The sequence below is a fragment of the Panthera leo genome, chromosome B1 (assembly GCF_018350215.1).
Source record: "Panthera leo isolate Ple1 chromosome B1, P.leo_Ple1_pat1.1, whole genome shotgun sequence".
NCBI lineage: Eukaryota > Metazoa > Chordata > Mammalia > Carnivora > Felidae > Panthera > Panthera leo.
The window spans coordinates 68,836,684-69,097,100 of record NC_056682.1 but is presented as its reverse complement, the minus strand read 5'-3'; the positions used below and the strand labels follow the sequence as shown (position 1 = coordinate 69,097,100).

Here is a 260,417-nt window from a genome sequence, read left to right as displayed (position 1 = left end):
CACACAACTCATGAGTCCTTTGATGAATATGAATCAAAATAAATTGTTCTCTAATCCATTCTCATTTCCAGGCTGCAAATGGCAATTTACAGTTTGTCTCACAAATATCAAAACATAAATTCACATTAAAAGTTTTCTACTCCTCTAGCTTAAAGGTAGCCTTTAGCTTATTATCCTGAGAATTGTCACTTTTACGCCATGACCTCCTAACCATTATTATCATTATGAATATCATTGTGATTAACTACTTAGGATAGTTAAGCACTTCTGTGCCATCAGGCTTCGGGGTTCAAATTCAATCACTAATTAACTTGTGACTTTGGACAAGTTACTTAACCTCTGTGTGCTTCAGTTCCCTCATTGGTAAATTAGGATAATGATAGGTATCTCTTAAGTTGTTTTTTGTTTTGTTTTGTTTTGTTTTTAAGCTCTACACCCAGCATGGGTCTTGAACTTGGCAGCCCCAAGATCAAGTGTCGCATACGCTACCGTCAGCCATCCAGGTGCCCTTTCTTAAGGTTTTTATGAGGATTAGGTGAAGAATTATTTAGATGTTTTAGTATCAGAAACATAGTACTCAACAGGTATAAGCAATTATTAATTATAAATAGCTAATACCTTATTAATAACATACTTCAAAATGAAAGTTCAAACTGCAAAGGTGCTTTGAGGATACCTCTGCATTCTCAGAAAATATAACGTGATTCTTCCTGTTCTACAAGTTTCTGAGTGTAAAAGACTAAATGTTACTCTCACTGTGTCTAGATTTTTCACAATAAAGTAACAGCTTTATATAAACTGTCACATTCCTAGAACAAACTTGGGTAACAGAATCATACCTTTCAAAACCACTCCAGTACTGATCTCTAGTGAAAAGATAAATCCTTCTAGAAGACAACCTGTCCCATTGTCCGCTTAACTAAAACAGGGCTTCAGAGTTCTGAAGTCTTGCCTGTGTGCAGAAACAAAGAGCAAGCGGCATGCACTATTTCTTAGGGCTAAGAACATAATTTCATCGGAATAGAGGGATGAGTATTTGTCTAAGAGCTCTATTATTATTTCTGTCTGTTCCTCATAAGTGTGGTAGGATAATATTTATAGATCATACCCCCCATGCAGTATTCTGCTTTCCAATCTCTTTGTCCCTTACTCCACCCAAACAAACAGCTAGGCTCTGTACTCGTTGCTTTAGGAGAAATATGTGACAGCAAAGAAAACAGAGGGTAAACCAGTTTTCCTGGCTTTGGAGTTCTAAAAGTTTTGGCTTTACAGGAACAAAAAAGACTCCTGGCATAGCAAGAGATTTGGACAAAACATCTTTTGTAAGAGCATGGCTTTCCACTTGCAAAAAAAATAATAGTAGTAATAAAACTCAAATAAACAAACTCATCCCCTATCCTGGAGACTGGGGGGTTTGGATGGTAGAGAGGAGAGTAAGAGGGGAGGCAATGCAGATTTCCATTGTCTCAGAGACGAGAACTCTCTGAACCATCTTCCCCAGTCACATCCCTGGGAAATCCAGCAAACCTCCATAGATGGGTTTATGAGATCTGAGAGCAGAGCAAATATGTGCCTGGATTCCTGAATACAGCCTCAGGAAGGCAGCAAGCCCCAGAGAGAATATGGATTGCCCCAAAACTGGCTGCAACACTAGACATTATCAAGTTTAGATCCAATCCCAAGAGGAGAAAGTAAGATACCAGAAATTGGAAAAGATTATGGCATTATCAACCCTTTGGAATAGACCATTCAAAATTGAACTTAAAGTGAGTAATAGAAAAAAAACTTTTGTTTCACACATCTGAGTTCATACCTTTATATGGGCATAGACTGTGGATCATTGAGATCCCAACTAGGAGCCAGACAAGTTTGAAATAACACCCAACCCCTTTATCAAAGGTAAGATGTCAGAAAGGACACCAAAGTCTGGGAAGAAAGTTTCAGGATCCTGTCTGTTGAGAGTCAGGCTCTGACAGCAAAACTGAACTCCAAGAGGCTAATCTGCAACTCCTTAAGGAGACTAAATGATTCTGCTTCTAAAGGAGGCATTGGTGTTGATGAGATACTAACGTGTAGGAGAGAGTCCTAACCAAGAATCTCTACCCTGACAGATCAGAATGGAAAAGCAACTCTCAAAGCTCTGCCTGCTAAAATTTATGAGTAAGAATAATTGTAATTTTTCTGAGCTGAACATTGAACCCAAGGAAGACAGCAGATGCCACCAGGGGACAGTAGAGTCTCTGCCACCAGCAGAAATCATCCCACAGATGGAAATAGTGCAGTGGACTTTGCGCCTGAGAACTCCTAAAATGATAAGAATCATCTAGGAGCTGGAAGTGATGTGATCAAAAAAGGATATTGAATATTAATTTAGAGTTTGCACGTATTCTTTTTCTGAGGAGTAATAAGATTAATTTTAACTGTTTTCAGTTGTGAGATGTGTATTTAATAGAACAAAATTAATGATACAATGATTTAACAAAACCATTGTTCAAATCCTTAATATTTGTGGAGCTCCTGGGTGACTCAGTCGGTTAAGTGTCCATTTTAGGCTCAGGTCATGATCTTGTGGTTCATGAGTTCGATCCCCGCACCAACCGGGCTCTGTGCCATCAGTGGGATTCTGTCTACATCTCTCTGCCCTTCTCCTGCTGTTGCACTCTCTCTCTCTCTCTCTCTCTCTCTCAAATAAGTAAACTTTTAAAAAATCTTTAATATTCCTTTCCTCCAAGGAAAAAAAAATTAGCTTAATCTAAAAGTACATCCTTAAAATGGATTTTATTATGACTATCACAAACACAAATAATAATAACTAGGCCCTATTGATCATTGCTATGTGCCAGGCTCTCTGCGAAGTGCTTTACATGCTTTATGTTAGTTAATCCTCAAAAGAACTCTGTGTCAGAGGTATAGTCTTACTATCCTATTTTATTTATCAGACAGATAAGTGCTGAAGAGGTTAAGAAAGTTGCTTGATATGATTCCAAAGCCACTTTCTTATGTGCTAGAAAGATAGAACCTGATGATCTATCTTTAAATATATAAGACTTAGATATTGTGTAAGAAATACCATGATATGTAAATGATCCTTGAGCTCCTCATGGCATTAACATTGGACTTGTTTTATCCTTACATAACTTAGCTTTGATCTGGCATCCTAACACGGATTAGGCTTCTCTGCCTTCTGAGAGATATTCTATATCTATAGAATGTGAAGCGAGAAGAAACATTTTTCCATAGAAAATGAGAGCAGTAATAAAATTTCCTCCTAATCACTTTGCATGGAGGTTGGAGCGTTGGTGCCAATCTACTGGATCTCCATGAATTTCCCTAATTTGAGGCAGAGATTGAAGGCAAAAGAAACTAATAGTAGATATGCAAGTAACAAATCCTGATGGCTCTGACAGAAGGGTTATACTAAGTAGAAGAGTTTATAGAGAAAGGGTGTGTTACTTTCTATTGATTGACAGAGACTTTTATGACATGCTAAGCAAGCCAGTGTAGTATTTTTCATAGGTTAACGTTAAAATATTTGCATTTTAAAAGATTATTTTGGCTCTAAAATGGAGAATAAAACCAAAGGGAGTCATAATGGATGTAAGGAGGGCAGTGAGGCAGTTAGTAGTTTATACTGAAGTGATGATAGTAAAGATGGATGAAAATTGATGGACGAGAAAGGCACATGGGGAGTATGTATCAAATCAACAGTTCCAAATAATAGATTGGATATGGGACGTGACCTAGAAGAATGGATGGAGGATGACATCTGGCTTTCTGGGATACATAAGTAGATGGGTGGTAAGGCTATTTACTGGGATGGGGACACTGGAAGAAGATGATAATTTGAGTGGAACATGATAAGTTTGGATTTGGACTCGTTGAGTCGCAGGTGCCTCTGAGACATTCAAGTAGAGATGTTGAATAGTTAATTGGATATACAATAGAAGTCTAAGAGATAGAAATTTAGGTAACATTAGTATACAGATAATTTCACGAGGACAGGTGTGATTGCTGGGGGAAGAGGGCAGGGAATGAGCAAAGAAGACATCCTAGGACAGAGCCTTGAGGAACTGCAGGATTTAAAGGCCAAAGAGAGAAAGATATGTCTGTAATGGAGGCAAAAAGGAAAAGTAAGAAGACAAACCAGCAAGAGAATGTTGTATCATGGAATCCAAGGAAAGAGTGTTTCAAGGAGAGAGTGGAAAGCAGGTTGACTGGTAAAGCTGGGAGGTTAAGTAAAAAAGGGATTAATAAACATCCACTGAATTTAGTGACATGGAGGTCACTGGTGGCATTGCTGAGACATTTATAATCAATGGCATTGTATCTCTAATGAAATAATTTGGGTTTATTAATGTCTTAAATGCTTAATATTGACATTTATTCTGAATAATCTTAGTATTATTTTTAATGTCCTTAAATTTACTGAAAATGATAAGTACAATATAGAATTCCTCTAGACCTATAAATGTCTTTGGAAAAAGAATTTTTCTCCACGGTGAGATCCAGTTCCTTTGGCAGAATGATTTGTGGGAATTAAAAGTAAAAGTAACATTACTGAATACATACAGTGTGCCAGATGCTTTTACATATCTTATAAGTTATCTTCTGTATCCTAATGTCAATGCCAACCACTCAAAATAAGTACTGATTAACTGGTGGTGACAGTTTGAAGTTTAAAAAGATAAGTTGGTACATGGAAAGTTTTTTGTTTCTTTTTTAAGTTTATTTATTTTGAGAGAGAGAGAGAGAGAGAGAGAGAGAGAGAAAGAGAGGTAGAATCCCAAGTAGGCTCCACACTGTAAGTGCAGAGCCCCACTGTGGGCTCAAACTCATAAACCGTGAGACCATGACCTAAGCTGAAATCAAGGGTCAGGTGCTTAACTGACTGAGCCACCCAGGCACCACTGGCACATGGAAGTTTTTGAGTCCTCTTTCCTATATCCTGTCCCACCAAAGTTGCTGTGTTCAAACCTGAGCTCTCGGCTATAAATTCCCACACTCAAATTACATCCTTTGTAATGGGAGGTGGGTGGGAGGGGCAGAGAGAGAGGGAGAGAGGATCCCAAGCAGGCTCCACACTATCAGTACAGAGCCCGATGCAGGGCTCCAACTCACCAATCGTGAGATTAAGACCTGAGCTGAAATCAAGAAACAGACGCTTAACTGACTGAGCTACCCAGGCACCCGTTTCCTGTTCTGTTTAAAGATACCATAGGCTAGGGGCGCCTGGGTGGCTCAGTCAGTTAAGCGTCCAACTTCAGCTCAGGTCACCATCTCATGGTCTGTGAGTTTGAGCCCCGCGTCGGGCTCTGGGCTGATGGCTCAGAGCCTGGAGCCTGCTTCCGATTCTGTGTCTCCCTCTCTCTCTGCCCCTCCCCCGTTCATGCTCTGTCCCTCTCTGTCTCAAAAATAAATAAATGTTAAAAAAATTTAAAAAATAAAAAAAATAAAAAATAAAGATACCATAGGCTAGAAATACTTAAAGGCATCTGGCACACAGTAGGTACTCAGTAATGTTCATTGTCATAATTTGTCTATTCTCCCTCCTATCTTTCAAATGATGTCTCTCAAACCCGCCTCCCCTCCTATTCAGGACCTTTCAAACTTAAATGAAATAGTTATTAATGGGTCTGCCATTTCTAGGTTCTCCCCTAATTTATAAGAAGAGCATAAATAACAAGATGGATAGTGTTCCCGATAATACCAAAAGCACAGAATGTACTACTCCCCCAGGTCTTTTCTTTTATTGACCCTCAAACAAAAATACAAATGAACATGTTGTTAAGTCATTTTTACAGGTGGCCAGAATAGTGCTGTCTATCCAGGTGTACAGATTCCTAGAACTCAAATTTGAAGCATGGATATATTTAGTGAGGTCATAGGACTTCATGGTTATAATGCTCCTTATGCAGTTCCTGTTGCCTTTCACTTGTTATCAGCTAAGCTTTTAATAGTCTCTGCATTGTAGCTACATCATTGAGATCACTGCTGACAATGTGAAGTGAAAAGTTTCTGTGCTGTTGATTGAAGAGTAATTTAAGTGCCCTGGGTACCAGACCAGTGGGCAGCAAAGAAATGAGTTTGTATTTTTGCCCACAGAAAGAACGTCTCACCTTGTTAAAGAGGAACGTTTTAGAAGGGGTTATGACTTTTCTCAATTTGCAACAGTGGATCTATTTAGATTCTGGAACTCTGTTGAGAGCCCCAGAAATCTGTACTACAAAGCATCATCAAAAAACAGACAACCTTGGCTATAAAAAACTGTGAGTGAGGCTGGTGTTTCAATCCCATTTCGCAGAGGAAGAAACTGGCTGAGAGGCTAAAGAATGTGCCTCCAGGCCAAACTATCAGAGTTGTGCGTGCTTCTATTGCAGGCCATAAAACATGCCCCTTAGGTCAGAAAAAAACATTTCTCTATTACTCTATCTAGATGTTTGGGAACATCTGCCAAAGCTAACAACTTTGGTTTTATTATTAGTGATGTGAATTGTTGCTGAATCTGTAGCCAACAGATTCAGTTGCTTCTTGAATATTCCCCTAGAAATGATCATTGGACCAAGCTGTTGGAAGGAGGCTGTGTACTCAGTTACTTAAAAAATAATGAATCTTTTAAGCTTAAAATGAGGCATTTAGAACACAATTATTTATTACACTATTAAATTGGAATTTTATCTAGGAAAATAATTCTTCTGTATTCAGATTTTTGAGACATGCTGGATAAGAACTCTAATCATTTGATTTACTTTTATATTTAATAAAGCACTCAAATATAATAAAGTGATAACATTTGCTGACATACTTTCATTAGTAGTGTAACATCTACTGGAAAAAATGGTCTTTATTCAGCAGACATTAGTATGAGGATGAAAAATGGAGTTACTGTTTTACAGGAGTTCACTGTTTGCTACAAGAGACAGATTGTTATAGTATATGTATAACGTAGAGGTGGATTTAAGACACTGTGAAAAAAATTGGGAGATCCAACTTTGGAGATCTCTAACAATTTCACAGGCAAGATGCCATATGATCTAAGCTTTCTTACATTCTGGAAAATACCAGACTGTGAGATTAGAGTCTAGAGGGATACGTGTTAATATGATATATCTATAGCATAGCTTAAAAACTATGTCTAAGAAATAGTTAGATAGCTTAAGAAACTATGTCTAAAAACCAGAGAATGTATTATCACCAAAGTATGTGGGAGAACAAGATATTAATAGTAGAATATCTGATAAGAATGACAAACCTAGCTGTGTATTCTATTGAGAAAGAAGCTAGGGCAGCCTGATCGTCTAAATACAGACAAGTAAAATAGAAAAAGAATTCTCCATTTGTTCTCAATTCATCCAAATTTACTCAAAACTCAGAACTATAAGCAAACTCAATTGTAAATAAAGAAATGATTCTAAAGTATGCTCGGTATTTTATTTCTTCGTCAAATTCTAGTAATGTCTGGGGTGCCTGGGTGGCTTAGTTGGTTAAGCGGCCAACTTTGGCTGAGGTCATGATCTCACAGTTTGTGGGTTCGAGCCCCTCGTTGGGCTCTGTGCTGCCAGCTCAGAGCCTAGAGCCTGCTTCGGATTATGGATCTCCCTCTCTCTCTGACCCTCATCTGCTCAAGCTTGTTCTCTCTCTCTCTGTCTTTGAAAAATAAACATTAAAAAAATAAAAAATAAAAATCCTCTTAAAAACAGTCTAGTAATGTTTTAAATGACACTTTATCTACCAAAACTCCAATTGCACAATGACTAACAGGAGACATTTGCATCTGTATACAGAAAACTTTTCCTTCTAACCATGTTTATTGCATAAGTAGATTTTTAAAATTACCAATAGTTTAATACCTTTATGAGAAATGTAAATGATAACAGACCCAAATCATAAGACTTCATGGGCTAAAAGAAATGTCTTTACAATTTATAGTAAGACCAATATTCTTGTTCAAACTTACCTCATATATTATAAAACTTGTAGTAGTATTTAGTTTTTTAAACAGCCGATTTTTAAAATTTTCTGGATATCCTATTTCACTGCAAAATAATTACAATGAAGTTGGAATTTTATATATATAAATGCTAATATGTATTGCATGCTTACTGCGTGATGAGTATTCTATATACTTCATATTGATTTATTTTTTTTTAAAGATCTTATTTTTAAATAGTCTCTACACCCAATATGGGGCTCAAACTTACAACCCTGAAGTCAAGAGTTGCTTGCTCTACCCACTGAGCCAGCCAAGCATCCCTATATTGGTTTATTTTTATTATTTTTTAAATTTTTGTTAAGGATTTAAAAATTCTTTTTTAGGTAATCACTACACCCAGTGTGGGGCTTGAACTTACAACCCCAAGACCAAGATTTGCATGCTCTCCCAACTGAGCCAGGCAGGACCCCATATTGAGTTATTTTTAGAAAATAAGTTACACATTCACAGAATATAATCAAAGAATGAAAAAGACATGTAGTGAAAAGTTTCCGGGACATTCAGGAAATTCTTACACAATTTCCACCAGGAAATTCCAGCTGTAGAGGACATCAATGCTACCATTTCCTGAGTGTTTTTCTTGAGCTTTTCTGTGATCATAGTGTTTTTCTTGAGCTTTTCTGTGATTATATGAGCAAATGTATATATATGTCATGTACTTTCCATCACCTGTTTATATACATTGCTTCTTCTAATTACCAATAATATATTTGGGTAATATCCCATTAAATAATAAAAATATTTCCTTGTTTGGGGCACCTGGGTGGCTCAGTTGGTTAAGCCACGGACTTTGGCTCAGGTCACGATCTCGCAGTTCACAGTTTGTGAGTTCGAGCCCCACAACATGCTCTGTGCTGACAGCACAGAGCCTGGAGCCTTCTTCAGAGTCTGTGTCTCCCTCTCCCTCTGCCCTTCCCCCATTTGTGCTTGCGCTCTCTAACTCTCTCTCCCTCTCTTCCTCTCTCTCTCTCATAGAAATAATAAATGAATAAACTTAAAAAATATGTCCTTATTCTTTTTTTAATGTTTATTTTTGGGAGAGAGAGAGACACAGAGCATGAGCGGGAAAGGGGCAGAGAGAGAGGGAGACACTGAAGCAGGCTCCAGACTCTGAGCTGTCAGCACCGAGCCTGACTCCAGCCTCAAACTCATGAACTATGAGATCCTGACCTGAACTGAAGTCAGACACTTAAAGGATTAGCCTCCCAGACACCCCATTTTCTTGTTCAAATTTTCGCAGCATGGTATTTGATTGCATGGGTCCAAAACAGTCCTTTGTAGATGGAAACTTAGATTGTTTCCACTCTTCTTACTATAACAACACTGCAATAAATTTCAGCATATGATTAATAATTTGTTCATTTAAAAGTTCATCTGCTTGGGGCACCTGGGTGGCTCAGTCGGTTAAGGGTCCAGCTTCGGCTCAGGTCATGATCTTGCGGTCTGTGAGTTTGAGCCCTGCGACGGCCTCTGTGCTGACAGCTCAGAGCCTGGAGCCTGTTTCAGATTGTCTCCCTCTCTCTGACCTTCCCCCATTCATGCTCAGAAATAAATAAACGTTAAAAAAAATTTTTTTTTAATAAAAAAAAAGTTCATCTGCTTGAACAGGAGTGCTGTTTCGAAGGGGCACATGCACCCTAATGTTTATAACAGCATTATCGACAATAGCCAAAGTATGGAAAGAGTCCAAATTTGTCCATCTACTGATGAATGGATATATGTATGTGGATACTTATACCACATATATATAAATACAATGGAATATACTCAGCGATCAAAAAGAATGAAATCTTGCCATTTGCAACAACATGGATGGAACTAAAGTGTATTATGCTAAGCAAAATAAGTCTGTCAAAGAAAGACAAAAATCATGTGACTTCACCCATATGTGGAATTTAAGATACAGAACAGATGAACATAAGGGAAGGGAAGCAAAAATAATATGAAAACAGAGAGGGAGATGAACCATAAGAGACTCATAAATACAGAGAACAAACTGAGGGTTGCTGGAGGACTGTAGGGTGGGGGATGGGCTAAATGGGCAAGGGACATTAAGGAGGGCACTTGTTGGGAATGAGCACTGGGTGTTATATGCAACTGATGAATCACTAAATTCTATTCCTGAAATCATTATTACACTATATGTTAACTAACTTGGATTTAAATTTTAAAAAATAATTAAAAAATAAATAAATAGTACCTCTGCTTGATAAATTCCAGCTAGAGGAATTGCTGGTCAAAGGTTTATACTTGCGTTTGTGATTTTGATCACAAACAGCCAAACTGTTTTTTAGGTGGCTGTATCTATTTATACTCCCTCAAGCAATATATGAGAGTACCTGTCTCCATCATATTCACACCACCCAATATATGATTAAATTTTTTGATCTTCGCCAATCAGATAGGAAGGAAATGCCATACTTATGGTTTAAGTGGATTTTCTTATTAATCCTTATAACAGTAAGTACTATTATCATCACCATTTTATATATGAGGAAATTAAGGCTTACAGAAGTTAGATTACTTGCTCAAATTACTCAAGTAAAAGGTGGAAGGATCAAGAAATTCACTCTGTCTACATTTTGAACAAAACCCCTGTTATGTCATACAGTATTTCCATTAAGGAACACAGCCAAATAGCCTTAAAACTTATATTCTTATTTTTTTAATGTTTATTTATTTTTGATAGAGACAGAGAAAGAAAGAGCGAGCACAGGCAGAGAGCCCGATGCAGGGCTCAAATTCATGAACCATGAGATCATGACTTGAACCAAAGTTGGACGCTTAACCGACTGAGCCACCCTGGTGCCCTGAAACTTAAATTATATTTCTCATAATTATTTTTGATGATTCAAGAACTTAATTCAAAAGTTTTGGCCGTGTTTTGCAGTATATCTGTGTCAGCATTATCAATATGATTATCACTGAACAATAAATGTGTGTTCTAGTTCAAAAAACATCATAATAGATACCAGGTGAAACAGCTTTAATGGTCTGATATGACATCATCAATTCTGAAAAGTTTCATTCCATTTCTCAAAATTTCGGCCCTCATAATCCATACCCAGTGACCTGGTTTCATAGCTAGTTGAACACAGAGAGATAAATTTATACTAATCAAAATAAAACTTCATTAACCCCAGAATGCTGATGTTACAACAACATGCTTGATGTATAAAAGGTTAACATGAGGGTTACAATAACAGTTTTCTTCTCCATAGTTCAAAGCGATTTGCAAATATTCTGGTTTTCCTCACATATTAAAAAAAACAACCAAAAATCATGTGACTATTTCCTGCCATCTTTTGACATTATTGGAGAGAATGTGTGTGGGATGGAGGAACTAACGATATGAGAATCCTGTGCTCATAACATTTCAAGCTCCAATTTGAAGACATTATGTATGCATTTACTGGGTGTGGGCTTTCAGCATATTACAGGTTTGACCTGTTTGCAGCTTTCATGGCAAGTTTGAGGTCTCTGCCTGCCAGCAGAGGTTTCACAAAGAGAAAACACGTTGTTACATCAACCTAAGCTCACAGCCATTAAAGTTTGCCTAAGAATCTCCTGAGTAGCATTTTATGCCAATGGAGAAAATGGAGCATTTAATAAATGGTGTCAGGACAAAATAGGTGGCTATCTGGAAAAACAATAAAATTGGAAATATATCTCACATCCTGTATCAAAATGAATTCCAGATGGATAAAAGATTTAAATGTTAGGGGGGATAAAAGTATGACTAAAAAAATTATCGCAGGTGGGAGATATTGTATGTTCTTTTATGGTATGCCACTATACTCAGAGCCCAAGAAAGGAAATATTAATGAATTAGACTTTCAATTTTTAAAAATTCTGCCCACCATAAATGAAGTCAAAGACCAATGACAAACCGGGAAATTTTTATTCTAACAGATATGACAAACTAGGTATTCGTTTCCATGATGTACAAAGAGCTTCTACAAATAAATGAGACCAACATCCTTAGAAAAGTGGAAAAATGATATGAGCTTCCAGTTTCCAGAAATGGAAATACAAAGTGCTCTTAAATTGATATTTAAATTCCCTCATAAGAGAAGAAATAAAAATTAAAACTAGACCGCTTTTGTGATTGTCAAAAATTCAGGCTCAATTCAAGCCTCAATTGACCAGGTTACGGGAAACTTGCATATTCGTATATAACTGGTGAAAGTAATTCGGTAATATTTTAATATCAAAACACAAATGCTTATGCTCTTTTTAAAATTTATTTATTTATTTTGAGAGAGAGTGAGTGGGGGAGGGACAGAGAGAGAGAGTGAGAGAGAGAGAATCCCAAGCAGGCTCTGCACTGTCCGCGCAGAGCCTGATGTGGACTTGATCTCACAAACTGTGAGATTATGAGCCAAAATCAAGAGTCGGTCACTTAACCAACTGAGCTACCCAGGTGCCCCTTATGCTCTTTGACCCATCAATCTTACTTCTAGAGAAATGTAATTTTAAAGAGAGTGACTTGGAAAGGATTCACTGAAAAGGTAAAACCTGAAGGAGGTGAAGGAGTGAGCCATGCTAATACCATGGGAGGAACATCCCAGGCAAAATACCAAATGCTAAGGTGAGTTGAGAGAAGGTATGTTATAGAAACAGAAAGAGGACCAGCCTGGCCTGAGTAGAATAAGCAAGGAGGTAGAATATTGGGAGAAATGTCAGAGAAGTGTTAGAGCGGCACACGTAAGGTCTTAAAGGCCATTTTATTAACTTCACCTTTGACTGTAAGGAAATAGGGAAATCACTGGGATATTCTGAGCAGTGGAATGACCTGATGTGACCTACATTTTTAAAAAGATCATTTTAGCTGTTATAATAAGAACAAAGGAGTGGGTTAGAGATCAGCTGGGAGGCTATGGTAAGAGACAAGAGATGACAATAGATTGAACCAAGATGACAACAATATATGTGGGGATAAATGACCAGACTGTGGGTTCTGCTGACAGATTCTATTTGGAGTGGAGAGAAAGAAAGTGTCTAGAATGATTCTAACATTTTTGACCTCAACAACTGGAAAGATGGAGTTGCCATCAAATAAGATGGAGAAGTCTAAAGAGAAGCAGATTTGGAAGGAGGTCAGGTATCAAATTATGGACATGATCAAGTTGAGGTGCTTGTGAGGCACTCAGATGGTTATGTCAAAGAGCTGGCTATATGAATTTGGATTTCTTAGAAGAGATCCAGGCTGAAGCTATAGAGTAGAGACTGGATAGCAGGCACATCTACCAGTTATCAGGAGGGGCAAAGAAAGTGCGAGGAGGAAGCATTGCTTTTGTTTTAGGAGACTAGCCTACAGGTACCACAAGCTACTTAGACTCATATTCCATCAGCAAAATTTTAGTTCCATGGCTGTGGTTAAATGCAAGGAAGCCTGGGAAATGCAGTGTGTATGGTCAGCTCTGTGCTTAGCTACAGTTCTATCATTTTGGAAGAAAGGAGGACGGATTTTAGTAAATAATTAGAACTCTCTGCAAGGGAGTGATTCTAATTACTGACCGAGGCATTTAATGGTAAGTGATGAGGAATGAGAGAATCCAAGGAGAATGAGACATAACCCATAAGCGAATGGTGGTAGAGTCAAGGGACTGTAGATCTCAGCAGAATGACAGGGCTGTTGGAGTCAGGGTCCTAGAGGGAGTAGTGGTGGTACTAGAGGGACACTTGGTGTTGAGAGTAGGAAGGAGGTACTGTTACAGATAATGTCTATGATATGGTTTCATAGTGAGCGATTGGTAAAGGGTGAAAGGCAAAATTATAGGAAGAAGAGGTTAAGGAACTAAAGCCAGGATATTTGAAAGCTGACCAAATGGATATTGAAATTACTTAGAATTATGTTAGGAGTACTACTGGAGAAAGTGACCACGAGTCAACTGCTAATCTCTGAGAAATAAGAGCAAGTGACAATAAGGGACAGTAGGTGGTATATCTAATGACATGAGATTCAAAGCTGGAGATTTGGGGGAAGCAAGGAGCACCCTCACTCTGTCTCTAGGCCAAGGGCATGTAGGATGTGATGGAGATAAGGACCACCACTAGAGAGGGCTACAAGGGAAGGGTTCATCTCCTGGAGAGGTTCGGAATTCAGCTGGAGCAGGACAGTGAAACGGGACCTTCACAGGACAGGCTGAGAATGTGTAGGAATTTTGCTGCTGACAGATTAGGCATTATAGTGAGCACAGGGGATGCATTTTGAGAGTAGGGGAGGGTGGGAGAAGGGAGGAGAATGAGATTAAGAGCTATATGGGGATTGGAGTAAAGGAGGTGACCTGGGAATCCACTGGCTTCTCGCAGTGATGATGTAAACAGGGGTAAAGGGATAATGTGATTAATCCTGATGGTTTCAGGGTAGATAATGTTAGTAAGGCTGTGCATGTTGTGGGGTAGGAAGGACTGAGACCTTTCTAGAAATTCTGAGACCTCCTCTTTGCTCCTGCCACTGCACAGAAAGGCAGGGGAAGGAAGGGTCTCAAGTCCTACAGAGTAAGAAAAACAGCTGTCATTTTAAAGGACTTCCCTCTCCTGAGGAAGAGCAGGGTTCTCCTCAGGCTTCTCTGGATTAAAGCTTCTAATGTTTTCTGGTGGCTCCTCAGCCTCACTTTAGGCCACATGACAACAGGGAAGCCTGCAGGTGAAGCCGCAAAAATGATCACTTCTTTCTCCACATTCCCAGGCTCTATTCATTAAGCTGTGGCAGGAGTCTCAGGTCAGGGGAACTTCCTGTCACATTCCTGTTGCTTAAGAAATCTTCCACTTTCAAATTCGAACTCCAGAACAGAGAGGGTCTCTCCTCTGCCGGTGCAACCTCTCTAGTGCCTCAAACGTATACGTCTCCCCCCACCCCTCGCCACCCACCGTCCCACCCACAGAGTACAGCGGCTGCACACACTTTTCCTAGCCCACAGCAATGGCTACTGACCTCCACGGCCGTGTCTACAAGGTGGTAGGTAGACACAGGAGGATGGGAGCAGTCTGCAATGATGATAATCTTCCAGGAAACAGACTAAATGTGAGTGGTTGAAGTAATAGACAAAATGTACCGAAGGGCTCCACTCAAAAATCCCTTCTCCACCTCTGATACCGCTCAGTCTGTGGGTGTAACATGTTCCTTACTTAAATGACCAATTATATCTTTGATGGTGAGGCAGCAGAAACGCTTTTTAAAAGAAAAGTTTAAATTACCCTTGATATGCAATGAAAATAATATTTCAGGAAAACTCACAGGTAGAAAAACTTTAGCATTTTTCTCGAAGTCTGAGGAAATCAGAAATATTTACCTCCTCTGGATCTCTGAGTGACTCTACAGGAGGAGAATTTAATATCCAGGTCATTTTGTCTCTTTAATTAAAAACAAAAAAGTGTGTGTGTCTATGTGTATGTGTGTGTATAGGGGTGCTTGGGTGGCTCAGTCAGTTAAGCATCTGACTTCAGCTCAGGTCTTGATCTCATGGTTCGTGGGTTCGAGACCTGTGTCAAGCTCTGTGCTGACAGCTCAGAGCCTGGAGCCTGCTTCGGATTCTGTGTCTCCCTCCCTCTCTCTCTGTCCCTCCCCTGCTCACGCTCTGTCTCACTCTCTCTCTCTCTCAAAATATAAACTTTTTTTTTAAGTTACATATATGTGTATTTATAGAACAGCCTGTCAAGTCTGTTCTGTGGTATAACCAAGCCATAATTTGTCATCCATTTTAAGGAATTATAATTCTTTTGAGGCCTTTCCTGGAATATCCCCTAGATTCTTCCTGTTGCATTTCTAGTTTATGAATCAAGCCTTTCATTCATTTATTTATTCAACAAGTATTTCTTAGCAACCATTCTAGCATAGCTTTAATCACTTAGGAGGTTATAAGGGCAGTCCATTCCCAATCCTGTGAGAATTTACAATCTATTTGTAAGAGATTATAGCAAGAGAAAAAGAAAAAGGCAAGAAAGACGAGAGGAAGGACACAGAAAGAAAAATGCATTTAAAGTGGTCAAAATATATGTGTTATCTTAAATTCAGAAAGAAATGTGAAACTCATGAAAAGAAAACTAGAAAACTTTACTGTGGGACATGAAACAAGGCTTGCATAAACAGAGAGACTTGGTAAGGTCTTGAATGAGAAGACAGTATTGGAGCTATATCAAATATGCCCAAATTAATTTAAAATTCAGTACACTTCAATAAATATACTAACCCAGGATTTTATTTTTTTTTTTATTTTTTTCAACGTTTTTTATTTATTTTTGGGACAGAGAGAGACAGAGCATGAACGGGGGAGGGGCAGAGAGAGAGGGAGACACAGAATCGGAAACAGGCTCCAGGCTCGGAGCCATCAGCCCAGAGCCTGACGCGGGGCTCGAACTCACGGACCGCGAGATCGTGACCTGGCTGAAGTCGGACGCTTAACCGACTGCGCCACCCAGGCGCCCCTAACCCAGGATTTTAAAACTTGACAAGTTGGATCATAACAACCTTTGAGAAAGGTAAATATTAGCCAAAATAATTTTGAGATTGAAGGACTGGCCCTTGACAGATATCAAAATATCCTCTAAATCTTTAATAATTACAGAGTATGATAATTAACTGGAAAGGGGGAAAACAAATAGAAGAGAATAGAAAGCCCATTAAAAACAGTTGAGACTTGGTGGAGCCTGGGTGGCTCAGTCAGGTGAGTGTCCAACTTTTGATTTGGGCTCATAGTTCATGGGACTGAGCCCCATGTTGGGCTCCATGCTGATAGCACGGGGCCTGTTTGGGATTCTCTCTCTCACTCTCTCTCTCTGCCCCTCCCCTGCTCACATACTCTCTCTCAAAATAAACAAATAAACATTAAAAAAAAAAAAAAACAACTGAGACTTAATGCTAACTTCCAATAGTTTTTCACATTACTGGACACCAGTCTAATTTATGATGATAGAACACAGTAATTTTTTTCTAGGTTTATTTATTTTGAGAGAGAGAGAGAGAGAGAGAGAGGGAAGGAGCATGAGTGGAGGAGGGGCAGAGAGAGAGGAGAGAGAGAGAATCCCAAGTGGGCTCCAGGCTATCAGCTCAGAGTCTAACACGGGGCTCCATCCCACGAACCGTGCAATAGAGATCATGACCTGAGCTGAAATCAAGAGTTGGACGCTTAACTGACTAAGCCACCCAGATGCCCCCAGAACACAGTGATTTTTAAAATGTAACTTAGATGGAAAAAATTATAATGCTGTGCAAACTTTCTTGCATTCTCATCTTCTTATTTATATTTAATAAAGTTTCTCAGCATTTATGACTATAAAAACAAACAAAAAGCATAAATGAATGTTGAACCTGTCTCATTCTTACAATGAATAATCTTCGTCCGGACGAGTGAATAAAATTGAATCCAGCTCCATTTGTCACCGAGAAAAGCATTTACAACACAATTTAATTTTTTATGTTTAAGAATGACAAATTTATGTTATATTGATAAATTTCGTACTACTAATAATTACACTGATAGAGTATTTTAACATTTAGAGCCTTAATTAACCCATATTTTTTTATGGAGTATAACAATTGAATAATCAAAGATTTTCAAGTATAAAGGTTGTTATACATTAAGTTAAAATCACGTGGGAGAATTGGTGTAGAAATATTAGTTCAGGGATATCAAAGCATGATGAAAAATTTCTGGCTACTTTTTCTGAGTTTATTTATTAATTTTGAGAGAGACAGAGTGAGTGGGGGAGGGGCAGGGAAAGAGGGAGAGAGAGAGAATCCCAAGCAGGCTCTGTGCTGCCTGCACAGAGCCTGATGCAGGGCTCAAACCCCTGAAACTGTGAGATCATTGCCTCAGCTAAAATCAAGGGTCAGACACTTAACCAACTGAGCCACTCAGGCACCCCAAAATTTTTGGCTATTAAAGAAAAGCTGTCACTTTATTAGGACACTTAGATTTAATATGATATATGTTTTTTTTTTTTACACTGATGTAATATGGTTTAGCAACTTTTTTTCCCAAAAAATGAAATGGAGTTATATTTAGCTCTCACTTACACCTTGATTAGAAAATAATTAAGAAGTGTAGCTCAAAGAATAAGCATTTAATTGTGGGAAGGAGGAATGGGAAGCATTTTGGTAGCCAGAGGGTTGCATGAAGGTGTCTTCTTACTAAGTCTTGAAAGAGAAGAAACTGAGGGGAGTCAAGTAAATTTAGAAGAAGCTGACAGAAAGACCCATAGCTAAAAAGGAACAACAGAAATGAAAATTTCAAACCATTCTTTAGGCCTTCATTTCAGAAAATATGTTCCCTGAAACATGAGGTTTCCACAAGATGTCAGTTGCCAGTTGTTCTGCGAAAACAATGAAAACAAATTTTATAGTGATATTTTTCTTTTAAAATACATCTTTTAAAAATCTACATGAGAAGTTACTATATATTGATGTAATTGTTTATGTGATTGTTCTACAATAATATGCCTTGTGGGAGCATAGCAGAGAAGTTAAGAGGACAGATTCCAATACCAGACTGATGAGTTCCGTTTACAGCTCAGCTGTTTACTGGCTGTGTATAGCTACATAGCTTTGTGTATCAGTTTTCTTATCTGTAAAATAGGAATAATAATAATACTTCCCTTGTTGTCACAGACTAGAAGTCTGGAGTTCTCTCTTGTCTAGCAAGAGAGTGGACGCAGAATTGTATACAAGAGAGGGTTAAGTCTGGGAGGAGACAAGAGACCCGAACAGCGTTTTTGTCTCCATATTTACTGAGCTCACAAGATATTACCCACGTGGTGAACGTGAAGAAAACAAGATCTCACACACGTGGTGAACGTGAAGAAAACAATCATAGAGTAATCATTAACTTGTGTGTGAGTAGCAAAGGCTGGGGATGGGGGGAGTGGAGTTTGTGATCAAAGTACAATAGATTATTGGCTTCAGATGGAAAGCGATTTCCTGCAGGTGATATAACAAGTTACTCGTGATCCCATTACAGTACAGTATCTGGCTAGCTAACCTCGGGTGTTTTCACCCTGTGGTGGTGGCTTTCTGCCCTAAGCTTTTTTCTAACCCATTTATGTAAGTAGAACCTATTTCCCCACACCTCATGGGTTGCCAGAGTTAAATGCGATAATACAAGGAAAATGCATAGAACAAAGTCTGGGACACAGAAAGTGGTATGAATGGCCTTGCTATTATTTTTTGTTATTTATTTATTTATTTATTTATTTATTTATTTATTTATTTATTCATTTAGAGGGTGGAGGGAGGCACAGAGAGAGAGAGAGAGAAAGAGAGAATCCCAAGCAGGATCAGCACTGTCAGCGCGGAGCCCAACTTGGGCCTCAGTCTCACCCATCATGAGATCATGACCTGAGCTGAAATCAAGAGTGAGGCCCTGAATGGACTGAGCCACCCAGGTGCCCCTGACCTTGCTATTATTTTTAAGAAATGGTGTGTCAGGACGCCTGGGTGGCTCAGTCGGTTAAGCGTCAGCTTCAGTTCAGATCATGATCTCGTGACCCGTGACTTCACCTTCGGCACTGTGCTGACAGCTCAGAACCTGGAGGCTGCTTTGGGTTCTGTGTGTCTCTCTCTGCCCTTCTCCTGCTCATACTCTGTTTCTCTCTCTCTCTCTCTCTCAAAAATAAATAAACATTAAAAAAAAAAAGAAATGGTGTGTCACATTTAAGGATATCAGAGATGACTTAATATATGAAAAAGGGGCACTTGATCTGCAAATTGGTGCATAATCAGCTTAAATAACTAATAATAGCCATGTTGTATGTTATTATTCATACAACTAATATTAACTTGTTAGTTACTGATTTGTGCTGGTCTATGTGATTTATCTTTTAAAATATTTCATACCTGGAGCACCTAGGTGGCTCAGTCAGTTAAGCGTCTGACTTTGGCTCAGGTCATGATCTCATGGTTTGTGAGTTGGAATCCCCATTCGAGCTCTGTGCTGACAGCTCGGAGCCTGGAGCCTGCTTCTGATTCTGTGTTTCCCTCTCTCTCTGCCCCTCCCCTGCTCATGCTCTGTCTCTCTCTCTCAAAAATAAATAAATGTAAAAAATAAATAAAATGTTTCATACCTTTTATAGTCACTAAAATTAAAAAATTCGTTTCTCTAACTTAAGGTATAAAGTTTAAAGAAAAACATAAAACAAAATTTAATTCCTTCTAGCAATTAATCTGAAATCACATTTTGCTGTCTAGTTTAATCCAAATCACATCTCATTAACTCTTGTCTGAAAGCTTAAGTTTGAGAAAGGCTGGCTTTCACCATAAAATTACTAAATTTGTTAAATAAAATTATGAGATTGTCAAAATACCTGCATTAAGTTTTCTAGTTGGACTCTAGCACTATGTGGCACTATTTTACTGTTAAAGATAACACTAAATGACCATATATAAACATTTTTTTTCAGCTGAATAAATTTAACTATAGACTTGGTCAACACTACTGGTAGGTGCCAATGGATACACATTAACTTTTTTAAGCTACTAGATTTATATTCAATACACTGCAGTAGTAATGCTCTGGTTTTTACCTTGGTAATATACTAAGCAATTGACTAAGAATTTTGCCAGTGATTTCAATACATGTGATTATGTAATGAGTTTTATGAAGTGTTCCATTCACTACAACAATAATTAGCTATCTTTTGATCTTAAATAATTAATGGCATCTCAATTATTCTTGGAAGAAAGAAGGCAGACATAGAATAGCAATTTTTAAACTTTTTGGGGGGTTTGAGAAGTCAAAGAAAATCAGAAAATTATGGACTTCTTCCAGAAAAAAACTGCACATTCTTACAATACATCCTATATAATTTAGGGGATCTGGGTGATATTTCTCAAAGTATCACCCATGAACCATCTGCATCCAAATTTCTTGAGGTTCTAGTTAAAAGCTCAGATTCCTGAGTTACACTGAAGATTTACTGGATTGGAATCTCATAGGATCAAGCCCCAAAATAAGACTTTTAACAATGTCCACAGGTAAATCTACTTAAAAAACTATTTTGGGGGGTGTCTGGGTGGCTCAGTCAGTTAAGCGTCTGACTCTTGGTTTTGGCTCAGGTCATGATCTCATGGTTTGTGAGTCTGAGCCCCACACTGGGCTCTGCACTGACAGCACAGAGTCTACTTGGGATTTCTCTCCCCTCTCTCTGCCCCTCCCTAACTTGCTCTCTCTCAAAAAATAAATAAACATAAAAAATAAACTATTCTTTTAAAGAGTTTGCTTTTAAGTAATCTCCACACTCAGTGTGGGACTCAAACTCACAAATGCTAGCTCAAGAGTCTCATGCTCTACCAACCGAGCCAGCCGGGCACCACAAAAAAATGTCAAAGGAAAAAGCACATACACACACAAGTACATTCATATATATCGTTTTAAAAGTCAAATAGTACTGTAAAGCTTATGATAAAAACCAGCAGTCTTCTACCCCACCCTTCTCCACACCCATTCCCAGCCCTTCAGGTCAACACCCTCAACTTAACTAGTTAGTTTCACTGATAATTTTCCTCCATATCTTTATATGCTTATACCACTATTTTCTTGATTTGCCTGTTGACTTCCTGCCATTGTGAATAAATACTGGAATAGCACTTCCCAACTCCACTTTTCTTCTTCTATGCCCCAATATCGTTATATATAATTTTATTTTTTATATTTTAAAATTTACATCCATCCAAATTAGTTAGCATATAGTGCAACAATGATTTCAGGAGTAGATTCCTTGATGCCCCTTACCCATTTAGCCCATCCCCCCTCCCACAACCCCTCCAGTAACCCTCAGTTTGTTCTCCATATTTATGAGTCTCTTCTGTTTCGTCCCCCTCCCTGTTTTTATATTATTTTTGTTTCCCTTCCCTTATGTTTATTTGTTTTGTGTCTTAAAGTCCTCATATAGGTGAAGTCATATGATTTTTGTCTTTCTCTGACTAATTTCACTTAGCGTAATACCCTCCAGTTGGATCCACGTAGTTGCAAATGGCAAGATTTCATTCTATTTGATTGCCAAGTAATACTCCATTGTGTGTGTGTATGTGTGTGTGTGTGTGTGTGTGTATACACACACACACACACACACACCCCACATCTTTATCCATTCATCCATCGATGGACATTTGGGCTCTTTCCATACTTTGGCTATTGTCGATAGTGCTGCGATAAACATGGGGGGTGCATGTGTCCCTTCGAAACAGCACACCTGTATCCCTTGGATAAATGCCTAGTAGTGCAATTGCTGGGTCGTAAGGTAGTTCTATTTTTAGTTTTTTGAGGAACCTCCATTCTGTTTTCCCGGGTGGCTGCACCAACTTGCATTCCCACCAACAATGCAAAAGAGATCCTCTTTCTCCGCATCCTCACCGACATCTGTTGTTGCCTGAGTTGTTAATGTTAGCCATTCTGACAGGTGTAAGGTGGTATCTCATTGTGGTTCTGATTTGTATTTCCCTGATGATGAGTGATGTTGAGAATTTTTTTATGTGTCAGTTGGCTATCTGGATGTCTTCTTTGGAGAAGTGTCTATTCATGTCTTTTGCCCATTTCTTCACTGGATTATTTGGTTTTTGGGTGTTGAGTTTGATAAGTGTTATATATAATTTTTTGTTAAATCAATAGTCAGTATTACATCATTGAAACTGTATAAATATTGTTCACTGAGCCAAGTAATGCATTGCAATCACACCTCTATTTCTGTATAAGCTATTCCTTTTTCTGAAGTTAGTAATTGCCTCATTTTATCTTTTGTATGGTTTTCCATCTACCTATTGTTAGTTTTTCCTCCTTGTTCCAGTATCTCTGCCATATACTTATTTATACTATGTTCTGTATGCTCAAAAACTTCTATTCCATTTGTCTCAGCTGTTCCTGGAGCCCTCTACCATCCTCCTCATCTCTGGCCTGGTTGTTTCTCAGAGGTCCTGGGACATTCCTTCCTGCCACAACTTTCCCTGCTGCTTTTCTTTCTAGGATCTTCTCCTGTATCTTCCATTTTCATATTTTAATCCCCGATTTTGCTAAAATACATCTTCCAGCTTCTTAAGAAAGAATGGAGGTATAATGTTTGAGACCTTGAATATATGAAAATTTTGTATATTCTACATTACTTGATTTACAGTTTAGTTTTGTGAAGGATTCCAGGCTGAAAACAGTTTTTTCCTCTGAATTGTTAAGGTAGTGCTTTATTGTCTTCTACCATCAAGAGTGGTTAGTTGCGGGGCGCCTGGGTGGCGCAGTCGGTTAAGCGTCCGACTTCAGCCAGGTCACGATCTCGCGGTCTGTGAGTTCGAGCCCCGCGCGCGTCAGGCTCTGGGCTGATGGCTCGGAGCCTGGAGCCTGTTTCTGATTCTGTGTCTCCCTCTCTCTCTGCCCCTCCCCCGTTCATGCTCTGTCTCTCTCTGTCCCAAAAATAAATAAAAAACGTTGAAAAAAAAAAATTAAAAAAAAAAAAAAAGAGTGGTTAGTTGCGATTCCAATGCTATTTGAAGCATTCCATTTTTTGTGATCAGCTTTTTTTCTCTGAAAAGTTTTATAATTCATTTCCTTATCCAAGGTGTTCTGAAATGTAATGATGCTATACCTTGAAGTGGGGTTTTTAAAAAGTGTGTTGTTCCAGGTGGGCCCTATCCGGGAAGTTTTCTTCTATTATTTCTTGGATAATTTGTTCTCCTGTGTTTTCTCTGATCTTTTTTTTTTTTTTCAAGTTTATTTATTATTATTTTTTTTTTAACGTTGATTTATTTTTGAGACAGAGAGAGACAGAGCATGAACGGGGGAGGGTCACAGAGAGAAGGAGACACAGAATCTGAAACAGGCTCCAGGCTCTGAGCTGTCAGCACAGAGCCCGACGCGGGGCTCGAACCCACGGACCGTGAGATCATGACCTGAGCCGAAGTCGGACGCTTAACCGACTGAGCCACCCAGGCGCCCCAAGTTTATTTATTTTTGAAAGAGAGAGTGAATGAGCAGGGGAAGGGCAGAGAGAGAGAGAGATAGAGAAAGAGAGAATCTCAAGCAGACTCCCTGCTGTCAGTGAAGAGCCAGACATGGGGATCAATCCCATGAACCATGAGATCATGACCTGAGCCAAAATCAAGAGTCAGACACTCAACCAATTTAGCCACCTGGTGGGTGCCCTGCTTTTACTTTCTTCATGCTTTTCTTACCATGTTGGAGATATTCATCAAATGTTGTGATTCTTGGGTTGCTATTCATATTTAAGAATGAGACTCTAAAAATTGTATTAGAGGGGCACCTGGGTGGTTCAGTTGGCTGAGCATCTGATGTAGGCTCAGGTCATGATCTCGTGGTTCATGAGTTTGAGCCCCACGTCAAGCTCCCTGCTGTTAGCCTGGAGCCTGCCTTGGATCCTCTGTCCCTGCCCCAACCCGCTCCTCCCCTGCTGTGCTCTCTCTCAAAAATAAATAAACCTTAAAAAGAAAAAAAAAGTAAACATTTCATTAGAAATTCCCTGTGTGAGTACTAACTTGGGAAATTCACAAGTAGATGTTGTAGTAATGAACTAGCATTTTACTGAGCTACCCCAACTGTAAATGTCTGGAGAACTTTTTTTTTTTTTTTTTTTCTGTCACTCTTCTATTTCTCTGGGAACTGAGCATTTCCTTAATGCACCTTTTCTGATCCACTGAGCAAAAGTTGTCTGGCTGGGCAGGGTCATTTTAGAAAGGAAACTGGGGTCTAACTATTTCATATGTAGACTTTCACCTATCCCTCCTATTTTGAGTCTGCATCTGATTTCCCCGTCAGTGACCTACCTGGCAGGTCCCAAATGTTGAGGATTTACAGTCTCTGAGGGGAACTGGCCCTCCCCTTCATTCTTAGGTTTTGAATTCTTCCTCTCTGCTCAATTAATTACTATTCCTTCATCTACTTTCTATCTTCCAAACACGAATCCTTGGCCAAACACTTGTTGCAATCTGTAATTCTCTGTTTTTCCCTCCTCTTATCTTTGTTTTTTGTAGGTGCATACCTTTTTTGTTTCTTTGCTGTCATTTTAGTGGGATTTGAAGAAATGGGGGGTAGAGGCAGAATGCTTATAGACAGATCACAATTGTAAGCAGTACTCCAAAGTGTGTCTTATTCAACACACACTTCAGTGCCACTGGCTAGAACACAGTTGGAATACTGGATGACTGCTAAGTACACGAACTTGATGAATTTATGTAGTATTAATGATTTAAGAAAAACAAACGATGATGTTTATTGAACTTTTGACCTAAGGCAGGGGATCATCAGAACCTAAAATTAAAAATCCCTGTCATACAAAAAATGAATAAGAAAGAAAGAAAGAAAGAAAGAAAAAAGATAGGAAGGAAGAAAGGTCATAAACATGTTAACTGTAGCTATTTTTTTAAGAGATCCTACATTTATTAATTTTTTAAAGTAACCTCTACCCTCAACATAAGGCTCAAACTCACAACCCTATGACCAAGAGTTGAGTGCTCCACTGACTGAGCCAGGCAAGCGCCCCTACTTGTAGCTGTTTCTATCTATATATGGACACAGTATTATATTCATCTTTGTATTTTTATACATCTTCTAAATTTTATGCATTGTGCATCAGTGTATTGAGTGTGAATGAGTGTATGGGAGAAAATTTCAAACAGAGTTGTGAGCTGGAGGAGGGAGCATTCCTGGCAGAGGAGGCCTGGTAAAAGAAATAAAAGTACATTAGTGTGGCTAGAGGATAGCAAGTGAGTGAGAGGGTGATGTGAGATGAATTTGGAGAGAGAGGGAGAGACCTAATAATGTGGAAGGCCACATGAAGAATTTTGGATTTTACTAAGTGCAATGCGAAGCCACTAAAAAGTTTTAATCAAAGAAGTGACAATAAACAATGTGCATGTATATATACTAAAGTAGGCTCCATGAAGGGGGCATGTGGGCGGCTCAGTTGGTTGGGTGTCCAACTTCCGCTCAGGTCATGATCTCATGATTCGTGGGTTCAAGCCCCATGTTAGGCTCTGTGCTGACAGCTCAGAGCCTGGAGCCTGCCTCAGATTCTGTGTCTCCCTCTCTCTCTGCCCATCCCCCTCTCAAATAAATAAATATTAAAAATTTTTTTCTTTTTTTTTTTTAAGTAGGCTCCATGCCCAATGTGGGGCTCGAAGTCACAACCCCAAGATCAAGAGTCACATGCTCTGTCAATCAAGCCAGACAGGCACCTAGAAATAATTCATATTTTTAAATGATCCCTATTGCATGTAGAATAGATTGGAGATGGGGCAAGAAAGTAACCAATTACAACTCTTGCAGACAGGAGATAATGGTGACTTGGACTAGGGTGGTAATGGACAAGGAGAGAAATGGATGTGAGAAATATTTTGAATGATGAGAGAAAGCAAAAGGTTAAGAATGCTTCCTAGGTTTCTGTTGTAAACAAATGTGTGAAAGCAAATTTATGTGTAAAGAAGAAGGCGGCAAGAGACACAGGATTTGGAAAAAAAAATAATTGGGAGTTCAATGTGGGATGCTTGTAAGTTACCCATTGGACACATCAAATAGCTGGTTATCAAGATCTAGAATGGAGGTTAGGATCGGAGGTAAAAGGTTAGGTATTATCTATATATAGATGGCATTTAAAGTCACAGGAATGGATGAGTTTATCTAGGGAGAAGAAAAGTATGCATGAAAAGAATAGAAGACAGAGGAGAAGAGAAGCCTTGAAGAGTTTCATATTTAAAATTTTTTTTTAACGTTTATTTATTTTTGAGACAGAGAGAGACAGAGCATGAACGGGGGAGGGTCAGAGAGAGGGAGACAGAATCTGAAACAGGCTCCAGGCTCTGAATTGTCAGCACAGAGCCCGATGCGGGGCTCGAACTCACGGATCGCAAAATCATGACCTGAGCTGAAGTCGGCCGCTTAACCGACTGAGCCACCCAGGTGCCCCAAGAGTTTCATATTTTAAAGGATAGGGAGAGGAGGACTCTCCTGAAGAGACTGAGGGAGTAACTAGTCAGGTAGTTTAAAACTAGAAGAGGTCTATGGTACCAAAAATGAGGGTTTCAAAAAGGGAGAAAGTGGTCAGTTGAATTTATTGCAAAGAAGACAGGAAAAACGTCCCTTGATTTCGGCACCATGGAGGTCATTGATTGCTATAGTGAGATTATCAAGTGGATTGAGTTCTGCTGTAAATACCAGAGAATCAATTTACAGTGGATTAACCCTTGCAACATCAGAGTCAGTTGGATCCAATTTTAGAGTTTGAGTTTCTTTTCTGAGAGGTTCTAACTATTTATAAGGATGGGTATTTCATGACCTTTATTCTTTCTTAAACTCCTGTTTTTTCCAAAGAACAAAAAGTAAGTGTACTTTAAAAACGGTCTAGCTTGCAATTACCATATGGGTCCACTGAACCCTTTCATAATTTATGGGATCCTACTGATCTTAATTTTCTTTACCTTTAAACATTTTGCTATAACATCATCCAGGAATTATTTCAACATTACTCAACAACTATTCCCAACTATGCTAGAGAAGACAAAAATAATAAGAAAACAATTTGGAATTGCCTAGAAGGTTTATTCAATGGTAAAATAAATCATCACTATTACATCATCCTGCTATTATCTTATTGTATTGTCCAAAGCACTACATCATCTCTTAAGAAGGTATAAAAAAAATCTGGAGACATTATCTTTGTAGTTTTTTATTAAAGCTTTTATTAATCACTGATGAGAATTCAAAAATTTCATTTTTCCCCCATAATGCCAAGGAAAAGAAATTGATAGAGGAAAATACTTCAAATATATTATAAAAATCAGAAAATAATTGCAAAAAGATAAACAAAAGCACTCTAGACTTTAATGATGATGGTGAAATCTATCATATACAAGTGAAATACCAGATGATGAGTCTTTATTTATTTTTTAAAGATTTTGTTTTTGTTTTGTCTTTTAAGTAATCTCTGCACCCAATGTGGGGTTTGAACTTACAACTCTGAGATTAAGGGTTGCATGCTCTACCGACTGACCCAGCCAGGCACCCCTAGATGATGAGTCTTTAGATAATGGTATCCTAAATTTTCTCAAATTCAAGAACTGATAATTCCACGATATATTTTTATTTATTTTTTAAATATCTATTTATTTACTTTTGAGAAAGAGAGAGAGAGAGAGATCAAATGGAGAAGGGACAGAGAGAGAGGGAGACACAGAATCCGAAGCAGGCTCTGTCCGGACTACGAGCTGTCAGCACAGAGCCCGACATGGGGCTCGAACTCACAAACTGCAAAATCATGACCTGAGCTGAAGTTGGAAGCTTACCCAATTGAGCCACCCAGAGGCCCCTCCACAATATATTTTTAAAGATAAAAAGGAAATACGGTATTCTTAACCATTCCACAGGAATGACTTCATTATTCATTATTTTGCAACAAGGACTTGAGCCATCCAAAAAAGATGTGATGTATTCTGTCATCTTTTTTGATGTTTTGCATCATATATACTTGATATAGTTTGCAAGTCAACAACTGCTAAAGGCAATGTATATGCAAAGGTGATTGGAAGGAAATCAAGATGTAGAGAGGAAAAATGCATTGAATTGCTAATTCTTTTTTCCTTTAGTTTTATTGAGATATAATTGACATATATTGTATAAGTTTAAGGAGTCCAATGTGTTTGAGTTGCTAGTTCTAATGTTGTTTATAAATCTAAAAATGAAAATGTTTCACAGCCAAGAAGTAAAGAAGATGGCTATCTTCAATAAAATTGCAAGCCATCAAAAATTTCAAAAGTGTTTTTGTTGATTCAAGTGCAAGAAGAAGCAAAAGTAATAATAAGCTAGTGCATCTGAGATGTATTCTTAATCTGGAGTCAGTACTTATGAGATGATCGTGTTCCTGGTTCAATATGTTATGTTGACTGATCAATAGTTGTATTTAAAGGATATGGCCTGGGGCACCTGGCTGGCTGAGTCAGTGGAGCATGTTGAGTCTTGATCTCAGTGTTGTTTGAGTTCCATGGGCATAGGGATTACTTTAAAAAATAATAATAAAGGACATGGCCCATTTAGGGTAATTTTCCTTTAATTGCAGGAAAATATAGAATAAAAATTTGAATTTACTATGTTTAAATTCTTATTAAACATTTAAAATTGTTTTACTATTCCTTTATTCTTGCTTCTTATAAATGACTTGCAAAATGACTTAAAAATATGAAGTAAAAAGCAGATCCGTTGGTGATGATTGGTGTACTGAGGGTTAAAGAAGCAGGGGTTTATTTGTTTCATATAACAAGCAATAGAGGACACAAAACAGGACCCTCTCTTACAGACTGTTTTTGGCTTCAGATAACAGAAATATCATCTCATCAAATGGGGAAGGTCAGCTCAGGGTAGAGGTATTATGGATCAACAATGTATTAAGGACACAGCTTGCTTCCACCTCTCTGCTCTGCCATCTCCAGAACTGGTTTCATGCCCAGGCTGGTAGCAAGATCAGTAGCATTATATGTCAACACACAACATACACAGGGAGAAAACAACAACAACCCACATCTCTCCTTATAGTTCTCTATTAAGACCAAGAAAACATTCTCCAGGATCACTTTCCTCTGGCTTCTTTCCTTCTTGCCTTCTTGGCTAGAATGGCCTCAAGCGCTCATTCCTGAACCAACACCTTGCAAAAGCAATGAGATTACTCTTAGATCACTTAGACCGAGTTTGGGGATAATGTCAGTTTACCCTGAGGCACGCTGGCCTGGGGGAGGGATGGACACCTGAACAAAACTGGGGTTGCGTTGGGAGGAAGGGGTAACAGATATTAGGTAGGCTACAGTGTACCAGGCAGTCTAACTGTACAATTGAAACTCCTAAAGGAACTTCCAGAACACGCATTAACTGAAGAGAACTGTCACCAGGACTCCGAACAGAATAAGTAATTCAGCTTTTACAATTCCCCCTTTTCCATCTTAAGTGTTACTCTAACATCTCCCAAGAATTCAGGATATTGTTTTACTTCCTCCTCTTGACAGCTGCATACAGGAGCAGCCAGCTGATAGATTTTCTAAGAGGGAGTGAGGGTATAAAGTGAATTAGATGTATGGAATCAGGAGACAAGCTACACAACTGTGCTGGAGACTGGGAGTGGGACAAGCTTCAGGGAAGAGGCAGTGACCAGTGCATGACAGGCAAAAGATGAGGTTTTGAAGAGGCCTTGAAAAGACAAGAAGAGAAATAATGAAACTGGGATAGGAGAGCTGTCTAGAGCTAGCTCCCCAAATTTTGCTGGTTAGGATTTTTGTTTGCTTTTAGAATTCAGAGCAAGAGGTGTGGCCAGAACCAGAATGAGGAAGAATGTGTGTTGAAAGGAAGCAAAGTGAGAAAAGGGGGAGAAGGGAAGCATTTTAGTTCCTTTTTTTCCTCTCCTAACTGAAGTTGGTCCTTAATAGTTTGAGATGCACATACTCCCTTTATAGTTGCCCAGTGAGGATCAAAATTGAGGGCTGGGGCAGGCTGAGCCTGTCTGGGGCAGGCTGATTTTTAAATTGCCTCTTTTGGGTGATGCTGCACATTTGGACTGGGCTGGAATTAAACTAGTCCTTGGAGGTGAGGAACAAGGGACATCATGCCAAATTCCTCTCTAACGTGCAGTTACAAAAGTTGTAGGCTATCAACAGTATGCACTTCAGTTTGGGGAATAAAGGACATTTTCTGAGCAAGGACAGGGTAAGGGAGGGTGGTGAAGTTCCCGCCATAATATGACTTGGGGCCATGTCTTAATAAAGTCACAATGGATGAAGCCAATATCTGCTATATAGGATACTAACCAATACTAGTGGTCTCATGAGGTAGATGCTCCCAGTAAACAGAGAGAAATACCAAAGTTGCAAATCAGGGTTCTGTGTACACTCCATTGTGCAAAACAAGGATTGCTTACTGGCAAGAACACTTAATCCACCATTTTAATAGTAGAGATCAGAAAGGAAAACGTGACAGAGTTTCAATTTCTACCATCTTTCCCTTACCTTTGTGAAATTTCAGCACATCATTATTTACAGCTAGTTTACTACAAGAGCCAGAAGAGGTATTTTTGATTACTTATATTCAGGGAAATACATTTGCTTTTTTTGAGTTTCCAAGAGTCCTTCTTTGAACAAGTCTAAGGGAATCCAGGTGAGTCACCGTTCACTGCTCATGAAGAAGCTAGGAGAGGCAGGGTTGGAATCTTACTTTTATCTCTATGACTCCTCATCAGAAAAACTGAAGATCTAACGCTATAAGGCAGATTAAGAAGCTGCTTTGAGTCAGGCACGTTCCTTCACCACCACAGCCTGTTGGGAGAGTTCTGCACCAGAGACTAAAGTTCTCACCGAGATTGGGTGGGACTGGATAGGAAAGCCAAGTCAAATACCCCTCCCTTCTCCAAATCAAATAACATCTATCCGTTGTTGATATCAGATTATTATGTGCCTTGATGGTTAAATATGTACTAGGAAAGCATTCTCTTGTTATAAAATAGCTTCTCTTAATTTTCTAAATCTATGTGGTGAATTCCATGTGTTTTTTAATTTCACAAGCAACTTTTTATATAACTACGGTATAGTGACCCAAGATGCTAAAGATCGAACAACTAAGGAGTTTAAATTAAAAACCAAAAAAAAAAAAAAAAAAAAAAAAAAAAGACGGAGAGATCTAATCGATATGGTAGAAACATGCCAATATCTTGGGTGTTGTGACATTCGAATCAGTCCTGTGAAACAGCAACCTCACGTCTTAAACCCTTCCCAGCGCCATGGGGTTTCTATAAACGAGCCCTTGCACCTGCACAAAGCCAGGACCCAAGTTCAGGGGCTTTGTCTCAAAAGAACAAAGATCGGCCCAGCTGCTCTCTCGCTTTCGAAAGAATGCAGCCACCTCCAGCCCCACGCGCCGCTCGCGGAGCCACGTCCCTCCCGCAGCCCACCCCGGCCGCGCGGCGACCGCCCCCGCCTCCTGGGCCCCTTTAAGCGCCGCGCCCGCCCCGCCTCCGCTCCCCGCGTGCTGGGAGCACAGGGCCGCCAGATCCGGGCCTCGCCTCCCACCGGGGTTACGTGAGCCCGGGGCGGGCGGCCGCCCGGCCAATGGCCGCGCCTGGGCGGCCGCGCTCCTCCCGCGCCGCCGCTGCCGCCGCCGCCGTGGGGCTGCGGGCTCCTCCCGCAGGAGATAACTGTCAGCGCGCGAGGCGGCGGCGGCGGCGGGCCGGCTCAGTCATATGACCGGCCTCCGGCGGCCCCGACGCCGAGCAGAGTTACTCAGCCGCAGCGGCCCCGCGCTCCCACAAGGCTGGGCGGCCGCGCCGCCGCCGCCGCGATGGCCCCGCCGCCGCGGCCGCCGCCCCCGGCTGCGCGCTGAGCTGCCGGCCCCCCGAGCGCCACGGCCGGAGCTGCAGCGGCGGCGGCAGCATCATGGCCCCGACCCTGCTCCAGAAGCTCTTTAACAAAAAGGGCAGCGGCAGCGGCGGCGGCTCGGCGTCGGCGTCTGCCCAGGGCAGGGCTCCCAAGGAAGGACCCGCGTTTAGGTGAGGGGGCGCCGCGAGGCGAGGCTGGAGCGGGACCGGAGTTGGCTTCGGTACCCGCCGGGGGAGGGAAGGAGAAGGGAGTGGGCCGCCCGGGACGTCGCAGCCCAGCGCCGGCACCGGGTCCCGGGCTTGTCATCGTGGACGCGCCTGATCCGAGTGTGGCTCCGAAACCTCTGTGACCGGGAGGGTCCTTTCCTCCCTTCCTCCGCTTCCTCCCTCCCTCTCTTTCCCCGCTACTCAGGGTCCCTTCCTCCTTGCAGAGAGTTCTCTTGTGTTCCTTGGGATTCCCAGGCGTGCGCTTGCTTGGCTGTGCAGACGGGAGATTCGCCCTGAATTGGGGTGAACCCCTTCCCGGCAGAGCCGCCTGGACGCCTCTGCGGGCGCTGCAAAGCTGTGTGCTGTCATTTTGAGGGCAGCTCCAACCTATTGTGTACGTGACAGTATTTTGAAGTTAGGAAGGAGCAACAGTCACGAAAAAGGCAACTTCCTTCCTTCTTGTTGTGTGTGACAAGCTCTCAAACGGATGAATGAAAGTGTGTAATTTGCACATCTTTTCGAAGGTTGATGCCGCCTGATGTATGGAAAGAGGGAGTAAACTGCTTTTATGAAATGGCTGAGGTTTTAATTTAACAATGCTGATGCACGTATTTAATAGATCCGACCTTGTGAACACACACCTTTGACTAATTGACAGTATTTATTGAGCGCTTACCATCTTAAATGCTTTATGGTGATTTCTTTCATTTATTTATTTATTTTTTTAACAACCCTGTGAGGTAGGTGCTATTTTAACTCCCATTTTACAGATGAGGAGACTTAAAGTCGGGAGAACTTCAGCAGCGTGTCCAGGATTCACCACAGTACAGCGGCAGAGCCTGCATTTTGACCCAAGCAGTTTGACCCCAGAATCCACTTTTTTAAATGTCTGCGTTATTCTGCGTTCGAGAGCTAACTTTTAGAAGATGACTTAGGATGCCCGGTGTTGCCTTTCAGCACACTTATGTTGGGAAGTTTATTCATATACCTATACCAGTTTTATCCAGCAAATTTTTAAATCGAGTATCCACTTCCATTGGTGACACGCTGCTACCGCTTTTTGGCCAGAATGTCTTGCAGAAGCAGTTTATTATTAAACAAGTTCAGAACCAGTATTAATAGACCTTTTAAGAGTTTGAAGTGAAACTTCCGAGTAAATTTTGGATTAAGTTTTGTGTTCTAGAGTTTGCTTTTCTTGAATTCCGTTCATTTAAAAACATAGCTCCTCGCTGCAGTTTTGTGAGTATTACATACCCGTATTTTGTGTTCCTGAAGTGTGTGTGGGTGTGGTGTTATTTGGAAGGTAAATCGTGAGGACTTTAAACTGCCCTAGTTAAATTCTCCTGTTTCCTTTAGGCCGACTGAATCCTTATAATTTGAGTAGGGAATCCCATTCCGTTCAGCACTTTGAGTACTACTGATGTCGTGTCCCTTCTCAGAATGGTAGAATTACTTCAGACCCAGAGTATGGAATTTCTTCTCTTCCCTGCAAGTAACCCAGACTCGACTAAGGGAACAAAGCCTGGAGAGAAAAGGGCATGTGTGTTACCAGTGTCTTTACTTTGGCAGCCCTTGTCAAGGACATTTAAAGCCATTTTAATGTTGGTGGAGATAGTGGGGTTACACTGTCACTGTTTCCTGTGCTCTCTGCCCAGTTGCCCACCGCCATTTCCTCCATCCACAAGTTTAATTGAGTGTATTTTGAACAAAAAAATTGTGGCTATATTTAGGGCCTGGCCATATTAGGGAAATTGATTCCCACTTTGTGGGAACATTTTCAGTATAGTGTTCTGATGTCCCATTGGTGTATAATGAAGAACACAAAAGTATGCCAAAGACTTTTTTTTTTTTCTTGACCTCGTTAGGATTTTCTACAAGTTTTTGAGGTACAGTTTTGAGATAGGGAGAATTGGAGCTCTCAGCTGAACGTTTCACTTGATGAGGCCCTTTAGCAGTGTCCCTGCCAGGGGTCATCATGGAAAAAGAAGTGAACTAGCAGATGTCTGTACAGACTCAGGAAGGTGGGGACAAATCAACCAGCGCACATCAGATCAACAAAGGACACCCAAGCAAGTCTTTCCTCCTGCTCTCTCCACCTAGTGTAACTCTGAGATGCAGTATAGCCCTCCTGGGAAAAGTCTCCTAGAAAATTTCCTGTAGTATAACCCTCCTGGGAAAAGTCTCCTAGAAAATTTCCTTTTCTTGCCTTGTGCTTCATTTTATTCACATTTTACGAAATAGGAGCTGGCATGTGCTTTTTGGGGAAGTGGGTGCCTTCCTTATACAGGGGATTAGCTGCCCTTAGGAATCCACTTTATATATGAATAGATTTTGAGAAGTTAAGCTAAAACCCTCAGGTTAAAAATCTAGTATTCCTAACATGAATTTATTTTTCAGGGCATTTAAATACAGTATGTAACTTGTAAATCTTGAGGATGAAATTCTGCTGAGGAATCCGGTAGACTTTTTGGGCAGTTTTGTAGCTTTTATTACATATTTTGGAGAAAAGCCTAAGTAAAATTAAGATCCAACTGTATTTATTAATTAATTTGTTGTTGTTTGTTTTAGAGTTTGTGGAAGCCTTTTTTTAAATTTTAATTTTAATTTTTGAGAAAGAGAGCGTGAGCAGGGGAGGGGCAGAGAGAGAGGGAAACACAGAATCCGAAGCAGGCTCCAGGCGCTGAGCTGTCAGCACAGAGGCCGACAAGGACTCAAACTCGTGAACCGCGAGATCATGACCTGAGCTGAAATCGGAAGCTTAACCAACTGAGCCACCCAGGCGCCCCAGTGGAAGCCTTTTTATATCTTTTCTCTTTCTGTCATGGACTTTCACTAGTTATTTTAAACTTTTCTCCAATTCTCTGAAGCTCTGCCTTTTGTCAAGTTTGCCCTTCATGTTACTCTTTACTCTTGTGCACTTCCTAGTCACTTCCCTGGGTTTCTTACTGTTCTCTCACCCCCTGGTTTTCACTCACTATAGTTGATGAAAGAGGAAATTTTCTGTCCAATCTAAGTAGCTAATATCATAGGTAGTTTTCAGATCTTCATGTTTTCTGGCATTCCATCTAAAAAGGGAATCATCACAGTCAAGGTTCCTTCTTAAATGCATTTTATTTGGGATCTCAACAAAAGCCCTTTCATAGCTTTGAGGAAAGAGACTTCTAGGAAAACAAAAGAAATCAAAAGAGATTGAATTTCCATGTTTGGGAGAAGTAGTTAGGAACAATATATGATTATGGTATCTGTGAAGTGTAAGCTCTATTTAAAGTTATAAAGTTCCATTATGGTCTTGAAATTTGAGAGTATCCTCTATTTGCTGGTCTTCAGAAAGCTTTCACTTTGAATTAGTTGGTACATAAATATTTATTTGAACAACTCTTTGTTCTAGAAAGTTAAAGTAGAACAAAAGGAGGTGATGTGTCTAGAGGTTCAAGTCAGGAATAAAATTGGGTTCCTGGTCACCTTGGATTTGAGATCAGCATGTTCATATAGGAAATTTTAAAAGCCAAGGTATGCCTGTATGCCCATTGACTTGCATATCTGGTTCAGGTTGGAGGTTTTATTTTAAAGTTTGTGTTGTTTTTGTTTTTTTTTTTCAATGTCTCTGTTAAATTAGTAGACCAGTCTTCACCTAAAATATATATGCAACAGAGAGGTGAAAAGCTCATAGGTTGTCAAATATTTTATTTTGGACCCGTTAGATGAAGTGAGTAAGCTTATATATCACCTGGGACATGAGGAATGAGTGGAGGCATTTCAGCTGTTTGGTAGCTAGCTATAAAATGCTAGAAGTAGACTCCATTTTTTCTCCCCTCCAGTCCTGAATATCTAAGGCCAAATGGCCTAGTTAGTACTAATCCATATTGTTCTGTTAGAACAAATTTAAGTAATCTGTTACAGGGTTAGTATAAGTATAATTTAATCCACTTATCATTATCAAATAACATCTGATGCCCATGTGCTTGTGGCTTTGGCTCCACCTGTACAAATCAAGGTAGGACACTCATGACACAGGACACAGATTATTTGCCAAGATAAATAAACAGCAAAGTACACATTGGACACTATAACAAGAAGATCATTGAAACACTGATAAAGAGTAAATCTTTACGTTAAGTAAGGCATTAAGAACTCACTGTTCTCATGTTTCGTGTGACTGAGGGTAGGAGTATAAATTAGTCTTCTCTTGGACAGAGGGAAATTACACAGAAGGGCTTCCTCCCCGCCCACTGCCAGCTCCCAGGATATATGCATTTCTAATGAGATTTTTCTGAAGTAGGGAGAATATTCTGGAGAAAACTCAGTGTAGTTCCACTGCACTCATTTTTAATGCCTATAACCTAAGACATGTGACACACATGGGACAAATAGCACTTTTGATTTCTTTTTTTTCTACTTTCTAAAAGTCTTCCTGGAAGTTTCCTTGCCTGCTGTTTTGGATTTATTGGCATACTCTTTACATCCTATCTCCTTGTCCTGAAACATGCCGTACACCGTTGGGGGCTGTTAGAGATTTTTGGCAGAGGTAAAGAAGGGACTGTTCCAGCTAATGCAGTGGGCTCTGTTAAAAGCACTTGGAAGACAAATGGAGGAGATCATTGATTTAGTCTTGCCTCAGTCACCATGTCGACATGGGCCTGAACAAGTCTCTTGATTTCTCTGGTTCTCAGTTTTATCATTTGTAAAGTCACAGCACCAGTCCTATGTCATTGGATTACATAGGTGGTACAGAGGTAATATAATGAGTTTGAAAATCTTTTTCGAAATAATCAAATGTGGTGCAAACTGATTTTAAGTATTACCAAGGAGCCTTTTAAGTCATGGAGTTGAGTATTATTCACATTCAGGCTTTTATTAAAATTAAACCATTTTTCAGAGACTTGAGATAGAACTGAAGTGACGTTTTTATTTACTTTTTTTTTTTTTTTTTTTACCTTGACATTGTTAGTGGTGACATAGAAACCCAAGTTTCAGAGGAGTGTTAAAGACACACAGCAGGCTGTAACTCAGACCTGGATAGAGGTGACTGAGAGTTCAGGAATATTTTTAGGAGTATGGTGTATTTGTTTTTCAGAATTATATGCTATTTTTCTTATCAAGAAAAAAATCTTATTTAGCTGAAGGGGGAATATTGTTAGGCAGAATGATACCGTTGCACAATGGATGATACTCTGCAGCAGCCAAATCATTGTTTTGTGTGTGTGTGTGTGTGTGTGTGTGTGCATGCATGTGTGTGTACACATATACATGCACACGTATACGTATATGTATACACACAGAAAGGAGTTCTCAGTATAAAAAGCAAAAGCAAGATACAAACTTACAGGGATAGTTTTTAAAAATAGGAATGTGATGGATGCTGCATGTACGGAAGAGAGCAGCCCTGCACACCAGCCGGTGGCTGCCAAAAGGGGTGGCTGAAAATTTAACTTTACTCTTCTGTGTAGGATTTTTTGTTGGATTTTGCTCTGATGAATTTGTGTGGCTTTTGTGGTTTCAATTATTTTAAATGTTGAATGCCTTTGAGTATTTTACACTGTGAGGTGGAGGTGTGTGGGGAGGGTAAGGATAATATTTGTGGAGAAGCCTGATTTGAATAAAAACTCTTTGTAGAAGTTTTCCTCTTCATTAAAATAACTGGTAGTTCCTGTTATTAAAAGTAATATGCAGTGAATTTTAATGTGCTTAAAACCTCAGTCCATTACAAGCCTCAGGAGGCCAATTTAATTGTTGGTATTGATAACTGTAGGCAGTATACATGTGCAAAATTTTTACTAGTTGGGCAGGGTCACTGCTTCCCCCACGCTTCAGAGTCCACTGTAATCTTCATCAGAACGGAGGTTAGGAGCTGCCTGCAGGTCTTCAGTTGGTGACTGAGAGAGAGCTCTAATTAAGATTTATTTGAAACGTGTTTAGAAAAAAGTGTCACAACCTTCTAGATGTGGGAGAACTTGGAGAAGTTAAGGGGCTGGGATCAGATATCTTTAAAGCTAAGATATGTATTATAATTTTAAGTTCTGAAATGTGAATTGGTCATGTTACACATTGTCATTTGGCTTAGTACATGGTATTGAAAGATGGGCCAGGCATGTGGTGTTGTAATGCATAGAGTATAGATCTAAAGAGAGCGTTGATTTTTGTCATTGTGGCTTAAGGTTGTGTTTCTCATGGCTTACTTGTGAGGTCAGTGTAAGGAAGCCACTTTGCTGTTTTGTTTCCTTGGCAAAGGAAGTTGTAAAAGATTGTCTTTGCGCTCATGAAATGCTTTGGCTGTCTGTGTGAACTCCTGGTGGGTGAATCTGATTTGGAAACTGGCACTGTGCTGATTTCTCCAGCCACTGTTTTTCTTGGTGTGGGCGAAAAGGAACAAATGTTTTATCCTGATTGTACGAGTCCCTTGCCTAGTGTGAATTGTTAGGACTGCACTATGAGGTCATGTCCTTGGCTGTAAAAGTAGTATGTCTTTCCCTTTTGCTGAAATATTTGGTGAGTTCCTACTTACCAAGTATTCTTTATCTCAGGTTTGTGAAAAATGATTATTATGTAAAAGAGGAAAAACAGGATGGACTTTTCCAGCTAACTGGGCATGTAATAGTGATTTCCCTCAACTCCACCCCGTCTGTAAATGGAACATCCATGACTCACTTCTCAGGGCCACACAGGCACTTTTGTAACCAGTGCTTGAATGGGAGGGTGGGATGGGGATGGAAGGAGATGGGCTGGCATCCCACTTGTGTTTAGCCAGAATCTGTCCAGCTGCCTTTATAATGGACTTCTGAAAAGGACAATGTGCCTTCTCACACACCATGCTACATATTTTTTTTTCTTATTCCATTTTCTGTTTGTGCCAAAATAATGCAATACATTAAATGCAATAAATGCATTCATTAATACTGTAACGTTGTGGGTAAGTGTTGTATAGCAGAGTGTTCTTTCTGTTACCTAAGATTTTGGTATTAGCATGGATAATCTGGATCCCTGATTACCATATTGCTTTCTCCTTAACTGTATGCCTTTCATTTATATATATTTAGAATATTTTTCTAATTATTTGTCCCCGTATTCTTGCTTGTACTCTAGAATTTGTGCCCAGCATAATGTTGTAAAGAGATATGTATACTGCTTAATAAAGCTGACCTTATCACCACACCTGACTTTTTTAAGTCATAAATGAGGACTTTTCTGTACTTGCTAGAATACATTTTTATTTTTTTAAATTTTTTTTTTAATGTTTTACTTATTCTTGAGAGAGAGAAAGAGAGAGAGAGAGAGCATGAGCGAGGGAGGGGCAGAGAGAGAGAGAGGGACACAGAATCCAAAGCAGACTCCAGGCTCTGAGCTGTCAACACAGAGCCCGACATGGGGCTCGAACTCACGAGCTGTGAAATTATGACCTGAGCCGAAGTCAGACACTCAACCGACTGAGCCACCCAGGCGCCCCTAGAATACATCTTTAAATAAGTGATCACTGGTGTTTGATTATTCAGTGATGTCTAATTGAAAATGACAACCAATTCATGCAAGGTCCCTAAGTGAAAGTATGCATGGGTGCAGTAGAAATTTATCTCCAGAAAGCTGAGGGGGACAGATTGAGAACCTACATATCTGGTGGGGACTTCAGTCTAGTTTCCAGCAAGGTTAGTTGCACGTTGGAAGTTAATGATTATGTAGCACATGTGAACAGCTTAAACTCTGTGTGTTTATGATGGAAATATTTTTTTCTAAGAAAATTGATAGTCCACGTATTTGAATACACCCTGGGTTACGTTGTATAATAGACATAAGTAGAAATTGAACAGGTACATGAATTTACTTGACAATTTAACATAGCAAGAAATAAACTTACAAGTGTCTGCTTTTCCTTGATTTAGGGTACTTGAGACCCTGTAATACTGAATGTAATTCTAAGTGCAGTACTGCCAAGATTTAATGGTCAGTTACCGTTGAATTTTATTTATTTGTGGCCTACTCTAACAAAAAAGTATGTGTGTGTGTGTGTATTTAATGTTTTGTCCCTGAAAATTTCCAGAGAATAGATTAACATTTAATCTAACAGTTTGACAAACAGAAAAAAAGAATTGGCTTACAAGTACACATGTATCAGTTAAGTTGCATCAAGTGGATTTTTGCATTTCATTGGATAAATTATGCTAACTAAACTTTTCATTCAGTTGTCATGGCAACCCTGTTTCTTCACAAGTTGAAGACAAGTTAGATGTTAACCTGCACGTTCCTGGAGAGATGAAACAGGTGTTGATTTAAGATGTGTTAGGAAGAGGCAACAAAATCACCAGTCTAATCTGTTCTGCCTTTTAACACCTTATAAATACTTCATACTGCCAACTCTCTCTCCCTGGTGTATCCTGAAGATTGGACATTTTCTTTTTTCTTACGTTTGAAACCATTAGGGTTATAGAAAAAAAATTGTGTGTTATCAGTTACCTCTTAATTGTCCTTATTTACCCAAGTCTTTTATAAAATATGATGGAGAAATAGTAATAAGATCCTGTAAATTTCCCACTTTATTTATTTGTGATTTTTTAAAGTTTACTTATTTTGAGAGAGAGACAGGGAGAGCAAGAGGGAGAGAGAGAATCTTCATCAGCACAGAGCCTGATGTGGGGCTCGAACTCCTGAACCATGAGATCATGGCCTGAGCCGAAACCAAGAGTCAGATGCTTAACTGACTGGGCCACTCAGGTTCCCCTAAATTTCCCACTTTAAAGCATATATTTGAAGTAATTGAATGAAACAAGGAAGTGTACATGCTATAGTTAGAGCACCGATATGGGAGTTCTTCTAAATCCTAGCCCTGTCATTGTGTCCATTGTGTCTGTAGTGCTTAATGTAGTGCGAAATGGTTGCATTTAATAAATAGCTGTTGAATGAATGAATGTATTTAAGAGTTTTGAAAACTGACAATCCTTAAAGATTCTCTGGTATTCCAGAATCGGATCTCTTGAAATAATAGTGCTTTTTTTGTAGGGAACTTCTTTCTTTATGTTTCTGGCATGCATTGTGGCATTGCTTAAAGGAATCTTATTTTATACAAGTCAATTTCTTTCTTCCCAGTAATTATATGAAAAATTTTCTGGTGTCAAAATCATAGGATAAATATTCTAAAGGGAACTGTCTTCTCTTCAAAAAACAAAAAAACAGCAAACACACACACACACCCAAGTAAACTAAAAAGACACCTAAGTAATATGTCTGAGACCCAGTTATAAAATCTCGTAGCTGTTGAAAGTAAACTATTGAAAAAGTATTATGTATTATGAACCTCTCAAATTATTAGCCATGTTGATAAAATGTAAAACTCTGTTCTATACTTTTTAGATTTATTTGAATTCTTGTGTGGCTTGGTAGAACTGAAATACATTATATGATGAACTTCACTCATTGTTTTTTTCATGTTTATGATATAGCACACTTAATTATAAAAACAATATTGGTATTTTGAACCCTACAGGAACTGTGTGCATGTTTCCATGAAGTAAGTACTTTAAAGAAAAGGTGGAATTATTTCTGCTTTCCATTTGAGAAACTAACTTAAAAATGGGTTAGAAATCTGGCATGTTCTTTAAGAAGCTCTTAACCCAGACTGATGTATAAAGATGACCTATTCTGTGTGAGGAAGTGAGCTATGAGTAAACACTTTTCCCAAGCATAACAGGCAATGACTATTTGCTTTAGAATGGTACACTGAATAAGTTAGTTGCTAGGGCAGAAGGAGGTCGAAGAGCAGGAACTACTGTCTCTGCCCAAAGGGTGAAGAAGGACCCCTGGTAGCCTCTTGGTTCTTTCTCAGTGTGAGGGTCTCCACAGAAACCCCGTGAATATTGCTGCCTGGCCCCTGCTGTGGGATTCGATACATTTCTTAGTGCCGTGTGTTCCTGAAAATTGTCTATAAATTATGATTTGACTTTGTTCAAGATTATGAATTTTAAATGCACCTGATGAAGAAAAATGAGACAATATAAAACGATACACATTGAAGTATAAACCTCTCACTTCACACCCCTGATCGCTCTTTCCAGAGGCTACCATTATTGTAACAGTTTCTTTTATATCCTTTCAGAAATATTCAATGCAAATATAAGAAAAAAAATACTCTCTTTTCGTTCATGCAAAATGGTAGTTGCCTGTATACTGTTCTGCGTTTTGCTGATAAGTTACCTCCTGTTCCATTGAATAAATGCATGTATCAGTACTTTAGTTAGTCCCCGTGGTTCTGTTTTTTTTAAGTTTATTTATTTGTTTTGAGAGACAGAATGAGCAGGTGAGGGGCAGAAAAAGAAGCAGAGAGAGAATCCCTAGCAGGTTCTGCACTGTCAGCGCAGAGCTGTGGGGCTTGAACTCACGAACTGTGAGATCATGACATGAGCCTGAACCAAGAGGCAGACACTCCACTGACTGAGCCATCCAGGCACCCCAAACCCTGTGGTTCTTAAATCTGGCTGGACATTAAAGTCATCTAGAAAGATGTAAATGCCCAAACTGCTCTCTCAGATCCAGATTCTGAGCTGAAGTCAAACGTTTAATCAACTGAGCCACCCCGGGGCCCCGGGGCGGGGGGCGGGGGGGGGCTTCCCATTTTAATTGTGGCAAGTAATAGATATTAAGTGTAAAAAGCTAAGTGATAATATGAGAAGCAGTGGACTCCTGGGCCAAATATCCAGTGTCAGATTAAGATGAAAGCAAACAGTAAGGGCTCTTTAATCTGAGCTGGTTAGGGGAGGCTTTACAGAGGAGATAAAATCTGATGGGAAAACAGTTTCCGAGAGATGAAGAGGAGGAAGATGATTTATCTTAGAAGTGTTCCTGGATTAATGAATGAACTGTTTGTTTTTTTGTGTGTTTTTTTGTTTTTTTGTTTTGAAATAAGAATGCTCCAGTGAGGCAAGATCCATTGGGACCAGATTGTGCAGGGCCTTGAAAGCATTATTAATTTTCAGTGTAAATTTAAGTATCCCAAAGAGACGATGAGGGGTCTTCAATCTATACCTTGAAGGTTATAGATTGTGTATACCTTGAAGGTTATAGAAAGTGTAGGGACTTTGTTATGGGTCTGCATTTCTTGTGTTCAAACCTGGCTCCCCCATTTACAAGGTATGCCACATCATCCTCTCTTGAAATTTTTTCAACTGTAAAATGGATGTAAAATCGCTTTTCATGTAAGGTTGTTATGAGGACTAAATATATGTCAGTTGTGTTACACAGTGCTTGGTACCTATCAGGCATTCGATAAATGGCAGCTCTCGGAACTCTCAAGAGACTTAAATATAATGTCTCTCCCCCCAGTTTCTCTAGCTACTTCCCTGTATTAATCCCATCTCTTGAGCATCTCCAGACTGTAGGGAGATAGCAGGTAGCTTGTCGTCATCAAAAAGTGGAGTTCCTTCTTTGAAGGCATTCGGGGAGCCACTACAATTTTGAGTAATGGATTGGTGAAGCGTGTTGCTCAGCACAGGGACCTTAACCTAACTTTTGGTGCTGGGATCCAAGTTAGTGCAGTTTTACTGTGTATGATATCAGCAAGCAGAACTTATCTGTATGTATTTCTTAGTCTTCCCGCTCTCCCCCAGTCCCAGACCTCTCATCTCCAAAGGGAAAAGCCTTAACACAAGCCAGTAACATCATGCTCCCACCTTTTATGACTTTCTTCCCAGCCTGTGACAGAACCCATGCTTGGTAAACCTATCAGATATAGTTATCTGGGTTTTGCTTTTTGTTTTTTTGTTTTATTAAAACTTTAGTGGTTTAGAGCAGTTTTAGATTTAAATAAAATTGAGGGGTAGGTACAGAGATTTCCCATGCAGCCCCTGCTCTCACGCACGCATAGCCTCCTTCATTATTGTCATCGGTGTAGTACATTTGTTGCCAAGGATGAACCTACACTGACCCATTATATTCACCCAAAGTCTGTAGTTCACTTTAGGGTTCACTGTTGGTATTTTAGCTTCTGTGAGTTTGGACAAGTGCATAGTGGCATGTATCCATCCTTATAATATCACACAGAATATTTTCACTGCCCTAAAAATCCTCTGTGCTCAGCTTGTTCATCTCTCTCTCCAGCCCCAGATATCTCTTTTTGTATCTCAGGACCTCTTTTTTTCTTTTAAGTAGTTTCCTGATAGTTCTGCTTCTTGTGTTGATTAATTTTCCAGTCATTGGTGAAAAGCCAGTTTTGGCCGTGTCCTAAAATTCCAGATTTACACCCAGGAGAGGAGTGTGTGTTTGAAGACTAGCTCAGTTACTCATGATAAGTCACATTTTTTACAAATGGAAAGGGGGGTGCTGGGAATGGGAAAATGAGGAAACAAGAAAAAGGAAAAGCTTTTAATTGTCCAGTAATCTTATGAAGTGCCAAGTACTGCCCCTAATAGTTTCATGCAGTACTAGTTTAGATAATGTGCCAAGAGAAGTGTGCAACCTCTGCTCGTTCCAAATAAAGCTATTAAAAAGCAGCCTAGTTCCAGTAGGCGCAAACTCAGCACTTCATAATTTGTTCGTCATTGTGTCTTCCTTCTTCCAGTCTTCCCTCCTTCAAGTCCAGGGTGTGCTGGACTTTGATCTTCCACCTGATTACCGTGCTGTACTGCTCTTTGGATTATTCCGAGTATTGAGTTTTACAGCTTGGACCGTTAAAGTCAATATTGTGTTGAACGCAACAGTAGCTATGTGAGTTCTCTTGAGCTTGCCTTGACCTACTAGCATGTGAAGTAGTTGTTTAAGAGGAAGATTCTTTTCAGAATTGTGTCATAATTGGCACTTGATTGTCAGAATTGTTTTTTTAATGTTTACTTTTGAGAGAGACAGACAGAGCATGAGTGGGGGAGGGGCAGAGAGAAGAGGGAGACAGGATCCTAAGCAGGCTCCAGGCTCCAGACTCTGAGCTGTCAGCACAGAGCCCAACACGGGGCTCGAACCCATGAACTGAGAACCTGAGCCGAAGTTGGATGCTTAACCAACTGAGCCACCCAGGCATCCTGATTGCCAGAATTGTTGTGGTCCAATCAGCAGACCATAGTAAGTAGGTAATTTACCTTGGATTAAAGTATTGCCATGATGTCAGACCTGTTCTCCTTCCTTTTATTTTAGAAACCTTTATGTGTAAGGCACTAGGTCTCTAGTACCTCAGAGATACTTTTAGTGGAGGAGGGACACAGTAATCCGCAAGGAGAAAATAACAGGGTCTCTCTTCTCCTTCATAACAAATCCTAAAGTATTATTCATCCATCAGTTATCACCTCTTTGTTTAGGAGACTCCCCTTTTCTTCCCATCCTAGAAATATTTGGGATATGGGGCCTTGCCCAACTCTGCCCTAAGAAGTGCAGCAAGGAGTTTTTATATTTCTTTTCTTTTTTTCTTTCTTTTCTTTTCCTTGCTGGCTGGAATTCCCAGTGAGGGTTTTTCTTCACCACCAGATTAGTTCCTCTGTGACCTTTTGGGGGCAGAGGAGAAGCTCATTTGACCTGCATTGGTTTAGGCTCTGGGTGGCCTAAAATCCTGATAGCTAGAATTCTCCATCTGGTCCCATCCAGTTCCAGAGTCTGGCCCAGCCCAGCTTACTAGGATTTAAGGGTGAGATTTGGCATCAAAGCTGAGCAAGTAATTAAGGGCTTATATGTCTTCCATTGCTTTCTCTGAATGTAGTTTCTTTGAGGACCTAACTGGTATGCAGGGAGGAATGTATATGAGGCATATCTTAGAGGAAAAACTGAATGGGATATGAAAGAGGGAGAGTGAATTGTAAACGAAGAGAATAAATAATTTTTAAAAGTAGTAATATTGTGGCGCCTGGCTGGCTCATTCGGAAGAGCATGAGACCCGTGATCTTGGGGTTGTATATTCGAGCCCTGTGTTGGGTGTAGAGCTTACTAAAAAAAAAAAAAAAAAAAAAAAAAAAAAAAGTAGTAATATATAAAATAACTTCAAGGTTTTGAGCCTGAGTAACCTGGGTGAATGGCAATAGGACAGCTGTAAGGAGAAATTACTTCTAAAAAGAGAGTATATACGTTTGATTTGCACATGCTGAATTTGAGGTGCAGTTGGATACTCCACAAACAGTGCTGTTCTTGAGGCAGTAGTTATTAGGGCAGATACTAAGCCAGTATTTGCCAGGGGGCCCAGGAAACCCATATTTTGTTCTTAAGACTTTTCTTTTTCTATTCACTTCCCCAAGATTACTTTTGTCACAATTCTATTTGCTCTTTCAAACTCCGTTCAGATGCCACCTCTGGGATTGTCTTTGTGGACTGCCTCAAACAGGTGCGCCCTCTGAACTCTTAAACTTCAAGTTTTGGGTTTTTTTTTTTTTTTTTTTTTTTTTTTTTTATGGCACTTACCGCATTCTACTAGCTGGTTTTTTGTTTTGTTTTGTTTTGTTTTTTAATTGTCCAAGCACTACCAGATTATACCTTAAGTGCAGGGAACATTATACGTATGTTCCTGCAGTGCATAGCATAGCACTGAGTCCATTAATAGGAGCTCAGTAAATATTTAAATATACTTATTTAAACCTCTTTATTTTCAGCCAGTACCTCTAGTTAGAGAAATATAAATTTATTGTTATCTAGAATTCCTTTTAAAATTTTTGTATAAATTTTCCTCTTTGAAGCTTTAAGAATATCTCTTAGTGCTTGTATTTCAGAATTAACCAGCAAGTGTGTTTATCCCATTTATTTTGTTTACCCCCTTTTTGTAATTACTTTTCAGTTCCCAGGTGATGTAATTTTTTTTAACCTGAGACTTTTCTATAGATCATTTTATTTTTTTCTATACAAGTTTCACTTTAGATTTCTGAGGTTCACTGCCAAGAAATGTATGACATATTCTAGTAAGGATATCCTTTTTTTAGAGATTTGGTCTATCATAAGAATAGCTTGAACACCACCTTTACCTAAACTGACCAGACTTTTGTCCAAATCAAAATTCATTTGGCATTTACTTATCTGTTTGTTCAAAGGACCCCGAAAGATCTTCTGTGTGTTCCCTTTAGTTGGGCATTTTCCTGGTGAAAATGTATAGTGCCATTTATAAGTATGGCCCTATCCCTGGCCACTCGGTAACTCATATCAGTTACAAAAATGTTCAGTTCAGTGTTCACACCCATCACGGAAAGACCACTCTGTTTATACTTCTCCTTCCAGAGAAATGTTTGTTTATTCCTACTTTTGTTTTCTGGTCCTAATCCAGTTCTCTGTCTAAGATAAATATCCCACTAGCTTCACACTGTTTTATCCTCATAAAAACAAGTGGCCAAATACCTGTCTACTAATGAAGTTAACATCATGAAAAGATAATGGCAAATGAGATTCAGATGAATAAAGGAATGCTTATTTTGGTTTCTCATGGACATGGTTAAAAAAACAAACAAACCCCAAACCTAAGTTTACTAGTACATAAACCATATACTATTACAACTTCACTGGGTTATCAGAAGTTCATTTCTCCCATTTGAATTTTATGGGTATCAGTTTTGAAATAAGTGGGCCAACCAGGGCTTGAAAGTATTTATTTCACCCATAAATCACGCCTATTCTCAAATGGTAATAAGAGTTGACAGCGGTTTTTATTTTCCAAAGACTGCACTTTAGTTAGGGAAGAGGAGAGGTTCTGATAGTCGACTCTCTGCAACCTTTATTCTGTGAGATTTCTTGCTCCCTGTTTCCTAAAGATGTAGTGACAGATTAACCAGAATCAAAGGTATTGCAATCTGATCTCTGGGAGGTTCCTTCTCCGTATTATTCTTTGTGATTTCTTCTTCATTGATGCTATACCTTTAATTTGCCACTTTAATTTGCTTGGATGAGGTAATTTCTTAGTGGGATAGGGATAGAAAACACCAGGGGGAGAGATTATTTTCTGAGTATTGCTTTTTAAGGCCCCGAGTTTCCTCTTAATCCCCAGGTCTTTGATTTGAATTTTATATCTGAGACAGGAGCACCTGTGACTCCAGGTGGCTGCTGTCATCTCCCAGTAGTCTAGGAGGGGGCCATCAGGCGTTGGAGGATCTTGTACTTAGATGTTGTTGAGAAAGTTAGGAATATTCCCTGCCCCCCATGAGTAGGATAAGCTAAAGGTCCTTTTAATTGAATCATTTCTTTTCCTTGGCAAAGACAACGAAAGATCTGTTTAGCCCATGCAATGTAGTGGTGATAGTTTCAAAGCAGAAACAAGCCATGCTGTAGGATTAGGAGGCTGAAGTTAGGAATTGCATGCGATGCAAACCAATTTTTTGGGGTGCCTGGGTGGCTCAGTCGGTTAAGTGTCCTACTCTTGATTTCAGCTCAGGTCATGATCTCACGGTTTGTGAGTTCAAGCCCCACATCGGGCTCTGCACTGGCAGTGTAGAGCCTGCTTGGGATTCTCTCTGTCTCCTTCTCTCTCTCTCTCTCTCTCTCTCTCTTTGTTCCTCCCTCCACTCAGAAACACGCATGCATGTGCTCTCTCTCTCTCAATAAATAAACTTAAAAAAATAAAAATAAAACATATTCCCCGTGATTTTCTTTTATAAAAATTGTGGGGAGAGATGTATATCGGTTGAATGTGCTGCTGTGTATTAAAGACCAGTATTTCAGAGAAAGGGTAATTGATAAGATGGACTTAACTGTAATAGTTCACATTTCCATGGGTTTTATTTTCCAAAGCAATTGTATTGTATAGAATAGAAAACAGGCTTATTGGCCAAGGTCACAGAGATAGTTGCTGGAATGGATATGGCCAGATCTGGAACACAGACCTGAGGCATTGGGCCTCAGCCAATTTTTAGTCCTATAAGTATGGCAAGTTCCTTTGTTTTGTACTTTAATAAAAGCTGCTATGAATTTGTAACTAAAATGCATCTTTTTTTATTTTTAATGATCATAAATCTGCATTCTTTTTTTTTTTGTATTCTTTTTTTCTTAATGTTTATTTTTAAAAGAGAGAGAACAAGCGAGCACAAGTAAAGGAGGAGCAGAAAGAGAGGGAGACGGAGAATCCGTAGCGGGCTCCACGCTGTCAGCACAAAGCCCAATGTGGGGCTTGAACTCGCGAACCAGGAGATCATGACCTGAGCCGAAGTTGGATGCTCAGCTGACTGAGCCACCCAGGCACCCCTTGTGTTCTTTTGTGTGCTGAACCTTTGTGTTATTTTCATTAGATTTTGGTATTGAGGTGCTCAGAGCTATAACCTTTAACTCTTAAAGATACCTCTAAGCTCCTTCACATGGCTGGCCCTGTCTCGTTTCTCTTTGCTCTTCCCCTCACACTTAACACCAGTCAAAGTGAACTTGTCTCAGTTCCTCAAAAAGCTTTGAGCTTTCCCTTTATAAAGATGGCTTTGCCTGGAACTCACTTCCTCCATTCTACCTAACCTACTGACTCCTACCTAGTGTGGTGGTTAGGAGTGGGTGTGGGCTTTGGAACCAGACTTCACGTTTCCAGTCCTGACACCATCACTTAAGAGCTGTGAGATCTTGAATCAGTTACTGAACAGCTCTGTACTGTGCTGCTCTTTGGTACATTGGGAATAGTAGTAACCACCTCATGGCATGTTTGTGAGATTTAAATGGGTTTGCTTTTGCGATGTGAGAGCAATGCCTGGCACTTAGTATGTGCTGATATCTGGAAGCCTGTGCTGATAATGCCCGGCTCTCCAGTGGCCTAGGTATATGTACCTCCTGCTCTTTCTCATATTCATCATTGCACTTTGCACCCTACCTGCTGGACTGGAGTTGCCTGTGCACACCCCTCCCTCTCTACTTTAGGGCGAGGGATGACCATGCCATCTTTGTTTTTCTTTGTTTTTATTTTATTTTATTATTTTATTTTATTTTTTTTTTTAATTTTTTTTTTTCAACATTTATTTATTTTTGGGACAGAGAGAGACAGAGCATGAACGGGGGAGGGGCAGAGAGAGAGGGAGACACAGAATCGGAAACAGGCTCCAGGCTCTGAGCCATCAGCCCAGAGCCTGACGCGGGGCTTGAACTCACGGACTGCGAGATCGTGACCTGGCTGAAGTTGGACGCCCAACCGACTGCGCCACCCAGGCGCCCCTGTTTTTATTTTTTTTTAAGTTTATTTATTTATTTGGAGAGAGAGAGAGAGAGAGAGAGAGAGAGAGAAGCAGAGCACACAAGTGAGAGAGGGGCAGAGAGAGGGAGACAGAGAATCCCAAGCAGGCTCCGAGCTGTCGGCACAGAGCCCAACGTGGAGCATCAACCCACAAACGGTGAGATCATGACCTGACCCGAAGTCAAGAGCTGAATGCTTAACTGAGCCACCCAGGTGCCCCAACCATGCCATCTTTGTATTATTCACTTTGGGATACAGCTCTTGGCACTTAATATAGGCACTTGGGAAATGTTTGAATACATAAATAAGCAAGGCTGTGTCACCTTATGTCGTAAGCTTAACGTCTTTGACCTCAGCTTTCCTTTCCTTTAGTGGAGACCTTTTAAGCTTTTATTTGGAACTTTTGATGTGGGTAATTTTAGGACAAGGGAGGTGATAGAAACGATCATCTTCTAGTTTAGCTTTGGCTTCATTATGGAAGCTTTTGGAGTTGTAACACATTATTGCTTTAGTGTAGTTTATTCTGTGACAGAAGAGGCTGAATATAAGGACAGGCCTCCTGAAAGGTTGCTGTGTTCGTTAAAAAACGTTAAAGTGGGTTCCACAGAGAACAGGCTAGACTCATGAGGAACACCCGATTGATGTTGACCACAATCTGGATTTAATCTAATAATTGTTACAGCCTCCCTGGAAATCACAGGATTTCCCGGCATTCAGCTTTTGTTGGCAATCAGGTGTGCCTATGGCCATAATGTAGCCACTTAACTTTTCCTCCTTACTAGCTCTGTCTTTATAGTCAAGAATAAAAACAATGTAAAAGGAAAAGCTTATGTAAGAGTAAAATAGCTTCTGGCTGAAAGTAACAGATTTTTTTCTACTCTAGGGGTGGTAGTCATCTGGCATGGTCATGGCAGATCCCCTGATGGTAGGGTGTTCCAGGTGAAAATAATGCCTTACTTAGGGGAAAAGGAAGAAGGAAGAAGGGGTTTGCTATGCTGCTGTGATTCTTTTGATTAATGCCATTAAAAATTTGGAGTACTTGGAGAATGAGACTAACAATTAACTGCTGTAAACTTTTGTATTTTCAAGGGACAGTAGTAAAAAGCAAAGGTTAACTCCAAACTGGACTTTCACAACAGTGTAATTTGAAAAACAAGTTCCATTTCTTGTTTGTTCTTGCCTTCCTATGTCTTATCTGCCATGATAGAATAAGGATAATAATACAATTTAGTGAGCACAGACTATGTACAGGCACTGTTCTAATCACTTTCTATATGCAGCCAATGTATATATATGTGTGTAGTATTTACAGTTTATTATATAGCCTTTTATTCTTTCCAAAGAATTCTTTCCAAAGTAATTACTTTCTATCTCACTTTTTCCATCTAAAAACAGAAATAGAGTCTCAATTAGATGAAGTAGTGAGAGCAAAGTACTGTGCTAGGCTCATAGAGTGGCTCAGTTGTGTTAGCTAAGTAAGTAAAGAACCACTTGTTATACTGTCTTCTACTGAGTGTGACCTTTGACTTGATTGCTATCCAGGGAAATTTGTGAAAAATTTCAGAGCATTTCTACTATGGCTCCAACCGGGAAGTTAATTAGGTATATTTATCTGTGCTTCTGCTGGTGTTACCATTGTCTACCAATAAGAGATGAGAGCACTGTAACCTCTGCCCAGGCTTACTAGACCTTTCCCCATCTCCAGTCACCCCTTGTCATTGGTTCGTTCGTTCGTTCTTTCTTTCTTTTTTTTTACGTTTATTTATTTATTTTGAGAGAGAGCGAGCACAAGCGAGCACAGGGGAGGGAGGGAGGGAGGGAGGGAGGGAGGGAGAGAGAGAGAGAGAGAGAGAGAGAGAGAGAGAGAGAGAGAGAGAATCCCAAGCAGGTTCCATGTGCTTTCAGTGTGAAACCTGATTTGGGGCTCAAACTCACGAACTGCAGGATCATGACCTGAGTCAAAATCAAGACTTGAAAGCTTAACCGACTGAGCCACCCAGGCACCCGGTTCCTTATTTCTGTGCAAAGTCAGAAAACATTAGAGCAGTGTGTCTCCACATGAGGAAGTGATGCTTCCTCATTGAACTAGTCTGTTTCTCATACCAAGAGGGGACTGTGATGCATTCATGGTGTCTACACCACTTCATATTATTCTTCTTAAAGCTATACTTCCTGCAACAACAACTACTCCTTATCCTCTTGGTTTTTGAGCACTCTCCTGCCATCCTTCCTTCCCTGCATAGCCCCTAAGAGCAGGATTGGGGTGTGTGTGTGTGTGTGTGTGTGTGTGTGTGTGTGTGTATGTATCTAGGTGTGTCTGTGTAAAATAGCAGCCTCTTACCACTTGGAAGGCATTTTCCCTTGGTTAAGATGTTAAAGATATTATTGTTATGAAGAACAGTTCACTTATTTATTAGAATAATGGCTGTATTATAGGTTAACTTGATTTTTGTAGGAAAGCCATGTATTCTGACCACACTTTATAATGTTTCTGATTTGTACTCTGAACTCTAAAGTTATTGAATGGATTTGTAGACCCTATACAATAAATCTTCAAAAACTTCTATTGAACATCTTTGATATTTCAGATATAATGAATTGGTAGAATACAGAAATGAGTAAGACACATCCCTGCCCTGAGCAGTTCAGTTCCTGAGAGTTTATTTCATCCTGTTCCATTGTAACGTGTAATAGGACCTAACAGGGTACCAAGGTAGAGGCAAGGAGGCCTTACAAAAGTGCTTAATGCTTGTTAAGTGACTAAAGTCTCTAAGCTTGGTAGATGCCTTGATTTTTCAGTTTCCCCCCCCAGTTAGCACTTTCTTAGGTTTTTATCTTCCCATATAGTTAAATGCTAAATATATATGTTGTTCTCATATATGAGCTCATAATTTTTTTATTCTTGTTGTCTTTCCAGTATTGTTTCTACATGGCTCTGTAACTTCATTCTTTCTTTTTGTGTTCACAAATACTCCAGGCTTTAGATATTTTTTGTTTCATTTTTGTTTTTGTTTCTGCATTGAGAACCTTTAAGAAGTTTTCATGTTGGTATGTTTGTGATAGTAGGAATGTTACTAGTCACAGCTGGCCAGTGTCTAAATGCAGGAAATTCTCTTTTGGAATGTCATTGCTTTTCACAGGCTTAGAGGGTAATGCCTGCCCAACTGTCAATGTATGCCGTCAGTAATGACCATGTGTGTTTCATTTCCCACACCTTCTCTGCCTTGTATAGAATAAAGGGTGAAGGTTATATAAATTGATAATTTTGAGTGCATTATTAAGGGCTGGGATAGGTAAGAGGTGGTGGAGGCAGTGTCCCTGAGCAGGTGAGAGACAGTGAGACTCAGAGACCAGGGTCTATCTAGTCTTTCCCCTAGACTAGAAAAAGCAAAGCTTTTTCTCATAGGAGGCAAAGGTGCATGTGGTTAAGTGGCTTCTGTATGCCAAGCACTGTGCTAATTTCTGGGAACAAATGGAAGATTGAGACATGATCTGCTCTCAGGGAGGTTTCAGTGTAGCAGAGGAAATCACCACAAAAACCCTATCAGGTACTAACTACAGTCCATCTTCATTATTCATGGATTCTAGCTTTGTAAGTTCGCCTATTCATTAAAATTTGTTTATAACCCCAGAGTCAATATTTGTGATGTTTTTATGGTCATTCAGGGACATCCACAGAGTAGCAAATATTGGAGTCACCTGATGTGCATATTCTGAGCCCAGGTCTGGCAGGACAGCCTTTTTTTTTTTTTTTTTTTTTTTTTTTTTTTTAAATGTTTATTTATTATTGAGAGACCGAGACTGAGCGTGAGTGGGGGAGGAACAGAGAGAGAGGGAGACACAGAATCCGAAGCAGGCTCCAGGGTCTGAGCTGTTAGCACAGAGCCTGATGCGGGGTTCGAACTCAAAAACCGCGAGATCGTGACCTGAGCTAAAGTCGGACGCTTAACTGACTGAGCCACCCAGGCGCCCCAGGACAACCTTCTTATATCAGCTCTCATACTGTAAACCAGTTTTTTGTTTTTGTTTTTGTTTTCTTTTTTCAGTCTATTTAGTGTTGAGGTTGGGTTTTTTGTTTGGTTGGATTTTGTTTTTGTTTTGTATCTTTGTGCTTTTTGTTGGTGATTTTGCCATTTAAAATGACCCCAAAGTATTGGGCTGAAGTGCTGTCTAGTGTTCCTAAGGCAGGAAGGCAGTGATGTATTGTGCATATAGAGACCATATATATGTTAGGTAAGCTTCATTCAGGCATGAGTTGTAGTGTTGTTGGCTGTGATTTCAATGTTAATGAAGCAATAATACATGTATATTATATACATATATGTATATATATTTACATAAGTATCTTTTTAAAATTATTTTAGAGAGTGAGTGTGTGTGCCTGAGTGGGCAGAGGGGCAGAGAGAGAGAGAGAGAGAGAGAGAGAATCTTAAGCAGGCTCCACACTAAGTACACAGCCCGACGGTGGGCTCGATCCCATGACCCTGGGATCATGCCCTGAGCCAAAATCAAGAGTCACATGCTCAACTGACTGAGCCACCCAGACACCCCAAGATTAAATATTAATCAATTGATGAAAACACTGTGGCCACAGACCTCCAGGAACTTAACCCTGTATTTCCCCTGAAAGCAATGGTTTATTACTCTCCAATTCAGTTGTTGCAGAGACTTTGTAGAACATAAGTAGTGCAAATGATGAGAATTGATTGTACAATGGAAGTTGTGCAACGTTAGAGTGGAAAAGGTAAATGGGCAATTTATTCTGAGTTTTGGGGGCTGTTCCACCTTGAGGGAATGATGAGGTGGGGAATCAAATCAAAGCTGAATTGTAGGGCTTGAAAAATAAGTAAGTAAAGCCAAAATGGGTGTGATGCAGGAAGAAGAAACAGGATGATTATGTAGTCAGAGGTCAGGCTTGGAGGGAATAAGATAGCTAGAAGACTAGGAGGTTGTAGTCACAGTCATATTGGAAAATGGTTGGGGGTAGAAATCAAGGGTATTTTTAAAGCCAGAGAACAGCAAGCACATTTGTTGTTGGATTGACCCTTGATATGGGAACAATGTTGAGTTCCCAAGGGATGATGTTGTGATCAGAGGGCCCAGAGAGTTAACAGACAATTTCAGTGCCCATGGGGTGTAACTGTGTGCATGTTTTCAGAGATTCCAAGAACCCTGAGACACGTTCCAGGAATCTTAAAAGTCCTGGTGTAAAAGCAGATATAAAGAGGCCTGTGCAGAGTATTAAATGAGTGGCAGGGTTCTTTACTGCACAGAGTACAATACACCTTTTTGGTTTACACCCCCTTTGTACCATGGGAAGGACATGAGGAAGGATCAACAAGATTTGTTTGTTGATTAGATTTAGGGAGAAGAGGGGAGAAATGAGGTGAATAGTGAAGGGTTGGTCCAAAGTGTTGACTAATTGTCATGAGATCCTTTTTATTCTATAGAGGAGCTAGGTTGATGTTATACTTCCTCAGTTTTCTCTGTTATCTCTTGGTGTCCCAAGTTCTTCAATTTTCATTTCCCTTGTCATGTGATTTTCATTATTATAGCATTTGAGATCGGCAAACGTGCATACTTACGGTTTGGTAAATAGAGGTAATGATTCCTCTCAGTTCTGTTTGCGTGGGGGTCTGGAATGAGCCAGCTTCCTCTTGACTGTCTGTAAGGTTTCACTGACAACCATGGACACTCTGACTTGGACACTTGCTTTCCAAATTTTCCCACCGGCCACCAGGTTAGGTTTTGTATTTTTTCTCATGGGTCATCGTGATGGGGTTTGGAAACAAAGGAGAGGCAAATCATATGCATACACCACCACTGTAATTCTTCTCCAGAGTTTTCTAGAGCTGTGCTGCTCATCTGGGTAGCCACATGTGGCTGGTGGACACTTGAAATGTGGCTAGTCTGAATTGAGATGTTCTTGAAGTAGAAAATTTACAGTGGATTTTAAGGACTTAGTGTGAAGAGATGAATGGAAAACCATTCATTAATTTTTATATTGATTACATGTTGAAATAAGATTTTGTATATGTTGGCTAAATAAAATAAATTGTTAAAACTCACTTCACCTGTTTCCTTTTGCTGTTTTAAAATGTGAGTACTAGAGGGGTGCCTGGCTGGCCCAGTCAGTAGAGCATGGAACTCTTGATCTCTGGGTTGTGAGTTTGAGCCTCACACTGGTATAGAGATTACTTACAAATAAAATCTTTAAAAAATATGGGTACTAGAAAATTTTAAATTATATAGGGGACTTGCAATATATTTCTGGTGGACAGTGTTTTAGTGCTCCCTTTGAATTTCCAGGGAATAATTTGAAAATGACTATTGAGTGGCACTACTTTTTTTTTTTTTTTTTAAGTTTTTAATTTTATTCATTTTGAGAGAGAAAACACAAATTTGGGAGGGGCAGAGAGAGAGGTAGAGAGAGAATCCCAGGCAGGCTCCTCACTGTCAGCACAGGGCCCGATGTTGGGCTCAGACTCACGAACTGCGAGATCATGACCTGAGCTGAAGTCGGACGCTTCACCGACTGAGTCACCCAGGCATCCCTAGACGGTGCCACTACTAAAGACCAAATTCTTGGGACCATTTGTAGTTTTAATGTCATTGAAGTTGCTGATGTACCTGAATATAGCTCTTGTAAAAAATCCTGTCATGAATACTAAAAATCCTCTGTGCTAAGAAAACTTCTCCCTAAGAAGTTTTTTCTTTTCCTTTGGAAATACTCCTATAATAAATAAACATTCATGACATTCACGACAGTTCTGCTGGATGGTGCATGACTGAATCCCTTTAGGAATCAGGGTTATCATTAGATTGTGTTTTGGACTAATCAAATACGGTCGGATTTTTAAATGTGTAATTATTTTTCAAAGGAGCATTTGAATCTATGTCACCTTGTGCTGTGGTATAATAGAGTTTTGTTTTCCCTGAGAGTGTGACTATTTCCATAATTTAAGTGAACAGCTATTTGTGAGGCAGCCTCAGTAAATGTGTCAGAAAAGAGGTTAGTTCTAACTTAAGCACCATTTACTAAGTGCCTTCTCTCTGCTCAGTGTTAGCTGAGCTACACATGTAAACACAACAGAAAGTAAAGATGTGTGCATGTCCTCAAGAAGTTTGTCATTTGGTTTAGGAGTTCATAACAGACATTCTAACATTGTGTATGTGGTGAGGTATGAGGAGAGATTTATACCTTACAATAGTGGCAAAGCATTGAAATCTGAGAATTATTTATTACAAAAATGCAGATTCAAGGTTACTTTGGACAAACACCACTTCCACGTGTGTTTTTTTGTGTGTGGGAATTGTTCATGGCCTACAGCTGTTCTTCCCTACACCGTGACCATGGCAGTGTGTTAAGGCACAGAGACTGTCGTCTAAGGTGTGGCCAATGGGAAAAGTTGAACCATGGTTGTTGGGAGATTCTGCACTTTAAGAAACAAATAGAGAATCCTCCGGAGGCATTGCGTATAGAGCCCATTCTGTCTTCCCTTTATAGATGTTGAAACCTCTTCAGAAAAGAGTCATTGTGGTGTGGGGAGTTTTTATGGGATAGATGGCCCTTGGTTTGGGTCCTGGAAAAACTTTGAGGATCTGACTTGGAGAGTTAGAGGACGGGTGTCTTCGGAGGGGAGCTGGTATGGTTGAAAGTACACAGGAGGTGGAAAAGGAATTTATCAGTGGAAGAGAGAATGCTTTATGTTAATTTGAAAGCTAATTATTTCATAGATATAATTTTCTAGCTGTTGCACTAATTTGTTCTAGAGTTTATTATTCCTAAGGGACTTTGCAATGAGTCTATTTTAGATGGCTTAATTGCCTGGAGCTTCCAGAGAATTGGCCGTGTTTTGGGGTGGGGGGGGGGGGAGAGGTGACTGACTTTCTTGGATAAAATTATTATTTGCCACATGTCATTGTGGCCAAAGTTATTTGTCTTGGCTTCGTGTTGTATATATACAGTGCAGTCATCTGTGAGTGTAGCAACTCAGATAGGACAGTGAGTACTTTTAAACACGTGCATGTAAAACACATCACGTTTGTCTAAAGCTATACAGTTTTGAGGGGTTTTCACATGCTCACGTGTAATATTTTTAACATCCTTCTAAGACAGGTAGCATAAGAATCACCATCACCCATTTATTTCCAGCTGGGGAAACTGAGGCTTAGAGAGCTGAGTTTCTTTCGTCTGAGTCACGTGGCTAGTGAGTGACTGTGCCAGAACTAGATATAGCTCTTTCCTTCCAGTCCCGGGTTCCTTTCCCTAGTATGACACCCTCTCAGCAGAGACACTGCTGACGGTGACTGCTCATCTGGTTGCTGGCATCTCCTGAGTTCCTAGTACTCAGCCTTGTCATGAGGAACTGACTCAGAGAAATGAGAGTCTGCTGATTCAGAGCCCAATATCTTTTTCCCAGCCTCTCATTTCCCAGCTTTCTCTTCTCATAAGTTGATTTCTATCCACTCCCAAGCAACTTTTTTTTAGTATCTGTGGCTACTAGAGTGGTGGCAGTAGAAGTTGTGACGTAGACTGCCATGTCTCCACAGGCAAGGGTCAAGAGGGAATCAGAAGTACTACATGCTCCAGATAAAACTTCTCCTTCTCCAGCTTTCATGTCACCAGTGGTGAGTGAAGAGAGGGCCTTGTACTCTGATACTTCTACTAAGACCCTCTCCTCCTCGTAACCCCACAACCCTGATAGCCCTGTTATACCACCACCACATCTGCCTTGAGACCGTTAGCACACGAATTCCATTTTTCTGTGTATCATCAGCATCCTGAACAGGGCCTGGCACATCAAATATTCGAAAGGATAAATAAATGGTGTCCTAAGTCTTTAGATAGCATATATTAAAGGCAAGTTCATAAATTATTCTGCAGTGCCAATGAGATACCTTTTTTTTAAGTTTATTTACTTATTGAGAGAGAGAGAGAGAGAGAGAGAGAGAGAGAGAGGATCCCAAGCAGGCTCTGCACTGTCAGCACAGAGGCCGATGCGGGGCTCGAACCCATGAACTGTGAGATCATGACCTGCGCCATAATCAAGAGTTGGATGCTTAAACAACTGAGCCACCCAGGTGCCCCAAGATATCTTTATAAATTTTAGAGGAGTGTCATATGCTTTTTATTTTGTTTAATCCCATTTGGTGTTTTATTTACAGCACAGATTAATGAATAACTTGTAGTTACAAAATTATCTCCAGGGCTATAATAGTTATAATAATAGTTATTGTTTGTGTAATGCCACTTACAGTAATTTGATTGCATGATTTATTCTTCTGTGGGATAAATAGTTGTATCTCCATGTTATAAATGTAAAATTATAAATGCTTAAAAAATTTTTTTTAATGTTGTAAATGTAAGAGAGAGGGAGATAAAGGCCTTTTTGCAATGAAACCTTCTCCAGAAAGACTGAGAGACCAGTTTTGTGTGGGACACAGGTTAGTTTACCTGAATGGAACAAGGTATGTAAAAAGGTGCAGAACGGGGGCACCTGCCTGGCTCATTCAGTGGAGCAGGGGGCACTTGGCTGGCTCTTGATCTCTGGGTTGTGATTTCAAACTCCATGTTGGATGCAGAGATTACTTAAAAATTAAAAAAAAAAAATTAAAAAGAAGGTACAAAACAATGAGAGGGCTTATTGCAGGGGGGTTTAATGCTCAGCCAGGGTAACTAAACCTGTAGTTGTGGCTTGGGTGTGTGAGCTGCTGTATTTCAGTATTTCTGTATTTCATCGTTTTAGGGCTTGGACTTGGAGTAATCCAAGCTAAGTCTGTTCCAAAGCATCAACAGAAAAGTTTCCTTATGTTATAGCTGTACATCCAAATGGAAGGGAGATGGAGATAGTGGAGAATTCTCCACTAGGTATTTTTTCCAAGCATGCTTCTCATGAATTATACAATTTGGTAAGAATAGTGACAGTTTTGATGGGGAGATTGGGAGCACTGAAAACTGGCAAAAATGCAAAGCCGTTTTTGGTCAAATGAGTAGAGCAAGCAAGCAAATGTGTTGAATAGGAATTTCTGCAACAGCTCTTCAAGGTAACTTTTTTTTTTTTTTTTCAAATTGAATTCATGTTTAATAATTACAGGTACCATGCGCCCTACCCCTTCCCCCTGCCCAGGTAGCAGCAGGGGTGGTGCAGGGGCTGGGGCATATGCCCCTAGCAGGGAGGACAGCAGTCTCATGAGTGATGTGCAGAAAATAAAAAAGGATCCTAGGGGCAGGCAGTGGTGCCCCCCAAAAGACACACCAAATTTCAAGATTTTATATATATCGCAGTGCCCCAGGGGGAGGAGAGGAGACATCAGGCAGCATCCTGGAGAGGGACTGCAGGCAGCCCCACGCCATCCTGCCTCTTCAGCCATTTTATTAGCTCAGACACACGGCACTACAGGCACCCATTGCTGCCACCACACCCCCTGCAGTCCCGGCCACTGGCCGGGTCATCCGAGTGTCCATGGGACTCCAAGTCCCCAGCCCCACCTGCCCTCAGTTGTGGTCAGACTCCTCCTCTTCTTTACTTTGTAACTGGGTGCCCTGATCACATGCTTTGCTGAGAATCAGAGACCTGTGAATGATTTCAGAGATGATGACCCCAGCCCAGTGGCTCACTTTCCAACTTCTTGAGCAGATCTGGACTGCTGATACTTATGCTAAGGTCCAAATGCTAGTGACAGCCCAGCTTGACATCAGAGTTAAACTTTAAAAGTTGTGTAATATTTTCTTGCTAAGGTTTCTAACTTTAGGAAGTCTTAAAAGTAATTGTGTGGTTATTAATTTCAGTGAAACATGGCATGAGTTGTAAAAATCATGCATAAGGAAAAGAGATTATAGATTGAAGTCTGATATCGACCCTTAAAAAAAAAGTGATTAAGGTTTTTATCTAAATTGCTGGTTAACTAGCTGATTCCAAAAAGGGTGAGTCATTTTACTGAGACAAAAAGGCAAGTAAGCCCCTTCTGGTGGGTGGCGAGTTACACAGCAGAGCCTTACAACCTTGAATTAGCAGGCCTGGTGCCTTTTTTTTTTTTTTTCCCCATGTGAAAGTTTAGAAATGAAATCAGTACAGCCACAGTTTTATTGTAACTCTCATCTCAGAACCACTGTTTCATTTATTAGGTTGGGAATCTCCAGGAGTCTCATCTTTCTTTTCCTTATTTATGTTGTCAGCATGCTGGTACTTGGTTAGATAGCCTTTTGAATAGCACTTTTTCCAAAAAAAAAAAGGTATAATATGTGTAGCTTAAAAATCCTGTCATTGTTATGTATATTGTATTGCTGCTAAGTACTAAACTAAGTCTCCAAATAAAGGGAAATTGGGAGTTTTGTTTTTAGTTAGATATTGAAAAAGAGTATATGCTATATACTTTTTTTTTTTTTTTTTGCTAGCTTATATGAATCTTAATGATAGCAATTACGTTGAAGGACAAATTGTGTTGAGTAGAATTGCACTCTTACAGGGTGAATGCTTTGCTTTTCCTTTCAGCTGTCTAAAAATGTTTTGACTCTGACAATTTCCTTACAATAAAGCCTGCAGAATTGTTATAAAGAAATCAAATGATCATTACTGGTTTGGCAGGAAGAATTTAAAAAGTAAAGTAGCTTCACCCATTGTTTGTAAATAATACATACCCTACAAATGGAAAGTAGAGAAAAATAAAAGGAGAAACAGTCTTGCTATTCAAAGACATTCTGATATTTCTTTCTGGTTCTTTTTTTTTTTAGGTTTGGGTTTTTAAAAGCACTCTTGTTATCAGAAGTACATATACAATTTTGTATCTTGTTCTTTTTATTTAACTTTGTAATGTAAGAATTTTTCTGTGCTTCACAGATTTCTTGAAGACATGCCACTTACTCACTCTTTCATTTGCTGAGACCCTTTTCTCTGCTGGGTGACAGATGCTTTGTTCCTCAAAATATGGGTATATGGGAGTGGGAAATAATCTGCATTATAATTAGGTACTGCAAAATCATCCTGAATTTTCATGTAACTTTTATCTAAAGCTGAATGCTAAATTGTCTCCCAGGTAGCTCCTCTTTTTAAGTCAGAGAAGTAATATGGATTGATTTTATTGTACACTTGAGCTAACTTTGTCAGGCTTAAAAAATCCCTCTGCTTTGGAGTCTGCCCCTCAGCCGAAGGGCTGAACTGGGCAGGGTCAAGAGAGGAGGGCAGAGCAGGCATCCTGTGGGATGGCTGGTGTGCTTGGCTCCTGTACAGGGATTGTTTACCAGAGAGCAGGGCAGGGTTCATGGCAAGGTGTCTGACAAGAGACTTAGTCACCCACAGTGCACATGACTGGGGCCTTGTCCTCACAGAGGACTGAATTCGTGAGAATCTAAACATCGTAAGTGGCATGAGGTTCAAGATGTAGGAGAAAGAATTTGACTTAATTTATCAGTCAGTGATACCCAACTGCCTCCTCCATACCCTCTTCCTAAATCAGTCCTCAGAGGGTCAGGTGTAGATGTGCACCTCCCGGCAGAATACTGTGAGGATGAGTGGTGTGGCTCACTCGTTAGCAGGGATGCCTGGACTTCACATCCTGGCTCTGGCTCTGCCTCTGCCTCTGGCAAGCTACATACTTTGGACCAGTTCCTTAACCTTTCTGTGCTCCATTCTCTCTGTTAAAAGAAGATAGTAGAGCCACCAACTTCCTGTGATCAAATTGAAACACTGTTAGAACAATGCCTGGCATTGTTAATAAGCACGTAATAAACCTAGCTGGTTATTATGTACCTTGTGTGACCCAGTTTGTACATTTTGCCAAATTTCCTGAGTGCTGAGCTTGTCAGTTAAGTTTACATGGCATTATGGCAGGTGTGTTCTTTTCTGATTGCACACTAAACTAGTCTTGTGAGGATGGGCCACTGCTTAGGTATTGTGAGCTGTTCATGATCACACATATGTGAAACAGCCAAATATTGACCGACTAGGTGTTGATCCTGGATCTGTTTCTAAAGCCCATTCTCTAAAAGCACACTGCTTCAAGAAAGGTTCCTCATCCCCTTACCTTATCCATTTGTGCTGGCCTAGCGTGAGTGCTTTTTCTTTAAAAAAAAAAATAATAATAATAATAATAAACTTCAAATTGAACTATAAGATACAGACAGAAAAGTGTACATATTCTTGTATATGTATATTCTTGCTATAAATTCACAGCACCAGCACCCAGATAAGAAACCCAGTAGTTTGCCAGCATCTCGTAACCTTTTTGTGCTTCCTTCGGGATTGTGCTTTGAAAGCTACTGGTAAAAAGGCTTGTGATCCGTTGTTCGTGGATATGGAAAAGGTTTCATGGAAGAGAGGGAATTACCCCAAGAAAAGGATGGTTAGTTGTAGTGGCTCTGGATCAGGAACCCCACACCTTCCCCTTTGTTTGTTGTTCCTTTTTTCTCATTAAGGTAATGTGAATAGGCAAAGAAAGATTTTTTATAGAAAGAATTATAGATAATAATTAGACTGGACTTTTTGGGGCCTATGTTAGGCCTTCATTTTTACTCTCTTTAAACCCATCTCTCTCAATTGTGGCTTTTGAGTTAATTTTTCATTACATACAGTGATCACTGCTTTTATCACCTGAAGAGTGTGAAGTCAAGGGAATGCAGAAATGCTTGAAACATTCCTGACTTTAATTGTCCCAACTCTAAATCAGGCATGGGAATGGATTTTTTCCTCAGATGCCAAATCTTTAGAGTTGCAGTGGGTTTCCAGAACATTGCATTGGAAGGATTTGCAGAGGAGTCTGGGGACAACAGGAAACAGTGTTCTGGTTGATTAGCGATTTTGGCTAATGGCAAAAGAGATTTGGACTAGTGTTTTCAGTACCAGTACCAGATATTTGCCTTGTATGATCTGAGTGATACTTAATGCCATTTCTTGACTTATAAACTTAGCACTATTCTCTAGGACCACTTAGTACTGGCTGTGAGAATGGAAGCAATGCACATATAGGTTAAAAAGTGGAGCTAGGGGTGCCTGGCTGGCTCCATCGGTAGAGCATGTGACTCTTGATCTCGGGGCCGTGAGTCTGAGCCCCACACTGAGGGATTGAGTTTACTTAAAAAAAAAAAAAAAAAAAAAATTGAACCAGTAGTCTTCCTTCCTTACACATATCACATGACCTCAGAGTACTTCCACACTTCCCTCATCCTCCCTCTAACATCTGATCAAGTTCATGTGAATTATGACAGTATCTGTGGTGTCAGCAGCAGTTCCAGTCAATGTATTGAACTGCAGGTGGAGTGTGGGAGTCCAGGCAGTGACTGCAGATACTTTTCTAAATGTGGAAACATGGCTGAACCTTGTGAAGGAAATAGAGAACTTTACCATGGGTAGCATTACAAATAGGTAGTAAATTTTGTATATATATTACTTAGTATTTAAGAGCAGGATATCCAGGTGCTAATGAATAACAGTATGGGTACCTATATTAGAGTATGATTCCATTTTGGGAAAGAGAAGATTGAGAAAAAAAAGATCAGACTGAGGTACAGAACAGAATTTGGGGCACTGAAGATCTAAAGATACCTTTCTCTTAGCTACTGTGTGAGCTGCTCTGATTATTGTCAAAAACTGACCTCTGTGCTTTGGAGCCAAAATGTAGACAGAGTTTGGGAGAAAGAGGAATGATAGCTTTCTTGCTTTGACAGGCAAAGGAGGCAAAGGAGACTGGCCTTCAAAAACTGCAAGCCCTCCGATAGGAAGGGGTTGGGGGGGTTTTATAGGGAAATACAGGATCTAACTGGTTTTGGGAGGAACCGTACAAGCTCCTAGCCTTCTTTGTCATGTCTTTAGGGTGGTACTGGGTTTCTGAAACAAAAGGGTAAGAAGGGCGGAGGGGAGGTTTGCAGAAGAGAAGGGAAAGGTTATTGTAAAAATTGAGCTTTGCTGAAGCATTAGAGCAGCCATGTTGATTTTTGTTCAATTGTATGCTTTTAAGCAGTTTCCTAATGTCTCAGAAGAATGGTTGTGATGATACAATTATTACTTGTTTTTCCATTTACTGAAGAAGTTTTAAAACTCCCATTTAAATATAAGGAAATTTGGAGTCTTATCGAGGCATCTCTTTTAAGTACAATGGTTGTGGCTTTGATGTACATCTGTATTATGTTTTATCAGATTTTGAACTGTGGAATTAAGGATTATTAAGGGGAGGGACGGAGAAAATGGCTTTTTCACTTTTTAAAAGTTTTGAAGTTCTTTTTGTTAAGATACCACATGAGTCTGATTGGAGTGAATATGGAATATTAAAGCTTCTAAAGGAACTTCTGCCGTAATAAATGGAAGAGTGTGTGTTGAGTTTGTGTGTTTAATCACAAGCAGCCTCTTGGTCAGAAAATGTGCATCAGACTGTTAAAGGAGCACTGACACTGCTTGTTGCAGGCAGATTCATATCAAAGTGTTAATGTAAATATTCAGTGGTATTGAACCTATCAAAAAGTGATCTGTTGAGTATCTACCAAGTATAAGACCTATATGACGTGCAAAGATGAATGCCAAGACCCAGATTTTTTATACTCAAAATATTTATGATCTAGTTAGGCTCATGAGATATGTACACCGCTCTGTTGCCAGGCAGTTACATGTTAAGGGTTAAAGGTGTGGTTTAAAAAAATTGTAGGGTAATTCAAGGGAGAAAAAGATCTTCCAGCCTAGAAGTCATCATAAGGCAGATGAAATTTTTACCAAGAAAGTGTTTCTCAAATGTGTGGTTCCCAGGCAGGCAGCAACAGCCTCCTAGGAACTTGTTAGAAATGTACATTCTCAGGCTCCACCTCAGAACTGCTGAATCAGAAACCCTGCGGGGTGGGCCCAGCAATCTGTTTAAAAGCATCTGAGTTTGAGCCCCACTCAGACAAGGAAGTGTTGGATCAAGGGTATGCTGACTGAAGTTAGGGAGGAACAGTGACTGGTGTATAGTGTTTGGTTTAAGGCGGCTGGCTGAATGGAAGGAACATGAAGAAGAAGGGGTTTAGTTAGAGTTTCTTGAGCCGTGTGGTTTAGCTTCTATTTAAGGGAATTCTTTCCCAATGCACTTTGATCCTTATTTCATCCAATTATCCTTCGTAATTATATTGTCATGTTCATCTCTTATTATTCTGATCGTTGAAAATGTTTGCATCATCGAGATAAGGGATAGAATTTGTATTTTGTAAGAGAATTGAAGGCTTTGGAAAATGTAAAATATCAGAATGATTGGACAGCTTTGTGGCTAGCTATGAGGTTAAATATTTGTTCAGAATACATGTTTAAAAAAAGGGTTTCATGTCCTTTCATCAGGTCCTAGATAAACATCTTTTAGAGACTTTAGTTTTAAAACTTAATTCAGTTTTACATGTAAAAAATGGGGTATGTTCCCCCAGCATTTCTTCTACATATTTTAGAAAATTCAGTTATTTTGGCATTTTTAAAGATCCTACCCCTTCAACATTGAACGTGTTAAAAAATAAAATTCATCCGAGTAAATGTGAAGATCTAATTGGCTTTATCAAATGATTCATGAATCCGGCAATATCCCATCTAGAAAACAGAGGGGTGTTCTGAGGAGTTGTACAAAATGGAAAGTTTTTATGGGAAGGAAAGTGGAGCAATAAAGGTATGTGCAAAAAAAAGAAAGAAAGAAAGGAAAGGGCAGGGGTCTCGTCTTCCTTTGTAGGAAGGGAATGGAGGGACCCAGCTGATAGATTTCCTCATTGGTGCTTATCTGAAAATTTCTGATTGGCAGGTGAAGACATTTCTGGGGGAGGTTGAACCTGCAGTTAACTTAGTTATGAAGCTCTGGTTTGATGACTTGGTCTGGCTGGAGTAACACCATGTGAGGCCTGTGGTTTTCTTTTTGGCAAACTATACTTTCATTTCTCCTGTGATTTTAGAGGAGGTGGACCCTTGGTGTTGGAGACATTGATTCGGGGCCTCACTTGGGCCACTTGGGAAGTGGAAATGATAACCTTCCTTTCAGCCTTTGCTCATCCAGCTGCCTGGTGCCTAAAATGGAAGGGTTACAGTGCTTGCATAAGTGGGCTTCTGATTCTCTGTTTAAAAAGAGAAAGTGATTTTAAAGACAGTTCAGGGGAAAAAAGAAGAACCCATGATCACATGGTGGCCACACAGTTAAGCTTTAAGGTCAAAATGTGTTCCCGTTACTGGAAAAATGGATTCATTCTCTCCTAATCTGTTTTTACCTTGGCACTATCAATTTATCACGTGCAGAGAAGTCTAGTCATTGTTGTAGGTGTGTTGCAATCTTTACTTCTAAAGGGAGGATGTATTTAAGATCTTTTTTGGGTTTGTTATAAAGGAACTTTAGGGTCACATATATAATAATGTCATAAGGTAATTGTGGCCTCTACCACGATATCATTAGATTTTTCTCACGCTTATGGAGTGAAATATTTGGCTGCCATGTATAAAGATACATTTAAAACCTCCTGAAACTTGGGGCACCCCGGTGGCTCAGTTGTTTAAGCATATGACTCTTGATTTCAGCTCAGGTCACGATCTTATGGTTCGTGAGTTCGAGCCTTACATCCAGCTCTGCGCTGACAGTGCAGGGCCTGCTTGAGATTCTTTCTCTTTCTGCCCCTCCTCTTTGTGTGCTTTCTCTCTCAAAGTAAATAAGCAAACTTAAAAAATAAAATAAAATAAAACCTCCTGAAACTGAAGACCTGCCAAAGGTTCATCAGATTTTAGGGATCTATTAATATTTTCTTCAGCCTAATTTCGAGGATAAGAAAGAGGAAAAAGAGTTGAGACAATCCCTTATAGTTTTCAAGATCTGACCTGTGTTTTGGGGACCAGTGCTTTTTATTTCTTCTAAAAGAAAAATTATTTTTTCCATGAACTCACAGTACTATGGAAAAATTATATTAATTCCATAGCATTATTTCATTTTACAAATGAAGTATGTTAGTGTCAGAAGTCAAAACTGAACTACTTTTGTCCTTGTGTTCTGGTATTTCAGGGCTTTCTTGGCTTGAATATACCCAGGAATTAGGAATTCAGTGCAAGAGTTGTGAGGATTTATGGCTTCTCACTTATTACTTTTCTTACATATGTGTGTGTTTCTGTAATTTTTCATATACACACACATCTGTATATTTGGTATTAAAGAAAGGATGTGTCCCTACTCTCCCTCCCCCACATCACCTCCTGTACATCAAGCCCTACCTTTGTTGTGCGTAACCATCTCCCTCACTTGCTATGGGTAGAGTTTTGCAAGGTTGCAGAGTAAGACCTGTCAGCTGACGCTTGCTCACATGAGAGCCATTAAGAGGGTGGTGTGGCCAATGTCAGAACAACCTTGCAGCTGAAGGCAAGTCACTGCATTTGCCCAGAGCCATATGAATGGGTCTTGTGACCAATTAATTGACTACTACATAATCTCCAACAGGGGAGCACAGATGGAGTGAGTCAGCCCAAGCTGCTCAACCTGTTGAGTGTTTTGTCTTTTGCTGACCCAGAGTACAAGCTTAGGAACGAAAGTAGGAAGTGGGATTTGGACTTGCCTGTTTTAATGGTCCTGCTGAGAGCATATTTTATAGCATTGGATACATCTGACTTCCTAATACTTTGGCAGGCTAATTTACGTAACAAATGAATGTTCCTTTTTTTTAAACTTTTGAAAGAGGAAATTAGTAGGCTGCTGCCAAGTAGCTTGCCTCACCTACTGTATAGGGAGTACAGGGATTACTTAGGACGGCTGGTCAGTGTGGAGTATCCCTCAAACAGCAAAGGATCTTCAGCATTTGTGTCCACGTCCATGTTGATAGTCAGGATAAACCGGAAGAAAGTTCATACACTCAGGACATGTGTGGCGGCACTACGAAGACAGCAAACCGGCCAGGGGCCCGGCAGGATTCAGCCAGATGTGTGTGTGGTGCTGGTTCTGGTGCTGCGAGGACTTACAAGACGCTTTTATGCACAAAGACTCGAAAACGTGCCAGGGTAGGAAGGGGCACTGATCGCTTGGAACTCAGCAACAGGTTTGAAACTTCAGTTCTGTTTTAAAATCTCAGAGAAATGTTTATTTAATTCACTGCGTACCAAGCGGGATGAAATTCTATTGATCCAAAACTTGTTTGTTAAGAATACTTTGTTTTAGTAGGACGTGGGGCCATTGATGGGTGTGCGGAAACAAGTCCTTTCCGGTACAAAAAAGGTGCAGGCATGGTTCTTATTATTTTTTTGACTGTTTCAATTCTACTACCCATCTGCTTTCTTAACTTTTCCTTACTTATCCTGGAGCCAGCTCGCAAGAAATGGTTACATCCTTGTCCTGTGTTGAAGTTTGAACAATACTATTCACAGAGGTCATCAGGAAAACGAGTTGCGGTCCTGAGGGTCCACCACAGTTGGTAGATGGGGCACAGGACTGGAAGTTATCTCTTAGTATGAATGGTAGGTGGAGGCAGGATGGTGGGAAAGAGCCCAGCTTCTTCTGGCAAATTATTTTCATGAGAAGGACTGGAGTTATGCCGGAACTAATTTTAAGAGTGGAGCTTACTTAGAGTAACATTATACTTGCTGTATTCTTTTAGGTTCATTATGTCATCCATTTTGGGAGAATTTATTAATTTAATTAGTAATAGCTCTTAATTGAAACATATTTATAAAGAATTTTATTGCATATCAACCAAAAGGAAAAATGCAGTGAGAATCTGATGTAGATAACTACTAAAGAGAGTCAAAGTTAAAAGTTAAGCTCTGATTCTCATGATTAGTGTAAAAGTAAGTTTCTAAATTCACTTACATATTTTTTTCCTTATAAGAAGTTTTCTTAAAATTATGTTTTATAAACTTTTTCCATCAATATGGTTCTTGGTTGGTTGAAAATAATCAGGATATACTTTCTGTCATATAAAAATCATTGTCTTTCTTTAGTAGAAACTTAATAAAATGGTATATAATCTACTCCAGTATAAACCCAGTAGATTGGAGAGTTAGGGAGAAGTGTGGAAATCATTTTATAGGGGCTGGGTCACATGCTATCCACTCAATTAAAGGGAGATATTTATAGAGGGAGCAATAATGAATGATGTGGTACATTAGAAAAATACATTTGAACGTTCAGATAAGAATTTCACTTTTGTACCTTTTTTTAGTTATTTTTTTTTTTTTTTTTTTTTTTTTACAATTTATTTATTTTTGGGAGACAGAATGAGACAGAGCATAAGCAGGAGAGGGGGAGAGAGAGAAAGAGACACAGAATCCAAAGCAGGCTCTAGGCTCTGATCAGCACAGAGGCCGACGCGGGGCTTGAACCCATGAACCGTGAGATCATGACCTGAGCCCAAGTCAGATGCTCCACTGACCGAGCCACCCAGGCACCCCTGTTTTTATCTGTTTCTTATCAAGATAGAACAGCTGAGTGATACAAAAGAGTAATGGATTGGCACTCAGTTGATCTGGATCCTGATCCTGATCCTGATCCCCACCTCTGCTGCCCAGGAAGAGCCTTTAACCATGTGGGAGTCTCCTGGCTTTTCTGTGTCTCACTTTTCAACTCTAAGCTATGAAGTTGGTTTAGATTATTTTAAAAAATCCTTTCCTTCTCTGAAATTCTAAGATGTAGCATCAGGACCTTTTGTATTCCCTATATTTATTCATATGATTCTAGATTCCCCAAATACATATTAGGGGTGAGGGGGATAAGAAAATAATATGCAGGGCCACATAAAGTTTTTTTAAAAACTTCAAAACATTTTGGTATGAGCTTCTGCTTCTCAGTTTCAGTGAACTTAATATTCTTCAGTGAATTTTAATCATTTTTATTTAAACAACACGTTAACAAAAATTTTTCATATCCATTATTGCCTTTTCTTATTTTAACTTCCTTTAGAGTTACTTCTTTGGTGCTGAGACTTTTTTTTCCTCTTGTTTAGAATTTTGCGCAGTGATGACGTATACTTGTCAATTAATTGGAATTCATCTCTAGTCAGACCAGTTGTCTTGGTAGACCTCATCTACTTTGTCTCCCCCTTCCTACCATCTTGAAAACGTGATCGTTATTTGCAGCATTGTGCTTGGTTTCCTGTATTTCTCTAGGACTTGAGCCAGTCTCAAGGGTAGAGTGAATTATTGACAGGAGCTTGCACTGTAGGGATCTGGCTCGAGAGTGCTCACGAGTTATCTGTTTGTCCAAGTCAGGTGGCAGTCAGTTAAGTATGACTTCCAACTCCCTCTTTGCTCTTGGGTATCTTAAATCAATAATTTTAGGTGGTCTTAGCTGAGTGCACTGATAAGTAGGTCCCCCCCCCCCCCATCTTTCCTCATGATTTTCCAGTTACTCAAAGGTGAAGAGAAAGAGTCCACACATGTAGAGGAGTCATGTTAGATACCTAACAGTGGCCACAGTGTAAAACTGCCACAGTTCAGTGCAGAAGGAAACGTTTTTCTTTCTTTAAATTTTTTTTTTTCTTTTTAACGTTTGTTTATTTTTGAGAGAGAGAGTGAGTGTGCGAGTGAGCACTGGGGAGGGGCAGAGAGAGAGGGAGACACAGAATCTGAAGCGGGCTCCAGGCTCTGAGCTGTCAGCACAGAGCCCAGCGTGGGGCTGGAACTGATGAACTGCGAGATCATGACCTGAGCCGAAGTCGGAGGCTTTACTGACTGAGCCATCCAGGTGCCCCTGCTTTTCTTTCTAATTATGGTCCACGTGGAATCAGACTTTTCAGGGTGGAAGTGTATCCTCCGTATCTTCGCTTCCATTCTCCTTAATCTCTAGAACGAAAGATATTGGAGGTTCATTTATTTCACAGAATCAGCAAAAACCTACAGAGTTTGATGAAACATTTTAAGTGGTTTGTCAGTAAAAAAAAAATCCTCTCTAAAACTTCACGTCTAGTAACTGTTATGAGGCTGGACATAGGGTGCAGTCTTCAATAATCACTTCCTTCTTTTTTCTTAAAATATCAACCACAACAAAGCTGCTAATAACTTGATTTTGCAAACTTTAGTAGCAAATTAGATAAGTCCAGAAGGCTGTTTTTGTGAGAAATCCGGGAGTATTTGCCAAGCTTATCAGTGAATCATTGTTTCTCTGATAGCAGGAGAGAATTTGACATAACATTTTCTTAAAAAGTATACGCTACCCACACCAAAGAGGAACTGAAACAGAGCACTTCAGAATCAATTGTGCTTTAAGTTTCATATCTTGGAGTTTGGATTCAGCAGAGACTCTCTGTACTGCTTTAGAATCACCAGGATAGATAGGGCCAAAGAATTAATGAGTGTATGTATTAGACTTGTCTACGATCTGGATGAACGAATTCATTACAAAAAAGAAGGAGGCTTAGGTTGCTTGTGGTAGTTACTCAACAAGAAAAGAAGTATAGAAACCAGGGTTTATTTTCTTTCCCCTAGTTAACTGCTTCACAGAGATAGGCTGACCATGATTTTACTACCAGTCTTTATTTATAGCAGTTAGGACTACTGACAAGGAAATATAAAAATAGTCGCAGATTTAGAGAGATATGCTAAGGAAACAGACCAAAGAATTCTGTTCTGAAGATTTTAGCAAAAAGGACTAATGCAGGTTGCAGGGTTAGGGAGAGTGTTTTTCATTGTCTTCTTCACTTAGCTGTGAAAACTCTTCTGCTTTGATACTATGTAGAAAATGTAGCTGTCCAACAGGTTGAATGAAGTGGGTAGAGGAAAAAAAAAAACAAACCCTAGTCAGCTGATGGTCTTGTGCTTTGTGACAAGCTTCACCGAGAGGTTGAAATTGCTGGGTGTGACTCTTTCAGATGCGTTGAGTATTGCTGTCACAAGTTCTTCTGCCCTTTCTGCATTCCTTCCCTTTTCACTGATTTTATGTGCCATGAAGAATTTTCTTTGACTAGCTAAGAGTTTATTTCCACTGGTTGATGGTTGGGATTTAGAGATATAATTTGAGAATATGTGAATGAATAAAAGCATGCAGTGGTAACTTAATGTTGCTGCAAAGTCCCGTCTAATTTAGGTTTAAAAACATTCAACTTGACCCTCTGAGGCCACGCCTCCTCTTGAGAATGAATCAGAGCAGCCTTGGTATAGAGGGGTTTTGAAGGGAGTGTGAACTTGCTTCATGTAGACTGACGACTGACATAAACTTTTGTCTGGGTCTTATTCTGATAAGTGTTAGTTACCATAACTAGTTATGTCCAGAAGACTGTGTTTCAGACAGAGGACAAGGATACTCCAACTCTGGGGTCTGCAGCCCAAGTCATTGGGCAGCTTCTGAAGCCTTTATCCCTCAAGTTCCTGCTCAGCTGTACAGTGAACTGGAATACTCGGCTGCACGGGTCCATGATTCCTGGTTCTTCTGTTAGGACTCCTGTTGTGAGTCAGGCTGTGGCTTAGCCTTATCCTTTTATTGTTATAGTAACAAAAGCTGAATAACTGCTGAATAATGATGCAGCAAGCCCTGGTGGGAATTGGTGAGAACAGTAATCTGTGACCCATCTAAGATTATAATGAAACTCCCCATCAAAATTCACCAAAGAAAGAGAATCTAGCCTTTGGGCTCTAGAAACACCAAGATCCCTGGCAATTCTCTTCCCCTTCTGTGGGATCCCAAATTTATATGGATTGTAGGGTATCAGGTGTATATCCATCCATTAGAGGTTTATCTTGAAGGGTTTAATCCTTCTCTTATTAGTTTAGAAAGGTTTAAAAAAAATACTCTCAGGTCTTTATAGAACAGATGTGAATTAAAATGCTATCTTTTTTTTCTTAAAGTTTTTTTTCAATGTTTATTTTTGAGAGACAGAGTGTGAGCGAGGGAGGGGCAGAGAGAGACAGAGACCCAGAATCTGAAGCAGGCTCCAGGCTCTGAGCTGTCAGCACAGAGCCCAATGCAGGGCTCAAACCCAGGAGCTGTGAGATCATGACCTGAACTGAAGTCGGAGCTTAACCTGTTGACCACCCAGGCGCCCCCTCTTTTTTTTCTTGATTTGCCCTTTCCTTTCACTTGCACGCCTCACCCTGCCCAAAGGCAAAAAACAAACAGTTTAGTAACACTAAGCTAGTTGTTTCACTTACTGATTTTTAAAAACTCTGATTCTAGTGGCACCTGGCTCAGTCGGTTAAGTGTCTGACTTTGGCTCAGGTCATGATCTCACGGTTCGTGAGTTCGAGCCCCATGTAGGTCTTGCTGTTGTCAGTGCAGAGCCTGCCTCATATCCTCTCTTCCCCCTTCCCCCACGGCCCCCCCCCATCTGTTCAGTCTGTTAAACATTTAAACATAAAATTAAGTTAAAAATCTGACTCATGTCATGAGAGAACCTAGAACATGTGAGAACCTAGACCATAGTACCAGATACAGTGGAAGCATCTTTGATCTGGGGATCTTCTCTATCCCGATCTCATGATCTGTGTTTCTATTTTCTCTTCTACAAAAAAATAATAGAAGTGGTAGATTAGGTCAGTGATCATCAAATACGTGAACTGTTTTTTTAAAAATGTAGCTTCATGAGGTTCGTTTCAGATCCACTTGAGCAAATTTCTAGAAGTGGAGCCTGTGAGGCTTTATTGACTAAAAACAAACAAAACAATTGAAAGAGTTTCTGGGGTGATTCTAATGATGTGTCAAGTCATCAGATGGGTGGTGTCTGAGGTCCCTTCCAGTCCTAACATTCTGAGTATCTGTCAGTGACTGACGGGTAACAAAACTGTTAGAGAAATGTGAAGACCTTGGGTAATCAGTGGAGCCAAAACGGTCTCAGTGGTCATCTTTGCCATGTGAGGGAGCAAGCCGTACGGATATTTGAGGAAGTGTATTCTCAACAGAGGAACTAGTAAGGACAGAGATCCTAAGGCAAGACCATGTGTGCCGTGCACTCTAAAAAGAAAAATGTTGCCAAGGGGCAAAAATCATTTGGATTCAGAAAGTGAATTGTCCTTCAAGGGAATGTGAACGGACCCAAGGTGGACTGGTAGATAGGGCCAGCAGCTGCACATCGTGATATGAGAGGCAGGTGGGGGTTGTCTGCTGCCTAATCTCTCCCCCATTGGCCCTTGCTTGATAACAGCAGTTCCTATGATCAGAACCTCATTTCTTTGTGTTTAAGCATTGTTCTCTCATGGCAGTCGGTGATACCTTAATGTGAGCTATTATGAGAACTTGTTCCTCTGTCAGGAAGAACAAGACCACATGAAAGGATTGGGCTCATTCTATAGAGCAGAGAATGTAGGACTGACCTTCTCCTTTCCAGCTGAGTGGACAGGCTGAGGGGAGACAGCTTGTAACTCAGCCGAACAGGGGCAGAGACTTTTGATGGCCATATCCAAAGCTCAAATAATATGTCCTTGGTTTTTATCTTCACAGGGAATTCTCTAGCTGACTATAACACACCAAAATGCTCTTCAGAGAATAATCCTATCACAAAACTGTAAAACTAGTGCTCATTACTGAAAGTTCCTGTATTTTAAAAGTTCCCTTGACAATTTAAGAAGTTTTTTTTTCCTTTTAAATAGACTTTATTTTTTAGAGCAACTTTAGGTTCACATCAAAATTGGCAGAAGGTACAGAGAGTTCCTCTGTTCTTTCTGCCCCCCCTCACGTGCACAGTCTCCCCTACTATCAATATCTTGTATCAGAGTAGTATGTTTGTTGCAGTTGATGAACCTGCACTGACACATCATTATCATTCCAGACCATAGTTTACTATGGTTTATTAAGGTTCACTTGTGGTGGTGTGCATCCTATGGGTTTTGACAAATGTATAATGAAATATACCCATCATTATAGTATCATACAGATCAGTTTCACTGCCCTAAAAATCCTCTGTGATCTGCCTATTCATCTTTCCCTAACCCCTGGCAACCACTTATCTTTTTACTCTCTCTATAGTGTTGCTTTTCTAGAATATCATTTGGTTGGAATCATGCAGTAGGTAGCCTTTTTATTTTATTTTATTTTATTTTTATTTATTTTTATTTTTTACTTTTAAGTTTTTAAAAAATTTATTTATTTTGAGAGAAGGGGAGAGAGAGAGAGAGAGAGAGCGAGAGCAGGCGAGTAGGGGAGGACAGAGAGAAAGAGGGAAAGAGAATCCCAAGCAGGCTCCATGTTAGCGTGGAGCCTGACATGGGGCTTGATCTCATGGACTGTGAGGTCATGACCTGAGCCAAAATTAAGATTCGGTTGCTTAACTGACTGAGCTACCCAGGCGCCCCATATGTAGTCTTTTTAGATTGTCTTCTTTCACTTAGTAATATGCATTAAAGCTTCCTCCATGTATTTTCTTGGCTTGATAGCTCATTTCCCTTTACCACTGAGTAGTTATCTGTTGTCTGGATGTAGCACAGTTTATCTATCCATTCACCTACTGAAGGACATCTCGGTTGTTTCCAAGTTTTGGCAATTAGGAATAAAGCTACTGTAAACATCTCTGTGTGCGTTTTTGTATAGACATAAGTTTTACTCCTTTGGGTGAATATCAAGGAGTATGATTGCTGGATCATAAGGTACGAGTTTGTTTTTTTGTTTTTTTTTTTTAAGAAACAGCCAAACTTCCAAAGTGGTTATACCATTTTGCATTCCCACCAACAGAGAATGACAGTTCATGTTAATCCACATCCTTGTCAGTATTTGGTTTTGCCAGCGTTCTGGCCATTCTAATAGCAGTGTAGTGGTATCTCACTGTTGTCTTAATTTGTGTTTCTCTAATGACGTATGACGTAGAGCATCATTGATATGTTTATCTACCATCTCTATATCCTATTTTGGGGGGTGTCTATTCAGGTCTTTGCCCAATTTTTAATTGGGCTGTTCATTTTCTTATTGTTGGGTTTTAGGAGTTCTTTGTATATATTGGATGACAGACCTCTATCAAATATGTTTTTTTGCAAATATTTTCTCCCAGTCTGTGGCTTGTCTTCTCATTTTCTTGTTACTGTCTCTCATAGTTGAGAAGTTTTTAATTTAATTTTTTTTGTTAGTAGTTTTTCAGGCAGGGGAGACGTTTTTAATTTTAATAAAGTATAGGTTATTGGGAACCTGGGTGGCTCAGTTGGTTAAGCTTCCAGCTCTTGATTTTGGCTCAGGTATCTGTGGTATTTGGCATCAGGCTCTCATGCTTGTAAAATTAAGCCCTGCATCCGGCTCCATGCTGAGCATGGAGCCTGCTTGGGATTCTCTCTCTTGCCCTGCCCCCTCCTCCCTCCCCTACTCTTGCTCATGTGTGAGCCTTCTTTCTCAAAGTAAGTAAATAAAAATTAAAAAAAAAAAAAATAAAGTCCAGGTTATCAATTGTTTCTTTCATTACATGTGCTTTGGTTGTCATCACCATGTCCAAGGTCATCTAGATTTTTCTCCTATGTTATCTTCTAGGAATGTTAGAGTTTTGCATTTTACATTTGGGTCTGTGATTCATTTTGAGTTTTTGTGAAGGATTTAAGATCTGTGTCAAGACTCATTGTTCTGCGTGTGGATGTCCATTTGTTCCAGCACCATTTGCTGAAAGGCTGTCATTTCTCCATTGTGTTGCCTATGATTTTTTTGTCAAAGATCAGTTGACTATATTTGTGTGAATCTGTTTTTGGGTTCTCTGTTCTTTTCTGTTGATCTGTTTGTCTGTTCTATTATCAGTACCCTCCTGTATTGGTTACTGTAATTTTGTAGTAAGTCTTCACGTTGGGTATTTTTAGTCTTCCAACTTTGCTCTTGTCCTTCAGTGTTATGTTGGCTCTTCTGGGTCCTTTGCCTCCACAAATAAGCTCTAGAATGTATTTGTTTATATCCATAAAATAATTTGCTGGAAATTTGATTGGGATTGTATTGAATCTGTAGATCAAATTGGGAAGAACTGACATCTTGAGTCTTCCTACCCATGAACATGTAATATCTCTCCATTTATTTGGTTCTTTGATTCCCTTTATCAGAGTTTTATAGTTTTCCTCATATAGATCTTATACATATTTTGTTAAACTTATACCTAAGTATTTCTTTTGTGGGATAGTGAGCTAATATTAATGGTATGGTGTTTTTAATTTTAAATTCCTCTTGTTAATAGCTGGTATATGAAGTATTTTTAAAATATTTTAACAGTTGTATTTTTCAGAGCAGGACCACATTTATGTCAAGCTAGCTACTTGCCTTTTTTCTTTTTTCTTTTTCTTTGTTTAAGTTTATTTTTGAGAGAGACAGAGACAGCATGAGCAGGGGAGGAGTAGAGAGAGAGGGAGAGAGAGAATCCCAGGCAGGCATCCCACCATCACACAGAGCCCCATGCATAAACCATGAGATATGACCTGAGCTGAAACCAAGAGTTGGGCACTTAACTGATTGAGCCACCCAGGCACCCTGTCCTTTTTTCTTTTTAAATTCCTCCATCTTTTTCTCTTTGTAGTTACTAAACTTATTTTAAGCTAGTTCTTAAATATTTTTTCTGATTACCAAAATGATACAATTTTATTATGGAACATTTGGAAGATGCAAACAAATATAAAAATGAAAATTCAAATTACTCATAATGCTATCACACAAATTTTACTACTGTTAATACTTTTATTTTCTTATAGTCTTTTATTGGTACATAAATATAAGCTGTATTAACTGAATCATATTCAGATATCAAGTTACAGAATCTGCTTTTTTACTCAGTATAATATTTTTCCCATGTTATTAAAATGTTTTCAGGAGCAAGTTTTCATGACTCTGTAGTATGTTCTTAAATGGATGGCTTCAAAACTTAAGGTATGTTCTGCTGGTGGATGTTTGGGTTTCTAGTTTAGAAAGAAACCTATTCTTATTCACATTTCTGACAGTCTTCTTGGCAGATAATTTTCCTTGTAGGAAATTTTCCTTCCCCAATGGAATTTGAAAATTGGGAGATAGAAATTGGTCAGATAGATAGAAACCAAAATATCTACATTTGGAAATGGTTACTATATGTAACAACAAGGAGTTACCTAATAACCTTAGAATTAGACCTGTTCACCCACCTTGTCATAAGCAGCTGAAGACACACATAGGCCTTACCTAATAGGGGTTCACCCCTATAAAACTTGATGTTGAGTAGTTGAAGGTTAGATTAGTTTGTGTGTGCTCTGCAAACAGATAGATAGCAAATCATAAAGGACAGTTTATCAATCAGAAATCATTCTTCTTCCCCTGGGAAGGAGCATGTAGGGGTGAAGACAGATAGGAATGTTAACACTAATCAGGATTGTGCCTCTACTTGGAAACCTGAATCAAAGGTAAGGAACACCCCCCCCCCCCCAACTCTAACACCTTTTATAGGTTAAATCACCTCTTAAAGCATATGAATGTGAGGGTTTTTTCCTTAACATTTTAAAAGCATTTTCTCTATATGCCTTCAGAGATAATTCATTCACTTGGTTCAACAATAAAAATATATATTTGAAATATATTTTTCCCACCTCATTATTCTTCCCCATGCCCTTGAGGTAATCAATTTTATTAGTTTTTTATAAATCTTTTTTTCCATTTAAAAACCCATTTAGCATTTTCTTTTGCTTCTTTTTTTTTTTTCTTTCTTTTTAACTCCAGCATTCTCCCCTTTCTTGATTGCTCCAGCTTGATCTTCTTTGCTGAGTCCTCCTTTTCTCCCCACCCATTAATGTTGGTGTGCTTGAAGGCTTAGTCCTGGACCTCTTCTCTACTCACACTCACTTTCCTTAGTGATCTCATTCAGCCTTTGGCTTGAAGTACCATCTGTTTGCCAACAGCTCCCACATTTATAACTCTAGCCCAGACTTTTCCCCTGCCCTCCAGGTTTGTATATCCAACAACTTGTCCCACCTGCAGCTTTCTCTCTCTTGATGGTCGTAGTTATGACTCCTCTTTTTTTTTTTTTTTTTTCCCTTCCTTACACACTGTATCCAATCCATAGCAATTCCAGCTGGCTCTACCCTCAAATACTACCCCAAGTCTGACTACTTCTTGCCACCTCCACTATTACAACCTGGTCTATGCCAGTGTCCTCTCTCTTTTTATTTTTCATCATGATAAGTATGCTATTTAATGCCTATTCAATCCATCCCGCCACCCACCTCCCCTCTGGTAACCATCAGTTTGTTGTCTATAGTTAGAAGTCTGTTCTTCGTTTGTCTTTCTCCTTTTTTCCTTTGCTTATTTGTGTTTCTTAAATTCCACATATATGTGAGATCATGTGGTATTTGTCTTTCTCTGACTTATTTTGCTCAGCATTATACTTTCTAGCTCTATCCATGTTGTTGCAAATGGCAAGATGTCATTCTTTTTTATGGCCAAATAATATTCCATTGCATGTATATGTGTGTGTGTGTATATATGTGTATATATAGTGTGTGTATATAGGTATATATATATATATCATATATATATGTACACACATATATATATATGTATGTATACACACACACATATATGTATATATACCCATACATCCTTGGGTGGGGTGTGTGTGTGTATATATATATATGTGTGTGTGTATAATATTATATATATAATATCATACCTTCTTAATCCATTCATCTATCTTGGGCTACTTCCATAGTTTGGCTATTGTAAATAATGCTGTAATAAACATAGGGATGCATGTATCCCTTTGAATTTGTATTTTTGTAATTTTGGTGTAAATCCTCAGTAGTGCAATTCTTTGATCATAGGATAGTTCTCTTTTTAATTTTTTGAGGAACCTTAAAGGGATTGAGGATTTCCCTCAAAGGGAAAAGGATTTTCATTTTATTATGAAATATTTCAACCATAAGGAAAATACAGAACATGGTATAATAACCATATGTGTACCCACAACCAAGTTTTGTTAAATCTTAACATTTTACCACTCTTGCTTCACATATATAATTAAAAACAAAAGATCTAAAACACGAGGGGAACAGATGTTGCTTCCTACATAGTCCTTACTGGGCCTAGTCTTCTACCTTCTTCCTCCTTCCAGAGGTAACCACATTCTGAATATTTGCCTCTGCTATATTTTTAGTTTACTGGTTATAATGTATCCATAAATAATACTGGGTCACACGTATTTAACATTATAGAATGAGTAGCATACTGTACATATTATTTTGAGGAATTGCATGTTTTTTGAAATTTATTCATATTCACGTACCTCTAGTTCGGTAATTCTAAATTCCAGTATAGCATTCACAATTTATGTATCCATTAGTCTATTGATGAACATTTTAATTTTGTTTTTACAAACTATTTTACTGTTATAAACAATGTTGCAGTGAATAGTATTGCCCTTGTCTTTTTCTGCACATCTGTATGGATTTCCATAGGGTATATGCCCCCAAGAGTGGAATTGTTAGGTTTTACGATATGTGAATCTTTGGCTTTACTAGATATTCTTCAAAGCAGTTGCCTCAGCTTCTTTCCCAACACAGTGCATGAGTCTTCCCACTGCTCATCATCCTTGGGTGGGGTGGCGGTGGGGGGCCTGTACACAAAATGTATCTTGTTTCTTTTAAAACAGCTTTATTGAGATGATTCACATACCACACAATCCTCCCATCTAACGTGTATTTATACTTCAGTGGATTTTAGTGCATTCACTGAATTGTGCATCATCACCAAAATCAACTTCAGAACAGTCCATTACCCCCAGAAGAAACCCCACACAAAATTTAACTGTTATTCCACAATTCCCCAATCTCCCTACCTCCAGCTCTAGTCAGCTGCTAATTTGCTGTCTCTGTAAATTTGCCTATGCTAGACATTTTGTATAAGTGAAATCATATAACATATGATTCTCTGTAGTTGATTTCTTTCACTTACTATGCTTTCAAGGTTCACTCCTGTTCTAGCATGTATTAGTATTTCATCCCTTTTTATTGCCAAACAATACTCCATTGTATGGATGTGCCACATTGTGTTTATCCGATGATGGACATGTGGTTGCTTTCCACATTTTGGCTATCATGAAGAATGCTGTATAAACATTCCTGTACATGTTTTTTTTTTTAATGTTTATTTATTTTGAGAGAGCACACGTGTGCGCACTTGAGCACCAGAGAGAAAAAGTACAGAAGAGGGGCAGAGAGAGGGGGAGAGAGAGAATCCTAAGCAGTCTCCACACGGTCAGCACAGAGCCCAATGTGGGGCTTGATCTCACGAATGGTGAGATCATGACCTGAACTGAAATCAAGAGATGGACACTTAACTGACTGAGCCACCCAGGCACAACCCCAAACCCCGGACATGTTTTTATGGACTTTTTTTAGATGAAGAAATCCTGGATGCCAGGAACAATAGGCAGAGGTCACAGGTGTCCACCTGGTGCAGGTGGGTGAGAAAGGAGCAGGGAGCCCTTTCTCCAGCTCACTTGGCTGCCATTGCTTGGAGCTTCCCCATCATCCTCACCTTCATGTGACAGGCATGGCAGCAGGAGCACTTCCTAACCACTGCTTCAGCCTTTCCCTGTGAAGACTCATGGCCACTCACCTGCCTTTCTGTGGCCTTAATAAGTGTTCTGGCCTCCCAACAGCATCTTATTTCGACTACTGACTCCCAGACTGCTGGTCTCTCTCTCTCTCTAGGACAGCAATCCAGTATTGTCTTTTGGAAGGCTTGTCTTCCCTGCCCAACCAGAGAGCGCATTTTCAGGCAAATTTGTCAACTATCTGGGCCATATAATTTAAAAACCAGTCTTAGAAGGTGCTGGCCAAGCTCCTGGCCTTGTTTTGTCTGCTTCATCCCCATGCCTCTATAACCAGGAGTAGACTATAAAATCTGGAAATCTCTTAGAACCAATTGAAGAAAAAACTACTTCTGATAGACTAATCAGGCTTTTTACCTGGGAGACCAGAGTATTCTTGTGAATTTTGCCTTCAAAGGTCAGAACTATTCTTCCTTTTCCTACTTTTTAAAATTCAATTTAGGGGCACCTGGGTGGCTCAGTCGGTTAAGTTTCCAACTTTGGCTTGGGTCATGATCTTGCGGTCCATGAGTTTGAGCCCCACATTGGGCTCTGTGCTGACAACTCGGAGCCTGCAGCCTGATTCGGATTCTGTATCTATCCCTTCCCCGCTCACACTCTGTCTCTGCTCTTTCTCAAAAATAAATAAACATTAAAAAAAATTTTTTTTAGGGGCACCTGGGTGGCTCAGGCGGTTAAGTGTCTGAATTTGGCTCAGGTCATGATCTCGAGGTTCGTAAGTTCGATCCCCACGTCAGGCTCTGTGCTGATAGCTCAGAGCCTGGAGCCTGCTTGGGATTCTGTGTCTCCCTGTCTCTCTGCCCCTCACCCGCTCATGCTGTATCTCTCTTTCTCTCAAAAATAAACATTACAAATTTAAAAACTTTTTAAAATAAAATTCAATTTTTATAAACTAAATTTTTTTAAGTGTTTCTTTTATGCAGAAATCAGCAAAAACAAATCTGTATTCTTCCTTCTTACACAAAAGGTAGCATGTTCTTTTTGCTGTTTGAACTTTCAGTATAATTTGGAGATCTTACAGGCATTACTGTCATACTTGCACACTCTTTACAGTAGCTGCTTGGTATTTTGTTGCGTGAATTTGACATAAATGATATTATTTGCCCCTACCAATGTCTTCTCCAGTTGTTTCCAGTCTTCTGCTCTTAGGAAACATGCTGCAAAGATATATGTATCTATGTACATACATATATATGTATGTGTGTACGTACATAGATACACATATGTATACATACATAGATATATATGTATGTATGTACATATATATGTACACACACACACATACATGTTTATATCTGTTTAGTTCCAGAAATAGAATTGGTGGGTCCAGGGTTAAAAATACTTGTAATTCTGATATCTATGACAGTTTACTCTCCTGCCCCCACCATGTAGTTCTACTTTTTTGTGCCTCTGCTCGTATTAATCGCATAGGGTGTCTAACTTTTGGAATTTTGCCAATCTGATAGGTGTATGAATTTAATTTGCTTTTCTCTAGGAGTAAGATTTAACATCTTTTCATATATTTAAAAATCATCTTAATATTTTTTCTATGAACTATCTGTATACATTGCCCAGTTTTCCATTGGTTTGTGAGCCCTTTTCTTCATTGGTTTATGGTCCTTTTTATAGTAGGGGATTAATCTTTTGTCTGTGATATGAGCTACTAATTTTTGGTGAACTTTCTTTGATAGCAGTTTTTGTTTTTGTACATAGTTGAGGTAATTCATACTGTATACATAATTCTGTGTTCTGCTTTTCAGTCTTGACATTATATCACAAATATTCTTATTTTTCAAATGTAACAGGTTTTTATACTTCAGAAAGAAATGCAGAGGGATGTCCTGGAATGTAAAGGATGTTACCCTGACTTGTTTGCTACTAATATTAAGGTGATAACATAGCAGAGTTGGAACAGCACAGAATCTGGAATCAGGAAACATTGGTTTGCGTCCTGTCTTTGCCACTTACTGGTTACAACTTTTTTTTTTTTTTTTTTTAATTTTGAGAGAGAGAGAATCTAAGCATGGGAGAAAGAGAGAGAGAGAGAGAGAGAGAGAGAACACGCAAGTTAGCGCCGGGAAGAGGCAGAGAGAGAGAAAGAGAATCCCAAGCAGGCTTTGCGCTGTCAGGGTGGAGCCCGATGCAGGGCTCGAACTCATGAACTGTGAGATCATGACCTGAGCTGAAACCAAGAGGCCAACACCCAACCAACTGAGCCACCCAGGCGCTCCTGGTTATAACTTTTTAAAAGTCTCCTAATTTCTGGGGCACCTAGGTGGCTCGGTCGGTTGAGCGTCCAACTTCGGCTCAGGTCATGATCTCACAGTCCGTGGGTTCGAGCCCCACGTCGGGCTCTGTGCTGACAGCTCAGAGCCTGGAGCCTGTTTCAGATTCTGTGTCTCCCTCTCTCTCTGCCCCTCCCCTGTTCATACTCTGTCTCTCTCTGTCTCAAAAATAAATAAATGTTAAAAAAATTGAAAAAAAAAGTCTCCTAATTTCTATGTAAAACATGTAATACACGCTCTCACGGGACTTTTGTGAAGATTACTTCAGGTGAATTCTGTAAAGTGTTTGGGAGACTCTAAAATGTTAGGTAATTATTTGTGCATGTGCTGTGTGGCTCTCATCACCAGAGCCTATATCCAGAAGTCAGACTTTCTGGAAGTTGTGTCTTTAGGCTCTGTGAGATTGTGCAGTAAAAAAAGGTCAGCTATTTAATATGATAGAAATCAATTTGATACAGTACTAGAGCAGTAATAACAAACCCAGAGGCTATATATAAATAGGTTTAATAAATGAGAAGAGGGGTTACTTTTTAGAGAGAAACTTGTCCTGTCCTTGGGGAAGCAGGGGATGAAGAAGGGCAGGACAATGTGGTATATGAATACTGACAAGCTCAATAAATGTCATTGTATGAAGCCAAACTACATATTTGAAACTGAATCTAAATGCCTTGAATTCATTAAGGTGGTTTCCCTGTGGGAGTTCACCCACTGCCTCATGCTTCAGCTACCAAGAAGCTTTTTAAAGCAAACAGTAATTAAGGTTGTTTGTCTTAAGGCAATAATACAATCTTTGATGGGTTCAAAAAAAATAGAATGTTTCTATTGTATTCCTCAGTTTCATGATTTATTTTATTTTTAATTTTTCAAGAAGTAGTATAGTCATATGGTTAAATATTCAAAAGGTACAAAGTCTCAGTGAGTACTTACAGCACACTTACTGTGTGCCTGGCTCTTTGTTAATCCTCAAACACTTATGAGGTAGGCATTTTGCAGATGAGATACTGAGGAACAACGAGGTTAGGTAACTTCCAAAAGTCACGAACTAGAAAGAGGTAGAGTGAGGATTTGAGCCCAGGCCACCTGGCTCCAGGGTCTACATTCTATGCTGTTTTAACAGATGTGTATTAAATAGTTTTAGACACAACCAGTCTTACAACTCATTATTTGTCTTTCTAGAGATACTCTATGTACATATAGTAAAATCCAGAGTTTTTCCTACATTTTTTCCTTTTAAAAAAAAAATACATATGAGAGCATTCTACACACAATGTTTTGTACTTCTTTCTTCCTATTAAGATGATATCCTAGCTTATTATAGAATCATAAGGATCTTCCTCATTTGTTATTGTATCTGTATAGTACTCCATTGTATGGATGGACCATAGTTTAACAGTCTTGTGTTGATGGTTGTTTCCAGTCCTTTGCTATTCCAAACAGTGCTACAGTGAAAACCTTTTTGTACATAATCATTTTGAACTTTTGCAAATTGATCTGTAGGATTAATGCCTACAAGTGGAATTGCTGGGTCAAAGAGTATGTGTGTTTGCACCCATGTTGTTCTTCCCCCTCTCCCCCAACCCTCTTATTTTGGTTCTGCCCTCTGCCCCATGGCCCGGCCCTGCACTGCTGCCCTCTGACCATTCCACACGTGCTCGCCTGTGCCCATCTCTTTTAGAGCTAATATTTTACAAACAAAGATAGGTACAGTTTCTGTTGATTTTGGCTTTCTCATTTTGCAAACAAAAGACCTTATGGAGATAACAATGATTTAGACCTTGGGAATCTTCTAGGAAAATAGTATTATTATGTTATCTGTGTACAATTTAAATGGATCTAGAATTAATGTATAAGCCAGTGTCTTGAATATTTATCTGTGATTAGCATATAAGTTCCGTGGGTGGGTGGAGAAGGTAGGGAAACCTTACTTCAAAGAAGATATGAAATCATGTTGATGCAAGTTAGCTTTCAGCAGGGCCATTATGCATTTCGGTAATCCTAAAATATAGTAACGAATGTTGACTGCGTTATGCTGACAGGAGTGTGAAAGAATTAGCTCAGTGAATATTAAAATTAAAGCATGCATGGAGATGTACAGTGTACAGCAAAGCTTTTTTTTTTTAAGTTTTTTTAATGTTTATTTATTTTTGAGAGAGTGAGACAGAGCATGAGCAGGGGAGGGCCAGAGAGAGGGAGACACAGAATCAGAAGCAGGCTCCAGGCTCTGAGCTGTCAGCACAGAGCCCGACACGGGGCTCGAACCACGGACTGTGAGAACATGACCTGAGCCGAAGTCGGATGCCCAACCGACTGAGCCACCCAGGTGTCCCAAAGCTTTTTTTTTTTTTTTTTAATCTATATACCCAGCATGGGTCTTGAACTCGTGACTCTGAGATTGAGTCACATGCTCTTCTGACTGAGCCAGCCAAGCACCCCCCACCTTTTTTTTTTAAATATAGGTAGCTTCCAGTTTATAGATACCAGAAAAGAATGAGTAGTGCTCTTTTATGAATTCAAGAAATTATTTTGGAAAATATGGTCCATATTTAGAGATTCTGTGAGTTTTTAAAGGGCAGAAAGAGAAAAACCTATTAATAGCAACAATAAAATCTGGCAAAGCTAGCCAGGGGTGGAATTCTGGTTGGCATAGTCACCTGCCTACTCAGTGACCCTCTTGCCTCAAAAGAACTTGTGCTTTTCCTCTGCAGATTTTGTTAGCATCTTTTGAAAATTCTATCAGTTAAAGATGCATTTATATTAAGAAACATGTTTGTCAAAGTATAGAGTATATCTAGAAGGGTTAAAGGATGCTGTGCAATAATGTGGATTAATTAAGATTGCTTTCCTCTTAGTACTTGGCTGGGGTCATCTATTCCAAATTATGCTGTGCACACACTTTATAGATGATTTGGAATTTTAGTGTGTTAGAGTTGGAAGAATGAGATCTTGAGAGGTGATTTTAGCCCCAACCCGTCATTTTTAAAGGGGAAGAAACACTGGAGTAAGAGATGAAGCAGTGTGACCAGGATTGGACTGTCGATCTTGCCTAGAACTCAGGCATTCTGATGCCCAGTGCAGTGCCTTGCAGTTTTGTGGATGCCCATGGTGGCCCCAGGGCAGTGGGGGTGTGGGGCATGGTGACTTGAGGGCCACACATAAACTTTACCTGTTTCAGAGTCTTTACCTGTTTCAGAGACATGACCCTGAACTCAGGAAAAAAGGAAGGAATTCTGTCTTTTCCTCCTCTGTACTTCATAGTTCCCTGTTCATAGCATCCAAACCTCAGGCTATATTGTGACTCATAATGTTTTGTTATTGCTGTGTGAACTCATTATATGAAGATTTACGTGGTTTTAGCTTGTGACCCTTACAACCATTTATAGCCTTATTTCAGGGGGAGGGAGAAACAAGTTCTGAGTTAACAACCTACTTACACATAAACTTGATGGTCATCTTTGTTATGGATCAGTTATATTTGGAATAATGTTGGTTGGACTGAATGTTACTTATTCCAGTCTTTTGACCTTCCTTAAGACATAGTAAGTATTGCATTGGTCAACAATCTCTTATCCTACAATTCTAAAATCCTAAAATCTCTGAAAAGATTTTTAGAATTAACCTGAACTATTGTGAAGCTATGTATAGTTTCTGTCTAATCCGCTCAGCATAAATATTCATAACTTGGCCTGGTGTTACATTTGTTTGATTTGGGGATTTGGTTATACCTTGAACCCTGGAGGAGGTATTACATAATACCTTCTTTCTAAAGTATAAAAAATTCTGAATTCTTAAATACCTGGCCACAAAGATCTCAGTGAAAAGATTGTGTATCTGAACTTATCTTTGATTTATGCTTTACAGTTTTAAGAGTACCTTCATACTTAGTCTTTGTTTTTCCCAACAACCTTGGGAGAGGTAGATAAGGCACATAGATACACTTTGGGAAAGCTAAGCCCTGGATAAGTGCTTTCCTAAAGTCACCTGACTTGAAAGTTGCAGAGCTAGAATTAGAAGCTCTGTTTACCCTGGTTAATACTAATCCATGTCCCAAGCATCACATCCTCTGTGACTTGCACCCATCTCTTTCCCCTACAATGTGGATTCGACCTCTTTGTCCTGTAAGTTCTACAAGACATATGGACATTAATCTCAGTATCTGTGACAGTGTAGTTTACTTAAGTGTTTGTATGTTGGCCTTCCCATAGCAAATTGTAAGAATTTTGAGGTGGAAACTGGATCTAGTTAATTTCTATTCCTGGTATATCTTTCATGGTACCTGGGTCAAGCCAGGTCCTATAATTGCATGGAAGGAGGGGCACCTAGATGGTTCAGTTGGTTAAGCGTCTAGCTCTTGATTTCTGCTCTGGTCATGATCTTATGGTTTGTGGGATCGAGTCTAGCATCAGGCTCTGCGCTTGAGATTCTCTCTCTCCCTTGCTCTCTGCCCCTCCCCAACTCTTGCTCACATGCTCTCTCTCAAAATAAATGAACTTCAAAAAAGAGTTTTTAAAAATAATAAAAATAAAAAAATAAAATGGCGTGGAAGGAACGAATGCAGGAGTGTGCTTTAGGGCTCTTGTTACTAACAGTGCTCTTTGTACGTCATGCTGCTGATTATAGGGATTTATTCTTTCCCCACATTTCTTCTACAAAAGGAGTAAAGGATTTACATATCACCTACTTTGTTAAAGACAAAGTTGTAGCCAATATCCAGTATAAATTTTTTTTGGTAAAATAGCAATGGGATACATTTAATTGGAATCATTTTTAAATTACATCTTTAGGCTAGCTTTATGTATAAAAGTTTCTGATAAGAATTGGAGTCTTTAAGTACTTTTCTTACTATACTGTTGACCACAGAACAGAAATTCAGTGGTGAGTTTTTATGTAGTTACTCTGCAAGTAAACTTGGCAAGTTTTACAGCAAAGACAGTTTCACTATAAAACAGGAACATCAATTAATTTCCAAATTACCTTTCCTGTTTGCTTTCTTTCTGAGAGTAGTAACCCAGACCAGAACAAAACAAAACAAAGCAGAATTCCAAATTTGTTACTGCCATTATTTACATAATTTTTTTTCTTGAAATAATTAGTGTGGTACTGAGTGGGGAATGATGTACATTTGTGCTGACAGGGTGAACTCTGTTGCCATCTCAAACACAATTTCCCCTTTTCTCCACTTCTAGTTTTCCTTTATTTTTAGGTAAGAGTCATTAGGACTTCCTCCCTACTTTTTCCCCCTAAATGTTTATTTATTTGTTTTGAGAAAGAGAGATCAAGTGTGAACATAAGCACGGGAGGGGCAGAGAGACAAGAAGACAATCCCAAATAGGCTCCATGCTGTCAATGCAGAGCCCAGCGTGGAGCTTGAGCTTATGAACTGTGAGATCATGACCTGAGCCGAAATCAAGAGTTGGAGGCTAGGGCACCTGGGTGGCTCAGTCTGTTACGCATCTGACTTTGGCTCAGGTCATGATTTCGCAGTTCGTGGGTTCAAGCCCTGTGTCTGGCTCTGTGCTGACAGCTCAGAGCCTGGAGCCTGCTTCAGATTCTGGGTCTCCCTTTCTCTGCCCCTCCCCCACTCACACCCTATCTCTCTCTCTCTCTCTCAAAAAATGAATAAACATTAAAAATATACATTTTTTAAGTTTGATGCTTAACAGACTGAACCACCTAGGCACCCCCTTCCTCACTATTCTTGAGCAAACCTTTCTAGAGGGTTTCTGTTTGATTTTAGAAACTTTTTTGAGAAAGAGAAGAGGAGCAATGAGAGTTGGTAGAAGAAACACAGAATAGGGCTTAAGAGTAAAATATCGTCATAAATACAGTAAAAGTTTCATCAGAGCAGGAATTATGATTTGTTCACAGCTGTATCCCAGTGGTTGGAAGAGTGCAAGCACCCAGTAGGCATGTGGGAGCTACTTGTTAAATGGGTAGTTTTTGCCATTTTCTGTTGTGATTGTTATTGTTGATTTTTTTGTTTAATTTTACTTTTTCTTGGACCACTTAAATTTCTCTATCATATTTTATTTATTCATTTATTTACTTTAAATGTTTATTCATTTTTGAGAAAGTATGAGTAGGGGAAGGGCAGAGAGAGAGGAGGATAGAGAATCTGAAGTGGGCTTTGTGCTAACAATAGAGAGCCCGATGTAGGACTCGAATTCATGAACTCTGAGATCCCTAAGCTAAATAAAGCCAGCCGCTCAACCAGCTGAGCCACCCAGGTGCCCCCTACCTTTTTTTTTTTTTTTTTAATTTTAATTTTAATTTTTAAAAATTTACATCCAAATTAGTTAGCATATAGTGCAACAATGATTTCAGGAGTAGATTCCTTAATGTCCCTTACCCATTTGGCCCATCCCCCCTCCCACAACCCCTCCAGTAACTCTCGGTTTGTTCTCCATATTTATGAGTCTCTTCTGTTTTGTCCCCTTCCCTGTTTTTATATTATTTTTGTTTCCCTTCCCTTATGTTCATCAGTTTTGTCTCTTAAAATCCTCATATGAGTGAAGTCATAGGATTTTTGTCTTTCTCTGACTGACTAATTTCACTTAGCATAATACCCTCCAGTTCCATCCACGTAGTTGCAAATGGCAAGATTTCATTCTTTTTGATTGCTGAGTAATACTCCATTGTATATATATATACCGCATCTTCTTTATCCATTCATCCCTTGATGGACATTTGGGCTCTTTCTGTACTTTGGCTATTGTTGATAGTGCTGCTATAAACATGGGGGTGCATGTGTCCCTTTGAAACAGCACACCTGTATCCGGTGGATAAATGCCTACTAGTGCAATTGCTGGGTCGTAGGGTAGTTCTATTTTTAGTTTTTTGAGGAATCTCCAGACTGTTTTCCAGAATGGCTGCACCAGCTTGCATTCCCACCTACCTGACTTTTTAAATATTCACATTCTTAGATCACAGGACTGCCCTCTAAACTCTTCCTGTGAACTTGTTGTTGACTATATAAGGGTTATTTCCTTGCATGAGAGCAAAAGGGAAAACATTTTTGAAGTATTCATCCTCCATAGATCATGTTTCAACATGGCTGTACTTGAGCCCACTTCTAGCCTGACTCCTATAAAAGTTCAAAGGACCAGTCAAGCATGAACACTAGAATTGGTCTTGGAGGATGTTGGCAAATCATACAACTACTTGTCTCATCCTTATTAGCCATGACTTCTTGAAACCCTGGGTATGCAAGTCACTACCACCATTCCAATGGCTCTGAAAATGGCTTTGTTAAACAGCTTTAGTTCTCCTGAAACACAAGTCAGATGATGTCATTTCCCATCTCAGAAAGTTGGAATGGCACACCACTGCTTGTGGAAGCAAACATACATTCCTTGGCTTGACATTCAGGGTCCTCCACAAGTAGGCCTATACTGTCTTTCCAGACTCATCTCCTGCATAATTCTTCTGTAGTAGACATGTTTCAAGAAATTAAGATCGACTTTGTACCATTTGACTTTTTCTATTTATGTCATGCCCTCATTCTGCAATGACTCTCTCCCCTGTTTACATTACATGTGGAATCCTTGCCATTCTTCCTAACTTCATCAGTTCAGATATTGCTTCTTCTGGAAACTTTTCCTGTTTTTTTTTTTTGTTTTTTTTTTTGTTTTTTTTTTGCTTTCTATATTCTGCCTAACCCTTTTATTTTCATGTAGTTACCTATATGATTGTGTCTTGTAGATTTTAAATGACTAGAGAATAATGACTTACCCAGTTCTTATTTATTGTATCCCCCTGACTGCCAGGCTTCTTTGGCCTTCATTGGCTTGTAGCAGCATAACTCCACAATCTGTCCATCATCACCTTCCCTCTGTGTCTATGTCCAAATTTCCCTCCTCTCATGAAGACACTAATCACCCTCATCTAGTATGATTTCATCTTAACTTGATTACATCTGCAAAGATCTTCTTTCCAAACATGGTCATGTTGACAGGTACTGTGAATTAGGAATGGAACATACCGTTTTGGGGGACACGATTAAACCCACAACACATGGTTTTATTTATTTTATTTTATTTTATTTTATTTTATTTTATTTTATTTTATTTTATTTTATTTAGAGAGAGAGAGAGAGTGGGAGTGGGAGAGAGGGAGAGAGAAAATCTCAAGCAGGCTCTGTACTGCCAGTGCAGAGCCCGATGTGGAGGTCAAGTTCACAAAACTGTGAGATCATGACCTGAGTTGAAGTTGGATGTTCAACCGACTGAGCCACCCAGGTACTCCTGATTATATTTATTTTATTTTATTTTATTCTATTTTATTTTATTTATTTTTTTAATGTTTGTTTATTTTTGAGAGAGACAGAATGCGAGTGGGTTGGGGCAGAGAGAGAGGGAGCCCCAGAATTCGAAGCAGGCTCCAGGCTCCAAGCTGTCAGCACAGAGCCTGATGCAGGGCTCGAACTCATGAGCTGTGAGATTAAGACCTGAGCCGAAGTTGGACACTCAGTCAGTCAACTGAGCCACCCAGGAGCCCCTGATTACATATATTTTAAAGAGAATTCTGTTTTCTGTACTTAAACTCATTTGAACTATTGATTGTCACCTTTCAGATAAGTGATGTAGACTTTGGTCACTTTCTTCCTGCTTTTGATGAGTAGTTACAGAAATAACAGCTGGTTTCAGTTCCAGCCGGCAGATGTTGCCATCATGGACTCCTAAAACTGAAAAGGGTCCATCTAAGTCCTTTTGTTTAAATTTTACAGTAAGAAAAGGTAGATAAACCATCTTACTTTTTTGTGCCTCAGCTCAGATGGCCATGACCAGAGTAGATAAATAAAACCAGGGGCCTTACTTTCAACCAAGGCAAAGCAATGAGGTAGTTCTCATTAGAATAAATATCTCTTAAATAGATATTTTAAGGCAAAAGCCCACGGCTTATTTTTTATACCTCTTTGAGTCACGCAAAGTTGCCCTTAGTAAAACACCAGGAACCATGGCTGTACTCACAGAAGCCCCACAATAACTTTGGTTGAATGTTGAAGTGAATGTGAACATGCAGAAAATGCATGTGGCATGTGATTATGACTCAGTGAAGCCCTGTGTTATGGAGGATCCCAGGGAAAAAAGCTGACAGTGCGCTGGGAGATTTCCGCAGATTATCTCCTTTAATCTTCACACCAGGTCTTACAAGTACTGCTTGAGGGGGGGACTTTCTTAAGGCTGTAACTCCAGTAGGAGGCAGACCTGAGATTTGATCCCAGGCCTGCCTTATTCTGAAGCACTCTTTTAATGTCCTTTGTCCTGCCTGTATTTTCTTCATCAAATTACTCAACTGTAATTTCCTCTACATTAGTATTAGTGATGAAATTATAATTAGACATTAAATAAGGCAGTATTCATATGGAAGCTGGAGAGTGGAGTTTGCCTTATATAAAGCATACCTTTTGAAGGTATTTGGGTCAAAAAATTAGACAATCCAACGTATGTGCTTTCTGCCTCCTATCTTTTATTTCCATTCCTTTAAAATTGAAAAATAGCATGAAACATTTAATAAGGTGGTATGATCCTTATTAAATCTTAGCTCTTCTAGTCAGGCTGTCCTCAGTTTGGTATTTGAGTCAGGGTTACTCCTCAAAAATAAGGATTGAACAACTTGCTGTGTAAATTATAAAGCTATTTTGGCAAAGTGTAATTGTTAGGGCAAAACAGATGGAACAAGAAAAAAAGACAAATCCTCTTTGCTTTTCCATTTTTAATAACTTCAGCCTATGTACTATGTCTTAATAATTTCAGAGGTTTTTTTTTTTAAGATTCTTAAAAATGTTTTTTATTTATTTATTGGGGGGTGAGGGAAGGCCAGAGAGAGAGAATCCCAAGCAGACTCCCATGCTATTAGCACAGAGCCCTATGCCAGGCTCAGTCTTACAAACCGTGATATCATGACCTGAGCTGAAATCTAGAGTGGGATGCTTAACCAACTGAGCCACCTGGGCGCCCCCAGATATTTTTGTTATGTAATCTCTGTACCCAACATAGTGCTCAGAGTTACAACCCCAAGATCAAAAGTTGCACGCTTTACCGACTGAGCCTACCAGGCGCCCCATAGAGGGTATTTTTAATGGCTTTATGTAATTTAAAAATTTAGTGGTTTGGGGCACAGTCTTCAGGACTTCTTGGTTGTAAGTGACAGAAAACTAACTCCAGGAATAGTGCTCACTCAGAAGCTGTTGGCTTCGATTGCCAACAGGAATGTGCCTCATCCCACTCCTTCCCTCTGCTTTCTTTCACCCTGACTTCATTTTCAGAGATAGGCTTTTACCTCATACTGGCAAAAATAGGCACCAGGGTTATCATTTCCTAGCTGAGCAGCTAAGTTGGGGGACTGGCTTTCATAACCTAGCTGGGGGTCGTGTGGTCATGTCTGATTAGCCAGGCCTACATCACAGACTGTCTCTGGACTGAGAGTAGAAGAAAATGATTTCTAAAATAAACTTGCCATGTTGTTGTCAAAACTGGGAGGAAGGGTTGCTTGGGCATGATAACTCAGAATATAGGTTGTTAGAAGAACGTACAACCAGAGCTTTATATTTTTTGGTGCTGGGATTTAAGAAAATTAATCTGCTACCCTGAAAGAACATATTCAATATTAACTACTATTGCCTGAAAAAGGAAAGAGCCAATAATGCACAGTTTGTGGCTGGTAAAAAAAAAAAAAAAAAAAAATTGTACCATTAACAATTCTCTTAAGTAATTATTAACATTTTGGAGCACTTACTGTGTGTCAGCCTCTATGTGAAACACTTTACACATTTCATTTAATTCCTTTAGCAGCCTTGTGAGGTTGACATTAATATTCTCATTGTGCTGATGAAAAAAATGGAAACTCAAAGTATGGATTTGATCCAGATGTGTCTGATTTCATTGTAGTTGACTGTCTCTTAGTTTAAACAGTTTGCTTTTGTCAGTCTATCTATGTGACTTCCTATCATCCATACCTTGGGGACTCCTCCTACTTCTCCAGCTGTCTCTAAGCAGGAGGCATTCCTTTTGTCTCCAGTACCCTCGCAGCCTACCGCTAACTCTTATTAGTTCTGCCCCTAATATCTGTTCTCTTTCCTCCACCTCCATTGCTGTTCCTCTAACCTTCCTGATGAAGGGCCTGAACTCTGATAATAAATTCTCTTTGGCCTTCTTACCTCCAGTCTTAATCTCCCCACCCATGTTTTCCTTAGAGGAACCAGGTTGAATTTTTAAGAAGTGTAGACCTGAGTTTATCAACCTTTGTACATCTTGGCTTCTCATTGCACTTAGGGCATGATCCTGACCCCTGCTGTCTTCCCAGCCTACTCTCTTCCTACCCTGTTCTTCATTCTCACACCTTACCTCTTTAGCTCTTACTTCTTCAAGTCCTATTTAAAAATCACTTCTTAAATCCTCTGTTTGGTTGTTGTTGTTGTTTTATTAAGTAAGCTCTGCCCCCATCGTGGGGCTTGAACTCACAACCCCAAGATCAAGAGTCACATGTTCTACCAACTGAACCATCCAGGCACCCCCTTCACTTCCTTAAATCCTTAGGGACTTCCCAGCTCTTCAGATCTGAAAATAAGACACACTCATCATATCCTTTTCCTTTTTGCACTTATGACAATCTGTAGTTATACATTTATATCATTATTGGCCCTGTATTCCCCACTAAACCATGTTCTCCATGAGGGCAGGGACCAATTCTATTTAGTTAACTTCTGAATGTCTAGCATCTGGACCACAGTACCTGAAACATAGTAGGCACTCAAATATATGTTGACAGGATTAACAGACTAATAACTGAATATGTCCAAAGCAGTGCATTTTATATTTACTTTTTTACTTTTTTAAAGTAAGCTGTATGCCCATCGTGAGGCTTGAACATAGGACCCCAAGATCAAGAGTTGCACGCTCTATTGACTGAGCCAGCCTGGCATCCCAAAGCAGTGCATTTTAAATGATTGCCCTTTTTTATAGTCCTCACATTCTGATTTCATTTATTACTCAAGAGCAAACTTATGTTTAGAGCAATTTTATCCCAGCAGCTTTTAATGTGAAGTTATAATTGACTTTATTAAGCAATTCATAAACGTGGCGACATCCCATCCAGCAAGTAGAGGGGCTCTCTGAAGAGTTGTACAAAATGGAAGGTTTTTATGGGGAGGATGGAACAAGGAGTTAATAGCAAGAGACAAGAAAGGATTGTTTCAGGCTAGATCATTTTCCCTTAGGGGGAAGGACAAGGGTCTTATCATGCAGATTACTTCATCTTCTTTTAGGCTAGGAGTAGGCCCATGTGACAGATTACCTCATGTTAGTCAGAAAATTCCTGATTGACTGGTTAAGACTATTTCTAGGGGAGGTCTAAACAGCAGTTAAGCCAGTCCTGGTTTGGTGACTTGGATTAAGTGACACCATTTTGGGCCTGTGGTTTTCTTTTTAACAGGAGTAAGCTGTGCTTCCTCCATTGCTGATTGTTGTTAGCAATTCAGATTCTGTACAGTGATGCACTTGGTTTTCAAAACTTCTGTATCCAAGCCAGCTATAATAAAGTTCTAAAATTTAGGATATGTAATTCCACTCATTTTCACCTGAGCCTGGTGGGTGGGAGAGGAAGAGAGGAGAAGGCTCCACTCACTTGCTCCAAATGGTTCCCTGGCCAATAACACAGAAGCTGGAACATTCCTGTACCTCAGGTGTACCATTCCCAGAATCCAGGAATCCAAATTTAGCTTTCTGCACACATCCTTATGGTTTTTGGTTGCTGTCTTTGCCCAAAGTGGCTTTGGAAGGAGAAACTTTCTCTCCAGTGATTTATTGTTTACAGCAGTCTTCCAAACCTTTGCCATGGACAATGGCCCATTAGAGCCCACAGACAAGGCTGTCTGCCCCTGGTCAGAGGCACATAGCATGTTGGCTGGGAATCTTAGCTCGCCATGACCATTCCAAGTGTTGTGGATTGTGGATAACGTAACTTCTTTCTCTCTTTTGAATCCACAGTTGGTCATGTTCGGAGTTTGACCTGAATGAGATTCGCCTGATAGTTTACCAGGACTGTGAGAGAAGAGGAAGACAAGTCTTATTTGATTCTAAAGCGGTTCACAAGATTGAAGAGGTAGCAACTCAGGTATGAAATGCAGATTTGCTTTCATCTTTTTAATTTGTGCTTTTAACCACCTCTCTGAGCAGTCGTTTATTAGTTCATAATCTTCTCTTTGAGCTCTACTGTATGTGTCATTAAGGTTCAGAAGCAGCGTAAACAAAGGCTCTCCGCCACCCCGTCCTGCCGCATTTGCATTCTTATTAATATGCCAGGTGAAACTTTTACCGGAGAGTCATGACAGATGCCCAGCAGTGTACTGTAAATATTACTAGAGGTAAATTTGCTGCTGAGTTATAATTCAGTAGGATTTTGATGCCAAACATGTGCTATGTAATAGGAAAGCTGAGCACTCTAAAATTCAGAAAGTGTTAGCCTGAAGGGAAGTTAATAGATCCTTCTGTCTGGTATTTCTCATAGATAGTAAGAGGTATTACATAGCACTGGGTTCAACAAGATTAAATAGCTTTTCTTACTATAAGGCTTCAGTATGCTAACATACACTGTCCTCTTCAAAAGGGAGTGTTTCTCAAACCCATTTGACCAAGGAAACTTTATTTACTTCCTTTTTTTAGTGCAAAGCAGGGGTGGGGGGAGGGGGAGTGTTGTGGGGTGGGGCACGGCAGGATCTGGGATGGGTTAAGTGAGGGCAGAGCAGCCCTTGATCCCCTGGAGCCAGAACAGGAAAGGTTAAGGTCACGTGTCCAGGTGAGGAGTAGAGTCTGGTCCTCCCTGAGTCTTCTGGACCTCAGCCTGAGGTACTTCTAAGTTGTCGCCTTTAGACTTTTCATTCTTTTCATGTTCAGTAGCTTGCTGTCTATACTGACCAAATTCTGGAAGTTCATCGCATGTGTAGCTAAGTAAATGAATAGTTTATATCACAGTCTTTGTTTCATCAGGGCCAAGGGGCTGTTTTCCTGCTTTTGATAAGGATCATTTCTGCAGGAAGGAAGTATTTGGTTAAAGGCAGTTTAGCTGGGTAGATTCCATAGTACTTTATAGTGGAAGTCTGCCAGGTAGCTAATCATTACAGTAGTTGTTGGGCTTGTTGGGTTGGGGGGGCGGGGAATCTCTCAGGTGATTCACCTGTAGGCTTTAATGGTAGATTTGTATCAAAGTTTAGGTGAGCCAGCACTTGACAGGACATGATTTCTCCCTTAATTTCCCATATCATTTCCTGTTTCCCTGAAGGCCTTGCACAGATGGTTTAGTTGAAACACCCACACACCATCACTAGGGCTCCTAATGGTGGTAACAGGTAGAAGAAAAAATTCTCACTGGTTTTTCTTTTTTTAAAGTTTATTTATTTATTTCTTTATTTAGAGAGAGTACATGCGTGCATGCTGGGGGGAGGGACAGAGAGAGAGAAAGAGAGAATCCCAAGCAGGCTCTGCACTGTCAGCACAGAGCTAGATGTGAGGCTCGATCCCATGAACCGTGAGATCATGACTGGAGCCGAAATCGAGACTCAGATGCCTAACCCACTGAACCACCCAGGTGCCCCTCACTGGTTTTCAAAGGCAACTGGAATTTTGGTATATCAGAGCAGTGATGACACTGGAGTCGGGAATATAAGCTTTCTTGGAAGTGCTCATTTAGTCAAAAAGGTAGCTAGGTCCAGAGAGGTTTGTCACTTTCCCAAGGCTACAGAAAGAGTCCAAACAAGTAGTGCTCGACTCACCGTCCCAGGTGCTATCTCCAATTATAGACTGCTCAGTATGTTGTACCCCAGCCAGAGGGTCTAGCAGGCTGTGAGGCAGGTGTGGACTTAGTGTCACTTTGGGCTCTCTGAGGGGCTGTGTTGGGTTAAGTGGTATTAAGTAACAACTAGATCTGAAGAGGGTGTTGAAGGAGTGCCTGATACCCGGGAATTACCAAGTACGACTTTGAATGCTGTCACTGCTGGAGTGACTAATGTTATGGACCAGCACAGTATGTGTTTTCCGTACATTCTTTTCCCATTTTCAGCCCCCCACTCCCTTGGCAAGCACAAAACGTCATGAGTTTGTATCAGGCACATGACTGCAGGCATTTGCATTAGACCACCAGTGTGACTGTCACATTGGAGATTAGATAAGCTGCAGTTGCATTCATGTTTTTCCAAGCAAAAGCTGCACACAAAAAAGCAAGTAAGACTCAGACAGAATAGAAACAACCTACCATAGATGGCACGGGATGCTTCTGTAGGGAGCAATATAATTTGGTGTAGGCAGAAGGGAAGAATTAATAAAGGTGTGTCTTTATACCTTTATGTCACTATCATAAAATTAGCAGTGAACTCTATTTAGGGACTATATAGTAGATAATCTTGTATTACTCCTAACCTTTAAAGGCCACTTTTCCATCACATGATGTATAATTCACAGGAGCTCCTGTTTCAGAGTTTTGGTTTATCTTTCACAAACTCTCTCCTGTTACTTTTAAAGGAGTGCTAGAGGAGGTGTGTCATTAAAAACACAAACCCAGGCTTTCCAAATTAGTAAGTCTGCTTTCCTACTTTGTTGCATTTTTCTGGTACAGGGTTAACATTTGGAGCATTGTCTTTCTCCACATGAATTTTATAGATTAGGACTTTCCATTAGTACTAATGGGTCCTCTAGTGACCAAAACAGAGAGATCAGATCTCACTGACGATTTCAGGAGTTGAAATCCATGAAATCTATGAACTGAACTGTAAACAACAGTTGAATCACTTATGGCGAATAGTCCCACTACAAGACCACCATCTCCTGTCTAGTTACCCTTCTTCAGACCCCCAGGGGCCACATTCTTGTCCTCATAGAGAAGGAAAAAAAGCTTCTGGTTTTCTGTGCAGCTTAGGCACAGCATAACAGAATGATTTGACAAAGAAGTTCCCAATGAAAAGCGTGCTGAGGAAGCCCGATATACTTAGCAATCTCTTATCTTGCCTGTCTGTCAACCCAGAAAACAGAGGATGTGTCTCTTAAAATGTCAGCCAAGTGCTGTCAAGGAAGCGGCGGCGGTGGCGGCAGCAGCAGCACCTCTTCCCATAGTTCTTCCGGGGCATCTTTACAACATGCTAAGGAGCAGCTTCCAAAGTACCAGGTAAAACCATCCCTGCCCAACCAGATGCCCCGTGGGGCTGAAGTCATTTACTGTGATTTCTCCACAGGGAATAATAGCTGCTGGAGGATTCTTCTCCAGGGACATGAGCATAAGTATTCCACAGTGTGCTCTTAAATGTGTCCTGTCAGTGCTCTTTTCACACTTTGGCTTTTCTCTCTCGATAAAAACTGTATCCGAGTCGAGGTGATCAAGTATAATATATGAATTATATATTATAATGATGAATGAGGAAGACATATTGTAAATGAGGTAAATGCTTTTGTTTTGCGCTCTTTGTTGTTAGAACTAGATTAAAACACACAGAGTTTCCAGTTTTGGCATAAAAATTCTAAGGATTCTGGGAATGTATATGGGCATCCTAAGAAAATAGCACTTGCCAGTAGGAGGAAGAAAATCTTGTTCAGAAGAAAGAAATGGTAAGATCTAACTTGAGTGTGAGGGATAACAGGGCTAGTGGCATCTGTGTGTGTGTGTGTGTGTGTGTGTGTGTGTGTGTGTGTGAGAGAGAGAGAGAGAGACAGAGAGAGAGAGAGTAAAGGATAGGGATTTGGGTTATTGAGAAATATTGGCTAACTAGAAATAAGGGAAGAAATGTTTCATAAATACTGAAGAGCAGGAGGATGTAAACTGATGAAGAATGTATCAATTTTTTTTTCTTTTTTGACTCATGTGGAATTTTCCATGTTGCTGGAAAAGCAAAGCTGGGTAAATTGCCGGCAGCCACAGGTCTATAGAACTTTGTTAATTTCATGTTCAGGATTTGTGCCACACATTTGCCCTTATTTCGCAGTGCTCCTCAGTTTCCAGGAGGTTTGTGATTTAAAAAGTATACAGTGAAATTTTCAACTAGTTGAGAATCACAATTGGCGTATAGACCCTGTACCCCAAGGAAAAGCAGATTATAAAATGGAGGCGGTAGGTGGAAGTTATTAATAAAAAATGTGAAAGACAGTTGGTTTCTGTCCGCATGTAGTGAGAAGAGGTTGGCGTGAGCTATAACCAAACAGAGAGGAGCCTCGTTAAACAAGGCTGAGAGATTTGTTTCTCTTTCCTCTTCTGCAAACATGTATAAGTAGGTTGCGTATGTGTTTGTTAGTGTGTGCATGTACTTGTGTGTATATAATGTGTGTGTGTGGACTTGAAGTTTAAAAAAAAGGTTGAGAAGACAGTGTTAAGAATGATTCCCACGTTTTGGCTTGGATGGAAAGCACGCTAGCAGAGAATGCAGGGCTGGATGGGCTGGATCCTGCACCATTGTTTTGTCTTGGTCAGGGTGTGCTGGGGTGCCCGCAGCACACTAGTTTGGTTGACATTCACATCTATCATGTTCATCAGGTGTCTAGAATCCTATATCCAAATACATTCATTCACATATCGTAATAATACATTATTGTAGAATATGTGTTACATTATCTTTACATACATATAATGATATCTGGATGAATTCATTTGGATGTAGGATTCTAGAGTTCAGGGAGAGGTCTGGGCCTGGAGATAAAAGATGTGGGAAGTATTCCTATGTAAAGAATAACCAAAATCCTAAGAGGGGTTGAGAATGCAGACGGTGAGTAGGAGTGTCCTCTGAGGAACAATCCTGTTCAAGGGAAGATCTAAGAAAGAAGATTCGACAAGGAGGGTAAATAAGAACACCAGATACCATGAGAGATGTTTAAGAAAGCAAACTGGAAAGGGTGCATTGGATTTGACAGGAAGGCAGAAGTCACTACTAGAGCAGTTTGAATAGATGAGGCTGCAGTAGGTTAACAAGCAGATGAGATCTGGGAAAGTGGAGGTAGCGCAGGCCCCCCTTTTGGATGACGAAAGGGATGAGAAAGACTGGCCAGAAGGTACAGGGGTCAGATGTTTTTGAAATATTTTTTTTGTAAAACTTCAGAGGTATCAGACCATCTGTCATCTTTTGGACCCTCACAAAACCCTACCTGTGCCAATTGGCATTTTCATTCAACACTATTAATTATTGAGGTGAATAATGCTGAACTATATTTTTATTCAGTATATATATATATATATATATATATATATATATATGTATTTTGAAATTATTATTATTTTTTAAAATTTAAATTCAAGTTAGTTAACATACAGTGTAGTCTTGGCTTCAGGAGTAGAACCCAGTGATTCATCTCTTACATATGACACCAGTGCTCATCCTGAAAAGCACCCTCCTTATTGCCCATCACCATTTAGCCCAACCCCCCCACCTCCCCTTCCAGCAACCCCTTAGTCTGTTCTCTGTATTTAAGAGTCTCTTATGGTTTCCCCCCCTCCTCTGTTTTTATCTTATTTTCCCCTCCCTTCCCCTATGTTCATCTGTTGAATTTATCAAATTCCACATATGAGTGAAATCATATGATATGTCTTTCTCTGACTGACTTATTTTGCTTAGCATAGTACCAAGAAAAGAGTTACCCTTTTTTTTTTCAGAACTTAATCTTTAAAGTTTATAAATGGAGATAATAAAAATCTTTATTTTTCATAGCAAGATTAAAAATGATCTTTGATGAAACACTTGGATCCTACATGAAGATACTGCGTATACAAAATCATGAACATAAGTAATAATATGGGAAAAAAATAGGCAATCACCATTATGGATTAAGACTATAAAATGATGAGTTTCTGCTTTGAGAAATAGTTTTAATTATCTGCTAATAAACTAAAGAAGGACCCCATAGATCAATAAATGTTATTTTCTTAAAAAAAAATTTTTTTTTTTATGTTTATTTATTTTTGAGATACAGAGCACATGCAAGGGAGGGGCAGAGAAAGAGGGAGACACAGAATCCAAAGCAGGCTCCAGGCTCTGAGCTGTCAGCACAGAGCCCAGCAAGGGGCTCAAACCCACAAACCATGAGATCATGACCTGAGCCAAAGTCGGACGCTTAACTGACTGAGCCACCCAGGCGCCCCAAATGTTATTTTATTTTGCATCGCACATCATGTTGTGCCACATATTAACTTTGATTTTGGTTTCTTTAATGTATGCAGTACACAAGACCCGCTTCTGATGTCAACATGTTAGGGGAAATGATGTTTGGCTCGGTTGCAATGAGTTACAAAGGCTCCACTTTAAAGATACACTATATACGGTGAGTTTGGGCTTCTTTTCCTACTATTTGTGAAAAACGGAATGGTGAAACTGCTTTCTTATTCAAAAATACTTTCTCTCTCTCTCTCTTTTTTTTCTTCTAGTTCTCCTCCACAACTGATGATTAGTAAGGTGTTCTCAGCTAGAATGGGCAGCTTCTGTGGGAGTACAAATAAGTAAGTGTGGGATTTTGTACCAATCCACCCTCCCTCCCCATTTTTTTCAGTGGCTGTTTCTGGAAAGAGTAGTTCTTTGAGAGCCATACGTATTTTTGAAATAAGAAGTGAGATGAGTCCACATTAACAAAGAAATGGCCATTTTCCTGCACATAATGTATATGAAAAGGCCTTTTCATATACATTAAAGACAAATGGCCTTAAAGACAAATGACTGTTTATTTCCCAATGCTGTTTTATCTTAAAAAACAAAAACAAAAACAAAAAAACTGGTTGGCTAGTTAATTTATTTCTAAAGAAATGAAGCACATAGTGAGTTTTTTCAGGCTGTGGGGCACATGTATGGCAGGCTGGGTCATATGTGCTCACCATCTATTCAGCTGTCAATGTCGCCTCTATGACTGGTGGGTACCTGGACCAGGCCATATCCTGATCTTCACTCCTGAGTTTTGTCCTCCTCTAATTTTATACTTCTTTGTAGACAAAGAAAACTGATGTTAACTCTCATTCTGATACATTTGTTCATACACTTTGAACTTTTCAAGCAGAAATATTTCATATGCTTCATTTTTGAATGAAACAAAACATTTGCTATACTTTCGTAAGTTTGAAAGAAGTTTGTTATAAATTAAAGGGATATTCTTAGAGGTCAAATGAAGGCCGTTCTTTTTTCATAATCTTGGGAAATTAAAAATATTTTTCTTTGTAGATTTGGGTACCTTTGAGTAATTCTGCTTACTCTTCAACAAAATAATGAATTTAACTTGTTTGAGCATTTAACATTGGTCTGGCATGACTTAAGCCTATATGAGAATTGATGTTTTTTTTTTTGTGAGATACTCTTTTTCAGACCCTTTCAGTTATACACTAATTCCCTATAATAGAATATCGAGCTCACATTTAAGTAAAAATTATTTTGGCCCTATTAATGTTGTATTCTCCTTGAAGTCTTGATATTTATTTTACTTGTTAATAAATCAAGTAAATTATTAAAATTGGCTTCTCTCACATTTGTGTCTATGAGTAATTCTAACTTCTTACATGTTGTGAAGTCAAACTCCTATGGGAATCATAATTTCTGTTATATCCTCCTCCTGGAAAAACTTGCTAAATTGCTCATAGATGTTAACTGACAGTTCAGATCAATTTCATTTTGAAGTTTTATGTGAAATTACCCTTGAAATGAATAGTAACATCTTGAGTGTCAGTTACTAAAACACAATTTAGAAATGAATAGCGATATCCTAGGTGTCAGTCACCAAAGCCAAATTTGTAGAGTTCCATGTCCCATTATATAATGTAAAATTGTTAGGAATACGTTGTTTAGTTTTATAGGTTGGACTGCCTTCAAAAAGTTTTTTTGTCTTTTCCTTTCCCCTAAAGTTTAGTTTCCTTTGGTAGATGTGAGACTTTATTCATTTATAAGGAAAGTTGGAACAACTGGTAAGTTGCCTGTGTTTGAGAGTTTGTTAGAAAACAGTCTTATTCATCTCTTGATATTTTTCTTCTCTCTCTCCTTTCCCCTCCTTCTCTGGATGTAGCTTACAAGACAGCTTTGAATACATCCACCAGGATCCTAATTTGGGAAAACTCAACACAAATCAGAATAACTTGGGTCCTTGTCGTACTGGAAGTAACCTAGGTAAAATCAGCCACATAACTGGGCTCTCTCTTTCTGAATACCACTATTGTGGGTGTGTGTTTTGCTTTATTTGAGTTTGTTGTGTTGTTTTGTTTTTTTGCATTATCTTTAATCTGTGTTTATTTTTGTGTGTGTACTTTGTTGGCCCCTCTTCCGTGTGTCTCTGTCTCTAGGTCTGCTGCAAGCATGCGGCAGCAAACTGCTACAGGGCGTAGCTGAAGGAGGACCTCTCCGGCTCACCCGGAGCGCTTCTTTCTTTGCAGGTTTGTGTGGAATGCTGAGAACAGTGTGACCCACACACATTAGTAATAACTCCTGTGCAGTTTCTTAGAAAAAAATCCTGTTTGGTGCCTCTCTAGAAATCCAAGGGGCTCTTGAGATAATAGTTTCAAATGCAGCCAAGTTCACGGTGTTTTGAAAATTCCACCAATGAACTTCTATTGTAAATGTCTTTGCTAATACCCCAGTGTAAGCTGATTTTGATCTGAAATGAGCCCTTAGTGTTTCTAAGAGGATTATATTTTCTGATTTTCTTGGGCCTCTTCAAGTCTGAACTGTTTTCCTTTCCCATGGTATATACTTCTATCCATTTAGTCACCTGCATCCCCACCTGCACAGAGTTTCTTCAAAAGTCACCTAATAAGAGCATGGAAGACCTCTCTCTCTCTCTCCCTCTCTCTCTTTTTCTCTTCCTCAGCCACCTCATCTCTCCCTCTCTCTCTCTCTACTTTCCACCCCTACTCTCTCTAGCATTTAAGTAGTTTAAATGCAGTTTCTAGGTTCTTTACAGGTATAATCATCTCGGTCTCTCTGGGTAGGTAAATTCTTAGATTTAACTGGCCTTGCTAGCTAAAGCTGTTGAATGTCTGTTGAAGTCTGGCATGATTAACAAGTGTGGGGAATCTTCATTACTAACATTAAAGGTTATGTTTATGACAAATGGTATTCCTCATTCTGTTCTTTGTAGCTGGAAATGTGCTGAGCTCTATTAGTTAACTGACACCCCGATGAAAGTGACACCTTCCCACCTACGTAGAGTGAGGCTAACATGTTTATATGCTCTCTTCAAAATTATGAAAATAAACAGTCTTCAGAAACTCTCTGGAAAGTATAATAATCAGGCAGGGCCCTGGGTTTCTCATACATTGTAAAGCTTACTATAGCAATATGTCCTCTACCCTCTAGCTCAATATGTATGATGAATCTGAAGCATTCCTACAAGTCTGTAATACTTTAGAGTGTTTTCTAAAATTCATGCCAGGATATTCGTTTTTCTCAGTAACTCTACAGTGATACTGGGTGTATATGGAAAAGAAATGGGGGAAGAAATATTTGAAAATGAAGGGGTTTTTATCTGCCAAGAGAGTGGGTTATAAACAGAAACATTTTTTAAATTTATGAAATGGTATTCAAATATTTCTGTTTCCTAAGTTGCCTATAGTTACTAATAAAACTGATTATAAAGCATTTTGAAAATACAGTGCTATTTAAATATTACTAATGATGAGGACAATGGCTGGAAGTATCTGCCTGAGAATGTTTGTTCATTTTATCAACTGCATGAATAGTTTATTATTCAGTTTGCTTTAGAAATAGGCACCACTCCAACAAGTTTTTATGCTACAGTAGGGTAAAGACAGGTAATTACTTGGTTCTGTTTTTACTCTCACCATTGTGTTTTATGTATTTAATTTTGCTTTCTCGTTGATTTTCATATATACACGTATGCCAATCACCAATAGCAGTAGCCTACTTTGAAATGTAAAAATTACTGTAGTGGCTTTTAAACAAGGCCTTCTTTGGAAGTTCAATAACATTGTTACTTTTGCCTTTATCTTAGCACATAGCACTCCAGTTGACATGCCAAGCAGAGGACAGAATGAAGACCGGGACAGCGGTATTGCTAGATCAGGTATTTGCACTTCCTTTTATATGTTTAGTTGATAGAGTGAGCTATCTGTAATGATGAAGTAGGTGGGAAAATAGAAGACAGGTCTCACCTTCTGGGTTTTTTTCCTTTGCCATATTCTTTTTTTTTTTTTTTTTTTAATTTTTAAATATTTATTTATATTAGAGAGAGACAGAGCGCAAGCAGGGAAGGGGCAGAGAGAGAAGGAGACACAGAATCCGAAGCAGGCTCTAGGCTCTGAGCTGTCAGCACAGAGCCTGACGTGAGGCTCAAACCCACCAACTGTGAGATCATGACCTGAGCCGAAGTCAGACGCTTCCCTGATTGAGCCACCCAGACGCCCCTCCTTTTCCATATTCTGAAGTAGTCTCATGTGTCTGAAGATCCAGAACGTTGATATACAGCATCTAGGAGTGATTGTACAACATGGACTAGTTTTTTCTAAACCTGAACTCATAAGAGACTATATTGTATTTGAGAAATTTCCTTTTTTTTAATTAAAAAAAATTTTTTTAATGTTTATTTATTTTTGAGAGAGAGACAGAGTGAAAATGGGGGAAGGGGCAGAAAGAGAGGGAGACACAGAATCCAAAGCAGGCTCCAGGCTCCAGGCTCCAGGCTCCAGGCTCCGATCTGTCAGCACAGAGCCTGACGCAGGACTGGAGCCCACGAACTGAGATCGTGACCTGAGCCAGTCAGACTGACTGAGCCACCCAGGTGCCCCTAAGACAGTAATTTTGACTGAGAGTGATTCTGGTTCCATGGTGGTACCCATTTCTTCTTGCCTTGAAATTCAACCCTAACAAAAATAGCTCCAGTGCCAGCCAGCCCTGTTCAGGTGGGCCCTACCAGGGCAGGGAGCTGAGCTTTGGGACGTTAAGATCTTCAGTACACATTCACAGCCTTTGAGGAACTGATGTACTGATGCACTGATGTAGCTCAAAGCTCAGCTACTCCTCTAGTAGAGAATGCTGACAGCACCCCCTAAGGAATGGGGAAATTCTCCTAAGACCATTGAATACAAATCAAATTTAAAATTTAAAAACAGTGTTCTCTTTAGCATTTCATAAGTTACTCTTTAGCTTCTCAGATTTCATGTTTGTACAAAAATTGCTTTAAATGAAAATGATACACGTCTAAGCAACAGGAGTTACATTTCTGACCAATGGCTCAATGCTCAAGTTTACAAAAAAAGATTACGAAGACCAAAAGCAATCGTTTTTATTTCATTATAAATAAAATCCAGTGTACTTTATACGTGACATACATAAACAAAGGAAGGGGATTCAGTAACAAATGACATTTCATTTAATAACTCAGGAGCAGAGTTGTACCGAGTGGAATGAAGGACCCTGGCACCACACAAAAGCAACATGAGGACTCCTTTGAGGTGTGTCTAAGGGCCAGAGATGGACACAGAAATGAAAGGAAGGCAAGGAAGAAAGGCATTGAGGCACTGACTGGCTGGCCTGTTTGGCGAAGGTGTCCTGTATCACTGGTAAAACCAGTGGGGTGCTCTTAGTCTTTAGTGGAAGGCAGAGGCTGCATGTCTGATGTGTGCATCAGGCAAAAAAACCCACACTCCTCCAAGGCCTCCATTTCCAGATCACTGCTTCACTGCCCTTCTTCTACAGCACAGAATCTACCTCAGATCTAAACCACAAATCAAAAATCATAGCGGAATCATGTACGAAGGCAGAAACTGAGAGATCTTAAAAGCAGTATTAGAAAAGTTTAAGCCTTGAAGGAATGAGAGAAGGGGTAGCTAAGATAAAATCTAGATCAGCCTGACTCTAGGACAGAAGAGAGGGTGACTGGCAGGCCCTCCCGCAGAGGTGGACGGATTTACCTCCACAGACACCTTTCTTCCTCTGATTTTATTTTCAATACTCAACAAGCAAATTCCCAGTAAAATTAGCTAAAGGAAACTTCCTTTTAAAAAGAAATTTCTCATGGGGCACCTGGGTGGCTCAGTCAGTTAAGCATCTGACTTCGGTTCAAGTCATGATCTCACAGTTCTTGAGTTCAAGCCCTGCCTCAGTTTCCGTGCTGAGAGCAACAGAGCAGAGCCTGCTTGGGATTCTCTCTCCCTTTCTCTTTCCCTTCCCCACTTATGCACATGCTTTCTCTCTCTTTTTCACTCTCAAAATAAACAAATTGACTTTAAAAAAAAGTAGTAAAATAGGCAGAAGATCAGTATGAGAAAAACTTTAACATGTATTCTCAAACATTTTTATTCAAGTGTTTTGAAATGAACCTTCAGTGTAAGAATACACATCATCATAGTACTCAACTAGGACATGTGTTTTGGCCACTCTGCAGGTACAGGGTGGACCCCACCCCAAATTTGGTTTGGATGTCGAGACTAATGACACCACACACATGCAAGAGGATATGAAAATATTTATCACTCACGTAATGACACTTTCTGGTGAGAGCAGGATGGGCTTCCTAAGATGGTTAGAAAATGACTTGAGAGGGGTGCCTGGGTGGCTTAGTCGGTTAAGCGTCTGACTTCAGTTCAGGTTATGATCTCATGGTTTGTGGGTTCGAGCCCCGTGTCGGGCTCTGTGCTGGCAAATTGGAGCCTGGAGCCTGCTTTGGAATCTGTGTCTCCATGCCCCTCTCTCTGCCCCTCCCCTTCCCACGTGTGCACGTATTCTTGCTCTCAAAATAAATAAACATTAAAAATAAAAGAAAGAAAATGCCTTGAGAGAAAGGGAAAGGAGATGATCTTCAGGTTTTTATGATGGTTTGGGGGTAGGGCCAGGGTGAGGGCTTCCACACACAGGTTGAACTTCCTAGTGGTTCCAAAGGAGAAAGCCTCTAGGCTTTCTCATCACCTTGCTCAGATGTGGGGCAGACAAGGAAGAGGTTTGAGAGGAGAAGCTTAAAAGGTATCAGCAGTCAGACATCAAAAAATGGAGTCAGACTATTTATTACAACATGTGTCACCATTGAATAATGCAAAATGACATCCCATTTGGATCTGAATTCTTCATTGATTTAACTGATAGAGTGCTTTGTAAAGAGTGGCAAGAGTCAAGGAGGGTACTGCTTTGTTTGTTGTCTGTGTGGGAGAAAGGCCATGGCATCCCGTTGACCTTGCATGTATAAATGTAGGCAAAGGCTTGAACTCACTTTATGTGAGTCTTGGCGGTACTGATTGTGCTCCTCTGGGAACACAAGAGAATGGGAGGCCCCAAGGAGATGCTGGGACATCATCTCCCACTCACTTTCTGTCTCCCCTGGGAAATCGTTGTGAAACTGTCTCATCACCTCCAGGCTTCAGATAAGGTTTGGAGCTTTCTGCCCTGCCCACCTGAGACTAGAAGTGCAGACTAGAGAATTGCTGAGCTGTGGTCTCCAACTGCTCCCCAGCACCAGGGCCTCCTACAACTCAGGGTGTGGGCATCTGATCCCTTTTGTGTCAGTACTGTCCTTTTTGGCGTGTGAGGCAGGGATCACTGGGGACTGGCACTTTTGGTTTATTCTTCTTTCCACAGACTATGTAAGAAACTGTCCCAATCTAAAAATGTCTTGTTACATCATTACTCTCAAGCCTTTACTTTGGGCTTTGCCTTGCCTTCTATATATGAACTTGGCAGTCTGTAATGTAGCTTGGACAGAACTCCATTTCTTCATTTCTTTATACTTCTCATATTTTAAGTCAGACCTTTGGTTATTCTCCTGGCATGAATGTTTGTTTTCCATTTCACAAATTTGCTAACTCTTTTGCTTTAGCTTTTTCCTTTCTACATTTGCATTCTTACTACCTGTTTAAGAAAAATTAGAATAAAAAAGCAATGCAGATAGCATCCCAAACTAGGGATCTAGAATAATTCTAAACAAAGATGTGTGATACAGTTATGGAGAGATTTTAAAACTTTATTAAAAGAAGACTTAAATGAATGGAGAAAGAGATGAAGTTTCACAAATAAATATAAATTCAGTGTAATTTTGATTAAAATCCCTTGTGAAGCCAGACAAAATAACTCTCACTTATATGGAAGAGCAAAGAACCAAGAGAATTTTTATTCTTCGTAAAAGTCTTTGTAGGCACTTCATTCTTAGACTACAGACTATGAATTAAAAGGCATACAAAGGTTAAATAACTTGGCACATAATTGTAGAGGCTTGATCACCAAGGCTCGGCTAGAGTTTATATCCTAACTAAGGAATTAAAATTTAAGGTGCTTTCAATGAAATATTATTCAGTGCTAAAAAGGAATGAGCTATCAAACTGGGACAAAATATGAGAGAAACTTAAATCATATGGCTAAGCGTAAGAAGCTGAGCTGAGAAGACTTACCTACTATAGGAGTTCAACTGTGTGACATCTGGAAAAGGCAAAATTATAGAGACAGTAAAAAGATCAGTGGTTATCAGGAGTGGGGACAGGGGCAGGGAGGGATGAGTAGATGGAGCACAGAGCGTTTTTAGGGAACTGAAAATATTTTCATTGATACTGTAGTAGATGGTACATGTCAGTACACGTTTGTTGGAACTCACAGAAAGTACAACACTAAGAGTGAGCTCTGTGGTGAACTATGGATTCTGGCTGATGATTATGTTTGAGTGTTGGTTCATGAGCTGTGTCAAGTATAGCACTCTGGTGTGTGATATTCATCATGGGGCAGGCTCTGTGTATGTGAGAGCAGGGGCTATATGGACAGAGCTCTGTACCTTCCACTAAGTTTTTCTATGAACCTAAAGCTACCCTAAAAAATTGTCATTTTTAAAAATTAATGTGTTTGGGGGCACCTGGGTGGCTCAGTCTGTTGAATGTTGGACTTTGGCTCAGGTCATGATCTCCCAGTTCTTGAGTTCGAGCCCTACGTCAGCCTCACTGCTGGCAGCACGGAGGCTCCTTCAGATCATTTGTCCCCCTCTCTTTCTGCCCCTCCCCTGCTCACAAACTCTCTCTCTCAAAACAAACAAACAAAAAAAATTAAGGTGTTTTGAAATCGTGGTGGTGGAGACATTTTCTTTGTCTTTCCACTGAGGGAACTTGATAGGAATTTTATTAAAACTTAAAAGACCTGGGACACTTTTGAGGACCCCATATAGTCTTAAAATCACTCTGTGGTTTGGTAACTATGATGTGTTAACTAAAATTTGATTTGCCAATTAATGTATTTATTTGGTTTATTGAAAATGGCATTTTCCTATCCGACAATAATCACAGCTCTATTAATTGACCTTTGAAAATGCTTCTGTTCCTTTGTAATGAGAAATACAACTGGTACACTTTAAGGAACCTTGTATTTTTCAAGTGTTGAAGCAAAAACTCTAAGCGAAGTACCGTCAGTGTTATAGCAAAAAAAGATGATTGCTGTGTTTTGGATGTAGTGCCCTCTGTGCCAAATATAAAAAGTGTTCAGGGTCAGAGCTATACTACTGCTGTCCATCACCATCACCGCCTCCACTACCACCACAAAACGACAACAACAACAAAAGAATATTTTGAAATGAGGGTAGGGAGGAAAAAGAGAAAATCCAAGTGCTCTGTGTACAGCTTTGACCGCAGGAAACTTTTTTTTTTTTTTTTCAACGGTTTTTTTATTTATTTTTTTGGGACAGAGAGAGACAGAGCATGAACGGGGGAGGGTCAGAGAGAGAGGGAGACACAGAATCTGAAACGGGCTCCAGGCTCTGAGCAGTCAGCACAGAGCCTGACGCGGGGACCGCAGGAAACTTTTAACGAACTCACACTTTGAATTCTCTGTAGAAATTTGCCTCCCTAATGCTTTGTTTCTGTCATAATTACCGATTGAGACAGACATCGCTGTTCTTCCCATAACCATTTGCTCACTCTTCATGCAGCAATATTTCTTGAGCATCTTATGTGCCAGGCGTTTTCGTAGGATATGGGGATAGATCAGGGATCATCTTGATCCATGATCTCATGGAGTTTATATTTAATAGAGGAAACACAGATAATAGATAGTAAAATGTAGGCAAGCACTTACACTGAGGAAAAGTAGAACATATGGGGTGCTCGTGGGAGGCCTCTCCAAGAAGGTGAAATGTTCAGCTGACTGGATTGCCATGAAGATCAGAGCAAAGAGCATTTTGGGCATGGAACAGCTAGTGCAGAAACCGAGAGTGGAAACAGGCTTTGGAGCTTTGTGTATAAGGAATAGTAAGGAGGCTGGAATGTAGTAAGGGCGGGTGGTATAAGATGCACTCGGAGAGGAAATAAGGGGCCTAATCACATTAACTTAGTCTTCTCACTATGACGGGATTGTTTCCAAATACACATAGACCCGTGCCAGTCCAAGCTGCAGAAGAGACAGAAGAGTCTAGCCAACTACCAAATGCATTAAACGTTAATGAAACAGTTACCTGAATCCACCCTTTTCTCATGAAAATGGCAATGAGTTGTAGACCAAAATTAGGGCTGTTCTTCCATTTGAGAGTTATTAACTATATTAATAGCTTCCTATTGTGTGTGATCGACAATGATATACCATAGTACTTTAACATAAAAATCATATTAAATAGTATTAACATATTTTGATAAGGAAATGCTTGATAGCACTAAGCCAGCACTTTAGCTTAATATTTCACTTATATACCATAAAAAATTTTATTCGGTATTTTATAATGAGAAAGGATTATTCTCTTCTGTGTTTTATTTTTTTAATTGTTTCCCTTCCCTTTCACGTGTCTATTACAAATCCTAGGTTGTTTTCATAATCAACTAATCAGAACTAATAACATTTTAGTACTCCAAAATGTTGTATACTTAGCTTTCCTGTTCCAAGAATTATCAGAGGGAGTAAATAGCCAGCATTTATTGTGGGGGCTAATAAGTATTTTGCATGTATTGATTTGTTTAATCCTCACAGGAACCTTATGAAATAGGTCACTGCTTTTCAAACTTTTCTTTTGTCTGAAGTTCATGCTAACTAATGCATTTTATGTTATGATCCAGTAACAAACATCTTTATATATAACAAAAGTTTCATCAGTTAATAGCACTGCAATATACTCTTGTGTTTTTTCTTTTTAATTTTTTATTTTTTTTAAGTATGTTTATTCTGAGGGAGAATGCACAAGCAGGGGAAAGAGAGAGAGAGAGAGAGAGAGAGAGAGAGAGAGAGAGAGAGAATCCCAAGCAGGCTTCGCGCTGTCAGTACAGAGCCCAGTGTGGGGTTCCATCTCACGAACTGTGAGATCATGACCTGAGTTGAAATGAAGAGTCAGATGCTTAACCAAATGAGCCACCCAGGCGCCCGCTTTTTTTTTTTTTTTTTTAATGGTGGTGTCAGTTCACTAAATAATTCACAATTCACTAGCAGATTGTAGTTCTCATGGAAAATACTGAGGTGTGGTATTTTACTGTCCTCATTTTACAGATGAGAAAGCTAACAGTTTAAGTAAACTGCCCAAGTGTTACATGTAACAACTGGTGAGTAGCAGAGGTAGGATTTGAACCAGGAGCCTGGGCTTTTACTCAGTTTACTAAACTGAATTATATAGCTATGCCTTTAATTTCCAGAATAAATTTGGCCCTCAGAGTCATCTCCATCTTGCCTCTGTGACAGGGAAAAAAATGTTTATGAAACAAGTACTGCCCCTCAGCCCTGTCCTCCACCTGCCAAGAAGTTGAATTGATCAGCCTAAGTCAGGGAGAGAGACAGGGGACCCTGAAGATTTAGGAATAGGGAATGAAGAGTTTGTGTACCTTATGGGGGACTTTTAGAGCTTGAGGATGTGGCACAAATGTCTAATTGGGATTTTTTATTAAGTAGTTTTGTGTGATTTTGAGGAAGAACTCTCTTCTATCTCCCTTCGACATTGTCAGGAAAATTACCCACCACTGATATTTCAAATAAGGATTTGACTTTGGGCAGTTAAGTCCAGCCTCAGGGTGAAACCAGGTCAGAACAGAGGCAAGCCTGTTGGGGCCAGCCACATCTGGGTGATACTTTAGTGAAGAAGTGCCATACGTTCACTAACGATTTATTGCCTGTTGTGTTCAAGGAGCTGTCCTGGCTGGATACAGGGATGCAAAGCTGATTTAGATGTACCAAACACATTTGTTATGAATAGTGACTAAATTAGAAGAAAACCATGTCACGCACCTCTGCTGTGCAAAGAACCTTGAGTTGTTTTGCATCTAATTCTGTAGCCTGGCAAGTTCATTGCTATTCATGTAGGTTTGAAGCTCCATGCAGGCGGATGTGTGTCTGTCTTGTCCACCAGTGTATCCCAGTTGCCACACGCAGCACCTGGCACATTGTACACACTCCAGCATTTGCTGACTGATTATTGACTAACAGCCAAGTAACTCCTGGGGTATTTAAGAAATCAGGTCAGGGAGTCAGGTTATTTACATCTGCCTATGAAACCATAAATTAAAATGTAAAACTTTATATGGGAAATTGCCTTATCAAGTGATACCCATTAGCATAATATATTATGTGTCCTGAAATCAATTTCCTTTGTCCTGTGATCTGCTTCTGAAAACATTGACCAGCTTTCAACATAGCACCCCATTTTCTTTTCCACTGGACTGACTTTTCAGTGTCTAATTCCTTAGCCCAAGGAAAGTAAAAGGAAAAGAGTCTGTCTTCTTTCATTCTTCCAAACGAGTAGACCTCCATTAAGCAGCTCTGCTTTGTAAGAATGCCTTTGCCCAGCCTGAAAGGGACGGGTCCCTCCCTGCCTGTTAAAGAAGTCTGGGCTGGCATGTCAGCTCACACTGAGAGCCTAAGTGCAGGCATTTAATACTTTGTAGACGAAAGAAGCAGAGAGAGGCTCTGAGGCAAAAAAGTAATCCAAGCAGAAAATATATTTAAGACTAGAGGTTGCTTTTTCACAGCCAAGGAAGTGGCAATGGGGAGCTGGTTGCTGGAGGGAAGGAGCATAAATATGTATTGTGTATTTGGAGATAGAGGATTGGAGAGAGGATACTATGTGGAGGAACCACTTATTTGCCTAGATTTCACCTCAAAATAGAGAATGAAGAAGTAGTTAAGGGGAGAAAATATATGTCCATAAACATTGTATATGACATTAGTTATCAGGTATATAACAATGATGCTGTGTGAACCGTTGTCCTGGAAATCTGCATTTACATTCTGATGAAGTTAGTATTAATTATGTTGCCTTTTTAACGTGGGGCCTCGTGATTGATGCAGTTGCTATGTCTGTAATCCCTATTTTTTAAATTTATTTTCCTTTTTAAAGGATGTTTTCTTTGTAAGAGAGAAGTCATAGTCTCCCCCTGCTGGATATGGCTGGTAGAACCCGAAGTCACTTGGCATGTATGTTGTGTAGCTACAAGAGGATTCATTTACCTGGACTTTGAACTTTCAAATTTTCTTCCCCACAGCCTCACTTAGCAGCCTTTTGATTACGCCTTTTCCATCTCCAAGCTCCTCCACATCCTCTTCCAGTAGTTACCAGCGCCGCTGGCTTCGAAGTCAGACAACAAGTTTGGAAAATGGCATCATTCCAAGGAGGTGAGTTGCAAGTTTGCTCTTGCCGAGAAAGGTACTAGTTGCAGGCAGCTCGAACAAACTGGCAGTACTCACCTGTTGTCAGTGGAAAAAGAACTAAGACCTCTTGGTTAGCTTCAGCTTAGGCTGAAAATTTGCAAGTGATAAGTTTTATAAAAAGAATAAATATAGAAGCCAAACAGCAATCTGGTTTGGAAGACACTGGGGAATAATCTGGGTCATTGTGCCGTGTACGAGCTAGACTTGGTGTTATTTAAGGTGAGTGTGCTCTCTATTTGAATTGGCTCCCTTCCAGATACAGCTCTTGGGAGCTAGAGGGGTGGAATAAATCTCTTCCTTGGCTTACTGTGACACCAGTGTGGTCTTTGGAAACCTGTGAACTCAAGGATTGGGACATACTCTTTTCATAAAACTTAAATTCTTAAACTGAGTGGTCACGACTCTGATTATAAAGATGGCTTCGAGGTATATTCTGCCTTCATTGCAGTTGAATTTTAGTTCTAAAGTTTAGTTGTTTTGCAAAATACACATTGTTGGCTCGTTATGATGTTACATCAGTAGCTTCCACTTTTCTTCTTCCTACAACCCAAAACCTTAAAGGGAATTAGTATAGGTTGTACCTATAAAAATTCACATGTAAATTGGTTGATTTAGTGAGTTCGCTAGTAATCACCATGTGTAGGGATCTGTGAAGGTGCAAAGATGATTCAGTTACATGCCTGCATTTGTGAACTACTAGTATAGTTTGTTGACTGGTAGGGAAGGCGATATGCACATAAATAATGGCATAAAGACGTTAAACTGTAGGGGCTCTTGGGTGGCTTAGTCAGGTAAGTGTCCGACTCTTGATTTTGGCTCAGGTCATGATCTCACGGTTCTTGAGTTTGAGCTCCACTTTGGACTCTGTGCTGACAGCATGGAGCCTGCTTGGCATTTTCTCTCCCTCCCTCCCTCTCTCTTTCTCTTTCTCTCTCTCTCTCTCTCTCTCTCTCTCTTTCTCTGCCCCTACCCTGCTTGTGCATGCTCTCTCTCTCAAAATAAATAAATAGACATCAACATTTTTTAATAAAGCTGTTAAACTATAAATGCCATGGGCGGGGCATAAAGCACTTTGGGACTCAGAGGAGGGAGAGAATACCTGCTGGTGGTCATGGGGGGCATGGCAGAGCCATGCATGGAGGAGATGGCACTTAAAGAACAAGCTGAGAAACAAGGGTTAGGGTGTGTGTATAGCACATGTCAGGCTGCTTGCCTCTCTTCTGTTATTCTCACAATCCTAGCAAGCTCGGCCAAGAGAAAAACATGTAGCTGCTTCACTCGCTGAGGAACTGTTTGGTGGTTGGTGGACTTTGAGTGGAATGGCGGACTTTGGTGTGAGGACAAGTCCTAGCTCTGCCACTCACTAGGTGTACGTGACAGTGAATTAGTCTGGATTCAAAGTGTTGCTTCGGCATCTGCCTTATTTGTGCTAGTACCAGCCTCATGGTGTTGTTGGGAGAATTAAATGAGATACAGCAAGTCAAGTCAAGCTAAGACAAGACATGGGACAGAAAATACTAGTCAGGATGACTTACTTGCATTTATTGCCATCATTATCATTACCATCACTACAGTTGTCAAAAGAAGGCATCCCACCGCCCTCCCTGCCATTACAGCAGCTTCTGTGATTGAAGAGAATGACAGGTCTTGAGAAATCTTCCGCTTTATGCATCTCTTTTTTTTTTCTTCATTTTTTTTAACGTTTATTTATTTTTGAAAGAGAGACAGAGCATGGGTGGAGGAGGGCCAGAGAGAGACAGAGAAGACAGAGAGAGAGAGAGAGAGAGAGAGAGAGAGAGACAGAATCCGAAGCAGGCTTCAGGCTCTGAGCTGTCAGCACAGAGCCTGACGTGGGGCTCGAACTCACAAACTGTGAGATCATGACCTGAGCTGAAGTCGGACACTCAGCTGAGTCACCCAGGCGCCACTATGCATCTCTTTACTAAAAATGTTTTTCCATCCCTTCAGGATTAAATCTCAAGTTGAATAGCATTCTCCAACTCACTCCTCTAAAAATTCTTCAACATTCTAATTTGAATTGAGATCTGGCTTTAGAAACTAAAGAATCTCTAATGAACTTACAACTAAAATAAGTATTTTTAGTTCAAAAATGAAAATGCCCCCAGGGGCGCCTCTGTGGCTCAGTGGCTTGAGCATCAACTCTTGATTTTGGTTCAGGTCATGATCCCAGGGTCATGGAGTCGAGCCCTGCAACAGGCTGTGTGCTGAGCATGGAGTTTACTTGGGATTCTCTCTCTCCCTCTCCCTTTCCCCTCTCCTCTGCTTGCCTTCTCTCTCTCTCTCTCTCTCAAAATACAATAAAAAAAAAAAAAAAAAGGAAATGCGGAGCCCCTTTGTTCAAAAAGTAAGGAAAAGTACTATTAAAGGTACTAAAATGTAAAGATTTAAAAAAATATTTTACTTACAAAATATAATAGGAATAATAGTGAAATATGAAGAAAAACTATAGATTGCAAAATTAATATTTCAGCGTCATAATTTTACATAATACGCTATCTTGATTCATCATAAGTCTTTTCTGGCTCATTTTTCTATATTCATTTGTCAGGTTATCAAAATTTATACTTTTTAGCAACTTTGCTTTCAATTGATATAATTGAAAGCAGCATTAGTCACTCTTGGCAAATGCGAGATGGCAAATGATTTTTGACAATTTTTCATTTTGAGAAAGATCTTTCTGCTGATGTAACTGTTACTGGAACTTTATGCGTTATGAAAACATTGGATTAAGTTTTTGATAAACTTTCAAAATATAAATTTCATTGCATCCAGATCTGATGATTCTTGTAGAACAGTTTTTCTAAAAAAATTTAATTCTTCGCACAAATCCATTTTTGTATAAGACTGAATTTAATTTTAAATGTAAATTTATACAAAGTTATTTTAATGTCTCCTCTGACATTTACTGTAACTCATGAAAGTCTTACAAGCAACTGAGTTTCTTCATGAGTTGTATATAATTCAAAATACCTGTTTTTTCATTCTATTGCTGCATCTTCAATTGTAAGGAAAATTTGTTTTATTTTATTAAAAAAATTTGTTAACATTTATTTATTTTTGAGAGACAGAGAGAGACAGAACACAAGTGGGGGAAGGGCAGAGAGAGAGGGAGACACAAAATCTGAAGCACACTTCTAGGCTCCGAGCTATCAGCTCAGAGCCCAATACGGGGCTTGAACCCACAAAGCATGAGATCATGACCTGAACCAAAGTCAGACGCTTAACCAACTGAGCCACCCAGGCGCTCCAGGAAAATTAATTTTAAATGGGCTTTCTTATTAATAATTTGTTTATCTGAAACTTCAAATGAAAACAATGGGTTTTTTTTCTCTGTCCGGTGCAACAATCTTTACATTTAATTTCTATGGGGCGCCTGGGTGGCTCAGTCAGTTGAGCGTCCGGCTTCAGCTCAGGTCATGATCCCACGGTCTGTGGGTTCGAGACCCGCATCGGGCTCTGTGCTGACAACTCAAGAGCCTGGAGCCTGTTTCAGATTCTGTGTCTCCCTCTCTCTCTGCCCCTCCCCAACTCATGCTCTGTAATTTTAAAACAAAATTTCTATTTCTATGCCTGTAGATATATACTTTGTAATGTTGCAGTACTTTTCAAAACTGTAGATGGTAAACTCTGAAGAATTCTGATTACTCCTGGATGTACTTTCTTGCAATGTCCACTGAGGGCGCTTTGTGATAATTCACTGTCTTGGGTCTTGGGTCAGAGTTAAATATTTGTGCAGACTCTACAGGGACAGGTTCCGATGATGGATGGGCTAGCTGGCCTCACACTGTGGGTCATGGCACTACCCAGGTCTTTGCTCTCTCCCATGGCTGTGGTTGCTGCTGCTCTCACAGCCACGAGTCTGGGCCCAGGTCCCATGCTTGCTGCCTTGGGGCCTCCTGCTACCCTGGACTGCTCAGACACGTGGGCGTGTGCCTGACTGCCTAGCTAGTTGCTCAGAGGCTGGGTTGCATGCCCTTAGGCCGGAGCCCACTGTGCACTCTGCAGCCTGGTGTCTTCACTGCTCGCTCACATGTTTCATTGTCCCATCAGACTTTACCTACAGAATACAGGCTCAAAGATAAAATTACCAAGAATTCAAGATGGCAACCGCAATACATTAAATCCAGTCTGGGGCCCATCTGGGAACAGGGTTCTGTGTGAGTGGGGTCTCATGCCCATGAAGCTGGCACACAGAGAATATAAATGTGGCTGACGTTTTGAATCGATCACTGTACCTGTGAAGATCCCTTCATTTAAAGATGCTGCAGTTGATTTCTTACTTTTGGCAGGAATGGAGGTAGGAAAATTAGTTTTTTTATGTTAGACAGGAGAACAGTGGGTACCAAAAACACGATTGCATCTGGCTTTGAGAGAAAATTCACAGTAATCAAAAACTTCCTAACAGATAAAGATGGAAAGGATGATTTCACAGTCCTTAGCAGTTGGTTCCACACTGGATACTCATGTCTCCAGGCCCCCTGCTGTGCCAGGCGGTAACTTTTGGTTACTGGTTGGGGAGTTGGGCTTGGACCTTTACCGGCTGGTGGGGAAGTACTGCCTGTAATAGAAGAGAAACTGCAGAGATTCCGTCCCTTAGTGAAGCTACTGAGACCTTAAAGGACTGAGGTATTAAATTTCCCAGAAGGGCTTTTGATTCGAATTATTAGATTGAACCAGCCATATAAAGTTGATACAGGTTTGTTCTTTGACCTATAAAAATGGCAGTTTCATATGTTCCAATATAATACATACATTCAAATTAAATTCAAAGCTGACAAAAACAAACTAAGCAGTGGTGATATTAATTATAGATGATTGAGGTGCACTTACATAATCATAGTTTTTGCTTTATTCATGGTTTTGAAGTAAAAATAATGTATGTAAGTGCTTATTCATAAGTGTCAACAAAATTCTACTTGATTTTTTTGTAAGGAGAAGATTAAGAGTGTAGCAGTGGGTTTTCCTTGACTTGAAGTCCTGTCAGCTGATGGGATTTCTCCCAGCTATTTGCTGGCCGTGCTCCAGCTGGCAGGATGCACCTGATGGCGTGAACAGCAGCAGATGGATCAGGCATGGGGCAGAGTCCCTGCTCCTTTCCAGAGTCTAGGAAATGAGCCCAGACCACAAGACAGAAACCCGGGGTTCTAGCACCAGCATTGTCTCTAAGAAGCTTCCTGTTCCTGAAGCAGGTTGATGAATCACCCTGCCTCAGTTTCCACATTTGCAAAAAGATCTGTGTACCTTACAGGGTGATTTGAGGCTGAGAAGATACGGTGAAGTATTTGGGTACATACTCAAATGTTTTAAAACATTCTGAAATGTTCTTTCATTGTGGAATAATTTTAAAAATACAATTATAGTACTATATGATCTGATTTGCACAGTTGATCTAAGACTTCAGAATGAAGCTCTGTTGCATTAGAATCCAGGAATCCAGTGGAGAGAGAGGCATCTGGGTGGCTCAGTTGGTTAAGCATCTGATTCTTTTTTATTTTTATTTTTTTACATTTAAAAAAATATTTTTATTTATTTTTGAGAGAGAGAGAGAGAGTGAGCGAGAGAGCATGCGCGGGGAAGGGCAGAGAGAGGGAGGGAGACACACAATCCAAAGCAGGCTCCAGGCTCTGAGCTGTCAGCACAGAGCCCAACGTGGGGCTCGAACTCTTGAAACTGTGAGATCATGACCTGAGCTGAAGTTGGACACTTAAACTGACTGAGCCACCCAGGAGCCCCAAGCATCTGATTCTTGATTTAGGCTCGGGTCATGACCTCAGGGTCATGAAATCAAGCCTGAGTAGGGCTCTGCACCGGGCATGGAGCCTGCTTAAGATTCTCTCTCTCCCTCTACTCTTCCCCACCTCTCCCCCCACCCAAAAATAGAATGCATTAGACAGACACAGTGAAGCAAGTAAGAGCTACGCAGGGCTATTGTAGCTGTGGAAGTTTTTCAGAAATTCAGTAGGTGGCACTCTGTGCTGTGTTAAGACAGAGTTGGCTATTGTTTATACGGTAGAGATGAAGACGATGCATAAAAACGCATAGGGTTAAGTGTTTATTACAATTTCATTATTAAGGACCATATTGGCCAAAGATAAATGGACTGAAATGGTCATTTTACTTTGGGAAAAGAAGAGAAGTAGGAGATGCCAGACAAAAAAAAGAAAAGGTTACGAGAAAGTGTTGATAAATATAATCTCAGAACTTCCTATATAAAATAGAAATAAACTGGTGCAAAAAACAAAGTTATAGTACAGGTACTTTGGAAAAGGAGAATATTTACCGTATGGAATTTCCTTGTATGAAATTAAAATTCTAAGATAGGCTCAGGGTCTTTTTTTTTTTTTTTTTTTTTTTTTTTAATGAGCAGATGATTAGGATCTAGGGATTTTTCAGAGAAAACAGTTGATGATTTATTATAATGCACAGCATTTACAACAGTACCTGGAGATCATGCCTTGCCAGTGGCATGTCTGTTAGCGCCTGTTACTGGCTTATCAACCACATCTACATCTCTGGGATCTTGCTTGAAGTTGACAGAAACAGTAGCATATCTTTCCTGAGGTTAGAACAAGATGTCTGTCCCCTTTCCTTTAAAAGTAAAACGGCTTTCCTGACCAAAACACTTTTTATGCATGCATGTTTTCAGAGGTATGGATATGTTCAAAATCACAGGAACATTATAGGCTATGAGTGGAGCACTAAACAAGTTTAAGATCAAGAGTATGGAGGCCAGCTGCCTTGAATCCTGCCAAGCATAAGTAATTGCCTTATTGTAATTTGTGGTAAAGAAAATAGAGGAAGCAGTCCTCTCCCATATTCTGCAGATATACAAGACTAAATGGTGAAGTAAGTCAGTGAGAAAGAGAAAGCTAATTGCATACTTACGGTGTGCCAGGCAAGGTGCTTTCATTTGCAATATATTATGTCCTTTCCTTTTGGTATCTTTGTAGAAAAAAAATTATTTTCGCTTTTGCTGTTAGTAACTATGTGCTAGTTATGCTGTTTTTTTCAGAATAGCTAAATAAGAGGGTTAGGCCATATTTGTGAGTCTTCCCCCTTAAGACAAATTGAGTATATATTCATAATTTATTGGCTTCATGATTCTCTTATCATAGAAGCAGAGTCTCTCAAAAGAACCTTAAGTTTTTTTAAGAATTTACACAGAAGAGAGAGAAGTCTTTCTGCTTGGGGGATTTCCCAGAGAGCTTAATCAATTGCGTGGCTTAATCTGAGCATTTACTGGAGTAACTTCATGTAATGGATTTAATAGCCTTGGGAAAGTCAGCCTCAACTACCAGTAGTTCCAAACATGATGCATTGGTTAAACAGAATACCACAGGATCATTTCCCTTCTAATGTTCTTATCTTTTGCTATCTATCAACCAAAACAAAGGGCCTCTGTTTTGAGTGACCAGATGTGTCTCACCCCTTCCTAAATACCACCAATCTGATGTAAAATTATCCGAGGGAAAAAGACTAAGAGTCTAACAAGAGGATATTTAAGGTTACTTTTAATTTTTATTTGAGTTTCTTTTTGTGTTAAATACGCTGTGGTAAGTTGAGGTTTTCATTTTTCATGACAGAATTAGAGAAAAGAATGAATTCCAACTAGATGAAACTCTTGGTTCAGACTCCTGAGTGTTCACATTAGCTTTCTGAATGGCATCCCCTGGCACTGCAGTTTATCTTCAGTGTGATTCTTTGATGTATGGCAACTTTTCAAACTTACTGTTCCTGCAGGTCAACTGATGAAACATTCAGCCTGGCTGAAGAAACCTGTAGTTCTAATCCGGCCATAGTTCGGAGGAAGAAAATTGCCATAAGCATCATCTTTTCTCTGTGTGAGAAAGAAGAAGCACAAAGGAATTTCCAGGACTTCTTTTTTTCTCATTTCCCCCTTTTTGAGTCTCACATGAACAGGCTGAAGAGTGCAATTGAAAAGGTAATAAGAATGTAATCTAGGGGCACCTGGCTGTCTCAGTCAATAGAGCATGCAACTCTTGATCTCAGCATTGTGAGTTCAAGCCCCATGTTGCATGTAGAAATTACTTAAAAATAATATCTTTAAAAAAAAAGACTGTAATCTTGTGTCAAATAGAGAAGTGATTATAGGGCTTTAAGATGGTCGAATCTCATGGTTTATGATCAGATCCCTTTTTTAGAGATCACCTGCAACAGTAATAGATCCTTTAATACATTGATATTAGATATCAGACATTAGATTGTTTTAGGAAAGGAAATGACTGCTTTCTGATGACTTAAGTCATTACTACAGTGAGTGTTTTCATTATACTAGTATTTTATTAATAAATGCCCAGTGGTAAACAGTTATAAAGGAATTTCTTCTCAGAAAGTAAATTTTTTTCTCTCTTCAATGAAGGCCATGATCTCCTGCAGGAAGATAGCAGAATCAAGTCTCCGTGTCCAGTTTTATGTCAGCCGTCTGATGGAAGCTCTGGGAGAATTCAGGTACGTTGACAAAGTCTGGCAAATCCAACAGGATAAATTTATAAGTGGCAGTAGCGGTGGCAGCCATGGATCTGGGGATACATGGAGACATTACTTGGAAGAATTTAGGGGCTGGCAATTATTGGTCACTTTAGCAGCTCCTTCCTTCAAGATGGAAAACCAGATCAAATAGAGCGGAATGTTTAAGTCACACAGCACCACATAATCCACACTGCTGCCTGACAGTCTTTGCTTTTAATGAGATGAATGGAGAAAACTAATATCTATGTGTCTCTTATAAGCCTGTTCATTATTTCATGTCATCCTCACAAAAGCCCTACGAGTAAACACTATTAACTGACCCCACTTTACAGTTGTGAAGGCTTGAGTTCAGGGACACTCATCCAGAGCATAGCTGGAGAGGGGCACCTGGGTGGCTCAGTCGGTGAAGTGTCTGACTCTTGATCTCGGAGTCGTGAGTGTAAGCCCCATGTTGCGCTCCACACTGGGAGTGGAGCCCCCTTAAAAAAAAATTCAACAAGAAACAAAAAGAGCACAGCATAGCTGGAGAGCGTATATGTGTCAGGCAGATATACCTTCCAGCTTACCAGGACAGTCCTTGTTTATACCCAGTGCCCTCTCATAAGTATCCTAGTCTGAACACTAAATTAGTGTGTCTTCATTGTCAGTTTTTAATTCATGATCTTTGTACTCTGGAGACTGGTTTTCTGTAGTCTTTGCTCCTGATATCTGGGTAGGAAGGTGTAGTGTAGGGGGTAGGACTCTCCTTCACCATGCTAACCTGGGGTTCTTGCACCATTTCTTTGAGCCAGTTTCTCAATGGGGAGTGGAATCATATTCCAAAGCCGTCATGAACTAATAAGTCAAATTGTTATTCTGTAGCTGAAAGATAAAATAATTTTTACAGGGGTGCCTGGGAGGCTCAGTTGGTTAAGCGTCCAACTCTTGATTTCATCTCAGGTCATGATCTCACGGTTCATGAGATCGAGCCCTGCCTTGGGCTCCACGCTGACACCCACACCCACACCAGTGTGACAGTGTGGAGACTGCTTGGAATTCTTCCTCTTCCTCTCTCTCTCTCCCTCTCCCTCTCCCTCTCCCTCTCCCTCTCCCTCTCCCTCTCTCCCTCCCTCCCTCCCTCCCTCCCTCCCTCCCTCCCTCTCTCTCTCTCTCTCTCCCTCTCTCTCTCCCCAACTCGTGTTCTCTTTCTCTCTCAAAATAAATAAATGAACATGAAAAAAAATTCTTTACAGTTTTTAGAATTTCAGAACATTGGTTTTGTTTTTGTTTTTGTTTTTTTTAGTTTATTTTGAGAGAGAGAGAGAGAGCACACCACACACTTGGGGAAGGGAGAGAGAGAGAGAGAGAGAGAGAGAATCCCAAGCAGGTTTCACACCATCAGCACAGAGCCCCATGCAGGGCTCAAACCCATGAATCTCGAGATTGTAACCTGAGCCGAAGTCAGATGCTTAACAGACTGAGCCACCCAGGCATCCCTAGAACATTTTTTTGCTGATTAAGGTATATGCTGGTGAATTCTATATGGCTACTTGAAACAATATCTCCAGTGGTCTTTGAACCTTGTGTTATGTATAAAGTACTCAGATAGCACATTTGTCATTATCTGGTAATTGTCAAGACCTAAGTCATATATTTGAGAAATAGTGTGGAGTTGTGCTAGTTTGATTAAAGTATTAATTTTTCAGAGGTCAAGAATCTGAAAGTACAGAACCAGAAAGCCTCACTTATTCAAAGACACGTCTTATTCTTACTTCAACAACCTACCCTTCCAGAAATGGTGACAAAATATAGTGTTACCAATGGGAGACCTAGTTTTAGTAAATAATTCCCAGTTCTATGTGACTGTAATCTGTCATTGCTACCTAACTCAGCAGATGTGTTTTGGCCAAGGTGACATTCTCTTGTATCTCCGTTCATTTAGGCACATAGCTAGAAAATCAGAATATGTCTTATCATCTTTATTTGGAGTGAATATGTCCTCCAGTGGGGGTCCTAAGCTAAGTTAGTGTGCTCTTTGGAAAAACATTCATGAGTCATGAAGCTTAGAGTAAGGCCTTGGCACCAGGTGTTGGGAAACCTGAAGTCTCATCCTGACCTTGTCATTCAGTGTCTTATATAAGTAACTTAATTTCTCTAGGCCTCAGTTTCTATATCTGTAAAGTGATAGAGCTACATTAGTCAGTTTTGCTAATAGCTTATAGTTCTAAGAATTTGATTCTGTTAGTGCATATAGAAACTCAGTATATACCATGAAGAAGAGCCATTTATGTAGTTTTTTCATCTGAAATCAATAGGGTGCTTTGGCTTAGAGAACTAAGCACTAACTAGCACTTGGGAGAGTTGAGTTGCCTTTGCCCACATTTTTAAATAACATGTACTTTCTTCCTTCCTTTATTTCTTTACTGTAAAAACAAATGCAAATTTTGATAATAGGCATTGTGAAAACAAATCATTTAAAAAATGGATATTTTATATCAAGGGTTAGTATGCCTTTTCCGTAAAGAGTCTCTGTCATAGCTCCTCAACTTTGCCATTCTGCAAAAAGCAGCAATATAGATAATGTATAAATGAATGAGCTTGGCAGTGTTCCAATAAAATGTTATTTACAAAAAAGGTGGCAGGTTTGGCCTCTGGATCATAGTTTGCTGATCTCTGTTGTATATACTGTTTGAATCCCTTAAAGGCTACATAGATCCAGATTATTGTTTTCTTCTTTATTCCTTTATACAGAGATTATCCAAAATAATATTTGTGACAGTTTTATGTCTCCCTTCTCTTTTCTATAGGGGAACTATCTGGAACTTATATTCCGTTCCAAGGATAGCTGAACCCGTATGGCTTACCATGATGTCCAGCACCTTGGAAAAAACCCAGCTCTGCCAGCGCTTTCTCAAGGAGTTTACACTTCTGATAGAACAGATCAACAAAAATCAGTAAGCTTCAAAACTCTGAAGCCTTTTTTGCAACTTCCATGGCCAGTGTCTGTGGTGTATGTGACATGCCTCTTCCTGCATTGACTCATCTGGTTGTATTTTCTTCCATTTCTCCAAGGTTTTTTGCTGCCTTACTGACTGCAGTGTTAACCTACCACCTGGCCTGGGTACCGACTGTCATGCCTGTTGATCACCCTCCCATTAAAGCCTTCTCAGAGAAACGCACCTCTCAGTCAGTGAACACGCTGGCCAAAACACATCCATATAATCCTCTCTGGGCACAGCTGGGTTAGTACCTAATTTGACTATTCAGAGACTCTGTGGGATGGAATGGAGAAAATGCTAGAATTTTTTGTTGATGTTGGCTCTCCATCCCGGAGATTCAGGAGTTGTCACTGGACAGGCAGATGATAGGAGACTGGCCCACAGGGTCTAGTTGTAGGGCAACCCCTTCCTCTCCTTCCCTGCCGCTGGCAGCTTTGTTGTGCTCTTCTGAATCGGAACAGGTAAATCGTTCTCCCATACCACAGTGGCAGTTCACCCTAGAGCAGGGTTTCTTAACCTCAGCATTATTGATATTTGGACCAGATAATTCTTTGTGGGGTGGGGTTTGGGAGGGCTGTCTTGTGCATTTGGGGTGTTAGCAGCATCAGTGGCCTTTGTTCACTAGCTACCAGTGAAAAACCCCCTTCAGAGTTGTGACAATCAAAAATGTCTCCAAACATTGTTCCTGGGTGGCAAGACGCTCTCTGGCTGAGAACCACTGTCCTCAAGGATGGGCTTGGTTGGAGAAAAATAGGAGAAAAAGAAAGTAACATACTATAATTTTACTACCTTTACAACTTTAGCTTGAGTTAGGAACCTTGTCTTTTTCTATACCACTTCCTTGCAGTTAGATGGTGGCATTTATTTCCTCAAAGCTTTGCACGTAGGCATGGTGCAGAAATCTAATGCTTTGGCATAGTTGGTTATAAAGTTTGGGACTTGTGAGTTCAAAGTGGCATATTTGGGTTCATGTGGACAAGAGGTCTACTCTTGGACCTCTCACTCATCAATCATGTAGAGTAACACAGTTAAACTTGCTGCCCACGCTGATCTAGATCCTATGCTAGATGCCAGGGATATGGGGTTAACACACACTGCTTAGCTTGGGGAAGCTAGCTGCCTAATGGAGGTGGCAGATTTGTATTCAGATGATCTCAAAACATCCTGATTACTCCTTTGATAGGAGAAGGCTGCAAGACAGAGACAGTATAGTGTGAAGGTTAAGGGTATAGGTGCCACAGCCAGACTACCTAGATCAAATCCAGTCTCCATGGGCAAGTGCCTTAACCTCTCTGTGTCTCAGTTTCTTTATCTGTAAAATGGGATGATAATAGTTAATGGTTGCTGTGGGATTTACTTCTATATAAAGCGCTTTTGTTATTTATGCTGCTGATGAAAATATTAATGTTAGAGAGGCACTGGGAGACAAAGTGAGGGGATGGAGGGGATTTTCAAGGAAGGCTTGCTTAAGGAAATGTTAAAATGGCATTTTCCAGAAGTACAGACTAGGGAAGCACACTCTAATCTTAGAAAATGGCATGTTATAATAACAATAATGAAAACTTGACACTGTGAACCAAGCATTGTTTTAAGTGCTTTTTGTATGTATTAATTAATTAGATTCTCATTCCAAACCTATTATTATTTGTCCTCACATTATAGATAATAAGGATGTCTTGCCCTTGTGACCCGGATTTAAGAAAGAGAATACATGTCTCACAGTTAGGGGGATAATAGGTACATGTTAAATGAATTAATTAAAGAATTTATGGATGTTAAAAATGGACTTAATACAACCAATCAGTACCGAGCTCAGAAGAACTCAGAGTATGCCTCACTCTGGATTATACAGTTCTGGGGAGGACAGAGCATTATTGTTGTTGTTATGGAACAATAGTCTTGAAAAAATGCAGTATCGTTAAGTGGCAGAGGGAAGGGGGCTAGATAATAAGGAAACATGGTGTTTCATGCTGCCGGGTCACCCATTTAAAAACAATGCTAATTAAACATTGTGCATTTAATTAGATGAATGTATTTATAATTAGACACGCTTCCCATTTGAAATTTAAATAATTGAGAGCCTGTGTTTGGCATTACAAGGCAACGTCCCTTCCTATGAGCTCATAGTCGTGTAGTAGGTCATGTATTATTGAAAGTGTCCAATCCTCCCCTCCCCCAGACCATCCAGCAGGGGTCTGGTGGTTGACAGAGCAGAGTCTTGTGATAGCTTTGTAAAGCCAAGTGTAAATGCTGGTTGAGTTTCCATCATTACAAAAAAATCAAGCAGCTTCAGTGGGGGAGCCACTTCCAATTATTATTATTTTTATTAAATATTTACCAAGTCCCAGTAAATAGGAAAATACAAATTTCTGGGAATATACAATGGTGCGGAGGTAATTTTATTCCAGGTTCCTAAGTTGTAGAAAAGACTCTATTTTGAATTATTTCAGAGGCTTATCTGAACGCTTGCCAGAGCAGGTGCCACTGCTGTGCCCACCTCTGCCTGGCTCCTTGGCATTCTCAGGAAAGTGGGGAGAGAAGCTGAAAGCAACCAGCCCTTGGGGTCTATCACACCCTCACTGGCCTGCTCTCCAGGAGCTCAGCCATCCTCACCCTGCCTAACATGAGCACTCTACACAAGGACTTTCCAAAGCTGGATCACCAGCCATTAGTGGCTTGTGGAAGCAATTTTGTGGGTCAGAAAAGCATTTAAAAGGGTCAGTACAATAGAAAATATCAGAGTGACACAGGTACTGTTTTGTAAAATGTTTCAGGGGATGAGTGAGGTTTCAGTATAAAATGTATTTCTGTCGTGGGATGGGTACGCATAGTTTGAAAGGCAATTTCTTTCACCACTGAAATTATAATGAAAATAACTTTAAAAAATGATACGGAGAAAATTCCCACCTGCTCAGAAATTAAACAACCCATTTTAAATAACCCAAAAGGCAGATAATACTTCACAAGGGAAATTAGAAAATATTTTAAATTAAATAATAATAAAGATAGAATAAATTACAATGTGTGGGCCTCGGGAAACACTGTAGAGGGGAACTTTGTAGCATACACATTTATTAGAATGTAATCTAGGAGAAAGTGGCCCTTTAAGATCCTTGGCTTCTCTCCTCGTCTCTTTTTAAAAACATTTTCTTTCAGTTCCTCCCTCTGTTTTGGTTTCTCCCTCCATCTTCCCCCCACCTTTCCCACCCTTTCTCTGTCCTCCCCTTAGAGCGCTCCTACATTCTCAGTTTCTCAGCTTTCCGGTTTCTATCTATTCACTGTCCCCTTGGTAGTTTTTCATGTCCCCCTCTGTGGGCGTCACCCTTACTGCTTTCCTCACCTCTTTTTGCTTCTCTCAGATTCTCTGCTGTTTGTACCTCTTCACCTCCAACCTCCTTTCTTTCTCCTTTCCTCTCACCTTTCGCTCTGTCTTCCTCTCCTCCTTTTGGACTCCCCTCTTTATGTTCTCTGAGCCAGCTTTCCCTTCCTCTGCCTGCTCTTATCACTCCTTGCTCCATGCTGGTTGTCTCCTTCCCTTTGGGTCTCTCCTCTCCCTGCACCCGGCTCCCTTCCTGCTTTATGCACTCTCTGCCTTTCGTCTGTCTCCTTTACCTTCTCTCGTTTTCTTGCTTTTTTTAAGTTTAAATTTTATATATTTTTTCTTTTGAATATATTTTTTAATGTTTCTTTTTAAGAGCGAGAGAGCGTGTACAAGTGGGGGAGGGGCAAAGAGAGGGGGAGACACAGAATCTGAAGCAGGCTCCAGGCTCTGAGCTGTCAGCACAGAGCCTGACGTGGGGCTCAAACCCACAGACCGCGAGATCATGACCCGAGCCGAAGTCGGAAGCTTAACTGAGCCACCCAGGCGCCCCTTTTTAGTATTTATTGATTTTGAGAGAGAGAGGGAAAGGCAGAGAGAGAGAATTCCAAGCTCCGTGCTGTCAGTGCACAGCCCGAAAAGGGGCTTGAACACACAAACCGTGAGATCATGACCTGAGCCGAAATGAAGAGTCGGACGCTCAAGTGACTGAGCCACCCAGGCATCCTTAAATTTGTATTTTAAATTGTGGTTTAAAAAAAGCCCAGAACATAGCATTTACCATCTCAACCATTTCTAAGTGTACAGTTCAGTAATGTTAAGTCTATTCACATTGTTGTGCAACTTCATTTTATAAAATACTACTCATGAAAACAAAGGAATCTACTCTAAAATTAGTGGCTTTGTCAGTCCAGGGCTCAAAAAATTGTCTTCCAGTTGAAGATCCAGTAAATCTGTAATCTTACAGGTCTCTTATTTTCATGATGCATTATTTTATGAAGACTGACCCTAAAATAAAGGCACTGTTTCCACACACAATTGCTGTCATTACTTTATACAGCTTAAATTATTGTAGATTGTATTTTTTTAGATTTTTCAGAAATGTTTATTTATTTTGAGAGAAAGCGAGAGAGAGTGAGTGGGGGAGGAGCAGGAGAGAGAGACTCTCAAGCAGGCTCTGCTGTCAGTGCAGAGCCTGACTTAGGGTTCAAACCCACAAACCGTGAGATCATGACCTGAGCCAAAATCAAGAGTCAGACACTTAACTGACTGAGCCATCCAGGCACCCAATAAATTGTATTTTTATTTTATTTTTATTTTTTATTTTTTATTTTTTTCATGAATACAATTTATTGTCAAATTGGCTTACATACAATACCCAGTGTTCATCCCAAGTGCCCTCCTCAGTGCCCATCACTTTCCCCTCTCTCCCACCCTCCCATCCACCCTCAGTTTATTCTCTGTATTTAAGAGTCTCTTGTGGTTTGCCTCCCTCTCTCTCTGTTTGTAACTTTTTTTTTTTTCCTTTTCCCTTCCCCCATAGTCTTCTGTTAAGTTTCTCAAGATCCATATATGAGTGAAAACATATGATATCTGTCCTTCTCTGACTGACTTATTTCACTTAGCATAATACCCTCTAGTTCCATCCACGTTGCTACAAATGGCATGATTTCATTCTTTCTCACTGCCAAGTAGTATTCCATTGTATATATAAACCACATCTTCTTTATCCATTCATCAGTTGATGGATATTGAGGCTCTTTCTATAATTTGGCTATTGTTGAAAGCGCTGCTATGAACAATGGGGTAAACGTGCCCCTATGCATCAGCACTCCTGTATCCCTTGGGAAAATTCCTAGCAGTGCTGTTGCTGGCTCATAGGGTAGATTTATTTTTAATCTTTTGAGGAACCTCCACACTATTTTCCAGAGTGGCTGCACCAGTGTGCATTCCCACCAACAGTGCAAGAGGGTTCCCATTTCTCCACATCCTCGCCAGCATCTGTAGTTTCCTGAGTTGTTCATTTTAGCACTCTGACCAGTGTGAGGTGGTATCTCAGTGTGGCTTTGATTTGTATTTCCCTGATGATGAGTGACATTGAGCATCTTTTTATGTGTCTGTTGGCCATCTGGATGTCTTCTTTGGGAAAGTGTCTATTCATCTTTCTGCCCATTTCTTCGCTGGATTATTTGTTTTTCAGGTGTTGAGTGTGGTAAGTTCTTTGTAGATTTTGGATACTAGCCCTTTATCTGATAGGTCATTTGCAGATATCTTTTCCCATTCTGGTGGGTTGATTGTTGTTTTTGTTGATTGTTTCCTTTGCAGTGCAGAAGCTTTTTATCTTGATGAGGTCCCAGTAGTTCATTTTTGCTTTTATTTCCCTTGCCTTTGGAGATGTGTCCAGTAAGAAATTGCTGCGGCTGAGGTCAGAGAGGTTGTTGCCTGCTTTCTCCTCTAGGGTTTTGATGGTTTCCTGTCTCACATTTAGGTCTTTTATCCATTTTGAGTTTATTTTTGTGTATGGTGTAAGAAAGTGGTCTAGTTTCATTTTTCTGCATGTTGCTGTCCAGTTCTCCCAGCCCCATTTGCTAAAGAGACTATCTTTTTTCCATTGGATACTCTTTCCTGCTCTGTCAAAGATTAGTTGGCCATACATTTGTGGGTCCAATTCCGGGTTGTCTATTCTATTCCATTGATCTGAGTGTCCGTTTTTGTGCCAGTACCATACTGTCTTGATGATTACAGCTTTGTAGTAGAGGCTGTGCAACCACAAAAGACCCCGAGTAGCCAAACTAATATTGAAGAAGAAAACCAAAGCGGGAAACATCATAAATTGTATTTTTAGTAGCTTTCCTTGCTTTTTTTTTCCCATTTATTAGTTATTAAAATGTGCAATGCCAAATGTTCAATGCATTGCTAAAAAATATTGTCATTCTGAGTGGCCTTTCTTTCCTCTGTGTTTTTTTTTTTCTGTACCAGATTTCAGATATGTAATGGTTATCCTCTTTATTAACATTGAGACTGATTTAACAAGAATATCCCTTGAATTCCTGAAATGACTGATCCCCCTGCAGCAATGAGAGGTCTAGAAAGTTTTCTCAAACAGAAATACTCGTCCTAGCATCAGACTACAGTCTTGAGTTATTCTTTTGAATTCCTGAATGATCTGTCAGTTACAAAAGCCTCAAAGATAAAGCTTGATTAGCCTGTAGTCTTTTTATAGAGAGGATTCTTTAAAGTCATTTGTGTCCTGCCCTTTAAATGTTTTCAGGAGCAGTAGCTTTACACTAGGGAATACTCTCCAGAGGGGGTATTTCCTGATGGTTCCCAGGGGCAAGTACTTCCTGATGGTTCCCATAACTTTTTCCTGTCTCAATCTGTTGGTATAATTAGTTTTATCTAGTATGTGCTCTAATAAAAATGCATTCCCTTCTCTCTCTAGATGCATTCCTCAGATGAGTTCTAACTTCCTGAGCTCTTATTTATAACTGTTACCATGTACCTCCTCTCCTTTATTTAGTATCTTTGCAAGTTTTGATTTATTCCATCATTCTGATTATTCTCTTAATGGTTTCTAACTCAGGGTTGGTTATACAGGGATATAAACAGGATAAATCCACGCGAATCACTTAGCACTGTGCCTGCACACTCAGTAAATGTTGGCTGTTTGTTGTAATTGTCAGTATTATTATTATCAAAGCATTTCAAACAGTAATCAGATTGTCAAATGGCAATACTTTCAATAGGCGTTTAACAAATACTTTTGATGGAAAGCTTATACTGCTGGGCTCATTGACATATTTGTTCTTATTAGCCCTTCTTCCACCTTTAAGCTAAATTTTTGTGGTTCATTACATAGTTTTTAATCAACTTGTCAGGATATAACTTATGGGACGTGTTTTCTTCCAGTAGGATTTTTAGGTGAAGTAATGGAAAATAAATTCAGATTCATTATTCATGACTAAGTGATTTCTTCTTGTTAATCACATTGGTTCTACTTGGGGTGTGTGTGTGTGTGTGTGTGTGTGTGTGTGTGTATGTATTGAGGGAATTCTGAGCAGGCCATTTCATTAAGTATTTTGAATTGATTCACTACACTTCTGTTCAGAGATCCCTGAATTTGGATTTTACCCCAAGGTCTATTGTCCTGGGATTGTTCTGAAAAAAATCCCATCATTCTTGTTTCCAAGATACAGTATTTGATTTGTATAGTGAGCTGAGGGAGCCAGCTCTAGTGGGGGCTGGCCTGCCCAGCGAGCTGTGTGGGAAGTCCTAACAAGCACAGAGAAGGGCCATGTACACCAGCACTGTGTCCATGCACCAGGAGCGGTGGGCCGCAGCCTTACGCTTTCCCTTCCAGAGGCACAGCTAAAACATGGTCATTAGTAGGAATTACCTCTTTGCCCCAGTCACGTGTGTGAAGAAGCAATCCTAATTTGGGAGTGTAAGTCTTCTGTTTTTCTCTTGTAAAGGCTGACATATCCATGACATGCTTGCCCCCAAACAACTTGGTGTGTGTTTTGCTCTCCAGGTGATCTTTACGGAGCCATTGGCTCTCCAGTGAGGCTGACTCGCACGGTGGTGCTGGGGAAGCAGAAGGATCTGGTCCAACGCATACTTTATGTCCTGACCTACTTTCTCCGTTGCTCTGAGCTGCAAGAGAATCAGCTGACCTGGAGTGGGAGTCACAGTGAAGGAGACCAAGTGTTAAATGGGAGCAACATCACCACAGCCTTGGAGAGGGGAGAAGTAGAGGAGTCTGAGTATGTGGTTGTCACAGTGAGAAGTGAGCCTGCTCTGCTTCCCCCCATCCTGCCACCCTCGATGGCTGAGGGAAGGAGCCCCAGGCCTGAGGGGCTGGGTGTGTCCCCAGAGGGCACTGACATTAGAGACCTGTGTCCCAAACCTGACAAAGAAGGAAACAAAAGGGCGGAGCAGAGTTCTCAAGTCTGCGGTGTGGAATTCCAAGAGTCAGCATCGGGCAGCTCCTGGAAGTCTCAGGGTGCATTTTGTGGGGAGGAAGAAAGTGAAAAAGAGGCACCACGAGATGACTCTTCAAGACTCTCCAACTGTGAAGGGTTGGGGGCAGGAGTGAAGATCGGCCAGCGAACTGTCAGTGAAGAGTTGAAAGGGGAGATGCCCAAGAAACTCTCAGACCGGTCAGCAGCCTGGCCTTGCCCTGACAGACATTCCTGGGAGAAGCCTCCCTTAGAAAAGGTCACTTTCCAAATTGGAAGCTCCGTATCTCCAGAGTCTGACTTTGAAAGCCGCACACAAAAAATGGAGAAGCGGCTAATGGCCTGTAGACAGTATCCAGAGTTAGCCTGCCATCCCTCAGTGGAGTCTGGGATGGCCGCTGACCTGGCTCAGGACCAGCAGGCTTCTCGGTGCTCCTTTACACCTGGCTTCCAAAAGAACATCCCCTGTCTTCAGAACCCCTCTTCTGAGAGGGATGAAGGTGAACTTGAGAGGGGTTTTGCTGAGGACAGAGGCGTCAGAAGCGAGCTTGTGGCAGATGCCGCTGGGCAGCCCGGCCAGTGTGCTGACACGTTGGCACCTGATGGCGGTGCCGCAGGAGCCGGAACGAGGATTCTGGAGAAAACAAGAGGTTTGTATCTGAAGGCTGCGGAGGGACCTTTGATACAGCCTGTTCCAAGCAGGTGTGCACAGCAGGACTCTGGCTTCTCAGGCGCTGCAGATGTCCCCTGTGGGGATGCTGACAGGAAGGCCAACTTCAGGATGGAAGGAGACATTCCCAGGAATGAAAGCTCAGATAGCGCTCTTGGAGACAGTGATGAGGAGGCGTGTGCTTCAGCCTCGCTGAATTTAGAGCACAGCGATGACTGGACTGAAGGATCCTTGGAAGTGGAGCTGCCTCTGCCCAGGTAACACCGGCAGGCTGGGAAGCAGAAGGAACTGGGTTCAAATACTGGTTTTCTGACTTAACACGCATGATCACGTTAGCTGCCGTTGGCCATGTTACACATGATGGCTTTTTTCTCGGAGCGTTAGTGTTAATCACACCGCTGCACAGGGTTTCGAGCCTGCCCTTTCTCCAAGGGGGATGACAGTGGCTTGGTGCCTCTGAGCTCTCTGAGTGAGGAGGCACGCCATTGCCTTTGCAGTTCTTGTGACATTTTGGGAAGCTCGAGGATATGGTGGAGGTGAGCAGGTATTTTAATTTTCTGTCATCCGCACGGAAGTTGTATGGCTGGCAGCAGATGCCTTGCATCGGAGGCGGTGGATTGCCCTCACCGTGTGGCTTCTCTCCTGCAGCTCAGAGCAGCATGATGGGGTTGGGAAACAACACCTCTTCCTTAACACTCCATCAGGTCGATTATTTGGGCTGTGATGACTGAAAGCAGTAATTAGAGATTTCTGCTGTTCTTCTGCCCTGGTGTGGGCGCCACCCTGTGCAGATGTGTCGCGTTCCTAAAGCCAGGTTTTTGGCAAGTGCCTCCCCGCCTCCCCCCAGTAGACTTTCTCTTTCTTCACTCTCTTGACACAGACTGCCTGGTGGATGTTTGATATGAGGTATATCATGTCAATATGTGATAGAAAATACTGTTTCTTCTACCCTTCCATCAAAAAAGAAATTATTTTTCTCCTCCCACCCCCTTGCTCTTCCCATGTCAATGATCCACTTACTGGAGGATTGGTGGAACGGACCACCATGAATCTGTTTTTTGCATGTGTGTTATTGGGGGTTTTGTGCCAATGGTGATGCGAGAAGGGGGTACATTTTTAATTGTGTATTCTAATGGGCCAATATTGTTTTAGGTCTCAGAGCATTAGCAACACAAATGTAAGAAACTTTGGCCGCTCACTTCTGGCGGGTTATTGCCCCACGTACATGCCTGATCTGGTGCTTCACGGGACCAGCAGCGATGAGAAGCTGAAGCAGTGTCTGGTGGCCGATCTGGTCCACACAGTCCATGTAAGTAATCCCAGCTTGGAGCCTCTGGCTGCTGACAATATGTCCGCCAGGGTCTGGGCCAGCAGCAGGTGTCTAGACTGAAAGGGGTGCGGTTACAGGATTGTTTATAGAGATGCGGGTGAGATTACAGCAATCAACAAGGGTTGGTGAAGCACCCAGGGAGTAGCAGCAGCTGGGAGCTTTGGGCACACGTGGGCCTGAGGGATAAGTGGCGGGGGGGCAGTGACACCAGAACGGTGGAGAGCTGGAGCTGGAAGAGCAGCCACCTGGCTGCACGAGCTCTGGGGAGGGTGAAGGATAACTCCCTGACACCCTTTCCCTTCAGCCTCTGAGCTCTTCTGTACCTCTCACTGGCTGAGCCCAGCTGGAAGCCAGAGAGCAAGGTCAAAACTGATGCAGATACAGTCCCGAGGTCCACAGAGGTCGGCCTCCTGGGGCCTGCACAAGACAGACAAGGGCAAAGAGTGGATCTGGAGGGCGGACGGGCCGGGCAAATAGAATAAACAGCACAGATGGTGACAATTATATGCCGTCACGGGGAGGACCGAAGAGATGTCACATATGGTTTGCTTTTTATCCGATCCTTACAAGTTCCTAAAAGTAATTTATTTTAACTGATTTGTCATTAAGTTCACTTTGATGGCTGCATGAGGATGACTGTATAAAGATTAACAAGTCTTACTGGAAAATTGCCTTGTGGCTGCCGTTAAGTGCTTTTCTGCTATCTGCAGCATGACAGGAACTGAGCAGTTAAGGAAACTGTGTCAATCTGATGGGCCTGGTTTTAATTGAGCTGCTATTGGGCAGATGTGCAAAAATAGATGTTTTGCACCGGAAACATAATGTATCTTGTGCGATAGGGAAAGTCCTCACTGCATTAAGAAAATTGGAATTTGGCTTGTTACCTACCTCCTCGACCAACAAGTAGTTTTTGAAAGGTGGAACAGAAGGCACCGCGTGTTATCTTTGGCCTTGAGCATCTCCTCTGTGAAGACTAAACATACATCAGACACAGGCTAAACAGGCTAAAGATATTTGTGTCAAATGGGAAGAAAAGCTCAGTAGTGAAACAGATGTCTTCATAACCCCCCTGAATGGGGTGGGAGGAGAGATGGGGAGGGGGTCATTGGAAGCTGGGGAGGCCAGCCCAGGGTACACATTTATACCCGAACATTCCTAACCCCACCCTGCTCTGTGGTCAGACACCACCCCGCACCAGGATATTCCAGGAATGAAGCTATGAGGTTACTTTTGTCTCCCGTAAAAAAAAATGTTGTAACATTTTGTTTTCAGAGTTGTAGTGAACACTGCATACTTGTTTATCATGTGAGTGATCCCTACGTCAGTGACATTAGGGTAAGAACAGTGCCCTATCTGTCTAGGTTGTCTCATACCACGGAAGCCTCCGTGATTTTAGACTCACGTACATTTTGTAGCTATTGGTAGCATGAAGGCAGGGAGGTAGAGGCCCTCTTCTCCTTTTCTGTCGGCTGCCTATGTGTTTATATCCATATATGCAAAACCTGTGGGGTTTTCCTCTCTGTTCTGCCATCAGTTTGATCTGTAAGAACATCGGTATTGCTTGCTGGACCCTTCTTGCATGAAGCCCAGTGTCCTGCTTCTGACAGAGGCACCAAGAGAGCGAGTGTGATCTGGCTGAGTTGTCTTCAGTGCCATTGATCTTACGGGGGGGGGGGGGGGGGGGGGGGGGGGGGGGGGCCAAATGCCCTGGACTGGCTCACTTACCACTATGGAAATATAATTGATTGATAACCATCCTTGAGCTTATCTGGAAAACCATTCATGACTTTTTTTTTTTTTTTACACTATTTTCCACAGGCTGACAAGTTCCAGTGTTTTGTATATTAGGTGTTAATGATGACCAGTGAGCTCTGTAATTCTGACATTTGAAAAAAAACAAATCCATGTTTTCTCTATTTGTACTCTCAAAGGTTTTTCATATATTATTTTATCTTCCTTTGAGAAGTAGTATTTTCACACTGTAGCTTTTCTCATTTTTTCAGACTATGCAATCACCCCGAGAGATCGAAAGTTATTAAGCATAATAACCTATATTGTGTCAAATTGTGGGTACATCCAAAGTGCAGCCATGCATGGGTGTTAATAGGAAATTGCAAAGGGTTCATAAAAATATCTTCGGAAGTTTAATGCATTCAGATTGCATCCAATTAGCGTTAGTAGATTTCTAATTTCACTTGGCACATTCATCATAATGAATTTTGTTTTTGAAGTAGTGTTCCATTTAAACTGCCTCTCACATGGGGACTCTGGTCTGGGACAGTGTTTAAATAAAAATAGCCTTACTCTCAACTGCCATTTACAAATATTTGTTGAAAAATAAATTAGGGTTTTAACATTATATTGAATTTACTTGCTCTATAAGTCTAGTAATTATTTAAATTCTTGGGTATGTTGCCAGAGAAAGAAGCAAAGATCCAAGAGCAAATGTTCATGACCACAGTTAGAGCTGGAATGATAATTTGTTAAGGAATAAAAGATTGGGATAAATTGCTTTACTTAACTTGTGTTCAAAAACCTATTTTTTGGACGTTAATAATTTTTAGTGTTCATGCAAGACTTCATTGGGCTTTGATATTCATAATCGTTTTTAGCAAAGGATTTTTATTAACTGTTTGAAAGCAATTGATTTAAGTTATTGATCTATTTTCTAGACCTATGCATGAGTGGATTGTAAAATCTGTCTTATGTAAATGTGCACTTTTATAACTATGATAAACTAGTTTGTGGAATTTCTTCTCTCATCGAGGGATTGCATTCTAGAGCTTCCAATACTACGAATTTCTTTTTATGTTCTTCCTTATTCCAGTCTCAGTAAAGAAAGACATATTAACTTTATTTTATTTCCATTTTTACTATTGGCTTTTCCATATCAAGCTTGTGATGGTCTTTAAATATTTAAACACATGTTCTTGTTTAATCCATACACTACCTCTTTTCTGTCATTTGAACTATTTCTCCGTCTCCTAGCATGTAGATTATACAGCTGCCTTAAATTAGGCTAAAGTAATATTTAGCTTCATTTTTTTCCTGCCATATCTAAATGTGCATTCTTTCTCTGTTTTCCTTTTGACTTTAAATGTTAAAGTGGGAGAGACAGAGTGAGAGAGCCAGCTTCATGCTGTACCTATGACCCTCAAGTAGCTTTATCTCTCCCTTTTTTCCTCTGGTGTGTTTGTCTGCCTGTGAATACTGCTGCCCAGGGCAATGTTAGGGGTATTAAATTATGGCATAGTAGGGGAGGAGCACTGACTTAACTCTGTTGCTGGATTCACGTTTTAGTGTTACCACTCATTTGCTGATAGGTAAATCAGTTGGCATCACTAAGCCTCAAAAAAAAAAAAATGCATTTGGAGGAACAGATGAAATATAATCCAGTGGTTAAAAGTTTGGCTTCGAACGACAGACAAACCTGAATTTGAATCATGGCTTGCTACTTAGTGGCTTTGTGGCCTCGGGCAGTTTCTTTACTCTTCTAAGCATCAGTTTCAGCTTTTGAAAAATGAATAGTACTTACAGGTCTGGTTTGAAAACTCTGAGATAATGCATATCAAGTGTTTAGCGCAGTGCCTGGCACATTACTAATGCCCAATAAATGTTAGCTATTAAAATAATATATGTGAAAGTGCTTTGTAAATGAGTTTCCCAGGACACTCCTACTGGAGATAACGGAACAGAACACATGCACACATTCATTCCGTGCTAAAAGCGTCCACTTCTCTTTGCTGGTGACATCACAAGGAGCAGGCCAGGCAGCTAACTGCAGGGTAGGGTCATCAAGACCAAAATTAACATTACATTGTAATGCTTTTTTGAAAACTATGTTCCAGGGCTTCAGGCATTTTACAGAATAATCTAGAAAACAAAATTAACAGTTGGATATTGCAGGCTCTTTCATTTAATTTTAAGATAGCAACAGATTGACTCCAGAAATACCATGCAGAAATCAGTAGCACAGATAAGGAGCTTTGCTAAGAGCTTGGCTGTGATATATGCTCATGAATACCTAATTATGCCATGCAGTGTAATCAACCAGGGAGACTACAAAAGAACAGAAAGTCACATCAAATGGTAAATCATTACCTAAGTAATACAGACAGCATTAAGGTGCCTCAAGTCAACAACAACCTTAAAATCAATAGTGTTGCAAAAGAAACATCCATGTAGGGCAAATCTGCTATTTGAGAACACCTCTTGTTGCTTTCATTTTCCTGAGTTGCATAATGAGAATGATAGTGCCTTGGGCCTACAGCACTGTCTTACTGTGTCGAGAAATCTTTATATATTTATATATATGTGTGTGTGTGTGTGTGCATGTGCACACGCACATTTGTGTATGGACACACATGTTCACACATGTGTAAGTGTGTATGTAGGGTTATGATGGCAAAATGTACATTTTAATGTGGATTGTGGTTTTTTTAATATTTGAAAAATATATCATTTTGGGTATTGTCAACTCCAATCTGAAATCTTCGTGATTCTCTCTCCTTCTCACAGTGACTACAATATAATCTTATTTAAGCTCCCCTTAACCTTCCCAACTAGAAGTCTTGCATCCAATCTCTGCCCCTTTCAGTCGTCTCATACAGTGCCACGGAGGGCCCTTGCCCATCCTGAATGTGATCATTTACTCTTCTGCTCTAATAGTTTTCCATTATTTTAACTCCTTTGCTGGAATTGCCCCCAGATAGAACTTGACACCTGCGGGCTCCTTAGCACATTGCACCACACCTTTGTTCAGTTTCCAGCATCTTTCTACCACTAGGGCTGCAGGCCCTTGAGAAGAGAAGGGAGCCTTAGTTCCTTTCATGTTCCCAGCACCTCACCCAGTGTACATAGAAAGTGCTCAGTGATGGTAGTTGACTGTTTCCTACAGAACTGGATTTAGGAGTGTGTGTTTACTGCTAAAACTATGATGATTAGTGTGTCTTCTTCTGAAGTAAAGAGAAGTGGAAGATAGTCTTTTAAAAATTGAAGGGAAGAGTAACATGTTTAGACATGATGCCTTTGGCCCTTTACCTAAACGAGAATAAAAATAGGTCTCTCAGGCTTTAATTCTCTTACATTTTGTAAATGTTAGACACATGGCTATTTTCAAAGTTTTCTGAAATTTTTTTCACTGTGTACAAAGTCTCTGAACATCTATGCCATTCTTTGTAAAAAAAGCTACCAACTCTCTTGCGTTTTATTTTGGAGTCATGTACATCATCACATAACTTTAGTCTGATAACTCTTTTTGACCTTGAGCACCTTTCCTAGACTTTAAACTGTTTCTTTTCTAAGCAAGTGACAGGCCTGATATAAGCTGTGCCCAACATTGCACACTGTATCTATAAATCTGTAGGCTGAACTTGGGTGTCAGCCCAGTGAGCCTGGTGATCACAGCCGCAGGCACAAACCCACAGAAGGTCAGATGTTTCCTTTACTGCCTCTCCCAGACCACCTCACCAGACCCTCCCCTCCTTCCCTCTGCCACCAGGTCCTTGTGTTTTAATGATGTCTTTGGGCTTCCCAGAGCCCCCTCCTTGATATACCTACCAGGATCCCTCAGCAATGTCCATGGTCCATAATGACTGATTTTCTCTTCTTCTCCACCTCATTACAATTCTTAAGCCTTTGGTGACTGCCATTGAGTCTGTTTCCAAGAGAAAAATATTCTGATAAACAAATTGCTTATGTTTTTATATGTTATAATTATATATATTTTTTATTATTTATAATACTACTTATTACCTTTTCTGGTATTTTTATATGTTAACAGTGTGCTGGGTATAAACTAGAAGTCTCTGATGGTGGCATGTCATTGATCTGGCTGACTTGTTTGGCCAAAAATGAGGCAGGAGGCTGGAGATGGCTTTTGGGGAAGAGGAGGAGAGTCATGCCTTGGAGATTTACTTTCTATCAGAAAATACTTAGTACTTTTTGTGTGCTGGGTGCTGTTTTTATAGGCACAGTCCAGGTGTAAGGTTGGAGGAGTCCAGCACCATGTTGCCCTGATACAAATGGTGTGCCTCCCCTCTAAAACTTTAAAGATGATGGGTAAAATATTACCATCCCACCTAGCCCCATTGTTATAATACCTGTGTATGGAAAAAAGTGAAAATCCTTTTGTGCCAGAAACAAATTGAAATCAAAGCCAGAACAAGTAAGTTTGGGCTGATATAACCATGGCTCTGTAAGATTTCAGTCTGGATACAGGTCCTAGGAATTGAGTGCTGAGTTTCTAAGATCTACTCAGGATGAAAGATGTGGTCCCATATACACATAAGGCTTGGGACATGGACCTGAACCCTTCCTTAGAGGTTCAAAGAGCTATCCTTCCATGACAGGGGGACTAGAAAATTCCAGCCATAAATAGCAAAGCAGCAAAGAAACAAGTTGGAAACTTGGGTGGGAGAAAATGAAGTCACCCATGAGATATCAAAGTCCCAGGTCCATTCTATGAGTGGGTTGGAGGTCCAGATTTATTCTACCCAAGTGATTTGGGAATCCCTGCCCAAGAAATAAATATAAAATCTAGAAGCATAGAAACCTCTAGGACTCTGGCAGAAGGAAGCACACTGGGTGCTTTCATAACCACCAGCTTGTTTCCTCTTCTCCACTTCATTTTAACTCTTAAACCATTAGTGACTGCCATTGAACCTGTTTCCAAGAGATACACATAAGACATAAATAACGCCAGCAAGATGGGCTCATGTTCAGAGATTACAAACCATGTATGAGGAAAACATGATGAGGGAGAGTAAGCAAATACAAGCTGGAGAATTAGCACTCCTAGAACAATCTGAAATAACTGTTAAGTCACTGTGTTTAAAAATGGTTACAGTCATAAAAAAGAAGGAATCGGAACCTTAAAAGAGATGGGGTGATGTGATAAAAGATGATTTGGATTTGTAAAAGGACTAAAAAGAACTTCTAAGACTGAAAAATATGGCCATTAGAGTTCAGTCCCAAGGAATAAGTTAAAGAGCAGAGTAGATTAAATACCACTGGAGAGAATTTGAATTTGTGACATGGAGGCTAGAATGAGAAAATCTGATAGCATATTCAGAAGGTGAGAACTGAGAAGGCAAGGGAAAACAATATTTGAAGAGAGAGAACAGCTGTGGTATTTCAGACTAAAGAAGCACACTGACTCCCAATCAGGGAGTCTTAAGCTACAGGGCACAAAAGACAAAGAAAACTCTTGTAAACAGCCCAAGAGACAATATGGCACCTGCCCACAAGGAGTTTGAAATCTATAACAGGAAGTACAAAGAAGTAAATAAGCAGTAAAAACAGTGTGGTAGAGTCTACTGCAGTGGGAGACACAGGATAGGTGTGGAAGGACTTCCTGGAAGCGATGCCTATACCAGGGAGTCAGTAGGGAGCGAGCAGAATGAAGGGCGAGAAGTGGGGCAAAGGGGGACGCTGTGGCTCTTTCAGGAAACTGAAGATTCTTCTGGCTGATTATGTTGATGAGCATCTTCTTAACCTACAGACAAAGCTGGCTTTGCCACCACAGGAGGTTCTGTCTGTCCCATTTCTTGGTAAAGCTGCTGTCAGGAAAGTCTAGATGCCGATCATTTAGTAAAAGACAGTATTCTGCATCATTTTATAGGCCAGATGAAGTGTTTAAGAATGGTGAGCGATATCCAAGTTCCCTTTTCTCTGAATGTGTGTGATACTGAAGGGTTTTTAGTTTTTTTTTTGTGGGGACTTTTGTTTGTTTGCTTGTTTTACTAAAAAAAAAAAAAAAACAAACAAAAAAAAACCCCACTGGTCAACAATCCACACATAGCTGCAGTCCTTACATGTGGTGCTCAGCCATCCAGAAGTGGGGTGGGTTGGCCAACGACTCTCTCACATTGCTTAAGTCTTCGGTTCCAAGGCGGGGAGGATATGGTTATGCAGGTGGGCCTTCACTTCTAATGAGGTAGAAGAATAAAAAGGGGGATCTGAGGGCATTCAACCAAGAGCAAGTGCAGAGAAGGGTAGCTTCACTGCCTTAGTCATCCCATTGTCTTTGTATGACCAATGAAAGGGGTTACTTAAAGCTATGTAAAGGCTAATATTACTAAGTCATGGTGCTGTAACATAATGCTGAGAATCTTTTTGAAAGGTACTTTGTCATGTGATATCCTCTTATTCAAATTTATTTTAATAAAGTTATAAAATGTACCGGAATCATATAGAATAACAAATTGATACTCAAATGATGCTGAAGAATCTTACATTTTATTCAGAACATTTCGAAGAAAAATAAAAGATATAGGGCGCTGCTTCCAATACTGAATCATAAATCACCTGCTTTTTTATGTTTGAAAGAAGCCACACAGTGGCTTGTCCCTAGTAATCAAATCTCCACTGTTATAACCAGTGTGCAGATTTTAGAGCTGGTTATGAGTACAGAATCTGTCTACACTCCTGCTGTCTATAATACACCTGTGGGCTGCACATCTTTAAGGACTGATAAAGGGTCAGTTCAGAGTATGTATTGGGCAGTGCCAGCAGCATAAATATGAGGAAGTCATAATAGAGACAACTGTATTTTCTCCTATTTTGACCTTAAGTTCAGACTGTCATTCACACTTCTTGCAATCTTATCTTCCAAAAGATTTCCATCCTGACACGGTCCTAGGATTTCAAAGTTAGGGGGCTTGGCAGACTCATTGAGCTAAAAGTTGAAAACACTTGCATGAGGTGCTAGCTTCTAATTCTGACATACCAAGATATTTAATAAACTCTTATATTTTTTGTCCCCAATGTTTCTATCTGTAGAGCAGTGCTACATTCCTGGCCACCCCACAGGAAAAATGGCGTGATGAATTAATAAGTAATTATAGGAAGCGTGTAAGTGAGGATGGTATTTTCCTGCTCTTATGTTAAAAACAGGTGATCGTGTAAAATGTCATTTAAATGTGGTACATGGAAAAGAAATATATTAATTTTTCAGATGACTTAATAGGAACTGGACTGAAACCAAAAATAAAGAAATCTGAATAGAGGGGGGTGCCTGGGTGGCTCAGTCAGTTAAGCGTCCGACTCTTGATTTAGGCTCAGGTCATGATCTCACAGTTTGTGAGCTTGAGCCCCACGTTGGACTCTGTGCTGAGAGCACAGAGACTACTTGGGATTCTCTCTTTCCCTCTCTCTCTGCCCTCCCACTGCTCATGTACACACTCTCTCTCTTCCTCGCTCTCAAAAATAAATAAATAAACATTAAAAAAAAGAAATCTGAATAGAGAATTGTTCAACAGAACCAGCATGTATTAGATACTTAGCACGTGCCTAGCATTTTGTTATGCTCATTTCAGAGGCTACAGAAGAAAAATAAAATGTGATTTCTTTCTTTGAGTTACTTACATAATCACTGAGTAGGCAAACAGATGTGAAACTGAGAACCAGTTAAGACAGTGATTAAATGTCAAAATGTAGATTGCAAAAGTTCTCAGAAGTCAAAGGAAGAGCAGTGAATATGGGAAAGACGTCTTGCTGTGGGGTGAGGTGGGGCATGGGGATGGGACCCAAGTTGGGTCCTTGAAAGGTTGAAACATTTAGAAGGTAGCAGGGGAAACATTCTGGGCACAGCTTGAGGTAAGAGGCAGGAGTCCTCTCAGCCTGGAGCAGGGGATCCTTAGAAAGTCCTGGAAGTAAATATTTGTGGGTAGATCTGGCCCAGATTGTGAAGAGCTTTAAGTATGGAAAAAGAAAAGTTTGAACTTAGGTATTTGGGTGATAGGGACTAGAGTACATTTCTGAGTTGGTGAGAGAAATGATAACGTGGTGTTTTAGGAAGTTTGAGGGTTCAGCGGCCATGACTAATAGAGACAGGGGGTGGGGTAAGAGAGCAAATCGAACATGGAGAATTAGTATCTGTGCTACAAGTGTCATATACGTTTTTCTCACAGAAAACCTCCATGAATTTAACCTCACTTAAACTTCACAGAAACTGTGAAGTAGGTCATCTTTTACAACAGATGTAGAAACTGAAGCCCCGGTTAATGAGCTGCTAGGGTCCTGCAGCTAGTGTGTGACAGAGGCAGTGGTCAAGCCCAGCCCTGTCTTCCTTCAGAGCCTTTGCAGTTGTCTTATCATTGCCCTTCACTGAAATATCAGAACCATGGCTCTTCTGATGACTCAAACCTTATAGACATTTCTTGTTTCTGCAAGTTTAAGTTAGGCGGAAGTCACGCATGTGTAGGTCAAGGCAGCATATTTGGGTACTCAGAGATCGACTCCAGAATGCTGAAGTTGGTATGTCGCAGCCATCTACACTCCTGGGAAACAGACCCACACATCCTTAGTGGCTGTGAATTAACCAGGCTTAACCTGTTGATTCAATAAAATGTAATAGCCAAAGAATATTTGAGAAACCTTTAAAGATCTATATAATATAAAGCATTTCATTTGTCACTGTATCTTGAGAAATCTTCACAGGAGAGTAGATTGGATAAATGGGATATTGACAACGTGGAACTAAATAAAGACTTTCTTTTTTAAAAAAAAATTTTTTTTTAACGTTTATTTATTTTTGAGACAGAGAGAGACAGAGCATGAACGGGGGAGGGTCAGAGAGAGGGAGACACAGAATCTGAAGCAAGCTTCAGGCTCTGAGCTGTCAGCACAGAGCCCAACGCGGGGCTCGAACTCACGGACCACGAGATCATGACGTGAGCCAAAGTCAGCCGCTTAACCGACTGAGCCACCCAGGCGCCCCTAAAGACTGTTTCTAACTCACAGAGCAGAGCAAGGCACAAAAGGCAATGGCTTATTGCCACTGCCTCATTCCTGCGACGGAGATTGACCATCCAGCCTCACAGTTGCCTGCAGCTCTACTGATCTGCAGTGCTCTCACATCCTCCAGTCCCTGTCTGTAGTTTCTGAATTGTCTGGTCACGTTTCCGAGGGAGGCACAGGAACGGTGGGCAGCTGCCTGGAAGAGGTGGCGGGAGGGCATTAGGGATCAGAGGGCCGGCCGCTCTGCAGTGCCATCTGGAGTGTGGGCACTCATGGGCTGGGGGTGGGGGGGCAGGCCTAAGGCAGCGGTTTTGGACATCTCAGATTATGGAGAATATAGAAACATTGCAGGCTTATCCTGATAAGAGAATTTAACGAACCCTGTGGTTTAGAAACTTACTTTGAATTTGCTTCTCTTCAGTTCAAGAGAGAAAAGGAAAATTGATACATAACAGTGTCTCTAAGGTTTATGAAGTTTTCAACCAAACAAACATTTTAAGGGGAAATGACTGTTTTTAATATTAATATTTGCTTCAGATTTTCATTCAAAACTCAAACATCAGAGGTCTCGTTTAATCTCAGACACAGTGGTTGGGAGGAGAACTTTTAAAAGGGTAAATGTGTGATGGGTGTTCTGATGATATTTAGTCAAATTGACAAAGCGCCCCCCACCCCTTAAAGGGTTTTTTAATACTAAGAAGAGGAATCTTACTAAGTAATCATACTTGCTGATAGCTATTCATATTATGTGTTCCTTCTCTTAAGATCCATACGAAGCCAAAGTCTCCATCAGGCTGCAGCCATGCCTTACCTCTCCTGCCCATTTCTCTTTTTTCTAGTCTCCATGCCCAAACTCCAAACCCTAAGAATAGTATATGGGTGGGTCAGGCTTTTAATAAGTGAATCTTTCAGAGGTGCCTGGATGGATCAGTCAGTTGAGCGTCCGACTTTGGCTCAGGTCATGATCTCATGGTTCGTGAGTTTGAGCCCCACATCAGGCTCACTGCTGTCAGCCTGACAGTTCAGAGCCTGCTTCAGATCCTCTGTCCCCCACTCTCTCTCTCTGCCCCTCCCCCGCTTGCGCTCTCACTCTCTCTCCCCCTCCCTTCTCTCAAAAAATAAATAAAACATTTTTAAAAAGTGTTTGGGGGTGCCTGGGTGGCCCAGTCAGTTAAGCATCTGGCTTCAGCTCAGGTCATGATCTCGTGATCCATGAGTTCAAGCGTAGGGCTCTGTGCTGAAAGCTCAGAGCCTGGAGCCTACTTCAGATTCTGTGTCTCCTTCTCTCTCTGCCCCTCCCCAGCTCATGCTCTGCCTCTCATTCTTTCTCAAGAAATAAATAAACATTAAAAAAAAATCTCCCTGACAGATTTCATTATTAATTACTTCTATGATTAAGATATGGCTAAGAAATTAGTGTTGAAAAGAAGGATACATGTAATTTTTTGTTTTTTATTGTACTTCTACATATGCCTTTAAAGTAGAGCCTGTTGTAAGAGGAATTTTAAATTGAATACCAGTGCATAGGGTGTGTGTGGGTGTGTATTTCTGGGATGAATCCAAACATGGTCTTCTGGATCTTAGAGTTCTTTAAATTCTAAAAGCTTAGAGATTGACTAATAAGCCAAATCGTAATATGTTTAAACTGCCTTGTCTTTAGTGAGGTTGTGTTTTCTTTGGAAAGATGTGTATCAGAAACCTCCAGAATTATCGAAACTTAAGCTTCAACTCTCTGACCCCACAGAAGTGTAGACAAGGTCAGTGATTGAGAGCCAGTAGCCCTGGAGCTCTTTATATTGTAGCTAAAGTAGTTGCTCGTGATATTTTTATCATTTCAGCATTTCTTTTTTTTTTCTTGACTATTTACATTTTCCTCTATTTCCATTTACTTTAAAAAGTGTTTATTCAGTAAATAAGCGAGTAGCTACTAAATGATATAGTTAGATGGAAACATTGGGTTGTCTGGTGGATATATTCAGGGAGCTCTGTGTTAGACATTTAGTAGTCTGAGAATGTGTAATGCTTCAGTATTTCTTTTAAGGTGCTCTTCTATAACTGTTAGGCTGGTTCTTCTCTGTTCTGGAACCTGTAAACATAAAAGTCAGCAATACCGTGCTGTGCTAGGGGGTACGGGATGCTCATCAACTCCCTCATCTGCTTGTATAACGTGTCTCATTTTATATTTTTTTTAATGTTTATTTATTTTGAGAGAGAGAGACAGAGTGTGAGCGGGGGAGGGGTAGAGAGAGAGGGAGACACAGAATCCGAAGCAGGCTCCAGGCCCTGAGCTGTCAGCACAGGGCCCGATACAGGGCTGGAATCCACCAACTGTGAGATCATGACCTGAGCTGAAGTCAGACACTCAGCCAACCGAGCCACCCAAATGCCCCTAACCTGTCTCATTTTAATTTAGTAACATTTCTCAAATGCCAGGTCCTGTGCTAGGGGCTAAGAATACAGGCAGAAAAGATTTAGCCCCCTCCTTCAAGGAATGGGCCCACCAATTCCTGTCAGTTTGTCCCAACCCTTGGACACTTTGTCTTTAGTCTTTCCTCTGATTTCCACCTCCAATTCTGCCTGTTTGATCCAGTGATTTAAAAATGACTCATGCTGGGCTGCCTGGGTGGCTCAGTCTTTTGAGTGTCTGACACTTGATTTTGGCTCAGGTCATGATCCCAGGGTCATGGGATTGAGCCCCATGTCAGGCTCCTTACTGAGCATGGAGCCTGCTTGGGATTCTCTCTTTTCCTCTCTCTCTCCCTCTGCCCTTCTCCCCTGCTCACATGCTCTCTCTTTCTCTTAAATAAATAAATAAATAAATAAATAAATAAATAAATAAATAAATAGGCTAATGCTCATTTTTCATGTATGATTTTTTTAAAATATATTTCTCATACCCATTAAGTATCTCCTTTTAGAATAATTGAGCCAACTTCTCTGTCCCTTTTTGTTATCATACCTGGATCTGCAGCCCTTCTAAAGTAACTCATGCTTGGAGAATCTTCCATCCATGACCTCCCCCAATGAGCCACATTGCCCTGATTCCAGGGGCTGGTGATTCCAGGGGCTGGTGATGAAGCAGTTACACTTTGACCAGTTTCAAGACCTTAGATTTTTTATTTCTTTCCTTGACTGCTTGACCCTGTTTGCCCTGTGGCACAGTTTACTAGTTGCCAGCCTGCTTTATCCATCACTACATAGTTACCGAGAATTTTGCATTTTAAGTTATTCATCTGTAGCCATCCTTTGGCCTTTTGGCCTCATCTAGATAGTTGGTTGTGAGAGTTGATTTATGTATGTAGCATGTGGTCACTAAATAAATACTGCTTAATCATTAAAGCTGTAACTTTAAGGGAATATTTATTTAGTTACCCTGCCTAACCTTCTTTTGGAGAAATGGCAATAGAATCCTATACCTTATTCTAATTGTCTCCATTTTAATTTTTTTTTTTTTAACGTTTATTTATTTTTGAGACGGAGAGAGACAGAGCATGAACGGGGGAGGGGCAGAGAGAGAGGGAGACACAGAATCGGAAGCAGGCTCCAGGCTCTGAGCCATCAGCCCAGAGCCCGACGCAGGGCTCGAACTCACGGACCGCGAGATCGTGACCTGAGCCGAAGTCGGATGCTTAACCGACTGAGCCACCCAGGCACCCCCTAATTGTCTCCATTTTAAAAGGAGAGTTTAATCTTTCAAAAGGAAAGGAATTTTAATATCTTGGAATATAGGGAGGGCACATATCCTTTTGCTTTCCTGTGAACATTAACAACATTTACGGTGTAACTCCTGGGTGTAAGAAAGAAATATTGATTGAATGCAGTTTTTATCACATTAAGTTTAAATGTTAAGTTGAGGACACTCCTACTATTTTAGTCACTCTAATACCCTAAATTTCTGTAGCTCCCGCTAGCAACTTCTGAACTTTTAGGCTAATGCTACCTGGAAGCATTCTGAACGTTTTGAGTGCCCCTTGGCAGTGTTGTGGAAAGTTGACCCACTGTGTTTCTCTTCCAGCATCCAGTGCTTGATGAGCCGATAGCTGAAGCTGTCTGTATTATCGCAGACACGGATAAGTGGAGTGTCCAGGTAGCCACAAGTCAGAGGAAAGTGACGGACAGCATGAAACTGGGCCAGGAGGTCTTGGTCTCTAGTCAGGTGTCCAGTTTACTTCACTCCATTTTACAGCTTTACAAGCTTCACCTCCCTGCTGATTTTGTAAGTACTTGTTCTCGTATTACCAAAGAAATATAGTTAAGAAAATACTTTTAACAATATTTTTATTATAAATTCACGACTGAAATGTATTGTTTTTAGTATAATTGTACGTTAACCTAAGTAAAAATGGAACGTGCAACATAAAACCAGCAAACAGGATAGATTTCAGTAACAATAGTTAAAACAACACGGAGTGACACTGAAATCTTTTTGGATAAGGTATACGTAAAGGAAATAAGGTATGGGGGAAGGGATCAAACATAAAAGGAAATTTAAATTCTTCCTTTAGGGAACTCATTAGTTTTCCTTTTTTTGGATCAACATCAAGCAAACCAGTCACTGAAGGGATTGTAGTTCCTTTTGTTCAGGGACCATTCTCATAAAATTGTTGAGGATAAAACAGAATATCATTTGTGTAAACATTTAAAATTTTGAAGTACCATACCCATAGAAGATGGTATCAGTTGTGTTCCTTTTCAGGTGGGATTTTAAAATCGATTTCATAACGTTATATTAAAGGCAATAAATAGAGCTCATAAACTCCTAGAAAATGATCAACAGCTCTCCCCCAGTCACTGGAATGAATATATAAAAAATACATGTGTGTATGTGCAGAGAGACTGAGAGAAAATGTAGTTTGAGAGGGAAGGAGGGAGGGAGAAAGGTCTTAAAAGTGGAAGAGAGGCTTACAGGCACATAGCTGGGAAGAATGAAAGTGAGCTGACCTTGGGGATTTGCACTGAGGTGAAAGAGCGCCCACCTTCTCCCCTGTTACCCCTACACTCGGCTGCCCTCTGCAGCATACTCCCAGACCAGAGCATCCGTTACCTCCGCACGAGGTACAGAGCTATTTAATCACAAAGTGAGAAGCTGAATGTGAATTACCTACACTAACCATGAATGGAGTAGCAATTTCTCTGAGATCTTGTGACCTACCGTTGCACCACAGTCCTCAGAGAGTCAAGACTTTCATGGCCTTCAAGAAGGTGATTTGAAGTACTGTGTGGTTGTTGTGGCAGTGTGGCATAACAGGGAGACCCCGCAGTGCAGCCAGGTGAAGCCTAGGCTTTGCCATTGTTGAGTTGTGTGACAGTGGACAGTCCTGAGCATCTCTGAACCTCAGCCGTCTCACTTGTAAAACAAAGGTAGAATCCATTCAACAAGCATGTTGTGAGAATGCTCTGAAAATTCGGTCTGAGATACTGCTTTTTAAACTTCCAAAGCACCATGCCCATGTGAGATGCTTTACCAGTCAGGGTACAGCAGTGGCCAGTGCATGGCCTTTGGGATCCAGTAGTCTAGGGTCATATCCAAGCTCTGCTACTTCCTAGATGTGTGACTTCTCAAGGTCTGCATTTCTCCATCTGTAAAGCTGAGGAAGTAAGAGAGCTTATCTCATATGGTTATGAAAGTGAAATTAGAGGATTCAGGTAAAGCACTTGGAATAGTGTTACATGTGATAAGTTCTCAGGAAACAGGTACTATTAGTGTGACTACTGATAATAATCAGTTTCATGAATAATATTAATGACTGACAACACCTTTTCACCAAAATCTTTATTTGGGCTTTATACTGAAGCATACTCTCGCAGGACCTCTGTCCCAGGGGGTGATGTGAGAAGCACTTACGGGTTATGATGGCCTTACTTTTGTTCTATATTTGTGGGCAGTTTTTCTTTCTAATAGCAAGCTGCATCATGCTGATTTAGTGGCCGAACTTTGCTTTTCTATAAGGAAAGAAAGATATATTTGATTTTATACTTTTTTTTTTTTTTTACTATTTTAAGTATTTACCATGTTTCATATTTTTTTCTGTAATATATAGCTCTTATTACATTTGACATCTTAGTTATCCAAGCAATAAATCACTATAATTAATTCTTTTTACTTCATTTGGGCTAAAGTATGTTTTTTGGTTTGTTTTTGTTTTTGACAGAAGCATGTTTAGCCACTCAGTAGTATGAATGGAATGACTTACTTAACCTGACAAAACCAAGCTGAAAGAAAATTTCATTTGCAGTTTAAAATTCTCCCTAAAAATCACTTGACTGAAACACATGAGTAAGTGGCTATTAGAGCCTTCAGTATAAAAAAATGAAAGTAGCTATTTAAAATTTCAGAAGTTAAAAATTAAACAAATCCATCTCAGGAATAAAATCCCAGAAAAAGGGGAGGGCAGAGCCCAAAGTGGTTCTATATGATAATCAGACCTTTTATAAAAAAATTCTAAATGATTTGATTTTGAGTTTAGTATACATTCCATATAGACCAATGTTCTCTTTATTTCCACATTACAACATACAGCTTTCATGGGGACTATGAAAACACCATAAATTAACCATTTAAAACAAAGGATTCAACATAATGTGAATGTTCTTTTTAATATTTTATAACACTCTTATTAAAAACTTTGTGTTTATAAGAAACTGAAACTTAACGGGAGCTCCTTTTACCGCTTAACTCTGCTTATTTGGAGGAGCATTTCCATGAGGATTGGTGAAACCCTCCTTGCTTTAATTATTACTCTTATTAGACACTTACCAGTTGTTTTTCCTCTACTCAGCACAATACATTTAAAAGATTTTTAAGCCAATGAAAAACTAAGATTGCATCTCGAATACTTTTTCCATGTCACTGATCAGCCCAGATGGTCAAGATCAACATTTTCAAATGCATCTGTTAATCTTTTTACCTTGAAAATAACAGGCGTAATGGTCTAGAAGAAAATTATGTATGATGGAATTACCCTTGCCAAAGCCGTCAGGTGTCTTACTGAAGATGCTTGGATGGCTCTGCCTGCCAAACGCAAAAGCATTTGCCTCTGGTGAAAGACACAGATGGTTGCTATTCTCTAAAAAATGAAGTTGGACACAATTCCAAGGGTAGAGATGTCCTGAGAATAATTGCCTTTTCTTTATTGTTATTAAAGACCTAGTTAAAATGCAGTCTTGAGAGCAAAAACAAAAACAAAAAATTTAAAGTAACCTTGTTCCATTCACTCTACTTTTGGGGATGTATTTCGCCAAAATAATCTGAGATATAGGAAAATGACAACAAAGATGTTCTTTAAAAAATTATAGCAACAAAAACTCAGATTGCCATGTGGATAAGCAAATAATGATAATTTACATTCTCAGAAATTATTTTGCCATAAAAATTACTTTGATAAAGATTTGTTAATAACATAGGGAAAGGATTATTATAAAGTTTTTTAAAAGTAGGAAATAAATGCACTTAACAGAACGATTTCATCTATGTTAAAAATGCTTTTTAAAAAAGACTAGCAGATATGTATGAAAATCTTAATAGTCATTAGAAAAAGTAAACTGTTGTTTTATATAAACCTTTCCTTATACCTACCAGTGGTAGGGTTTGATGCGGTCTGTAATATTTATGTGTATTTGAAAGGAATGAGGTTATAGGTGTGTACTTAGAAAGGAATGAAGAGAATTCCAGCTCTTAGAATATTGGCAGAGGTTTGAATGCTGCCCCTCATCCTGAATGTTGTTGGCTCCCCAGTGCATCATGCATCTTGAAGACAGACTACAGGAGATGTACCTGAAAAGTAAGATGCTGTCTGAATATCTGCGTGGTCACACACGAGTCCACGTGAAAGAATTAGGTGTCGTCCTGGGGTGAGTTGTGTGACGTGCCGCCGTTTCTCCCTGTGATGGGGCTGACCCTAACGCTGCTCCCACCAACCACGTAGCCTGTGTCGCCTGGCACCTGCGGGCCCTGTTACCCCACTGAAACGTCATCAGACGTGTGCCCCTGCTGCTTCCCATCTTCGTAGCTCCGACACTGGAGTTCCGGACCTGGAAACGAGCGCAGAACTTTAAGCTAGTGGTACTTTATGTTAGTCTTCTCCCTGGATTATTTTATGCTTGAAAGTGAAAAATTTAACCCTACTGGACCTGCCCATTTCTAGTCATTTCAGGAAGATGTCGAAGGCGCAGCCTGTCAGACCTGCCTTTTGCTCCCTGGAGGAGGGAAGAAAGGCCATGATCCTGGACCTTCAGGGGCCACCTGCATGTTTGCAGGGTGACAGCACTTGCCCCTCCTCCATTACAGGCCCTTTGGAAGAGGAGGCATATTGATGTTACTGATAATGTACATTGTCCTCCACAGGGTCTTTGCCAGAACTTCTCTCAGAGAAGAAATTATGACCTTTGTTAGTCTCTGCTTAATTTTTCCACAAAGAACTAACAAAAAGACACTGTGTTTATGGGGAATTGACCCCCTTAACTATGATGAGGATTCCCCTAAGTTTGAGCAAGAAAAAATTGCATATATGATGTCAGCCTTGAAATTCTCCATCAAGCCTGCTAATCAAAGTATTATTTCAAGGCTCGGGTCTTTGCATTCTTGTCAGACTTTTTCATCTTTCACACCCAGGATGTGACTTACAGTACTGTGACTCTGGCATTTCCTGTCATACATTTTTTTTTCCATACTTTATTCAAAAAATATTTTTCCCTTTTTAGGCGTTTGCTTTTGCAGTTAACTTGCAACATATCTCTTTGTTGTTGTTGTTATTGTTCCTAGTTTTTGTTTAGCTCTCTTTACCGGCTTCACACTTTGGTCCTGCTCACTAGGCTCCCCACTGCCAGATGTGTGACTTGTATTTTTAGGATCTTTCCCTGGCTGGCAGGTGTCCATGGACACTATTAGAAAGACCAGAAGGATTTATTTACCCCTCTCATCGCTAGGTCCTCCTAGTGCATGATTAGTGGGGGTCACATGCAGCCTCTCTAGCCCCTTCCCCTCCTAGTCAGAGCCAGCAGCACAAAAGGTACTGAGGAACTTCTTATGTAGCCTGAAAGGAGATCTGTAGGGAGCGTTACTGGAGAAAGCATAGAACATTTCATGAAGTAATGGTAGCTACCTTTTTAAATTTTATTTTTAATTTTTCATTTTTGGAATTCAAGGGGAAAAAATAGGACATATTCCACGGACTGAAGCAGTCCTAATTTTTTTCAGGACATTTGGCAGCATTTAGCCAGTGACCACGCTGTAGCTGCTTCTGCTGTAAGAGGGGCAGCCGAAGCCACGTCCATTTGATGCTGTGATGTCTCTTGATTCAGTATCTGTTAGTGTCACTTTGCTGTCAGAATGCTGTGGCTCAGATGCCTAGTGAGGATCTAAATCGTGTAACCTGTTGAACAAATCCTCAAGTGTTTTGAAAAAGCTCCCACCTTCATCATTATCCTAAGACTGATTTGAGCCCAGGTGCAGAATCTCAGTATGCGCTCAGCAGTGTTGGCTAGAAGAATGATGAGCCACTGGAGAAAACATTAATTGTCGGGGACTATAGAAAAGTTATGGGCTTAAGATTGAGTGACCTCTGCCTTGGGAAGAACAGCCTTGTGTCCACTCTTAGGCATAGCACACCAGCATCTTCCTCTGCCTCCTTGGGCGGCATCCACTGGGAGATCACAATAAAAGAACAAGCTTATTGTCTTTCCATCTCTTACTTTATCGTTAGTTTTAAGCAATGATCTGGCAAACTTGGTACCTAGCAATAATACTTTACTGTAAAATCATGCTACTTTAATATTCTTTTCTTTTTTTCAATATTCAGGATTGAATCAAACGACCTGCCTCTGTTGACTGCTATTGCCAGTACTCATTCTCCTTACGTCGCTCAGATACTCTTATAAGCTAAAGCTCAGGACAGTTCTTCCTTGGAAGAAAAAAAAAAATCAGATTCTCAACCGAAGGCGAAAGGAGAAAGCTCTCTGTGACGTCAAAAGCATGAGAAGAGCAAACAGAAACCGTCATTCCACTGCTTTTGTTTTGTTTCGTTTCGTTTCGTTTCGTTTCGTTGCTTCAAGTGGATGCCTCGTTGGACGACTTAGGTTTACTTGACATAATGGCATTTGTGTTTTTCACGAATACTTTTGGCCTTTTGTTACCCATGAATCAACAGAGAGAGTGACTTTTTTGGTAGGAGAAGACATAAACACTACACTAAACACTAAGCTGTCGGTCCAGAGCGCCTGTGTGTTTGGGCAGAATAACGACAAGCGACTTTGGAGCAGGGGTAACCAGTGTACGTACCATTCCAGTAGGAGAATGTTTCAGAGTTTAGGCGTGAGCTCTCCAAACGGGAGAAAGTGTAACTTGCTATCCTAAGACAGTCAGAACAAGGTGTCTGGATTCCAGGGCAGGGTTTGCTTTTGACAAAAGGTGAAAGAAAGCAAGCCGCATTGTGCCGTCTTCCCGTCTGGTGGCCATAGGAGTTACCGCCTGACGCCAAACAGGAAAGAGGATCGACCGTTGGGAAGAGAGTGCTTTAGGGACCCACTGTTTTCACATCTTGGAGTTTACCTTGTTGCAGATGCAGCCACAGGTAGGTTAGAGATGGATTGTTGGTGCAATAAACCCAGGAATCAATGTAGCATCTTAATCTCATCAAGATGTAGTTCATAGCTGCAGAGTGCACAGTCTGATACCATATATTTTATCCTCATACTTTAGAGCTTTCAGCGGCCTTTTTAAGAGAGGCCATTTACCAAAGTTATTTCTATGAGCTCAAGAGTGTTTCTGTTGCTAAATTCTTCCAGCCGAAGCCACTTTCTTCCTAAATAGTTAATACAAATGACTATTTCTACTTTAAAAGGCACAGCTGGCCTGGTGGGAAATGAAACCTGCAACAGTTCAGGATGACTAATGAAAGTAATTAGTTTGTACATTTATAAACAATCCATAAATGATCTAAATTTTTACATTATCATCTCTGTGCCTTCTAATGCCTAAGCCCTTTTCAAAACACCTCTCCAGAAACTACCCATTATAAAATCTGCCACAATGAAGGATTGTTTATTAGCATAGTTCACTTTAAAAAAAAAAAACACCTTTAATTTTTTGTTAATGTAAAAGGAACTTTACTTAGTGTACTGGTCATGAACTCTGACCATGTCAGAGTGTGTCCCAACATCCAAGGTAAAGGAAGAGAGTTTAAAAATATTGATTGTTAAAAGACCGGTGCTAATCTAGCCAATCAGAAGATTGTCAGCACCTTGCAGATCTTGAATACAGTTGATTATAACCAGGCTCTCATTTCCTTAACACTATTTTATAAATTAATTCCAGCCTTTTTCATGCATCCATTTGTACCCAAGATTATGAAGTAACTTTCCTTCTAGGGCTTAGAATGACTTCAGATTTTTTATTTGATACAGTCCCGATTCTGAACACCAAGTGACATAAATGTGTTTCTTCTTTTACAAATGCAAGTTCATTATGCAAGTACCAATGGAGAAAAATGGGTGTAATAATTCTTTAGGAATAGGTCAGAACTGCTACCTTTTCTTCTCTCTCTCTTTTTTATGATGTGAAATGTAGGTGGGTGCATTAAGGCTCTTAATAAGATCTTTAATTTTTATTTTATATCTTTCTTTCGTAAGATTGAAGTTTTCCAGCCTTTTTATGTTTTTCTCATCCCTTTCGTCTAACATCTGAGTTTGGTGTTCTAAAGTCTCTATCCATGATGTCACTGCTTGTTGTTATGTTACCCAGAGAATGAACCTCACCTGTGGCTCAGCTCACTCATCATTTGTTTCTCGTTATGTGTGAATAAATTATAATAGCTGACATTGTATCATTTCCATCTGCACCAGTTTAGAGTATTCCCCTCATCTCTATTTCCCTTTTCCTTGTTTACACGTTTTGAGCACTTTCCCTCATCCACCACCTTCCACGGTTTCGTAGAAAATAACTAGATACAGAACCAGTTTCATTCCAAATGTGTACGTAGTGGCATGTTGAAAATTAGACCCACATAGGGGGAAATTGGGCTTTAAATGGCTGATTCTAAACTCCATACATAAAAATTTAGCCCAGTTGTCTCAAAGCCTGAGAAAATTTAATTTGCCTCTTAATCTACTGTTCTAAAACTCTCTCTTGGAAAATGTCTGTTGGAAACTACAGGTGGGTCACATGTGGGGGTTGTCTCAGTGACACTCAGGATTCCAGTCAGAACCTAATCCTCACATCTATTGCCTACAAAAACAGACCAAGAATGTTGCTGCTCTTTTATAATCCTCCTCTAAATAACATTCAAGTTTTCTTTGTCTTAAATTCAGCCTCTTCCCAAAAGTGGAAAAGAAAAAACTCTCATGGAATTGTGTTGAGATACACCCACTCACACCACCCAGTGGCTTCATTCTGTCTTAGCCCAAGAGGCAAGAAAGGGATCCCACCCTCTCCCAATGCCCACTTCAAGAAAAAATTAAAATTAAAAAACAAAAAAAAAAAAAAAGAAAAGAAAACTACCTCAGTTGACAGGATTCCACCTTTAGGGTTTCTTCAACTTTTAAGTCTTACCTGTTGAGTGTAACTTTTGTAGCATCTTGCTTTTTTAAGCAAGCTAGTGAGGCATGACAGAACAGAAGTGTGTAAATGTTACTGTGATGGACCTCTTTCTAGCATGTTGCAGTTTTATTTTTAATAGATCGACGAGTGATATGAATGTAAAGATAATTGTGTACGTTTAAACATGACAATGAAAATTTAAAATGTAGCTTCCATACTTGTGCATAATTCCAAAGTATTTTATTTTTATCAGTGTTAAATAGCTTTTTGTACAGGCTTCAATCCATTTTTCTGAAGTGTGCTGTTTTTTAATAAAAGTAACTATAATCTTTTCACATCCCATGGAACTGCCGTTTACACATCGCAACTTTTTAAACTTAACCATATTTTTCAAAAGTAACTTTTTTGGAGGGAGGAAAGTCCCTGCTTGCTAAGTGACACTAAACTGTCGTTTAGGCTCTTATAATTAGGTCCTGAGATTTTATAAAAATTTAGTCTGTAGCTTTTTAGGTTCTTCACTAGAGTTGGTTGTACATAAAAATAAAGAATATAAAGCGGCCCTAAAATTCTTTTAAATGTCTGGATTTTCCCACTAATATGTACTTTTGAAAGTATTTTGTTCATGCATACTTTCACCATTAAATTGAAAAAGTCTTTAGCTTCTCTTGATAAATGTGAACCATTTGTTTTTTTATTGTGCTGTGGGGGAGGGGATATTTTAATATAATATTTGCCTAAATCAAGCAGCCCCCATCTGAGTGTTAATTTTTAAATGTCAGAAGTTTGGTGACTATATATCTTGGGAGCAAGGTTGCAATATGCTTACATTTAAGTGGTGTTTAAAAAAGGAGAAAATTCTGGGATTTGTTATTATTGAAGCTCCGGTAAGACAAATTGATAGGTCTTTATATTTTTGATCAGGTAAATAGATATCAGTGTCAATGTATAGAAATTTTTTCTTAAAACTTGTTCATGTATTATTTTGATCCATTTTTCTGTGGCATTTGGTGCAATAAACCTTTTGAATTTATCTTGAACATTTTCCTGGTACTGCATGTGGTTTGTTACGTTTAATCTCAGAACTTAAAAACCTAGAGGTCTCATTTCCATTAGTTCATGCTGAAACAAGTTGATAATATATGTCAGTGATTTTCAACAGGGGTGTTTGGGAAATGTAGGGACATTTTTGGTTAGCATAATGGTGGGTGACAGTTACTGGCACATAGTGCATGGGGGCCGAGGATGGTAAGAGAAAGGTCATGTAATGTACGGGACACTCCACGGAATGAGAGATTGTCCCACCTCCTGCATGACTTTTATAAATGTTCTGCCGGACAGTCCTGTGGGTGAAAAACCTGTTTATAATTATCTAGGCTAAGAATTTAATTCTGCTTTACATAAAAGCACAATGTGTTTCTCACATGATTTTAATATATGCTGAATTTTCCAGGAATGCCACTGTTGTGTAAATCGAGGGAAGACTTTACTTTGTAAGATTCAGAATTTTTACAAGAATTAACATAAATTTGGAAAACAACCTTACCAACCGCTACTGTATTTATGAATTTGAGTCATTTGTACATCTGCATCCGTCTTCCTTTGTAATTGTAGCATTCCTGCAGACAGCATATAGATGTAAGATCTGCCTGCTCCGTTACATTTCCTGTTCTAATCTAGTGTTTCAATGTCTATGTATTAAAATATATTTTAATAGGTTACTTTTTAAATAGTACATCTAGGGCATTATATTGGTGTGTTATAAATTATGTGTGGAAGTAGGTTATATTCTATATGATTTATTTTAGGAAAGTAAAGGGCATTATATAATATTTGCTATGTAAAAGATGAGGTCATTCGTGTATATATATATATATATATATATATATATATATAGTCTCAGAAAAAGAAAATGCTTTTATGTATAATTTTTGTAACATACATAATATCATACTGAATCATGTCATCTTAAAGACCATAGGGAGAACTAACATTAGGTATCTCAAACTCCCTTATTGATTAAATGAAAATTTCAAAAGTGTTTCCCTACTCCCTCAAGCAACTTTAAAATCATGCCATTGGTAAAGAACTTAAGCACATACATACATACATGCCGCCTTGCTTCTCAGTTCCCTGGTGCCTAGACTGTTCTGTCAGGTGCATTATAGAAAATCCCCACACCTGGATGAGATGGGTACTGTGACAGTTAATTTTATGTGTAGGCTTGGGTTAGGCCATGATATCCAGATATTAGGGTCCAACACCAGTGTGGAAGTTTCTGTGAAGGTAACTTTTTAGATGAGATTGAGATTTATTTTCTAAGCTTGGTTGATATATTCTTTAATCCTTATCAATTCACTCATCCATTCAACAAATATTTCAGTGCTAGGTGCTGGTCAAAGTGGAAAAAGCAGTCCAAGAGAGATCTTCCTGGTGGCCAAAGGGGCAGGTTGGGGGGGCGGTTCTGCATTACAGACTGAGCACCTATAATAACCTATCGATCAGGGATCAGGCCGTGCCAGCTACCTGAGAATCTGGAAACCAGGTTGGGAGGCAGAGGGGAATGCCTCCAGAGGGGGTGGGAGGGGGAGGTTGCTTAAAACATGTCCCACTTTGGGTTGTATTAGGTAGGACCTGGTTTTCAGCAAGGAGATGAAGGTTCAGGGAGGTGACTGACAAAATTGGCTGTTTCTCCCTAAGTGTTTGCTACTTGAGGGCTGACTTCCCGCAGGGCATTTCCGCAGAGGGCCTTGGAGCTACCAATCAGGAAAGTAACAAGAGTCCTGCTAACAAGTGAGTCACAGAGCCCAGAGCGAGGCAGGGTGGGGCAGGGACGAGGCCGCAGACGTCATCTGCCTCTAGCAAAACCCTCGGTTACAGGCTTCGCACCTGCAGACCCGTGTGTCTGATCAGCAACCCTTCTCCCTTCCAAGGTCCACATTGTCTTCTTACAGCTTCCTTCTTGTAGACTCCTTCAGTTAGCATGGCCCGTGCTCCAGATGCAGGTGGTGTCTTTGGACAGGGTGAAGGTTGGCTGTCTGGGTTCAGATCCTGACTCGGCTGCCTACTAGCTATGTGACACTGGACAAGTTTCTCAACCTCTCTGGCCTCAATGATCACAGCTGTGAAATGAGGGTGATAATAGGTTCAACCTGCTCTAGGATCCTGAGGATCCAGATGGATACTAACAACTACAGGGCAGCACACCTGGCTGGGCTGCTGTGCGAGCAGGGTTCTTTCCCCACAGAGGGGACAGACCTGAAGAGCCCATTAGGTTGGGGCACGTTGTGCTAGTCTCAGTCCTCACAGCTAACTACAGGCTTTGGGGAGAACCAATGAGGAAAGAAATATACGCCCGCCAGGTAAAGCCAGGGAAAGGGGGAGGGTCTCAGGCGAGACAGGAGGGGAGGTGGGTCGGACAGAGACCCAAGCACAGTCACAGAGGTTCCCGCTCCTGCTGTAGTTTGCTCCCCGCCCCAGCCGGGCCCTGCCTGGTGGCCAGTACTGAAGCTCCTCTCACAGAAGGGGGCTTCGAGCATGCAGACTGCTCTCATCCCAAAGCTCCCCTACCACAGACTGCATCCCACGCCCCAGCCCCAGTTCTCCTGCCTTGGGCCAGAGCTGGGGGTGGAGTGGGGGGAGGGGCTGAGGCTAGCGCTCTGAAGAGATTAACTTTTAAATGAATAGATTTGCAGTAAAGCAGATTACCCACCATCACGTGGGTGGGCGTCATCCAGTCAGTTGAAGGATTTAAGAGATTGAAGTCCCCAATGAAGAGGAAATTCTGCCTCCAGACTGCCTTTGGACCTGAGCTGCAACGTCACTCTTGCCTGGTCTCCAGCCTTGTTGGCCTACCCTGCCCATTTTGGATCTGCCAGCCTCCACAATCCTGTGAGCCAATTCCTAATTCCTTAAAATCAATCAGTCTATCTGTCCATCTTTGTGGTTCTATGTCTCAGAAGAACCTTGGCTGATACAGGTACTTCAGATATAAGTAGGATGATATATATTATGACCCCCCCCAAAAGCAGTTGGGTGGTCAGAATATTGTCATGCCAGATTATAAGAAGCAGGCTTTGAAGCAAAGATCTTTAACACAGTAAACAGTACAGGCAGCAGTTATCCTGTAAAAGCTGAGATACAAGTCCTATATAGTCTTTGGGTATATGCAGCAAGGGAGATGTGGGAGGATAGGGAAAGTGTGTTAGAAATAAGCCTCTGAGGGGCACCTGGGTGGCTCAGGCGATTAATAAGGGTCCGACTCTTGGTTTTGGCTCAGGTGGTGATCTCACGGCTTCTCTGTGGGTTCAAGCCCTGCGTCCGGCTCTGTGCTGACAGAGTGGAGCATGCTTGGGATTCTCTCTCTGTGCCCCTCCCCCACTTGCACTGTCTCTGTCTCTCTCAAAATAAATAAATAAACAAAAAAAGAAAAGAAAAAGCCCTCTGAGATGGCAAGGAAGGAGGTAGCACTTCCTTCACAGTGGGAGCAAAAACGCCCCCTCCCTGTAAGGATTAACCCCTGCAGTGCTGTGTTAATTCCTAGAGCCATGCATCTCGCTCAGCTTTCTTAGTACCTTCAGTCAGCATTTATCATCCGTCCCCCTTTCTCACCTGCACGTTCTCAATCTACAGACTGTAGTCAAAGTGCAAACAAAAATGGTTTCTCCCTTGTTAAATTTTTGTTCTGGGTCTTCCTGCCCCCTCTTTATCCCAAATTTCTTTTTCCGTTGGCAACTAAGTGTTTTACAGGGCACTGGCTTCTTTGCAAACTACTCATTCTCTGCATGTTGCCCCCTACCCTGCCCCCACCCCTCATGAATTCTGCGATGTTCTTTGGCCTCCTTCTCTTCCCATGGGGAGAACTGTTGAATCTGCTACTTTCTTTGTGTCTCAGACGCATCACCTCTTCTCCTTTCTCTTTGCCTTCTTTCAATCCCTCTTCATTTCTCAACTGACTTCCCAAAATGCCTCGGAACTCCTCTTTCTGCCATATCAAACAGTTGTAATCAGTCTTCCTGGCTGATGTCTAAATCCCTCCAAAAATGAAAGTTTAATACTGTTACTTCTGTTTGAAAGCCCAGCAAAATCCAAGCTTGTTAGCACCACGCACTCAAACAACGCAGCTGGTTCCTCTTCCCCAGCCACTTCACGAGATACCCTCTGCGTGCTATTTATTATCCAGCCATCTTGAACCACATGCACTTCCCCAAAGGCACTACACGAACATTGCCTTTGCCCCGCCTGTCCTTTCTTGTCTCCCTTTCCCCTGTGGTCCAAGCCCCTCCAGTTCCTAGCTCAAACTGCAATTCAAACCTTGCTGCTCAAGGTCCCAGACTAGCAACAGCTGCATTGCCTAGAAGTTCATAGAAATGCAGACCCCAAGCCCTGTCCCAGCCCGGCTGAATCAGAATCTGTGTCTTTATTCGGTCCCTAAGTGATTGCTACGCACATTAAAATTTGAGAATTATTGACTTTGGATTCAACGTGAGTGAACAGATGAGGGAAAGAATTTACCAATCACTGAGATTATGTCCATGTATTGGAATGAAAGGGGGTAATGAGAACATTTGCAAGCAAAGAAATGAAATAGAAATGGATGGTGCTAAAAGTGCATGTAATATACACGTAAAATTGACAACACTTAAGTGGCTATTATGTGAAAAAAAAGTTAACCAAAAATCAAGAAGGGAAAATAACATAAACTAGAAGATTGAACTTTAAATTTAAAAAAAAAAACAAAAAAAAACGGGGGGAAATACAGTAGAAGAAACAGTGTAGAAATTTGCCCACTATGTAAGAGCATTTTTAAAGAGCATTTTGTTTTGGATAAATGTATAAAGAATGATACATAATGTTAAATATCATAAATTGTACTTTTAGAAACATTGTAATTAAGCTCCAAATGTAGATTTATAAATAAAGATCCAAACTCAAGAATGTGAATATAAAATATCCCATTTTCAACCATCTATCTTCATGAGAAAAGGGATTTCCCTCAAAGCCCCCAGTACCATTGACATTTATTTCATTGAGGCTGTTTTCAGTACATGGTTTTGATTCTTGCAGCATAAAATGGAAAATGTGCTGGCATCCCAGGTAAGTGTAGCAGTGGTAACCACTCATTGGTGGCTGGTGTAAAGCATTATGTTAGAGGCTTGACACATGTTATATTCATTATTGGCTTTTGAATATATAAGAACAGTTGCTTCAAGTCATTTTCACTGAAGAGGATTTACATTACGGGGGGGGGGGGGGGGGGGGGGGCAGGCTTGAGTACTTGTTGAAGTATCATCCACAAGAATCCTATGAGATGGTCCAAAAACTGGACATAGGGAACAAGTTTCTAATGTATATCTAGAAATTTAGAAGAAAGACTAGTTTATAAAAAGAAAGATTATTTGGGGTGATATAGTATTTTGTTTATCTCTGGAAGGGAAAAGATGTGTCCAAGTGATGAATTAACCTTACTAACAATGAGTTAAACTCTCGTCAGGTGCCTCTTTGATGTGAAGCACTGAGAATGACATGATGTCACCTAGCTGAGATTCCTGCCCAAAACACATAACCAGAATCTATTCATGAGAAACCGTCAGATAAACCTAAGTTAAGAGATATTCTATAGAACTGGTCTAGACTCTTCAAAAATGTCAGTGCTATAAAAGACCAAGACTGAGGAACTGTTCTAAATTGAAGGAGACATGGGGACTAAATGCAATATGTAATTCTAGATTGGATCCTGGATGAGGAGAAACTACAAAAGACATTATTGGCTCAATTAATAAAATTTGATTATGAATTATAGATAATTACATTGTATCAATGTTAAACTCCCTAAATCTTAGAATTGTACCGTGGTTATATGAGAGACCACCTTTGTTCTTAGGAATATACCCTGAAATGTTTAGGGGTAAGGAAGAATCATGTCTGCAACTTAACCTCACATGATTTGGAAAAACAAATGTACACACACACACACACACACACATTTAGAAAGCATTAAAGCAAATAAACAAGTGACTGTTCTCGATAAAGAATATCAGAGTTCACTTTGTACTATTCCTGCAACTCTTCTGTAAATTTGAAATCATTTCAAAATAAAAAGTCTTAACACGTTTTTTTTTTTTTGTTTGTTTTAATGCGCAACTCTCCATTGGATTTAGTGAATGATAGAAGGAGACATTTGGGATTGTTTAATCCATGATTGCTCTAATCCTACACAAAATTAGTTCAGTGACGGAAGGTAACTAACCCAACCTTCCTCCACACACACTACAATAAATCATTTCATTTGGAACCAGCCCAAAAATCAGACCACCGAGGAATGTTAGCAGCTGAACTGCTCCCTTTTTTAATACAAAGTGCCCCTGGGGTCAGGATCTACCAAGGAGGACTTCCATGGCTCCTTCACAGAATGTTTCAAATAGATGTAATTAATTGCTAATGAATCAGATCTCTGGTGACGGAGGGCAAGCAGTCGTCTTAGGGAGTTGGCAAGATTCTTCGATGGAGCAAGGAGACTGTCTGTCTTCATGTAGGAAATAGGAATCTTTGGATTAATGAGAGCTATCCCATTTCTTTTCTTTTGTGGAAATGAGACTCAATATGGAAATACTGGATTACTATAAAATGCATTGTGCTGTGGAATTATGCAAAAGGACCCTAGGAAATAATTATTCATTTGTATATACTTACACATTCTTTACTTAATTCTTACGAGCAATCTTATCAAATATTCTGTACAAATACTAATTCCCCACTTCACTTACAAAAAAACCCATATAGAGAAACTATGCAACCTGCTCAAGGTTTCCTAGATAATAATGGGAAAAACTTGAATTTGAACTGATATACTCTTTTAGGAAGTATCACAAAACAGTCTACAACAGTCTTGACAGGACTTACAGATTTACCTCCATTTCATACGCTGAGAGCTTTCTCAGCTTTTGCAAACCAAGGAGAAGGCTATTTTCTCCAGGTTCACCCGTATGTTAAATAAGCACTTGTAAGGATTGAAATCTACAATATCTTGTTTTATTTAGCTATAAAATGGGAATAATACCCAGCTACCCACAGTATGGGCATTACTGTGGAAATCCCATATAAATTTCAAAATGTTCTCACGGGTTAAAAGGAACCACAAAACTGATTGTTTATCAGTATTACTATTAAATAGCATTCTCTAATTCATGTGGAAATAATTTGATGTTTTCTATGATGATTCAGGAAAGCAAATGATCGTACCTCCTCTCTTGGTCGCTTTGGCAGCTTCGGTTGTTTGGAAGCTCTTGGCAATTCTGCCGTGCTCTGCCTGACAAGGACAGCCGCTTTGGAATTTCTTTGATCGGTGTTCTCATAATCACCCATATGCCAGGCAATAGAACCACGACTGAATCTTCCTTGCATATCCATAATATAAGGTTTTGGTTGCCTGAAACAGGAACAAATTGGTTGGTTCTCAAATTGGAAAGATCTAGAAACAAGGTCATTAGTTTCCAGAGAATTGAGATTTGTCTGTCTTATGATTCAAGATTTGTCTGTTTCTCTTGTGATTCGAGAGGATTTCTAGCCATGTGGCTTGACAAAGCTAAGGACCTGAGCCATCAACCAGTGTTCTGAGAAGTTTCTGGACTCTGCCTAGGCCACTGCCTAGGCCAATCCAGCCAGCTGCTGGAGGCTCAGGAAACCACCTCCCAGGATAGATACCTATCTAGGAACCTTGTTCATGAATTCACCCCTGTATCATGACTGCTCCTCGTGTCCTTCAGAGCCGTACATACAGGATGCTCAGGGAGGCATGTTCAAGCTGAGACCTCATGAGACCTATGAGTTCTGCAGGACATGGTCTCTCTATCTTGAGATCTCAGGGGAATTCAGAAAAAAAACTAACTTCATGATTCCAGAGCCTGACATTGGACAGTATTGTTAGAGGAAAGATCTATGCTTCATTCTCTTTCCCCATTGAAATCCTGGTCTAGGTTCCAACATCCCTAAATTAGAATCCTATCTAAGTCCTGCCTTCCCATTATAAAGGGCCAGCTCTGAGGTGCCTGGATGGCTCAGTCAGTTAAGCATCCAACTTTGGCTCAAGTCATGATCTCACAGTCTGTGAATTCAAGCCCTGCATTGGGCTCTGTGCTGACAGCTCAGAGCCTAGAACCTGCTTCTGATTCTGTGTCTCCCTCTCTCTCTGCCCCTCCCCCTGCCTCACAAAAATAAAAAATAAACATTGGGGAAAAAAAAAAAAAAAAAAAGGCCACCTCTGGGGAAAAAGCAAAAAGGATCCCAGGATGGGATTTACCATCTCATTTGGAAGCCTGTTGTTCTGGAGAGCCTCTTGGAGCCCCTTACCCCACCATTCCTCTGCCTGGGGACTCAGAACCTCCTGGCCACAGCAAATTTCCTTTCCTAGAATCTGAGGTTTATGGGTTCCCAAGTTCTTTGGACCAAGATCAATGGCAGGTTTGTATTACCCTTCACTCTTTCAAGAACATAGGTGCATTTACTATGCCCGGCACCAGAACGAGGTGCTGGGGAGACCGCAATAATAGAACAAAGTGTCTGTTATTATTATAGAGCTTATATGCCAGTATGGGAGGCAGACAACAAACAGGCAAGTCAGATATTTAGGAAGTATCATGAAGACAAAAGCCAGATAAGGAATAGAAAATGCCAGGCATGCTGTTTTTGTGGGGGTGGGCTGAAGAGTGGGAGGTATCCTTCGAGCAGGGAGCTAACTGCAGGGAGAGAGCCAGCAATTGTCCCAGTGCAGGGGTTGGGGGGAGGGGCCAGACACTCCCTTCCACTCCCTAGAATCACAGATCCCTGCACAGAGAGGGAGCTGACCATGTCATTCTCCAGCAACCCTCCACTGACCCCCCATAGCCTTCAGGATAAAGTCCAAATTCTTTAGCACAGCACACAGGGGTGTGTGATGTTGCTCTTTGTTTTTTGTCTGTTTTCTTTTTTTAAATGGTCTGCCCACATGGGCCTTTCTGGTCTGTGCTCAGCCCATCCTCCTCTCAGACACCCACACAGTGCTGCATTGTGCATGCACCCTTTCCTCTGGGAACTCTGAAGAAGTCACGCTTTCAGACTTTCAACCTTGTGCTTCAGTTTCTCCTTTTGCCTGTAATTCCCTCCCTCCTCCTCTCCTGACAAACTGCAGCCAAGACTTTAAACATCACCTTTTCTGTAAAGACTTTTCTTATTCCTGTCAGGCAGCCATTTTTCTCCTTTGATAGTGCATCGTATTTGACTTTTTTGTAGAAACTATTAGAATATACCTAAATGTCTATGCAGCCCTCTCTCTCCCTCTGAACTCAGCGCTCCTTCCAGAGCCCAGCATGTTTCTCGTTCATCATTGGACCCCCAGTGCTCATTACTTGGAATGACTCATAGTTGACACTCAACTAGTCTGTGGTGGACGAAGTAATGAGGAAGGGGGGAGAAGATCAGAGCTGAGTTACTGCAGAGGTTCTTTCCTGCCCACTCCCCTCCAAGTGCCTGCCAGCCTCTTCTCTCTCTTGCCACCAGCGGGCACGCAGAAGCGGATCCCTACAGTCTGGTTTGTCTGCGTTTTGTTATTTAGAAACAAGATTAATAGCTGGGAATCATTTCAAGAAAGTTTAAAGGACTAGCAGTCGCTAGTGGGTAGAATGTATGAACAGGTATTGTTTGTAGTTTCTATTAGCTTGATTAATGATTCATAGGAGAACTACTTCATGCAAATGTGCCACATTTTCATTAAAAATAATACATTACAACCTGAAACTAGTATTATACTCTATGTTAACTAACTGGAATTTAAATAAAATCTTGAAAAATTTTAAGTAAAAATAACGTATTCTAGAAGTAATTATACCAAATAGAAAAGGAAAATCCTTGCATGCAAGCAGCCTTCATTTCAGTGCTAAAATATTTTATAATCTTCTATTTCAAATTCAGAATATCGTACATCCCTGAATCTTGAATCCCCAGGAGCAATGGAAAGCTAAAAATAAGTTGTAATTCAAAGATTTTGAAGAGCTTATAAAAACAATAGCCACATCAACTATGGAGATTTATACGCACTATATTGAACTTAACAACCAAGCCACAAAAGTCAAAAGAGGTAAGCCAAGGAGCAGAAGGTTTGGCTCCAGAGGGATTTGGAGAATGAATGGTAGGCCATCATCAATGATTCCATGGTATACAAACCCACAGCAGCCAATACAAACACAGAGACCCCAAAATAAATAAAACCAAATATTCTTAGTGTAACAGTCTTACTATTAGTTCTTATATTAAGTAGGCCCCTAAGGGTCAGATTTATTTCTTTTTGAAATAATTTCAAGCTTGCAGAAAAGTGGAAGCACAGTAAAAAAGCTTTTTTTTTTTTTTCCTGAGCAATTTAGAAGTACATAATTGACATGATATCCATCATTCCCAAATACTTGAGTGTGTTAATTCCTACAAATAAGGACATTCTACATAATTTCAGTGTAACGGTCAATGTCAGAAGGAAATCAGCACAAGCAATAAAAGCAAAAATAAACAAGTGGGACCACACTAAACTAAAAAGCTTCTGCACAACAAAGGAAACAATCAACAGAGTAAAAAGACAACCTACAGAATGGGAAAATTTATTTGAGACCATATATCTGCTAATGTGTCAATACCCACAATATGTAATTCATACAACTCACTAGCAAAGAACAACAACAAATAATGCACCCCCCCCCCAAAATGGGCAAAGGACCTGAATAGACAGTTTTTCCAAAGATATACAAATGGCTAACAGGCACATAAGAAGATGCTAAACATTATTAATCATTAGGGAAATGCAAGTTAAAACCACAATGAGATATCACCTCACACCTGTTTGAATGGTCATCATCAAAAAGACAATAGACAAAAAATGTTGGTGTGGATGTGGAGAAGAGGGAATCCTTGTGCTCTGTTGGTGGGAACGTCAACTGGGACAGCCACTATGGAAAAGAGTATGGAAGTTCATCAAAAAATTAAAAATAGAACTACCATATGGCCCAGCTATTCTATGTCTGGGAGGATATCCAAAGGAAATGAAAACATTAACTGAAAAAGATAACTGCTGTCCCATGTTTATAGAAGCATTACTTGCAATAGCCAAGACACGGAAACAACCTTAATGTCCATCGGTGGATGGAAGAATGAAGAAGTTGTGGTATACATACACAATGGAATAAGCTTCAGCCATAAAAAATGAGGAAATCCTACCATTTGTGACAACATGAGTGGGACTTGAAGGCATTATGCTAAATTAAATAAGTCAGACAGAGAAAGACAACGTGTGATCTCACTTATATGTGGAATCTAAAAACAAAAACTACCAAACTCATAGGAAAAAAAGAGAAAATCAGACATGGAGGCAGAGGCATGAGTGGGGTTTGGGGAGGGGAGATTAGAAGAAAGTAGTCCAAAGGTGTAACCTTCTAGTCACAAGATGTAGCAGCACTGGGGAGGTAATGTGCACCGTGATGACTATAGCTTAACACTACTGTGTGGTGTATAGGAAAGTTATTAAGAGAGTAAATTCTAGGAGTTCTCATCACAAGGAAATTTGTTTTTCTCTTTTTTGCATCTACATGAGATGCTGGATTTTACCTAAACCTGCTTGGTGATCATTTCAAAGTATATGTGAATCTAACTATCATGCTCTACATCTTAAACTTATGCGGTGATGTGTGTCCATTATTATTCCCCAGTGAAACTGCAGGAGAAATCAGAGGAAATCAGAAAATTAACATGTTTGTACTGCCACTACCCAACCCTCAGACACCATTCAAGTTTCCCAATAACGTCCGTTTTGCAAACGGATCCATTTAAGAACCACACATTGCATTTAGTTTTCTCATCTCTTTAGTCTTAAATCTGGAACCCTTTCCTGATATTCCTATGACTTTTACACAGCCTTGATACTTTGGAAGAACACAGGCCAGTTATTTTGTAGATGTTCCTCAGTTTGGGTTTATCTTATGTTTTCTCTTGACTAGATTCAGGCTATGCATTTTGGGGCAGGAATAACACAAAATGGCAATGGTATCACATCCTATTATTAGCAAGATTCACTAAGGTCACTTGGTTCAGGTGGTATCTGTCATGCTTCTCTTTTGTAAAATTACTTTTCTCTTTTGTTTTTAGTATTTTGTGAGAAAAAGCTTTGAAGTTATGTAAAAACCTCATCCCGTGTCAAATGTCCAACTAATTAACATCAGTTTGGACTCATCATTTCCTATTTTATTCATTGGGTTATAATCCATTCATAACATTCATTTTCATGCTCAGGTTGTCCCAGATTTGGCTAGAGAGAACTCTTTCAATCTGGCTTCTGTGTCCTTATGACTGCTCCCATCATTCTTTGAGCACTTCCTTACTTTTTTAGCAAAAAAAGATGTTTCAGGTTCATCTATCCCTTCCCCAGCTCTGGAACAATCCATTTCTTGAAGAAACTCTGGTTTCCTTTAATGGAGAATGATATTTAGAAACCAAGATCCGGGTATTAGGTATTCCTCTTAGTGTTGAGGTATCACTGTCACACAACCTTCTGAGACAATATTACACAGGGTGCATTAGAGGGTTTATTCTCATTTTCTCCCTTTACATATTTGTAACTCACTTCTCCTATGGTGGGAAACCCAATTCCCATTCTCTTTATGTATTTACCTATTTGCTTAGTCCTCCTGTCAGTAATCAATGTCTCATTGCTACCACCATCCCCACCTTGTACATGTTCTCCTCACCCCATTTGGGATTCAACACTCCACTCTGGGATACCCTCTTGTAGCCTTTATCACCCTACTTTGTACCATCAAAGTTTGTCTCCTACCTCTTTGTTGAAAAATCCACATTTCAAATAATATAATGCCAATTCTACACATGAGATTTCTTTCCCCTCCCTAGGTCTTGTTGTTGCTGTTTGTTGTTTAAGTGATTTTCCTGGACTAATTGTCTAAATTTTGTCATGTGTGCCTCCTGAATTTCCTGCCCAGTTAGCTCGGTGATCATCTACTGATTGGATAGAAATTTCCTTAGATGTCTCAAATCAATATGTCTTCTGGCCGTTGTGTGTGTAGAGACCGTGCCTTTAGTGCTTTGGCAGGCAGCTGACAACTCCACCTTAGCCTTCATTTCCTGTTTGCATAGAGCTTCAAGATTAGCCAAAGGTGAGAGATTAGGACCTTCTTGGGTTTTTCCTCAGCACGTGCACAGCACTGCTGTCCGTGAGTTCGACTGAACGTGAGCCCGCGTCGGGCTCTGTGCTGACAGCTCAGAGCCTAGAGCCTGTTTCAGATTCTGTGTCTCCCTCTCTCTGTAACCCTCCCCTGTTCATGCTCTGTCTCTCTCTGTCTCAAAAATAAATAAAAACGTTAAAAAAAAATTAAACAAAATCCCCTATGAACATCTCACTTCTCAGTTTTTCACTTTAATATTTGTAGCCCTCTCCTTGTTTGCCCCACTGGTGTTGTCCCCTCAGGCAGCTGTGGTATCAAACAGCTGCTGCTAATGGTTTTTGATGAATGCCCATGAGACACAGCTGCTTCACACAGTCAGGTCAAATAACGACAAGCCCTGAGAATGGAGGTTTTCCAGGGATTTTCAAGATGGATCAAATATGACATTTCTCTGAGCATGAGTTTTTTTCAAGGAGCTTCAAACCCATGTTTCCCCTCCAGTGACTGGTAGGCTTCTAGTTTTCATAGCTACCATGGTTGTGAAGCTATTGGTTTTTTCAAGGCCACCATGGAGCTGAGAAGGGAGAATGGGAATAGAGAGATTTATTTTGTTTTTAATTTATTAAGTTTTTTATTTTAATTCAAGTATAGTTAACATACAGTTTTATATTATTTTCAGGTGTACAATATAGTGATTCAACAATTCTATACATTACTCAGTGCTCATCATAAGTATGCTCTTTAATCCCCATCACCTATTTCACCCATCCCCCCACTCACCTTCCTCTGGTAACCATCAGCTTGTTCTCTATAGTTAAGAGTCCGTTTCTTGGTTTGTCTATAGAGCAGTTTAGATTTAAAATACCCAAAGATCAGGGCACCTGGGCGTCTCAGTCAGTTAAGCGTCTGACTTGGGCTCAGGTCATAATCTTGCGGCCTGTAAGTTCGAGCCCCCATAGCGCTCTGTGCTGACAGCTCAGAGCCTGGAGCCTGCTTGGGATGCTGTGTCTCCCTCTCTCTCTGCCCCTCCCCCACTTACGCTCTGTCTCTTGCTCTCTCTCTCGCACTCTCTCTGTCTCAAAAAATAAACGTTAAAAAATTTTAAAAATACCCAAAGATCATTGTTCTTTCTGAGACACAGTGATTTTTTTCTTAAATAAATACTCCATGGATCATTGGAAGTATTTGTTTATTAGCTTCCAATGTTTTTTAAAAAAGTAATTTTGACAATTTTTGCCCAGTGCTCTTATTTCTTTTTGGAAGAGTATATTTTTGGAGGCCCTTAATGCACTATGCCTGAAGTGCTTCCCAAACAGAATTATTTTAAAGTGTCATGGAGGCTCACTGTTTAAGGAGAAATTGTCTGTGTCTTCTGTTTCCACTTCTTCATTTGCACCTCCTCCATATTCTGCCTTCTGCTTTCTGTTGCCATTACTTCATTGTGATGATTCTTACCTCAGCCAACAGCAGCCTCCTTCCCATCTGCCAGATCAAACCATCTCTTCTCAGACTTTCTAGTATGATTTCCCAGAAGCTTTTGCAGTTGTTGACATTGCCCTCCTCCCTCTTTTCCACTTGGGCTTCCAAAGTTCTTCTCTTTATGTCTCTCCTCTCCTTATATTACTTCATCTACATTCTTTTAGAAGAATCTCTTATTCTTTTCGCTTCTTTATCATTGGTATCCCCAGAATTCCATCCTTGATTCTCATCTCTTGGTATGCTACCACCCATCTCCAAACCAGGAAACAGCATTTACATCCAGTGATCCAACCCACATCAAAATACTGATGTCAAGAATTTCTACTTTCACCTCTGTAATTTAAACACAAATTCCAAGATTCTTACTGATCATAGTACCAGGATATCTCATAACTAGTAATAATTTCTAGCATTCATTAAGATATATGAGCTTCCAGGAACTTGCTTGATATGTATTACCTCTAATTTTCATAAGAATCCCATATGGTAGATATAATTTTCTGCTTTTTACAGCTGAGGTTAGATTGACTCAGCAGTTTATCCAAGATCAAACAGTTAAAAAGCAGTAGAGCTGGGACGTGAACTCAGCTGTTGGATTCTAAGCTTATGCAATCTCATCTGTAAAATGGGGGTAATATTATAATACTACTCTTCATGAGAGTTTCATGAGTTAATGTTTATAAAGCACTTAAAACAGTATCTGACCCGTGGTAGAAATTCAATAAAGTGTTGGCCATTTATTGCCTCTCACCTCATTTCCCCATCTCCCTACCTCTGCTCCTCCCTCAAATACCCTCTCCTTCCCATATTCCCTATTTTGAGCAATGACATAACCATATACACAGCCACCCAAAAGAGACAATCAGAATCGCCTTCGACTTTTACAACTCCTCCGTTCCTCCACATTTAATTGGTTGCCAAGTCCCACTGAGTCTTTCTCTAAACCATCTCGCCATGCCCACCTCTATAACTCCGGCTCCCTTCATTGCGATGATTACAATATCACCAGTCTTCCTTCCTTCGGCCTCCCCTTTCTCCACTCCATCCATTCAGCAAACAGTTTTCTACGCTCATTATGTGCCAGGTATTCTTTCTAACACACAGATTTGATTATATCACTTTCTTACTTGAAAACATAAAAACAACAGTTTGTTGCCTCCAGAATTAAGCGCAAAATCTTTGGTTATGGCATTTGAAACGGTACACAATCTGGCCCCTGTCCTGCATTTCCAGTCTTGCCTCCCACCGCACCCCTGAACCAGTACCCCGTTTTAGCCACACCTCAACACATCATGCCTTTGCTTATGCAATTCCTTGTGGCTGAGGTTCCTTTCCTAGCTCCACTCCCACGTTCTCCTTTTTATTTCCCACGCCTTCATAATGTAGCTCGTGTTACATCTTCTACAAGGCCTGACCTTCCACAGTGGGCCACAGTCATGACCTACTTTGTTCCCCATACTACGTGGTATACCTATTATGCTGGTGTCGTCATGGTGACTCTCACTCTCAGTAAATCTGCAAGTAAAAGGAAGGAACTGTTTCTTACCTTTGTGTGTTTCCAATGTCTAGCAGAGTTCCTGACCTAGAACGTGTTTTTGGTCCATTTTGTTCACTTGTATAAAGATACAAAGAAATAGCTTTGTAGTTACCTCCAGCGGGAGGGTCTGTGACAGTCCGTGATGGAGGGTTTGGAATGAGGTGGAATTGATTTTAAATTCATACTCTCTCTTTTGCTGTTTGAATTTTAAAAGCCGTGAACATGTATTATTTTTATAATAACACATGTCTGAGTTTTCCTTAAAAATTGCTGGTTACTTGGGAAATGACCAAAATTTTCCTAGCTGCCTGGACAGCGGAGAAATGGGCTGAGAAGATAAAATAGATTTCAGTGCTAAGTTAGGAAATGACTGGCTGGGCCTCACTTATGTAACTGTCTAAAACTGATGGGACAAACAACTTTCATTTAGACACTTCTGCCAGAGAAAACACTCTGGATAGCTGAGAACAGGGCTCTGCTAGGGGTGGTGCTCTGCTCAGTCTTTGGGGTTCCCGCCTTTTTTATAACTAGAGTTGGACCCATAGGAAACTCCGGGCAGCCTCTTTGATTCATGACCCAACGATTCAGTGAACTCTCAGTATGTTGGCGAAATAACCAGCTTGAATTAATATGTTTACTTAAACTGATCAAAGTAGCTGCTTATTCTGGAGATTGACCACCCAGCATCAGTCTTTCCCAAGAGCAAAGCTTTTTCCACTATTTGGACATCTTTTGGATTCCCTCTGGTTGGCTAAAAATAGTTCTAATAAGTGGTAAAATTATGGTCTTCTGGATTCCACAGTTAAAGAAACAAATTACTAACTGTTTAGGTTCCAGTGAGTCAGTCTGGTTGTCTAATATAGACCCAGAAAGTTATTCACTTGAGTTTCAAAGAGCGAAATATATGGAAACTTCCCCTTAGGGCCTCAGCATTTTCCCTGCAGCATCATAAAATGATGTAACTGTGTATATCTGGCCTGTGGAGAGACTGCTGCTGTATCTGTATGGTGACTGAAAAGCGTGACTACCTATTTTCTCAGCAGGCTAGTTCCCTTAAATGTTTGCTTTCTCACAGGGTCATTGATTTCTGCTCTTTCCATTTCCAGAAGTACTCAACAGCCGTGGATGGCACATGGAAATTTTTGAGAAACACATTTAGAAATCATTTGGCAGGATCTATGCTTTCTGGGAGAACAGGCCTTGTCTCTCTCTGTTATTTTCTCTTTGGAACATTTGCAAGAAAATAAGACCCCTGTTTTTTTAAAGATCTTTCTGAATTTATGGTGTAGTCTCCACCTAAAGTCAGAATCTGCCAAGGAATTACCATTAGGGCTTTAAAGATGTTTTTAATTGTATTTTTTCCTTTTATGAATTGGCCTTCTACATAGATGGAGTGGGTGTTCCTGCTGACATAGGCAGTCACATATGTCGTATGATTTCAGACACCAGCTGCCTGAGAAAATACTCCCTTAGACTCTGCCTTGCTGTTTCCTTTTATTCCACAAGCAGAGACCAGGCTTCCAGTTCACCCAGTCGGGGAGAGGTACTATAAAGCGTTATTACCTGGCCCTTCTAGAGAGAATATATCTTGAGGAAGAACTGAGGAAATTGGGGTGCTGCAAGTCAGTTTAGTTAAGTCCAACCTTATCGCTTATACATTGATCTTCTTTCCCTGCCCCTATAGAATCATGCAGGATGATGCTGTGTCTTGTTTTCAAAAGACATAAACTTAATCCTCTGGGATAACACTTCCTTGATCCTAGATCAACAGCTGTCATAGAGATTATTAAAAACATATTTTCTGGATATTTCATATTTGGACAAACAAAATGAGTGTGCAATTATATTCAGCAATTATTCATGGAGAAAAATTTAACGTCAATAGAATTTATCCGAGGTTCATTGTTGCCCAGGAGATTCCTACTGAGTGGAAAGAAAAAGAGGCTTATAAAAGAAGCTAATTTTTAGTAATTCCTATTCAAAGGAGCTTATAGAGATTTATCTGGAAGGCATATGTCATGCTTACTTGTTTAATGTTCTGTCTTCAGGAAACTAGGAAAATTGATGTGCCACCTCTGAGTTGTAACTTAACCTATTTAAGATACATGTTCAAAGTAATATTCAGTTGAATGATTAGGACAATTTGGAATAATTTATAGCATCAAAGATCCAGAGCTATCTATATGCTGATTCTGTCTTTAGACAAGTAGACAACTAGAACTTATTAGCTATTAGTTTTCTTAGCTAGAGTTTATTGACCGAACACCTGGTCTGTGTTTGGTAGTGTAGCAGGTCCTCTGGGAGACTGTAGAGAAAGCTGGCAGTCCATGTAAAATGGACACATGGCAAAAGGGCAAAGACATTAGTATATGAATAAACAATTGCTTATTTACTGCTGTACCTGGATGAGTGGAATGATTACTAAGAGGTTATTTGACTACAATACACTTCGTGATGAAGTTCATCATTCATGATGAAATGTAGAAGATAAGCTTTTATGTTTGTTTGAATCTTTTATTCTTGGTTAATAGTGCCCTTCTTCCCCAAAGAGCAAAAATGCCTATGACCAGTTCTATGTCATTAGCAATTCAAAAACAAATTTATTAAACAGGTCTCCGTATCTATGAGCACAAACTGTTTTGCAAAAGTGGATAGGATTATTTAAATGTATAAACAGAAGTGTGTAATTCACATTAGTATGAAACATATACTGCCTCAAGGATAGAAAAGAAATTGCTTCCCAAAGAAGTGTTTGGGAAAACACAAGAGAAGTCTTCCCAAACTGCCAGCATATTTCAAACATAAGAATATCGCTTAAAAGCTATTTTTAAAAGAAAGAGATCGCGAACGGTAAGAATATTTTTCTTTTAAGTAGAAAAAGCCCACTCTCAGACTTTCTTCTAGAAGGAAAGCATCAAAGGCTTGTGCAATTCTGTAAAATTACACACACCATATGCTTCAGACCTCGGATTGTGATTGTTTTGGTTTGATTTATTGTGTTACTTCATAGGAAGTGAAACCACTTTATTCAAAAGGCTTGTTAAATATTCTACCACTATGTTGAAGTAAAGAATTAATTTAAACAAGAAAGATTTCACATTACCCTAAGTGAACACTTTTTCATTACTTTGCCAGATTGTCTTCTCCGAGCTCCAGAATGTGAAAAATGCTGTCCTTGCCACAGTGATGTCACCAGCACGTTGCTGGTTGCCCTTCTGGGTGCCAGCTGGGCTTCCAGTTCCACGGGTTATGCAATCGAAATCAAACACGTTGTCTTCCTTTGTGGAATAGCTTACTCCACAAGGCTCATGTTGCCGAGAGTGTGTCCACGGTGTAGAAGTACACAGAGGTGTTCATTGACTCTCATTCAGTATTTTAAAATGATTTATATGAAGTGACTGTCTCTCCAGCACATAGACTCAGAGGCAGCTGTCCCACATCTTACCAGAAATGGCAGCATATTGGATTGACTAGGAATTGACATTTTAGGAATGTGGAATATAATTCCTAGTGTTGCTAGAGAAATGAGAGATTTTATATATGACACTCAGGAAGTTCTGCCAATTTCAGCAGCTAAGGACTTCTGAGATTATCAAGTCCGGGGCTTCTCTTCATGCTGGTGCTTCCTGGGCACCACTTACTTATTTGTGTGAGTATCAGAGAACCAAAAGGCAAAGGAAGGAGAGCAACATTTATTTCAGCTGCTTGACAGCCATCCAAGTGAAAGTTAGCTGGAAGACTGTAACAGTATTGACTCAATTTAGTTTTGGACAAGTTTATCTATCCAGATGGTGAATCTTGACCTTCATTAACTAAGGATAAAATTGATACAATTTCATTTTAGTCACTTTGGAGATTTCAATATTATACACATAAGAAGAGACAAATTAGTTTAAAGATCCCTAGGTACCCATCACCCAACTTAAAACACTTTAATTTGTAGCCAGTCTTATTTCCTTTCTATCCTACTTACTAATCTTGCCCCTCTAAGATATCATATCTTTCTGGTATGACTCTCAACAATTTAAAAACTCTTTTTCTTGGGGCGCCTGGGTAGCTCAGTCGGTTAAGCATCCGTGGCTCGTGAGTTCGAGCCCCACATCAGCCTCTGTGCTGACAGCTCGGAGCCTGGAGCCTGTTTCAGATTCTGTGTCTCCCTCTCTCTCTGCCCCTCCCCTACTCACACTCTGTCTCTCACTCTCTTAAAAATGAATAAGTTAAAAAAAAAAAAGAAAATTAAATTTTTAACAATTTCACTGTATAGTCAGCATTCAAAATTTTAGTTCCTTCTGTTTGTATGTTTTTAACAGAATCCAAATAAGTTTGACACCTTCAGTTGGTTGATAAATCTTTTGAGTTTCTCTTAATTCGTAGGTTCTATTTCATCTTTCTCCTTCTCCTTCTATACCTCCCCCCACCTCTCCTATCTCTTCTCTTCTCTTTCTTGCTATTTATTTGTTGAAGAGACTGGGCCACATGTCCTATAAAACTTCCCACAATACATTCTTCTGACATCTCCATGATGTCATTTAACATTTTCTGCTGCCAGCTTATTTCCTGTACGTTGTTAGCTGGATTTAGAGGTTTGATCTAAGTCACGTTGGGTTTTGGGGGCAAGACCGCTGTATTAATTTGCTAAAGCTTCTATAACAAAGTACCACAGACTGGGTGTCTAAAACAATAGAAATATATTTTCTCACTATTCTGGAGGCTAAAAGTCCAAGATCATGGTGTTGGCAGAGTTGGTTTCTTCTAAGGCCTCTCTCCTTGACTTGGTGGTTGTCACCTCCCTGTGTTTTCACGTGATCTTCCCTGCACATGTGTGTGTGTGTGTGTGTGTGTGTGTGTGTATGTGTGTGTATGCTTCACGTGATCTTCCCTGCATGTGTGTGTGTGTGTGTGTGTGTGTGTGTGTGTGTATGTGTGTGTATGTGTGTGTATGTGTTCAAATCTCCTCTTATAAGGACATCTGTCATATTGGATTAGGGACTAACTGATGGCCTTATTTTAATTTACATATCTCTTTGAGGGATGCCTGGGTGGCTCAGTCAGTTAAGCTTCCAACTCTTGATTTTGGCTCAGGTCATAATCTCACAGTTGGTGGGATTGAGCCCTGTGTTGAGCTCTGTGCTGACAGCATGAAGCCTGATTGGAATTCTCTCTTTTCTTCTCTTTCTGCCCCTCCCCCACTCATGCTCACGTTCTGTCTCTCTCCCACTCTGAAAATAAAAAATAAACATTAAAAAAAAATTAAATAAATAAATAAATAAATAAATAAATAAATAAATAAAAAGTCCCTCTTTGAAGGCCCCATCGCCAAATATAGTCACATTTTGAGGTACTAGGGGTTAGGACTTCAACACATGAATTTGGGGGTGGGGGCAGTTCAGCCCACAATAACTTTCTAGGTGGTGGTATTTCCATCAAGAGGTACATAATATCTGACTGTTTCTCTTTTGTGATTTTGGTAGCCATTGATAGTCAGTGCCTAGATTCATTAATTTATTACAGTTCTCAAAGATGTGATGTCCTAGTTCTGTTGTTCCTTCTTTATTAGCTAGATTATATTGCTTATTAAAAAGTTATCTCAACTTCTATTTGGTTTGCAGTGGTACAGTTAATATTAGAAAGTCAAAATTAATATTTGATTATTTCCTTTTATTCACCCATTTTTAAAATAATAAGGTGATTTATTGGAATCCTCCAATATGACCAGTTTGTTGTATGTTTTTAAAAAAATTTGGGTGGGTGGGGCCCTCCTGGATGGCTCGGCCAATTGAGCATCTGACTTTGGCTTAGGTCATAATCTCATGGCTTGTGAGTTTGAGACCCACGTCAGGCTCCGTGCTGACAGCTCAGAGCCTGGAGCCTGCTTCGGATTCTGTGTCTCCCTCTCTCTCTGCCCCTCCCCTGCTCATATTATTTTTCTCTTTCTCCCCAAACAAATAAACTTTGAAAAAAAAAATGTTTTCAAGGGGGAGAGGGACAGAGAAAGAGCGACAGAGAGAATCCCAAGCGGGCTCTGTGTTGTGAGCAGAGTGTGACTCGGGGCTCAGTCCCACAAACTGTGAGATTATGACCTGAGCCAAATTCAGGGGAAAGATGCTTAACCTACTGAGTCATCCAGGTGCCCCTGTTGTAGTTTTTAAAGTAGCCATTATAAACTCATAAATGTTCATGTATGTGTATATGTATGTATAAGATCTATTAATCCACTGTGGTTACTACCCTTTACTTAAAGTTGTCCTATTTTTGGCTGATGGGATCGTCTTCAAGTTTGGCTCCTAGGTCCCTTAGACAGGACTGTAGCAGTTTTGGGTAGCTTCCTCATCTGGTATGGCGTGATGTACCATGCCTATGTTTTCCATGTCCTTCTCCAGATCCAGAGTCAACCATTCCAAAATCCCCAGTTCCTTTTAGTGGAAGAAGTATCTGAAGAGTAGAATCTGGGGACACCTTGCTGGCTCAGTCGGTAGAGCATGCGACTCTTGATCTTCGTGTTAGGAGTTCAAGCCCTACGTTAGGTATGGATCTTACTTAAAAGTTAGTAAATAAATAAATGAAGAGTAGAATCTGGGTAGTAGGAGAGCTCACAGCTACTGAGTTGGTTCCTATGTCTAGGCCTTCATAGCAAATTGAACCATGAAAAAATATATAGAAACATGTACAGTCAAACATATGTGCACATATATAGCTCCCAATCCCATTCTGAGTTTGATTTTTAGCTCTTTTATCTTAACATCTGTATTTCCTTTCTGCCACTTCAGGAATCCTGGCAATTAACCAACCCAGTAATGATTGAATAAGAACATCACATTCTTGCTCATTTGCTTTATCCCACAGCAGTCAGAGTAACACAGCCAACACTTCTCCCAAGCTTATTGAAGTTCTTTTTGTTCTTAGAACATACCCCGCCAGAGACTGTACTCAAACTACTACTCTTTAAAGTCCCTTGGAGGGGCGCCTGGGTGGCTTGGTCGGTTAAGCGTCCGACTTCGGCTCAGGTCATGATCTCACGGTCCGTGAGTTCGAGCCCCGTGTCGGGCTCTGTGCTGACAGCTCAGAGCCTGGAGCCTGTTTCAGATTCTGTGTCTCCCTCTCTCTCTGCTCCTCCCCTGTTCATGCTCTGTCTCTCTCTGTCTCAAAAATGAATAAAGGTTAAAAAAAAAAAAAAAATTTAAAGTCCCTTGGAATATTTCCTCTCTGTAGGCTAAACCATCAACTGGGTACACATCCAGTTTTTTTTTAATTTTATATTTAAATTATTTTATAAATTAAAGGGAAGATATAAGGTAACACACATATCTTACCTGTAAGATATGTACATGGTTCCAAAGTCAAACCAAGTGTGGAACCAGTATCGTTTTCCTATTCTTTCTTGTTACCATATGCAGCTAACAACCAAAAAATAAAAACAAAAAAACAAAAAGCAAAAAAATCCAGGGTCGGGTTGTGTCTTGATAGATTTGGAGGAGGAGGTGAAGCCTGAATCATGTCCTACTGAGCAGCTGCAAAGAGTGACTTAGATTCAGGGAGAAACTGTCTTGAAGGCCTTAGCTGGGCTCAGGGTAGAAAACATTTGTTCTGCCGCCCACCATGTAATTCATCTGTGAATTTTAATGAGTTAGCCTTTAGGCTGCTAGACAGAAAGCAAGCTACAGCATTCTGTAAAAACCCTACCATCTTTACACATTGCTATGGAGGCCAGAAGTGAAAAGTTTTTGTCAAATATGTGGGAATGTGCTTCAAGGTGATGTATCTGAACATGTGAAGGTGATGTGTCTGAACATGATGTATCTGAACATGTATCTGAACATCTGAGGTCATGTATCTGACCATGATCTCCACATCTCTAAAGAGATAGCATCTTGGAATCTTAAAACAGCAGTTCTAGAAGCTAACTCCTACACATCCTTCCAGCTCAGGGGACCTTAGGGAGCCTTCCTGATCCTCCCTCAAAGTTTCGTATCCCAGATACGTGTTTTTGTTGCACCCTCTAAAATACTCCCTATTTTGCACTTTGTTGTTTCACTTTGTTAAGTGTATAAACACAGTACCAGACCTAGTCAGGCACAAATATGTAATCAATAAATCTTGACTGACTCAATATTCTATCACTGCATCCTAATATACTCTAGTATAATTATCTGTTTATGGGTCTCTTCGCCCTATATGATAATTTTTTGAGGGCAGGAATTGTCTTATTTACTTGGCACTATAGTTGTCCACGGTTTGGATGGAATAAGGAACAGGGGTGATACTATTGAAAATTGAATTCAAATCATTTGGTATAAACCCAAGATGCTCCTAAGGATCCTATTGTAAGTATGAAGCAACATTTGGAGGTAAAGTGATGAAGAGTACACTCTTTTTTTTTTTTTTTTTAAAGTTTTTATTTATTTTTGAGACAGAGAGAGACAGAGCATGAGCAGGGGAGAGGCAGAGAGAGAGGGAGACACAGAATCTGAAGCAAGCTCCAGGCTCTGAGCTGTCAGCACAGAGCCTGACGTGGGGCTTGAACTCACAGACTGTGAGATCATGACCTGAGCTGAAGTCGGATGCTTAACCGACTGAGCCACCCAGGCACCCCAAGAGTACACTCTTAAACTCTCGACTGTGGCGTAATGCTACAGCCTGACATCTCTGTACCCTCAGACTATGTAAACATAATATGAATGTTCCTGTATATTTTATTCTATAACATTTCACTTTTAAAGTGGTTAATTGTTTAGTCCCTCTGGAATTTATCTTATTGTATGTTATGAGGTACAGATATAATTTTCCTTTTCCAAAATGTAGGCAGTTTCCCTGACTCCAGTTTTTCTTGGCTCCTATGTCAAGGTGGATATGGGACACTGGATATCCTTGCTGATGAAAACATGTAGTCTCCAACCTCAGATGAGCCTTTACTACTCTACAGGACAGCAAGCTTTTTAGTTGTCCTTAGTGAATGTCTTCAACAGCTGTCCTAGACCTTCCTTGTTTCCTCAAGACTCCTACTCGTATCTCATTCCCACTACTTTCATTGGTTCTCGAGGACAGAGCCTTGCACAACACTTCATGAACCATTGAATGTACACTTAAAAATGATTAAAATAGTATTCTATGTTATGTATCTTCTACCACCATAAAAAAATCTACACACAAAAAATACTCCATGGAGAACACTGAGGCCATCAGCTCTACACTCTTTCAACCACCACCATCAATGCCTACCCCACATTTCCATGTACAAGAACATCCCCAACTACCTAGTTGAGGAAACCCTATCAGTCTCTGGGAATGAGGGGGTTTTTCTCTTCATCTGTGGTCTCCACATTGACCTGGGCCATTGAGCCCACAGTCGCATCACCACTTAACCAAGAATATTGCTCCACGGCAGTGAAGCCTTCTCTAGGATAACGTTTCTCCCATCCTAAAAAAGCCTACACTTGGCCCCTCACCTCCTCTAGTTACTATTTATATTTTCTTCCTTTCTTATCCAAATTTTCCAAAACCTTGCCTTGTACTTGTTGACTCCACTTCATCTCCCATTCATACCTCAACCCACCCTACTTGAGCTTCCCTCCCTCTCTTCCTGCCTCTTCTCCCAAATTGTTTTATTTGTTCTGGTCTCACCACGGTCTCCGATGACTTCCTGTCTACTTTCTTCAGTGGACATTGTTCAATACACATCTTACTTCGCTTTGGACATCTGATTCTCCTGTTTCTCCTTTGTTTCTTCTAGGACATGGTTCTTCTCCTTTTTTAAACAGAGTTTGAATTCCTTAAAATTCTGTCTTTATTCCTCTGTTCTTCTCTCCTCTCATCCACCCACGTATTTTCAGATACAACATAATTATGATGACAGAAAAAGCTCCTCGGCATAGTTCTTTCAAATAGTTTGACATATTTATCTATCTGCCTCTTACTGGATGTCCCACTGGTACTTCACATCCACCTGAACTCAGCATCTCCTTACCTTCTTCTCTTTAATGGAGATGCTCCTTCTGTGCTTGGTCTGAGCACTATCCAATCATTCATGGGGTTCCTGTGGGTGGCTCGGCTGAGCATCTGATTCTTGATTTCAGGTCAGGTAATGATCCCAGGGTCATGGGATCAAGCCCTGTGTCAGGCTCCAGGCTAAGCATGGAGCCTGCTTAAGATTCCCTCTTTCTCTCTCTGCCCCTCTCCCCTGCTTGCTCGCTCTTTCTCTCTCTCTCTCTCTCTCTCTCTCTCTCTCTCAAGTAAAAAAAAAAAAAATTATTCACTCAAACTAGAAATTGGGAGTTGCGACTGCCTTTAATATTACTTTCATCTTCTACACCTGATACCTAAGTCTTGATAATTTTCATCCTTTTTAATTCTGGAATTTGTTCCCTCCTCTCCATCTTGACTCCCATCCCTGCAGATTGCCATCATTCTCCTGGCCCTAACAGACTCCTGCCTGTTCTTCCCTGTCTCCAGTGATGCCCCCTCATATCCATCCCCTATCCAAAATCTAAACTTGACTTTACCACTTTGGGTACTGTGCAGAAAGGATAAGTGGATAAAATTTAAGTTGCTTCTTGGAGTTCTCCATCTTCTAAAAGCCAGAACTCAAGAGTGAACTCTTGAAACTAATATTATACTGTATCTTAACTAACTGGAATTTAGATAAAAAACTTTAAAAAAAGTGAACTCTTCATAGTCTAAGTCCTGACCACAATTCTGGCTTTACCTGCCCCTGCACCATTCATTACACTTTGGGGTCCAGGAGCACTAAAGCATTTATGCATCCATCAATGTTATTTATCATTTCTGAATGTCTATTGCTGATGTCTGCTCTTCTGAGAACACTCTGTCCCTGCATCCCTACTCATCCTCTATTACCTAACCTCACCTTTCCACACTCCTCCACAGAGAGCCTTCTGTAACTCCTCTCCTCACCCCTGTGCTGGGTTATATGCATAATACCCCTGTGTGGCTATAACCTTGTTCTGTCCATGTTTCCAAATTATCTGCATGTCTATTTCCCCCACAACACTGTGAGCTGTTTGATGGAAAGGAGAGTACCCCAAACATATTTATTGATTTATTGACTCAATAAATGAGTGGTCCAATTAAAGCCTATAAACCAAAGTAGTCACAAAAGTGTATTTACTCTTTGAATATCAAGGAGGCTATTTAATTTGGATTAAAATTCATGCTGAACAAGAGAAGTCCTTCTGATTATTAATAATTTCAAAACATCCCTGCTACAGGGACTCTCACAGCATTTTTTTTAATTTGTTTGTTTTGTTTTGGTTTGGTTTTTTGTTTATTCATTTTTGAGAGAGAGAAAAAGCATGAGCAAGGTAGGGGCAGAGAGAGAGGGAGACACAGAATCCGAAGCAGGCTCCAGGCTCTGCATGATCAGCACAGAGCCCTATATAGGGCTCGAACTCACAAACTGTGAGATCACGACCTGAGCCAAAGTTGACACTTAACCTACTGAGCCACCCAGGTACCCCTTGTTTTTAGTCTTTAAATAGCCCATCTGAGCACTGCAGGTCTCTTCCCCATCACTGTGCTCAATGAATGTTTGGGGAAATGTACCCATCACAGACCTAATGCTAACATTGATGATAAATGATATACCACAGATACTAAATTCACCACTACAAAAAGCTGAAGTTTTTCCAAACTCAAATTCTTTGAAATGGTTTTATTCCCTACCAGAAAGATGGAAAAAAAATTTTTAATGATAATTTTTTTATTAAAAAAATTTAAGTTTGGGGCGCCTGGGTGGCGCAGTTGGTTAAGCGTCCGACTTCAGCCAGGTCACGATCTCGCGGTCCTTGAGTTCGAGCCCCGCGTCAGGCTCAGGCTGATGGCTTGGAGCCTGGAGCCTGTTTCCGATTCTGTGTCTCCCTCTCTCTCTGCCCCTTCCCCAGTTCATGCTTTGTCTCTCTCTGTCCCAAAAATAAATAAACGTTGAAAAAAAAAAAATTTAAGTTTATTTATTTTGTTATTTTATTTTATTATTATTTTTTTAATATGAAATTTATTGTCAAATTGGTTTCCATACAACACCCAGTGCTCCTTCCAACAGGTGCCCTCCTCAATGCCCATCACCCACCCTCCCCTCCCTCCCACCCCCCATCAACCTTCAGTTTATTCTCAGTTTTTAAGTTTATTTATTTTGAGAGAGAGAGAGAGAGAGAGAGAGAGAGAGAACACAAGCAGGGAAGGGGCAGAGAGAGAAGGAGAGACAAGATCCCAAGCAGGCTCTGTGCGACTAGCACAGAATCCAACGTGGGGCTGGAACCCATGAACCACAAAATCATGACCTGAGCCAAAATGAAGAGTTGGATGCGTAATCTACTGGGCCACCCACACACCCCAATGATCATTTTCTTTTTAAAGCAGAAAGCAAATAATGTATCTCAAAACAGTCTAGTGCTCACTGACAAATTTTATGGAAGAAAATAAAATTATAATTAATCAATTTTGGGGCACCTGGGTGGCTCAGTCAGTTAAGCATCGGACTTTGGCTCAAGTCATGATCTCACTGTTTGTGAGTTTGAGCCCCACCTGAGGCTCAGCGCCTGCTTTGGATTCTGTGTCTCCCCCTCTCTCTGTCCCTACCCCGCTCATGCTCTGTCTCTCTCTGTCTCTCTCTCTCAAAAATAAACATTAAAAAAAAACTTAAAGAATTAATTTTGAGGTGATAGTTTTCAAAAACGAATAGAAAGACTTAAGAAAGTGGCTGATTCTGTGGTCCTTTTGAGACTTTCTTAAAATGGGGAAGGGAACTAACCTTTGTGTGTCATATCCATGCTGGGTATTTTACATATATTGTAGTACTCTCCATTCTCAAGAGAACCCTATGAGATAGATTATCCCCTTTTTCCTTGAAACTGAGGTTTGAGGGCATCTACATTTATGACAACATAAGATCCACATCTTCTCATGTGAGATAAGGGGATTAAGCCCAACCCTGTCCATTTGCAGAGTCTTGATCTTCCAGTTACCGAAACCTAAAATTATGAGTGGGCTTATAAAAAAGTAAAGGAAATAATGATAAGCAGAAATGATAGTTATGCACATTAAATGGGCTGAGTGATTATTATTCTGTTGCTTCATCTGGTGCTACAGATATTAGCTAAGTGATACTGTTGATCTCTTGTAAACCATTTATATAAATGTTGGTGATGTAAGAATGTTTAAGATTATCATGATCACGATATGCTTGCGGCTTTACCAAATTGAATAGGTAATAGTGGAACAAAAACATGCTGAACACTTATAACATACCTCATTCTTGTTTTTCTGTACTCTTTTCAGTACGTAAACTCTCTTTGCCTGGGCCTAAAATTTTAGCTCATCTGTTTACTATTAGTTTGCAAGCCATGCTTGAATTTCATTGCCATAAACCATGTTGTTGGGCCCAGCAGCTGCTCTCTCAGTAACCCTGGTCTTCTGAACAGGCTCTAAGAGCTACAGTTCTGACATCTGAAATGCTGAGAAATTATAGATGATAGGCCAGGGAATTGATAGTGCCTCTTTCTTACACACTTCAGACACCCATATCTTTCATAAATTATACGGAGAGAAATGTGTTGTGAAGAGCCACGTTCTGAAATGAACACCTGGGCATCAAGTGATAGCCTAGTAAGCTTCCTCTTAGGAGTAACAACACCATCTCTTATTTGGCTCACTTTTATTTCAAAAACAGTAGATTTTCCAAAATGGTTGCATTTTACCCCTTTGCTGTAAGTGCTCTGTCCTGTGGTGAGGAATATTAATTCATTCCATAAGAAACATTTACATGCATCCTGCGTTCCTCCCTATGGCATGTCCTACAATTAAATTATCCATCGTGTTTTAGGCTGTTTCTGCCCTGCCTTCCTGATAGAATGTAAAGATGGCAGGAAATAATGTCTGTTTTGTTCACCCCCGAACCCCCAGACCCAGCACTGTGCCTGGGACATAGTTGGCAGGTGGACATTTATTGAATAGATAAATGGGCACCGGCTATTTGTGTGGTGCTATAGTGGTGACAGCTGCGGGTGTTCTGTGCTGACCTAACAACACCTGCAGCTTCGATGAGAAACCCCCACATCCCTCTCTACCCAGCTGAAGAGGAGGCTGGAGGGGAGGAGGCTTGGTGGAAGGAAGTGCAAAGACAGCTTTTAGGTAATGGACCAAAGGGGCCGAAACAGAAGCAGGTGCTGATGATTTCAAAAGTTACAGAATATTGTTACTTAACACTCAACGGAAATCCCTCCAATGGGCCAGGCACGGACAGCCTTAAAAATAGAAAGCTGTCAAGATTTATGGCTGTTTTGAGGAAAACAGTTCCAAGAAAAAAAGCCCACGTTTATATACCAATATATTTTAAAATAGTGGCTGTCATTAAGTCTGTGCTAGTTTAACGACTGGTTTTGGCACTGTTTCATTATGGAATAAAACCAGCAATTTTCTACACATCCCCTCACTAATGCCGTATACAGGCACATGTTACACCTTTCGGAGTCAACAGAAAGCCCTGTTTATTCAGGTCAGTGAATATTTCTTTAATACTAGAAGTTCTAGTTTTAGACAGAAATTTTTTCAACTTAAGGGCCCAAACTGCTAAAGTTCTAGTTGGCTATTCTACTTAACTGTTATTTTTATCAAAATAAAATGCTTGTACATTGTGCATAATGCAGTGTTAATTTTTTTCAATTTTAATGAAATAATTTAGGCATATGTACATAATACCTACAAATAGTACTAAAAAGCTTGTAGTAAAACCAATACTCCCTTTCTCTCCCTGCTCCCTGCTCCCTGCCCAATGTTCTCTTCTCCAAAAGCAACAACTTTTTAGCTCATTTAGTTCTTTTGGAAGTTAACCTAATATTTGCATACAATAAACGCTCTCTCTGAAGCCTCCATTTGTCGTGTTCCTATCTGATTTCATAGATCCCTGGGCCCTGTATAACCATATTCCTGGTATGTTCCTTTAACACCACCTTGAGAATTCTCTTTGCCTGTCAAAGGAAATTTATTTCTTGCATTGAGTCTTTTATTTCTTGCGTTGTCTTCTTTTGTCTTTTCTTGATTTATACCCCCATTGTCTTGCTATAATATTTTCCAGTTGCTTCCTAGGACAAAATGCTTTGAGGTGTATTTATTTTTTGTACATACTTGTCTGAAAATGTTTATTTATTTATTTATGTATTTATTTATTTATGTATTTATTTATTTATTTTATGTTTCATTTATTTATTTTGAGAGAGTGCAAGAGCAGGGAAGGGGCAAAGAGAGAGAGGGAGACAGAGAATCCCAAGCAGGCTCCACCCTGTCATCACAGAGCCCAACAGGGGGCTGGAACCCAGAACCAGGAGATCATGACCTGAGCCGAAATCAGGAGTCAGAAGCTTAACTGACTGAGCCACCCAGGTGCCCCGAGAATGTATTTTTTCTACCCTCCCTCTTGATTGTTTGGTTGGGTATAGAATTCTAGTTTGGAAGTCACTTTGTGTCAGATGTGGAAGGCATTGTCCCATTGTCTTTTAGAGTTTGGTATTGCTGTCAAGAAGTCTGATAACTTATTGATTCCTGATCATTTGTATATATCCCATTTGTCCTCTCCAAAGCTTTCAAATGGTCTCTTCATCCCTGTGATAACCAAGTTTGTCAGTGACATGACTTGTTATATTTTGTTTTGTTTTGGATTTTTTTTTTTTTTTTTTTTTTTGCTTTGATGAAAACTTTCAATTTGGAAATTCATATTATTCCCTTCTGAGAAATTTTCTTGTATTATTGATTTCCTTCTGGTTTTTTTTCTGGTCTCTTTCTAGATCTCTTATTGGTAAGTTATTAGACTAATTTAATTTTAATTGATTTTTTATTTTCATATTTTTCCATTTTTCGTTTCCATCTCTTGGACTTTCTGTTTTACTTTTGGGAGATTAACTTAGAGATATAGTATGGAATTTATATCCCATACTAAATCTCTATACTGTTTGTTTTTAGCTAACAATATGTATAATATGAATTCTAATAAATGCATTTGCTATATTATTTCAATGTACCTCATTTATTTAACTAATAGAAACATTTATTAATAGAGTAGCCTGATTTGTTCAGTTTAGTTTGTTGTTCAGGTGACCCACTTGATTAGTTTTCTGTTTCACTCTCAAAAGTATCCTGTACTGGGTGATAAGTTACACGGTCACACTATTTACTGAGTACTTAGCATGTACCAAGTATTTTATATTTTTTCAGATTTTATTTTTAAGTAATCTCTACACACAATGTGGAGCTCAAACTCACAACCCTGAGATCAAGAGTCTCATGCTCTACCAACTGAGCCAGCCGGGCGTCCCCACAAGTGTTATTTTAAGTGCTATGTATATAACAATACATCTATGTAACAACCCAATGGAGTAGATTCTGCTACCATCATTACGTAAATTAGGAAATTGAGGCATATATAATTTAAATAATTTTTCCAAGGTGTCTCAGCTAATAGGTGTTAAAACTAAGACTTGAACTCAGGAAATCTGTCTGCAGAGCCCAGGCTTTAATCACTGTGATACTGCTTTCTAACTCTTCACAGTCTCCTATTTGGGAGATATTAGGTTGTTTCTGACTTTGTATTACTGCAAACACTGTTGGACTTCCTTTTAGCAAAACCTTTGTGATCTCCTTTATTATTTCCTTGGGAAGGATAAATTCCTAGCAAAACCAGCTTTCTTGATTTTCAGCTCAGCACTCTTTCAACGATGCCATGCTGTGTACGTCTTGAGGATGGTGCTGACTAGCAAATCCTGTCATTACCAGAAGGCAGACAATAAGAAAGCAGATCGGGAGAAACAGCACACTGGAAAGAGCCGTGTCTCTGTGACTCCCAAGTAAATGAAGAGATAGAGAAGGCTGTCGTTATTTCTGATCCTTTAAAACTTTTGCTGCTCTTCTTTTCCTGGCTAAGATCATGTGTGCTTGTCTTTACCTTGGAATTTACAGCCTTCTTGACAACTGCCCTCCACCCCCATCTACTGTCCACAGGAACTTGAAGTGTTCATTAAGACACCATCCCTAAGATAAATCTACAAATTAGCAAATAAGTGGCTAATATCGTGGGCTGTGGTTGGCAAAGAGGCAACTTTGTCATGACGTTAGGTCAGAGACAGGTCAGCAGCTCCTTCCTGGAATGATATTTACCTGTGAATAATTCTGTTGATATAATCACCTCAGCAAGTCTTTCATTTGCATGAGTAAAAAAAATCCACCCAAGGAGGCAGCCAGAGATTTTCCTAAAATCTTCCTTCTAAACCCAGCTTAAATTTCCTCTCTCTCAGGAAGTTCTGATTGCTTGAATTCCTCCAGCTTCTCTGGCCTGATCTATACCAATTTGCACCATTAGGAGTATAAGAACTAGGATTTGTCTTTTATATCTGATTCAGCAAATATGAATGGAGTGCCCATACATGCCAAGCACTGTGTGAAACATAAGGAAAAGAAGGAGAAAACAAAATATTTCCATGCCCCACGATCTTCAGTAAAGGCGTGCAGCTTCCGCAGAACTCACGTAACTTCTTAAATGAAGAGCCCTACTGGTTCACTGTTTACAGGGCATTCTCCTATGACCTCTTTTAATCTGACTGTAAGCTATTCTTTCATTTCCTATCTGTGCTTTTTATGCTTCTTGTTGAAATTAGAAATACCATATGTATATAATGGAAAACACCCAAGTGCAAATAGAAGAGACCGTATGAAAATGAGTTAACCATAGGATCCTATATCTAGAGAAACTTAAGATATTTGAAACAAGAGAATGTTTTCTTTAATTTAGAAGGGAAAATAGAAGTAGCCCACACACAGTTACTGCAATTGTTCTCCATCAACGTACATTGTTTTAAAATCTTCTGTTTACATCTCTGTGTGTGTGTGTGTGTGTGTGTGAGCTTTTGGAAAGGAAGGACCCCGCTTATTAATTCTTTAATTCTGACCACCTGGCACAGGGCAGGTTTTCATTTCATGTTTGTCAAAGTATATCTTTATTGGCCTTTAGGATACAATAAATTATATAACACACCGTTGATTTAATAACAGCTTTACGTGGGAGGGAAAAAAAAGAGGCACCACATCTGTATACAACATTTGTAAACAGCTATTATAAAACACATCCTGATTTCAAGAAAGCCAAAGTTTAAAAAGTATGCCTCAGAATGGAGGAAATCCTTTAATTGTCCTTTACTGGACTTCTGGTCTCAAAAACAGAGTAAACTTGCCTCCATTATGTCAGCGAACAAAAATTCTTCTTCTTTTTTTTTCTTTTGGACAAAAATTCTTTAGTGCTGGTTGTGTTGACTCAAATCATCCTACCCTTCCTTCAGTGCGCTTTTTGAGACCACTGATAACTTCCAACCATTTGTCTGTTATTGTTTTCCTGGATTTCCATTTCCTTGTATTAAACACCTCTGTTTGAAATTCTCCAAGCCTTCTATTGTCTCAAGGGCCCTTCCTCCAGGGCTCCTTTCTCTTACTGTAGCTCTCATTCATCTTGTCCCCAATGTGGGCACCCCCCAAGGCTCAGTCCCCTTTTTTCTCCAGTCTTCACTAGCGGTTCTCAGCCCAGGCTGCACATTGCAATCACTCAGAGACCTTTTAAAATATCCACACTCAGATCCCAACCCAGATCAATGGGATCAGTCAATTTGGCTGAAATATTTAGCACTGTGACCCTTGGTCATGGAACTTAACCTCTGAAATTCAATTTCTTCACTCGTAAAATTAAGATGATGTTAAAATCTGCTTCATCAGAATGCTGAATACATTCTTATTCCCAATGATGACTGCAAATACCGTGTCCTCTTCTTTTTTTTTTTTTCCATTTATTTAAAGCCTGCATTTCCTTGAAAACTCAAATCCTTCCTCCTCCCCCATAGCCTCCATAATCACAATTTATTTTGGTTTGTTTGCAAGTTATACTGAAAACTCAAGATGGGCCTATGAAATAGTCTCCTTGCTGATCTTCCTACAAGTTTCAATTCTTTCTCTACATAGCCGTCCAACATTCCAGAGTAATCTTAAAAATTAGATCATGTTGCTTTCTACTTTAAATCAGCCAATGAATTCTCTTTGTTCTTAAGTTACAATCCAAATTCCCTAACCTAGCTACGAGGTTCTATGAAATCTGACACTCATCTTGCTTCCCTCCCACTGATCCCCATAGTCTAGCCCCCCTGGTTCTAATCTGATATACTCTTTCCCACCTTGGAGATTTGCTCATGCTGTTCACTCTGCCAGGAATGATCTTATGCTCATCTTTCCGAAGTCACCTTAATAATTACCTACTTGGTGAACACCTCTCTGACCCTCAGGCCCAGTAGTGTCCCTAGAAAAATCAAGTCTTTATATCCCATAAATATCCTTTGTAATGAAATATTTTATCATGAGCTGGATGGAATAGAGCAGGTTATTAACTTTTTCTTAATAAACCTCTATATTGATTGATTTGTTGCCACAAACATGAATTATATTTGTAATGTTTAAAAGTTACTAAGAAGCATGAGAGGGGTGCCTGGGTGGCTCAGTTGGTTGAACATCTGACTTTTGATTTTGGCTCAGGTCATGTTCTCATGGTTTGTGGGATTGAGCCCCCCATAGGGCTCTGTGCTGACAGCATGGAGCCTACTTGGGATTCTCTCTTTCCCTCTCCCTCTGCCCCTCCCTGCTCTGTCTTTTTCTCTGTCAAATAAAAATAAACTTTAAAAACTTTTAAACTTTTCTAGTTATCATTTTGTAATTATAATTGTCTTCATTACACAGTCAGTATTTAACATATGCAGATTGGTTTTGTAATTTATACAAATATATATATATATATATATATATATATATATATATATATATATAATCTCCAATTTCCTAATTGAATCCACAATTCCTTAAGTATAGTCTTTTCTTATAAATGTTTGCATGTCATGACCTGGCATAATCCGTATCATATTCCCTAAAAATGAATATAGCCAACATTCTTTCATCCAAGGAAAGTAGTCAAAGCTTCAATATTTCTCAGATATTTTATTTCTTTTCTTTTCTTTTTTTTATTATTTTAGAGAGAGAGAGAGAGAGAGAGAGAGTGCACAAGCAAAGAAGAGGGGTAGAGAGAGAGAGGGAGAGAGAGAATCTTAAGCTAAATCCGTGCTGAGCATGGAACCCAGCATGGGTTTCGATCCCATGACCTGAGCCAAAATCAAGAGTCTAATGCTCAACCAACTAAGCCACCCAGGTGTCCCTCTCAGATACTTTCTAACAAGTTTTCTATGTTTAAATAAATACAGCAGATTTTCATACTTCTATCCCCAAAGTTTGTTGAAGTTTCTTTGATTTTCAGTGGACTCTAATGAGGTTTTTGGCTTAGAAATATTTGATAGAGCATTTGTAGATAGATGCCTGCAATGTTATCTGAACAAGTGAGGTGGATATTTTAATGAGAACGTGTGCTTTGCAAGAAATAAATTGTAACTATTTCTCTATGGATTTAAACATAGGTTTTGCTTTGTAAATTACAGGAATTGCCCAATGAGATCTTTTGTTGTCTTGGATTGTGTTGTAGTGACTAGTAGGTTTTTGACATGGGGTTTGAGGGCTTTTCTCTTTTCGGTAATTTATGTTGTTGTGGTAGAGCAAAAAGAGACTGGAACTCATTAATTTTGCACATGATAATAGCTATATCCTTCAACAAGTAAAAATGAGTGAAACAGGCTCCAGAAACTCTCACCTCCAAAAATCTAAGGATAACAAAGACATGTTGAATCTGCGGTCTTATAAAAGCAATGCTGATTGATCCCTTCCCTCTTAGGAAGCTGAATTATATGTGACAAACCTACGTTTTGCTCTTTTCCTGTAATTTAACATACCTTGAGGTGGACAAGTTTAATTTAGGTTGCCTTATGATAGCATGAATTCAAGTGGATGTGTGACTTCAGTAGAATTACATTTATTAACCAAGGTTACCTATGATGATGGTTTCTAGGCCAACAGCATGAAATGAGGGTTTTTTTTTTTTAAACCAAAAAAGATTATATTGTTGCTATTTCACAGAAAGCATTATTTATATAGTTAAATCTACCTTATCATCCACTTGCTACTCCTAATAGCTGCAGGCTGGTTCTCTTTTTCTCCAATATATTCTAATAGTTGCTTACTCTGTGCCTGTTCTGCCCCTCTTTCCTGCCCTTAATTAAACTTAATAGACCATGAAAATTGTGTTTTTATTAGGAATAAAAATTCATAGCTTTACAAAGAAATGTACCTGAAATAAAAAGAAATAAAGCGTTAATATACTTAAAGAAAAATTAACCCTGTTACTAGTTTAGGAAGGAAACACATCAATTAATTGGCTAATTAATCAATTTAAAATGTAGTAGCATGTGCTTACCATGGATTTTGGTATCTGTGTCCTATTTTATCAATAGTGGCTTGACTTTGTTCTCCATGCTGCAAAGAAAGAAAACTAATGTAACCTAATTCCAGGGCAAATTGATACCAACATGTCTAACAGTTTATACTCCTAGTCAAAAAGGGAGTCAGTCTGGGAAGTTAAATATCAATGGTAAATACAATTAAAAGAACATAGCCTTTGATTCTTGAATGGAGTAAAAAAAAAATACAAGAAGTAAAGTAAATATGATCCTGTGTGCTTACTTTCCCCATCTGTAAAACGACAGATATTAGCAGCAGGAAGAGTATAGTCCATAGTCTCTAAGCTCCTTTCTGTTTTTATGATTCTCTCTCTAAATAAGCAGGTATTTTAAACCATTTTTCAGACTCAAACAGTCTAGCTCTTTTCACTTCACCTTATCTTCACAGAATTAGCAAGTGTGTTGGCAATAATGTAGGAAAGAGCTGGGTTATATACAGCCTGTGGTAAAGTGCAGATCTGAAAACTCCTTTCAGAAAGCGTAAGTTAGAATGTTGATAAAATACTTGTATCTTAGAACCAGTTCCCACATAAAAAAATAATCCAATAATCCCCACACTCTCTCATGAACATTGAAATGATCTGTTATCACTGAATAAATGACCTCTCTATATGGGCTACTTTACCCCAGTAACTAACCAATGGATGGCACATCTTATGAATAAGCATGGGGAACAGAGGTGACAAATTTTTATTGAAAAGCATTTTGGTTTATAATCATTGCTGAGTTTTCCATACTAGGGTTGGGAAACCATGATATGGATTATAAAAAGTATTTCACTTCAGTCTTGGAATGCATTTTTCACTTACGTTGATATGGGAGACTACATTCATAACATCTCAAAAAGTAGCAAAATTATAATTCCAACATCAGAGGGATTACTTAGTCCTTTTTCTTTTCTTCCCCTTTTCTTTTTTTTCCTTCAAGCTTACTTTAGGACATTCCTGATCAAGTCCTTCAGAGTTATTTGTGTTGACAAAGCAGATCTATTTATTTAAGTCATCTTCTCAGGGATGAAGATGAAATGTTGGTCCCTTCTAGCTCTTTAATATTCATGTATAAAATATATAAACAAAGGAAGGGACAAGAAAAACAAGGTTTAAAGATTTTTTAAAATATTTGTTTATTTTTGAGAGAGAAAGACAGAGTACAAGGTGGGGAGGGGCAGAGAGAGAGGGAGACACAGAATCTGAAGCAGGCTCCAGGCTCTGAGCTGTCAGCACAGAGCCAGACACGGGGCTCGAACTCACGAACCTGAGCCAAAGTCGGGACTTAACCAACTGAGCCAGCCAGGTGCCCCAAGAAAAACAAGATTTAAATGCAAGGTCATCCCATTACTCCATAGAAAATATGAAAAGTGGCAATCTGTATACAGTGGTAAGATCATGGTATAACTTTGTTTCTCAGTTGATTCCTGACATGTGATGCCCTAAAAATTGACCTTATCAATTAACTTATAAATAACTTTATTATCAGCATTTTGACAAAATTTCCAGGAATTGGACAATCTTCTTTGATCTTTGTTCTCATTTTTAGTAATCAAAAATTGCATCATCTTAATCTAGACAGACTTTTATTAGAAACAGGCAATAGGGGCACCTGGCTGGCTCAGTTGGTAGAGCATGTGACTCTTGATCTCAGGGTTTTAAGTTTGAGCCCCACATTGGGTGTGGAGCTTACTCAAAATTAAAAGAAAGGAAGGAAGAAAGGGAGGGAGAAAGAAAGGAAGAAAGAGAGAAGCAACAGATTCTTTTGCCACCCTTTTCTCTTATAGCTATTAGTGTACATATAATGTCATAAAATATTCACCTAAAATAAACTGATGCTTCTCATCTTAATTTATTAATGAAATCCATCACAATTTATTTGGACAGTCATGCTGCATGTGGTGTTAAATCTAGTGAAATGCAGAATCAAAAAGATGTTTTTTTTTTTTTTGTTTTACAGGTGAATTCATGAAAGACTGATTCAAAAACTAATTCAGCATCTCCATACAAACAGGTAACAACTGATTAGTACAGTCTCTCTCTCTCTTTTTTTTACTTCTGTTGAACACATCTCTTTAGGTTTCTTTTTTTTCTATAATTTATTTTTTATAACTTACATCCAAGTTAGTTAGCACATGGTGCAACCGTGATTTCAGGAGTAGATTCCTTAATGCCCCTTACCCATTTAGCCCATCCCCCCTCCCACAACCCCTCCAGTAACCCTCTGTTTGTTCTCCATATTTAAGAGTCTCTTATGTTTTGTCCCCCTCCCTGTTTTTATATTAGTTTTGTTTCCCTTCCCTATGTTCATCTGTTTGTCTCTTAAAGTCTCATCTGAGTGAAGTTATATATTTGTCTTTCTCTGACTAATTGCACTTAGCATAATACCCTCCAGTTCCATCCATTTAGTTGCAAATGGCAAGATTTCATTCTTTTTGATTGCCGAGTAATACTCCAGTGTGTGTGTGTATGTGTGTGTGTGTGTGTGTGTGTGTGTGTTTGTACACCATATATCTATATATATCTATATATATATATATCTATATATAGATATATATAGATATATACCACATCTTCTTTATCCATTCATCCATCGATGGATATTTGGGCTTTTTCCATACTTTAGCTATTATTATTTTTTTCTAATTTTACTTTTTATTTTTTAAAATTTACATCCAAATTAGTTAGCATGTAGTGCAACAATGATATCAGGAGTAGATTCCTTAGTGCCCCTTACCCATTTAGCCCATCCTCCCTCCCACAACCCCTCCAGTAACCCTCTGTTTGTTCTCCATATTTATGAGTCTCTTCTGTTTTGTCCCCTTCCCTGTTTTTATATTATTTTTGTTTCCCTTCCCTTATGTTCATCTGTTTGTCTCTTAAAGTCTCATATGAGTGAAGTTATATATTTGTCTTTCTCTGACTGACTAATTGCACTTAGCATAATACCCTCCAGTTCCATCCACGTAGTTGCAAATGGCAAGATTTCATTCTTTTTGATTGCTGAGTAATACTCCATTGTATGTATATACCACATCTTCTTTCTCCATTCATCCATCGACGGACATTTGGGCTCTTTCCATACTTTGGCTATTGTTGATAGTGCACTATAAACATGGGGGTGCATGTGTCCCTTTGAAACATCACACCTGTATCTTGTGGATAAATGCCTAGTAGTGCAATTGCTGGGTCGTAGGGTAGTTCTATTTTTGTTCTTTGAGGAACCTCCATACTGTTTTCCAGAGTGGCTGCACCAGCTTGCATTCCCACCAACAATGCAAGAGAGATCCTTTCTCCATATCCTCGCCAACATCTGTTGTTGCCTGAGTTGTTAATGTTAGCCATTCTGACAGGTGTGAGGTGGTTTCTCATTGTGATTTTGATTTGTATTTCCCTGATGATGAGTGATGTTGAGCATTTTTTCATGTGTCTGTTAGCCATCTGGATGTCTTTGGAGAAATGTCTATTCATGTCTTTTGCCCATTTCTTCACTGGCTTATTTGTTTTTTTGGGTCTCGAGTTTAGTAAATCCCCTATAGATTTTGGTTACGAACCCTTTATCTGATATGTCATTTGCAAATATCTTCTCCCATTCTGTCAGTTGCCTTTTAGTTTTGCTGATTGTTTCCTTTGTTGTGCAGAAGATTTTTATTTTGATGAGGTCCCTATAGTTCATTTTTGCTTTTGTTTCCCTTGCCTCCAGAGACATGTTGAGTAAAAAGTTGCTGTGGCCGAGGTCAAAGAGGTTTTTGCCTGCTTTCTCCTCAAGGATTTTGATGGCTTCCTGTATTACATTGAGGTCTTTCATCCATTTTGAGTTTATTTTGGGGTATGGTGTAAGAAAGTGGTCCAGGTTCATTTTCTGCATGTCACTGTCCAGTTTTCCCAGCACCATTTGCTGAAGTCTTTTTTTTTTTTTTTAATGTTTATTTAAAAATGAGAATGAGTGGGGGAGGTGTAGAGAGAGAGGGAGAGAGAATCTCAAGCAGGCTCCACACTGTCAGCTGAAAGACTGTCTCGGGGCTCGATCTCACAAACTGTGAGATCATGACCTGAGCTGAAATCAAGAGTCAGACACTTGACCAACTGAGCCACCCAGGCACCCCAGTATAGTCTCTTATCTTAAGGAAATTAGTTAATTTGAATGTTTTTTATCCAGCAAAAATAATCATAACTCAAAAGTCGGTATTACCTATCAAGCAATCTTTAAATAAGCTGTATTAAATAAGACATTAATAAAAGGGAAATACCTGCTAACTACATTCAGGTACTGTGAATTAGATACAATTTCTGAAATGAATTAAAAACTTAAATTTGAGTTAGTTAATTGCAGACATTTGGGGCCCATTCTAGTTAACAATTGGAATCACTGCTTAATACATTCACTTTTAATCTCAAACCACCTCTAGTCTAGTCCTGACATACTTAAGAAATCTTTTTGGGACTGATCACTGAGGAATCCTCTTGGTTTTTTTGCTATACTTGAGTATACTTGAGTATACTTGAGTATACTTAAGTATACTTTTCTTAATATATCCAATTTTATTTATTTATTCATTCATTCATTCATTTATTTATTTACTTACTTACTTATTTATTACTATAAGGAACTATTTTCCATCTCTGTAACTATGAGGTCTTTCTTACCAGTATAATGAATACAATGGCAATGCATTTCAAGAATGCATAGACACTAGGGTTTCTCTTCTCTATCTTCCTCCTTGGTAACATAGAGCTCTTAGTACCAAACATTTGAGTGGAAAATTCCCTAAGGCTACCCTTTCTTATGCTAATGTATTTTTTCTTCACTTGCCTCAATTTGCAAAATATTACTGTTAACCCCTTAGGTATCTTTCTTCCCACAGCCAGTGAGAAGCATTCTTATTGTTATAGCTGGATCACCAAATTGCATAATGTTGCCTATTCTAGACAGAAACTATTGAAGGGAGAAAGGGGGCATAAAGGCCTTTGTATGAATGGAGCATTTGAAGTATTCATTTTATATTCAGAGCATGAGTAGAAACAAAACAATTCTTTCTGGAAAATGTCAGTGTTTAAGGCATGGATTCTGTGATGCATTTTTTTTATTAAAATGCAAAAAATGAACAATACAGAGACCTGTAATTCATTTTATGCTACATTATACATGGGCTTGAGTTCCAACATAAATTATATCCTAGTATCTCTTTTTTTTAACTGCAATGTTTTTAAATAATTTGAATTAAAACATCAACTTCCAGCAAATAGATTAAGCATTGGGTTTTGTGAGTTTATTGACTATGGCCCCAGCATCTCTGTTTTCTGTGGAGTACCCAAATAATGAGCAAGATATTCCATCATGGTTTTAATGTGCTTATGATAATATAATTCAAAAATCCGTGTAGGCAAGAAAATATAGTATATATAAACATTAGTGATACTGGATCCCCTTTATTGAAACATTATCCTAGATATTATGAGAAGAGCTGTACACACATATTGAATCCATTTAACAATACTCTAAAGTATTACGATTATCATCATCATCATCATCAATCCCTGTGTTAGGCAGAATTGTAAGATGACCCCCCACTATTCTCATCCCTTGGTGTATACACCTTCTCTCAGATATTCCACCAAATACTAATATAACTACTGCTGTGAAGGGATCTCACAGCTGTAATTAAGACCCTAAATCAGTTGACTTGAAGAAAGGGAGATTATCCTCAGTGGACCTCACTTAATCAGGTCAGCCCTTAAAAGGGTCTGGGCTCCTCCTGGAAAAGGGGATTTGAAACATGAGAGGAATTTGATATGAGGGAGATTCTCTGTGGTGGTTTTAAAGATGGAGGGGGCCACATGATAAGGAATGTGGGCAGCTTCTAGATGCTGAGAACAGCCCGTGGCTAATAGCCAGCAAAGAAGTGGGACCTCAATCCTACAGCCACAAGGAACTGAAATCTGCCACAACCACATGAACTTGGAAGAGACCCCCAGCCTCAGATGAGATCACAGCCATGGCAGATACCTTGATTTCAGCCTCCTGAGACCCAAGCAGAGAACCCAGCCATGCCTTCTGGGACTTCTGACCTACAGAACTATGAACAAATAAGTGGGTGCTGTTTTAAGCTGCTAAATCTATGCCCAATAGAGAGCTAATACAAGTCAGAGAAAGATAAAGATCATATGATTTCACTCATAGGTGGAATTGAAGAAACTCAACAGATGAACATAAGGGAAGGGAAGGAAAAATAAGATAAAAACAGAGAGGGAGGCAAACCATAAGAGACTCTTAAATCTAGAGATGAACTGAGGGTTGCTGGGAGGGTTTTGGGTGGGGGGGGATGGGCTAAATGGGTGATGGGCATTGAGGACACTTGTTGGGACGAGCACTCAGTGTTATGTGTAAGTGATGAATTACTACATTCTACTCCTGAGACTATTAAAAAACAGAATTTTAAAAAAAAAGAAAACTAATACAATTCCCATTTTATAGATGGATAAACCGAGACATTATAAAACATAGGCAGCATAGCATGCAAAGAGAGAAAAAGTGGAAGATGAAAAGTTCTTCAACTGGCTACTTTTGCTTGTAAGTTACATTCCATTTTTCATTAAGGCCACAAACATAGATTTGTCCTGAAAAGCATTATGAATGCTAGTTGCCCCATTTATTCTCAGAAAACAAATATCTGTTTTTTCCCCCCATACTTCTCCAGGGCTATAAACATTCTCCTTATTCATTCTATATTCAAGGTACTCAAAGATTTTCTTTTAAAACAAAACTAGAACTTGTTCTGTTGGAAATTGTTAGGATTTGTGATGAGTAGCCATTCTGCTATCAGCCCTTTATCCAGAGTGGGTTGATGATTCCTACCAGGGTCTGAAATCTGAGCAGATTCACCTATTCGCACTACAGAAAAGCTACATGAGAGTTTCCCAAGTCTCTCTTTGTGCTTAGTGCACGGTTTCTGATATATAATCAAGTGCCTGTTTTGCAACAGTTCTCACCCTTGGAGTTTTCTAATGTGTTGGCACTGTTGTTAATTCAAAGGCTAAAAAGTGTGCTTCTCCCAAGTTAATTGTCCAATTAGCTTTACAACACAGAATTGCACCAGGCTTGGCAGCTCAGGCCGTATGAACAGTAACAGTATAACTCAGTTTCAGCACAAAAAAAAAAAAAAAACAAAGATGGCAAATAGTTTACAAATGACTATTGAATAAGCCAGGAGTAGAATAATTCTCAATCTAATGCACACTTAAAACTTCATTTCTTCCCTTCTGCAACTTAGTCTCTCGACAAAGACACTACAGAAGTGAGGCCATCTCAGCACCCATCCCCCATCACTTCCAGATGGGGAAGTGATCACCATCCTAAGCAGTAAAAGTCGTGTTGCTGTTGTCAGTACGAAGTTCAGTAAAACCCATCTCAGACCTCAAGTTGCTTAAAGCCATTTGGAATTGTGGCCGGATGGTGCAGTCCTGTTGCTGACAAGAGCCACGCTAAAACTTCAACAACACAGAGAAAACTTTCCTGTGAGTTCTCCCACACCTAAGGGGGCTCACGTGGATTCCTAACAGCACTTACTTTCGGTGCCATTTTCTTGGTGCCCAAAGACAGAGATGGGACCACATAAGAGGGATCCCTTATAGTTAATGAATCGTTGTCAGTTTGCTCAGCTAAGATTTCTTGATATCCTAGGTTCAGTCTCGGAAAAAGAAGAGATTACTCCAGATTGCTAGTCTTATTTGCTATGCATTCTATGCATTTTTGTCAATACCACCGAGGTACTCTGGGAATGTTGTACCTGAATGGTAGGGGGAACTATAATCCTAAATTGATAATAGTTAGATTAGACTAGAATTTCTCCCAAAGATCTTCAAAAGCCAGGATAAGTGCCAGATTTAGAAAACAGATGTCCTGGTATTTTAGCCACTTGTGCTGGGGGGGATTAGATGGCGCCCAAGTCTCAATTCGTTGACGATATAGTTAAAGGAGGCGGGCCTTCGAGTTAAACCACAGGTTTACTAGAACCCATTCTCATTTATACAGTCTTTTCTTAGCTTTGTATTTCTCTATCATCATCAAATGATATTTGTTGAAAACCAATGGCCTTTGCTTAATTGCTAACTTTAGGTAGTGTGATTTAAAAAAAAAAAATATGTTTACCAGTAGACACACACTAGAGATGTTATGTCAGGCCCTACAAAGTTAGTAACCACCATGGGATATTTTAAGCCTTCTTTAATTAAGGAATAAGATCATCCCCTAGGCACTAAATTACAAAGTTCTTTTTCTTTCTTTTTTCACATTTCCACATCTTAACAAAAGATGTGAAAATTAAGATGTATTTATTTCCCAGTTCACCAGTGGTATCTGTAAAGTCACCTCAACAGGAGAGAGAAAGCCCTGTGCCTGGTTGGGGTACCAGGTCAGCAGGGTTGGGGTGTCCAGTAAGATATAGAGTGGCAGTGCCCCTAGCTACCAACACAGATGCTTTCCATCCCATAAATGTTATTCCTCATGGAACTGCTTTGAACACAATACAGAATGCAAAGCAGTGATACATGCCTCCCTTATTGTTTTCATGGTCTGTTAGAGAAAGGGAACATTAAACATAAAATTTATTTTCCAGAAGTTCAGCTACAAGTAAGATTTTATAAGGAAACTAGTTCCTTCAGTTTATCTGAGGCATCCTATAAAGCCAAGTTTTGTAAAATGGGGAAAATATAACATCTATGTATAAGGAGGTTAATGGTGTTAATATATTATTTTCAAGAAAAGGGAGGGTTATTTGGCCTCCCTCGTCAATGTTCCTCCTCCCTCACAGATGGTCAGCATGTGGCGCTCCCTCACAGAAGGCTTTCTGTGGTATCAGAAAATGCATGACTTTATACAGCACCTAAGGATGAAAGGTGTTAATGTAATTATTTTTATATTAAACCACAAACTGTTAGGATGCAAATAACTCTAGGAAGTATAAAGTGAGAGCTAAACACACACGCCCATCTGGAGCAGCAATCCAAAGAGGTGCCTAATTTTAGAAAAGCTATTTCCTGTTTTCCCTTTATAACTTGGTTAATAAAGGGAGCTTTATTATCTTTTTAAAAATCTTCTGTATTGATAATAACATCTGGAGATTAGGAGTGTGAGATCCTAGGAATTCTAATGAGACTGTTTCGGATTTATCTAAATAAACCCAGAGGTAAATAAGAAGTTTGATGTGAAAAACCCTCAGACATCCTGAAAGATGTGATTGGTGGTCTACATAGTGATCACCTCCGTACCGGCAATACTTTTTCCCAGGTGATTTTGAATATTTTCTAGGATACTGTTGCATGAAGGTGGACACTTTGGAAGAATGCATGGGGTTGGGCTAGCACAAGAAAGGAAGGGGACGTTCACTAGGACCTCATTCTCTTCTCTTTTTTTTCCCACAATGCTGAAGATTGTATTTGATGATATGTTTTGAAGCACTACAAAGTGCTTATTAAATAGAAATTCAAAATTAAAAAAAAAAAACTAAAAAATATCAAGCTATTTCTCATTATATCAAATATGTGGGTGATATCTACTCATAATTCATTTTAATATTGTAAATGAAGTCTGTGGGGGTGCATATGGAGCAGAATGGAAAGCTGGGAGAAAATTGAGAGAACCATGAAGAAAGAACTCACACTATAAGAGAAGGCAGTTGGGATTGCCGCCAGCCAGAGCCTGTCTTACAGAACAGCGACAACACAGATGTGCCCTTCACATGCTGGCTTCAAGTCGCAGGTTCTGACTCCATTTTCTGTCATTTCACCTCAGGTGAAATACAGTACTCCTGCTAAGTAAGTCCTTGAATTCACAGCCTGGGTTGAAATCCCAGCTCTACCAATTCCTAGCTGTGCAGCCACGGACAAGGAAACTCACCTGTCAGTACCTCAGTTTTCAACTGTAAAATGGAAGTAATTACAGAAGCCTCCTCACACAGCAAATACTCCAGCTCTTCCTACGTTTACTTTCCCTAAATAAATACACAAAGAGAAAATGTCTAATGAAGCCACCAATCTTGGATTGGTCTATTCGCAGCCAGCAAGAAACACAATGTCTCATCAAAAGTCTGTTCAAATATCCCTAAAACTGTCACGGAGGAGACTTCTATTTCATGACACTGGAATTTGTGGCAGTTAAAAATGAGGCAGAAGTCTCAAAGTCTTGAAGATTATACTTTTTATTATATTATACTATATCACATATAAATATATTGATGGGTTATTCTAGTTCTCTTTATTACTTTCTATAGACTTTCAAGTTGTTATGCTCCATGATATATTGGTTGTAATATATGTTATGATTAATTGGTTTAATATTGTCTTTGGGATCACACTCTTGAAGAGTTAGTCGTCAAGCCCAGTATAACATTATTTCTGTGAGAAAACCAAATGACTTAAATCCTTTGGTTATGAGGTCAGGGTGGGAGCAGAAAATGGCCATCAGAAAGCCAGCTGATACTATCGAGGTTTGGGTTAAAGAAAGACCAGGAGAGAGGAGACGTGCCCAGCTAAGAAGGAGTTAGAAATGCCCTTCAGTTTAGCACGGGGTTTGAAACCAAAAGAATTGTTTCAATCAATGATCTTCATATATTCTTGCAGAAATGACACATACATTTTGGCAGAGGCTAAATCCATTTTTTTTTTTTTAAATTTTTTTAACGTTTATTTATTTTTGAGACAGAGAGAGACAGAGCATGAACGGGGGAGGGTCAGAGAGAGGGAGACACAGAATCCGAAACAGGCTCCAGGCTCTGAGCTGTCAGCACAGAGCCCGACGTGGGGCTTGAACTCACGGACTGTGAGATCATGACCTGAGCCGAAGTTGGCCGCTCAACCGACTGAGCCACCCAGGCGCCCCCCATTTTTTTAAAAAGAAAAAGAATGTACTGCTCTTCCATCTAAGATAATAGCGAAAGCAATGATCTTTGCTGGTTTATATACACATGCATTATGATGACATTGCATCGCATATAAAAGTGAGGAGGAAATACCTAAACATAAAAAAGATCCAGAAGAGAAACCCAATATTGTGATTTTTACTGACCTCTGTGATGTGGAGAAATTTTTCAGGTGTCACTCAGCCTGGAAGTTATTATCTTTCTACCCAAATCCAGATGATCTATAGAACCCTCCTAGTGCCCCAAATAGGAGAGACCATTGCCAGGTAGGAAGCAGCTGCCCCAGGCATTTTGCCAAGAGTCTAGTGGAGGTGCCTGAGTTTCCTTAGCTGCCAGTCTTCTCTAAACCTGGAGCAGTGGATTAGGAAGAGCAGCTGTTCAGGCTATAAACACCCACTAGGTGAAGGTTTGTGTTTCAAACCAAAATTCTGATCAATCGCAGTGAGAGACACTGAGGAGTCTCTGAAGATGGACTGAAATAATGTGCCATCTTGATTGGGGTTATTATGGACAAGGATGGTGGAGCGATGTAGAAGGGGTCCACTGAAGACAAGGAACCAGAGAAAGAACAGGAGGTGCCTTGAGATGTTGCCCTAAATTACATCAAACTAAGGAATTAACCAACCACCTGGTGAGGAGGAAGGTGGGTTAGTGGCAGGGACTCTCATATACTCTTTGTAATTAGGAGCTCATTTTTATGAATGGAGTGTATGTGTTTGTATCAGCTGACATGTCAATTCACACCAAGTCATATTGCCCAGAGGTAGCTGCCTGAAGCATTGGGTTGATTAGGAATCTAAGTCTGAGGCTAGACTCAAAAACAAATATAGCCATCTGCTTTGAATGTCGAGAGGCAGCCATGCCTGGGTGTGGAGGGGAGCATTAGCAGCCTTGATGACAAAGTCTAGGCCTTAACTGCTGGGTAAATTACATAAATTATGGTTATTTGCTAATTATTATTATAAGTTATGGTTATTTGCTAATATGTACAGTTGACCCTTGGACAACATGGGTTTGAACAGCACAAGTCCACTTATATGTGGAATTTTTTTGGATAAATACATTACAGTTCTATAAACGTATTTTCCCTTCCTTATGATTTTCTTAATAACTCTTTTTTTAGTTTCAGAATATAGTACATAATAAATATTCCAAATGTCATCATCATCATCAATTATTTTATATTATCCTTAAGGCTTCAGGTCAACAGGAGGCGGTTAGTAGTTAAGTTTTGGGGAATCAAAAAGTATACACAGATTTTCAACAGTATGGGAGGTGGTCAGAACTCCTAACTCCTTCATTGTTCAAGGGCCAACTGTAGTCATCCTCAGTGAATCTTGTTTTCATTATGAAGTTCTGTGTCCGAGGAATCCTCTAATATATGTTCAAGATTGTTATAAGACAGGTAAGCCTTTGAAAACAATTCCCGCCAACAAGCCAGAGCCAAGAAAGTGCACCAATGATAAGCAGCAGCTCTTACAGCTTATGCCAAACAAGACCAGCTTCTGAATGTGTCACAAGTCGGAGAAAGTCAATGTATGGTTCAGCCTCAATCTCACAGGGGTTAAGAAGACAGTGCTAACCAAACAGAGCAGTGATTTAAAGCTGTGTGTGAAGTATGAATGAAAGAAACAGAATAAATACCTTCCTGGAAGACTAGCTCGTGGCTGACATCTCTTTTGGATTCACAGCTTGCTTCAAAGTCCAAGGAATACATGAATACGCTTCATTTGAATAGACAAATGTGTTCTCAATTTAAAGATAAAGAAGGAAGGGAAGCTATCTACACACTCAAGACGGGCAGACAGATTGAGGGCCGTGTACGAGAGCAAGGTGTCACTGAAAGAGAGGCAGAAAGGCAACCAAAGTTATGGACTTCATTCCAACGAGCTACCTTGCTTGCTCTTCTCCCTGGTGGCCAGTTTTGATATTTAATCAAATGTCTGGTCTTCATCTTTCTTGCTTAAGTGAATAGGACACAGTTTAAGAACCTGAGCATTTGTTCTGTTTAAATGACACTGAGTAACATTAAATACAACAACCACAGTACTGAGAGCTGACGTTTGTCTGTCAACCACTTGCCAGGCATCATGGTGTATTCTTGGGTTCTCATTATGTAATCCTCACAACAAAACAAAAATACTATTAAATACATAGAGTACTTGATACGTGCAAGGCACTGTTCCCAGCACTTTGAAAATATTAACTTGCTTAACGTTTACAACAGCCCAGTAAGGTAAATACTAAGATGCGTAATGAAGACCTAGAAGAACAGAGGTTAAGGAACTTGCCCAAGGCCACTCACAGCTAGTAGGCAGCAGAACTACATTAGGATCAGGTGATCTTACGACGTGGGCACTCCACCCACTGCCATGTGGAAGAGAAGGGAGCAGAGACACAAAGGTGAACTCGCTAGCTCAGGGTCACAGAGCTAAACCTAAGTCAGAGTCAGGATTTGAATCCGGGGTCCATCTGACTTCAAAGACTGAGCTCCCAACCACTTTCCTGTACTGCCGTATGTTGGGACAGAAAAAGGTTTTTCTTTTGTTAGCCGGTACAATGTAATGCTGTACCATATTGCCTTAAGCATTTGAGAAATTCCAGTTATTTCACGACTGATACATGTTCAGTCTTCAGATAATGCAAAGGCCTGCCAGGGGAAAAAGTCTGAATTCTCAGATTTTTCTTCTAAAGCCACCTGGGTTCTCTCTTGTTTCAGAGGAGACTGTATGGGCTCATGCCTATATACACAACACCAAATGGAAATAAGACAAGATTTCTAAGCACCTTTTGGCTAATTACCCTGGCTTATTTGATACAAGGTCATTATCAACACAGTGCCTTTTAAAGATCTGGGACTCTCTAGGCTTGTGGATGATGTCCAGCACAGGCTTCTTTTAATACCACCCACTCATAATGCAGTGCTAGGATGGGAGAAGTACGTGTGAATGTCGCGGCAGAAGTGTGAATCTGAATGCATTCCAAAGCCAAACACAAATGCTTTTGGATTATGCACAGCTTCCTTTTCTTCACGCCTTCCCTCTCATGTATTAAAGGAACTAAAAGAGAATGATAGCAAGTCCATTTATTCACACATTTATTTTTCTGAAAAACTCAAATCCCATTATTTCTCAATGACAAATCAAGAACGTGACATTTTCTATGGAAGGATCCTCAGAAAGGATTCAAATCAGAAACAACATGCTATGAAGAGCATATTTAAGAGCAATACCTTGATGTGAAAGCCAGTCCAAAGCCTTGTTTGGTTGATAAAATCATACTCTGGTATTCCCCAACCAATTTCACCAACATACTCATATTTATATTTTGCCGGTAAGCATCTGTTTGAGGCAGGCCTCCATAAATATCTGAGATCTCCAGTCTTTTCTAATGCTGGGCGCTTTTCTCCTATATAGGAAGTGTGCTGATGAATTTTTGGTAGATGATCCTTTATATAATCTGGGCCTTAAAAAGACAGAAAGACTTTTTTAAAAACTCTATACTTTATTCTAAAATGCATTTGTCATTTTAAATGGTGAACATAATAATACTAATGATTATATGATACTTACTAGGTTCTGGGTGCTATTACAAGCCTTTTAGATACATTAATCCATTAATCCTTATAATAACCAAATGAGATAGGTAGTAGTGTTTTCTCCAATTGTTAGCAGAGGTGGGGGGAATGAAGCAAAGAAAGATTGATTACTTTTCTAGAGTCACAACTAACAAGCTCTTCATTGCCAGACAGGCTGTCTCACAGCTGGGTTCTTATTTACCCCCCATCCACTGCTTTTTTTTTAGAACTAATTTAATCCAGATGTATCTTTATTTTTTTATTTTTTTAAAATGTTTATTCATTTTTTTAAGAGAGAGAGAAAGAAAGAGATAGAGACAGAGCATGAGCAGGGGAGGGGGAAAGAGGGAGGGAGACACAGAATCCAAAGCAGCCTCCAGGCTCTGAGCTGTCAGCACAGAGCCCCATGTGGGGCTTAAACTCACGAACCACAAGATCATAACCTGAGCCGAAGTGGGACACTTAACCGACTGCACCACCTAGATGCCCCTAATCCAGACAGATCACTTATGCCACACTTGCGGGATGTAGGCCTTCAGACATTGGGGTGTCTGATCTAAACAGATAAAATCTTGAAATGAGAATTAGGAAATTTCCCAAATGTATCAGAAGCAACTGGAAAGTAGAGAAGACTCTCAGATGAGAGGAGCAGCTTATAACAGACGATGACCAAAGGCAGAGACATTTAACAAATATTAGTATATTATTTTATTTTTAAAATGTTTATTTTTGAGAGAGACAGAGTGTGAGCAGGGGCGGGACAGAGAGAGAGGGAGACACAGAATCTGAAGCAGGCTCCAGGCTAGCAGCAAAAAGCCCGACGGGAGGCTCACACTCACGAACCGGCGAGATCATGACCTGAGCCGAAGTCAGCCACTTAACCGGATGAGCCACCCGGGTGCCCCTAAATATTGGTATTTTAAATGTAAGACAGTGAACAAAAAGAAATCCGTGAATTGTGGAAGTGGGTAAAATACACCGAAATAAGAGAAGGTCTGGAAAGGATCACTTAAATGAACCTGGTATTGCAAGTTGAGGATGTGAAACATAAAGGGGAGCAAAGATCTATGGGAAGAATGGTACTGATTTAAAGTAGAAAGTAAGGGGCTGGCCAGGAGGAGTTTCAGAAGTCCCAAAACCCACATTGCTGCAGGATCATATGGACAAATTAGGGACACAAACAAAAAACTCCATTCCTGTTACCAGAAGTCGACCAAAGACGTTGGAAGCAGAAGCTATGTTGTGGTTGTGATGTCAACTGGGCCCCTCTTGGCCCTGTGACTCCTCTCATTTGGCTCTTGGGTCAGGGGGCTCAGTGTTTGCAGAGTTTACGGGTGGGCTGGGGCTTTGACCAGGTACTCGGAAGGAATGGTCAATGTGCTAACAAGTCTGTGCTTAGAGAAGTCGTCTAAACTTTCCAAGGTAGTGGGAAACATGAAACTGCTCGTCAGATGCATGATTTTGGCAGATGTTTTCACAGCCTCCTAATCAACATCACTCCCCATGGTGCGCTGAGTACTCACTGTGGCTAATTTCCCTTGACGGATACACGGTGGCTTCACTTTTATTCATGTCAGGTTTTCACTCAGGTGTAACTATTTTGGTAAAGAATAGAATGTCCAGAGCATAAAAAACCATTTTCTTTCTCAGTGTGATAGGTGTTGCGGTCTTACCTACAAAACTCCTGTCAGAAGGAATTTGTGCAGCAGGCTCCTCTGAACAGGATGAAATACAGAAGAATGGGGGTTAGTCTTGCTGAAACTTCTGTGTGTACACTAAGGCCACTGTTTTCCCAAATGTGTCATCAAATGCCACTTCCTTGAGTGCACGATGAAAATACATGTGTGTGGGGTGGGGGTGCTTTATAGTCAAAAACTTGGGGGAACACCGCTTGCTACTTTTGCCTTTTAGTTGACCACAGCACATGAAGGCATATTAAAAGTTCTGAGAAGTCCTATGGTGACTAAACCTGTTTACACTTAGGTGACCCAGTGTTTCCCAAACTTATTTAAACATGGGTCTCTGTCAGTGCAGAGCCCAAGGTGGGGCTTGATCTCACAAACTGTGACATCACGACCTGAGCAAGAATCAAGAGTTGGACGCTGAACCGACTAAGCTGTCCCTGCGATTGATTTTTTAAAAGAGCCGTTACTTGACAGCTGAATCAAAAGCACTGGGTTTTAGATAATGTCATGGAAGGCGCACATACTCTACAAACCAAGAATATGTTTATGTGGGGGAGGGGGGGAGGGGCAGGGAGCTCCAATCAGGGTTCTCTGCGGCTTAGTCAAGTCACTGGACTTTTCTCAACTCCTGTTTCCTCTTTCGTGCTTTAGAAATAGCATGATGCAATATTCACAGCACAGGAGATTCCTGGGAAGACCCCGCCCTGGCCACCTAACTGACTCAGGTATCTGCCTTATGAGGCCGAGGCAGCTGGATGCCAGAGTCCAAGCTAGGCCCCCATTTCCAGCAGATCCCCTCTAGCCATCCCAGTGTTTACCTTACCAGAAAGCAAAAGATCCACATATCACTACCCAAACAGCAACACGCAGAAATGTGCTTTCCTTAATGAGACAGTTCCGCAGGTGTTTGGCTTTAAATGACACGCTTTTGTTTTTCCAAACCTCTTCCTCCAGGGCCTAGACTCTATGCTGGTTCTGATTCCCCGCTTAAGAGTAAAACTTCCAACTCACATGTGACCCGTTGTCTCTTTAGTTTTCCTTTGACAATTATCATCTCTGTTCAGCTATCGTTGCTACATTTCTTAGGGTGTTTCTAGTTTTTTTTCTTCATCATATGGAAGCTTTCCTCCATCTTTCATCCTCTTCCCCAAACTCCAGCACTCATTTGCCAACCGTGACGTTGGCAGCTCCTGGGTTAATAAGTCTCTCACCTGCCCATCTTCTTTAAAGTTCTCTTTTGCGTCTGAAGACTTGTCTAGTGGGACAACTAGCAGCTATAGTGCTTACACAGAGCTGCCCAACTTCTGTCAGTCAGTCCTAACTCTTCCTCCCCTGTGACAGCCACATTGCGATGGGAGGAGATGTACTTCCATTAAAACCTGTACCAGGCTTCGGGGCTCCACGTTTCTTATTCGTCCTGCCCTGGAAAAACTGTATGCCCTTTCCCTCTCCCCTTTACATGTGTCCAACAGTACTTGCTTATTTGTACTGAAATTCTAAAGTTACAGTTAAGGATATGGTTTTGAAGTTAAACTACTGTAGGTTCAAATCCTCGCTTTGTCTGACGCTGGCCTTTTTTTTTTTTTTTCTTTTTTTTTAATTTACATCCAAGTTAGTTAGCATATAATGCAACAATGATCTCAGGAGTAGATTCCTTAGTGCCCCTTACCCATTTAGCCCATCCCCCCTCCCACACCCCCTCCAGTAACCCTCTGTTTGTCCTCATATTTAAGAGTCTCTTATGTTTTGTCCCCCTCCCTGTTTTTATATTCGTTTTGCTTCCCTTCCCTTGTGTTCATCTGGTCTGTGTCTTAAAGTCCTAAATGAGTGAAGTCATTATGATAATTGTCTTTCTCTGGCTGGCTAATTTTTCTTAGCATAATACCCTCCAGTTCCATCCACGTAGTTGCAAATGGCAAGATTTCATTCTTTTTGATTGCTGAGTAATACTCCATTGTATATATATACCACATCTTCTTTATCCATTCACCCATCGGTGGACATTTGGACTCTTTCCATACTTTGGCTATTGTCGATAGTGCTGGTGTAAACATTGGGGTGCATGTGCCCCTTCGAAACAGCATACCTGTATCCCTTGGATAAATACCTAGTAGCACAATTGCTGGGTCGTAGGGTAGTTCTATTTTTAATTTTTTGAGGAACCTCCATACTGTTTTCCAGAGTGGCTGCACCAGCTTGCATTCCCACCAACAATGCAAAAGAGATCCTCTTTCTCTGCATCCTCGTCAACATCTGTTATTGTCTGAGTTGTTAATGTTAGTCATTCTGACAGGTGTGAGGTGGTTTCTCATTGTGGTTTTGATTTGCATTTCCCTGATGATGAGGGACGTTGAGCATTTTTTCATGTGTCAGTTGGCCATCTTGATGTCTTCTTTGGAGAAATGTCTATTCGTGTCTTTTTAAGGCTGGCCTTTTGACCCAGGGAAAGTTATTCAGCCTCTGAGTTTTAGGCCTCTCCTCTATTAAATGAGAATATTGATGCCCTCCTATATTGTAGCCATGTTGGATGGAGAGGAGAGAATCAATTTTATTTAAAGAATTGCTTAGCTGAGAACGTGGCATATAATATATAGCTAATATTATTATTGTTTTTTGTTTTTATTTGATGTTTTCTCTTATTACATTCCTTTAAAACATATTTTAGGAGCTTTCACTGATAAATGATTTATTCCTTATTGTGATTAAGTTCCAGTTCCTTTCCTGAGAGCTCATCTAGATCAGGGGTTGGCAAACTTTTCTTATAAAGACCAAGAGAGTAAATAGTTTTGGCTTTGTGGGGAATACGGTCACTAACTACCCAGCTGTCCCACTGTAGGGCAAAAGCATCAGTAGACAATATGTAAACAAACGAGCATGGCTGTGTTCCAATAAAACTTTATTTATGAACATTGAAATTGTAAGCTCATGTAATTCTCACGTGTAACAATATTCTTCTTCTTTTTCTTTTTCCTACTTGAAAATCTAAAAGCCATTCTTTGTTCACCAGCCCTACAAAAACAGGTGGCAGGACAAATTTGATCCAGGAGCCAAGGTTGGCTGACCTGTGCTCTAGATGGTGGGAAGATGGTGGGCACTAAGGAAGCAGATTGCCATAAAGGCTGGAAAGAGCACAGACAGGCGAATCTGGGAGGTTTTCCAATAAACTTCATCTGTTTAAGCCAACGCTTGAAAAGGACCAGCTATAGCATGTGTCAGTAGAAAAAGAGAAAATTCCATCTCTGAGGCAAATGTCTCTTTCTGACCTCTCGCCTGCATTTACAGTTTCATTTAATTAATCAACTCACCCATTCATTTATTCTTTCACTTATTAAGCAAGTATTTATTGATCCATATGCAAGTGAGCAAAGCAAACCCCCTGCGTTCATGGGCCTTGCATTTCCTTTGAGAGGCCAGCAATACAAGTAAACACTCATTCATTATCTTTCATTTGGCTTATCACTATAACGTCCTAACTAGTCTTGGCTCTAGTTTCTATCCTTTCCAATCCATCCTCCACACACAGCTGCTTAAAGTGAACTAAAACTCAACTAAAATAAATACCTCCTCTCCTAAACAACACATGAAGTGGTTTTCTGTGGTGCTTATAATTTTTTTCATCCAGCTTTCTTAGGATTGCTGATTAGTGTCTTCATAATCTGACCTTAGCTACTTATTCTTACATGCCTTCAATTTTTTCGTTATCAAAATTCATCTTTCAAGGCATATTATAAGTGATGCTTTTCTAGAAAACACCCCTAGTCCCCCCAAGTCAAAATTAGACAAACACATGCTACTTTTACAGTAGTTTCTTTTAATTTCACCTTCCTTTTTATATCATATTTATTGGATCTTCTCTATTTAAAATTTTTTTTTAATGTTTATTTACTTTTGAGACAGAGAGAGACAGAGTATGAGCAGGTAAGGGGCAGAGACAGAGGAGGACACAGAATCTGAAGTAGGTTCCAGGGTCTGAGCTGTCAGCAGAGAGCCTGACATGGGGCTTGAACCCACAAACTGTGAGATAATGACCTGAGCCAAAGTCAGATGCTTACCCGACTGAGCCACCAAGGTGCCCCTAATTTTCTCTATTTTTAAGCTCCTAGAGGGTAAAGGTTATATCTATAAACCCTTTTCAAAAAGTTTTTTAATTGAAATATATTTCATATATAACATTGTGTAAATTTAAAGTGTACAACATGTTGATTTGATATATGTATTGTAATATGATTGCCATTATAGTGATAATTAGCATGTCTATCCTGTCACATAATTAAAATTTCTCTTTTTTCAAATGTTTATTTATTTTTGAGAAAGAGAGAGAGAGAGAGCAAGCAGGGAGGGGCAGAGAGAGAGAGGAGAGAGAGAATCTCAAGCAATCTCTACACTATCAGCACAGAGCCTGATGTAGCGCTCGAACTCATGAATTGTGAGATCATGACCTGAGCTGAATCAAGAGTCAGTCATTTAACCAACTAAGCCAACCAGGTGCCCCTCAAATTTATTTTTAATGGTTGGAATAATTAATATCTAGTCAATTGGCAAGTTTGATAAAATAATAGAGTATCATTGTCTATATTTACTATGCTGTGCATTTTATCTCTAGGACTTAATTACTACTCTTTGGAAATTTGTACCCTTAAACATCTCTCTGCCCCACCCCCAACCTCCAGGCCCTGGTAACCACCATTTTACTTTATGTTTTCACAAGTCTGGCCTTTTTGGATTCCACATAAGTGATATCATATAGTACTTGTCTTTCTCTGTCTGACTTATTTCACTTAGCACGATGTCCTCAAGTTCCACCCATATTGTTGCAAATGGCAAGATAGCCTTCTTTCTCATAACTGAATAATGTTCCATTGTATATATGTATTATGTCTGTAAAGTCTTAATTGCCAGCACAGTCCTCAAACATAGTTGGTCCTCAAGAAATACGTGTTGAATGTTGAAGTGAATGGTCTGTCAAATAAATGAATTTAAAAATTCCATCATAAGGGGTGTCTGGTTGGCTCAGTGAGAAAAGTGTGTGACTCTTGATCTATGGGTCATGAGTTCAAGCCCCGTGTTGGGTGTAGAGATTACTTAAAATAAATAAATGAACCTTAAAAAAATTCCATCAAAAGAGAGGAGGCATATAAACTCATATTAAAGGTGAAGCAAGCACTTCTTTAAGTATCTAAAGAGCAATCTACTTTCTAGAACTGCCTCAAATCCTCCTATTTTGGATTTTATGATATGACACTTAAGAGTAAGGTCAGAGTAAGAATTGCTTTTCACAACATTTATTTTTAGTAGTTAGAGGCAGAGAGAAGGATGAGAGCTCATAGTAATATGACTTCATTCTATAATATTGCCTCATGAGGCCAATTCTCCACTTCAGTGACCAAGATGAAGCATTCTAGGGAAATAAATTGAAAGGAATCAAGTGGTTCATGGAAATGAGTGTTTTAATAAGTATATTTGGAAACCTGTTGACAATATGGGCATAAATTTGCCATTACAGATGCGCTATGCAGAAAAGCTGGACTTATTGGAGACTCAAGGCAAGGCAGAGGTCAGAGGAGACAGTGGGACTGTGAAACTGAAATGAACTCTTCTGGACACATCTGACATATGCATGTAGGGGCAAGGAGAGAGGAGACAATGCTAGAAATTACTTTGTGCCACTGCTAATGTGAATAGGACCCTCCAGTTCCAACAATTACCAAGAATGGATCCATGGACTGGAAAAATTTTAAGTGCTTTATCTCAATCCGATTGGTGCAATTATGCATTGGGTCTAACCATTAAATGGACTGAAAAGATTAAGTTTGTCAGATTTCTGAAAGAGCCAAATAAACATCAGACAAAAACATCCTTGCTATATACATTTGTTCTTCACTCAAACAATAAACCTCCTGCAGATAACCTGAAAACATTAAGGACAGCCTCCAATAAACTCAAACTGCCTCCAATAAATCCATGGGATTATTATGTCAATAAGGAAACTTATATGATAATTACATATAAAATTATAAATTGGAATTTAGGGTTATGACGAATTAGAGATTTCACCGGATACTTCTGCACAGTTCAGCCAATGGTTGAACTAATATTGATGGCACTCTACTGAGTGCCCGGAGCTGGGTCAGAGTAAAGAAAGATTAATAAGACATGACCTCTGTTTTTCTGGTTTTTCATATGCCGTAGACTGAATGACTGTGTCCCCCTCCAAATTCATGTTATCTCCTAAGACCCAATGCGATGAGTTTCCTTCCCATAAGAAGTTGGGCCTATGGGAGGTGATTAGGTCATGAGGGTGGAGCTCTCATGAGTGGATTTGGCACCCTCATAAGAGACCCCAGAGAGCTCTCTCGCCCCTTCTGCCATTTGAGGTTACAGCAAAAAACACGGCCATCTATGAACCAGGAAGTGGGCGCTCACCAGACACTGAATCTACTCTCACCAGGTGCCTTGATCTTGGACTTCCCAGCCTCCAGAGCTGTGAGACGAAATTTCTGTTGTTAATAAGTCACCCAAGGCTACGATATTCTATTATTGTAGCTCCAAACACACTGACACCATACAATCTAAAGAAGACCATGCTCATCTCCTCCAGGAAACATTGTCTGCTCTCATGACAGACACTGTTATTCACTGAAACTTTAAAATGCATTTTGATCTACGTTTCATGTGCCTGCTTAGGTTTCCTACTTTTTTTCATGAATTGTGTCTTGTCTCTCTGCTTGTCAAGCCAGCCCGTGTTAGTTCCTTTTAAAGACCTGAACTACCTTTTGTTTGCTTTGTAACTTCCACAGCATTCTGGGCAGTGCAATACACATGCAAACACTGTGTAATTTTTATTGGAAGGATGAAGTTGCTGTTATAATCCAAAATTATAAAATTCCACATTCTTCCCAGTGACTGCAGAAAGATGGCGGGATCGGAAATTTTTCAAACATCTGTGGACTTGTACTTGGAAAATAGAACTGATAGACTCATTCTGACAAAATTTTGCAACCGGGTGATTCTCCACAATATAAGTAGATAATAATAAATAGTTTTCGTTGTGTTGTTTTATTTATTTCGAGAGATTGTGTGCAATCGAACAGGGAAGGAGAGAGACAGAGAGAGGGAGAGAATCCCAAGCAGGCTCCATGGTGTCAGCATAGAGCCCATTGTGGGACTCAACCTCATGAATCTTGAGATCATGACCTGAGCTGAAATCAAGAGTCGGACATTTAACCGACTGAGCCACCGAGGTGTCCCTGTCTTGGTTTTTATCTTGGGAACTTTCGTAGTATACACATGCATAAAATAGTCAATTGTATTATAAGGAACTTTTACCATTCGTGGAAACAGGCTCTCGATGTCTGTCTGAAGAAGAACATTTAAAATATTTACATATGTAGTACTAATAAAAACTCATTAGGGTACTGTAAATAACAGGAAATCCTTGGCAAATGGATTAAACAAGAAGGAAAATTATTATGTCGTATAATAAGGTCTTCTGCGAAATGAGGATTCTATGGTTGCTGAATCCAGTAGTTCTGTGATGTCTTCAGAAATGCAGGTTCTTTCCATGTGTGCGTTCTGCATCCTCAGTGTACCAGGTTGCCTTCAGGCAAGCTCCCCTTGAGGTTCCAGCGAGGCTATCAGTTCCAGGTATCATATGCAGATACCATAATGCCCATGAGGGGGGGTATGTGTTTCATCAGTGGAGAAGCCTTTCCTAGAAAACCCCAGATGAATTGCTTTCTCATTTCATTGGCCAGGATTGAGTCATTCATCTCTTCTCAAAACCAAGCACTGGCAAGAGGATTGAGATTTCAGTGACTAGCTTAGATGAGTCAGGGTTTAACCCTGAGTCATGGGAGGCGACTATAGACACCCAAAGAAAATGGAGTCTTTCTAGAAAGGAAGAGGGTATACTGACCTCTGAGTTATCTGCTACAAAGCATACAGGGAAATGTTCCTCAGAGAAAAAAAAAAAAAAAAAAAAGAAAGAAAGAAAGAAAGAAAGAAAGAAAGAAAGAAAGAAAGAAAGAAAAGAAATCCATTCGTAAAACACACACATTTATGTAATGTAACTATTCACCCCTTTGCAATCAACTTTTAAGACACCATCAGTCATTTAAAGTTTACCCTCCTTTGGTTCTTGGTCATGTGATAAATTATAATCTGTTTCAGTGTTCATGCTCTCATACTTGAAGATACAGCTTTACACTGAAATGATACAAAGAAATGGAGGCAAGCCATAGGCTCCATCAAAACTATTCTTTTTTTTTTTAATTTAAAATTATTATTTTATTATTTTATTTTTTTTAAGAGAGAGAGAGAGCTGGGGAGGGGCAGAGGGTGAGGGAGAGAGAGTATCCTAAGCAGGCTCTGCGCCCAGTGCAGAGCCTGAGTCACCCAGGTGCCCCAGAATTCATTTTCCTAAAATGTGAGGGAGAGAGAGCAGTTGTTAATTTCTATTTAAATCCTTTGAGAGAGAGCAGAGGTTTGCAAAGTTTTCCATAAAAAAAAGAGTAAACGTTTCAACTTTTCAAGAGAAGTAAACTTCTCAACCCTGCCACTGCGGCGCAAAAGCAGCCATGGGCAATAAGTAAACTATTGTGTGCCTACATTCCAATAAAACTTTATTTATAGATCCTGGGATTAGAATTTTAATAATCTCATGTGTCACAAAATATTCTTTTAATTTTTTCCAACCATGGAACATAGTACAAAACCAGGTGTCAAACTAGATTTGGTCCACAGGCTATAGTTTACTAATCCCTGGTCTAGAGCACTTCTCATGTTCGCCTTTTATCTTACACACCTGCCATTCATATTTAGAGAGGAAGTTTCTGTGTTGATCAGTTCACAGCAAAAGTAAGTACTTAAAAAAAAAAAAAAAAACATTTCCTTTAAATGCACTCTCTTGAATGAAAGAGTTCACTTTTTATTTGTACAATTGGTTCCAATAGAGTACGTGGCTTTTTTTGTATTTTGCTGATGTTAATTTGGTCTCATTTCACTTCTCACTTTGTGGTCATTGATTTTGTTATTATTAGTATTGCACATGTGACCCAGTGAGGAGATGCAAATATGGTTAACCTGCCAGTGCAAATAAAAAATAGAAGAATGGGGTGGGATACTAAATTATACAGATAGATTGGAAATAACAACATTAGGTAAGAATTACACTGGTTTTACCCCACTGGAAAGAGCTGAGAGGGTATGCATTGCTCCATTAGGGCTGTGAGTAATGATGGTAATTACCACCTAATCTAAAGAGAAGAGTGTAACTCACACTGGACTGGGTAGAAAGAGTTACTTGAGCTATGGTGTTAAGAATTGTAAAATGTACCATTGACTTTTAAAATGTACCAGGTATGCTTCCAAAGAGAAAAGGGAAGAAATTTACTACTTCAAATGTAGACATCTATAGTAAGGCACATCACAATTACAGACATGTTAAAATGTAATTTATTAAAATAACACTTCTTAGCCTAGATGATATATGGCAGTTTCCTTCTCTATTCCCTGGACAAACAGTATACCAGGAAAGGATCATCTATTTTAGATGGCAGAAAGTGATTTCAATTTAGACCAAGGCAATTTCAACTAGTAAGTGGTATTTCTCACCTTGTAAATTATTTAATAAACAAGTAGAGGGGTGCCTGGTTGGCTCAGTCGGTAGAGCGTATGACTCTGGATATCGGGGTCATGAGTTCGAGTCCCACATTTGAGTGCAGAGATTACTTGAAAAAAAAAAAACAAGTAGAAATAGCTAAAAGTATGCTGTAAGAAAAACATTGAGCCTGCTATTTGGATTATTGAGAAATATTTAATTGTAAAAAGCAAGAAAATGGTAATCAATAGCTAGGTACTCTTTACATTTGTTGTATCTTTTCTGTTATACTTTTAACCCTTTCTACTTGGATGGCTGGGGGACTCCTGCTCCCAGATAGTTAAAAAGATTGAAATAAAATGACTGTTTATTTATTCCTAGAATAGATTTCACTGGGCTGCAATGCTTCGCTTTTAAAATGGATTTGAGAACAGGTGCAATATTGGACTCACAAAGCCACATGATAGCAGACATTTATAAATTATAAATTAATTTAAATTTCCTTATCACTCCATATTCAAATGTCCTTTGGGATATGTTTTTCCATCCCTGTGAGCAAACATTTTCCTCTAGAATATACTTGGTATAACAGAAAGAGCATTTGGACAGGGAGAATGGTAACTGGGATTTTGGTTTTAGCCTTGCTGCCATTAGTTGAGTGAACTTGGGAAAGCCATTTTGTCTTCCTTGGTTAACCTCAATTTTTCTTTTTTTCAACAACTCTATTGAAGTATAACTGAAATACAAGAAACTGCATATACTTAAAGTGTATACAACTTGTTAAGCTTTATGTATATGTACACATGTAACAAGTTTGCCAGATAAATATAGGATACCCAGTTAAATTTGTATCTCAGGTAGGCAATGAATAATTTTTTTTTTAGTAAAAGTATGCTCCAAATATTGTGTGGTACATATACAAAAAAAAATTCTTTATCTGATATTAAATTTAATTGAGCATCCTATATTTTTACTTGCTAAATCGGGCAACCCTAGTCATGAAATATCACCACAATCAAAATAAAGAACATATCCATCACCCCCAAAATTTCATCATGCCCCTTTGCAAATCCTTTTTCTCATTCCCTGCCTTTTCCTATACCTAGGCAACCAATTATCTGCTTTCTGTTCCTATAATTAATTGGCATTTTTTACAATTGTATATAAATGGCATTATACAGTATACACTCTCTTTGGTCTGGCTTCTTACACCAAACATAATTATTTTGAGGTCATCTTTTTAATGACACGTACCAATAGTTTATTTCTTTTTATTGCCAAGCGGTATCTTATTATATGGCAGACAACAGTTTATCCATTCACCTGTTGATGGGACTTTAGGGTTGTTTTCAGTGTGTAACTGTTACAAATAAAGCTGCTATGAACATTTGCATACAGATCTTTTTATGGAAATGTGCTTTCATTCTTTTAGGTAAATACCTAGCAGTGGAAATGCCGGACCATATGGTGGGTGACTAACTTTTTAAGAAACTGCTAAATTGTTTTCCAAAGTGGTCGAATCAATTTAATTTCTGCCCATGTGGTATGAGAGTTCTACCTTCTCCACATCCATGCAAATACGTGGTAGAGTTGGTCTTAATTTTTGCCATTCTGATAGGTGTGCAGTGGTGTCTCATTGTGGCTTTATCTTGCATTTCTCCAACAATCGATAACGTTCAGCATCTTGTGCGTATTGGCCGTCTGTTTATCTTCTTGGATGAACTATCCAAATCTTCTGCCCATTTTTTAGTTGCATTGTTCTCTTATTAAGAGTTTTGAGAGTTATTTACATATTCTGAATATAAGTCTTTTATCAATACGTATTTTGTAAATATTTTCTTCTAGTCTGTTCTTCTATTTCCATCCTCTTAACAGTGTTGTATGGAGAGTAATTTTGATACAGATCATTTTATAAATATTCTTTTTTAAGATTATTTACTTATCTGTTTAGAGAGAGAGAGAGAGTGAGAGAGGGGCAGAGAGAGAGGGAGAGAGAGAATTTCAAGCAGACTCTGCATTCTCATCGCAGAGCCTGATGGGGGCTCTAACGCATGAACCATGAGGTCATGACCTGAGCTGCAACCAAGACTCAACACAACCGACTGAGCCACCCAGGCATCCATATAAATGTTCTTTTAAGGATCATATTTTAGGTGTTGAATCTAAAAAATTTGTCCAACCCAAGGTCACAAAGATTGTCTCCTCCGTTTTCTTTTAGATGTTGTATAGTTTTAGGTTTTTCATTCAGGTCTATGATCCATTTCAAGTCAATTTTTGTATATGATGAGAGATATGGTTTGGAAAGTTCAAATTTTTTTGTGTGTATGTATATTTAATTGTTCTAGCACCATGTTTATAAGACTGTCCTGAATTTCGCCACTGAAATGCATTTGCTCATTTTTTAGTAATATATATTTCGCTAACTTATCTTAGCTTATACACACACACACACACACACACACACACAACCATATACACACACAGTGGTATTTTCTTGGGTCCTTGTATAAAATGCATTTCTTACTGCAGGCTGCAGTTAGAATCTAAGTTTGAAAGCCACTGATATAATGCTCCCTTGAATTACTTTTTTCTCTATCCTACTTTATTTCTCCCCTCTGAGTTTATATCACTCTCCCTGTGTAATTTACACCCTGCACTTTCATTCGATATTTCTTGCAATTTGCTGGTGGTTTACAGCAAGACATTTCCTTTGTCATTTGTTTTGCCTCATTGGGAGACATCATGATGTGGAGAAAAGAGAAGGGGCCATACTTTTTCTGAATTCTATTTCATAATAGGCTTGTGGCCTTCTTCAAAATATTTACTGTTTCTCTGGATGAGTTTCTTTATCTGAAAAATGATACCACATCTAACAACCTCATACAGTTGTTGTAAGAATCGAGAGATATGGTACGTATCATACGTATACCATGCCTGGATGTATAACTGTCACATAACAGATGCCGGATGATAGATAGCTATTATCTTATTATGTACCTTCTGACCATTTCTGGTATTCCCCTCACCTTCTGCCAGGCCCGTTCCTTCTTCTGTGCTAATTCTATTGTAGCCTATACAAGATTAGGCCTGAGATGATTAAATGCAACACCCTCAGCTACTGTAGTGAGAAATGTTTAATGATATTACACAGGAAGTATCATGGTGCCAAACAGATGGAGATCAGATTTAATTTTAATCTAAAAAAGAAAAATTCTTCTCCCCCAAAAGAGACCTTAAAAATCTCCCTTCCATTGTCAAGGCAAACAGAAAAATACCCCTCTCTGAACAGAACACAGCCGCTTGAAATGCAAACCATTCAGCTAAAAGCACCAAGGCTGTAGATTCCCCAGAACCTAAAAGCCAAAAATTAGAATGCTCTGTGATTGCCAACAGGGGCAAGACTATTCTAACTTAAAAAAAAAAAAAAAAAAAAAAAAAAGACTATTCTAACTTATACCAGAGAAGAAACTGTCTGGCACTGAAAAGGTATTCAGACTGAACCACTGTCTACTTAAGAGTTATTATCTGTTAAGTCCATTGCAAAGGGGAATGGGAGACTATATTTGTGTTTTCTTCATTAAAAATTAAAAATAAGCAAGGAGCCACTCTATGAATTCCTATATTCCTAGCCTAACCTGATTATAAATAACTGAAATTCTGGCAGCTAGATTGCCGCATCTAATTTTGCACTGTATCACAGTTTTCATAAATTTACTCATTTTCACTTATACATGGTAAGCTTCTAGCTATTCTTCACCATAACTAATTTGTTATTCATCCTAATGATAACAGTGACCTGGTATAGAGGCTGCAAGTCAAGAGTGTTTCATTGACACCTCGTTCCAGAAATTTAGTTAAAAACCCATCCACAGGTGTGGCATTTGGATATGTGGATGTTCTACAAAAATTTTAATCTGACCTTCAACAGGTCTAGAACTTTCCAGTATGGTAGCCATGGCCATAAATGTCTAGGAAGTACTTAAATTCCTAGTTCGAATTGAAATGTGCTGTAAGTTGAAAGCACATATCATATTTCCAAGACTTAGTACAAAAGAAAGAAGGTGAAACATTTCATTATTACCTTTTAATATGGATTTCATATTGAAATGATAAGAATTTGGATCTATTGGATTAAATAAAACATATTACTAAAACTATCTCACCTATTTACATTTTCAAAATGTGGTTACTAGGGGGGCGCCTGGGTGACTTAGTCGGTTAAACGTCCAACTTCAGCTCAGCTCATGGTTTCACAGTTAGTGAGTCCGAGCCCCACATCGGGCTCTGTGCTGACAGCTCAGAGCCTGAAGCGTGCTTTGGATTCTGTGTCTCCTTCTCTCTCTGTCCCTCCCCAGCTCATCCTCTGTCTGTCTGTCTGCCTCTTAAAAATAGATAAACATTTGAAAAAAAGTTAAAAAAAAAAAAAAACACGTGGCTACCAGGAAACTCTGCGTTACATGGTGTACATTATACTCCTATCGAACAGCACTTGTCTCGAGTTTGTAAACTTGTGAAATTCTATGATACTTAAGCTGGGGGATAATTATGAATGTGGTTATTAAGATCAGGAATACTTGTTGCAATGTTTGTTAGAGAGGGCGAGGTCCTTGTGCACATAACTCACTGAAGAGTCAGACAGAAGCAGTCTAGAAGGGTCTATTCAGAAGACCAAAATGAAACCAATTTGAGCAACCATGTTTATGCAGGGGAAAAGTTAGTGGCTTTAATGTGTGGATAAGTGACCACACCCTGTCAATGCAATGCAATGTTCAACTTGTTACTCATCCCTGAAACCTGCCTCCCAGGTTTCTATAGCTAATTGCTCACAGTTGGATCCCTTTTAAGGTGAGATTACACTCCCTACAGGATATGTTGCACAGGCTGACATCTTGAGAGTTTCTAAGTTTTCACTCCACATAGCACTTCACTTTGGGTCATGTTATGGCTTTGAATAAAACACTGCGTATGAAAGACGATTGCAGGCAATACTAAATGGTGACAAATAGAAATTCCCTGGATCTATACTAGTTCTAATCAAATAGATTCAAGAGAACTTTAAGGACAGATTTTTAAGTCAGAGAAATCACAGACTAATAATAACCTAAGGATGAGGTACAAATAAAAATTATGTTGGGGTGCTTGGGTGGCTCAGTCAGTTAAGTGTCCAATTCTTGGTTTCAGCTCAGGTCATGATCTCATGGTTCATGAGATTGAGCCCTGAGTCAGACTTTGTGTGACAGTGTGGAGCCTGCTTGGGATTCTCTCTCTCTCTCTCTCTCTCTCTCAATATGCGCCTCCCCACCCTCAAAATAAATGAATAAACTTAAAAAAATATGTCAAGCATAAATAGGTCAATTTCACTGAAGCATAGAAAGGAGAACAAGGAGGGTCAGGCAATTACAATTTAATGCCATTGAGGCAATGTTTCACATTGTTTTCCCTAGCATGTCAGTGTTCTTTTAGTATATTTTTGTGAAAGTGTTGATGCTGGCAGTATTTTCTCCTAATATCTATTAAAAAATACTAAAGAATATACAGACTATTTAATAATGTCGTTGTCAGTAAATTTTTAAAAATGCTGTTACTTGAGGTTTTCAGGACATTACATGGGAGATTACCTAATGCACAGCTAACTGATAGTCCATACACAAACATGCCTGCTGTGACTCAATTTTTTTATCTGTAAAATGGGGATAACAATATCTATGCCACAAATTTTTGCGAGAAATACATAAGATAAATCATGTAAAGAATTTAGAACAATGCCTAGCATATCCTAATCAGTCAATAAATGTTAGATGATGATGACGACAATGATGAAGAAGAAGTGATATGTACCTTTACTTAATGATCACTGGTCTATGTTCATTTTCATGTTATAATTTTAACACATAATTATGAAATGGGTCAAATGTTGACTTTTTACAGCAAATAATATAGTAAGAAAGCATACTTAATTATCCACTTTAACTCAATAGTACACTTTATTTTCTTAACTCCATTAACTCCATTATTAAATTCTTTCAACACATTATAATTGGAAAAATATTGCTGTGGTTACATAGCTAGGACTCAAGAAACATTCCTTAAATCCATGAATGAAGTTAATGTGAGCAATGTTGCACTAGACATTTGGTCATTCAGTATTTTCTTTCTGCTCTGAGTCTGTAGCAGTGGTTTACCGGTTAAATGTTTTAACAACTGACTCTCAGAGGAAAAAGTTATGATTTTAGCATTTACATTTACCAATTTCTCTCGTGTAAATATTCCCACCATGGCCAATTTAAAACTACCAATGTGATGTCATTGGATACAGTGTTGGAAAGAGCATAACATTGCCTGAGAACTTATTAAAAATGCAAAATCTCGGACCCTACCTCATATCTCCTGAAACAGAAACCCTGAAGGTGGGGCCTAACAACCTGTGTCTGAACAATTCTTCCAAGTGATTTTCATGCATATTGAAGTTTGAGAACCACTCACTACCTTATCCCACTGCTGTTGTTTCTGAAGGAGCAACAGTGCTAAGTAGCTTCTAACATATATTAATTAATGTGCTAACTAATGACTAACAATGTTGACGTTTTGATTCTTAAAAGCATCTAATTATGGCCTCTGAAATGGTAACGCATATATTCCTGGAATCCTTATACCAAGCTGCTACTCTTATGGGAAGGTAGAAAGGTAATTTCATCTTCAAATATTTCCATGTTTCAGCTGCTATTCAAAGGCTCTGAGAATGGGTCATTAAGTGCTACTGGTTGTGATTTCTGGTGGCTTCGGGGGTAGAGACCATGAGCAAAATTCCTGTGCTAAAATAAATAGATGTCGTGTTGCATTAGTGGATATATTAATCAACTTGGGTTGCCAGTTGGTTTTGGAAATCACATTAATACAGCCCTAAACCTAGTTATTGCATTCACAGTTTTGGCAGAGAGGTACATATTTCCAGCATGTTCTGGGGGGCTTTGGATTGGCGCGGCCTCTAGAGGTCAGCAGGTACAACCTTGTACCCTAGGTAAGGTTACCTCCTGAGGCTGGTGTTCATCCAACAGCCAAAATATTTCCAGCCACAGAACACGTTCTATTTTTGGACAGCTCTAATTATTCTTCCATATATTGAACTGAAATCTGCCTTCCTGTAATAGTCATCTAAATTCTGAATCTTATTTAATAATCTCTCTCTCACTGGGCAGCCTGTCAGATATAAGAAAGGCTCACAACTAGCTTCTTTTACAAATCAGGCTTCCCCACTTCTTTTGGGTGTTCTTAGTGTGATATGATTTTTAAACTCTTCACCATCCTGCCTCATGATGCTCTTCAGTATATTAATATCTTCCTTAAAATGTGGCACTCATAACCAGAAATAATGCTACCGTGTGGTCCAATCAGGGCAGAGTGTGCTTGCTTGTTGAACACAGAACTCTGTGATTGTGTCAGCTTTATCAGCCACCATGCTCACTTGAGTTAGTTAACTTGAGTTGGGCTCGTCTTGAATTTACTGTCTGCCACAACCTCCACACCAAGCAATTATGCAATGTGTTACCTATTCTTGACTTGTATTGTTGATTTTTAACCCTAAGTACAAGGTTCATATTTATTCCTGTTAAATTATAATCCTGTTGGTGTCAGCTCCTAATTCTAAAATACTATCTTTTACAACCCAAATCGGCATCCAATTTTACTCTCTCTCTTCCTTTTTCTCCGTCTCCCAGGTTTATGCCTTCTGCGAACCTAAGAGCATGCCCTCTTTCCATTCAAATCCCTGAGAAAACTGTTGAGCAAAACAGAGCTAACTCCCACTCTCCTCCCTCAATCAATTATTAAACATCAAAACTTGGAACTGGAATACACTGTCCAGGGGAAGTACCAGTTCAATATTGACTCTCATTTGCCAATTGTATTTCAGTCTGCCTTTCTGCCAAAGTAACTTAAAAAACGAAAATACCACCATTGTTGTGAATAATTCCCAGGGAACACTTAGGATGCTTTAAAAATTTGATATATATCCCCATTCTTCGATGTGTGCAGAAGGTGACAGTTTAAGAACAATATAGAATAATTAGAAGCTCTAATCATAATCCTGTATTAGTTGAAGTACTTAGAGAGCATTGATACTATACTGCAAACATTACTACGAATTTATTTTTTTGTAATTTTCTTTGAATTGCTTTTATGTTCATGGAAAACTATTCCTCCAGTGGCTCCTTAAATCTATAAAAATCAAAAATAATGACAAAGAAGGATTTTTTAAATCTATTTAGCGCAGAGGATCAACACTTAGAGTTTACAGGCTATGTGAAGAAACATATTCCTAAACTCTATTTATAAGCTACACGATTATGTAAGATGTGGAGGTGAAAGCGAATAACGTCAAATCACAAACGCCAAAATTCCATTCAAGGGGCGGTCTCTGAGATGATATCTGATCTGGCACCTTTAGACTACCCAGAGAGGAACGATTAGAAAATATTGTTCAATTGACACCAGTCAGGAGGAGGGGGTGGCGACTTTTTCTTTTTTAGCATGAATAACCCTGGCTAACCTAACATCACAGAATTTTGAAATAATTTTTGAAGTAATGCTGATGCACCACGGCACTAAATATTTTTGTTCATTTTGAATCTCCCCCTCAAAAGCGGCCTAGTGTACTGTTGCATCACTGCTTACAGGAAAGCAAATTACTCTGCACATTTAAATGGATGGTCAATGGTGCCAAGTCTACAGTTACTGAGTAATCACAGCTTCCTCACAGTAACTAAAATATCCTATTTACATGTTTTTAAAATGAGAGATATAAGGCAATTGGAACCCTTGCACGCAGGTGGGGGGGGGGATGTAAAATGGTGTAGCTGCTGGAGAAAATAATGTGATGATTACTCAAAAAACTAAACATAGAATTACAATATGATGGAACAATTCCACCTCTGGCTATGTACCCGAAAGAAGTGAAAGCAGGTACTGGAACAGGTATTTGTACACCCATGTTCATAGCCACATTATTCACAGTAGCCAAAAGGTAAATCAACCCAAGCATCCATGGATGGATGGATGGATGGATGGATGGACGGACGGATGGATAAAAAGTGTGGTATATACATATATGTTAGTCTGCGGGGCTGTCATAACAAAACACTACGGACCTAACAAACCAATGGCTTAAACAAAATTTATTTTCTCACAGTGCTGGAGGGTAGAAGACCAAAACCAAGATGCTTTTAGGGTTAGTTTCTGGTGAGACCTCTCCCGTTGGTTTGTAGATGGCTCCCTTCTCTCGGTGTTCTCCTATGAACTCAACAATCACAGAAAAGGCACTCTGATGTCCCCTAGAATGGCAGTTCTAGGGGATTAGAGCCCCACCCTATGACCTTATTTATCTCCATAAAGAAACTGACTCCAAATGAGGTCACACTAGGGACTGGAGCTTCAACATATGGGTTTGGAGTGGGGTGGGAGTGGGGGGACAATTCAGTCCATAATAACATACAATGTAATAGTATTCAGGCTTAAAAAGGAAGGATATTGTGACACAAGCTACAACATGGAATAACCTTGAGGATGTTATACCAAGTGGAATAAACCAGTCACAAAAAGACAAGTGTTGTATGATTCCACTTATGAGATTATTAAAATAGCCTAATTCATTGAGACAGAAAGTAAAGTGGTGGCTGCGAGGGACTGGAGAGGGGGAAATGGAGAGTTAAGTGTTTAATGGGTACAGAATTTCAATTTTGCAAGATGAAAAACTTGCAAAGATGGATAATGGTGATGGCTGCACAACAGTGAAAATGTACTTAATACTACAGAATTGTACGTTTTTCAGTATTTTCCGTTTTATGTTTCAAAGTTTTAAATCTACCATTTATATATGTTTGTTTTACCATAATTTTTTCAGAAACGAGAAAAGCACTCTTGGATTAAACCATTCATATTTAGTATGTGACCCCAAGTGGCCCTCACTCTCGGTGGACCTGTCCTGAAACACATTTAAACACACACACACACACACACACACACACACACACACACACACACTTACTACAGTGCCATGATGTGCCATCAGCCTATCAGCAAATAGTCTCAATTGTTTGTTTTATGTTTTTTACTATATTATCTTTTCAAATGTATAAGATGGGTATTTCATCATCTACAGCTACCTTTCCATAGAATCTCGTACATTTTTGTATGAATTACAACTTATTTTTTTTCATGTATTGTCATCATAGTGATGGTAATAAACTTGTATATTTACTGAATTACGGGAAAATCAGTTTGGGGACTTCCAGCCCTACAAGAATGTAAATAATTTAACAATATTGTTAGATGTTAGTTGAATATAAACTAGCAGAATTGGGAAGTCCCAGATTTGTTTTGCCTTTGGTCTCTTTTTCCCTTCCTCAACCAATATCTAAATGCAGGGAATGCCTGGGTCCTGGCACGCAATAAATATCTGTGGAAGACATGAATAAATAAGAGATATGCGTGTTATACAAAGATTCCCTTGTTGAAGAAAGGGAAAAATCCAATGTCTCATGTAAAACAGCTGGGTGTGAATGTCTAAGTTGAGTGCGAATACTATTTTGAAATAGTATTACAATGTTGCAGGAATAAATCCGCTTTTAAAATACAGCTAATAGTTTTTCATTTATTAAGAATTTTTTTCCAAGGGCACCTGTGTGGCATAGTTGGCTAAGTGTCCTGAATCTTAATTTCTGCTCAGGTCATGATCTCACAGTTTGTGAGTTTGAGCACAAATGTCGGGTTCTGCGATGACAGTGTGGAGCCTGCTTGGGATTCTCTCTCTCTCTCTCTCTCTCTCTCTCTCTCTGTCGCTCTGCTCCTTCCCTGCCCATGTTCTCTCTCTCAAAAATAAATAAATAAAATTTTTTTTTTAATTTTAAGAATTTTTTTTTCAAGTATGGAAAAGCATTTAGAAATGAAAATTTTCAGTATCACTTAGTTGCTTTTGTAAAGCGAAAGCCAGAAACTCCAGTGTGGCTTCTGGGTATCTATCTTAATGCCTTTGCAAATATTGTGATTCAAAATTTTCAAGTTTTGCTAGACCCAAAGAAAAGAGAAACAGTCTATCAGAAAGAAGAGAGCTGGAACAAAGAAATTCAGGTTTTTGTAATGCTTTGCGCATTGTAATTTCTATATATATGCAAATAACATATATTAAAATGCTGGCCAAAGATAAACACCTGGAACTGTGTGCAATTATACTGATTAATGATTACAGCCATTAAAAAGTTAAGTGTTTACTAAATGTGCAATGTTATGTTGATAAATGAGGAGGAGGCAAAATGATAAGGGTTGGTCTGGCTCTCCATGGTCTTATAATTCTGGCCAAGAATATAGTCTTACACACTGAACAATTAGGCCAAAGTTGGGTGATGCTGCCTTTTGTTGAAAAAGAAATTCAGAGAAGGTATGATCATTGAGAGGTAGTCATGGAAAATGTGGCTTTTGAGCAAGACGTGGATAGATTAATGAAGTCAACACACAAATTTGAAACAATTTGTAATTTAAAAAAATGTAAGCATACAGTCAAATACATATGAAATCTGAGGATGGGAATCTGTTAAGGTTTTCTGCTATGTCAAAGAAATGGAATGCAAAGCAGATTTCCAACATCATTGCCAATCTCCATTAATCAGATCATTATGACATGAATAGGTTCATATAAAAAGCCTCATAGTTTTCTTCAAACACTGGCTACTTCTTACAGCAGATGAAACAATTAAAGCAATAAATATGGGCCAATTAGCAGGACTCTCTTTAGCCCAGTTCTGATTGCAGTGTTCACAAATCACAGAATAACATTACCTTTACTCCATCAGGTGGTACTTTTTCATGTTATTATTGTGTAAAATGCAACAATTTAAAAATTATAGATATTCCCCCCCCCCACCCCGCCAGTTTCCAATCTTCTAGTTAACAAAAAAGAGGAGGGAATTAATTCTTTTTTTTTTCTTTTAATTTCTTTTCCTTCTCTCTTAGGGAGGCTTTCCCGATTGTCATCTCAGTTGTATCTTCCTATCTTGTCTTTAGTAACCCCTAGTGGTTGTAGCCTGGCTATGCCATGCCCATTTGTCAATTAAAAAGGCTAAAGTGGAAAGTCCTATTGTGCTCTCAATTTCTCATTTTTTTACAACAGTATGACCCCCACAAGGAGACAATGGGTGAGCAGCAGCTGGATCCCTAGAAGAAGGAGGAGTTTAAATACATTCCCTTTGAACTTGTGTGGTTCCCTGCCATTGCTTCCCACAATGCACCTGCAATATCTTTATGTTTCCATTTCTGCTAAAAAGCAAATCTCTGTCTCCTCCAAAAGAGTATGAACATAACTAACCACCACACTGGAGAGCTCTGTAGGGAGTTAAAGGGAGGAGGGGGCTGGGCCAATAGAGTATAGATCAGAGGGAGCAGGTGGAAGCTTGGTCTGAAATCTGTTCCTGGATGTTGCTCTCAGCAGTGCTCTATTAGTGAACAAATCATGTAAGTCATTGAGAAAGTAGTGTTAGAAAAATTTTGGATGAGAGAAAGAAGGTACTGTGGAGGACTCCTCTCCTTTCCACCCACATCTACTCTAGGCAAAGAACTCAAAGAGTGAACAACAATGGGTTTGCTCTGCATTGTCGGCTTATGCTGAGATAATTAATGACCCAGTCTAGGGATAAACCAGTATCTAAAATGACTCTCTGGGTAGAACAGTTGGTCAAACCTGTAAGTTAGTGGCAATGAATAGTGTGATAAAAAAAAAAAAAAAAAAAAAAGAAACCTAGACTGCATACTTCTCAAGGATTTGTGAATCAGCTCATGCACCCCTTCCTTCTACAGATTTTTTGAGAAGGTGCTCTTCCGGGCTGCCCCTGGTGCGAAGACTTTGTCGTCTCCCTATCCTTTGAAGCTGGAACCAGAAAAAAAGGTGAGTCCCAGAAGTCCTGGTTCCCCATCTGGAGCTGCCCAAAATGGCAGTGTCACAAGAAAGACCATGATATACCCATCATGGATAGTCCATCCACTACCACCAGCTCAGACAGACTGTCTAGACTATCTAGTGGTGTGTGGTCACCACTGGACATCCACATAGTGGTATCTGTGAAACAGCCTGAACCTTCTCATCTTATTCTGATTGCAAGGGAGGAAGTTAGTAATGGCCTATATATGAGGGAACTCTTGCTTAGTACCCTGACGTCGAACACTTCCCTTACTTGCATTGTGCAGAATTCAAATAATGAGTTCTATCTGAAGTTGAAGTAGATGTGTCGCAGTCGGGGAAGTTGGCCAGAGTTTTAGCACTGAAAATTCAGTGTTCTGGGAAAACCCTCCCTTGAGGGTAAATTAGGACAATTGGTCATCCTAGGATAGAATGCTGATGTGGCCGGAAAGAGATGGTCTCCCTCCGGACAACAGGAGAAAGTAAAGCCAGAGAAAAGGTAAAGGGAATGTACAAGGAGGTGGCACCAGCCATCTGGCCTGCTGGATTTGCTGGCTGGAGGTAGGCAGACAGTAAATCAACTCTGTACTGGAGCTGAATTTCAAAGCCCTAATCAAGATTCCCTGAATATCCTTTGGTAGCTGTTTAAAAAAATGTAAACAAAGACCAACTATGGTTTGTGATTATCTATGCGCAGTTTTTTTGCTCCTCATTCTTCTTTGTCTCTGTAATTGTAGAAGAGAAAAAAATAAGGAGAGATTGGGGGAGGGAGTAGACACAGAGGTTAAAGGCATATCAGTCATTTGGTGAAGGTAGGAGACAGTAGAGGATCCAAATCCTTGTGATCCTTTTTGATGAACAGACCACAGGAATAACCATTATGGTAGAAGTTATCTTTGAAGCTGCCTTATATTAGAGCACTAGCTCAAAATTTTATCTACTCCATTGTGACTAGTTGAGATGTGAAAAGGCAGGAGACAGGAGATTAAAGTATCGCTGATCGTGGAAGCTCTGTCTTTGGGCCAGGTAGGGTGGGATGTCATTTCCTTTCCATTTATCTGTGGGATGACACTCTCCCACTTTCTGTGACTCTCTACTTTAATAAATGGTCCTGACTTTTTGTGCAATACATAATTTTCCTCTGGGCACGACCTCAGCTCCAAATGTATGTTTTCAACTTCAAAACATTTTAAACTGAGGCACTCTGTCATTATTTTAGGTGATTCACAGTGGTGAAGTAAACATTTACTGTACAGTTTTTGTCTGTTACATCATCACACAAAAATGACTGCACAAACTCCCATCCAAATTTGGAGATAATGTTTAAGACAGTCTGATTTCTTTTTGAGAGAGAGAAAGAGAGAGCGAGTGTATGCATGCGTTCATGCAAGTGGGGGAGGGGCAGAGGGAGAGGGAGAGAGAATCTCAGGCAGGCTCCATCTCACTATCATGAGACCATGATCTGAGCCTCAGACGCTTAACTGACTGAGCCACCCAGGTACCCCAAGAGACAGTCTTATTTAAAATAAAATCTGGGGGCGCCTGGGTGGCTCAGTCGGTTAAGCGTCCGACTTCGGCTCAGGTCATGCTCTCACGGTCCCTGAGTTTGAGCCCTGCGTCAGGCTGTGTGCTGACAGCTCAGAGCCTGGAGCCCGTTTCAGATTCTGTGTCTCCCTCTTTCTCTGCTCCTCCCCTGTTCATGCTCTGTCTCTCTCTGTCTCAAAAATAAATAAACGTTAAAAAAACCAAATCAAATCAAATCAAATCAAATCTGGATGTTGCAAATAAATATCACAATTTTCCAAGGTAATCTTTCAAGCCATTAAAATTGTGACTGCCAATTGGAGAAAGCCATTTCAAGATGCTGTGGACCCGAAAGACTGTGATCCTCAAACCCAAATTCATGAAGGCTGAGGCTATTTGTGAATGAGCTGCTTCTCCATGCTGCTATTTGTGCCTCAGAGTGTTCTGCGTGAGTAGCAATGGGAAATTATTTATGAAGCAATGATTAATGAGGTTGTTGACCAATATATAGACTAATGTAAGTAACTTCCTACTTTATAGTCCTTACACACAACAATCCATACATACAGACAATATTTCCATAGCACCTCTCCTCCCTCAGAAGTAGAGGTAGAATTATCACAATATTGGAGATTTATTGCAAGCTCATTTCAATCTTTATTTTCTGGGTGATTATATGCCAAGGTCAATGATAAGCAATCACTTATTTGGGGGGCCCATTTCAAGGGAGTCTAAGACACCTGGTTTGAGGAAAAAAAGTATTCCTGAGACCTAGAATTGATAGGTTTTTGTTGTTGTTGTTGTTGTTTTGTCTTGTTTTGTTTTGTTTTGTTTAATCCCTGCAGACAAGAGGAGCCAACATTCTGCAGGGCACTTCCACATGTCCAAGGGTGCACGTGTGAGCCAGTGTGTGCACATGGGCACACGCACACACTGTGAGGGGCAGTGATGGAGGAGGGGAGTGTGGGTTAGCACTGGATCCTATATTCTAAGTGGCTACACAGTCCTCAGAAAAGGAAATAAATGAGATTTGCCACATCCGTTCCTAGGACTGTAGAATCATTTGTTGTTGTTGTTGTTGTCGTTGTTTTAAATCTTCTTTATTTAGCCCACACGACTAGCTTGTCTACTTTGTTCTGTTTCCATCGTGTGCCAAGAGGGTGGCAATAGCTGTTTAGCTTGTAGACTGAAGTTTGAAAGAGTCTGGAAATCTCTAAAATAAAGAGATGTGGGAGGTATTATTTCCTTGCTATGAACAAAGAATTTATGTAACCCAGTTGCTATCAGCCTTTATTCACTAATCTTCCCTTAACTTTAGATAGCTTTGTTTACATAAGTTTTGAATACTTAGATTCTTGATTACCCTGTCATCCACGCCATAATTCATTGGGCTGGAAAGCATATTTTGTTCTTATATAATCATTTGCAGAATGATATGAGGCACACTGATTCAAATTATACAAATGTTCCCATCCTTTTATTTTGTTAATTGTGGGCTTTTAAATTACTTGTAAAAATCAATGGTAGTGAGCCAAGATCAGCCAGCTTCTGATCTTCTTCTGACTAAGGGCAAGTTAGACCTTACGGAGGAGTAGAATTGGAGCATATGCGAGCTTCCAGGAGCAGAACACGTAACAGGTCTATCACCCTAGACCCTACTGCGTTTCCCAGTCACATGGACCACCTGTATCATGGACTCTTGGTGTGTTTGTTTAACATGCAGAGCACCAGAAAAATCTCAGAAGTTTGGGTATTCTGCATTCTTAAAAGTCTCCATAAGTGGTTCTTAGGCATATTACCTTTTGAGAATCAGTGCCCTAGATTTGGGATTGTGGTTAGCTCAGAGTCCCCTCAGGGATACCTTAGTATTACTGGTGGTAGAATACGACAAAGAACCCAGAAACTGGATTTGACTCACTTTTCATGGCACACTGTGTCTCTTTTTCCTTCAGTAGCCACCTCGCTCCCCTAATTTTGCATGTGTAAGTTTTGATCATTGTTTAGTACACTTGGGAGGGACTACACTAGATGTTCTGGCCACTTGGGGTTCCTAGCTCTGCCCTCAGGTCCCCCAAATCTCCACTCCCAAGGCAATTCATTTGACTGTCAAGAATGAGGCTTAGAAGTAAATTGGGTCTTCCTTTCCTGCACCAGAAGATTTCCCGAGGCTGTCCCAGGTCCTCTACAGACAGAGACACTCAGTCCTGATCACACTCTGCTTGGAAATGAAGTAGTAGGACTCCTCATAATGTCTGACTAGTTCAACACTTAATACAGAACAGGAGCAATCAGTCTGCTCATTTCTTCCCCTTAAATGATCGCTTGTGATCCCTTTTGATGAACAGACTACAGGAAAACCCATTTTGGCAGAAGTTGTCCTTGAAACTTCCTTATGTTGGAGTCACTTGCTCAAAATTTTATGTACTCAATTGTGTCTAGTTGAGATGTGAGAAATTCAAGTGCCAGGGAATTGAGTCTCCATCCCTGACCTTGGACCCTCTCCTTCAATTCTGCAATTGTGTAGTTTTTCAGAAATTATTTCTTTTATTTTAGAAAGTGGCTGCCCCAAATAAATAATTTGGCCAAATAAATGATTTAAGGTCTCTTTCAGTACTGTTATTCTTAAAGGCATGGATCATCTTCTATCTGCCTCAGAGTTTCCCCTAGAGTGTATTTTTCTAAAAGATGATGTCTGTGGTCAAAGGCGCCTTTTAATTGGGGCTTGGAAAGGTCCTACCTTTTCGGAGATAATTGCTGGCAACTGGGGTTAGCAAGACAGTGAGGCACTTTATCCTTTATCACTTGCTGTGAATGAAATGGACTAGGATTGTACACAGCAGGTGTCAGGGTAAAGTGCTTTCTTGCCGGATTTCAGCATGCATTACCCCTCCTCTTGCAGGAGAGGGAGGAAGGAAAGAGAAGTGGACTCCATCTACACAGTCAAAGCGGGTTGCCTGTAGGAAAAGACGATCCACCCAGTGCACCCTAAGGAGATCTTTCTACCCTTTCTGACTGTACAGAATGACATATAGTTTTCACCAACCAAGATTACATAAAATAATGAGGTTTCTATGTAGTATTCCAAAATTTGCCATTCCACCACCACATCTTTTTTTTTATATATATAATTTTTTTTTAACGTTTGTTATTGACAGAGTGTGAATGGGGGAGGGGCAGAGAGAGAGGGAGACAGAATCTGAAACAGGCTCCAGGCTCTGAGCTGTCAGCACAGAGCCCGACCTCACAAACCATGAGATCATGAGCTGAAGTTGGACGCTTAACCGACTGAGCCACCCAGGCGCCCCCACCATAACATCTTTTTAATGGCACTTGTCTCCTTTAGTATGATTTAGACCAGATCTATAAGAAAATCCAAAAGGCAAACAGTCGGCAGGTTAAAAAATATATTTTGTGAGAGCTCTAATTATTAGTGTCATAAATAACTTCATCTTCTGGGCACGGTAGCAAGCAGTTTTGTTACATTGCTAGTGATCTGTATCCGTGGACAGTCGTAACACATATAGGAGCTTACCACATGCTAGGCACTGTTCTAAGTACTCGATGTGCATTAACTCACTTAAAACTCTCAGCAACCCCACAAAGTAGATATTATTATTGCCCTCTTACAGATGGTATCACTGAGGCACAGAGTGGTAAATACATGGTCCAGAGTACCACAGTAAGTAAGTGGTAGAGCCAGAAAAGTTTAGATCCGTGTTACTCAAAGTGTGGTCCCTGGCCCAGCAGCATGGGCCTCACCTGAGAGCTGGGTAGAAATGCCCAGCCCAGAACTTTGCATTTTCACAAGACTACTCTCCAGGTGATTCATATGTAACGTTTTAAAACCACCGACTTAGATAATCTTAAATTATTTCTCTTTATACCCATTACAAATCTGCTTATGGCTTCAGACTTTGGGAAATAGAGTGTACTTGGCTGGCTTCTTAAGACAAAATGAGATTTTAGAGGGATTCTCGTGTCCTCTCCCCAGTCCCTCCCTCCTCTACTCATCTTCTCAAGAAAAAGATAGCTTTTTTTTTTTAATAGCTTCTTAAGAAAAAAAAGTTTAAAAAGTTAATTGAATTCATGTTATATAAAGACCACTTTCATTCCACTAAATCATCCTAACAAGCCTTTGGAAATAGGTACAATTATCCTTAAAGTTAGGTTAAGAAAAAAAGCCACGATGATGCCTCAGTTTGCTAGTCTTTGCCTCTTGAAGCAAGAGGTTCATGTGATCCATTTCCTAGTAGGTAGCATGGTGCCCAGCTTACAGTGAACAATCAGCTAAGCTTTAACAGAAACATCCATTTTTTCAAACCCTGATCCAACAACAAAAAACTTTTCTTGCTTCATCCTGAGCATTCGTCCCTGATTTAAAGAAATGATATTATGGGGCGCCTGGGTAGCTCAGTCAGTTAAGTGTCTGACTTTGGCTCAGGTCATGATCTCGCAGCCCATGATTTCAAGCCCCACATCAGGCTCTGTGCTGACGACTAGGAGCCTGGAGCCTGCTTCAGATTCTGTGTCTCCCTCTCTCTCTGCCCCTCCCCTCCTCACACTCTGTCTCTGTCTCTCTCTCTCAAAAATAAATACACATTAAAAAAAAATTTTTTAATGATATTAATGTAACCTACAAAGGATCAACTTTGGAAAATTAAATGAAAGCCTAGAAAGGCAAATAAATCCTACTCCTTCCCATTTGGGTTCATATAATAAAAGTGTTTATTGTTCTTCAAAACAACCCAAAATAACAAACAAACAAACAAACAAACAAACAAAAAACAGAATATGAGACAAAGCTTGTCCTGCTTTTCAAAGTGAAAGCAGTAACTGATGTTTTGGATTTCTTTGTTTTTATTTTTGTTTTTGTTTTCTCACAAATTACATCAGTGATGATTTAGATGACCAGCAAGTTAGGATTGATTTGGAACTGCTGTCCCTTAGAGATAAATTTCGATTCAGGCAAATCATATATTGTGTCTACAGAATAAAACGCAGATTAGCCAACCGAATGTGTCAGTACCATTAAAATGTATAAGCTTTTGTCATGAATTAGTTTTCAAAAATGTAAAATATTTGCTTCATGAATTATAGTGATGAGGCATCAGGTGAATTTGCTGTAGGACAATTTTATTCTCTCTTCAAGTAGGAAACCAGTGGCAGTTCAGTGTGAAGAGTCATTTTCTATTTTTAAAGTAATTGAATTTGAGACATAACTATTAGTGTGACAGTTTCCCACGGCAAAAAATGAGATGAATAAATGGGTCTGAAACCCAGGCTAATGGAGCAGTGCTTTTCAAAATTACAGACACATTTATGTACTTCTACCACTTATAGTTTCATTCATCATATTGGGTTTTGGCCATTTCCTTGAGAGTATTTCCAATTCTAATATATTTCTAACAGAACTCCCATGCTGTGATCATTCCTTTATATGGTAGGATTCTACAATATTCCTGATTTACAGGAGCAGATTTTCTAGTAGGTATATGATATCTGACTAAATACATCAATTTTTTATTCAGTCAGTAATCGGGATATAATGCACATAAATATGCCATATAAATAGGGGGCAAGTGAACACTTCTATTCTTCTGATCAAGGCTGTGTGACCTTAAGCAACTCGCTTAGCTCTCTGAACCTCAGTATTTCCATCTGAAAAATGATAGGTTAAATTAGATCATTTTTTATGCTGCCTTTTTAATTTAATAACCCATATTAATTATTCCATCTATCTCTTTAATTTGGACCAAGTGGGAATTCATGAAAAAGTTTGAATGAAAGAATGTATTTCTTTTCTTTTCTTTTTTTAAATTTTAATTCCAGTATAGTTAACACACAGTGTTAATAATATTATTTCAGGTGCACGATATAGTGATTCAACAATTCTATACGTTACTCAGTGCTCATTGTGATAAATGAACTCGTAATCCCCATCACCTATTTCACCCAGCCCCCACCCACCTCCCCTCTGGTAACCATCTGTTTGTTCTCCATAGTTAAGAATCTGTTTCTTGGTTACTGGAGGGGATATGGGAGGGGGGGATGGGCTAAATGGGTAAGGAGCATTAAGGAATCTACTCCTGAAATCACTGTTGCACTATATGCTAACTGATTTGGATATAAATTTAAAGAATAAAATTAAAAAGAAAGAAAGAAAGAAAGAAAGAAAGAAAGAAAGAAAGAAAGAAAGAAAGAGGGAAATTCTTGCTTTGTCTCCTGTTTGTTTTATTTCTTAAATTCCACATATGAGTGAAATCATATGATATTTATTTTTCTCTGACTGACTTATTTTTTTTAACGTTTTATTTATTTTTGAGACAGGGAGAGACAGAGCATGAACAGGGGAGGGTCAGAGAGAGGGAGACACAGAATCTGAAACAGGCTCCAGGCTCTGAGCTGTCAGCACAGAGCCCGACACGGGGTTTGAACTCACGGACCGCGAGATCATGATCTGAGCTACCCGGGCGCCCCTCTGACTGACTTATTTTACTTAGCATTATATACTCTCTCGATCCATCTATGATGTTGCAAATGGCAAGATTTCATTCTTTTTTATGGCTGAGTAATATTGCTCTGTGTGTGTGTGTGTGTGTGTGTGTGTGTGTGTGTGTGTGTACCACATCTTCTTTATCCATTCATTTATTGATGGCCATTGGGCTGCTTCCATAATTTGGCTATTGTAAATAATGCTGCAATAAACATAGGGGCACATATGTCATTTTAAACTAGTGTTTTCATATTCTTTGAGCAAATTGTATCGTGATGACTGGATCATAGGGTAGTTCCATTTAAAATTTTTGAGGAACCCCCATACTATTTTCCACAATGGCTGCACTGGTTTGCATTCCCACCAACAGTGCACAAGGGTTCCTTTTTCTCCACATCCTCACCAACACTTCTTGTTTCTTATGTTTCTTGTGATTTTAGCCATTCTGAAAGATATGACGTGATAGCTCATTGTACTTTTGATTTGCATTTCAATATGAGTGATGTTGAGCATCTTTTCATGTGTCTGTTGGCCATCTGTATGTCTTCTTTGGAGAAATGTCTGTTCATGTCTTCTGCCCACTTTTAAATAAATAATGATGAAGATGATGATGTTGATGATGATGATCACGATTTTGGTGTTGAGTTGTATATGTTCTTTATGTATTTTGGATATTAACCTTTTTTTTTGGATATGTCATTTGCAAATATCTTCTCTGATTCAGTACACTTTTCTTTTCTTCTTCTTCTTCTTCTTCTTCTTCTTCTTCTTCTTCTTCTTCTTCTTCTTCTTTTGAGAGAAGGAGAGAGGGTGCAAGTGAGCAAGGGGCAAAGAGAGAGAGATTCCTATGAGGGGGAGAGAGAAAGAGAAAGAGAGAGAAGCAGGGCTCACCTGAAGCAGGGCTTGTGTTTTACCTGAAATGGGGCTCATATTCATCCGATGCGGGACTCAAACTCATGAACCCATGAACCATGAGATCATGACCTGACTTGAAGTCAGATGCTTAATGACTGAGCCACCCAGGCACCCTCAGTAGGTTTTCTTTTAGTTTTGTTGATTGTTTCCTTTGACTGTGCAGAAGTTTTTTTACTTTGATATAGTTCCAACAGTTTATTTTTGCTTTTGTTTCTTTTGCCTCAGGAGACATAGCTAGAAAAATGTTGCTATGTCTGATGTCAGAAAGATTATTGCCTGTGTCTCTTCTATGATTTTTATGGTCTCATGTCCTTAATCCATTTTGTGTATGGTATAAGAAAGTGGCCCAGTTTCCTTATTTTGCATGGACCTATCCAATTTTCCCAACACCATTTGTTGAAGAGACTGTCCTTTTACCATTGCCCATTATTGCCTCCTTTATCAAAGATGATTTGACTATATAATCACGGGTTTAGTTCTGGGCTCTCTATTCTGTTCCATTCATCTATGTGTCTATTTTTATGCCAGTACCATACTGTTTTGATTGCTACAGCTTTGTAGTATACCTTGAAATCTAGGATTTTGATACATCCAGTTTTGTTCTGCATTTTCAAGATTGCTTTGGCTATTCAGTGTCTTTTGTGTCCATACACATTTTAAGATTATTTGTTCTAGTTCTATGAAAAAATGCTGTTGGTATTTTGGTAGAGATTGTATCAAATCTATAGCTTTCTTTGGATATGGACAGTTTAGCAATATTTGTTCTTCCAGTCCACAAGCATGGATTATCTTTCCATTTGTTTGTGTTGTCTTCAATTTAAAGAATGTATTTTTAAATAAATGTAATTAAATTTTAAAACCTCATAGGACCTAGAACCGGGCAACCTGTTATTTTGTAAACAGATGTTTTAAAGATATATAACCATGCTCTAAAATATTTTTAAAATCTCTTCATAATTTTGTTTGTGATATTAGTTTTCATATAAGATCTCTGTAATGCAAAAATTACACCTTTACAAATCTCCTCACTATGTCTTAGAACTTAACAAATTGCTAATGAATCCTTTTTTTTTTAAACATGTTTTTAAATGTTTATTTATTTTTGAGAGAAAGAGACAGAGCATGGGGGGAGAGGGACAGAGAAAGCCGGAGACACAGAATCGGAAGCAGGCTCCAGGCTCTGAGCTGTCAGCACAGAGCCCGATGTGGGGCTCGAACTCACGAACTGTGAATCATGACCCGAGCTGAATCGGACATTCAACTGACTGAGCCACCCAGGCACCCCTGCTAGTGAATCCTTTATGGTAGAAAAAGCCCACAAACAAAATGTCTTAAAAGTATAAGTAATTAATTTGCCCTATCAGATTAAACTCACAGTTATCAAAAACATATGGATTATTGAAAGTAGAACATTGTTTGACTTTGGGGGGATTGACTGGGAAAGATCATTAAGCAACTTTTTAGGGTGATGAAAATGTTGGCTATCTTGATGTAAGAAGTAAATACATAGGCACAGTGTTCGCTTCATGAAATGTTATCAAGCTGAATACTGGATTAGTGTACTTTCTGGAGTATGTGTTACTACAAAACAAAATTCAATGGAGCAAATGTTAAAGATCTTATTGGCTTTGCTCAGTGATTCATGAATTGTCTGGAACCAGTCTAGCAGATGGAAAGGAGCTCCAGGAACTGTGCAAAACAAGAAGACTTTTATAAGCACGAAGCAAGAACAAGGAAATTATACTAGGCAAAAAGCGGATTGGTTATTACAGGGTTACTTTCCTTTAGGGGATTGCAGGCATCTATCAGGCAGATTATCTAACTAGTGCTGATCAGGCTAGCCTCATAGGCTGGTGTAAGTAAGACCCATTTCTGAGAGAGCCTATGCTGTTTGAACCAAGTCTCAGTTTGGTAAGGTGAGGCTTAGCATGAGTAACTCCATTTTGAGCCTGTTTTGTTTTTAACAGTTACATGTCAACCTTTTTTTAAAGTTTAAAAGCTGAACTCACTGACATTTTTTTCAAAGAGATTCTCTATCCCTTTATTAAATGCAAACTAAATACATTCTAAATCCACCTATAATGTAGGAGGTAATTTATGCTAATTATGATATTTAAAAAGAAAAGAAATGAACAAGAAAAACAAAAAATGTATGGTTTAGTTTGTGGGGTGCAGTGTAATATAATTTTCCTCCTTTTCTACATCTTTTACATTATTTCTTAAGGCTTTGGAATTAAATTTGTGTTTCCTTTTAATACCACACTATGCTATGATGGGTATTTACATTATACAAATAGGATAACAGCATAACCTGTAATATTTTAAACATAGTAACAGATTATAAGCTTCTAGAAGAAAAAGAACATCTTATTCATGTTCATTTTTGTAAACTCCAAAGTTCCTGGGCAAGTTTTTATTTTTATTTACTTATTTTTTTTTTTAAGATTTTATTTTTAAGCAATCTCCACACCCCACATGGGGCTAGAACTCACAACCCCAAGATCAAGAGTCACAACCTCCACAAACGAAACCAGCCAGGAGCCCCAAATTATTTATTTTATTTGTTAATTTTTTTTAGTAATCTCTGTGCCCAACATGGGGCTCAAACTCATGACCCTTAGATCAAGAGTTCCAAATGCTTCTTTTTCTGACTAAGCCAGCCAGGCACCCCTCCTGGACAAGTTTTTAAGATTGAATAGGGATTCAGTTTACATTTGTTAAATTTAATTTCAGAGCATTATGCTAAAAATTTAGTTTTGGGGCCCCTGGATGGCTCAGTCAGTTCAGTGCCTGACTCTCAATTTTGGCTCAGGTCATGATCTCATGGATTGTGAGATGGAACCCCATGTCTGGCTCTGTGCTGTCAGCACACTGAAGGCTGCTTGGGATGCTCTCTCTGCCCCACCCTTGCTTGTGCGTGTGGTCTCTCTCCCTCTAAATATGTAAACTTAAAAAAATTAGTTTCAAAAATATATTTTAAAAGACAAATATTAAAATTTGATAGAAATATAAAAGTTGATGGAGTGGTCAAATTAGGTAACCAAAGTACACTAAGTAAATACACACTGAATCATCTTGTAGAATAATGGAGTCTTCCTTTATCTCTCACCTGCTAATTCCATTCTTTGTAAATATACCACAAGAAAATAACAGAAAGAGAAAAATAATTTATGCGAAAGTATTCATGCAGCTTTATTATAACAGTGAAAATCTGGAAATTAAATATAAAATACAGGAAAATGTGAAGTTAATTATTCTATATCAATATACTGAAATCTCTCAAAGATGACAACTTGGAACTATGTAAATACATGACACTAAGTATACACTGACATAAATTAGAAGAAATTTTAAGTTATCAGTGAAGAAAAACAGTTGCAAGTGACAGAAAACCTAACCCAAACTGGCTTAAGGAAAAGAGGAAATTTATTGGCTGATGTTCAATGAAAAGTTTAAGAAACAGAAAAATCACCTCAAAACAAATCATTGATCTAACTGAAAACACGTAAGGGTAACATTTTTAGAAAAAAAAAAAAAAAAAGAGAAGAAAAATCTAGGTGATCTTGGGTTTGGTGAAGAGTTTTTAGATACAACATCAGAAGTGTAATCCATGAGGGGGCGCCTGGGTGGCTTAGTCAGTTTAGTGTCTGACTTCAGCTCAGGTCATGATCTTGTGGTTCGTGAGTTGAAGCCCCGCGTGGAGCTCTGTGCTGACAGCTCAGAGCCTGGAGCCTACTTCGAATTCTGTGTCTCCCTCTCTCTCTGCACCTTCACCATTCACACTCTGTTTCTCTTTCTCTCTCAAAAATAAACATTAAAAAAAAAAACCAAAATTCCTCTATATGAAAAAGACTGTGCTAAGCAAATGAAAAGACAAATCACAGATTGGGAAGAAGACATTTGTGCATTTGCAAAACACTTATCTGATAGAGGACTTGTATCCAAAATATATACAGAACTTTAAAACTCAACGATAAGAAAACAAAACACCCAATTACAAAATAGGCCAACATGAACAGACATCTTACCAAGGAAGATATACAGATGGCAAACAAGTCCATAAACATTAGTCATTAAGGAATTTTGAATGAAAACAGCAGTGAGATGTAACTACATACCTATTAGAATGGCTTAAAGTAAAAAACAAAACAAAACAAATAAACAAAACCAAATGCTAGCAAGGATGCCGCAGCAACAGGCATGCTCACCCATTGCTGGTGGAAATGCAAACGACACAGCTGCCTGGGAAGACAGTTGGGCAGTTTCTTACAAAGCTACCCACAGACTTACCATACGACTCAGCAATCATATTCCTAGGTATTTACCAGACTGATTTGAAAGCATAGCCACACTTGGGCCAGCACACAAATGTTTGTAGGGACTTTTTTTCAGAGTTGCTAATAACTGAAAGCAACCGAGGTGTCCTTCAATAGATGAATAGGTAAATGATGAGATACCCACATGATGGAATATTTCTAAAAAGAAATGAACCATCAAGCCATGAAAAGTCATGAGGGAAGCTTAACGCGTATTGGCAAGTGAAAGAAGCCAATCTGACAAGGCTAGATGCTGTAGGATTCCAGCTCTATGACATTCAGGAAAAGGCAAAACTATAGACACAGTGAAAAGATCAATGGTTGCTAGGAGCTCGGGGAGAGCAAATGAAGAAATGAATAGGTGACGTTCAAGTGATTGTTAGAGGGGTCAAACTATTCTGTATGGTACTCTGATGGTGGGTACATGGCCTTATGAATTTGTCAATAGACTTTACAGCACAAAGAGCAAATTTTGATGCATACAAATTTTTTTAAAAATAATTTAAGAAGTGTGGGGGGGGGGTTCCAGGAAGGAGTTCAGACTGTGACAAGAGAGTCTAACTGAAGGGGATGGGGGGAAAAGATGTTCACCTAAGTAACTTTGGAAATGACTAGAGTCTTTAAGTCTAAAGGCAAGAGGTACTGCAAGGAGGCATTGTACTCTAGTTGATAAAGTTTGTTCTCATGGGGTACAGGTTTCCAGTGCTGATACTTGTATACATGTATACTGGAATCGTACATGGACAGAAAATAGGTGGGGCCAGCTTTCCCATGATTCAAGTGGAACTTCATAGATAGGCAAGGGGAGAAGCTTATAAAATATGCTCATGACTTCAAATTATGAAGGAAATAAGACGAAATTTAGTTTATTTCTTGCAGACTTATCACAATTAGTCATACAGTATTCTATTTAATTACATGTTATTGTAATTCCACACAGAAACACCATTCAAATCATTTAAAGCAAGTTGAAGGAAAATGCAAGCCAACAATTGTTCTGGGGTTTAATGTGCATTTTGCCAAAATGCTTATTAACCAAATACGTCAAACTTCTAAAAACACAAAAAGGTTAAATCAGTAATAATTAAAATTTGATCAAACGTATACTTTTTGTTAACATCAAAGTAGTTCCCATTAAAGAAACATAAACTTTATGATATAAAAATGTTCCTTTGTGAAAGTTAGCTTAGATATAGTGAAAACTGGGATGTCGCCGATCTGTTGATGGCTGCATGGTGTTGATGCCCACACTGTGTGCGTAAGAGTAGCAGTATTGTATAAAATAAACATATGTGATTATTCCATTCTTCCATCCATTACGTGAGTATCATATCTGAGCATCATAGAGGTGAGGGATAAAGAAAGTGTAGATTTCCTTGTGAAAGCATACACAAAAACTCTTTACCTGTAACAATCATCCGTTTTCCCACTGTGGAAGATACTGGGTCTCGAAATGATACAGACGCCATGGCTCAGGTGTTAGCCCCAGAAAGAGTCAAAGACTCTGCAGTCTCTGTTCTTCCTGTCTCTGCCACGAACTGGGTGGTTGTTAAGGACTCTTTATAACAGGGAGATATGGTGTTCCTTCTAACAAAGTTCTGTATTCCAGTATCCAAGGAGAGATGGATACCGTTGTAACATTCCCAGAAACTGTAGCTAATAATATATTTTTTAAATCTGTCAGTATCAAGTCAGAACAGACCTGTTCAGGTACTAGATCTAGAATAGACTTATGTCACAGATAACCTGGCAGGCTCAATCAAGACTTCATTCAATATTTCCCAAAGAATGTCCTGCAGAGGGGTGTTATTGCAAACAAAACAATAGGCAAAAACCACAAATCATGATTAAACGTATTTCAGAAACACTAGCTAGATAAATTACAATATAAAATTATATTAATGAATGAACAATGATATCTGTATCTATGTCTATGTATCTTCCCAGCCCCAATTCCGATACTTACAATATGTGCCTTGGTCATATCAGTGTATTTACGGTTCCCATAACATGTGATGCTCTTTCATTCTTGTGAGTCTTTACACATACAATTCATTCTTCCTATAATGTTCCTATGCAAATATTTCTTGTCATCTGAGAGCCAGAAGCCACCTGTCCTCTCCCAGGAGGATGCCTGCAGACATAGCTGAGTATTTTCTCCTTCATGACCCTTAAACTTCTATAGCGTATTGCTTATACCTGTCTTTTAAACTCTTACCATTTGTCCTGTCTATTTAATTATCTGCCACCCCACTAGAATCTAATTCCCAAGAGTTCATGGGAAAAGCATCTTTATTCATCTTTCAATTTCCAGACACTTCGATGCAACTGATACTTAATAAACGTTTGTGGGGTGAATAAGTGAATGAACAGCTAATTTCAGCCTGCCCAGAAATATAATGTTGACCATCAACCTGATAATCCGTGGAATAGAAATTCTAATGGTAATTTCAAATTCAACACTAAATACATGAGGTTCTTTACTAAATGTAGTACCTTTTGTTTGTCTTCAAAAGAAATTAAAATATAAAGAGTCTTGGAGCACTTGGGTGGTGCACTTGGTTAAGTGTCTGACTCCTGATCTTGGCTTAGGTCATGATCTCACAGTTTGTGAGTTCAAGTCCCACATCGGGTTCTGCACTGATGGCATAGAGCCTGCTTGGGATTCTGTCTCTCCTTCTCTCTGCCCCTTACCTGCTTGTGCTCTTTCTCTCTCCAAATGAATAAATAAACTTAAAAAAATTTTTAAAAAGTACAAAGAGTCTTTATGAACTATGAAGAGGTTTGGTAGCATGGTAGGCAGAGAGATGTGCCACCCAGATTCCCCTTCAAGGAAGGGCTTGTTTTCTAGTTGCAGGAAATGCAGTCAGCAGACAGTCTCCGGCTGACAGCTCCTTCAGGGTTTGCTTTAGCTGCAGACAACTGCCCCTTCTGTTGGGAGTTGAGCCCTTTCCTGGGCAGCCTGTGTCAGGTGACTAAGTGAGGTGGGAGTATAATAGCCAATCACTGCTGTCTGCCACAAAACAATTTTTTTTACGTGATGGACTAAAATTTGTTGAGCCCTCATCACAGTTCAACTTCTCCCTCTGCCCAATCATGTTTCTATCTCCTTCTGTTCACAGGTGTAGGTCCCAAAGAACCATCTTGCCCCACCCCCCCGCCAACTTCCAGAGAACCTGATGTGTGAGGACCAGACAGCATAGGTGTACGTATATGTTATACAGGAATGCCCCTCATTGTAACCGCTCAACCCTTCTAAACAGAAAATGATCCTTTTTCCCTTGTGTAGGCAACAAGAGTCGGTGTTTGTTTTGCTACTGATCTTCTTTGGTGTCATTTTCTTTGATCTTGACCTGCGCTGCATCTTTGTGCCCTCTATAGTGGCCCTCTGCAGTTTCAGAGGTTTTCTACTTTTTCTTAAGTTGCCTAGTTCTGGTTATTACAGCCAGGGCTCTCTATCCCTAGCTGAAAGCTTCTCTCAGAAAATTCCCTATCTGTGTCTTTAGACCTATCATTTTCCAAGCTGTCTGTATTGGAAACCTACTAGTGGAAGATAGGAACCTGCTCCTTGGGCTCGTGGGTTTTGTGGTGCTGGGAAGAGAAAGGAAGGAAGAAGCTAGATGAGGAAAAGTAATTCCTTAGTAAAATGAGCAGAAAATAAAGGAGATCTTGGCTTTGGGCTGACGACCTCCCATTAACCCATGAAGGGAAATACAGTCTTCCCCTTCATCTTAGAAACTGTTACAAATGGGGGCACCTGGGTGGCTCAGTCGGTTAAGTGCATGCTAGCAAGAGGTGGGGAAGGGCAGGGAGAGAGGGAGAGAGAGAATCCCAAGCAGGCTTCTTGCTGTCAGCACAGAGCCCTACATGTGGCTCAATCTCATGAATCATGAGATCATGTACCTGAGCCGAAATTGAGTTGGGCACTTAACCAACTGAGCCTCCCAGGTGCCCTAGGAAAACTTTTAAAAACTATAAGTAAATATATACTGTCCTCCCCTTTCTCAGAAAAACGGTAGTCAACTGAACACATTTTCCACCTTGCTTTTGTCACTGAACACATCTGGCAATTACTTTATGGAATTATGTAAAGATATTTCTCATTTTTGGACAGCCTCAAAATACTCTATTGTATATATTTACCATAATTTATCCAGCCAGTCTTCTATTGTTATATGGGCTGTTTCCAATATTTTGTTGTTATAAAAAGTGCTACAGAGTATAGCTCTCTACATACATCTTCTCATATATTTTGCAGAACACCTTTGGGATATATTCTTAGAAGTGTGACCAAAGGATAAAAGCATATATAAATTTGTTTGATATTGCCAAATGTCCCCCCGTAATGATTGTACCAATTTGTATTCCAACAGCAATGTGTGAGAATGCCTATTCCATATATCCTCACCCACAGAGTATGTTGTCAGACTTTTGGATTTATGACAGATAAGTAACGGTAACATAGTAATTTATATTTCTCTCATTATTATCAAGATTGAACACCTTTTCATATGTTTGAGAGTCATTTGCATTCTTTTCTATGACCCTTCTGGTCATGTCTCTTGTGTATTTTACTATCTGCCTGTTGACCTTTTTCTATCCTACTTCTAACAGCATGAGTTAACATTCTATAGGAGGACAACGGACACATCAACAGAGAGTTATGATAAAATGTAGTAAGGTCAATGATTATTACAGTAAGATGTTTAGTAAACACAGGTTTCCTTAATATCCAAAGGCAGAGCAGTCCTATAGAAACCTTTTTTTTTAAGTATTTATTTATTTATTTATTTATTGAGAGTGAGTGAGAGCACAAGCAGAGGAGAGGCAGAGAGAGGGGGGCAGAGAGAGAGAGAATTTCTACCAGGCTCTGCACTGTTAGTGCAGAGCCTGACATGGGGCTCAATCCCATGAACCATGAGATCACGACCTGAGCAGAAATCTAGAGTTGGTCACTTAATGGACCGAGCCACCCAGATGCCCCTCTATGGAACCTTTTGTAATCTGAAATGGCATAAAGGGAAGAGTCTTCCCGGTTTCTGAAAGTTCATGTTAGTTCACATTTGCTTTTACAAAAGACCTACAATAGTACCTGTTTTTGCTAACTGAAAGAAATCCTGAGATTCTTTTTGCTTTTCTGAAGAAAGCTGCTACAATAGTACCTGTTTTTGCTAACTGAAAGAAATCCTGAGATTCTTTTTGCTTTTCTGAAGAAAGCTGCTAGTGTACTAATGCACAAGAGAGGAACATCACATGCCAAAGCCTGGGACAGAAGGTGAGGGCTCACATGTGGTGAGACAGGGCTTCCTGGAGGAAGTGACATCTGAACTGCATTTCAAAGAATGGTGAGCATCTAGGTAAGGAATGGGGGAATGGAGGACGGGGTGGGCAGAGAGGACATTAGGACAAAGGGGATAGCTTGAGCAAAAGGCTGAGGTGGGGGAAACAGCCAAAATTCAAGTTCACTGCTGCTGGAGGTCCTGACTGAGATGGGGACAAAGCGGACCATGCACAAGGAAGACCCCTGAAAGGTTTTTAATGGTAGAGCCTGGTCTTGGGTTTAAATAGAAGATGCTCGATTGTGTGGAGAATGAGCTTGAGCAGAAAAGCCTTTGGACAGGATGCCCCAGCTGGCGGCTGTTGAATTGGTCCAGGAAAGAAAAGATGAGAGCCTGAGCCAAGGCAAGAGGTGATAGCAACGGAGAAGAGACACATTTGGGAATGTGTCGAGTAGAGATTGTAAGGAGTCAGGATTACCCCAGTTTTCCAGCTTGGGTGAGTAGTGAGTAGTAGTAATACCACAAAAGAAGACAGGATAAATAAAAGAAAAAGGAAACCAAGGCCAATAAATAAAAGTATTAACTAGGTGTGGATTTCTATATGCTACACAACAGGCTAATACAACAGTTACAATTAAGCCCAAATCATCATAAAATGTTATGACAGCTTTTGAACTCATTAGAGGGGATGAAAGATGATCTCCTGTGCCACCAGATGCACTTCTATTAGAGAAAATCCCTATTGTTTATGAATCAGTAGCAGCTTCCTCTAATGAAACAAACAGGCTTTGCTGCTCGGCACAAGTGAAATTCTGGCTATTGTCTGGCTTCGCCAATTTAACCACTTCAACAGTACAACTGCAGAGGCCTGTGCTGTGGCCCTGCAAAAATACCTTGTTCTAGCATTTGGGGAAGCATCGAGCTTTACATTTTAATGACATATATGTGATACTGACCAGAAACTCTTATAATACAGGAGTGGTATAAATTTCCAGGTGCATATAGGTCAGAATTTGCTAAAGTCACATAATAATACTCAAATTGGGAATATGGGAAACTTTGGGAATTGGGGAGCTTTGTCACCCCTGTGCCAGCGAATCTTTCCTTATACTTTTAAGCACCAAAATTTTTTTTTAGATTGTTATATACTAGTGCTTTTATTTCTATAAAATACATTTCTTTTTGTTTTGTTTTGTTTTAATTTTATTTTTTATTTTTTTAAATTACATCCAAATTTGTTAGCATATAGTGCAACAGTGATTTCAGGAGTAGATTCCTTAATGCCCCTTACCCATTTAGCCCATCCCCCCTCCCACAACCCCTCCAGTAACCCTCAGTTTGTTCTCTATATTTATGAATCTCTTCTGTTTTGTCCCCCTGCCTGTTTTTATATTATTTTTGTTTCCCTTCCCTTATGCTCATCTGTTTTGTCTCTTAAAGTCCTCATATGAGTGAAGTCATAGGATTTTTGTCTTTCTCTGACTAATTTCACTTAGCATAATACCCTCTATGTAGTTGCAAATGGCAAGATTTCATTCTTTTTGATTGCAGAGTAATACTCCATTGTATATATATACACCACATCTTCTTTATCCATTCATCCATCGACAGACATTTGGGCTCTTTCCATACTTCGACTATTGTTGATAGGGCTGCTATGAACATGGGGGTGCATGTGTCCCTTCGAGACAGCACACCTGTATCCTGTGTATAAATGCCTAGTAGTGCAA

At 39.7% G+C, this 260,417-nt stretch overlaps 2 protein-coding genes across 11 annotated transcripts; one reads left to right on the top strand and one right to left on the bottom strand.

Moving 5' to 3' along the window:
• Positions 1 to 32,298: 32,298 nt before the first annotated feature.
• On the top strand, positions 32,299 to 163,870 carry FNIP2 (folliculin interacting protein 2). 6 transcript variants are annotated; one of them, XM_042935166.1, is made up of 19 exons: positions 45,508 to 45,562; positions 79,230 to 79,286; positions 98,261 to 98,387; positions 101,286 to 101,426; positions 104,457 to 104,557; positions 104,661 to 104,732; positions 106,274 to 106,374; positions 106,548 to 106,637; positions 108,215 to 108,286; positions 117,630 to 117,759; positions 125,557 to 125,758; positions 126,197 to 126,285; positions 129,093 to 129,239; positions 129,358 to 129,527; positions 137,135 to 138,488; positions 139,384 to 139,540; positions 154,317 to 154,517; positions 158,037 to 158,152; positions 160,099 to 163,870. In XM_042935166.1, the coding sequence occupies exons 2-19, from the start codon at positions 79,255 to 79,257 to the stop codon at positions 160,175 to 160,177; spliced, it is 3,381 nt and encodes a 1,126-aa protein (XP_042791100.1). In that variant the 5' UTR covers positions 45,508 to 45,562; positions 79,230 to 79,254; the 3' UTR covers positions 160,178 to 163,870. The 6 variants fall into 6 exon arrangements, with proteins under 6 accessions (XP_042791104.1, XP_042791102.1, XP_042791103.1 ...); XM_042935170.1 differs by lacking the exons at positions 45,508 to 45,562; positions 79,230 to 79,286 and adding an exon at positions 32,299 to 32,497; XM_042935169.1 differs by lacking the exon at positions 79,230 to 79,286 and having other exon boundaries at positions 45,470 to 45,562.
• CB1H4orf45 (chromosome B1 C4orf45 homolog) lies at positions 155,801 to 254,973 on the bottom strand. Of its 5 annotated transcripts, XR_006201656.1 has the most exons (7): positions 254,814 to 254,973; positions 215,593 to 215,825; positions 201,415 to 201,473; positions 171,072 to 171,258; positions 158,260 to 158,332; positions 157,878 to 158,075; positions 155,801 to 156,244 (listed from the first exon to the last, which is right to left on the bottom strand). XR_006201656.1 is itself a non-coding variant. In XM_042935172.1 (6 exons), exons 1-6 carry the CDS (start codon positions 254,875 to 254,877, stop codon positions 156,213 to 156,215), a joined length of 648 nt encoding a protein of 215 aa, XP_042791106.1. In that variant the 5' UTR covers positions 254,878 to 254,973; the 3' UTR covers positions 155,801 to 156,212. The 5 variants fall into 5 exon arrangements, 4 of the variants coding, with proteins under 4 accessions (XP_042791106.1, XP_042791107.1, XP_042791108.1 ...); XM_042935172.1 differs by lacking the exon at positions 157,878 to 158,075; XM_042935173.1 differs by lacking the exons at positions 157,878 to 158,075; positions 158,260 to 158,332.
• Between the last annotated feature and the right edge of the window lie 5,444 nt (positions 254,974 to 260,417).

Coding starts and splice junctions, on each gene's coding strand:
- FNIP2 (XM_042935164.1), top strand. CDS start 69,416: ATGTGTGGCGGCACTACGAAGACAGCAAACCGGCCAGGGGCCCGGCAG. Junction 98,388..101,285: donor TTGAAGAGGTAGCAACTCAG/GTATGAAATGCA, acceptor CTGTCAACCCAG/AAAACAGAGGATGTGTCTCT. Junction 106,375..106,547: donor TCGTACTGGAAGTAACCTAG/GTAAAATCAGCC, acceptor CTCTGTCTCTAG/GTCTGCTGCAAGCATGCGGC.
- CB1H4orf45 (XM_042935171.1), bottom strand. CDS start 254,877: ATGGCGTCTGTATCATTTCGAGACCCAGTATCTTCCACAGTGGGAAAA. Junction 215,826..254,813: donor AAAACGGATGATTGTTACAG/GTAAAGAGTTTT, acceptor TGTCTTTTTAAG/GCCCAGATTATATAAAGGAT. Junction 171,259..201,414: donor CACAGATACCAAAATCCATG/GTAAGCACATGC, acceptor TTCCTGTTTCAG/GCAACCAAAACCTTATATTA.